The 286,648-nt window shown below is 41.8% G+C and overlaps 5 protein-coding genes and 2 pseudogenes across 16 annotated transcripts; 2 read left to right on the top strand and 5 right to left on the bottom strand.

Moving 5' to 3' along the window:
* Positions 1 to 22,883: 22,883 nt before the first annotated feature.
* On the bottom strand, positions 22,884 to 72,761 carry SQOR (sulfide quinone oxidoreductase). 3 transcript variants are annotated; one of them, XM_045449845.1, is made up of 11 exons: positions 72,352 to 72,734; positions 70,329 to 70,502; positions 51,198 to 51,438; positions 47,827 to 47,997; positions 41,112 to 41,165; positions 38,553 to 38,747; positions 36,321 to 36,530; positions 30,231 to 30,414; positions 24,818 to 24,885; positions 24,358 to 24,536; positions 22,884 to 23,202 (listed from the first exon to the last, which is right to left on the bottom strand). In XM_045449845.1, exons 3-11 carry the CDS (start codon positions 51,429 to 51,431, stop codon positions 23,145 to 23,147), a joined length of 1,353 nt encoding a protein of 450 aa, XP_045305801.1. In that variant the 5' UTR covers positions 51,432 to 51,438; positions 70,329 to 70,502; positions 72,352 to 72,734; the 3' UTR covers positions 22,884 to 23,144. The 3 variants fall into 3 exon arrangements, with proteins under 3 accessions (XP_045305801.1, XP_045305800.1, XP_045305802.1); XM_045449844.1 differs by lacking the exon at positions 70,329 to 70,502 and having other exon boundaries at positions 72,352 to 72,761; XM_045449846.1 differs by lacking the exons at positions 70,329 to 70,502; positions 72,352 to 72,734 and adding an exon at positions 56,606 to 56,624.
* Positions 44,455 to 44,603, top strand: LOC123584654 (annotated as a pseudogene).
* A 17,971-nt stretch (positions 72,762 to 90,732) lies between the features above and the next one.
* Positions 90,733 to 215,884, bottom strand: BLOC1S6 (biogenesis of lysosomal organelles complex 1 subunit 6). Of its 2 annotated transcripts, XM_045449854.1 has the most exons (6): positions 215,550 to 215,884; positions 213,101 to 213,184; positions 102,686 to 102,827; positions 93,695 to 93,782; positions 91,624 to 91,710; positions 90,733 to 91,206 (listed from the first exon to the last, which is right to left on the bottom strand). In XM_045449854.1, exons 1-6 carry the CDS (start codon positions 215,569 to 215,571, stop codon positions 91,087 to 91,089), a joined length of 543 nt encoding a protein of 180 aa, XP_045305810.1. In that variant the 5' UTR covers positions 215,572 to 215,884; the 3' UTR covers positions 90,733 to 91,086. The 2 variants fall into 2 exon arrangements, with proteins under 2 accessions (XP_045305810.1, XP_045305811.1); XM_045449855.1 differs by lacking the exons at positions 213,101 to 213,184; positions 215,550 to 215,884 and adding an exon at positions 107,728 to 107,940.
* LOC123583075 lies at positions 153,203 to 153,893 on the bottom strand (annotated as a pseudogene).
* Positions 169,704 to 199,945, top strand: SLC30A4 (solute carrier family 30 member 4). 7 transcript variants are annotated; one of them, XM_045449849.1, is made up of 8 exons: positions 169,704 to 169,798; positions 170,345 to 170,849; positions 178,007 to 178,153; positions 190,662 to 190,815; positions 192,268 to 192,466; positions 193,369 to 193,474; positions 194,596 to 194,730; positions 195,333 to 199,945. In XM_045449849.1, the coding sequence occupies exons 2-8, from the start codon at positions 170,459 to 170,461 to the stop codon at positions 195,485 to 195,487; spliced, it is 1,287 nt and encodes a 428-aa protein (XP_045305805.1). In that variant the 5' UTR covers positions 169,704 to 169,798; positions 170,345 to 170,458; the 3' UTR covers positions 195,488 to 199,945. The 7 variants fall into 7 exon arrangements, with proteins under 7 accessions (XP_045305805.1, XP_045305809.1, XP_045305808.1 ...); XM_045449851.1 differs by lacking the exon at positions 169,704 to 169,798 and adding an exon at positions 169,989 to 170,213 and having other exon boundaries at positions 192,342 to 192,466; XM_045449847.1 differs by lacking the exon at positions 169,704 to 169,798 and adding an exon at positions 169,991 to 170,213.
* Positions 215,885 to 233,356: 17,472 nt separating the features above from the next.
* CB3H15orf48 (chromosome B3 C15orf48 homolog) lies at positions 233,357 to 237,357 on the bottom strand. Of its 2 annotated transcripts, XM_045449859.1 has the most exons (5): positions 237,238 to 237,357; positions 237,058 to 237,119; positions 236,800 to 236,885; positions 235,893 to 235,953; positions 233,357 to 233,748 (listed from the first exon to the last, which is right to left on the bottom strand). In XM_045449859.1, the coding sequence occupies exons 2-5, from the start codon at positions 237,091 to 237,093 to the stop codon at positions 233,680 to 233,682; spliced, it is 252 nt and encodes an 83-aa protein (XP_045305815.1). In that variant the 5' UTR covers positions 237,094 to 237,119; positions 237,238 to 237,357; the 3' UTR covers positions 233,357 to 233,679. The 2 variants fall into 2 exon arrangements, with proteins under 2 accessions (XP_045305815.1, XP_045305816.1); XM_045449860.1 differs by lacking the exon at positions 237,238 to 237,357 and having other exon boundaries at positions 237,058 to 237,231.
* Positions 237,358 to 243,757: 6,400 nt separating this feature from the next.
* SPATA5L1 (spermatogenesis associated 5 like 1) lies at positions 243,758 to 264,358 on the bottom strand. 2 transcript variants are annotated; one of them, XM_045449856.1, is made up of 8 exons: positions 261,880 to 264,358; positions 260,225 to 260,410; positions 254,919 to 255,077; positions 251,833 to 252,042; positions 251,096 to 251,320; positions 247,136 to 247,270; positions 245,833 to 245,958; positions 243,758 to 244,047 (listed from the first exon to the last, which is right to left on the bottom strand). In XM_045449856.1, the coding sequence occupies exons 1-8, from the start codon at positions 262,972 to 262,974 to the stop codon at positions 243,880 to 243,882; spliced, it is 2,304 nt and encodes a 767-aa protein (XP_045305812.1). In that variant the 5' UTR covers positions 262,975 to 264,358; the 3' UTR covers positions 243,758 to 243,879. The 2 variants fall into 2 exon arrangements, with proteins under 2 accessions (XP_045305812.1, XP_045305813.1); XM_045449857.1 differs by lacking the exons at positions 243,758 to 244,047; positions 245,833 to 245,958 and having other exon boundaries at positions 247,138 to 247,270; positions 251,128 to 251,320.
* Between the last annotated feature and the right edge of the window lie 22,290 nt (positions 264,359 to 286,648).

The following is a 286,648-nucleotide window of genomic DNA, read 5'->3' on the forward strand; positions in this document are numbered from 1 at the left end:
AGTTACTTATTTATTTATTTTGAGAGAGAGTGTGTGTTTGTGTGCATGTGTGAAGGGGGAGGAGCAGAGAAAGAGAGAGAGAGAGAGAAAGAGAGAGAGAGAGAGAGAGAGAGAGAGAGAGAGAGAGAGAATCCCAAGCAGGCTCCACACTTAGCACAGAGCCCAATGCAGGGCTCGAACAATGAGATTGTGACCTGAGCAAAAACCAAGAGTGGGATGCTTAACCAAATGATCCACTCAGGTGTCCCAACCATAATTATCCTTTTAAAGGTCCCATCTCCAAATAGAGTCACATTTTAAGGCACTGGAATGGTAAGATTTCAACATACAAATAGGGGTGGGGGATTGGTCGGTACATGCCTCAGTCCATACTGCCTGGAACCAGTTAAGTGCCATTTCCATTCCTATTTTCTGTCAGAACAAGTCACATGGCCCCACCTAACTATAAGAGAGGCTAGAAAGCTTCACCTTCCCATGTGCTCAGGAAGGATAGAAAGGCCAGGTGTGAGGGAGCACTAGCAATCTCCACTTCACAAGAGTAAAACAAAAAGATTTAGAAAAACCTGTGACTGGGCACAAACACCCGTAGGGTGAGTCTTCTCCAACAGCAGAGTGAGCGATGGGGAAGGAGGAGGGAAAGGTGATGAAAGGGAAGTGATGTGGGGAACTGACAAAGGGCCCTCACTTGGAGATACTTGTGGACAGAAGCACAGGAAACATCCAGAGATGTGCCCCCATGGTCCCCTGCATTCAAGCAGCACCGGGAAAACCAATGGAAGCGGAGTTCATGCTCACAAATGGCCCAGATTTTTTTCCATTCATGTAGGCGCTCTACACCCAGGTTAGAGCAGCCATGCTAACCATCCTGTCCTCTGCCATCTGGGGGTGATCTGTAATCAACAGCATCCCGCACACTGCCCACTGGCCATCCAGAAGGACTGCTGCCCAGGTGCACCAGACTTAATATCTGACTGCTCCAGTGCACCACCCCACTCTACACACACACACAACCTGAGGCCCCAAAAATCCAGACACAGAGGGTAGAGATGGTGATGGGGGCTCAGGGGTGGGAAGCCTTCATCTGCCATTCTCCTCACCTGTGGGACTGAATGACACAGCTCAAGATTTCCCCACTGGCCAGGGCAGAAGTGAATTAACCTCATCTATTTTAATGGCACCAAACTAAGTCCTGTCAATTCAAGGAGTGCCATAGAGCCATCTACTGGTGACAAGTGAAAAGAGAAGTCACTGGAAAACAATAAACAGGAAAAAATAAAAATAATCAAACTCGACTTTAATAACTTCATTATAGAAATGTGGCAGGAAGTGTCACCTCATTCCCTTCAGTGCAAAAAAATATGAGACACTTAAAGTTACACATGCCTTTAGTGAATGTGTTTAGGGAATTAGAACTGTAATATACTAGAAGGTCATCTAGCACATGGTTCTAAGGTGCTTTCCAATTCTCTCAGTTCTACATGTTCAAATTCTATAAAAATAAGACATGGGTTCATTTTCTGAAACCTGAAACCTGCAAGTTTAATTAAGGAATTTGAGATCCTGCAGCTTGGCTGACAAATGATACACTCAGCACCCTGTTATTAGGTGCTCTGCGTATACAATCACAGAGCATGCATAACATCTGAGACTGAGTTTCCTGAATGGTCATGAGGGTTTTTAACAGCAAACAACAAGCTACAGGACTTGGGAGCAAGGTTGGAGCAATAAAGGCCTCATTTGATTAAGGTGCCCCCTTTAAAGGGCAATATTGGATTTAGAAATTGAGCTATGCCACCTAAAACACCAAGCAGCAGCCTTGCTGCTTAAAAGAAAGCTGATGAGTTATGTTCAACCCAACTCCTCCATCCTCACGGGCTTAGAATGTGACTCTAATGTAGAATGTGACTCTAATGCACTCTCTGCTTCCGAGTACAAAACCCAGAAAAGACCGCTAGGCAGAGGCTAGGAAGAAACACCTCAGGGTCATTTTCATAGCTTATGGGCGTAATTCCAAAGCCCAGCGCGGGACATGATCCAGCCTGGGGTGAATGCTACATTTGAGCACAAAACGGCTGACCTTCCGTTTAGGGTCAGAAATCGGCTAATCTGTTTCTCAGACTTGCTCCACAGAAGCTGAGCAGATAGATCAAGTTTAACTAAAAAGATGCCAGACGCCATCTCCAAATGAAAATCTTGGAGACGCGGGGACCACCACGCGTTGAGTACACAGCGCCACCTACAGCACCATCGGTGCAATTCATCTTGACCCTCTTCAAAAGCAGCACGGGACAAGCAGAAACAATCTGGGGAACACTTCAGGTACCTACACAGGGCAGAAAGTATCTAACCTAAACTTTAAACTTGGCAGTTTCTATGTTTATTTAAGGGTGGAAAAATTAGAAAACTCCAATAATATGGAGGTGTTTGGGCTAATTGATTATAGGCTTCTCTGTTTGCTTCCTTGCTTGCTTTAAGCTAACAGCATTGAATTCTGACATTGTGATTTTTTCCCCTAAGGTTTGTTGCAAGGATTTACCAGAAAGTAAGATCAATCAGAAATAACTGTCAAGAGCAGCTCACCCTGAAATCTGATCTGCAACATTCAGTCAATCATCTGCCATCTCTGAAATTCAGAAAATAAAACCCTAGTAGAAGAGGCTCCAGAGTTCAAACCTACAGAAGCTAGAATTAGATGTGATCTTAGCTCAGAACTCTGGAAAGGGCTGCTACAATCACTTTCCCGCTAACTCCTGAAAGTCTACCATCTTTCTCTTCTTTTGAATCCATTTTCACTAATTCTATTATGTTTTAATTCAAACTGGTTAAGAATCTACCACGTGGTCCAGGGAGAGAGAAAAACAAATATAAAGATGAGATTAGCTCTTAACCTTGAAAACTTATGCCGTTTACAGGTACCTGGGTGGCTCGGTCAGTTAAGCATCCAGCTTTGGCTCAAGTCATGATCTCACAGTTCATGGGTTCGAGCCCCATGTCGGCCTCTGTGCTGACAGCTCAGAGCCTGCAGCCCACTTTGGATTCTGTATCTCCCTCTCTCTCTGCCCCTCCCCCACTCACACTCTGTTTCTCTCTCTCTCTCAAAAATAAATAAACCTTAAAAAAAAAACCTTGCCCTATTTATACTGCCTGGTATAATTTTATCACTTTAATATAAAGAAAGTGCTTTAATATACAGATCCATGTTTTCTACCAAGTTTTATTTGCTTAGAAGAAGAAAGGTCAGTGTGTTTGGGCAAGCAAGGAAAACTTCATGCAGAGGGGAAAATCTTACCTCTTCAAATTCAAGCTCAAATGTCAACAGGAGACGGTCTGTGAAATAGAATGGCACAGGCAAAGTCATGGAGGTACTAGATGTGCCCTCCATAAAACAGCACTCACAACTGTGCACACACTCACACACACACACACACACACACACACACACAAGTTGAAAGAGGGACAGATAACACCTTCACTCACACAAAATCTACTCTCATTATCTGTCTCGTTACCCTGCTTTGCTCACTCTCACATTTATTATCACCTGATTTATATGTATTTCTGTGATTACTTTCTGTCTCCATGACAAGCTACACAACAGCAAGAACTTTGTTTCATTCACTGCTGTGTTCTCGGTACCAAGCCTGGCGCATTATAGCTTCTATATAAGTACGAAGGAGGGAAGGAAGGAAGGAAGGAAGGAAGGAAGGAAGGAAGGAAGGAAGGAAGAAAGAAAGGAAGGAAGGGAGAAAGGGAGGAAGAAAGGAAAAGAGGGAGGGAAAAAGGGAGGGAGGAAGGAAGGGAGGGAGGAAGAGAGGGAGGGAGGAAGAGAGGGAGGGAGACAGTACGGAAGGAAGGAAGGAAGGGAGGAAGGAAGGGAGTATGCAAGGAAGAGAGGAAGGAGGGAAGAATAGGAGGAGGGGAGGTACTTAGGACACCCGCTGAGAAGCAAATGAGGAAGATCTTGGGAAATTAGATATTAGGGATGATGAGGACATAGTATGAGGTGTCTTAAATGCCAGGTGAGAAGCTTTGATTTTTTTCTACCTCATCAAAGCTGACAGGTTGTTCAAGAGATAATGACAGTAGCTAAGCTTTTAGAAGATTGATCTGGTGAAAGTAAAGGATGAATTTGAGGGGAGACAAAATGGAGGTGAAAGGAGCAGTTACCATTGAATAAAATGGGAATCTATAAGACCTTAAAGATATAAACAAATAAAGGAGTACAAGTCCAAGATGAATCTGAAATATCCTGCTGTGTCAGGAAGTGAGGAACACTCAGAGGTTAATGAAGATATGTCAAAAGGACTAAGGAGTCAGCTTAAAGGGGGTCCCACTAGCTAAACCTGAACATTTTAAACTCTAAAATAAATGACAGTGATGGCTTATAGCTCACTGAATAAAATGAGAGTCCATGAGACCTTAAAGGTAAAAATGGATAAATAAATGGGGGGGGGGGGGGCAGGCAAAGCCCTTCCTTACAGTAGAATGCCAGCTAATAAATGAAGATGGAATGATGGACATAGAAAATCACCATTTGGGGGGCACCTGGGTGGTTCAGTCAGTTCAGCATCTGACTCTTGATTTTGGCTCAGGTCATGATCTCACAGGTCATGGGTTCAGGCCCCATATCAGGCTCTGCATTGACAGTGCAGAGCCTGCTTAGGATTCTCTCCCTCTCTCTGCCCCTCCTCCACTTGTGCTCGCTCTCTCTCTCTCTCTCTCTCCAAATAAATAAACTTAAAAAAAAAACACCATTTGGCAACCATAATGGAGAGAGTTATTAACAATTGCTAAGGCACATGAGTAGAGGTTTAATGAGGAACAGGATATTGCTGATTTCAGACTATCTCCCCACCAAATATTTGCTAATCACAATGGGGAAAATATGGTGGCTTTATTGGTGTAGAAATCTGACAGAAACCAACTTGACAAGGTGGTCAGGGTTAGTATCACCAGATATTAATGGGAAGAGTTACTATCAGTTGCCTGCTGGTATGATACACCAAGAGCACAGCATCCTCTCTGTGGAATTCCTGCCAAGAATGTACAACGTGAGTCTGGTCATGAGAACACATCAGACAGACCCAGGTTGAAGGTCAGCCTTCAGAATGGAAAGGTCAGTACTCTGTAAATCTTTCTAGTCCATGCAAGACAAGGAAATACTGAGGAACTACTCCAGACTGATGGAGACCAAAAAGACATGACAATGAAATATAGTGAGATGCTCGGCTGAATCCTAAACCAGAAAGGCCGGGGCGGGGCGGGGGGGAGGGGGGAGTTTGCATTGTTGGGAGAGTTGGAAAAACTTGGGTAGAAATGTATTAATAATGATTTTTTTCATTTGGAGGATTGATTGGTGGCTATAAGGAAAGTACTATTTGGGGGGAAAGATCCCATGTAGTACTTAGAGGTATAGAGTTTTCATATCTGCAACTTGCTCTCAAATAGTTCAGAAAAAAAAAGAGTGATAACAATGATTCTGTATCATAACAAGGTTTTATTTTTAATTACTATAAGATGGTATATATAAAGCACCTTACACATGGTAGACTCTCATTACAAGTTAGTTGTCTCCCGCAAGAAAGAGGGAGAAAATGCTAAGGCTGTGTTGACACACTCTGTCCAAAATAAAGACATCACATAAACTCTCCAACTTACAAGGGGGGAGGCCCACCCTAAGAGAGAAGTGCTAATAACAGGTATTTAGCAACACACAGTATAATGATAGTTCTTTTTGGATTACAAAGCACTTTTGAGTTCATTATCTCATTTTATCCTCACAGTACCCCAGGGAGACAGGCGATTATCATTATTGTTGCTGGTTTTTTATACTATTATTACAGTTATTATTATGAAGAAATGGCAGTTCAGAGACCTCAGAGTAGGGCTAAATAAATAATAATTAAAATGATGGTTTACCTTTTCAGGGAGAGAAGCAAGATTATACTCATAACTTGCATGCACTCATATTAGGCTATATAATAGCCTAATATTCTGTGGACCACAGAGGCATCTCTCAGGACCCAAAAGAAAACACTGTAATTGTGTACTCACTCTGGATCGGGTCCAGCCTGATCTTAACATTCCTGAAAATGGGCCCTATGACCCCCAGTATATGGTTTCTACCTCTGCAACACTTAGAAGATGAGTAAGTTCTATGGATCTAATGTGCAGCATACTGATTATAGTTAATATTACTGTATCATATACTTGAAGGTTGCTAAAAGAGTAGATCTTAGATGTTCTTCCCACAAAAAAAGAAATGGTAATTACAGGACATGATGCAAGTGTCAGCTAATGCTAGGGTGGTCATCAATTTGCAATATACAAGTCAATTATATCTCAATAAAGCTGGGGAAAATGTCAATGTCATAAAAGACAAACAAAGGCTATGGAAATGTTCCAGATTAAAGAAAGCTAAAGAGACATGACAACTAAACGTAATACCCCCCACGACACTGGATCCTATACTAAAAGAGGGAAGTGCTTGAGAGGAGATCATTAGATCAGTAATAAAAGTAGAATATGAACACTAGACTAGGCAAAATATTGTATCAGTGAAAATTTGTGAGGTTGATAACTGTACTATAGTTATGTCAGAGACTACCCATATTGCAGTATTTAGTACACCTAGTACTATACTTTAGTACTTAGTATAATGCAGTATTTAGGGTTAAAGGCCATGATACATGTAATTTACCTTAAATTATTCAAAAAATGTATATACACACATATATATAATATGTATACATATATAAATGTATGTATGTATATATAAATGTGTACTTACAAATATTCCATATGTTTAGAGAGAGAGGAAGAAAGATAACACAAATAAGCAAAAATGAACTCTTGGGACCTCATCAAAATAAAAAGCTTCTGCACAGAAAAGGAAACAATCAGTAAAACTAAAAGGCAACCGACGGAATGGGAGAAGATATTTGCAAACGACATATTACATAAAGGGTTAGTACCCAAAATCTATGAGGAACTGATCAAACTCAACACCCAAAAACAAATCATCCAGTGAAGAAACAGGCAAAAGACACGAATGGACACTTCTCCAAAGAAGACATCCAGATGGCCAACTGACACATGAAAAAATGCTCCACATCACTCATCATCAGGGAAACATAAATCAAAGCCACAATGAGATACCACCTCACACCTGTCAGAACAGCTAACATTAACAATTCAGGCAACAGCAGATGTTGGTGAGGATGCAGAGAAAGAGGATCTCTTTTGCATTGTTGGGAATGCAAGCTGGTGCAGCCACTCTGGAAAATGGTATGGAGGTTCCTCAAAAAACTAAAAATAGAACTACCCTACGACCCAGCAATTGCACTACTAGGCATTTATCCACGGGATACAGGTGTGCTGTTTCGAAGGGACACATACACCCCAATGTTTATAGCAGCATTATCAAAAATAGCCAAAATATGGAAAGAGCCCAAATGTCCATCGATGGATGAATGGATAAAGAAGATGTGGTATATACATATACAATGGAGTATATGTATCAGCAATCAAAAAGAATGAAATCTTGCCATTTGCAACTATGTGGATGGAACTGGAGGGTATTATGCTAAGTGAAATTAGTCAGAGAAAGACAAAAATCATATGACTTCACTCATATAAGGGATGAACATAAGTAAGAGAAACAAAAATAATATAAAAACAGGGAGGGGGACAAAACATTAAGAGACTCATAAATATGGAGAAAAAACTGAGGGTTACTAGAGGGGTTGTGGGAGGCGGGATGGGCTAAATGGGTAAGGGGCATCAAGGAATCTACTCCTGAAATCATTGTTGCACTATAAGCTAACTAACTTGGATGTCAATTAAAAAAAATAAATAAAATACCAAAACACACATACACACAAGTGATAAACAGGAGCAAAATGTCCTGATAGGTGAATGTGAGTAAAGGGTATATAGGGGCTCCTTGCACTATTTCATATTTGCAACATTTTGTAAGTTTGAAGTTATTTCCAAAGAAAAATTAGGGGGAGGAGAAAGAAAGAAATGGTAGCCTGGGCCCCCACTGCTGGATTCTGGAAGAGCTAATAATAGACAGGAAAAATTCAGGTCTGTCTTTGGCCCTGATCAGTCTCTTTTCTGTGCACATTTAAATACCTGATGCTTTAATAGCACTCTGGTGCTAATCACACACTGTTCTGCGTGCCTTATGTGTATTAACTCATTTAATAATGGTTCACACACTATTATCCCATTTGATATCATAAGCCCAAATTTATAAATGAGAAAAGGGTATAAATGAGCAAATCAGTAACCCTGTATGAAGGGAGGTCACCCTGGGCAAGTGGGGAAGCCAGGACTCACATCTGCCTCTTTCTGCTCCATGTTCAGTCCCCTTTCCACACTTACGTGGTTTCCAAACCTGGGTGAGCACCCTACTCACCTCAAGAGTTTTTTAAAGTACAGACTCCCAAGTCCTCCCTTAGCTTCATTGGTCAGAACCACCAGAGAGAGGATACAGACACCTATTTCTGGGTTTTGTTTGGTTGTCTGCCACCCTCTTCTGCCGCCATTAAGCTCTTCCATTGCCCCTACTCCTAGCTGTCTGGCGTGCCACTGAAGACACCCTCCCAGACCACTGCCCCTACTCATCTGGCCCCTCTAGCCTATGGCCTTCTCCACGGAAACATAAGCATCCAGAGTCCCTGGGTCCCTGGGAGGCTTTATCTCAACGACATAACTGAGATCTGTGGCCAGCTGATTCCAGCTGAAGGGTAAAAGGCACCACAGGCCATTCCAATCTTCTATTTGGCTCCTATGTGATATGGCATATGATGATTCTCTGCTTATATGCTCATTATCACACTTCCTTCACTGTAAAAACAGGCCCCTGGTATGAAAAGCCGTAACATGGGATCCCATGTCAGTAAGCAGGCACTCTGTGAACCCTTGATGATACTAGCAGAAGCACAGGAAAAGAAAACAGGTATCTGAGGGAATCAGTTCCATAAAGGATGGATCACTGTCCCCTGCAGTGTGATAAAGGCCTGGTGGCATCAACTTGCCAGCAAATCTAGCTGGACTCCTTAAGAAGTAGTACCGCACTGAAGGCTCATTTTTGGTCTCTGCCACCAACACTTTGGATATTCAGCAGTGACAGTAACTGGACGTGTTTCGGTCAGAAGGAACCCATGCAGAGCCTCTATCCCTGCTACTGAAGTTCCATCATCCATGGACCCATCGTGTGGGCACTGCGGTGACCAAGGGCAGAGGCTGACAGACATCTACCAGGTGAGTCATCTCGTCTACCTGGTTGTGGAGTGACCCTTCTGCTGGGTCTTGATGGTCAACATAAAGATCTACATGCTTTGTGACCACTCCTCTGGTTCAATCAAAGGCTTCTCCAGAATCCTGGCCTCAGATCTTCCACACCTATTGCTTCCACACTAACCAAAGTATTCACCACTGCCTAGGAGTCTGTGTAAAGTACCTCAGGCCATCTCTCCTTCCATACAAAATAGACCAACAAGGGTACTGCTCACAGCTCAGCCCATCAGAAGGATTTCTCCCACCACAGGGTCTACTTCTGAGTGGAGCAGTAGTGTGACAGCAATCCATGTTCAACCCCCTACCCACAGACTCAAGCTCTTCTCCCAGTGTCATAGAGAACCCCTCACCCCATCCCACCTCATGAAGCCATGATGCAAGCCGGAGGAGACATCAGTGCGGCAGGGATGGATGCCACAGGGATGCGGACCACTTTTTCAGGTAACACAGATTGCCAGGCTTCGGCCCAAACTGATCTTGGCATAATCCCCAAGCAAAGCCTTTTAAAAAGAGAAAAAGTTGATTCTGAGGTACCACCAGGTACCAGATATGCACTTCCCTGGTGTCAACACTGAACACAGCTATACGGTAAGGCTTCAATGCATAAAGTAGACAGGGTCTTTGCCCTCCAGAAGCCTCAAGTCTGGTGTCAGGGCGAGGGGTGTTGCGGGGGGGGGGGGGTCACTGTATACAAACCTCTTTAATGAAGGTTTAAAAACTGTCACTTTAAATCAATTGATAATTAGAGACTAGATCGCAATACTTATAATCAGAAAGGGCCTGTTGAAATGAGGCAATCAGAAATGGCCTTTCCCAACACCAATATTCCCTTCTGTGAATAATAAGTAGAACTTCACAAAAATAAACTCAAAATGGATTAAAGACCTAAATTATGTGAGACCTGAAACCATAAAACTCCTAGAAGAAAACATAGGCAGTAATTTCCTTAACATCAGCCTTCACAACATTTTTCTACATACGTCTCCTCAGTCAAGAAAAACAAAATCAAAAATAAACTATTGGGGGAACCTAGGTGGTTCAGCCGGTTAGGCATCCAACTTCAGCTCAGGTCATGATCTCATGGTTTGTGGGTTCAAGCCCCACATCGGGTTCTGTGCTGACAGCTCAGAGCCTGGAGCCTGCTTCCGATTCTGTGTCTCCCTCTCTCTCTGCCCCTCCCCCCGTTCATACTCTGTCTCTCAAAAATAAATATATGTTTTAAAAAATTAATTAAAAAAATTAAAAAATAAACTATTGGGACTACACCTAATAAAAAGCTTCCGCACAGCAAAGGAAACCATCAACAAAATGAAAAGGCCTATCGAATGGTAGAAGATATTTGCAAGTCATATATCCAATAAAGGAGTTAATATCCAAAATATACAAAGAACTTATCCAACTCAACACCAAGAAAACAAATAATCCAATTCAAAAATGGATAGAAAACCTGAATAGCCATTTTCCCAAAGATATATAGATGGCCAAAAGACGCCTGAAAAGACGCTCAACATCACTAATCATCAGGGAAATGCAAATCAAAACCACAATGAGATATCACCTCATATCTGTCAGACTGGCTAGTGTCAAAAAGACAATAATAAGTGTTGGCGAGGATGTGGAGAAAAAGGAACCTTTGTGCACTGTTGGTGGGGGTGTAAACTGGTATGGGCATAATGGGAAATAGTATGGAGGTTCCTCAAAATATTAAAAACAGAAATACCATATGATCCAGTAATTCCACTGTTGGATATTTACCCAGAGAAAACAAAAACACTAATTCAAAAAATATATACCTAAGTTTTTTGCAACATTATTTACAGTAGCCAAGATATGGAAGCAACCCAAGTGTCCATCAACAGATGAATGAAGAGGATGTGGTGTATATATATATATATATATGTATATATATATATATATATATGGATATACATACCCACAATGGAATATTAGCCATAAAAAAAGCATGAGATCTTGCCATTTATGACAACATGGATGGACATAGAGGATATTATGCTAAGTGAAATAAACCCTACAGAGAAAGAAAAATACCACATGATTGTACTTATATGTGGAATAAAAAAAAAAAAAAGGAACAAAGCAGAAATAGACCCATAAATTCAGAAAACAAACTGGTAGGGGCGCCTGAGTGGCTCAGTCAGCTAAGCATCTGACTTGGGCTCAGGTCATGATCTCACAGTCCGTGAGTTTGAGCCCTGTGTCGGGCTCTGTGTTGACAGCTCAGAACCTGGAGCCTGCTTCGGATTCTGTGTCTCCCTCTCTCTCTGCCCCTCCCCTGCCCACACTCTGTCTCTATATAAAAAATGAATAAACATTTGAAAAATTAAAAACAAACAAAAAAAGAAAACAAACTGGTAGTCACCAGAAAGGAGCGTGCTGGGGGGTGGGCAAACTGGGTGAAGGTGGGGGTGGGAGGTATGGTGATGAAAGGTATAGCATAAAGAATATAGTCAATGGAATTTTTAATATTTAATAATAATTACAGTAATAGTAGTTTAATAATAATTTAAGGAAACAGTAACTACACTTGTGGAAAGCACAGCATAAGGTACAGAGTTGTCAAATCACTACATTGTACACCTAAAACAAATGTAACATCATGTGTCAACTACACTTCAATAAAAAAATTAATTAAGAAATATTTTTAAGGGCAGATTGTATATGTCTATATATTCCTTTGTGTTATTCATAAAAAACAGAGGGTATGCAAAATAAATATTTACATACTCAATTTTTTTTTAAGAAAAGAGTAAGTACAACTTAAATGTACAGAAGCTTCAGTCAGACCCAAGAGTTGGGAACAAGGGGAAAGGGGGGGAGGGGCGAGAGAGCGGTGGAAAAAAAGGAAGACTGGAGCCTTTAGATTACCTTAGGCAGAGGAAAACAGCCTCTCCAGACTTTAATTCCAAATGTTACCAAGGCAAGGGAATGCCCAGGACTAACATGAAAGGAAGATCTAGAAAAGTGTGGAAGCTTGCATGCATACACACACGATGTGGCTTGCCAGCCATAACTCACAAAAGCCTCGGTAGCTTTACAGTTTCGCCCCATATGGTACTGATGACCAACCTCCCAAATGGTACATGACGCCTAATGCAAAAATTCTGCCTCCTGTCACAACAGATGCAGCATAATGTTGTGTTCCAGAAATGTGCTCACAGTACCTGCAGCCCGTTTCCCAATGCCGCCCTGTCCTTCCAATACATACATGCATACATATACATACATACGCATACATACATGCGTACGGTGTTCACGTGGATTTTCACCGGAGTCAAAATACAACGTCGGTTTCCCCCAGGAAAAGCGAAACCGTAGAACAATATGGAAAAATGAGGAGCGCGCCCTCTTGTGGCTCTGGCCTGACCCTGTCGCTTCCTAACCACGTGAGCTGGGCCAGTTGCTTCTCTTCAAGCCTCTGTCGTCGGTAAAACGCTCTCGGGTACGGTGATTGTGAATATTAAACAAGAAATTGGATGCAGAGCGCCTAGCCGGGTGTCTAGTTGATACTATTTTGATGAGGACTGTGACTATGACCGTGGCTGAGCAAACTCACCTGAGCAGGAAAGTGTCAAGGCCAGGATGCGCGGCGCCCTGGTGGGCCAAGTGGCTGGAGAGACGGGCCCGGGCTCCACGTGACGTCAGTTTGGGCTCCTTTACAAGGCGCTTATGGCGCCGCCAGTTAATGAGGCGCAGGTGGTAAACATACACAGCTTGGCATCGCTTCAAACCAAGCGTTTCTAGGCCCAGTTTGTTACGAGATCAGGAAGGAAAGAAGCCAGCGGAGACCCGCAGGTGTCCCCGGCGCGCAAGTGCTCCAGTCCTCCTGCACGGGGCGCCCACAGCCCAGGCAGAAGGAGAGCCAGCAGCGCGCTCCTCTTTCGCTCTCCACCAGCCATTACTTAATTGGTTGGGTCACAGAACCCACTGAGGAGCCCCATGAAGCTGAAAGGGCCGTTATTGGCAGGTGCTGGCAGGAACCCCCGGTGTCAGCAGGCTTCCTGGAGGAGCTGCGGTTCTCCCTTCCTAGTCAGTAGGATGCTTTGCAAGTAACCAAGAGGACCCTCCCTAGGAACTCAGGATCCCTTAGATTCAAGTTCCTCCCTTAGATTTAAGAGGACAGGAACCCATCTTACTCACCTGGTGACCCCCGCAGCTGGCCAGGCCACATGAATATGTGTTTGCAGAATGAATGAATAGATTAAAGTTGATGATGGAGTAGAATACAGGATGTGTCCACCTTGTTATCCTTGTAATAAAACTAGGTTTTTAACCTTAGCATCTGCTTGGAGAATCAATCCTCTCCCCTCCCAAATCAACTTACACAGAGCTGACACAGTCCTCTTCCCTGAGAGTGGGCACGTGACTGGTTCAAGAAAAGTCAACCCCAGCTTGGACCATCAAATCTCTTAGCAGATTTTTACCATCTTCACAGTCAGAAAAGAGGGACTGTTGCTTTAAGGAGCAGGTAAGCCTGATGCTGCCTGGGGCCTCTTTGTCTGCTTGTGAGGTGGTACTGAGGAGGAAACCAAAACAAAGAAAGGCAAGCCAGAACTGGAGAGGAACACCTTGAGCCTCTGGATATGGCCATGCCTGAACTCCTTCTCAGGTTTATAGATGTATAAGCCAATAAATTGCTTTTTTGCTACTTGGAAAATAAGAGAATTTGGACTAATACATTTCTCCATTTTCTTTTACTCCCAACCAGAAATATCACAGGGCTGAACCAGGAGAAGCCTTCCAAAGTAATCCTAATATCAACAATTTTTCCAAGACACTGTGAGAACAGACAGGTGCAGATCCCTGTTAGGCTTCTCATTTGTTATGAGATCTTGAAAATCTCTCAGGCCTTTTGACAATGACCACAGAGTTCCTAGTCACAGATGATGACCCATTTCTATATTTACAAATTGGACTCAAAACTTTTATCTTAACCATAACCGTTCAAATTACTGTGTGTTTACAATTACTGATGTTTAAGCACCTATTGTATTTGCATATAGAAACCATTAGAAGGCATTCCTCAGTTAGAAGACAGGCACTAATTAGTCAGATCTAAGGTAGGACATAAGGATGTATTTACAAGCTGGACTATTACCGATTTGGAGGAAGCAAGCTAATAAAATGAGCTTTGCTGGAGCAAAATGGCACACAGTGAAGTCCTTGCGTCTCATGGCTTCCATTTGCTCAGATAAGAAAGGGAGTTTTATATCAGTCTTGTTAAATTTCAGAGTATGGTCCCCAGTCAACAGCATAGCATGGACTCCAGGAGGAAGCACCCTGGCTGACAACTGAGACAGGAAATGAGGTGAAGACAGAGGTGTAAGGCTGGTCAGCAGTTGTCCCAACACCCCTTCCTCACATCCTCCCATTGTCCCGTATGGGGACTGATGACCTCTCATCATTTTAATGAGACCCATCCCCAGGTCAACCACTTTCTCTCCTCTCCATCCTTTGCCTCGTGACCTCTTCCTCCAGTCTGCTCCTCTCACTGCTTTGCTTTGCTTCAGGCCTCTCTCTACCATTCACAGTTCCTGCATGAAAACAGGGTCCTTGGGCCGAAGAGATTGCCAACATTTCCCAGTCCTAGAAGGTCTCCCATAAACCTACCAAAGGAAGATTTATAACTGCTTTAGCCCGAAGGCTGGATGTTCATCAGCTGTGGAAAGATATGTTAATCCCAGGTTTGGAATACTAATTTTTTATGTCAAAAATACGTTATGGTTTTATTCCATGAATATCACTGACTGAGGGAGTCTGAGTAAAATCCCATTGGGGAAGATGGCTGCGACTCCACGGTTGGCAGGGGCTTGGGGATCTAACCTCTTGGCAATGCCTCTCTTCCTGTCCAGAACCTTCTCTTCAGCTCTTCTCCTTCTCCATGACGGCATTACCATCCATCACAGTCACCCGAGCCTGGGAGTCATCCCGTCCTCCATATTTCCTTACCCCTTACTAGTCATCTCAAAGCTCTGGGCTTGTGAATCCAGCCCCTCTTATGCTGACCTCTGTATTAAAGAAGCAAGCTGGGAAAAGACAACCAGTTTCATTTAGAGTCTGCCAGTGAGTGAGGGGCACTTGCATCAGACTGAAAAACAAAAGAAAAGAAGCCCTTTCCCCTCTGGCAGTAGGGGGCATGTGTGTCTGCACACGTGAGACTTGCAGAGATTTGTGGGCAACCACCTATTCTGATGTGTCGGACAGCTGAGATCAACGGAGCCAGTATTTCCTGCAATTTCTTCAGCCTCCTGATCGCCTAAAAACCAGCAGTAATTTTCCATGATGTTTGTTTCCCCATCTATTCCTACAGTTCTGTATATACCTACTTCCCAATGTTCCAGGAGGCACCAAACTTTCTGTGAAAAGCCAGATGGTAAACATTTTAGGCTTTGAGGGCCACGTGCAGTCTCTGTCACAAGTGCTCAACTCTGCCATTGTAGTGCAAAAGCAGTCCTCAACAATACATACACAGAGGAGTGTGACTGTGTTCCACTAAAAGTTTATTTATAACAACAAACAGTGGACTGAATTTGGTGCACAGATCCTAGTTTGCCGGCCTCTGCCATCTTCAATTTCTTTCTGCCTGAACTATTTATACAGTGGTTTCTGTTTGCCTAATGCAGTTCCCTAAATATCCATGAATACACTCCTTCCTTAGTGCCTTAACTCAAGCCGTCTTCATCTCTTATTAAATCCAGTTGACCCTGGCTTTGGTCACGTCATCTGGAATCTTCTTCTCCATCCATACCTCACTCATGCTGCTACAATTAATTCCCTGCCATTTTTATGTCAACTCCTCCAATGTCTCCCCACCCCTTTTAGTTTACCTTGTGTCAGTCAGGGTCCCAATAGGAATCAGATGACAAGGTTTAGTTAGGATCATTCAAGATAGGCTCATTTACAAAGGTGGCCTGGATTAGGGGAGCCACAGGCACAGTGGAGTCATTTGGGGTTTGTATCCATAGGGGTGTTTCCACCTTTAGGCCTGTGGGGACTGTGCAGGAGTGATCCTCAGAATGCAAAAAGAGAGTCGTTCAGAAAGACCAGGTTTGGAGTTTTTGTTTCCATGTTGATTTTTCTTAACCTAACTCTTCTCAGACTAGTACTTTTATAAAATGCAATCAAAATTTATTAGAAGAAAATATGATATTTGAAAACACATAAAGTACAAGCTCAATTTTTTGTTATTAGATTCAACAGATATAAAATATCCCTGTCAAATTGCTATGAAAGTTTATAAACTCTTACTCTCAATTTCTGTTATTACCTCATCATGGGGCCAAGACAACCCTGCAGAGAGGGAGCCAGAGGAATTAACTCCCAACCTTACTTTCCTCCCTCTCTCTCATTCCCTACCAACAGCCTTCACTGGCCAAAACCAACCAGAAACCAGGCAGCAGGAGAGACTTTTCACACAACCCATGCCACCCAGTCTCCTAGGGCCGAGGTGACGGGTGGAGCTGGAGGAACAGAAAGCAACACAAGGAATCCCAGCTTGTGATGAACACTGGGTGTTATATGCAAGTGATGAATCACTAAATTCTACACCAGAAACCAATTTTACCATATATGTTAACTAACTACAATTTAAATAGAAACTTAAAAGGAAAAAAAAAAAAAAAAAAGAAATCCCAGCCCTGTCACAGAACTAGAATAAACATTCCCAAAATGTGTATGGAACCACAAAAAAAAAAACCCTGAATAGCCAAAGCAATCCCAAGGAAAAAGAACAAAGCTGGAGGCATTGTGCTTGGTGATTTCAAACTGTATTTCAAAGCTATAGTAATCAAAATAGTGTGGCATTGGCATAAAAACGGACACAATGCAACAAAATAGGGAGCCCAGAAATAAACCCACACACATATCATTAAATATCAACAAAGAAGCCAAAAATGTATAATGGGGAAAGAACAGTCTCTTCAATAAACGGTGTTGGGAAAACCGGACAGCCATATACAAAAGAATGAAACTAGACCACTATCATACACCACACACAAAAATTAATTCAAAATGGATTAAAGACTTGAATGGGGGCCCCGAAATCATAAAACTCCTAGAAGAAAACATAGGCAGCAAGCTCCTTCACACCAGTCTTGGTGATGATTTTTTGGATTTGACATTAAAAGCAAAGGCGCCAAAAGCACAAATAACAAGTGGGACAACATCAACCCAGAAGGTTCTGCACCAGCAAAGGAAACCATCGACAAAATGAAAAGGCATCATACTGAATGGGAGAAGATATCTGCAAGTCATAAACACGATAAGGAGTTCATATGCAAAATACATAAACAACTCATACAACTCAATAGCAACAGAAAGAGAGAAAATCCAGTTTAAAAATGGGCAGAGGCTCTGAATAGACATTCTTCTAAAGAAGACATATGAATGTCCGACAGACACATGACAAGTTGCTCAACCTGACTAGTCATCAGGGAAATGCAAGTTAAAACCACAATGTGATATTACCTCACGCGAGCCAGAATGGCTACTATCAAAAGACAGTAACAAGTGTCATGGAAAACCCCACTTCTCCCAGGCAGGCAGGAATTCCTAGTCTAAGGCAAAGCTATTTCTGAGTGCTTCATTCAACTACCAGAGTTAACGACAATAATAATAGCTTCTGTCCATACGCCAAACTGCCAAAAGCTCTACCTTGATTCTTTTAGCGCTTACATCAATTCTGTGAAGTAGGTGTTACCACCCACTCTACAGGTGACAAAATGGTGATTTAAAAGCTTGAGTTGGAGGGCACTGTGGTAGGGTTCCCGGCCCTAAGGAAAGAAAAAAAACAAGCCTCAAGGCAACCTGGCTGTAGGCATGCGTGACAACATCCCTCATGACCGTGTAACGTGAGACCACTTAATCAGACCGCATGTTTGTGTGTTACCATATATGGGAGACAAAGAAGTAAAAAATAGGTAGAAAACTACACCATGTGGCCTTCGGGGCTCAGTTTTCCAGGTATGAACCCAACTGAGCGGTGCTGGCAGGAATAAAGTTACTTCCTGGAAAGAAAAGCCTCAGTGTCAGAAAGAATCCTGCTACAGCATTTGGGTAGCCCAGTCATTAAGCATCCAACTCTTGATTTTGGCCCGGGTCGGTCGTGATCTCACAGCTCATGAGATCAAGCCCTGCACCGGGCTCTGTGCTGACCGTGTGAAGCCTGCTTGAGATTCTCTCTCTCTTTCTCTCTCTCTCTCTCTCTCTCCCCCCGCCCCCCCACCCCCACCCCCTGCACACTCCTTCTCTTCAAAATAAATAGATAAATGTTAAAAGAAGAAGAAAAGAAGCAGCAGCAGCAGCTTGAGTTGAATGCTGAGACACTGAATGGGAGGGCCAGTGAATGGGAGGGCCAAGACCCAAATCCAGGTCTGTGGTTCCAAGTCCTGCGTTCCACTGGGCTGTCCTTTGAGAAGATCTGAAGCCAGCTTGTGCCAGGGCAGCACCAGAGAGCCTACCTTTCTGCAGCTTCTGCCCCACTGTTGGCCTGTAAGGCGCCCCAGATTGTATCTGAGCGATGCAATCGAAGGAGTTTTACCACATGCAAACATGGAAAGCTATAACTTAATTTAGGGTCGTTTGAAGCATGCTCTTCTCCAAGGAAGTTAATTTTAAAAATCAATATTGAGAGAGGGAAAACTGCCCAGTATTTCACCATCCATCTTTCTCAACTGTCTTTTGTTATCTTTCTATCTATCTGTTGCAAAGTATTAACCTTCACTTTCTCCAGCTTACAGACAAGCTATCTCCTTAGCTAATTGGCAGTTAACCTAACTAGAGGGGTACCTGGGTGGCTTAGTCAGTTGAGTGAATTGACTTCAGCTCAGGTCATGATCTCAGGTCATGAGGCTCCTGAGGTTGAGCCTCACATCCGGCTTTCTGCTGTCAGGACAGAGCCCACTTTGGATCCTCTGTCCCCTTCTTCTCTCTGCCCCTTCCCCACTCATGCCCTGTCTCTCTCTCTCTCTCTTTCTCTCTTTGAAAACAAAAAAAAAAAACATTAAAAAAAAAAAAAAAAAAAACCTAACTAGAGAGACTTGGTTTTCATTAATCCATCCAAAAAGGCTCATCTTACCCAAAGCATTTCTCTTGTTCCTTCCTTCCTTGGACTGAAAGCTCCAAGTTCCAGTTCCTTGGACTGAAAGCTCCAAGTGTGGTCTTAGGGATGAATGGAAGACACTATTTTAAAATCAGACTGGAGTGAGGGCACCTAGGTGGCTCAATAAGTTAAGTGTCCAACTCTTGATTTCAGCTCAATGTCACTGTTGATGAGTTCCAGCCCCGCATCAGGCTCTGTGCTGACAGTGCAGAGCCATCTTGGGATTCTCTCTCTCTCCCTCTCTCTCTCTGCCCCTCCTTCTATCTCTCTCTCAAAAATAAATAAATAAACATTAAAAAAAATGAGACTGGAGTTATCCAGTGCATGAAAACAATCAGAGAAGCTATTCTTAAATATTGGGTTACAAAAGCCACCTTCCTCAAAAAGAGTACTATTTCATGTCTTTGATAATTTTGTGCATAGGATTATTGTAGGATTATGTGAGAAAAGTATCTAGGGCTGACTATAGCCCAATACCCTACTGGGCATGGCACATAGATTTATTACATTAATTAATTAATTAGCAATTTTCTTAGCCAACACAAATGATACAAATGATCTGTGCTCCTTGAGTAATTAATTACTCACCAATCTCCTACTCCTCTCTGTAATCAATCTCTAGGTCTTCAACACATATGAAGTATAAAACACAAACAGTACTTTGGAGTGTGATTCTTTTTGTTTTCAGCAAGTTTATATGTGGTAATATTAGAGCAACAGAGAAAAAGACACTAAGACATTATTAGTTGTTATCACTGGAAGATGGATTTGGGCTAATTTTTATTATTTTTGTTTATCTCTGTTCTCCAAATTTTCTACAAAAGTTAGGCATAAGAAAAAAGCACTAAAAATGTCTTTAATACCAAAAACATTTACTAAATCTGAAACCATGTTCCCCCTGGTGACTTAAGTCTCATTTCCCTCCCTCTACCCCAGTGGTCCCTAAGCTGCCACCCCAGCTCTATTATTACACCCATAGCTCACCCAGGGCAGGAATTTCAATTCCCTAGAAGAAGCTCCAGGAACAAGGGGAGGGGACTAAGGAGAGATTTCTCAAGTCATTGGTCCTAGCCCGAAAGGCATCAGCCTCTGAGTCAGAGGCCCCACCAATGGAGAAACCACACACCCTCGTCTCTATCCTGGTCTTACCCCCCTGCTGCCTGATCCCAATAACTGGAGGCAGTTGAAAGGGCAGATCCCTCCCTTGGCCAACCCCACGTTTGTGGTTGAGATAGTCTTCAAAGGCCAAGTTTTCCTGGACTTCTGGCCAGTAGCGGTTACTGCTCCCTCCAGCCTTGGCAATAAATTCCGCCCAGCTAATGCGAATCCAGAAGAAATCCCCTGGTGCTTAGAGGTTTATTCAGAATGCATGATCATAAACAGACCCAGGAGGCTCCAGTTCACCTTGCAAGAGATTTCAAAGAGACTTGACCTAAAGCCTCAGCTATTCCCAGAATCCCAGCCCATTGCTAAACACGCAGAAACCGTCTTCACCAGCATGTTTGTCTACAACCAGGGAGAAAGTAATGGCTGGCTCTTCCCAGGACCTCTTGGGCATTGCAGAAGAAGGTCATGTGGGATGAATAGCCCCCAGCTCTCCCTGACTTGCATGCCTTGTGAGAATGGGCAACCCTTCAGGAGCCAAGCTGCGGCCACCTCAGGCCAGGACTCAGAGTACAGGGCAGAATAATCCCACCACTGCCTGTTTTCACAAGCACGATGTGAACGTAGCTTTTGTGGCTCTCCTCTCCCATTCTAGGACTGGGGCAGGGCTCGGTGGGGAGAGTGTTCCCAGGAGCATGGTCAATATATTGTCCAGACAGGACATTTTGGAATGAAAGGGGCACTGGCAAGATAACAGATGTTAAATAGGAATATTGCAGACAAACCAGATGTGTGGCTACCACAGAAAACATCTTCCACTCCTATTGCCCGGGCTCTGCTGAGGGAGTGGCACCCTGTTCTCTTTCTTCAGAACTTGTGCCACTGAGGAAAGTCTACTTTCCAAATCAACCAAGGCCTCATCCAGCAACCCCCTGGCATCCCAGAAAGAGAAGAGGGAACTATCACATGAACCACAATAGTGTGGGCAGAGCCCTCTCTATCTGGTTCACCACTGCATCCCCTGGGCCAAAATAGTGCTCGGCAGGTAGTAGGTGCCCAGTAAATACTTGTTGGGTTAATTCACCAATGGCTGAGCAGTTTCTCAAGTCATCAGCAGAACTCCAGGAAACCAGAGAGACTTGGCAATCCCAGATAACACTGTTGCCTAAAGTAGGTAGCTGTTTAGGTTTGAACTCTGAACTGTTGTAAAAATCTAAGGTTTTGCATAGACTGCTATGCATTTCCTTTTGGTGGAGTTTATAAATAAATATAAAATGTACAAGGCTTTAAAATACCAGACTGGGGGTGCCTGGGTGGCTTAGTTGTTTAAGCCTCTGACTTCAGCTCAGGTCATGATCTCACAGTTCATGAGTTCGAGCCTCACATTGGACCCTCTGCTGTTAGCACAGAGCTTGGTTTGGATTTTCTGTCCCCCTTTCTTTCTCTTTCTCTCTATCTCTCTCTCTCTCTCAAAAATAAATAAACATTTAAAAATGAAATGAAATGAAATGAAATAAAATAAAATAATAAAATAAAAATAAATACCAGACTGAACTGAAACTAAGTTTCCACAAGTAAACCAATTGAAAACAAATGATTTTGAAGCCACTGCTGAACTTCAAATAAATGAACTACTTCCTGCAATATTTCCAATGTGAACTCATTCAAAATTTTACTGGCCAAATTTGGGACTGAATCAAGCAAATGCTCATCACACACATCAGAATTCCTCTAGTCCCATCCTCATTGTGCATAAGTTCCCTGAGAAGCAGGTGCCATAAGAGAGTAAGATTTGCAAGAGGTTCAGTGGGGCAAAGGTCTGCAAAGTCTAAAGAAAAAGGAACAGAAACAGGAGAAGCATGGAGGGCTTTCAGACCATGATGCAGGTGGGACACCTGGGAGAGGAAGGGGGGTAGGTAGGAGGGTCAGGGAAAGAGAATCTCTGATGACACAGTTCTAAGAAAGCTTCAGCCAGGTTGATGGGGAATAACTTGGAGCCAGCTGCCAAGTAGAAGAGTCCCACATTCTACAGGAATGTGCCAGCATCACATCAGTCATTAACCAGGAGGAGGTATGGCCTCAGCACAAACATGGCGGCCGAGGAGAAGGCAACAACCACTATGCCCCTGCTGAGGAATTCTAAACATCACATGTTCAGGGCTCTCACACACACACCATTTGAAATAATACTCTCCCTGGAGTGACTTTGTGTGAATCCAAACAGGGTCTGGCGAAAATGCATCAGCCATCAATAGAACACTCACAGTAGGTAACAGGTAAGCTCCCACCAGCAACTTTCGCTCCTAACTGCTGTAACTTTTCGTTCTACCAGTCAAGATAAAATTGTCTCATAGAATCTCAATCAATGGCAAGCTTTTATTTAAAAAATAGAAATCTAATCTTTCATTTGAATATTTCTGAAGAATCAAACTCATCCTGGCCATATCACATGGTAGCTGTCCAGAGGCACTGAAAAAGGAGGCATTTGGTCACCATCACCCAGCAGTAAACTCTTTGCACAGAGTTAGGTTTTAAGTTCTTCATGCTGCTCTTGGTCAATCAATGACTGTGATTCGGGTTCAGAAGCCATCCAAGGAGAGCAAGGGTTGAGCCATCCTTAACTCATACCCAGATGGAACAACTTCCGCAGAATGGCTGGTCCGCCCCAATAACCCCTGTAAGAAATGACATACGGAAGATTTGTTTCAGAAAAGATGGGGGTGACTTCAGCAGCAGAATGTTGAAAGGGAAGCCAAGTTGCTCACACAGCTTGCTTCTCAGCACATAAAGCAAGACTTGTCTAGTGAGGTAGAAAGATCCCATGATCATGAGGGGACAACATACTTTGGATCCTGGCTTTGACACTGACTTGCTATGTGAGCCTGGACATACAGACGCAACTCAGCAAACCCGTATGAAGCCTCTGCTACATGCAAACTGCAATCCTTTCTACTCTCATTTGCTTGTAAATTAAGTATAGTTCAGGATTTCTCAATCACGGCCCTACTGACAATTTGGACCAGATATTTCTTTGTTGTGGGACTGACATGTGCATTTTAAGATGGTTAGCAGCATCTCTGGCCTCTATTCACTAGATACTCACAAGCATCCCCTCCAGTTGTGACAATCAAACATGTCTCCTGATATTGCCAAATGTCCCCTTGAAGACAAAATCACTGATATACATATCCTGACTTAACTATCTCTTAAGGGTTTGGACAAGTGAAATGAGATTGTCATTTTTTGGACCAAGAGAATCTTAGTTTTTATTACTCTATTTACTTATTGAATGCCTACTATGTAGCTTTTTACATGTCATCTCATTGATCTTCATCCTGTGAGGTAGGCAATGTTAAGTTCATTTTGTAGATGAGAGTAGTTAAGCAACTTGCCCTAGAACACACAGCTAGTAAATGGCAGAAGCAGGACTCAGGGCACAGGTCTGACTCCAAAGCTTTTGCTCTGAATCACTATGTTTTATTTTTCCTAGAACACACACACACACACACACACACACACACACACACACACAGAAGGTGTCAGATGAAAAAGTACTTGACATGTAAAATTGATTTACTATTATTATTATTATTATTGTTGTTGTTGTTATTAATCCAGTATCAAGAGAACACAGCTAAGGTTTCAGATCCTTCATAGGCTGCCATCACAAATCCCTAAGAAACAACACAGCAAAGCAGATCCCCTGTGCCATTTCTGCCTTGGGTCATGATGTCTCCTGTAGCTTGAAGGCTTCCTTGAGACAACCACCCTGCACAAGGCGGTGCAATATGCCAAAAGGCGTGTCTCTCTACCCTAGGCGATGACCTTACCTTAGCATCATGTTCCAATACAGGAAAGGCATCAGGTCGGCCTTCATGAGGTACATGGAAAGTCGCTCTTTGCTCTGGTCAAAGGGGAAGGTTTCCAGCGGCTGAGCGTTGTAGTCAAACTCCGCAAGAATCACACGGTTGTAGCCAGTCACCAGTGGACACGAGGTGTAGCCATCATACTAAATTTGCATGTGAGACTGAGTTGGAAAGTGGCTCTTTATCTGGCATTATATAATACTTCAGAATTTATTATTTACTCTAAGTAATTACGGTTTTATGTTTTTGAATATTTTTGTACAGTGAAAAAATGGAAATTATATAACAAAAATATACTGAGGACAAAAATTAAAGTGCCCATATTAGAGAAACCTATTAAGGAAGTGGCAGAATTGTGGGAAAACACTGCTTTCAGGCAGAATAAGAGATAATTCAGACAGTGGTTCTTACAAGGCATACAAACCTTCTTTGTTGGTGTTTGACTCTTCATAACCAGAGAAATTGTTCTGTCCAGTATTCCTGACTGGGCAGCTATAAGAGAAATGGAAAAGTCAGAAAAGTATAAGCATCTAGGTTTTCCAAGAAAACTAATTTGCAAATAAATGTAGACAAATTAAGAAGCCTCCATTCCCTATCCCTCTAGATTTTTTCATTGTTTTATTATGTTTAACTTTTTAAAAGTTTATTTATTTATTTTTGAAAGAGACAGACAGAGAGAGAGATAGAGAGAGAGAGAATCCCAAGCAGGCTCCATACTGTCAGTGCGGACAAAGCCTGATGTGGAGTTTGAACTCATGACCATGAGATCATGACCTGAGCCAGATGCTTAACCGATTGGGCACCCAGGCACCCCGGCACCCCTATCCCTCTAAATTTTAACTAGAACATGACTCATCTTACCACTTGAAGTTCTCGCTACCAGGAAGGGTTCTTCAATTCATCAAAAGCCTACACAGATGCCTCTCTAAGTCTGAAACTCAAGAGCCAGCTCTCTCCAAACAAGAAAACTGTTAGGGTGGCCCTATCCCAACCACAGACCCCCTACTCCTAGGAGTCAATAGTTGTCAACTTGGTCTGTGTGTCCAGAATCCCCTAGACTTTCATACGTTCCTTTGTTCTTGTTCAGACAGCCTAGATTGCCCCAGGTATATTCAATTAGGTAACACAGTGAGCTTTCCTCTGTACTAGAGCACAGGCTAAGTGCTGGACCTTTGGCTAAGGACCTTTGGCTAAGGCTGGACCAAATATAGACAATTAGATAGGTAGATGGATGTTTTTGTTTTCGATGGTAAGAGTGGGAGACTACTGTTTTTACTATGAAAATATTCAAACTCTTATCTTTCTTGTTTCATCTATCCCATCATAGATGCTACTTTTATTTTCTGGAGTATTTTCAGAGCAAACATCACAATTTACCCAGAAATATTTCTGTGTATATCTCTGATATATGAGGAACTTTTTAAAATACAAACACAATAGCAATTTTTAAATACAAACACAATTCAATATACCTGAATTATTAGCAATAATTCCTTAATACCATCTAATCCCAGTCTGTGCTCAATTTTGAATAATTAAGACTGCCCTTTTAAAAATACAAGCAGTTTGTGTCTCTCGAGGTGGAAAACTGGATTTGCTTTTGAGGAAAGATGGATTAGATTTATATTGTATAATACTCATAAAAGCAGTTGTTTTGCAATCCCCAAAATCAGGAGTCAACAAGCTTTTTCTGTAAAGGAAAATTTTACACCTTGTGGGCCAAGAGGCAAATATCAAAGATATTAAGTAACAAGAGAGAAAAAAAAAGTTTATTAACAAAATCCAAAATATAACAATAATTTTCTGTAATACAGGTCTACTAGTAAGAAGAATGAAATTCTTTTTTCTGAACCTCAATGCTCCCTATCATAAATTGATTATAAATGTTAACCAGTAGAAATCATTCCTAGCCAGTTGTACAAAAACAGGAAGCAGGTTGCATTTGGCCCACAGAGTATAGTTTACTGATGCCCAAATCAAAAGAGCAATAATTTTTTTTCTCGAATGAGCAGTTTCAAAAAAATGAGGAGTAAATGATTCCGCTTTAAAAATATTAACTGGCTGTCCTCATTGTCTTAACATCTCTAAAGATCCTATTTCCCTTTTGGAAAACTTTGTTCCCCTTTGAGGGCCGTACAGAGTTTAGAATCTTAACTGAGAAGTTCCAAAGAGGTGCCTGCAGCAGGGCATTAAGATCAACGAAGAGGAGAGAAGATGTCGGGTGGGTACCAGTTGCCAAGAGGTTGGGACCCAGGAAGCAGTCACTCTGTCCAGGTATGTGTGTATGAAAGGGTATGTGAATTGTTGTGCACTTTTTTCGTGTATTATAATCCCCTTTGGCTATGCCCAAACCTTCATTTAACTTTTGTTAATGCCACATCCTGGTCTTGGCTGTGCTGTGGGTAATTAAGGGAGAATCTTGGGAAAGAGAAAGAGGCATGAGCCACAGGAAGCTAGATTCAATGTAGCAAGATGGGGTGTCACCCACAGTAGCATAGTGGTCTGGAATGAGGTAAAACACCTGTCTGGGTAGCGAATAAAGCCAAGGATGGATTAGTAGAACTGGTGAGAGCATTGCCAGGGATACTGAGAGGACCCAGAGAAGAGAATCTAGTGAAAAACGTAGATCTGCTTGGGGAACACTGGGATGTCTGTTATTTACTTCCTGAAATGTGAAATGACATAAAAAAAAAAAAAAAAGCATTCACTACAGCACTGTCTGAAATACAAACGGATTGGAAACAATGTAAATACAAATTAAGAGTAGACTCGTTAAATAAATTCTGGAGCAACCACGCAATAGAATACAGACTGGAAAATAACAGGTAAAAACAATGGAGATGCTCTCTACATGGTCAGGGGGAACAAGGAAGCAGAACAGACAGATGCAAGACAGGGCGGGGAGCAAGATTTTTCACTTATAACTTTCCATTTAATCAAATTTAATATTATCTATTCAGAACGATGAATGACATGTGTTTGTTTGAAGTAGGCCACAGACTGGCTAATCTGGGCCTCATATGCATCCACAGGTATTTTCTTTAAAAAAAAAATTTTTAATGTTTACTTATTTTTGAGAGAGAGAGAGACAGAGCACGAGTGGCGGAGGGGCAGAGGGAGAGGGAGACAGAATCCGAAGCAGGTTCCAGGCTCTGAGCTGTCAGCACAGAGTCCAATGTGGGGCTCAAACTCACGAACCGTGAGATCATGACCTGAGCTGAGGTCAGACGCTTAATGGACTGAGCCACCCAGGTGCTCCCACAAGTATTTTCACCACATAAATTCAGCAGACTTACAAGAAGATAAAAGCAAATGGAAAGCATTGTCTCACAGTCTACCTATAAGTCACAAAGAGAAAAGATACCTTTACGGTGGAGAGAACTAACGGTCGCTCCTTCACCCAGTGATGAAATCTAGCCTCACCAAGGACAAGACATGCTAACAAGAGGCTCCCAAGGTGATGCAGTGGGAGGCACACAGCCTCATGTACAGAGGGTCTTACCAAATGGATAACCTGAATCTAATTTTAAGAAAGCCACCAGGGGCGCCTGGGTGGCTCAGTCAGTTAAGCATCTGACTTCTGCTCAGGTCATTATCACATGGCTCTTGAGTTTGAGCCCCACATGGGGCTCTGTGCTGACAGCTCAGAACCTGGAGCCTGCTTTGAATTCTGTGTCTCCCTCTCTCTCTGCCCCTCCCCTGTTCACAGCGTGTCTCTCTCTCTCTCTCTCTCTCTCTCAAAAATAAAGAAACTTAAGAAAGAAAGAAAGAAAGAAAGAAAGAAAGAAAGAAAGAAAGAAGAAAACCAGCAGAAAGGGGAACCAGAAAGGGGCACCTGAAAGGGGCACCTGGGTGGCTCAGTCAGTTAGGTGTCTGATTCCTGATTTCAGCTCAGGTCATGATCTCACAGTTCATGAGTTCAAGCCCCACACTGGGCTCTGTGCTGACAGCACAGAACCTGCTTCAAATTCTGTCTCTCTCCCTTTCTTTCTCTGCCCCTCCTGCTCTCTCTCTCTCTCTCTCTCTCTCTCCCTCTCAAAATAAATAAAAAATAAACTTTAAAAAAAAAAAAAAGAAAGAAAACCACCAGACAACTCTAAATTATGTATGTTCTACAAGACAACCAACCTGGTCTCCAAAAATGCCAATGTCATGAAAGTAAAAAAATGTCCGAGGGCCTGTTCCAGATTAAAGGAAACCAAAAAGACACAACATCCAGTGCAGTGTATGGCCCTTAACTGACTCATGGATTTAAGGGAGGGTAGGGGTGGGGGTAATAAAGGAGAACTGGAGAAATCTGAACTGGAATGTATATGAGATGATTATATATCATATAATACAGTATTCAATTCCTTGGACATGATAATGGCCTTGTGGATATCGAGGAGAAAGTCCTTTTTCTTAAGAAATACAATAGTATTTGGGGGCGAGGTATTATTGTCAAAAATTGCTTTCAGGGGGCGCCTGTGTGGCTCAGTCGGTTGAGCATCCCACTTTGGCTCAGGTCATGATCACATGGCTCATGAGTTCAAGCCCCACGTCGGGATCTGTGCTGACAGCTCAGAGCCTGGAGCTTGCTTCAGATTCTGTGCCTCCTTCTCTCTCTGCCCCTCCCCTGCTCACATTCTGTCTCCCTCTCTCTCTCTCAAAAATAAATAAACATTAAAAAAAAATTTTTTTAACTTGCTTTCAAATGACTCAGCAAAAAATGTACATAGAGTAATAAAGCAAATACTACAAAAGATAATAATTGGTTAATATCTGAGGGGCCTATGAAATTCATTGTGCTTTCTTTCAAATTTGTCATAGGTTTGAGATTTTTAAATTTTTTTTTTCAACGTTTATTTATTTTGGGGACAGAGAGAGACAGAGCATGAACGGGGGAGGGGCACAGAGAGAGGGAGACACAGAATCGGAAACAGGCTCCAGGCTCTGAGCCATCAGCCCAGAGCCTGACGCGGGGCTCGAACTCACGGGCCGCGAGATCGTGACCTGGCTGAAGTCGGATGCTTAACCGACTGCGCCACCCAGGCGCCCCGAGATTTTTAAAATAAAAAATTGGGAGGAAGTTATTTTTAATAATGAAAAAGATATTCAGCAGGTTTCCTAGAAAGGAAATAGGTTGAAATAGTGACAGTAACACAACATGTTCCGCAGGTATGCAATTAGCACAAAAACACTACCATCCCCACCAGCAGGAATATCTGTGTTTTATAGCATGTGGAGAAGACCATTCCTATCTGCAGAGGACAGCATCTAAAAGGCAATTCTCCTCATCACTGCTAGTGCAGAACATGGAGGTAAAGAATTTCGTTTTCCAGGCTGAGGCCTCAATCATGTACCAATCAGGGCATGCTCCACTGTATTTGTCCTAACAGGACAATTTTCTGGTCTGCAAGCTTTCATTGACTTGCATGTGTTTTCTGTGGAAACAAACGCTTCCCTAGCTTTATGGTGTTTCAAGCAGAAGGAAAAATAGCCAACCTGCCTAGGGTCACAGACCAAAAAAAGGCCAAGGATACGAGTATGGCAATATGAGAAGTAAAAGAATTACAGAGCTGGAAGAGTGGTACCCTCTCTCTAATGCCCCCTCCTCTGTAAACAACCACCCTGACCTACAAAGGGCAGAGGAGGTGATGCTACTCTTTATTCTTCATATGACACCACGTTCATCAACAGCTAGCCTCTGTGTCAGGGAGGTTGAAGTCATTTTGAGGCCACAAAAGTTTCCTTATGAATGGAATGCTATTTGTGCCAGGCTTTGGTTTTTATTATGATGGTCCCTTAGGGTGACATCATTCTGAGAGAGTCGGAACATAGCTCATTCGTTCTCTTACCTACTGCAGCAGCAGTCTTTGATGTGGGAAGGTTAGTGCAGTCCCCAATCCCAAACACATTTGGGTATTTCTTGTGCTGCAGAGTTTCTTTATCCACATCCACCCAACCAGCAGCGTCAGCCACGGGACTTGTCTTGAGGACATCTGGCGGGCTCATTGGTGGGGTCACGTGAAGCATTTCATACTACAAAAAAAGGAAAGCATCCAAACTTGTGTTTATTGCAGTATTTCTACAGCCCCACAGCTGTCCCCTGATCTCCCTTACCCATACACCATACTATGGCTGCATGGCACACTGTATACTCAGTGGCTGTCCTAATCCACACCCCCTCCGAGGTTCTCCATGCTTCCATGCAGCATGGTGATAAAACAACTAACCACTCGCTCAGTTGATGTTGTTTCCCCATACAGAGTCAACATGATCCTTTTGGCCAGAGGCGTGGGGAAATCAGAAGCACTGGAATGAACCTCACTCACATTCTGAAAGAACCCACTGATGTTTCTATTATTACTAAAACAAAGGAAGTGGTGTTTCTCGGTTGCTCTCTGCCTGACCCTCAGCTGACTACTTGTAAAGTCCGTTACTTCCGTTTTATTCCGCAAAGTGGTGCTCAGAGTCGCTGAAACCCACAAAGGTCATGTTCGGGGCTGGTAAGTGAGCACCATTTTCAAACATGGATCAACTCTCAAAACACATAAAGGAAACCATTGGAATACCAACTTAAGATGACATAAAAGGGAGCGCCTGGGTGGCTCAGTCAGTTGAGCATCCAACTGCGGCTCAGGTCATGATTGCATGGTTTGTGAGTTCGAGCTGTACATGAGACTCTGTGCTGACAGCTCGGAGCCTGGAGCCCGCTTTGGATTCTGTGACTTCCTCTCTCTCTGCCCCTCCCCTCCTCATGCTCTGTCTCTCTCTCTAAAAAATAAATAATAGGAAACCAATTTGACAATAAATTTCATATATTGAAAAAAAAATAAATACACTAAAAATAAAAAAATAAATAAATAAAAAGAAAAAAAATAAAAAAATAAAAATAAATAAAAAATAAATAATAAACATTTAAAAAAATTTTAATAAAAAAATATGACATAAAGGGTGGTGAGAATATCGGCTAGCATTTTGGAGGAGAGAGTGATCTGATTCAGTAATAGGTTTACTGAACAGTCTAGGGGGGGTAGGATGGTTTGTCTGTGTATTTTTCCCAGAAAACCTGTAGCAACGTTACCCTTGGTAGCAGTGCACTAACCCACCCTGATCAATTTGGATGGCTCATTTAATGTTTTGTTTATGTAGTACTTATTTGCTTATGTAATATTTTTGTGGTTTATCCTTCCTATTCTTTTTATTATTGTTCGCAAACTCCATCTAGCAATTTCAAACTGATTTAAGAGCTCCAAAACATTTCACTAAGGTGAAAACTTTAGTGTCTTAAGACAATCCCCACCTTGTGGCAGTCCATAGCCCCTGGTTTCTCTGAGGAGGCCCAGCCCTTGTCAGGGCTGGTCAGTCCTTGACAGCAGAGGGAGGTAAGGAGGTGACTTGTATGTATTCCTCCTCCCAAACAATTATAAGCTTAATTAACCTTAAAGTAAAGGAGAGCTGTCAATAGGCTCTGCTCCTCTGCAAGGTCATCTTGGGTTCTTTAAGGGCATGGGTTCCTGAGGCTGGCTGTGCTAATGAACATGGAGACTGAGCACATGTCTGCAGGATAATGTATGGAATCCAACAGCCATCAGCCACCAAATTATAAAGGTTATGTCTGTTTTTCTATAGTTAAGTAGAACCACTTTTTTTTTTTAGCTGAGGGCTAAGTCTTACCAGAGTCATATCTACCTACTGGCATTAATGTGCTTAAATTTCACAAGCACACATGAATTCCACACATCTTTGCTAGAAGAAAAGTTAAATATTTCCACACAATCATCATAAAGGCATGAAGTTTTACTCAAACTTCAAAAGATATACTAGGGTCTGCTTTACAGATTTATTTAAAAATAACATTGGCATTTAGTTGTAACTTGCTCTTTATCCACTATTTCCACAAACTGTGTGTGACAGATAACTTGGTTCTCCTTCATTAACATAAATAATCTATTCAGGGTAGTGGTTTTCAAACTTTAATGTTTATAAGCAGCATTTGGGAGACCTGTGGGAAATGCAGATTCTTGGGCCCCACCACCCCACGATCCCAATCCAGTAGGTCTGGGTGAGGCATAGGAATCTGCACTTTAACAAAATCTCCTACCGATTCTGACACATGAAACCTGTAGGTGACAGTCTTAGAAGCTCTGGCTTGAAGGAACAGGTCCATTTACAAGGAAAAACAGAATGTTATTATATGGTAAGTCACTTTACCTTCCATTTGTTTACCTATAAAGAAATACATTACAGGGATCCCTGGGTAGCTCAGTCATTAAGCATCTAACTCTTAATCTCAGCTCAGGTCATGATCTCACAGTTCATGAGTTCAAGCCGCGAGTCAGGCTCCACTCTGAGCCTGCTGGGGATCCGCTCTCTCCCTTTCTTTCTGCCCCTCCCCTGCTCATGCTCTCTCCCAGGCTCGCTCTCTCTCTCTCTCTCTCTCTCTCTCTCTTTCAAAATAAATAAAACAACAAAAAAAGAGAAATACATCACAGTTGACCATTGAACACTGTGGGGGTTAGGCTATAGGCTTTCTTTTTCTTTTCTTTTCTTTTTTTTTTTAATTCCTTACAGTAGTAGTTCTCAATCCTGATTGTACATGAGAATTATTAGAGGAACTTTTGAAACGCCCAATCATCAGTCCACACCCCCAAACTAATTAATCAAAATCTGGGGGTTAGACCCAGACATCAGAGCGTTTAAAAGCTCCCCAGGTGATTCCAATGTGCAGCCAGGGCTGAGAGCCGCTACTTTAACGCCTTTTGGTAGATTTTTTGAAATTTATATTTTAAGAGTGGAATTGGGTCTGGAAAGAAATTCTGACCTGACATCCTATCATTTAAAGCAGACACAAATATCTCTTTTCTTTATAAACCCTTTAGAAGAACAATAACCATTTACATATCCAAGTTTCTATCTGCAACTTCAACAATCCACAGCACAGCTGAGAACCAAAGTGAAAAAGACCAAATAACAAAATGAAGTTCATGAACTCAAGCCCATATAGTTTGCTCAGAAAAGTATGTTGTGGGCCCTCACTTGTAGCCCACTCGCTGTTACTTTACATAAAATCAAACAAGTTTGGCTATCTCATTTTCCAGCCAATAAAGAATTAACAGCAGCAGCTTAAAGGAGCTGAAGTGGGAGGGACCTTCTAACGTCACTCACGACTGCCTGACAGCCAAGAAAGAAGAAAACTGGAAAGCCACAAAAAGGACACATACAAAATCAAATAGCAGAGTACTTTGAGACCCTTTTATAAAATGATAACTAGCCTAGGAGGCTCTAGGAGCATAACTTTATAAAAGCTATTCAAAATAATGACCCTGAGCTGGGGCAAGTACATACTAGGTGAGCTTAGGACATCCTGTGACACCAGAAAGCAAGAACGTGCTCAAAATATAATGGCAACATGTCACAAGGACATAGCCATCTTGAAAGGACTCCTACTGGCCAAATCTGGGACAGTTTGAGTGCCAAAAGGACAGTAATGAGTTAAGGACAGTAATGAATTACAAACCATTGGAGGCAAAAAAAAAAAAGAATTCATGAATTTATACCTATAACTAATGAACTGAGAGAAAGGAGGGCTTTTGCAGACAGAATGCCAACAGCTTACTGTTAAAGGTGGACAGAATGCTTGATTGGAAAAATCATCATTTTGCAACCACCATAATAAAGACTGGACTAGGCAAAAATCATCAGTGGATGATAAATCCAGTGGGAAACCTAATGAGGAGGGAGTAGGGTATTTGCTTGGTCTTAAAGTGTCTCCCCACCCCCCAAGACTTATTAGTAGCAAAGGAGGAAAAGAATAACAATATACAGTGGAGAAATTGGGCCATCTTTTGACTGGTGATCAAAATAAATATCATTAATGAGGGGCAGGTGACCATCATGTGCTTTCAAATGTGATACACTAGAAAGACACGACATTGCTTAAACAGCATTTCAGTCTAAAAATGTAGAGCCTGAGGGGCACCTGATAGCTCAGTCAATTAAGCATCCGACTCTTGGTTTCAGCTCAGGTCATGATCTTGCAATTCGTGAGTTCGAGCCCCACATCAGGCTCTCTGCTGTCAGCACAGAACCCGCTTCGGATCCTCTGTCCCCCTCTCTCTCTGCCCCCTCCCGCTTGCTCTCTTAAAGCAAAAATAAATAAATAAACTTAAAATGCAGAGCCTGAAACTGATCACAAGAAAATATAAACAAACCCCAAATGAGGAACATGCTACTAAAAAATGAAAGCGGAGAGGGGGGCTGTATGATTCCAAAATATCCACCAGAAAAGGCTATGGAAATGTTCCAGATCAAAGGATGTTCAAGAGACATCACAAATAAATGCAATACCTGCCTGTTGACTGGGTTCTGCCCTGGAGGGAGAAGCATGCTATAAGTGCTATTGGGTCAATCAACAAAACAAATACAAATGGTAGATTAAAATATTGTATCCATGCCAAATTACCGAACTGATAACTGTAGTATGGTTATGCAAGAGAAGAGGGATCTCTCAACAGATTTACAGCAAAGAATTTAGGTAAATGGCCATGAAGTAGGATGTATATAACCTACCTTTAGATGCTTTGGGAATATTATATCATGTCACATCATACTACATTACATTATATGTGGAGGGAGAGAGAGAGATCAAATGATAAAGCCAATTGGGTAAAACGAAAATAAATGAATCTAGGTAAAGGCTACACAGTATACAGTTTTCTTCGTACTGTTTGCATTTTTTGCAGCTTCTCTAAGTTTAAGATTATTTGCAAATAAATGTTTAAATTATGACTTTGAATCATCAGTAACACCTTAAATGATAGTCAATACATACCATTTAAGAAAGGAAAGATGTGTGCAATACATTTTAGGAAAAGCCTGCACTAAAAAGCCTAAAACATGAAGTTTTGATGTTTAGAAGATTAGCTGTGGGTTCACTTCAAAATTCCTTTTTTATGGAACCCTTCATTCCTCTAAAATTGCTGAATGAATAAAATGTCACTATGCGCTGTTTTCTCGTTGCTAACGGCTCTTGCCAGAGTGATATAAACAAACGATTCTCCCATGTATGCTTCTCCAGATGCCTTTACATCTTGTTCTCAATCCTCATAAGCCTCTACAAAAGTACTATACCTGCTACACAGCAGAAGAAGAAGAAACACACAGGATCCAAGCCCATATACAGAGGCTCAATCTTCCCAAGTTAGGGTATGGCTCCAAAACACCTTTCAAGGATTTTGAAGTGCTTCCTTTTGTGCCCCAGTGAAAGATGCTTTTTTTGTTTTTTAAGTTTATTTATTTTTGAGACAGAGAGAGACAGAGCATGAATGGAGGAGGGGGCAGAGAGAGAGGGAGACACAGAATCGGAAGCAGGCTCCAGGCTCTGAGCCATCAGCCCAGAGCCGGACGCGGGGCTTGAACTCACGGACCGCGAGATCGTGACCTGAGCTGAAGTCGGACGCTTAACCGACTGAGCCAACCAGGCGCCCCACCAGTGAAAGATGTTTAAAGACATCCTCTTCCACAAGGGAAAGACACCCCTGTCACCTGTAAACTCCCCACAAACAGGGCTGTTTCTCACACAGCATAAATAGAGAAATCACCAAATCCTCCATTTAAGGAAGCCCTTCCTGAATTCTAGGCAGACCTGAAGTCATCAAATATTTCTGGCTGCTTCAAGTGACTCAGTAGAAGAAAAGTGGAGATACAAAATAGGATATAAATTCACTTGAAACCAGCAGATAAACCCTCCTCAGCTCCCATGCATGCAGCCCCCCTCTTTCTCTTCCCCATCCATTCTAGTCCACCTTCTCTCCTATTACTGCCCTAATATGCTCATTGTAACCGGCCTCCCCCAGCATGCAGAGGGCGACAGGGAGGAGGGAGCCACAGTGTTGTCGGCATCTAGGGCAGTGTTTCGCCGACAGCTGGACCTCACCACTCACTGAAATCACTTGGGTCTCTCCAGGTTTGTCCAGATTCTCAAAAACGGCCTCTTGTCTATCGGCTCGGACTTCGATGAGGTTTTGCTTGTAGTTAACAGTGATGTCCCTCTCCTGGATGATCTCCTGCAGTGCAGCAGCGTACTTCTTAACCCCAAAAATTGCTCCGAGGGAAGTGTTGAAGAGGATATTGGCCTTGGATCGCTTCCCCGTCTGGGAAAAAAGGAAAGGACAGAAACAGCCGACACCAAAGCATTACTTCAGCCACTTCGTTTTTTAACTTACACAAGAATTAAAACCCTTACAAGAGAGCTCACCAGCTTTCTCTATCACTAGGCACTGGTGGGGCGAGGCCTCCTTACTTTCTGCCAGTGACACAGCAACTAAGGGCACATTTGAGTTGGGGGGGTTAAGAGGGCACTGCTTATTTGCAGGCCAGAGATGAAGGTCAAGTCCAGGGAAAGATGGGCTGAACTGTTCATTCATATACTCATTTGTTCATTCACTCAATAAATATTTAATGAGGTCCTAGAGCTTGTCAGGCACTGTTCTAGGTGCTGCAGGAACAGTAGTGAACAAAGTTCCCGTCCCACTGGCTCATACACACTAGAATTCTTCATATGTTTCAGAGGCTAATATTCTCCCAGATGCCTAAGATCTTATGGTGCCTGAAAGAGAAACTTCCTCTCAGCTGTCCAAGACTTAGAAGAAAAGAGTTTTGCAGAGACAATTCCAGGAAGGAAGAAACAACTCGTCTCCTCCCCTTTTCCTTTGTTCAGTTCCTTTTCACATTTGCTCAGCTGAATCATACTATTTGAAAGAAGTGAGGTGGGTGAAAACCTCCAAAGGCTGTGCCATCCAGGAATTCTCTTGAATCAGAAGGCCATTTCTTAGAAATAGAAAAGATGAGAAAGAACGAAATATGGCCTTTTGTAGCAACGTGGATGGAACTGGAGAGTGTTATGCTAAGTGAAATAAGTCGTACAGAGAAAGACAGATACCATATGTTTTCACTCCTATGTGGATCCTTAGAAACTTAACAGAAGACCATGGGGGAGGGGAAGGAAAAAAAAAAAAGGTTAGAAAGGAAGGGAGCCAAAACATAAGAGACTCTTAAAAACTGAGAACAAACTGAAGGTTTACGGGGCGTGGGAGGGAGGGGAGGGTGGGTGAGGGGTACTGAGGAGGGCACCTGTTGGGATGAGCACTGGGTGTTGTATGGAAACCAATGAGACAATAAATTTCATATTTAAAAAAAATAAAAAATAAAAAAATTTTAAAAAAGAAATAGAAATGATGAGTCTGACTGTTGCTTAATTCCCCGGGGGGGTTGGCGCAGGTTTGCATAACTCAGATGAAGGCTTCCCAGTGTGGTTCCAAGCACACGTCCAAAGGTTCTTTGGTCCCACCTGCCCCTTCCCTTCTCTCCCCTTCTCTCACCTGTCCCTTTACAGAACCACAGACTGCTTTGAATCCTGACACTGCCTCAAGTCAGACCACGCTGTGGTAAACCACACGTGACATGTCACACAAGGGCCGGAGGGCGAGAGCAGCTTCCCGGAGCTTCATGCCAGGTATACTCAAGCTGTGGACACTGGCTCTGACACGAATCTTTGAGGAATGCTGGGAGTGTCCCCACCCAAATACCTCTTTCCACTAAGGTTTGAAGTTCTAGGTCAACAATTTTTTTTTTTTTTTTTTTTTTTTGTCTTTAGAATTGGCATTTGCCTACTGTATTCTCAATGATGTTTATTAAGAACCTGAAAATATACATAACCTTGAACTTAAGCTAAGTGGGAGCAATTGAGGATACTGTATGTGTAAGAACAAACAATGTACAACAAATTGTCCAACTATATGGAAATATTTAAACAATGTCTAACACGGCTCCCCAGTAGATTTCTATATACACATTAGAAAGTATGTTACAAAGACTATTTAATAACAATGAGTACATCTAAATTTGCATGGTATGATTGTAACCATGTTAAAAAATGTACAGGAAAAAAAATAGAAGGATGTGTCAAATTGATAACAGCAGCTATATCAGAGTAACTGGACTATAGGGACTTCCTTTTTTTCTAGTTTATAAGCCACCAATTATATAATTTTGTACATATGTAATAAAAATTTAGAAACCAGAAAGGTATTGTGACAAGGACCAAATGGAATTCTGGCATCTCTTTATTAGCACCGTCTGCCCTCCTTGTCTCTGTCCCTGGACAGGAAGCATACCTTCCTGAAATAGGCTTCTGACAAATACATGATCTTCTGGGGGGCCCCAGCACACTTTACAGGGGTATTCGGGAAGGTGAAGATAGCATTGCCCTCCTTGAAGTCCTGCAAAGCTTTCCACGTCTTCTCTACTGTCTTCACCGAATAATTGGACCCGATTTTGGGATGCTCAAAACCTTCAGGTAAGCCTTTAATCTGCAAGAAAGCACACCAAGAAACGAGTTTTTTAACAAAAGCGCAAATTCACAGGAGTGTAAATTTTTTGACCAAAGTGCAAAAACTCTTGTTTAGAGCCTTTGTTCTCTGCCGTTTCTATAACCTCTCAAGTATTTCAGTCCAATTATTAGCCCCCAGTATTCACACACACGTAAGAGCAGGCAGGTAGGTGGGTGAGGGATCTGCTAAGACCAGGGCTGTGGGGCCTGAAGTCAACTGTCAACCCGCAGAATGGGCCCAGCCCCAGGGAACCCCTTCGCCTCCCTGGCCTTGAGACCATGATTTGGACAGACCTCTTCCCACCATCACAGGGAGGACAAGAAGCCAGCCATATTTCCCTTTTGGAGAACGAGCTGCCATCCTGGGAAGAAGAAGAATGACAGACAGAACCAAGAGCCATACTGTCAATAATCGCAAACGTCAACTACCCATTATCGAAGGTTGTACCGTATCAGACTCTTGGCAAAGGCAGTGAGGGCAGGTAATTAAAAACATGGACTTGGGAACCCCACAGATCTGGCTTGAGTCCCAGCTTTTCTACTTACAAGTGTTATGACCCTGGGTAAATTACCTAATATCCCTGAGCCGGTGGGGTTTCAAAGTATGGTACCCGGGAACTTCCTAGAAATGCAAATTATCAGGCCCCACCCAGACCTACTGATTCAGAAACTCAGGGGCAAGCCCAGAAACCTGTTTTAACAGGATCTCTGGGTGGTTCTAATGTACACCAAGAAGTTTATGTTCCTCACCTGTAAAATGGGGATAAAAGTAACTGCTTCGGAGGGTTGTTGGCAGAAGTACGTGAAACCATGCATGGAAAGCGCTTGGGAAAATACCACCCACACAGTAAGTGCTCCATAAGTGTTAGTGTATTCCTGCCAGGAAGATTACCTGGGCGCTTGTCCTAAATGTTAGGAGGTTGATAGAGGACAACGAAGATGGAATAGATTGAGTTGAGACTCAGGCACCAGTTCTTCCAGCAAGAGCAGAGAACTGTCAAACAACAGTCATCAAGATGCACTGGCCCTTCAGAACCCTGCCAGGCTGCTCTCCAGGCCATAGGGCCACCACTCGACACCCATCCCTCAGCTCTCAAGGAAACAGAGGGCTATGGTCTCCTCCTCAATGTAAAAAGCAACCATTTCTCCGATCATATCTCCTGCTGCAGTTTAAGTAGTTATAATATCAGCAGTCTCAACAACCATCATCATTATGATTACCATTATTATTATAGGATCACCTTGTATTTTAATGTTTCTGAAGTTTCATCCCATGCTAACAGTGGATATTCGCCACACGCCTCTGAGGCAGGTAGGAAAACAGTAATGGCTCCTAGGCACAGACGAGGAAACTGAGGAGAGCAAGGTTGAGAGACCCACCTAGAATCTTACAGAACCAGATGCCGAGGCTCCTGACCACTGCCTAGGGTTCTTCTCACACGACCTCCATACTTCCTGGTTCCCAAAGCAAAACGCACTATCCAAGAGACAAACAAACAGCTGATCTTTTATCTCCCTCATCACTTTTCTCTAGTTCGAAGACATTGTTGTCAAGGAAAAGGTGCCACAAAGTGGTAACCAGGTTTATTTTAGAGAGACTGGTCACAAAGGGCCGTTTATGACTCCTTATCCAATTCAAGTTGCTTCCCTGGGAACTCAGGAGCAGAGAGGGGCAGGGAGAGTCACAGAAAGAGAGGAGACCTCACTCCCCCTTTGGCCAAGCTGGCCGGGGAGCAGGACCTCACACTGCAGGGACTCCATGGAGCTTGGGAGGGGAAGAGGCAACTCAGTCCTACACAGCAAGGTAGTTTTCCTGTGAGTGTGAAAAAGCCTGCTGTTTTGCAAGAACTGCCATTAGGGATGGACACACTAAACTCAGATTAAAGCTTAAAGCTAAAATATATCATTATCACTGACAGAATCTTAGAGATGATTTTTCAAAAACCATAAAAAGACCACTGAGAAGAAAAAAAAAAAAACCACAAAACTAAGAGGATCCCTTAGAACTGTTTCTTGTCAAAACGAATACAAAGCAACTAAATACAGCATTTGATCTTAGCATAAGTAGGCCAGTGTAACACAGAAGTAGTTTAAAACGGTACCTTCTCAGGTGCCTGGGTAGCTCAGGCCATTAAGCGTCGGACTCTTGATTTCAGCTCAGGTCATCATCTCACAGTTCTTGAGTTCAAGACCTGTGGTGGGCTCCACACTGTCAGGGCAGAGCTTGCTTGGGATTCTCTCTCCCTTTCTCCCTGTCCCTCTGCCCCTCCCCTGTGTTCTCTCTCTCTCTCTCTCTCTCTCTCTCTCTCTCTCAAAAGTAAATAAATAAATCTTAAAATAGTACCTTCTCATAGTCCAGCTGGATTCCAAGAGCAATAATAAGATATTTGTAGGAGATCTGCAACACAAAACAGTAATATTTTAGACCAGGATCCCAGGAGCGGCAGCCCTCAGCCCCACCCCTATGTGGCCACCATCATGTTTCCATTTTTTAATGTGGATGCCTTGAGGCTGTGGGTGATGGGCAGGGCACAGGGAGGGAGGCACACTCCAGTTTGCCATCATGTCTGCCATTCTCTGTCACTTCACACCTCAGTGTTTCGCAAGTACTGTATTGTATAACCACCGCCCCCCCCCCCAGGGCTTGAGACTCCTGTATTTTTACATAGTGAACAGCGATACAAAGAAGTCACAATTATTTGTATGGTGCCTGTGTTAACACTTTCTCATGCTGAGGGGTGGGAGAATCACTTCCTCATCTTAAAAGACGATCAACTTTCTTTAAAATCTATGGAGTGATGTGTGAATCCCAAGCAAATCTGACCTGTCGTGTGGATTGGACCAACATAGTGAGAAACTGCTCTTTTGAGGGCCATGGAAAAAAATGTGACATAATGTACCTGATCTTACTTAATGATCTATTTATAACCTAAAAGCTCCCTCTTTAAACATGGGTATCGTGATCACTCATGCCAAGGGCAAAGTATCCATATTTATCATGATGGAAATGTGGGTTTAAGATCAGAAGGAAGACAAGTTGAGGCCAGAAGAGTGTAAGCAAAAAGGATATAAAGAAACAGAACTTGCAGGGGCAGCTGGGTGGCTCAGTCGGTTAAGTATCCAACTCTTGATTTTGGCTCAGGTCATGATATTATGGTTCGTGAGATCGAGCCCCACCTCCAGCTCTGTGCTGACAACACAGAACTTGCTTGGAATTCTCTCTCTCCCTTTCTCTCTGTCTCTCTGTCTCTGTCTCTCAAAATAAATAAATAAACGTAAAAGAAAAAGAAAGAAAGAAAGAAAGAAAGAAAGAAAGAAAGAAAAGAAAGAGGACTTGCCCTGAAAACTAGAGGTGGAGAAGGATTGTAATGAAAGTCAGGAGCCCAGAAAGGAGAAATGGATTGTAATTAATTATCACAATCTTGTACTAAATGGAGAAGCAGAGCAGTGAGCGGAGCAGGTCACAAGTGAAGAGAGAGAACTCCAAGACCAGAGAGTGCTGGGCTCAGGCTGGGCAGCAAGCTTCTGCAGAGGTCTTGCCCTGGGATCCAGGAGGCTCAGCTCCAAGGTCACCTCTACAGTGAGGACTTCCAATGATTCCTCCCCACTGGCTCCTTCTGGGAGCTCTCTTAGTGTGGTGTACATGATGCATTATAGCACTGGTGCTATTATATAGGAGTAATGTCTCCTTCCACTACATTGACGACTCCCAGAAGATAAAGGTTAGGTCTTATTCTTTATATTCCTAGAATCTAGCACAGCCACTAAATTAAATTACTGAGGAACTCAGTAATGTTTGATGGATGGATGGATGGATGGATGGATGGTTTCAGTTGTTTATGAAATATATAATTTTTCAAAGTGGATAATATACACATCTTCCTCCATATGATTTGTCTATTCATGACGCTGTGCCCTGAAACTCCTTGTTCTGTAGGAAAGTGTACCAGGCCCATTAACTACCTGACTGAACTATGTTGAGTCTTCAGGGTATGTGAGGTCAGATGGGACATGGGGTCGGAGCGGGAGGTGATGATCTACAGGCAAAACATGAACACTATCAACAAGAAAAACCTTTGGTTTGTGTCTGCCCTGACTGTCTAATAAGAGCATAATATTGATTATTTTTAAGTACTAGTAACTGTCAAGTTTAAGATTATGAAAAAAAAATCATTAAGGGAGAATAAACCTTAAGAGAGCAAAGAACAAAAAGAAAGCCTCAAGCCTTCTGAATGAATTCAAGTTTTGAGGCCAGATGATCTAAATTCTGAGGAATTTCAAAAACTTGTAGACAAGACTTTTGAGCAATGACAGAGAACAGTCTAGACATTGCCAGAAGGCTAAATACAGGCAAATATTCTAATTTTATACAGGGGAATGGGGGCAGTAAACTCTGATACTAATAACTTAGCAGATAGGATGTCCTCCATTGCAAAATTCTAGGCTCATATGCTAAGCAAATGTCTCTTAGTGATTTGGGAAAAGAGCTCCAACATAGGTTCACAGATTGTAAACTGCTTTCAGTCAGTCAGCAGTCAAGAACTATGCTGGCACACAGTAGGTACTTAATAAGAATTTCCTGTTCCTTTTTTTCAGGTATTCTTTAAAAAATAATAACAGTAACAATTTCTTGAGCATGCACTCTGTGCAGGGCACTGCTCTAAATCCTTCACATGTTTTGGGGTGCTTGGGTGGCTCAGTCAGTTAAGCATCCGACTTCAGCTCAGGACATGATCTCCTTGTTCATGAGTTTGAGTCCCATGTGGTGCTCTGTGCTGACAGCTCAGAGTCTGGAGCCTGTTTTGGATTCTGTTTTGGATTCGGATTCTCTCTCTCTGTCCCCGCCTCACTCATGCTTTCTCTCTTTCTCTCTCTCTCTCTCTCTCTCTCTCACACACACACACACACACAATAAACAAACATTAAACATTAAAACAAATTTTTTTAATCCTTCACATGTTTTAATCCGTTTAATCCTCAAAATAACCCAATGAGGTAGAGGTGGTATTACTAGTCCCATTTTATACAGATAAAGAAACTGAGACACAATTTGTTCACAAATATTTGTGGAGCACCTTCTATGTGACAGATCTTGTGCTAGGTCCTGGACAGATAACACCGAACAAGAAAGATACATTTCCTACCCCTCCAAGAACTCAGTCTAGTGGGTGAGATAGGTATTACCAGATAATCACACAAATAATTACTAAGTCACAGAATGCTGTGATAGCACGTCCAGGGGATACCTGACCCAGTCCAGTAGGTTAGGGAAGGCTTTCCTGAAGGGGTACAGCTAAGGTAAAGCTAAGTAGGAGTTAGCTAGGCAAAGAGATAGAGTCAGCATGTGAAAATGTCCTGGGGAAGAAGGAGGCCAAGGCATGTGAAATGAAAGGAAAACCTACTGAAGCAGAAATGAGACCGAGAACAGAAGCAGAATCAGGTTAAGTCTGGAGAAGGACAAGGGCCAGCCCACACAGAGCCTAAGGGACACATTCCAGACAGAGACCCTTGCAACAGGGAAGAGTCGGAGACACAACGAGGCTGGATTTCAGCAATCCCTTCAACTCAGTCTTGAAAAAATAGTGAAGTGTAAACTAAGAATGGAATAATTTTGGTAAATTTTTAGCAAAAAAATATTTGCTGAAGAATGTTGATTCATTGATGCGAGCTAGAAAAAGCTCTCTAGAATACTTACCTGGCAGGGGAGATACCATGATCACGAAGGTGGTTTTCCCAGGGCGAGGCTTATCCATTGCACTCCGGATGTGCTGACCCCTGCGATTTCCCCAAATGTGGGAAACTCGACTGCATAATTTTTTGGTTTATTATTAAAATCTACAGTGTGGTGAAAGTGGATTAAAGAACGCACCCAGGGGCTTCCAGGCACATCACCGTGGCTTTGGAATATATACATCTGTATCTAAATGAACATCTATAAATAGATATCACTTAAAAAAAAAAAAAGAAAAGAAAAAGCTCTCTAGAGACCTCTTTGGTTTTACCAAATTAAAACCCTGAACTTAAATGAATCTATCATAGATAATGGCTAGGGGAAAAATGTTAATCGGATGACAGAGTCACAAATCCAAAAGATCCAGGCAAGTTGGGAAGAGGAACTAAAACCAACAAGACAACATCTCCCCCGTGAGATGTTTTATGCAGATCTCCGATATCTGGCTAACATACTTAATAAAATCTTGGAAGAAAGTTCTGCCAGCTCACGGCAATTTCTTCCTCAGCCCTAAAACAAAACCCTGCAACTTTCCTAAGAGTCTGAGCTTTACATGTCTAAGGCTCAGAAGTGAGAACACCTACCAGTGCCTTTCATTCTGAAGACATGGGACAAGTTTATGATTCTTAAGACATGCACAAACCCAACCACAGAGGACTCTGAGCCATACATGTAATATGGAGGGGTCTAATCAAGGAGGCAAGCACTGCTGTACCAAAGAGGTGATATATGTTGTCAGGGACAGGTGCCCTGGCCCCACAAGCAGTGAACTAGCAGAGGAAATGAGCCCCAAAGCTCAAACTTGTGATCTATGAATAATCTTCTGTTTAATTCTGTCTGTTCTCTTAGAGACAGACAAAAGAGACAGAAAATAAGTTCATCAACAGGGAGAGATAAATAATTTTTAAGTATGTATGTATATATATATATATATAATGTATAGAATATGATATATATCATATATGTAATATATAGAACATATATATTCTAACCCATTACATATTTCCATATCCATATATGGCTTTCTACATATATATACATACATGTACATATATGTATGTAAATATATGCATATGTATGTGTGTGTGTGTGTATATATATATATATATATAGCCTGACTTGACATTGGTTCATATGAGAAAAACACCCAGAAGTTTGAACTGACCTCAAGCCCAGCATGAATCAGCATTGTGGTAACTGCCTGCTAAAAAGGCAAATGCTAACTTAGGCTATATCCAGTTGTGGGAGAGAATGATCTCACTCTATTCTGGGCTATTCTGTAAAGTTGCCTATTCTTCCAGGCAACCTTTTTCATGGGGGCACTAACAAGCCAGATGATGTCCAAAGCAGGGTAGAGAGAACAGTGAGAGGATCAGAGACCACAAAACAGGAGAAAGAATTGAGGAAAGTGGAGACGGGGCACAAATCTACCTGAAGAATAGATTTACACAGATGATAAGAGCCATCTTCAAATAGTTGAAGGATTCTCCCACAGAAAAGAAAAGATATTCTTGGCCAGGCTACAGGATAAAACAAGGAACAAGAAATCATTGAGGCCAATAACACCCTGGGGGTCTAACAAAGAGTATGAAAGTAGTTACAGAAATGGATTCTGACTCAGTAAAGGCAAAAATTTCATATAACATGTCTGTCTGTCTGTCTAAAAAATGGAGAGGGATCACTTGTTATCAGAGAACTCCTTGACCCTGGGACATGTAAATACCAACCCATTTTAAATTCAATCCCTCCCCCACGTGCCCCAATCTCAGTTACTCTGCTGTATTTATTTTCACTAATACTCATCACCTTCTAACACACTATATAATTTACTTACTATGTCTATTAGTTATCAGATGCCCTTCCCCACTTGAATATAAAATCAAGGACAGTAAGGATTTTTGTTTCTTTTTGTTCACTCATGCCTAAATCTGTATCTAGCTTATAGAAGATGCTTAAAAGGGGTACCTGGCTGGCTCAGTCAGTAGAGCATGCAACTCTTGATCTCAGAGTCATGAGTTTGACCCCACACTGGGCATAGAGCTTATGAAAGAAGAAGGGGAGGGGAGAGAAGGAGAGGAAAGGGAAAGAGGCACCTGGGTGGCTCAGTCAGTTAAGCTTTCAACTCTTGATATCAGCTCAGGTCATCATTGAGCCCCGAGTCACACTCTGTGCTGAGCACAGAGCCTGCTAGGGATTCTCTCTCTCTCTCTCTCTCTCTCTCTCTCTCTCTCTCTCTGCCCCTCCCCCTCTTGCTTACACACAATCATGCTCACAGTCTCTCTCTCAAAGTAGAAAATATACTTAATAATTATTTGTGGGAAGAGGAAGGCAGGCAGGCAGGCAGGCAGACAGACAAGCAGGCTGGCTGGCTGGCTAGAGAGCCAAAGATCAATAATGCTATAAGGCAGGTACTCCTGATCTGGGTTTAGAAAAAAGCTACAAAGAATCTCTGAACTCAGTGAAATTAAATGCTAAATTTGGTATGTATGTGAATTTTCTAGACAGGGCTTATTTTCAGGTGTTCAGAAAAATCCATGACCCAAGGAAGGGTTACAAATGCCTGTCACCAATGAGCCCCTGCTTAGAGGAAGGGATTGGACTTGAAACCCTTCAGATCCCCACCCACTTCCAGATTCTACAGCTCTGTGAAAATGCCAGAGTGCACCGCCTGCCACAGCCATGAGCATGGCAACAGACAAGAGGACATGACACTGCAGATGCGTTCTGAGCCCATCATCTCACCATCCGCCCTCATCCCCTCAGTCAAACACAGGGGCTTTGATCTCTGGGTGATGGGAGGAGACTCTAAATGGTACTGAACACTTGAGAGCCTCAAGCTCTAGCCGCAGAAAATCTTCTTAGCCCTGGTACAATCCAGACTCACACAGTCCCTCATCACTCTGGCATAGCAACCCCTGGTGTAACTGGGATGGATATTTTCCCACATCCCCTTCCTCTGGGAGGTCAGCCATCAGGTAAAGAAGCTGGCTGTTTCAAAGGTAAAAGAAGGGAGGTGCCTGCTATTTTAACACGTAGCAGTAGTATTTGTTGAATAAACATTCAGATGCAAGATACTGTACCAGGCAACAGAGCAACAGTGGGTGTTCAACAAACACATGTCTTAGTTATTCAGCATCACTCAGTCCTTTTGTCTACCCCATCCTCCAATCACCACATGCTTTCCCACCTCATGCTGTATCAACACACATACATCCATGAACACACATTCATATATGTTGCTCTCTCTCCACGAAGCTGTCTAGCTTGGTAACTGTTGTGCATTAACACAAGCCCTGATTAACAAAAGCCAAAGGACCCCAGTGGTTACCTCCTTGCCATTGTCCGTGTGGATGCAGTTCTTGTCCGGGTTCAGCTCAATCACTCTGGCTTTGATCCATTCTACTCCAGATGGTATCACACTCGCAGTGGGACGGCCTGACAAGGATAACTGTTTGGCACCTGCACCCACCAGCGTCCAGATTGGCTGGTAGAAATGTCTCTGAGAAGCAAAGTATTTGGCGATTCAAAAGGGTTAAAATTCAAGGCACATGAGCTAGACTCTCAGTTACTCCCTTCCAGCCCTTGGATCATCACAAGTAGAAGTCTTAGAAGTTTAGCCTCCTCCCTCCATTGGTGTCTCCCATTATGCTAAGCTCTGAAGGGCAGTCACCCAACATAGGAATTCTGCCAAGAACATTAAAAAAAAAAAAAAAAGCCATCAACTATGTTTCATGACCATTGTATTATTTATTGCTCAAAGTTGACTTGGTGCTTAACACGTACATGTTATATATACATGCATACATACATATACATGATGGATACATTTACGCACACAGACATAAAGGAAAATCAAGCCTAGAATCCTAAATATGGTTCCTTAGAAGCATCTGGAGACTACAGTAAGTCTGGAAAGTTTATAACCATTTTTGAGGAGTCTCAAAACTTCTTTTTTTTTTTAATTACAAAAAAAATTTTAGTATTTATTTATTTTTAAGAGAGAGACAGAGTATGAGTCGGGGAGGGGCAGAGATAGATGGAAACACAGAATCCAAAGCGGTCTCCAGGCTCCGAGCTGTCAGCACAGAGCCTAATGTGGGGCTCGAACTCGTGAACCACGAGATCATGACCTGAGCTGAAGTCAGACACTTAACCGACTTAGCCACCCAGATGCCCCTCAAAACTTCTTTAACTTCCAACTGTGTTTCCGAAGCCCATGGAAGACTACATACATTCCCTATCAGCCCCAGTACACCCTCCTCTTCTCTCTGAGGCTTTACACCTGAAGCCGGTAGGCACCACATTCTACCTTATAATGCCAAATTCCCACTGTGTCCTGGAATTCTCCTGCTTCAGATGGTCCTCTCTTGATATAAGTTAGTTTCGAAAGTTCTAGACTCATGGGCAAAGGGCAGATTGATCACATGGCTTCTGAGAATCCCAATACACTCATGGAGTGGCCTGGGGGACCAAGAACTCTCAACACTGTCAAAACGCCTTAATCTGGCTGGACAGAGCTGCCAGCCACAGAGCAGTAAAGAGGATATGACAAATGGCTTTGCAATCTCCCTACAGCCAGTAATGGATGTGATCAAAGACGAGGGGGGGCAGACGCCTCCAATGGTGAGAACTTACTGATTTCAACTCCATCTTGAACAGAAAAAGGAATAAAAATAGAAGCCCAGACTCTTTTTCAGACTACACACAAGCATCAGCTCCACCAATCACAACACAGGACACAGGAGGAAAGTACCAAACCCCTGAGCCCCTGGCAGCACCTTTGAAAGACTCCTGTCCCAAACTTCCTCACGGGGAAGGATCAGGAGGCCAGGATTCTGGCCTCCTAAATTGTGCCCATCGCTTCAGAAGAGCCCTCATACAAAGAGTAACCCCAATGGGAGACCTGCCCATGGCTTAGCTATAATACACCACAGGCCCCTGACAGAGCTCTCAGATCACTGTCATTTAAAACACGGATCCAGGGGGCGCCTAGGTGGCGCAGTCGGTTAAGCGTCCGACTTCAGCCCAGGTCACGATCTCGCGGTCTGTGAGTTCGAGCCCCGCGTCAGGCTCTGGGCTGATGGCTCAGAGCCTGGAGCCTGTTTCCGATTCTGTGTCTCCCTCTCTCTCTGCCCCTCCCCCGTTCATGCTGTGTCTCTCTCTGTCCCAAAAATAAATAAACGTTGAAAAAAAAATTAAAAAAAAAAAAAAACCCACGGATCCAGGGGCGCCTGAGAGGCTCAGTCGGTTAAGTGGCCAACTTCAGCTCAGGTCACAATCCCACAGTTTGTGGGAGCCCTACGTCCCTCTCTACACTGACAGCACAGAGGCTGCTTTGGATCCTCTGTCTCCCTCTCTCTGTGTCCCTCCCCAGCTTGCTCTCTCTCTCTCTCTCTCTCTCAAAATAAACATTTAAAAAAAAATTTTTTTAACATGGATCCTGAATCAGTCACTTTAGAAAGGAAAATGGCAGGGCACACCCCCTCTACTCTACTCTCAGATCACAGCATACAGTGATTACAACAGAGATTACAACAAAGCCCTAGGCAGTACATGAGGAACTGGGGAGACTTCTTGAAAAGGTGTGTGCTTTTCTTGACCTACCCTCCCCACCAAACAGGCATTGGATCCATTCTGCTTCCCTCCCAAGGGCACAGGCCCCAATGGGTACATACCTAGTACCTTAGGAAACCTTAGTCAAACCCCTAAAACTCTGGAAGCATTTTGCTGAAGCTTTGCTGAAGCTTTGAGGACCACCTTAAAATGTTGTGCATGAAATAGTGCCATACAAACACTTCCCAACTTCCTTTCTGGTATCTCTACCTTTTTCTGCTTTATTATCTATTTGTAAACCTTCGCATTTAAATTTCCCAAACCCACTAGCACCTTTCCCAGAGGCCTCCCTGCTGCTCAACTCATCACCCGTTCTCCAGACTAGAACGGAGAAAGGAAAGTACAATGGTCACTGATTTTCCTCTGGATGCTAGGTTGGAATTGGGAAGCTTTTGTGGGTTGAACTGTCTCTCTCAAAAAGATATGTTCAAGTCCTCCCTCCAGTGCCTGTGAATGTGATCTTATTTGGAAATCGGGACTTTGCAGATGTAATCAAGTTAAGATGAGGTCAGACTGGATTAGAGTAGGCCCTAAATCCAAAGACTGGTGTCCTTATAATAAGGTCAGACGAAGACACTAAAGACACACAGAGAGAAGGCCACGCGAAGACGGAGGAAGAGACTGGAATGAAGCAGCTACAAGCCAAAGCATGCCAAGGATGGTCCACAACCACCAGAAGCTAGGAGAGAGGCCTGGGACTGACTCCCTCTCCCCTCCACAGCCTTCAGAGGGAGCATCACCCTACTAACACCTTAGCCTCCAGAACTGTGAACAAATAAATCTATTGTTTTAAGCCACAAAGTTTGTGATAATTTGTTATGGCAATGCTCAGAAACTAATACAAAGAAGACCATAACAGCCCAGAGATCTGTCCTCTCTCTCTGTCTCTCTCTCTTTCTCTTCCTCCCTCCCTCCCTCTCTCCACCTTCGCCCAGTCCTTTTAGACAGCCTGCTTTTTGTGCCCAGAAGGAGAAGCACTAATCTGGGAACGTGACGACACAGTGCCTGACAGCCATCCATGACCTACCCCTGAACACACAGGTGCACGTGCACACACACTCACGTACTCAGAACAGGGACACTTACCTCACTGGGCTCGACAACAGCCACGTTCTCTGCACCCACTCTCCTCTTCATGCGGGCAGCCATGGTGATCCCGCCACTGCCCCCACCCAGTACCAGCACTTCATAGTGGTTCTTGGCTGCAAGGCTGGCCCCTGTGTGCAGCCGAAGTGGGCCAGCCTGCTGAGTACCCAGCCTGAGGAAGCAGGCAAAGAGCCGGGCCCGGGGGCCAGACACCGCAGTGGCCAATGGGGTCATCTTCAGGCTGGAAAGGAGCAGACAAGGCTGTGCGTAAGGTAGGGACCCTATGGGACTAAAACATTTTCTTTCAGGCAGGAAGGGGGGGGCTGGCGTCTGACCAGCTCTAGTTGGTTCCCACCGTCTATTCTCAAAACCCTTATATTCCCATCCGGCTGTGGTCAGAAGTCTCCTGGGAACACTCCACTGATAGCTAATAATTGGCTAAGCTTTCTATTACTCTCCCTCCTTCTTTCAGGACCCGTAGGACTTTTGTTTGAACTAGAACTTACCTTTTAAGTTCTATTAATTTGCCTACACTGGGGCGCCTGGGTGGCTCAGTCAGTTAAGTGTCTGATTCATGGTTTTGGCTCAGGTCATGATCTCACATTCATGAGATGGAGCCCCATGCTGGGTTCTGTACTGACAGCATGGAGCCTGGTTGGGATTCTCTCTTTCCCTCTCTTTCTCTGCCCCTCCCCTGCTCATTTGCTCTCTCTCAAGATAAATAAATAAACTTAAAATAATAATAATCATAATAATAATTAGCCAACGCTTATCCTTGTCCATCCATAAACCTAGGGTGCCACCCATTCTCCTCTCAGGCACACTCTACAACTGTTTCTTTGACCTTTGAGCCCATCAAAGATGTAGGAGTCCACGAAGAGACACCTGTACAATTCCCTGCCATAAAGGGCACCCCAGATCTTGATGAAACAGAAACAGTCCAGAAGAAACCCACCATCTACAACTTGGAGTTTAGAGCAAGGTAACTAGGGCTGTTGGCCCCACTCAGAGGCCTCGTGGCTCCGCCTGCCCACGGACACGCAGCGTAATCAAATCACCGGCTGCACATAAGCAAAAGCCCTCCACACCCTTGGTAATTGCAACTCGATGATTAAAAGGCCATAAAAGGAGCCCTGCCTGGTATCATAAAATTATATTGTATGTAAAGAATCTGCACATGCTGCTGACTGGTCTTTTATTATATCCAATTCAGTAAACAATCTCTCCTTCCCAGTTCCCCCCAGAGACACACTTTACCTTTAGGCAAAGGTGTCTCTTTGCTGAGCCGTTAGTGCAGTGGCAGTGAGAAAGTGAAAGCTTCTCAGAAACTGGCCCTGGCTTCACCCCATCCACAGAAGGGGCCCTACACCTTGGATGCCACCTACTTACCAATAGGTGAAGGGCCCAGACTCAAAAATATCACCTCCTCTGGGTATTCCGTGGCCCAAATTTCGGCCATCAAGTTTAGTCCTCTGGGTTCAACGACCCTTTATTAAAATGCAAACACAGCTGAGGGATAACACTTCCAGCTTCTGAGGTCACTAACTTCTTACTAGGAACGATTTAATGATATGATTTTCCCCCAACAAAAGAAGAAGAAGGCTACTAAACAAAGCCAAGAGGGGGAAAGGATGTAAAAGGAAGCAAGAAAGGCTCTGGAGGAGGCAGAATCAACCTAGTAGGAAGGAGGAGCCAAGTGCTGATTTTAATTAGAATTAACTCTTCCAGGGTTTGGGTACCCACCCACCACCCCCCCCCGCCCCCCACAAACACACAACTTCCAAGCGAGGGAGGTGGGTGGATTTGAGTGACCACAGTAAGTGGGGCAGGCTCATAAACTGTAGCGAGAAGTTTAAAATCAGTGTGACCCTTCTAGAAAGTAACATTTCTCAGCCGTTGCCCCTGCATTTCCATTTCTGGGATTCCAGACTAAGGAAATAACTAATAATGCTAAAGAAAAAAAACCTTTACACAAGTATATCTCACATATTTATTCCTAATATGGTGAACCCTCAGTTCAGTGGCTTGTGGACTGGCTCTGATTACATCCTGGTTACAGAAAAAACTACAGACTCCACATTGGCCAGGGAAGGCTCAGGGCCCAGTTTTAACTAACGTGAATTTATGACTGACTCAATTTAATGTGGTAGGGAGGGGCAGGGAATAGCAGTCTGAACGTCAAAACATCAGGGAGAAAGGTTAAGTATGGTTATGTAAGATAATGGGTGATTTTGATTTCTTCCGCTTTTCTGTGTTTTATAAAGTGTCTAACTACATGCATATGTTAATGTTATAATAAAATCTTTATTTTGATAAGGAACATTTATAAGTCCTTTACACAAGCATTTAATTTGTGACCTGGATGCCATTATCATCTCCATTTTACAGATGATAAAATCAAGCCAGGGAGCTGGTAAGTGACTTCCTCAAGATGATAGAGCCCGTAAGTGGTGGCCATGATTTGAACCCAGGCACTTTGGTGCCACAGCCTCTGTTTTAAACCACCACTGTACTCTACTGTCTCTGTGATCTTTATCAACAGCAACAAAACACTGCCTATGCGATGATGTTAAAGGAAAAAAATCCAGACATATATTTTCCATACTTCCCAGAGAAGGCAAACTATTTTTTTACGGTACTGACACCTCAATATTAATGTTTTGATATAACTATAATTGGCTTTTTCCTCTTCTTTCTGTGTGCTTTTCTCAAGTGTTCTTTAATGAACTCTAGATTTTTAAATTTTAAAAATCACTCAATTTGATTTTTTTTTTTTTTTAAATGACTGAGGAGTGGAGGAAACCACCAAGTTGGATGTTGCTGTTTGGTAGGGAAAGAAGATGTTTTATGGTGAACAGACAGTTGTCACATTCTGCCTTTTCCTATTATCCACAAAATGACAGAATCACAGCAAAACCCTTCACTTCCCAGAAAGAGAAACCATTTTTTCATGGTCTTGACACTACATCTTAAAACCTCCTGGAGGGGCGCCTGGGTGGCGCAGTCGGTTAAGCGTCCGACTTCAGCCAGGTCACGATCTCACGGTCCGTGAGTTCGAGCCCCACGTCAGGCTCTGGGCTGATGGCTCAGAGCCTGGAGCCTGTTTCCGATTCTGTGTCTCCCTCTCTCTCTGCCCCTCCCCCGTTCATGCTCTGTCTCTCTCTGTCCCAAAAATAAACGTTGAAAAAAAAAAAATTAAAAAAAAAAAAAAAAAAAAAAAAAACCTCCTGGAAAGGGCTGAACAATAGTGATCGAGGAGGAGGCCTGGCTAAGTTCCTGGTTTCCAGCCACTCCATCCAACATCATTTAACCTCCTCATTCCCTTCCAGCCTAACACGCCATGGTTTTTCTCTTGAAAGAGGAAGAGTCCACGCAAATATTTCCCTCATTCAGCCAAGAAAGCTAGTTCTGTTTTATTTCAGCAGCTACCCATAGGCTGTTTCTGGATTCAATATTTGTAAACGCAAAGTCCTCTCAAACAGTTTTATCAGCTTCATTAATAACAGTCATCAAACAGAATGTCGTGGGGATTGATTCTATAAAAACTCTTGAACAAGATTCTGAGAACTTCTGTGTTAGTGAACACGCAGAAGTGCTGGGGGCGGGGGTCGCTACTTGGCTCCTACCCCCCACCCAACCCCGGTACCTATGCTCTCTTCAACCTGGCTGTTTCCGTGTTGAAACAAACTTTATAATAAACTGGTAAGCATAAGTAAAGTGTTTTCCTGAGTTCCGTGTATCATTTTAGTGAACTGTCAAAACTTAAGGAGTGGGGATCATGGGAGCCCCCAAACTTGTAGTCAGCCAGGCAGAAGTGTGGGTCCCCTGGGACCCCCATTTGCAGCTGACATCTGAGGTGGGGGCAGTCTTATGTGGCTGAGCCCTTAACCTGTGGGGTCTGATTTAATTCTGGGAATTAACGTCAGAATTGAATTTTTGGACACCCACTTGGTGTCAGAGAACTGATTGGTGTTGGAAAAACCATATATTTGGTGCTAGAAGTGGTGTCAGAAAATATTACACAGGAACCAATAAGAAGGTCTGACATTGACCTAAATCAAGTCTATAGCAACAACCAAAACAACCAGACAATCGAAGGAAGCAACAGTCACACAATCTTAACCAGAAAGCAAACAGAAAAGAAAGGCCAGGCCTGACCTGGCCTTTTATGACAGCCATTGGATCAGATCAGAAAAGAAACAGATAATTTCTGTCAACCAAATAACTAAGAAGCATAAATCTTACATGATTTCATACATAGTCTCTTGAAAAGGTACCCTGAAACTGGTGAGGTTAAGAAATAAGAATTAACTCTCTCTCTCTCTAAAATAAATAAAGTGACAAAAAAAAAAATTTTTTAAGGGGCACTTGGGGGGCTCAGTTGGTTGAGCATCTGACTCTTGATTTTGGCTCAGGTCATGATCCCAGGGTCATGGGATCAAGCCCCGAGTGGAGCCTGCTTAAGATTTTCTCTCTCTCTCTCTCTCTCTACCCCCCCCCGCCTCTTTCTCTCCCCTCTGCCCCTTCCCCAACATGTGCACACTCTCTCTCTCTAAAATAAATAAGTTTTTAATTAAAAAAAAGAAACAAGAATTAACTACCAATGATACAGAAGAATACAGCCACTTTATCTCTACATTCTTAAGAGGTGAAACACACACTTTTAAAAAATAAATAAGGCAAATTTAACTTTCATTTAACATGTGCATGCAATAGATTTTATAACTAAATAATTTCATTATTTGAAGTTAGATAAACAGTCTTCAGTGAATCCTAAATCGAGTGCCTCCTTTAAGGGATCAAAATAAATGCTTTGCTGTACCTGTAGCCTAACTAGCAAAGTAAAATCCCTGCTGACTGAAAGGAGAAGTCAGTCTCCTCGGCATCTCCTACTTACATCCCTGACTGCGGGCTCTGGGCCGCGGTCCAGAAAAGTCTTTGGGCCTCCACGCCTTCCCACTGCTGGCCCTTCTTGCACAGGCAGTGCAGATCGCCTGTGTCAAAATCTCCCTAATCTTATGGCACATGACATGACACTCGCTGGGTGTCAGGACACCTGGCTGAGTTCAAACAGAGCAGGCCTCTAAGTAAGGATTATTCAGAGCGTTCTTAATGAAAGATCCATGGGGCCAGCAAGACTTGTACTTAACCTTTCGGCTACTTTTGCGCTTGAGGAAACAGTGGGTCTTTGTATGGTTCACAATTATTTTACCTCAAGCCGACATCAGGCAGGGCCCTCCTTGCTTCGGGTTTCAATAACCACAAAGCCAACCTTCAACTTGTCGGCTTTGTAGAACACTTCCAAAATCAAAGCAAAAAATAGATAACGAACAGCCCCCAGCTCTGGTCACCCACTCTGTTCCTCCCACCCTACCTCTCGGCCTCTAGCTTCCCTGGGCCAAACTTACTCCGAGCTGTTATGTCCTGATGGTCTGAATCCCTGTGGGTCCCAGTCTCCGAGACACAAGTGAGCCTTGTCCACGCAGCACAGGTGGGGCTTTCCCCTAGTGCCCAGGTGGTAGGACTCCTGGAAGGTTCCTCCTCTCCCATCTGCTCCTCCCCCTTGGGCTCTCTAGGCTTATTTACTTAAGTCAGCCCTTAGGCTATCTATCATCAGTTACAGCTCTCAACCAATTACTCCCAGAAGACAGGATTTGATAGGAAGAAGTGGGGAGAAACTGTCATAATAATAATAGTTAGGGGCGCCTGGGTGGCGCAGTCGGTTAAGCGTCCGACTTCAGCCAGGTCACGATCTCGCGGTCCGGGAGTTCGAGCCCCGCGTCAGGCTCTGGGCTGATGGCTCAGAGCCTGGAGCCTGTTTCCGATTCTGTGTCTCCCTCTCTCTCTGCCCCTCCCCCGTTCATGCTCTGTCTCTCTCTGTCCCAAAAATAAATAAACGGAAAAAAAAATAATTAAAAATTAATAATAATAATAATAATAGTTAACATTTACTGAGTATTTACTGGTTGTACTTTACTGACACCGTCTCAGAGACTCCTTAAAACAACTTTATAAAAGAGATGTTAGTATCCCCATTTTACAGATAAGAACATTGAGGTTTAGTATAAGGTTAGAGAACTTACTTAAGGTTATAGCACTAATTTAAGCAGCAGAGTTTAATTCAAACTAACTCTTCAGTTGGGTGTTCTCACAGTTTTAGACCTAAGAGATAGTTGAGGGAACATGCCTCACGGCTGATTTCTATTTATGCTCAAATTTAAAGTAACTTCTGCCCCATGGAGAGGGGTGGGAAGGAATCTACAAACTGAAAAGTAAAAAAAATTACATTTCTTGGAGAGGGGTGAGATACAACAATAATACTGATATAATTTTTAAAGAGCCCTTCTCTTTTATAAATACATACTGAAATTCTTACAGTTGAAATGATTTGGAATTTGCTTAAGGCGGAGTGGGTAGGAGCTTAGAAGACACAAGATTGGCCATGAGTTGATAATAATTTGAAGCCAACTACGGATATATGAGGGCATTCCCCATGGTAGTGTATTTTTGTACATATTGAAAAGCTTCCACAATAAAAAATGGGCACCTGGGTATCTCAGTCAGTTGACTGTCTGACTCTTGGTTTCAGGTTAGGTTGTGATCTCATGGTTCATGAGTTGGAGCCCCACATCAGGCTCTAACCTGACAGCACAGAGCCTGCTTGGGATTCTCCCTCTCCCTCTCTCAGTCTGTCTCTCTCTCTCTCAAAATAAATAAATAAACTTAAAAGAAGAAGAAGAAGAAGAAGAAGAAGAAGAAGAAGAAGAAACAGCAAAAAACAAAAATTAAAAACCAGTGTGTCAGGGGCGCCTGGGTGGCTCAGTCCATTGAGCGTCCGGCTTCGGCTCAGGTCATGATCTCGCAGTTTGTGAGTTCGAGGCCCCCGTCGGGCTCTGTGCTGACAGCTCAGAGCCTGGAGCCTGCTTCGGATTCTGTGTCTCCTCCTCTCTCTTCCCCTCCCATGCTCATGCTCTGTCTCTCTCTGTCTCTTAATAATAAATAAATGTTTATAAAAAATAAAAAAATAAAAACACCGGTGTGTCAGAGTGGGCAGTGACTTTGCTCTTTAGTTACTGAAATGGTAAGTTGTGGGCATATTTCAAGTAATAGCAAGATAACAGAAATACAGGTAATAGCAACATAATTATAATCATACTTCCCTCCCACGTGCACAGAGCTGTACAATTCACAGGGCCCTCACCGGAACCTGCATGGGAGGTATGGATACCACTTTACAAATGGGCAAACTGAGGATCAGAGAGGCAAGGTGATCCTCCAAAACTCACACAATGAGTCCGCATCAGGGCTGGAGCCATGATGAATACTTTATGTGAATAACAACTTTTTCTGAATATCCCCTGGGGTAGCAAGGCAGGCATTAGCCAGAGCTCACAGTTCAGAGGAGAAGAGGGACCTTCTCCGGGCTCCAGATCCCGGGACAGCCTCTGTGCTGGGTTGGGTAGGGCAGGGCAGAAGAATCCTGCAACCCCAAACGGCCACACATACCATCTCCCAGAGGGGCAGGACTCCAGTCCTGGTTTTATGGCCATCGAAGCCTATACAATTTAGGGACTGAAGTTACAAATACAAAACTAGATATGATAGTTAATGTTAACTTTGAATGAGAAAATAAATCACAATAAATGTTGGATTCTTGGTGATTCAGGACTCTTTCTTCTGATCTGTCTTTGAGGCAATTTATCAGAAATACAAGCATAGAAATATGCCCACCCACCCACCTGCCTGGGACTCACAACTTGCCAACCTTTCCTTTTACCAGTCCTGAGTTTTGCCAATCCCCCTCCCACCCCTTCCCAACACAATACGGCTTCGCTGAACAATCTGAAGCTACATCTGGATCCCTAATGTAAAACTGGTCCATCACTGCCCTACAGCACATTCCTAAGTGCCAGGCACTGTGCTGGGCACTTGAGGTGGACACATTATCCTCATTTTACAACTGAAAGAAGTTCTAGAAGATAGATTACATTCTCAAGGGCACACAGCCAATAAGTAAATTAAGTTAAATTAAATTAAATTACAAAATAAAATACAAAATAAAATAGAATCAGGATTCAACCAGAGGAGACGGAAAAGAGTAAGGAAGAGAACGAAAGCAAACATCGTCATTTTCCCTATGACATGGAGAATACTCCTGGGAACTGGCTTACACAATTATGAAAGCAGACAAGTCCAAGATCTTCAGTCAGCAAGCTGGAGACCTAGGACAGCCAATGGTGCACTTTCTGTCCGAAGGTCAGCAGGCTCAAGACCCAGGAAGAGCTCATGTTTCAGTTCCAAGTATAGGCAGGAGAAAACTAACATTCCCGCTCAAGGCAATCAGGTAGGAAAGATTCTCTGTTAGTGGGAGGGTCAGCCTGTTGGTTCTATTCAGATCTTCACCTGATTGGATGAGGCTCCCCACATTGGAAGGGCAATCTGCATAAGGATTCCTCAAGAAAACACCCTCATAGACACACCAGAGTGATGTCTGACCAAATGTGCGGGCACACTGTGGCCCAGGCAAGTTGACACATAAAGTTACCTATCATACCCTCTGACTTAACCTATAAAATGGCAAATCCAAATCTAGAAAAATCTTAGGAAAGAAATTGTTACTACGATTGGATTAGTACCACTTTTGGACCTCAAGAAAACGCCAAACATTGTCTCATAAATACTGTGGTTCCTTAATATGATCTCATCTTAATCTGAAGGGCATTCAAGTAAATGATGCAGTCATATTTGTGGTACATATCAAAGGCACTGGATTAGACACTTCATGAAATCTTTGTGGAGGTGTTTTGAGTCCTACTGTATTAATAATGTTTTTAATTTTTTGTATTTTAGGATTGTTTGACATCTGGGGGACTTGCTAATCCTAGAGAGACTGCCCCTCCAGTGCTAGCTAACTCCTTAAGACAGTAAATAACTTGTCTGGGAGCACCCTTCTATTATGTAAACCAACCCATGGGGAGCCCATACTCCCAACCACCTCCCCCATCTGGCTGTACACTTCAGAAAGCAGTATCCTTCTGCCCTAATTATTCTACCACCAGACATCAGACAACTGGGGTAGCCCCTATACCCCAAAGCCCACTAAAATTTATTCAAATTAGCCAACCCCAAACCTGGTCATCTCGTTCCCCCTGCCTCACAAAAACTACGATATAGGTTTGTGGGGCCTTGGGTGGCTCAGTCGGTTATGCATCGGACTTTGGCTCAAGTCATGATCCTCTGGTTCAAAAGTTTGAGCCCCACATTGGCTGCCTGCTTCAGATGCTCTGTCCCCATCGCTCTCTGCCCCTCCCCTGTGCGCACACACGCACTCTCTTTTTCTCCCTTTCACAAATAAACATTTTTTAAAAATAAAGTGCTTTTTAAAAATAAAAAATAAAAAACTATTTTAAAAATAAAAAATAATAAATAATAAAAAATATAGATTTTGCCCATGCTTTCCCCTCAATTTTCCTGCCTACTGACCCACCAGGTGTTTCCCCGTGTGGCCCAATGGGGGGGTATCTTGCTCCTGTTCCCGGGGAACTCTGAGGAACAATTTCTTCCTTCATAGCGGTCATCTCCTGATGTGTTGGAAGATTTTATATGTGTAACACATTTTTTTTCTCTGCTCCTCCTTACATATCCGTTGAACTGTCAGGTGGCAGGCATTTAACTGTCAGGTGGCACGTGGCAGGGAGGGAGACAGGGAGGGAGAGAAGAATTTTTTTTTAATTTTTTTTTTAATGTTTATTTATTTTTGAGACAGAGAGAGACAGAGCCATGAATGGGGGAGGGTCACAGAGAGGGAGACACAGAGTCCGAAACAGGCTCCAGGCTCTGAGCTGTCAGCACAGAGCCCGACGCGGGGCTCGAACTCACGGACCGCGAGATCATGACCTGAGCCGAAGTCGGCCACTTAACCGACTGAGCCACCTAGGCTCCCCTAAAGAGCAATTTAATTACATATTACTGTGGAATGTTATAATTATGTGGGTGATTGGGTCAAATTTTTACAAGTAAATAACATAGCTACAGTATAATTTTTTAATGCAATAATTACTCCAGAAGAATAGAGCACTGGACCTTCCTTTCCTTTGTCATATATTTATCACCCGCTCTACTAAAACGAGTGATCTTCTCCACCAAGGAAAGTCTTCCCATCCTTTTTGTCCTTTTACTCTTGATAGAGGGTAAGTGTCATTAGCCAGAGTTGCTCAGAAAGGGGTTTAAGGAACAAGTTTTCTACAGGATAGAAATACATGTGCACATTCATACGTATACTAAATTTGTCTCGATCATGCAGTGGCTAAATGTGCAGAGCCAAAAATCAGGAAACATAATCTAAGCTACCTTTTTATTTACAGATTTATTTCCCGCACAACAGGTCTGCAAATTAAATTATATTTAGCTGTGCTAAATGTGTAAGTATATCTTTATGGAAGGAGTAGAGTTACATGAAATCTATATGATGCTAAGACTGTTTCCACAAGTGCTTATTGAGAAACTACTACACACCAGGACCTGTGCTGCTGGACAGACACCTCCCCACCCCAGTCCTGGTCCTGGTCCCAGTCTATTAGCTTCAGGTGCTAAGGGCAGAACAGCACAGCTTTGCCACCTAATTATAATGTAGGCCAAGAATAAGGGTGAGCCAAATTCCAGGGGAAAGTTTTTTCTTTTGATATGATATGGTCTAATTTAAATATTAGAATGTTAAAAATAAGCCATGAAAAAGCTAGAAGAAATTTTTTTTAAGTTTATCTATTTATCTTGAGAGAGAATGAACACGGGAGGGACGGAGAGAGAGAGAGGGGGAGGGAGAATCCCAAGCAGGTTCCATGCTGTCAGAGTAGAGCCCTACACGGGGCTCAAACCCATGAACTGTGAGACCATGACCTGAGCCGAAATCAGGAGGTGGATGCTTAACCAACTGAGCCGCCCAGGCACCCCAAGCTAGAAGAAATTTTAAGTGGACCATTGGCATCATTGCTGAGTACTATTTTTTTAAAAAATCTTTCTTAGTGTACCACAATTACTACCATGCTGGGTAAGATTCAGAAAGAAGTAAGGAGCACAGTAGAGAAAAAAAACAAATCATCTTAGAGACCACCTAGAGCACCAGGAACAGACAATTAGTAGAAATATAAACATTAAAGGCTCTGATGGTGAGGGCTTAGAATGAAGTGAGGAACATATTACTGAACACTGGAGAAAAAGGATCCTTGTTACGGAGGGGCAGAAAGCTTAAGATAATTCTGTCCTACAGTTATGTGAGAAGGAGAATTTGTAAGAGATAAAATTGAACATTTATCTGAGGAAATTCCCAAGCAAAGTGTTGAAGGTGCGGCCAGATTTCTTCTTGCTCCTTTAGGAAAATGTGAAAGAAAAGGGATAAACTAAAGGAAGAATTGTTCAGCAAAAATGAACTAGGACTACTTACTGGCAACCACACACTATATTTGGTGACAAATCAAGGATGGCCCAGTGGGTGGAGCCTAGAGCCGCAGAGGATTATTCCCAGGCCTTGAAACCGAATGTCATTTGTCCAACTGGATTTTATTTTTATTTTTCTAATGTTTATTTTATTTTTGAGACAGAGAGAGAGAGAGAGACAAAGTGGGAGTGGGGGAGGGGCAGGGAGAGGGAGACACAGGATACGAAGCAGGCTCCAGGCTCTGAGCTGTCAGCACAGAACCCGACATAGGGCTCAAACTCGAACTGTGAGATCATGACCTGAGCTGAAGTCGGACACCCAACCAATTGAGTCGCCCAGGGGCCCCTGTCCAACTGGATTTTTAAAATTTCTTGGGACCAGTGACTCCTTTCTTTCCTTCCACTTTTTCCCTTTTTCAAGCAGAACCTTTATCCTATGCCTATATAACTTTTATCCTATGCCTACCACACCACTGTATTTTGGGAGCAGATAACTTGTTTCTTTAGTTTCATAGGCGCACAGATGAACAGGAATTGAGCCCTAGGATGGATCATCCCTAGAGCCTTGCTCACACGTAATTTAGATTATTCAGTAGATGAAATTGAGACTTCGGAGCTAATGAGACTCAAATTGGATTTTGTGCCGTAGTTAATACTCTAATAGGGGACCTATTTAGGGACCTTGGAGGGAATATATTTTGTATATGGGATAAGTCTGAATTTTGGGGAACCAGAGTATGAACTGCGGCAGACAGAATAACACCCCCCCCCCCACCAAAGATTCCCTGGAATCTATGAATATGTTACATTGCAGGCAAAGGGGACTTTGCAGATGCGATTAACCTAAGGACATTGAGATGGGGAAAGTGGTCTGCACTGTTATACAGGTGGGCCCATGTATGAATAGGATGGATCCTCAAGAGTGAAGAACCTTTCCTAGCTGTGGCCAGAGGGCAGGCATGACTCTTGGAAGAAAGGTCAGAGAGATACAAAGTTGCTGGCTCTGAAGATGGAAGAAGGGGTTCATGAACCAAAGATGTGGGCAGCATCTAGAAGCTGGAAAAGAAAAACAAAACAGAGCAAAACAGATTCTCCCTTGGAGCTTCCAAAACGAATGTGGCCCTGCTGGCACTTGGATTTATGGTGAGACCCATGTTGGACTTCTGGACTACAGTACTGTAAGAACAGAAATTTGTATTGTTTAAACCACCAAGTCCATGGGAATCTGCTATAGCAGCAATAGGGAACTAATGCATCCTCTTACTTAATCATCACAACCATCTCAAGAGGAAGGTGTTGTTATTCCCATTTATAGATGCTGAAAATGAGGTTCAGAGAAGTTTGAGTAACATTCTAGTTAAACCCAAGAACTTGAATATAAACCTAGATTTTTGGAAGTCAATCCTAACACTCCTTCCACTAACCCAGAGATGGTGGACATGTAGAAAATAAAGGTACCAAATTTTTTGGCAACTGTTCCTACGGAGGTGGCCAGAGAGTTTAGTGCTACCCTCTTGGTAGACTACAGAGGTTTTCTGCCTGCTACCACCAACTATCCTGACCATCCCAGAGGATGACAGGAATGGTCCAGTGGGGATAGATAAGACCAGAGTCTAGCACCAGAGCCCAAAAACACCAGGAGGTTTCAATCTCTCTGGGAAAAAAGATGCATCAAAATGCCAACAAATGACTGAGTGACCACAAGAAAGTTCCGAGAAGGGCAAGGAAGGCAACATGACTTACAGAATCAACTTGGGCTGAAGGGACTAGAGCAGCTAGGACCCGGGCTGGACGTTGAGCAGGGCATTTCAGGAGGGTATAATAATAAGGGGACAAAGGAGTACCATGTACTCCATTCCCCTGGAAAGTAAGCCCTGTCGGTACAAACACCTCATGTAACATGCTCATTGTTTTAGTCCCAGCACCTAGCACAGCACCTGCCACAATGAAGGATCTCAGTAATTGCCTTAGTCCTTCCAGGCTACTATGAAATACCACAGGCAGGGTTGCCTATAAATAGAAATTTATTTTTACGGTTCTGGAGGCTGAGAAGTCCAAGATCAAGGCACCAGCATGGTGAGTGAGGACCTTTTTCCTATGTCCTCACATGTTAGAAGAGGCTCTAGATCTCTTTGGACCCTCTTTGATAAGGCAATAATCCCATTCGTGAAGGCTAATGACTTAATCACCTCCCAACGACCCCACCAACTAATACCATCACTTTTGGGGGCCGGGATTCCAACAGATAAGTTTTGGAGGGAACACAGACATTCAGACCACAGCAGTAATATTTGCTTTAAAAAATGAATTAAGAGATGAGCAGATTTATTCAATACCCTTATATGCCAGATGCACACACAATGAATGAAGGTGAGACTTAATTCATTCCAAAAAAAATTTACTGAGTGTGGAGGAAAACGCAAAGTTCTAGCCTGTATCCCTTCCCAAGCTAGTAAGAGAATGGTGTGCACACTTCTAACTACCCTTAACTTTAGTGACTATAGTGCAACGTAATCAGTACAAGCCAAACACCTTAGGTATTTTGATGAAAGAGTAATCAATGAAAGCTTAGTGGGACAGACAGAATCTGAGCAGGAGGCAAAAGATTGGCAGCATTTTGACAAGTGGAAACACTATGGGAGGGTGCACCAAGAGGAGGGAATAGCAGAAGTAAATGAATCAATGATACGGTGACTTCCCTGCACACCTCACTCCAACCTTCTCTGCCCTGCTCAGAGCCCTGAGGGCTGACCTGTGAGGCATCAACTCGCCTCTCTTGTCTTCTAACTTCCACTTGGGTGTATTGCTCAGCCAAAAGCCTTGACTTCCTGTGGGGTGGCCCTCAGCTACAGCTCTTTCTCAGGGTTCTGGTAATCACGTCCTCTCTTTGCTTTTTTCAGGCCTCAAATCAATACGATTGCTTCACCTTCTCGTTGGTTTCTGTTAACCTTGCCCACACCTTTACAAATAGTTATTTTATTAAATCCTTCTTAGTAACATGTTTGAGTGTGCCAACTGTTTCCCAGAGACGCTGGCTGATAAGGTGGAAAGGCCCAGAATGTGTTTGGGTGATGGAAGGCCAACCAGATTTGGCTGCTGTTCAGAGGAGTAGAAAAGTAGACAAGAAAAAAATATCACAGCCTGATTCTAAAGCGCCACACTGATGGGGTGCCTGGGTGGCTCAGTCGGTTGGACGTCCAACTTGGGCTCAGATCATGATCTCACAGTCTGTGAGTTCGAGCCCTGTGTCAGGCTCTGTGCTGAGCGCTCGGAGCCTGGGGCCTGCTTTGGATTCTGTGTGTGTGTGTGTGTGTGTGTCTCTCTCTGCCCTTCCCCTGCTCATGCTCTGTCTCTGTCTCAAAAATAAATAAAAACATTAAAAAAATAATAATAATAAGATAAAATAAAGGGCCGCACTGAGGCTCTCTACTGAAAATCCATTTTGAGAAATGGGGAACTGCGGGAAGTTATGAGAAAATGAATCTGGTGTCAGGGAGCAAATTAAATAGGAGGAGCGTCAAACCAGTTCTGGAAGTCATTTTGGAGACTAGTGCAGTGGTCTAGTGTGAATGACAAGGGCCTGGTTAGGGGCGGGCATTAGAAATGCAAATAAAGAATCAGATAAGAACAAGGTAGAGGAAAAGGAATGATTGAATGAGAGGTGGGTAGGGCACCCTGGGCGGGGGAAAAAAAAAGGCAGAGTTGACATTCGAGTGGCAGAAGAAAGAATTCTATGAAACAGGAAACATGGAGGGCAAGGTAAGGGCCTGTTTGGGGTAGTTTCAGGGAGTTAGGTTTGAGGTTTGGCAAGCAGAATCACCTAGAATGAGCATCATATAACTGTGAACAAGGAAGAGGGCAGACTACAGCAGATAGATGTCCACTGGGAAGAGAGAAATAAGATTGGATAAGCATACATGACTGAAGTTTCGGCTGGGAGCTTAACCCCGGACAGTTGCAATCCCATCTAGGGGTCACAGAGCAGCAATGTGCAGGTGAAATGCGGACCAGAGATGTGTTTGGGTTGGCTCACAGAGTTTTCTCAAATTTTGAATCAATGCCAACAGTAAAATGTTTGGTTACCACACCGAAACAAACCTCCAGATTTTTGGCCTTACGACACTGGGCCCACATTCTCGCATGTCAACCCTTAGCTGGAGCTGAGCAGTCATTGCTCATCTATACTCCACACAAGGTTACAGTTCTCCCCAGCCCCACCTGGTCTATGTTACTCATTTGTGTCACCTGCTCCGCCTTGGCGTGCATTTGAATTCATGGTCCCTGCTAATGGCCGTTCTCGATGCAACTGATGTCTTGGAAGATCCCCAGGGGGAAGTACAGAGGATAAATTGAAGCAAGTCCGTTGAGTTCAGCATTTCCGCGTGTTTACTATGTGCCAAGCATTGAGCTAGATGCTGGGGAGACGGCAACGATAAAAGAGTGGTCTGTTTTAACAGGAGAGACCAGGAGCATAAGGATCCCCTAAGCGGTTGTTTCAGAAACTCAGGTGGGGTGGGGGGTGTGGTGCTTGGAAAAGGTGACAACAGAGATGGAGGTGTGAATACACATGCCTACTGAATTTTTGTGACAAATTAGCCACAGGGGATAAAGAAGGAAGGAGGTGGACAGGACCTTGCTCAGGTGGATACAATGAGAGAGGGTGTAAGTGACAGTGTCGGATTAGTCAAAGTGCGGTAAAGGTCCAAAGCAAGGTGGAAGAGAAGGAAACCACACCCCCTAAAAGTCCACTGAGCGCTGTTCTGCAAAGGCGTAATGCAGGTCGCGCCCTTCCTCTTGGCACACCTCTTCTTGAGTAATGGAGATGCTGTCGCCGCCTGTGCGTTCAGGAACTGGATTACTTTATTGTTAACAAATGAACAAAATTAAGCAATCTTCAATTAGGCCTGCAGGACCATGTTGGAACTCTACAGAGTTGCACAATTAAATCTTTTAATAATATTTTAACATTAAATATTAAGCTGTGGAGCAAGTGCTCTGGTAGTGGACCAGGAGCAAATCATCCAGAAAACAAATATCATGTACTGCTCCTGATGATTCAGGGGTTAGAGCCACAGTGGGGTTCTTTAGTTCCCTAACTCTTTAGGAACAAAGCTTAAGAAACGTCTTTGGGGGCGCCTGGGTGGCTCAGTCGGTTGAGCGTCCCGCTCTTGATTTTGGCTCAGGTCACGATCCCACAGTGGAGAGACGGAGCCCTGTGTCAGACTCTGTGCGGAGCATGGAACCTGCTTCAGATTCTCTCTCTCTCTCTCTCTCTCAAGATAAATAAACATTAAAAAATAAATAAATGTCTTTGAAGAGTTACTGAAAAAGAGTTACTAATGAGGACTTGGGCCCCCTTTGCTGCCGAAAAATGTCCTACAAGTTTCCCTAGGCTACATGCATTTTATAATCAAGAAAGCCTAATAAGGGGGGAGGAACTGACCATTTCACCAGCCTCATATTTGCTACACAGAAAATAAAAATGCTATTTACAAAAGGAAAATTCTTACACTTTGGCTTCAGGAAAGGAAGAAATAAGTCAGTCAACTGGATTATTTCAACTGAAAGTAAAAAGTTTTGATTGAATTATATGGGGCGGGGGGGGGGGGGTGCCTTGCTTTTCTGCTTGCATTAGCCAATGGGAGTGTGGCTCATGCTCCGGGGTATAAATAGTCATAATTTAGCTCTCCTTCAAGTCCATCACTCACAGTTGGCCTCTAGTCAAGTATATTGCAGGCTTCCTTTCAACATCTGCACATGCATGTGTGAGCCCATCCCCAGACTGTAGATGGGACACACTGGGGAGGGAGGCCTGATGAGGAATTAATTTGCTCCTAGTCACACAGCAGGGGGTCAGCTTAGGCGGAGTCTATTAAATGATCACCATAAAATTACTCATCAGCCTCAGGAGTGCTGGGATTCTGGCTCAGTCGCACATACACGGAATTTCATTACAAACAGGGACTGGCCAATTAATCTCTCATATTGTTCCTTGGAATCCAGGGTGTGAGGTCTTCACACAATGAGAAAAGACTCTTTAATTACAAGTTATATATCTGTTGTTTGAATGTGAGTGAAGGGATGACAAACTCAATCCTTTACTGGCTAGAACAGAATGAGGGGTAGGCTGGGTAACAGGTGATGTGCCGGGTTCCCTAAGCCCATGTCTGTCCTATGTCTGACCAATGGCACAGTTCCCAGTCCTGGTGAAGCTTTGTCTGAGGGTGTGTCAGGAGTCAGGGAGTTGGGAGACTGGGTCCACATTCCAGGCAGGGCCAGGCAGGGCTCATCCTTAACCATTCTGGGCCACACTTTCTTCGGCAAGGGATAAAGGACTGGACTGGAAGCTTCAAAGGTCCCTTCCTTTTCCAAAATGCTGTGATCTTCTAAATGAGGGGGAAAGGGAAACAGAGGTTCACAAGCAAGTACTCAAATGGGAGCACTTGCGGGGTGCCCGGGTGGCTCAGTTAAGCATCCGACTTGGGCTCAGGTCATGAAATCAGGCGCTTGTGAGTTTGAGTCCTGCATTGTGCTCTCTGCTGTCAGCGCAGAGCCCGCTTCAATCCTCTGTCTCCCTCTCTCTGCCCCTCCCTCTCTCTCTCTCTGTCCCTCCCCACTCCCTCTCAGAAAAAAAAAAAAAAAAAAAAAGATATTTCAAATGGGAATACTTGTTGTACTAACTCCTTAGATTGATCAGTGCTGTAAATTATTGCAGCAGAGAATGACAAAGGTATTAACCAGGCCTGCCCTGGTGTCTTCCTCTTATAAGAACATCAGTCATATTGGATTAAGCCCTACCCTTATCATCTCTAATCTTAATTACCTTTTTAGGGGCCCTATCTCCAAATAGAGTCACATTCCAAGGCACTGGGGATTAACGCTTCGACACACGAATTTTGAGGGGACACAATTCAGTCCATAACACCAGTATTTGCCCTTCCCAAAGTTACAGACATAGTTAGCTTCAGTGTGTTCTAAATTTCTTCTTCCTTTCAAAGTTCTCTCCCCATCTTCCTGCCCCAATTTAGCACTTTTACAAAGTAAACCTCAGGGCTGGCTGGACCTACTTTTCTTCTTCCTGTTACCATCCACAATTGTTGCTACATAGACTTTTAAGGCTGGGAATTAAGCAGCAACTAGTTTGCTTCCGGCCTAGTCTGGGCAGCTTCTAGCAACTTACCCCCTCTGCTGCTATTTACCAAATCTTCAGGGTCACAGAGGAGGTACGTAATGGGTGGTGGGCAGGGAAAGATAAGAAGCAAAGAGGAAAAAGAAATGTGCATCTGTGCCCAGAAATGCCTCATCTTGGGTCTGTCTCCGTTCCCTATTAGACATTTCCTGTGTTGCAACACATAGGATTAACAGGCCTAGACATAGGCAAGATGGAAGAGAAACTGCTCTGCAGAGGAATCCTGGTTTCCTATCAACATTCAATTTCATTTTCTCTGGTAGAACACCAGCCGCACAGACCCACACACACAACCTATCGTCCTGAATGATATCTCAAGCTCGCCAACTCCAGATGTGTTTATATATTTGTTCAACCAGTAAAAGAAGAAGGAGGAGGAGGAGAAGCCCAAATTTTGGACATATCTCAAACCACCAGCTGTCTCCTTGATGAATTTTGGTTTTTTCAGATATAATCATAAGCAACCCTTTCCAACCCACTTATTCATTCAATAAATATTTACTGAGTACCTTCCATGTACCAGGACTGGTGATACCAATGGTGATGGCCATAAACTTGTAGTCCAGTGAGGAAGACACACAAGTTCTAACGAATGTAACCATTCACATCTCTGTGTCAGGTACAGTGCTGGGTACTCTAAACACACGGGAAGACATGATTATCCCCACTGAGCAGTGAAGAATCTAAGGTGCAAAGAAGTTCAAAGCCAAGGTCATGCTGCTAGTCAATGGAAGTGTCAAGACCACAGCTATGCCACCTGACCTTGGGCACTGTCCTTCCCACTATCAGGGGGGTATCTTACCCTAAGGTGTGAACTCGAATGGGAAAAAAAAAAAATCACATCTCTACTTTCACCAATCTCTAACTGAAATTTAACATTTTTTTCAATTGTACGTGTTGGCAAAAACCACAGCAGCATTAGCAATACCTATGATTGTTGCCAAAAGAAACTGCAGATGTTCTCTTTTATTACAGGGGTTGCCTATATCTTGAAATACAGTTTATGCTCATTACTACTTCAAAATTATGGTAGCTGTCAGATCCCCAGAAGGGCGCTGGGGTCACCTGTCACTCCCGCCCCCCCTTCCCCCAAGTCCTCCTTCCCCACCCACTCTCCTGGCCAGTGCCACCTGCACTGCATAACTGGGGGGGGGGGGGGCAAAGGGGGAGGCAGGGCTGTGGACTGAGGCCAGATCTTTAATGCATTAGGGTTTTTTTTTTTTTTTTTTGATGTTCATTTTATGTTTGAGAGAGAGAGACAAAGAGAGCGTGAGCAGGGGAGGAGCAGAGAGAGAGGGAGACATAGATCTGAAGCAGGCTCTAGGCTCTGAGCTGTCAGCACCGAGCCCCACGCAGGGCTCGAACCCACAAACGACTGGAACCCATAAACCGTGAGATCATGATTTGAGCTGAAGTCAGACGCTCAACTGACTGAGCCTCCCAGGTGCCCCAATGCATTAGGTTTTCTTAAACGCACATATATTACTACATTATAAATTCTTTTTAATATTTTGACAAGAGCTTTGGAAATAGCTTTCTTTATAATGCTTGGCCTTTCAGGGGCCACTGGGTGGCTCAGTCAGTTAAGCATCTGACTCTTGATTTCAGCTCAGATAGTGATCTCACAATTTGTGAGTTCAAGCCCCTAGTCGGGCTCTGCACTGATGATGTGGAGCCTGCTTGGGATTCTGCCTCTCCTTCTCTCTGCCCCTCTCCAGCTTGTGCTCTATCTCTCAAAATAAATAAGTATTTTTTTTTAATTTTTTAACTTTTAAAAAGTATTTTTCTGAGAAGGCATCCTTAGTCTCCCCAGAACTGCCAAAGGGGTACATGGCACAAAGGTGGGTCAGAACCCTACATTACAGCAATGAGAAGCCGAGGCAGACGCAGAGGCTCTTCTCCCGATGTCTTTGAGCAAAAAGCTAGGCTGGGATTTTCCTAATTAAGAGAGATGAAGAGCAAATGCTAAGACGCCCGATTCCACCAAAGAACTTTTCTCTCCTTTCCACCAATTCCGGTTCGGCACGAGCCCTGAATGCTCTCCTCTGCTTGCTCCCGGCGAAGCTGATTCCTTGAGTCCCCCCTCTGTCCCACGCGCAGTGTCAGAGGATAAATGGGTCCCCGCTGCGTTCAGACGGGCTGTCAACCTCCGGTCCCCGAGGCTGAGCACTTATTGGTGTCCCGGGACGGTGCTAAGTGGCACATTCAACAAGTGGAAGGCGCGAGAAATTCCCACACACCAAACCCACGGATACTCCAGTTTTCAACCTCCCCTCGCAGGTTGGCCCCTCCGCGCCCCCGAAACCTGACGCTCCGGGAAGGAAGCGCGAGCACCACCCCCGAGCTCCAGACTAGGGCAGCGAGAGCGGCGGGGATCGCGGGTGGGGAAAGGGTGTGAAGCGGGATGGGACGCACGGTGCCAGCTGCGTGGGCGGAGGTGGGCCCACAACCAGCCTCTGGGGTGACCCGTGTCCCCGCCCGGTCCCCCTCCCCTGGCCGAGGGCCCGAGATCGGCCGCGGGAGGCCTCTTACCCAGGGGCGAGCGGAGCTTCCGGCCACAGTGTCGGCGCAGCAAAAGCGGCGGCTCCCTGCCCGGGCTGGGCGCCGCGGCTGGGGCCCCGCCCGCCCGCCCGCCTGCCCGGCCCCGGGGCGGACGCTGGAGGCGGGGAGAGCGGGGCTCCCCGCAAGAAAGGTCCGGAAAGGTCCTGCCGCCGCCCCGCCTGCCGCCGCAGCCTGACGCCGAGGCCAAGTGCAGACTGGACCCCGGCTTTGAACGCGCCCAGAGGACAGAGCCAGGAACGCGGGGTCCCGCGGGCCCAGAGTTCTGCCCGCGGGGCACGCTCGCCCCTACCCCCGGGGCGCTCTGGAAACTGGCCGGCGTCCTAGCGCGCGTCTGCGAAGGGCACTGGGGCCACCTGTCACTCCCGCCCCCCCCCCCCCTTCCCTCAAGTCCTCCTTCCCCACCCACTCTCCCGGCCTGTGCCACCTGCACTGCGTAACTGGGAGGGGCAAAGGTGGAGGCAGGGCTGTGGACTGAAGCCAGGCACTTTGGGTGCGTGCTTCCCGCCCGGTTCCCAGGACGTCCCAGGAAAACAGCTACCCTAGCGCACACCTCACAGATAAGGCCACCGTGGCTCAGAGAAGCCCAGCCGCTTGCTTTGGTAAACGCTGGTAAACGACGGAGCCGCGCTGTCACCTCAAGGCACAGGCTGGGGTCAGCTGGCTTCAGCCACTAGCCTTCACGCTGTCTTCCATACTACCTTCATAACTGGACATTTTCAGTTGGCTGCTCTTTCAAGGGGGTTGCAAAGTGTAGATGAGCGGTCCTCCACCAAATCAGATGGAGCGGCACCTTTTCATGATAAATATGGGGTGTCCCCAAAGCCTTACTGCAATTTGAAGCTAGAAGACGTTGAAAACTACAAGACGCTGATGAATGAAAGAGAGGAAGACAAATGGAAACATAGTCCATGCTCATGGATTGAAAGGATTAATGTTAAAATGTCCATACTACCCAAAGCAATCTATAGGTTCGATACAATGTTTACAAAACTTCCAATGATGGTTTTTTTTTTTTTTTCTCACAGAAATAAAACAAACAATCCTAAAATTTGTACGGAACCACAAGACCCAGAATATTCAATGCAATCTTGAGAAAAAAGAATAAAGTTGGAGGCATCACGCCTCCCCTAACACCCTTCCTTCTTCCAAGAAGATCAGTGACTGACTGTAACATCAGACAGCCAGGAAGGGGCTAAGAGTTTACTCACTCACTCATGCAGTCATTCTTTCATATGATGAATACTCCCCAGTCCCTGCCTGCGAGGTGTCAAGCAAGCCTTCTGCCTGCTCCCTGGTCATATGCTGTTGACAAAACAGACTTGGTTCCTCCCCACGTGGGACTCGCTAAGTCGTCAAAAGTGCACTTGTGGAGATGGGGGTCTAGGAAAAGCATCATTAAAGGTGGGAAGAAGAAGGGCTCACACTGAGAGGAACTCAACCCAATTCGGGAACATTTAGGAGAAGGAAAAGCAAACTGACATGGCTCTGGGAAGACGGTGCAGGCTCCTGAGCAGGAAGGGCCAGCAACGGGAATGGGCGGGAATAGGGAATGGAACAGAGAAAGGGAGCCTCTGGAGAACAAGAAAGGGAAGGTGGGAAGGAAGGGCACGTAGAGAGGCCGGTCCTGCAAACAGGCAGCTGTAAACAGTACTCCCCGCTCAGCTCCCCAGCAAGCCCCACCCTGTCCCTTCCCACTCTTCCCTGGGTGGAAGAGTAGCTAGAGAAAAGGCTCACTCCCTGGCCCCAGCACTCCCTCCCTAGCTGAGACAGCAGCCCGGCCGAGGTGAAGGTGACGTCAGCTTCTGAGGGGCTGCAGTGACACTTATAGGGGAACTGGGGCTGGGTTCCTCCCGGGTCCCCACTGCTGGGACAGAGCGGCACACACAGCAATCATCCAGCCAGGCCGCCGGGCAGCCACAGACCCACAGCGGCAAATGGGGCATAATGATAGCGTCATGCTGAGTTTTTAAAAGCTGCCCCCACATCTCCCAAATGTGCTGTTTTCCTCGGAGCCATCCTCCCTGTCAAATAAGAACTAAAATTGCTATCAGGCTCCAGGAGAGCTAGAGATTCCTCATCGGTTACATAGAAGATGAAGTTGTTTTTCAGACCAGAAGCACTTCACGCACTACAAAGGGCTCTATCTCAATCAACATTCTTGGTAACAAGCAGACCTCATGTAGAAAAGGGATATTAAGGGCTCCCAGGGGAGCTCCTTGGTGGTTCAGTCGGTTAAGCGTCCCAACTTCAGCTCAGGTCATGATCTTGTGGTTTGTGGGTTCGTGGGTTCGAGCCCTGCATCGGGCTCTGTGCTCACAGCTCAGAGGAGCCTGCTTTGGGCTCTGGCTCTGTGTCTCCCTCTCTCTCTGCCCCTCCCTGCACTTTGCCTCTCAAAAATAAATAAACATTAAAAATTTTTTTAAATAAAATAAAAAAGGCTCTCAGGGGGGTTCATAGAACTGCCAGAATGATGAAGTAATAATGGCAGGAGAAGTGGACAGGAATCAAGACAGCTCTGCAGAATCAAAAAAAAAAAAAAAAAAAAAAAAAAACCAGAAAACACAACACCATCTGGCACCACAAGAATGCTCCCAACTGCTTTCACAAATGACACAAATATAAAGGGAATGAGAATTCCAGTCCTCAATGGGAGTGTCCACTGACCAAATCTATGTCAAAGGCCAGCATTGTAGCTATCAAAGCAGAGAGCGAGCACATCCGGCCCCTCTGAATTCCACAAGTATTCTTATGATGGGCGTTCCCCCCACCGCCTCCCCACCACCACCCCACCCCGCCATGGGGAAAGGGGATGAATACTGGGCAGCAAAACAAAAAAAAAAAAAAAAAGCTGTTTACTATCAACTCCACAAATATAAGATCTTATTAATATAGATGTCTTCTACATACATAAGCAAGGTGGTATGATAGTGGAAACCCACATTCCTACAGCAACAAAGGGTTCTGCTGAATCCTGTGTTCGAATGCTGTGGTGTGAGGGTGTGGCTCAGGCAAGATCAGACACTCCATCCACGGGAGTCTCCTAGGATGGAAAAATAATACTGGATCTGGAATGACGTCTTTCTCAGACACTTAGTCTCAGACTCAGTTTGGGGCAATTCTTTTTTGCCCAAACTTCCTTGTTTATAAAATAGAGATAAAACCTGCCCGCCTATCTCCAGGATACACAAGAAGAATAAACATTGTGTCTCTTAGGCCATGAATACTTAAGAGTGTGTGGGACTATGAGGACCCATATACTTTGGGTTTGTACACCACCAGTCTCAAAGAGAATGTATTAATATACCTCAGTTAACTGTATCAGTAAAATGGGTATGTTTTAAAGCACCTACCCCGGGGCGCCTGGGTGGCTCAGTCGGTTAAGCGTCCGACTTCGGCTCAGGTCATGATCTCGCAGTCCGTGAGTTTGAGGCCCGCGTCGGGCTCTGTGCTGACAGCTCAGAGCCTGGAGCCTGTTTCAGATTCTGTGTCTCCCTCTCTCTGACCCTCCCCCGTTCATGCTCTGTCTCTCTCTGTCTCAAAAATAAATAAACGTTAAAAAAAAATAATAAAACTGATACATTTAAAAAAAAATAAAAAATAAAAAAATAAAGCGCCTACCTCATGGTATCCTTACGAAAATTAAAAGAGTTAATACATATAAAGTGATCGGTACCATACGTGGCATGGAATCTGTATTCTGTAAGTGGTAATTACTAAAGTAACTATAGTATTATAGTTTTTCTTATTGTTGCTATCCAGTGTTCAGGCAGGTGTTATACTGGGTACGGGAGAGAAAGAAGTTCAACGTGCCTGCCCGAAGACAAATGGAACGGTACAAACATTGCCCTGGTGCATGAATATTAAACCCAGTTTCTCAAAGATGGGAGGGATTTGAGACGTGGAAAAGCTAACTGTTTGCTCTACAGGCAGATATACTGCACCCAAAATGCCCCTTAGACATAAAATTAAACCTGAGTGTGGGAGTGATACTCCCAAGAGATGAAGCAAAAGGGGGGAAGGCCCCAGGCCATCCTCAGGGGCACATACATGCAGTGAGTGTTCCTTCTGCCTCAAGAGCAAGAGCTGGTGAGTGAAAGGGGTTTCTATGGAGTTGATGGTTGGCTCCTTGTCAAAGATCCTTTTCTCCCCAAGCCTCCCCAAGCAGTGAGTCTCTTCATTCCCCGTCTCCGTTCCTCTCACACTTTTTAAGTCATCATCATTTATTGCTCCCACGGATATAGTTATGTATAATGTGACAAACTGTGTCTCTCCAAGAAAAATATAAACCCATTGAAGACAGGAACTGTGTCATCTTCTTGTTCCCAGGGCTTAGCACTATGTCTTTTATCTAATAAAAGTGTGTTGGGCTCAGTGGTCTCTAGGTAAGAGTAGAAGCACCAAAACAGTTCAAACAGGCTGCCTCAAAGGAGTCTTAAAAATCCAGTAAACTTATAACTCACAATGGATAAGCACCTGGAGGGCTAGTAATTGGATGAAAAGCTCAGGACTGGGGGGAGTATGGGAATCTAAGGTCTTCCTGATCCCTGGAGCAGGTAGCAATTCTCCTAGTCCTAGTTGTTCACTTACCACTTTTTACACATGTTTTGAGTAACACAGGAACAGTCCATCTAGAAGGGAGCTCTAGGGGCTATGAAGTTGCAACAGGCATTTCCCTGGAGGACTGGGGGATTCCCATAGCTTCAGATGGAGCATGAAGAATGGATGAGCTTGGGCCTGGTTTGTGGTAACTCTGTTAAAGTTGGGCGATTGACACAACCCTGAAAAAGTGGCTGGGGACCTGAAGAGAGCAGTGAGTGAGTGAAAGCAAGCAGCCTCTTTCCAGCAGCCAATGACATTGGCCCTGGGACTACCAACATCCAAGATCCAAGGGGACCCCTGTTCAGGGTCTTTCTCCAGAAAATGCCACTTTTAGGCTTCCTTGTTTTCTCTCTCGACTCTTCCCTACTTTTGTCCTTGTTTCTTACATGCATCCTCTCTCCTGTTACTGATACCTCCCTTTTCTATCTGGTATCTCTTTCTTCTGCAGGAGTTTTAACTTCTACTACAAACTCATGCCCAAAATATAGTCAGCCTTCTCTGAAAATGGGATAAAGAAAAGTTTAGCCTCTGTATAACCTGTGTTGCCCATTTGGAATCAGGTCATTTTGGGGGTGCCTGGGTGACTCAGTCGGTGAAGCATTTGACTTTGGCTCAGGTCACAATCTCGCAGTTTGTAGGTTTGAGCCCCACGTGGGGCTCTGTGCTGACAGCTCAGAGCCTGAAGCCTGCTTCAGATTCTGCGTCTCCTTCTCTCTGCCCCTACCCCACTCACGCTCTATCTCTCTCTGTCTCTCAAAAATGAATAAATATTGAAATCAGGTCATTTTGTGCATAAGCAGTATCATCCAGCTGAGACCCAGGAGACAGGGAGCCTAACTTGTATTTATTGCTGGGAAGAAAACCCTCAAAGTCATGCTGAAGGGTCTGTTACATACATATGTGATAGCATAGCAGGATTAAAAGGCTGTGTGAGTCTAGGCCCTGTGAGAAGCAGATACCAGTACAAAATTAAACATGCAAGGATTTTATTAGGAAATTCTTGGGAGAAAAAATGAGGAGGAAGCTGGAGAAGGTTGGGATAACCATCAGAGTACGATGTAAGTCTGACCCTAATAGAAGAAGAGAGGGAAGGAAGGTTGAATGGAAGCTTTCTAGACAGCTGTATAGTCTAAAGAAGTTTCAACAAAGCTATCAAGCCAAAGCTATCAAGCCTGGGGGGATACCTGTATCTCCTAGGCAAAGCCAGCTTAATGAGAATATGACCTGTAGTCACACAGGACCCACACCTGGTTTAATGCTATGCTGCTGTTGTTTTCAAATTATTTTTTTAATGTTTATTTATTTATTTTGAGGGTGGAGGGGCAGAGAGAGAAGGAGAGAGAGAATATCAAGCAGGCTCTGCACTATCGGCACAGAGCCATACACAGGGCTCGATCCCATGAACCGTGAGATCATGACCTGAGCAGAAATCAGGAGTCAAACACTTAACGGACTGAGCCACCCAGGTGCCCCGCCATCTTGAAATTCTTAACAAAATTTGAACAAGAGGCCCTGGGCTTGCTTTAATATCCCTGCTGAACTCAGTCATTGACTAGGAGCAGCCCATGGGAAGCATACTTTAGCAAAAATGTGGTGTTAGAATTCAGAGTGAAGTGGTTGGGGTCCTTGTTTAGTTATGCTCCCTATAGTTGGCGGGCTGTGAGGCCTGGTCTCCTGGCCCCACTGTGTACCTCCTGGGCCACACAGATCTACCTCTCCATAAAGGTGCAGAGAGCAGCTCTACCATGGGCCTCCTGACCCCCCTCCTCCTGTGAAACAATTCAGAAGGCCTTTACTGGATGAACTACAGACCCCCAAGATCATCACAATTGATCTCAAGGCCACAGTGAATACTCACCTTCTCCCTTCTCCACCATCCATTCTAAACCGCCTCCAGCCTCAGCTTCACCTTAGCAGGTCTTGGGCCTTCACTGGTGGTGTGACCAGACCTTATTCCTGAGGGGTTTGAACACTTGATAATCATACCTTCCCTTCTCGGGCTGGGTTGCTGCATGTGTCCTAGTCACAGTTCTAATCGGGCAAGGGAGCATAGGAGGTGCCCACCTGAGTCCCACACACATTCCTCCTGGCCCCTGTTGTGTAAAAGTAGCTCCCCTCCTTCTCAGGATCAGGGTCAGTTATTCCTGCTAGTATAGCAACTCCTCTCTTGCCTGCTTGTCCCTGGACACAAAACTCCAAAGTCAGCAGTCATAACTTCTTATTCAGTGGGACCTTCACTGTGCCTCTGGGAAGGGTGCTCCAACCATGAAGTACTTGGGACCAGGACCCATGCTCTGGGACCAGGAACCCCAATCATGCAGAGCCCAGAGTTTCAAGGAAAGGAAGCATAAATTCCCTGTGGGTCATTAGGTATGATGATAAGTTATGCCATTCCTGCTTCCACCCCTTGGTTTTCAGACCCTTGTATCCTTCTTAGTGAGAACACAGTACCATGTGGAGGTCTCTAATTTAATAAATACGCCATGTCCTGAAGGACATCAGTCCACCTTCTCAGAGTGCTTTCTCACAGATGGAGCTTCCGTTGGCTTTTAGAAGGCCATTCCAACAATCTGTAAGACCAGTTACTTCTGGGTGGTGCAGTACATGACACAGCCAGAGGATCTCATAGCTATGACCCTCTCCTATACCTCCTTCACTTGATGTAGATCTCCTGGTTCGCTGCTCTGCTGAATGGGATTCCATACCTGTGGATGAGACACTTCTTAAGCCCCCAGAGACAAGTGTTGGCTGGGACTCTGTGGGCAGGGAAAATAGACAACATTCAATTTACAGTTTGCTTCAGGGTTATGTTAATTCTCCCATTTGCGGGGTGCCTGGGTGGCTCAGTCAGTTAAGCATCCGGCTTGGGCTCATGTTATATCTCACGGATTGTGAGTTCAAGCCTCGCATCAGACTGTCTACTGTCAGCACAGATCCTGCTTCAGATCCCCTGTCCCCCTCTCTCTCTGCTCCACCCCTGCTCCCTCTCTCTCTCTCTCAAAACAAACATTTTTTAAAAATCTCCCACTTCCTATCATTATACAGTCTGAGAGCTCTGGGCTTCTTAGACATGTAAGAGAAGAGCACACTGACCCATTTCACTGATGACATCCAGCTGACTGGACAGGTCGAGTAAGAGAGGCTAAAATGCTACAGGTCTCAGTAAGATGCATTCACTTCAGAGGATGGGAGAAAATTCTATGAAGAGTCAGGAACAGGCCATTTCAGTGACATTTTTAGAGTTCCAGAGGCCAGGGGTATTCTGGGACATCCCCTTCTGAGATAGAAAACAAACTGCTGCATCATACTATCCCGTCACAAAGAAGGAAGTACAGTGCCTTGTAGACCTCTTTGTGTGCTAGAGGCAACACTTTCCACCCCAGGGATATTTCTCTGGATCATATATTGGGTGGCACAGAAGGCTGCCGCTTTGAGTGGAGCTGAAGCAGGAAAGGGTGTTGCAAAATGTTCAACCCGGTGTTGTCAGCCCTGCTACCTGCCCCCATTGTGTTAGGGGTGTCAATGATGGGAAGAGATCTAGTGTGGCCCCTGGATGGGGCTGTGGCCCCAGTAGACCCATTGTAAACTGGACTTCATGCAGGACCTAATTTTTTACTTGGTCCTCATAGGCCCCCGTTCCAACAGGGGGGCCATGATGCCTCTTTAGGTCTCTATTTATCAGTATCAACTCAGAATCTTTTGTCCAACAGTCCTAGTGAACAGTCACCCAAGTAAATGGCCATGGGTTCCTTTGAGGAAGGACTGGGGGAATTGTCACAGTCTGTACAAGCCAGAGTGCTGCAGGGTCCTTCCTCCAGACATCTCTTTAATCAGTGGGCTCCAGATCTCAAAACTGACTCAAGTCTGGGAACTGAGCAAGAGATCATGACTTCTTTTTTTTTTTTTTTTTTAATGTTTATTTATTTTTGAGAGAGACAGAACACAAGTAGGGAAGGGACAGAAAGAGGAGACACAGAATCCGAAGCAGGCTTCAGACTCTGAGCCATCAGTACAGAGCCCGACACGGGACTTGAACCCATGATCTGTGAGATCATGACCTGAGCCAAAGTCAGACGCTCAACCGTCCCACCCAGGCGCCCCAAGAGATCATGACTTTGTATTGAAGTGACTGCCACCAGCTTGTTGCTCCTCTAATTTTGCTTTAAAAAAAAAGAGAGATAAGGGATCAGCAAACAATGGCCCATGGACCAAATCAAACAACCGCCTGTTTTTGTAAAGGAAGTTTTATTGACGCATAGCTACACTCATTGGTTTACGTATTGTCTGTGGGTGCTTTTGTACTGTAACAGCTGATGTGACCTACAAAACCTAAAATATTTACTATATAGCCCATTACCTACAAAGTTGCTGACCCCTGTTATGGATGCTAAGCTGCACCCTTGTTGACTATCTGCCTATTTTGTCCGCTGATGCAAAATTGACACCAAGGTCCACTAACCATCTCCACAACCCCCTGCCGTAAAGCCCATGGACTACCCTCCAACCTTGCCTTTTGGTGAGTAAGGGAAGTCTGGCCTCGGGGCTTTCAGCAGTTAAGAGCCACCCCCTGTGGCTATCTATCTATAGCTATCTATCTATCTATAGATATAGATGATATAGATATAGATATAGATATAGATATAGATATAGATATAGATAGATATCTATCAATCCCCCATGTGCTAACATGCTCAGTTTATAATCACTTCTCAGAAACTCTACCATTCCTGGCCTGCAAAACCTCTTAGTGATGCTGGTAGCCCTCTCACCAGTGCATTGTGATGACTTGGTGATATGTCCTGTGCTCTCTCATGGCACATATTCTCCGGTACATCTTTTGGCCTTACATGATACAGCCTTTCCAGCATGTCTACTTCCGTCAACCTCTTTATTCGTTCTTCTACTGCCTGCCAGAATGAAGAAGAAAAGGAAGGAAGTTGTGGGGGGTGGGGAGGGGAGGATCCTAAACTGCTGAGCAGAACTTCAGTGATACCCATGGGGAGTCCTTTAGCCAAAGCTGACCGTCAGAGAAGTCCTGTCTTTCCCAGGAGCAGCCCATGGGAAGCCTGCCTCAGTGCAAATGCAGATGGGTCTCGGAGAACCACAGCTGGGGGCCCTTGGTCAGTGATGGTCCCCGTAGGTAGAGGTGTGTGAGGCATGTTCTCATGGCCACGATGGGAACCCTCAACTGAGGTGGATGTGGCACAGTCTGATTTAATTGCCAGTCTCCATCCTTAACATCAGTTCTGACTTGTAAGGTGCCACAAGCTGCTGCTGAGTGTGACAGCTCTCTGGGGAGAGGAGGTGGTCAGTAGGGTAAGAAAACTCTAGGGTGGACTGCAGAGAGGCGAGGTGACTCATCATGCCTCACCTCCTGTACTTACCATTAGACTTTTATCCCATTATAATCCAGACAGGAAAGGGGCATCCGCCCTCAGTCACAAGCAAACAAGCAATCTCTTCTCTGAGTCCCTCCCCACCCTGTTCTGAGAGGGTAAACTTACGGACCGCAGGATTTGTGTGAGGCCCACACTGTGAGCCTCCACAGTGAGTCTCCACATCTCATCTGAGATGAAGTCATTTGCCTGGATGCTGCCACCGCACTGAACAAATACACTGGTGCCGTTATTGAGCGAAAACGACAGTCCAGGAGTCAATGCTACTTGACAGCCACAGAACACAAGGTGTCTTATAATGTTAATTAATGTTGGAAAAGTGTTAGGGCTCACCTCCGGGCTGCACGTTTACCCCCAAGGGAAACTGAAGTACTTAGGGCCCCCCCCCCAGTGAGAAAACGGGGATTCTAACTCTAGCTGTGCTCTTCCCCCAAAGCTATTAAAGTACAGAACAGATGGAGCTGAGAGGTAGGCTGAAGATCCAGAAATGCAGGCTCAGCAAGGCCACATCAAAGATAGCTTTCTTGGGGCGCCTGGGTGGCTCAGTCCGTTAAGCATCCAACTTCAGCTGAGGTCACGATCACGGTGCATGAGTTCGAGCCCCGCGTCGGGCTGTCTGTGGTCAGCACAGAGCCCGCTTCAGAGCCTCTATCTCCCTCTCTCTCTGCCCCTCCCCAGCTCGTGCACACTCTCTCAAAAATAATAAACATTAAAAAAAAAAAAAAAAAAGCTTTCTTGAGGTGGCGATGGTGACATGTCTCAGAACAGCCATAACGGGAATGTCCTGGCCACAATGGAGTTGTTCGTTTCTCCTAGCAGTGTGACTTGTCTTCTGTCAACTCCATCCTCGTCCTCGTCATCATCTCAAGGCAAGGCTTGTGAACCACATCCCACCCAGTTCGTCTCTCCGTTGCTTGTTTCTCTCCGAGAGGTGTGGAGCTTCACGGTCAGTCTAGAATTAAAACAGCCTTGGAGGAAAATCAAAGACTTCTGTGCCTTCTTCCCACTCAGCTCTCTCCTAATGGAGGAACACATGCCTCTTTCACTTCTGTTCTTCCTGTATTGTCAGACTCGATTAAGGGAATTAGCAGATGAAGTGGTACATCCATATAACTCCCCATCACTGGTATAGTTTTATCAAAAGAGTTAAAGTCTCAAGTTAGAGCATTTAATCTCTGTTTCTAGGGTCTCCAGCCCAAGAAAGTTCCCCAGCAATGGGGTAGCTTTGGGTGTTCCTCTAAACCAAATCCCAGCTCCACCACCTGTCCTCATCTATAACACGGCGATAAGAATACAGTGTTACGGTGATCACCTTCTACTACCGCGGTTATACAACATGTGTAGTAATGCACTTGCATGTACCAGATGCTCCACGGAACTGGGGCTCGGAATGTTAGGCTTGAGAATGAGCTGCAAATATAGCGGGATCAGCAATCCGGTCAGAGATGACACTACTCTAAGAAATTGAACAAAACAAGAGAAGAAAAAAAAAAAAAAAAAAAACAATGAACAATGAGAACAGGCGTGTGGTTGATGGTAGGACCGCATCTGGGTGCTGGTCATCGTCATCTTCTTCCTTGAATTCCTGGATAAGTAGGCAGGGAGATACATACACTCCTAAGTAGCATCCTTATTATTAAATTAGATAATGCATATTAAAACACTTTGAAAAATACAAAATGCTAGGACAACCTGAAAAACAATGACAGTGTTAGGGGCTTCTAGTTGCAATAAATAGAGATTTGTTAAGGTTACCTCATAAGTGGGAAAGGTAGGAGAAGGGAGAGTGGTATTGTAAGATCCCTGTGGGAAAGAGTAAACTTAGCTCAGGAATCAAACCCCGTAGGAACCCAAGAAAAGTCCAGCACCTGAGTCACACAGAGCCTTCTGCAGGAAAACTTCTCAGGATCCAAGGCATGTTGAGGGGTCTGATGACCTCAACCCCTTTCAAGAAGTGGAAGTTCATGGTTCCCTACTCCTCCTCATTTGACAGCTGTTCTCTGTCTGCATCTATGTGTCTTTTTATTCCTCCTTCAATTACTAAAGGGCTGATTCTGAGTATTCTAACACATAGTCCCAAGACAATAATCAACTAAACCAATGAGAGTCTATGTAATTCCCATTTATGCAAAGTTTTTAATGCCAGGCTAATTTTTCACCAAGTGGCCTATAGGTTGGCTGCCCTTGGGTCAAGTGCCCACCCCAAATCCTATCAGCTGAGGCCCCGATGTGGAGGCTCAGGGGAATAAAAACACAGAAATTTCCCAAAGCAAAATCTTTTTAGCCTTAGAACAGGATGCTGAGTATGGTTGATGATAGATTACATGACTGAAGAAGAAAAAAGCCCTCAGGCCCACCATCAAACTAAAAGACTCAGGGTCCCTGGCTGGCTCAGCCAGTAGAGCATGTGACTCTTGATGTTGGGGTCGTGAGTTCAAACCCCATATGGGGGGGGTGGATTGTAGTCAAAGTAATTCTTTTTTAAATCTTAAAAAAACAACCAAAAACTAAAAGACTCAAAAAAGTTAGAAAAATGTAATTTTAAACTTTATCAGCTGCTTCACAGAAATTACTTTCAAACACCTCACTGTTCAAACAAAAGTTCAGACCATACAGAAAATCATGACTTACCTAAAAGTATAGTCGAAAACAGGCCAAATTTCATCAGACAATACTAGAATTTATAGAACTAGGGGAGCAAAAAGTACCACAAGATGGCAGCATCATCCCATCTGTGCCTTATCAGATTAGAAATCGAAGCCTGTGCTCATCCGTTGAGCCTGCTCTAAAACCGTCCACCTCCTTCCTTGAAGCTATTCTTAAGAGACTGAAACAGCCCGTACTTGATAGAGAAAGTATAAATCTAAACAGTACATTCGTGATCTCTGAGCTCATTTGATTCCCAAGGTCTTAAAACTGGCTATCACTTGTTTTAGTCTAAGTGAATTAATGGAAGCAGGTACCATGGATTATCCAAGGATTACAGGCTCCCGAGGCATGTTTGAATTGCAGAAATTTGATGTTTCTATTGCAATATTCCTTATCTCACATTCATGCAAGCCAGCTTTTTATTATAGCTGCTTTTAATATCTGTATATCTCTCTCCTACTAGATTCAAGTCAATCTCTTAACTGAGGTTAATTTTATGTGGCAACTTGGCTAGTTCATGGTATCTAGGTGTCTAGACGTAAGAGTACCTGTTTACCGTGGGTGGCCCTTAATTAGTTGAAAGCCTCAAGAGGAAAACACTGAGGTCCTCTGAGGAAGAGAGAATTCCCTCCAGATTGCCCTTGAACTCAAGCTGCAACATCAGCTCTTCTCTGGGTCTCCAGCCTGCCCTGCAGATTTTGGAATTACCAGCCCCCACAATCATAAGAACCAATTCCTTAAATCTCTTTCTTCTCTCTCTCTCTCTCTCTCTCTCTCTCTCCACACACACACACACACACATACACACACCTACCCTATTGGTTCTGTTTCTCTGGAGAACCCTAATATACACCAACTGTAGACCATGGTCCACTACTGCACCATGGAATAAAAAGATGACCATGAAGATCCTCGATCTTGAAGAGACTTGTGAGCACATAACTAATACTGTAAATGCCAAAGGTATTATTAACTACTACAGAACACAAAGAAAAAAGAACGTCTTTGGGAAGTGGTTTGAAAAACCGTAAGTAAGTGACATTTGAGTTGCAAAGAACGAATAGGTGTCTCAACAGGTAATAAACATTAGAGGATGAAGGATCCTAGGCAGCAGAAACCCTGTGAGCAAAAAACATGTAAAAAGGGGCAAAATAAGCACCAAGACCCCCACGTGGATATGTGCCATCAAGATACTACAACATCCAACAGTTCGTGAGCTCTAACTAGTTTGTTTTCCTGTGGATATCGTAAAATCTTCTAACTTATAAACCCAGAAACATTTATCCCAACCTTACAGCTTAGGAAAGTAAGGTACACAGGGGTCAGGCAAGTCCAAGCCCAAATATAAACCACAGCAGTCTGACTTCAGAGTCCACAATCCTAACCACTACTTCTAAGGCCCTACATACTGCAAAGTTTTAGGATCAAAGCAGAGGCCAGGAATGTTCAGGTCTAAACACACATCACAATTTTGTTCCTTAGTATTCCCTTGCAGTGTTCAATATACTTTTTGACTGTCTTTCCCAAAGTCGGAATAAAAGTCAAGCCTAGAATAGGAGTGAGCGACACCCAATACGCACTCAGACATTTTCAGCCCCATCCTTATCCAGATTTGAGCACTGCAGGCCTGAAACACATTGAGAACAGAGTGTCTTTATGATCGAAACCTGAAGGAACAGCACGCTAGAACTTTCTCTCCAATTTACAACGAAGTGACAGTAGGGGGCGACCTTATCCTAAATTGGTGAATATTACTAATTTATTATTCTGTACATGCCTATCGACTTCCCTTATTTTCAGGATACACGGGTCTACAAAAGATACATTGCCTCCCCTTCTACTTCACTCTTGCCTTTCCTTTTTTTTTTTTTTTTTTTCCAGTTCCCGACATCGAGCTACTGAAAAACAATCTACCTTTCTTGATTACCACTCCCACACTGCTCCAAATTTTCCCTACCCTCTCTTTGACTGCCCTTCCTTCACATTGCGTTTTTTGGAATTTTTGCTTTAAGTGCTTTTTAAACTAGCCGTTAAAACTGTCTCCCTTGACTACTCTCTTCACTCGCTCAATGGCTTTGAAATAAACCTGCCCTCACCCAAATGCTAACCTGAAGACTAGGTGGCATCTGGCCACATACATGCAAAACAGAGCTGAAACAGTATGAATGTGCAACAGAGCAAATCTCAAATAACTGATGAATCCGTATAAACACAGTCTTTGAACAAGCACACAATACAGGAACTATCGGGGTGCCTGACAGTCTCAGTTGGTAGTGCATGCAATTCTTGATCTCTGGGTTTTGAGTGAGTTTGAAAAACAAAAAACAAACAAAAAAACTGAACTATCTTCTTCCAAAAGGAAAACCTAGAAACTAAGTAACTTTTTTTAATATTCACAGTGAAGTTTGGAGGCTTAATGATTAAGGATCATTGCTTTGAAGGAAATTTTACATGTACATAAGAGAATCTAATGAAATCTACAGACCCAATCCTGGGAAACACGTACAAAATTCTACAAGGGATTTATGAGAGTTCATGTCCCCTCCAAAGGCCATCCACAGAAGTCCACGGACTCACGGGTTAAACAAATTTAAATTTAAATAATTATATATTTTTGAGAGGGCAGTGGGGGACAGGACAGAGAAAGAGAGAGAGAGGGAGACAGAGAGACAATGAGAGAGAGAATCCCAAACAGGTCCCACGCTGTCAGTACAGAGTGGGGCTCAAACCCACGAACCGTGAGATCATGACCCGAGCCAAAATCAAGAGTTAGATGCTTGACTTACTGAGCCACCCAGGTGGCCCCAGGTTAAAAAAAATTTTTAAACCTGACCTAAAATATCCTATTAGCTGGAAATTTTCATTATTTACAGGCGATTCATGCAGGGATCCTTATGAAGCACTTCCTACCAAATTACTAAAATGTGTAGTTACTATTTCTATTCTCAGATAGTAAATAACTTTATGAAGTTGGGTTGTTTCACCCAGACTCTTTTCACAACACTTTCTATCACCTTTCTGAAAAGGATTCCATGAGTGGACCACTCATTTTGTGATACAATATACAGAGAACATTAACAGAAAGATGACAGGAGGGGAAAGCAAAGGAGTGAAATGTTTAAAATAAGAAACATAAAGGGAGGTATACAGTGCTGTGAACAAAACGGTGCTGGATAAATGACATGGGAGAGTTCGGAGACTTTTTTTTTTTTTATTAAATGTGTAAAAAGTAGTCCTCATTGTACAAGTTCAAAATCAGACAAATGTACAAGGGTGTATAACTGGCATATTTATAAACTGTACCCACTCAAAAACTCACTGCAGACACAATCCATATTACATTCAATGTCTGCTTCTTTACATATTACCTACTGCAAAGTAAATACAAAATTAACTCTTATCATTTTAGTTCAGTACATACGTGATATAGTTCAAAACAAAGGCAATTTTTTTCAACCAAACAACCAACCCAAGTACCAATTCATTATACTGTGCAAAAATACAGCAAGACTACTAGAAGGATTCCATTTAGGTTTAGTCAGTAAGATATGTTTCTATGCTACTGAAATACAGCTCAAGTGTTAGATTGTAATTACCAATGTAACAGTACTTTTGATTTACAACTGACCTAAAAACAGTGGTTGCTAATATATGTCCTTGACATTTAAAAAAAAAAAACTTCAAATCTTAAATACAATTCTAAAAGTATATGTGCCTTGTCACTCATTCAATAAACATGATTTATTTTAACACAGGTCGCAAAAGTTCAATTAATTAACCAGAATTCTATATCTATTTCCTGCCTGCTATCTATTTCAGTCTTAAATCTGACTTTCTATCAAAAGCAGTTCAGAATTTATTTCATAAGATTAATCCCAAGAGTTATTGGGTAGCTTTTAAGCTATTTCATTTCTTATAAATATAAATCACTAGACATTCTAGACCAGTGGTTCCCCGCATCAGAATTATGTGGGGAGCTCTTCAAAATTTGCATGGACCCCACCTCAGAACTAACGAGTAAGAATCTTCCAGAATGTCTGTTTTAAGTTCCCAGGTGACAGTGGCATACAGTCTAGTGTGGGAACCTCTGACCTAGACCACTGGACCAGTGGGTCTCAACTTTTAAGGTACATCAGAATCATGTGGGGAAACTTAAAAAAAAAAAAAAAGACAAAACAAACAAACAGATTTGCTCCAGCAGATTGAGAGCGGTGTCCAGGAACCAGCATTTAATGCAGCTGGCCCACAAAACACTCTGAGAAACAGTGCACAGCCTTTACAGAGGAGTTCATTCAGCAATTTAAGTGACATTGTCCCACAAGCGCTAATGAATCCTGCCCTAGGCAGTTTTAGCTAGTGTTTGAGGACAAAGTTAGCCTTTTAAAATAAAATGTACTTATATTCTTTTTTTTTTTAATTTTTTTTTTTTCGTTTATTTATTTTTGGGACAGAGAGAGACAGAGCATGAACGGGGGAGGGGCAGAGAGAGAGGGAGACACAGAATCGGAAACAGGCTCCAGGCTCTGAGCCATCCACCCAGAGCCTGACGCGGGGCTCGAACTCACGGACCGCGAGATCGTGACCTGGCTGAAGTCGGACGTTTAACCGACTGCGCCACCCAGGCGCCCCAAAATGTACTTATATTCTTAATATAAGGTCAAAGTCAAGTAAATTGTGAGATCATAATTCATTCATCAAAGAAGGGGACAGCTTTCCCAAAACTGTGTAAACCTTCAAACAGACCAGTTTTTAGCAATCAGCTTAAATCTAATGCCCTCTCCATCATTAATTAGCCTGATATGAGATCAGAGGTAGTGATTCCAGCTTACCAAAATGTAACAGAGACTATAAAAGATACACATTCTAAGCATACACCTTTATAGGTTCTGTACAGTCTCTATGTAATATAGATTGGCGACCAGTTGGATATTAAATAATACTAAAACAATTAATAATATACTCTCAATTTTAGAAAATGAAACTTCCTAATATTTCCTCACATAAGTTCCTACTGAAACTACTGAGGGGGAAAATCTAGCAAATACTAAAGGTATCATGCTGTCTCTTGTGAAGAAGCTATTTGCTAATTTTCCACCATTCTTGTCATTATCTATAACATGGGTAGTGGGTAAAGATATCATTCTACTTTAAGAACTTTTTTTAAAGCACAGAAAAAGTAACTACATGTAAGGCCACACAGCAAATCAGTGGATGGACAGAGCTAGCGATGAGAACTTCCATTTGGAAAGCTGGACTCGTATCTTATCAATCTGGCAACTGTATCTCAGTGTGTGATGACTCTTACTAAGTATTCGAAATATTTCAGCATATTTGTGTGTGTGACAGCTCTATCACCCTTGCCAAACTTTAGAAGTACAGAGAATCGACTCTGAACGCAGAGAATATGTAAAAACTAAAGAGCAACAACGCTAGGAAGCAGACAGAGCATACAGTTAGCAGAATCTATCTGGAATCTTGCCCATCGGTCCGACGTCTAAGATGCTATTATTTCCCGTTATGCATTTCTCCATCGTGTTCTTCACAAAGGCTTACACCACCTCTTCTCCACGGGCACATGTGCTTAAACGGTTGGCATTTCTTCTGAACCAAGCAACGATAAAGCAATTACCAAAAACCAGCACTATATTGCCAGAAAGGCAAGTCATAAAAGAAATGGAATCTTTTCAATCCACACTTCTCAAGAAGCTAAAAAATACTAGTTTTTAATCACTTAGAGTCTAGACTATTAAAGCAATCAAACCATTTTCCCGTTGATAAATGATGCAAAGCCAAAGTAAGGAATTTAAAAATGATGCAAAACAGAAGTTGAAAAATTACATTCAAAGACTCAAAGCGAGTGACATTTTGTCTTCTACTTGGGGCAAAAAGCTCCTTGATGGCGGAAATGAAGATCCGGAGACAGCACTCCCGGGATAAGGACTGCAAACGTGAGCCGGGCCGACGGTGTAAGGCACTACCTTCACTCCAGCCCACGCCTGGGCTGCCCTGCATGCAAGTAACGGGGGGCAGAGGGAGGAAGAACACAGACACACTCAGCTTCTCAGGTCCTCTTTGCTGGTTTGGCGGTTAACTGCTTTTCTCTTTCAAATTCCTTCTCCCGTTGCTGCTCCCTTTCCAACTCTTCTTTTTGCCTCTTCTGTTGCAGTTTAAGTGCTCTTTTCTATGTCAAAAAAAATTTTAAACCAAGAGAACAATCAAGGCTTATCTGTTATGGCCTAATTTAAAAGTAGCAGTGCTTTGACTTGAGGTAATCCATAGGCATTACTAAGTTTCATATTTAACTTTTAAGCCTGTTCTGGGTAATTTAAGGTCCCCCTCAACACACACACAAAATTTAATTTCTTACTCCAAACTCTTACTGACTGAGAACTGCTGTGACAATCAAAATATGAGCTCCTCAGCCCAGCTATTAGTAGAAAAGCCCAGAGTGGCGTTCAAAAGAATATGTTTTAAAGGAAAACAATGTACCATGAATTATGTTACTGTATATGGGTACATAAGAAGTCAGAAAATGAATACTTGAAAAAACAATTAAACCTCCACTTCTATAAAGAATGTGAAACAATTTTCAACTCACTTTTAACTTCGATGTCTTTTCATGAAGCATCAGCATCTCTTTTCTTATATTCACCAACTTGGCATGATAGTGTTTAGCTTCAGTGAACTAAATATGGAAAAGGAAATGAAAAGTCAAGTTCAAATAGGCCAAAGTTTTTTTAAAAGGGGGAAAAAAAATAGACTGAAAGAGTAAGATGGATGAATAATAAATTACTGTTCACTCTGCCTAAATTGGCCACATTTTTTAAAGCCTTAATTATCTCCACATTTTCATTCCAAAATTCAAATTTTATTTAAGCCTTTAGTAAGTATTTGATAACACTTGATTCAGTTCAAACTGATAAAAAAAAAAAAAGTTACTAAACATAAAATAGACATTTATATTGTGTACAGGTAACACTGTGCTTTAAAAACATGCAATATAATCCTAAACTTTTAGTAAGACTATCCAATAATGCTATGAGTTTCATTTGAGAAAAAGTACAACACTCTACTGTCTTCACAAAGAAGAACCTGAACCAGAGTACACAGGACAACTGAAGTGAAGTGTCCGCCCATCAGGAAAAACCAAGCTGTGGTCAGAGAATCCTGGGAGGGCTGTGGACAAATCTGGTCATGTTCCTGGGGCTTCTAAAGCGAGACCAAGCAGAACAACCTCTGTAAGGACACTTGTCTTCCCAAGCCATGGTATGTATAGACTTTTCCATCTCATCCAGGGATGGGAGAGAAAGAAAAAAGCACCTCATTCTCAGGAGCCAAGGTTAACAGACAGAGACCAGGTAATAAGAGTGAGAGGAGTGTCAGTAGAGAAATTAGCAGCCTTCATGTATCTACAAATAAAGTCTTAGTCTGATGAGCTCTAGAGCTTCCAGACCCTCTCCCTCTCTCTCTGGGCCTCAGAGTTTTCAGTTCCTGAATGATAATCGAACCACTTGGGCTGAGAGAGGAAAAAACAGGAAGACAGTTTCTGCCCCTTCAGACTGAAGCAACACTATTACATCTGCTTGGTTCATTCATTTATCATTCATTCACTCAGCAAATATTTGTTCTGCTGCAATATGAACTCAGTGGGGAAGACACAAGTAGGTCAGTGTAGCCTTGTCCACCTCCTTCACAAGTCAGAAAACTTTGTATTTACTACCCCAGGCTTCTGCCTAATGCAAGAGAAAACAGACTTGTTTTTGATTATAATAAAGGGAAAAATTAATGAGCCACATTTGTCCAACAGAAAGCTCATTTTTTGACATTCATATAAAAGTCTACAAAATCATGCAAACCAAGCTACTGCTTCACGTTGAGGTGAAGAGAAAGGTAGCCACAAGTTCCTTACTTTTGTCAATTCCCTGTTTCTTAAAATAAAGAGTAGCAGTTCCTCTCACCAAAAAACTATAAAGCTTCTGATGAAACTAAACTACTGTCATATATACTGAAAGATATAAAGCGTCTCTAAAGGATCCCCAAAGAGTCCATTTCAGTATTAATTTGTGATGGCATTATGAATGGGCCATACAATTAAACAAAATGCTGGTTTTAAAAAAGCCATGTAATTGATTAGGAAAGATGCACTTTCCTTAAGGGAAAACAGTACCCCAAAAGTTCCTTACTTTTAGTTCCCTTTTAGAAGTCTTTAACTATGAGCACATCTATTCCAGACTGTCATAAATAAGTTCCTTTTTCTACTATAGGCTCAACATCTGAAAGATAACAAGTCAAGACAATAGAAGTTCTAGTAAAGTAAATCAAGGTTTCCCATTAAAGGACAAATTCTAAAATTTAAAAATTAGAGAAAATGGGTGCCTGGGTGACTCAGTCGGTTAAGTGTCCGGCTCCTGGTTTTGGCTCAGGTCATGATCTCACAGTTGTGGGTTCAAGCCTTGCATTGGGCTCCGTGCTGCTGGTGCAGAGCCTGCTTGGGATTCTCTCCCCCGACCCCCCGCCTCAAAATAAATAAATAAACTTTTAAAAAAATGTTAAAAAAAAATTTAGAGGAAAAGATCCTAAACATACCTAACTACAACGTCGCACAGGAAAAACCTAGTTATTTCTAAGCCAAGATGTCATTAAGCTATGTCAACTCACATCATACTTACCAAAGCATTAATATCCAACATAGAATGGCATTCTTTAAATTTTGAAATCTCTTGTTCCAGTGTGTCTAGTAATACAACTTGGTTCTGTCTGAAACAAAAGCACATAGTCAAAATAAACCATATATACTGTTAAGTGCTGGTTCATTAAAAAGGAATCACATTTAGGACACCCGGGTGGCTCAGTCGGTTAAGCGTCCAACTTTGGCTCAGGTCATGATCTCACAGTTTGTGAGTTCGAGCCCCACGTTGTGCTCTGTGCTGACAGCGCGGAGCCTGGAGCCTGCTTCCAGTTCTATGTCTCCCTCTCTCTTTGCCCCTCCCCCGCCCCTGCTCACACTGTCTCTCTCTCTCTCTCTCTCTCAAAAATAAATAAACATTAAAAAAAACTTTTTTTAAAGAGGAATCACATTTCATCTTGGTTAATGTCAAAAGTAAAAATTCAGGGGCGCCTGGGTGGCGCAGTCGGTTAAGCGTCCGACTTCAGCCAGGTCACGATCTCGCGGTCCGTGAGTTCGAGCCCCGCGTCGGGCTCTGGGCTGATGGCTCAGAGCCTGGAGCCTGTTTCCGATTCTGTGTCTCCCTCTCTCTCTGCCCCTCCCCCGTTCATGCTCTGTCTCTCTCTGTCCCAAAAATAAATAAACGTTGAAAAAAAAAAAAAAAGTAAAAAAAAAAAAAAAAAGTAAAAATTCAGTTGAGGGGCGCCCGGGTGGCTCAGTCGGTTAAGCGTCCGTCTTCAGCTCAGGTCACGATCTTGCGGTCCGTGAGTTCGAGCCCCACGTCGGGCTCTGGGCTGATGGCTCAGAGCCTGGAACCTGCTTGATTCTGTGTCTCCCTCTCTCTCTGCCCCTCCCCCATTCATGCTCTGTCTCTCTCTGTCTCAAAAATAAACTTAAAAAAAAAAAAAAAGCTGCTGAGGATTCAACTGAGTTTAAAAAAAAAAAAATCAGTTGAAAATTTATTCACTCTCCAAGGCTTATTTGGTCTAATAAAATCCTTTTCAAAATAACATTCCACAGACACATTCTGATAACTGTGTCTTTTATTCTTGCCTAAATGAGCAATAATTCTAATAATTAAATCTAACTGTAATGACTGAAATCATCAAATCATTTAAAATTATTATTTGTTACTTCTAACAAAAAAAGTTTTTTATACCATCTTGCCCAAAAAACGTGATATTTTATGTATATTAAACCTGCAACATTATCATAAAGGCAATGGGGAGCAACGACTTTTTTAAAGGTTTATTTCTTTTTGAGACAGAGTCCAGGAGCCAGGGAGGAACAGAGATAGGGAGATAGAGGATCCTAAGCAGACTACAAGCCGGCAGCAGCGAGCTTGAGCTCGAACTCCTGAAACGTGACATCGTGACCTGAACTGAAGTCTGATGCTCAACCGCCTGAGCCACCCAGGTGCTCTGGGGAGCCATGACTTTTTAGATTAGAGTTGGGGAAAATGCAGTATCGAGTTATACTAAATCAGAAGAGGGTAGTAAGAAGATGTAAAAACAGGACCAGGAATCACAAGATGCCCCACCAATAACCAGTTGTATAATCTTGGAAATTTATTTTCTTGGGCCTAAATTTCTTTATTTATAAAGTGGGAAGCTCACACCAGGTAACTTCTAAGGTTCCTCATGAAAATTCTGATTCAAATCCTTTTATTGAGGAATAGAAGCCAACTTTCCTGATGTCCCTCTCCGGATCAACCAATGCCAGGCTCACGGGATGAGAAACACTGAGGGGCCACTGAATTAAACATTAAAACAATTTTTTTAAGGTTTATTTATTTATTTTGAGAGAGATAGAGTGCACATGGGTGCACAAGCTGGAGAGGGACAGAGAGAGAGAGAGAGAGAGAGAGAGAGAGAGAGAGAGAGAATCCCAAGCAGCTCCATGCTGTCAGCGCAGAGCCCGACGCAGGGACTTGATCTCACAAACTGCGAGATCATGACCTGAGCTGACATCATGATGCTTAACTGACTGAGCCACCCAGGCGCCTCTAAACATTTTAAAGAATACTACAGGCAAAGCAAAATATGACGTGATTTGCTTGTGAAGCTATGCTAAACAGAGAACAATGATAAAAAAAATAGCAATGTAGAGGATGAAAAGCAGTTACAACATCTCCATCATCCAGCAGTAAGTTTGGCAAATCCCACAGGTCACAAGTTTGTCCCTTCAGCTCTGACTAGAGACCACAGAAAGTGAAATATAGAACAAATAAGAAGAAGCCAGCAAGTCAATGATCCCACATAAACAGGAAAGCAATGACACTGTTACAACTAGAAAACAGTAAAGAACAATCAATGAAACCAAAAGTTGGTTCTTCAAAAGATCAATAGAATGGATAAACCTCTGGCGAGGCTCACAAAGAAAAAGAGAGAGGACACAAATTACTAACATGACTTATAGAAGAGAAATCATCACTGACTCCATGGACATTAAAGGGACCATAAAAGAATACCTCCAACAACTCTGTCCACAAATTGATATCTCAGATGGAAATGACTAATCCCTTGAAAGACACAAACTTCCAAAACTCACACAAGGAGACACAGATCATCTAAGTAGGTCTACATTTGTTAAAGGAATTCAGTCAGTAAGTAATAACCTTCCAGAAATGAAAATGCCAGGACCAGATGGCTTCACACTTAATTTCTGCCAAATATTTAAGGAAGGAATTACACAAATTCTCCACAATAGTTTCCAGCAAAGTCAAGGCAGAGGGAGCACATCCTAACTCATTCTACGAGGCCAACATTATGTGAAAACCAAAACCAGATAAAGATATTACAAGAAAGGAAAACCGTAGACCAGTATCTTTTTTTAAAGTAGGCTCTACATACAACACAGAACTCAAAGCAGGGCCTGAACTCACCACCCTGAGATAAAGACCTGAGCTGAGATCAAGAGTCAGACACTTAACTGACTGAGCCACCCAAGCATCTCTAGACCAGTATCTTTTATGAACAGAGATGGAAAAATCCTCCACAAAGTATTAACAAAACAAATCCAACAATATATAAAAAGAATTATACACCACAATCAAATGAGATTTATTCCAAGTATTCAAAGCCGGTTCAACATTTGAAAATCAATCAGTGTGATCCAGCATATCAACTGACTAAAGAAGAAAAATCATTTGGTACTATTATATGATGCAGAAAAGACATTTGACAAAGTCCAACACCCATTCATGATTAAAAACTCTCAACAAACTAGAGAGAGGAACTTCCTCAACTTGATAAAGAACATTAAAAAAAAACTACAGCTAACATCACACTTGTGAGAAACTAGACGCTTTCCCTTTATGATCAGGAGTAAGGAGAGGATGTCTGCTCCCTATTCCTATTCAACATCGTACTGGAAGCTCTAGCTAATGGAATGAGACAAGAAAAGGAAATAAAATGTATACAGACTGGAAAGGAAGAAATAAAACTGTCTTTGTTCACAGATGATTGCCCATGTGGAAAATCCCAAAGAATCAACAAAATATGTGAGTATAGCATGGTTTCAGGAGGATATCAGGTTAATGTGTAAAAGTCAGCAGTGAATAATTAGAAAAATTAGAAAAATCAATACCTCACATGAAATACTTTGATATAAATCTAACAAAATATGTACAGGAGCTATAAGCAAAAACTATAAAACTCCAATGAAATAAATTTTAAAAGATCCAAGTAACAGATATTGCAAGTACATGGAATAAGAAACTCAATATTGTTATCCTCCCAATTCTTCCCAACTTGATCTGTGGAATTTATGCAATCTCAATTTAAACCACACCAAGTTATTTTGGAGATATCAACAAACTGATTCTAAAATTCACATTGAAAGGCCAAGACCAAGAATAGCCAAAACACAATGAATAAGAACAAAGCTGGAAGACTTACGCTACTCAATTTCAAGATTTACTGCAAAACTACAGAAATCAAAACAGCATGATATCGGTAAAACAGACACATCAATGCAACACTATAGAAAGCTCTTAAATAGATCCACACAAATACAGTCAACTCCTCTTTGACAAAAGAGCAAAGATAATGCAGTGGATTCAGGCTAGTCTTTTCAACAAATGCGAGCGAACAACTGGACAGTGACGTGCAAAGAAATTAACCTACACAAAGACCTTACAATTTCATAAGAATTAACTCAAAATGGACCATAGGTCTAAATATAAAAAGTAAAACCCTAAAACATCTAGAAGAAAACACAGGAGAAAATCTTAGGTGACCTTGATTCGGTGATGAATTTTTACATGAAATATCAAAATCATGATCCATGAAAAAAAAATTAAGTGGCTCAGTCTGGGTAAGTGTCTGAGTCTTGATTTAGGCTCAGGTCATGATCTCATGGTTTGTGGGATCAAGCCCCATGTAAGGCTCTGAGCTAACAGCACAGAGCCTGCTTGGGATATTCTTTCTCTCTCTTTCTCTCTCTCTCTCTCTCTCTCTCTCTCTCAAAAGAAATAAATAAACATTAAAAAAACAAAACTTTAAGAGGCACCTGGGAGGTCCAGTCGGTTAAGTGTCCAACTTTGGCTCAGGTCATGATCTCACAGTTCTTGAGTTCGAGCCGCATCATCGGCATCACGGCTGTCAGCCTGTCAGTGCAGAGCCCCCTTCAGATCCTGTACCCCTCACTCTGCCCCTCTCCCACTACTGCTCTCTCAAAAATAAACAAACATAAAAAAAAAAAAAAACTTTAAAAAAATTGGTAAGTCAGACTTTTAAAATTAAAAATTCTGCTCTGTAAAAGACACTCTTAAAAGTACGAAGACAAGCCACATGCTTGGAGAAAATATTTGTAAGACATATAAAGGATTTGTATCAAAGTATACAAAGAACACTTAAAACTCAACGGTAAGAAAATAAATAACCCAGGGCACCTGGGTGGGTCAGTCAGTTAAGCATTTGACTTCGGGTCAGGTCATGGCTCAGGTCATGGTCTCATGGTTCATGAGTTCGAGTCCTGAGTCAGGCTCTGCGCTGACAGCCAGGGCCTGCTTCTGATCCTCTGTCTCCCTGTCTCTGCCCCTCCCCAACGCACACGTACATGCACATCCTCTCTCTCTCTCTCTCTCAAAAAATAAATAAACATTTTTAAAAAAGAAAATAAACAACCCAGTTAAAAAATAGGCAAAAGAGGGGCGGCTGGGTGACTCAGTCAGTTAAGTGTCCGACTCTTGATTTCGGCTCAGGTCGTGATCTCAGTTTCTGATATCGGGCCCAGTATCAGGCTCCATGCTGACATTGCAAAGCCTGCTTAGGATTCTTTCTCTTCCTCTCTCTCTCTGCCCCTCCCCACCTCAGAATAAATAAATAAACTTAAAAAAACAAAAAACAGGCAAAAATCTGAATAAACATTTATTGTATAAGCATGAATTTGCCTGATCTTTGTCCCAGGTCCCTGGCATGTCTGTTCTAAGACTTCTGTAATTTCTCAAATGATAGAAGTATCTTCATTAGTCATGAACCCCTCTTCAAGCATACCAGAGTTTATGCTAATGAGGTGACATATGGTGGGCCCCTAGAACTTCAGGATGGGGGCTGCTCATGCCAGAAAGATCAATCATGTGGTCACAGGGTTGGGGCTTTGAGCCATTTGATATCAGTCCATTCTCCAGAGAAGACAGGTTGTAGGAGGGGGGCTGGAGAGTGAGTTCAATTACATAGCCAATGATTCAATCAGTTGTGCTCACAGAGTGAAGCAGCAATAAAAACTTTAAACACTGAGGCTCAGTAGAGATTCCTGGTTGGTAAACACATCGATGTGCCAAGAGGGTAACATGCCCTAATTTCACTAGAAGAAGCCACAGAAGCTCTGGGGTGGATATACTCCCACACCTTCCCCTATGTGTCTCTTCATTTGGCTGGTCCTGATCTGTATTCTTTATAATAAAAAGGTAATTAAGGGCGCCTGCGTGGCTCAGTCAGTTGAGTGTACAACTCTCAATTTCGGCTCAAGTCATGATCCCATGGTCATAGGATTGAGTCCTGCACTGGGCTCTGCACTGAGTGTGGAGCCTGCTTAACATTCTCTCTCTCTCTCCCTCTGCCCCTCTCCCTGCTTGCACTCTCTCTCTCTCTAAAAAAAAAAAAAAAAGTAATAATAATAAAACGGTAATTATAAGTACAGTGTTTTCATGATCCATAGGTCTAGACACTCTAGAAAAAGGTTCCACAGAATATTTAGCTTCAATATCAGGTAGAAATGACTCGCCTTCCTTTCCCTTAAAGTTTTGTATCATCTGTAGTAAATGTGCTGGGAGTGACCAGGCAGTATCAATGCAGTATCTGGGGGATGATCCTCTGAGAAAAAAGCTATTTCCTTGGATGGTCCAAGTGTGGCTTATCTCAAAAGGAACGACACTAAGGCTACTTATGATTGTACCTTGCCAGAGACTTTTAGGGCCTAAATCCCAGACTCCCTCTTTTCTTTTTTTCCAGGGGTTCTTAAAATGACAAATACATGTAAAAGAACATTCATAACCTTTCTTATATATAAAGTTAGTTTTGTTCCCGGTCTTCCCATTACTAGCTACAAAGTAAACTTAACTTGTATCTACCACAACCTTCTCCTTCACCTCTGTGGGCCTGTTTCTGTAACTTAAAGTGGCTTAATGAAAATTAAACTGTTTCACAACAGTCAGGATGCTTCACTCCATCCAGTACTCTTTCCCCTAAATCTTTATCAGCAGTGGGATTTGTAGACAGGGATGAAAGAGGCAGCTGCTTGAAAACACCTTTTTCCTTTCCCTGAAACGTGACTTTCCTTAACACTAAAGAGGTATAATAACTGCTTACTCATCATATTCCATTATTAATTCTACCACTACCTGTGTAATCTTTTTCGGTTTACTTAACATTTCTGAACCTCGGTTTCCTCAACTGTAAACAGGAATAATATTAATACTTCAAAAGCAGGTGTCAGGATTGAGATATGGTATATAAAGTGCCGGGGAAGTAGAACATATAGCAATAAACAGTAGCTGAAGTTACTATCATCGTCGTCGTCATCTAGGTGCCTCAGAAGATAAGAGGGGTTATTTAAAACACTAAATCTTAGGGGCACCTGGGTGGCTCAGCCGGCTAAGCTTCTGACTTCGGCTCAGGTCATGATCTCACAGTTTGTGAGTTCGAGCCCTGTGTCGGGCTCTAGAGCCTGCTCTGGATTCTGTGTCTCCCTCTCTCCTTCTCTGCTCCTCCCCTGCTCGGGCTCTGTCTCTCTATCTCTCTCAAAAATAAATAAACATTAAAAAAAATTTTTTTTAATAAAAATAATTAATTAATTAAATAAAACACTAAATTTTAGGGGCACCTGGGTGGATCAGTCAGTTAAGCGTCCAGCTTCGGCTCAGGTCATGATCTCACGGCTTGTGAGTTCGAGCCCCGCGTCGGGCTCTGTGCTGACAGCTCAGAGCCTGGAGCCTGCTTCAGATTCTGGGTCTCCCTCTCTCTCTGCCCCTCCCCTGCTCACACTCTGTGTCTGTCTCTCAATAATAAATAAACGTTAAAAAAATTTTTTTTAATAAAAAAAATAAACCACTACATTTTAGCCAAAGTCATCAGTTAAACTCCGCAATTAAACTGTGGTTCCCAGCTTCCTTCCCAGCAAAATATATCCAGATATCTTTTGCTTGCAGAGTTTCTTACCACCCTTCAGTTGATCATACTTCATTCAAACTCCCCTACAAAATCTTTATGACTTTTTTGCCACATGAATTGACCGGCTTTAAAATACAAGGCATACCACACACTTGGGATAAAAAATCTCATCGGAACCAGCAGAAAACCAAGGGTGCTGCCAACGCCCTGACTACAGTAGTGTACCACACATAACAGAACACGGTACCACTTACATACTCATTTATCACCTCCAAATCCAAGGATTATAACATTACTTACTGATATTTACAAAATGGACATCGTGGGTGATTGTTTCCCTCCTTTTGCACTAATACAGCCCTTTAAGGTAACTTTTCAAAGGGTAGGTCTTACAGCAGCAGCAGCTCACAGGCCAGTTTATGGCTGACCACCACAGAAAGAAATGATAGGCCAGCTTGGGCAACCATGCGAGGTCCTACCCAAGAGGAAGCAGAAGTTCGGTCCACTGTTTCCGAGTGGGAGCTGATAAAGTTAGTGTGTGGTTTTGCATACTGATCCTCCTGTACGAGTTCCATTCTTCCTTATCCTGTTCTTCTCTTGGTGTATCCTCCAATCCTTTATTTAGCTGGTAGACCACCAGAAAAGAAATGGGTCCTCCCCAAAAAAGACACTTAAACATTTTTGGCAACTCATGTGAACCAGCGACTGAAAACAAATCTGACTCCCACGGCAATTTTGCAACACTTCCAACAGGCAATATTTTCATAAAATGATGGTAAAACACCAAAACTAATCAAAGAGTCTAGATAAGATACAGGGGTGCTTCTTCTTTTTTTTTTTTTTTTCTTTCCTTTTGAGAGAGAGAGGACACAAGTGAGTGTGAGGCAGAGAGAGAGAGGGAGAGAGAGAATCCCACAAGGAGGAGAGAGAGAGGGAGACAGAGAGACAGGAGAGGGGTTCACTTAAAGCAGGGCTCGTGTTCACCCGAAGCAGGGATCGTGCTCACCCAAAGCAGGGCTGAAGCTCACCTGATGTGGGACTCGAACTCACGAACCTGTGAGATCATGACCTGAGCCAAAGTCAGATACTTAACTGACTGAGCCACCCAAGCACCCAGGGGTACTTCTTATGAGAGACCACACACTCTAGAAGTATTCATTTCACTTTTTACGTTTAGGTTACTAAGTATTCCTTCACTCCCATTTGCTACCGCTAAAGACAGAAGTACTCAACTGTATTCAATATTGCAAAATACTATACCTTAATAGAGCATACACATATACATATACATACATATACATATACACTTATATATATACATATAGTAAACTATAACTATGCCAAAGGGGAAATGAGTGCAACCATGGTTTTTGTTAGCTCACGTGAGTTCCTGAAGAGCTTGTTTTGATCTCTGCAGGTCTGGCAGGTAGTGAGAAAGCAATCCTTCTGCCAGCTGCTCCACAGCTTTGTCTTCTACAGCCAAGTCCTCTAGTAACCCTTCATCTGGAGAAGTGTCACTTAAACCTGTCCCCAAAAGAAAATCAAACGTAGGAGTCTTTTAAATGGACACAGGGGTAAAAGAAGTAATAGTGAGGGAGGGGGCTGACAGGTTCAGAGCACACACACACAGGACACTACACGCATCCTTCCTTCCCTTTCATTTATTTATTTTGAGAGAGAGAGAGAGAGGGAGAGGGAGAGAGAGAGAGAAAGAATGTACACACAAGTGGGAGAGGGCCGGAGAGAAAGGGAGAGAGAATCCCAACCAGGCTCTGTGTGGTCATCTTGGAACCCAAAACGGGGCTCAATATCACAAACCATGAGATCATGACCTGAGCCGAAATCGAGAATCAGACACTTAACTGATGGAGCCACCCAGGCACCCCCTTCCTTTTCTTTTAGCTTTACCTTCTGAGTGTCCTCTAATAAACAGGATATGTGCATTCAAAAAAATGTTTTTAAGCTACTAGTATAAGGTAAAGTCTGGATTAAGAGAACATTAACATATGCAAATAATATTCTATATGTTCATGTATTTTTCAGGGCAAGAGATGTATAGTTTTCAGTGGATTATTAAGAGTCTGAGGCCTAAAAGTAGGAAAAAGTCACTGAATGAAAGCAATAAATCCTTCCTTTCAAAAGCATGCAGAAATTCTATATACATTCATATAAATGCAATGCCTAAAAAAATTTCTTTTTCAAATCAATGTTAAGTAAAAATGTGGGTCAATATTTACTTTTCATAAAGCTTGATATACTATTTATATGTAAAAGGGAAGCTGTTTTATCATTGTTAGAAGATTTTCAAAGGATTTCTCTTCTCTGGAGACTCAGCACCTTAATTTACCATAGAAAATAGTATATAATAATTGCATGTAAATCTAGACGTATGCCAGGAACTACGCCTCACGCTTTTCCTTTGAATAATAACAGTGTAAGCAGTCGGGCACTCAAAAACATCTAAAATGGGGACGCCTGACTGGCTCAGTCAATGGAGCATGCAACTCTTTATCTCAGAGTTGTGAGATAAACATGAGCCCCACGTTGAGCGGAGAGATTACTTAAAAATAAAACCTGTACAAAAGATGTCTAAAATGAATAACCGTCAATCACTACTCCTACAAGAAAAGTACAAAACTATTTCTAAACATGGTTCAGTGAGTGGTTTTTAAGATTTTAGAATCACTGGCTTAAAATGAGGGAAAAAAGGGTGCCTGGGTGGCTTAGTCGGTTGAATGTCTGATTTCAGCTCAGGTCATGAACTCACGGTTCATGGGTTCGAGCCCTGCGTGGGGCTCTATGCTGACAGCTCAGAGCCTGGAGCCTGCTTCAGATTCTGTGTCTCCCTCTCTCTCTGCCTCTCCTCCGTTCATGCTCTGTCTCTCTCTCTCTCAAAAATAAACAGTAAAAAAAAATTTTTTAATGACATAAGGAAGTCAGATGGTCACATTACTAAAATTGTACTCTAAGAGCATTTTTAAACATTAAATTCTGAAACATCTCCATTTAATCATAATCTGGTAATACTCAGGAACATCAAATTAGATCATTATGTAAAATACATTTATCATGCCACATTCCTTATAGCTCACTTCCAAGTATAGTTTTTACCACAGATTTACAATTTAGCAAGATGGAGGAAAACAACATGCTGTCATATTCAAAGTAAGTTTTTATAGATAAAAAAAGTAGTATGGTTTTTATTTTGATTCTGAGAAATACATGAACAAATTTTGGAATTCTCTAAATCACAAGGCAATGTTCAAACGGACAAGAGGTAACTAGAAACTGAAGCACTCCACAAATGAAACAAAAATTTAACAGGAAAAAGCAGAGTATTTGCAAATATTGCCATTCATGTACCATCAGATGGGAAGTGAATAAAGAATATCTGAAAATTAATGCCATTGCTTAAGGCTTGATTACAGTAATGGTGCAAACAACAGCAACTCTCTTTAAGGAAATACAGAAAACAAGTATTACAGATAAACAGAAACACCCAAATAAGGATATCTCAACTTTAAGAACAATAGCTACTATGTCTCCCTTACAATATATAAACATTTAACTCACAGTCCTCCTCCTACTCTACCCCAATATTCTGGTTAATAATTGGAAGAGTCTGACTTACTCATGTCTCTACATACATTAAGTTACTAAGTTCAAGGTACTTTACTGTGAGAGATTAAAAGAAAGGGTCCTTACCCTACTCATACAAGAAACATTAGTTGCACACCTGTACTCCCTACTAGTTTCCAAGGTTACAAGAATAAATTAAGCAAGTCCCCCTCCCCCTGTACAAAGAGCTTGATACAGGGGAATCATAATGATAATATATGAGAAGGGGCATTAGAGAAACAGAAACTGTTATGGAAACTCAGAGGGAAACATAAAAAAAAGGAGGCGTCTGGGTGGTTCAGTCAGTTGAGCGTCTGACTTTTCAGTTCAGGGTCATGATCTCATGATCTCACGGTTCGTGAATTTGAGCACCATCTTGGGCTATCTTCTGTCTATGGTCGGCAGGGAGCCTGCTTTGCTCCAGATCCTCTGTCCCCCTCTTTCTCTCTGCCCCTCCCCCATGCTCTCTCTCAAAATAAATAAACATTTTTTTTAAAGTATTACTCATTGTAAAAGCTTAAAACACAGAAGGGGAGGTATAGGCTAATAGTAAAAATACTCTTTCTCAGCATACACTGGCTGGCTCAGCTGGTAGAGAGTATGCGACTTTTGATCTCGGGGTTACGAGTTTGAGCCCCACATTTGGTGCAGATTACTTAAAAATAAATAAAATCTTTAAAAAAAATACTCTTTCTAACTCCCTTAATGCAGTCACTCTGTAGTTTCCAATATAGCCTTCAAAAAAATTATCACTGCATACCTATGCAGAAGCCCTGTTTTAATCATAAATATTACTCATATTGTTCTGCAACTCTTAAATATACACCTTAGATATCTTTCCATATGAGCATATATGCATCTACTACATTTTTTTTAACAGAATAGAATTCTACTATATTTTGTTTAACTAGTTCCCTGCTATGGACTGAATGTGTCCCCCCTACATTATTTTGTAGCCCCAACCTCCAACATAAAGGTAGCTGGAGGTGGGACCTTTGGGAAGTAATTCAGTTTAGATGAGGTCATGAAGGTGGGGCCCCGTGATGGGGTTGTATCCTTAAAAGATAAAGAGAAACCAAACTCTCTCCCTCTACCATGTGAGGTATCAGCAAGGCGAGAAGGCAGCTGTCTGCAAGATCAGAAGAGGACTCTTACCAGGAACCTAACTGGTCAGCACATAGATCCTGGACTTCATAGAACTCCAGAACTTTGAGGAATAAATGTCTGTTGTTTAAGCCACCCGGCCTGTGGTACTTAGTTGCAGCAGCCCATGGAGACTAAGATACCTAAGGACAGGTATTTAGGTTATTTTCACTTTTTGCTATTTCAAACAATGTTGCCAGGAGTTTCCTTGCTTGTCTTTGCGTATCTATGTCAATGTTTGTGTAGGATAAATTCTTAGAAGTTGAATCACGGGACAGAGTTTATGCATTTCTTAAACAGACACTTCAAAACTGCCTTCCTAAGAGATGGCACCAATTTACACTCCCAGAACAATCTTTGAGGGCCACTATTTCCAAATGGGTAAGAATTCTAAAAGAAGGAATAAGATATAGGTTTAAAAAAAAAAAAAAAAGGCAGCATAAGGAAAGGTGGGACTATAGGATTGCTCTGGAAAGACAAGGTAGTTTGGGAGGGTCTGGAGCATAGGGCATACGCAAAAGTGAGCTACAAGACCATCTGGCCAGCCTAGGAGGATCCCTGAGTGTCAAGCTAAGGGGTTTGCCCTTTTGCTTAGGAAGTAGTAAGGAGCCATTTTAAGGTTTCCCAGCAAGAAAATGACATGACTGGAGCTTCATCTTGGGGCAGTGATATGACAACAGTGGGATACGTGCAATGGAAGAGTAAGAGACTGAGGGTGGATAGCCTTACAACTGCTCTTGGAAGAGTAAAACTAGAGAGGAGATGGAAATTGCATAGTGGAATCCCCTAGACTAAAATAGAAATAGGAGGCAAGTGAGAAGAAAATCAAGAGTTACCGTCAAAGTTTCAACTGAGGGTGACTTGGTACTAATGGAATCAGACATCTACTTTTATTCATGCACATGCCGTATGTGAGGCTGGTGCAAAACAACCATGTCAAAGTATCCAGCAAGCGAACGGAAAGCCAAGCGGAGAAGGACCCAAGCTGCACATACACAAGGAAGTCAGCTTATGCAAGTGTAAAGAGGGGGCGATCACTGAGAAAAAGCATGACCAAGAAAGGGCTGAAAGCATTATTTTTAAGTAACCCCTATATTCCTAGAACAGGAGGTAGAAACGACACATCAAAAGCCCTGTAGCCTTTCTTATGTGGGGTTCCTCATCTGAACCAGAGGACACAGAAACTGTTTTCATGCCGTCTTCTCCATTCTCCCGAGAATGGTAAACAGTACCATTCAGGATGCCTAGCAAGTCAATTCATTGCATGCAATGGATGTCTTAGGGTATCAGGGCTTAAATCTCTCTTGGAACTCGGGTTGAGAAAACCGCTGGAGGAATGACAGTAAGTAAAACATTTCATGAGTCAGTAGTCAATAATACTTGAATACATCAATTCTCTGAATTACAAACCTATCAACTTTCTGACAAATTCATCTTCAACCACTAACAATGTGCTGGAGTCAACACACAAAGAATGACCTCACCATCAATCGCCACCCAAACACTGCCTCCCCTCCAAACTTCGTTTCCCACTCATTCAGCTGGGCACCGGGGCCGGCGCGGTTCCCCACTTCCGCACGGGGGCCAGAGCCTCGGGGCCAAGCTGCTCTCTCCCGCGGAGCGGCCGGGGTCCCGGCCGCCCGCCCAGCCCAGTAGCACGTACCCGGCGTCGGCTCCCCGGCCCCCAGGCCGTGGGGTGGCCCTGCCAGGACCCCGTCCGGGGACGTCGGCCCAGGAACACTCATGTCCTTCCCGCTGGGAACAGGGAAGGGGCGGCTGTGCAAACGGTCAGAGGCAGTAAGGGGGCACCCCACGCGTCCAGCGCCCAGCCGGACAGAAGCGGCGGTCGCACCCGGAAATGACGGAAGCGGAAGACGGTGTGACCGCCGGTCCACCGCCTCCTTTCTTGCCTCCGCCTCCACCTTCCGCCTCCACCTTCCACCTCCCGGACTACTACCCCCTAGCGCTCCTGGGACTTCGCGCCGATGTCATGGAAGGGTGGAGGGCGTGGCGTCAGTAGAGTTAGCTGTGCGGGACTTCCTGCGACCGATTGTCCGGGAGAGGGTGGAGAGGGCGCTCCCTGGTGGGTTGCGATTGTGTTGAGTGTGACCATGCAGAGTCGGGCTTTGTTCACCGAAGCGAGGCACAGCTTTTCAGTTTCTTGTCCGTATTAAGGAAACACCTTAAAAACAAGGACTGCGTGCTTTCCCTTCGGTTTGGACTATTAATTAAAAAAAAAAAAATATATATATATATATATATACACACACACACACACACACACACACACACACACACATATATATATATGTCCGTGTTTAGCTTTTTGAGCTTCAGCCTTACTAACTGGGGATTTGCCAGGATTCCAGTCTCCCCTTGTTGATTGTAGGTGAATGATTTTAAGGCCTGGGTTGCAGTATCTACTGGACAAATTCAGCCCCATTACCGGAAACTGCCCATGCAGCGATCCTGTGGGAGGTTGTCATGATTTTGATGAAAAACTTAGAAATGGGCAGATGCAGGGGCGCCTGGGTGGCTCAGTCGGTTAAGTGTCAGACTTCTGTTCAGGTCGATCTCACCGGTCCCGAGTTCAAGCCTGTGTCAGCTGTGCTGACAGCTCAGAGCCTGGAGCCTGCTTCAGATTCAGTGTCTGGGTGTCTCTCTACCCCTCCCCTGCTTGTGCTCGCTCTCTCTCTCTCTCTCTCTCTCAAAAATAAATAAACATTAAAAAAAAATGTTTAAAGAAATGGGCAGATGCGGCTTCAGACCAAATAAAAACAACATCAGTTATTCCCTCCCTTAGACGCTCTCATCTTGAGTGGAATAATGGCTTCCTAATGTTGCACTCCAAAATTGCCTCTTCAGTGTATTACAGGGCAGCCAAAGCTGTCTTCAAAACAATAAGGATTTATGTCAAGCCTCAGAAACATGAACCTGTTCTTCATTGCCCTATATCAGTGCATTCACACCCTTTTGGCCTCCTTTCCTTTAAAGATTAGCTAGCTCCTTACTATCTGTGGTAAGCAGAATAATGCACCCCCCCCCCAAAAAAAAAGATGTCCAGGGTCTTAACCCCCAGAACCTGTGAATATGTTGAACTTCACCCACAGAGTAATTAAGGTTGCTAGTCACTTGATTCTAAAATAGATTATCCTGGATTAAGTGGGCCAAGTTCAATCAATCAAATGCCTTCAAAACTGGAAAAGGGACGCAGAAGAGGAGAGTAGAGAGGGAGATGTGACTATGAAGAATGGTTAGAAAGGCTTTGAGAATAGAGGAAGAGAACCACTGGCCAGGTGTGTGGTGACCTCTAGAAGCTAGAAAAAACAAGTAAGTGGATTCACCGTTAAAGCTTCTAGAATGAAACAGCCCTGCTGACATCTTAATTTTATCCCAATGAGACCTGTGTTAAGACTTCTGACCTATAGAACTATAAGAAAATAAATTTATAATGTTTGCGGTAATTTGTTACCACGGCAATAAAGTAATGCACTACCATTCAAACATCCTTTGTTGCATCCCAGCATACTACTAAAACTATGCCCTTTAATGTCTACAGTATTCTTACTCATGCTTCAGAATATTCTATTCTTTTCAAAGTCCTACTCCTCTTCCAAGGCTTGACCAAAATAATACCTTTAATTTAAAATGATTCACAATCCCACCTACCCTTTCAACTTTCAGAAATTGTAGTAATAAACTTTCTCAACTACAAAGCATCCTCCTGCTGTTTAGCACTTAATCCATTCTTGTATTAGTTATTTCCCTTGACTTCCTTTATTCGATTTTAAACTCCAGACAGAAACTCTTATTCACAGAGAACCATAATGGGTTCTCAATAAATATTTGATGAATGAATGAAGTATTGATTCTCCAGAGCCGAATTCCAAATACCTATAATCTCCAAAGTCTGAATCACGCAGGATGGCCTTTTACAAGCTGCCTGGTAACCCTAGTTATTTGTTAGTATTATCCCAACTAGATATCAAAGCTTTTTAGAATAGATCTGTGTCCTATGTGTTGTCTGTAACCTCTTTACCTCTTATGGCAAATGCACAGTATTAAACATGTTACTTGGATTTTAAAATACTGTTTATTTGAATTTAATAGGATGAAATTAGACTGTCACACCCTGCCTATTTTTATCATCTTGTCCTCTCTTCTATTTTACTTTCAGCAAAAATTCATAAATAAAATAATAAAGGAAATCATTAAAAAAGAGGTAAAAATTCTTGTTCCTGTCTACCAAGAATTTATATTCTACCACTTATATGTAGTAGAATTAGAGAACATGACAGTATAAAATGATAAATTATGTGGAACAGACCTAGAGGATTGTAAAAGGTATAATGATGTAATATTAGTTTCCTGTTGAGCTATAACAAATCACCACAAACTTGATAGCTTAAAACAACACAGATTCATTATCTGACAGTTCTGGAGGTCAGAAGTCAAAAATCAGTCTCAGTGGGCCAAAATCAAGGTGTTGACAGGACTGGTTACTCTGGAGGCTCTGAAGAAGGAATCTGCTTCCTTGCCTTTTGCAGCTTCTAGAGACAGCCCACATTACTTGACTCCTGGCCCCCTATCCCATTGCCTTTTCTCCCTCTATTACCATTGTAGCATCACCTTCTCTCCAACTCTGATCCTCTGGGCTCCCTCTTACAAGAACCCTTGTGCTTACATTAATCCCACCTGCATAACCCAGGATCATTTCTCCATCTCAAGGTCCTTAATTTAACCCACATCTGCCAAGTACTTTTTGCCATGTAAGGTAACATTCACAGATTCTGGGGAATTGAAAGTGGACATGTTTAGGGGCAGGGGCCATTATTCAGCCAACCACAATTGCACAATTGGGAAGTAACTGGAGAAAATTTTTAACAACTTAATAGAGGAAATGAACTTAAGCCAAACCTTGAAGGTCAGGTCAAATGTAATATGCAGAGAAAAAATAGTAAAGCCTTCCAACGGGGGGGGAAAAAAAACAACACACACCACCACAAGTAGTCCTTCAGACTCAAGGACCTCAAAATGGTGCCTTTTGGGGAGACAAAACCAAAACAGATTCAACAGTTAAAAGGTGTTCTATAGTCTTTTTGGCCAAAACAACTCAAGAAGACAAAAGATAACACGAAGTATAGTCACATAGCTCTGAAGAAGTTAGTCCAAAGAAACGATGTCCAGAAAGAGATAAACACTGAATTTACTCATGGCGAAAGGAAAATAAGTCTACTGGTCCTTGAAGCCAAAAAGAGAAGGAGCAAATATAATGTAATAATTATGCCAAAACCATTTATTCACCTCAATTTTGTGGTTTACCTTAAATTTCCCTATATCCTTTATTTGTGCTAACTGAAAATGAGTAGGTATGTAGGGGCTTTAAGTAAGGGGAAAAAAATGTCAATACATGAAGATTTTCTCTTCCTTTTATTGATCAGGATGTCCTACATTTAGAATGTGCTAAGATTTGATAAATCTACTCCCAGTTTGACCTACTTCTCTCACAGGATTTGCTTCATCCTTCCCCTTTATTTTTTTCCATCCTTTTCCAAAAACAGAAGAAAGAATGAGGAGGAGGGGACAAAAAGATTTGAGTGAAAAAGATGTAGGAACCAGGGCCTGCAGAGAAAAGGGATGGAAAAGGGGAAGATAAACAGGAGAAAGACATTACAGCCCACGACCTTAAGCTTCTAGTGCATTAAAGTGTTGTGAATTTGGGGGTGCCTGGGTGGCTCAGTCGGTTGACCATCTGACTTCAGCTCAGGTCATGATCTCATGGTTTGTGAGTTTGAGCTCTGCGTCAGGCTCTGTGCTGATAGCTCAGGACCTGGAGCCTGTTTCAGATTCTGTGTCTCCCTCTCTCTCTGGTCCTCCCCTGCTTGTGCTCTGTCTTTCCCTCAAAAATAAACATAAAAAAATATTTTTTAAAGTGTTGCGAATTTGAACACATTTATATAGGGTATGTGCTCACAAAATAATAAAAAAGAAAAAAACGGGGTGGGGAGCAGCTGGGTGGCTCAGTCAATCAAGCATCTGACTTCAGCTCAGGTCACAATCTCACAGTCATGAGTTTAAGGCCCCCATTGGGCTCTCTGCGGTCAGGACAAAGCCTGTTTTGGATCCTCTGTCCCCCTCTCTGCCCCTTCCCCACTTGTCCTCTAAATAAGTAATCAAACAAACTTTAAAAAAGGAAAGAAGGGGGGCACCTGGATGGCTCAGTTGGTAGAGCATGCGACTCTCGATCTCAGGGTTGTGAGTTGATGTAGAGATTACTTAAAAATAAACAAAATCTTTTAGAAAAATTAAAAAAGGAAGAAAGAACTGAAGCTAGGAAATCAGAGAAGTTGGGGTACTAAGAGAAAACAGTCTACCATTGTACCTATGGTTAACCAGTCTAAAAGGATTGCTCAAGCAATTTTAACCACTCTTCTCTAATACATTTACATGAAAAATATTCTTTTACATTTGCAAACTGCTAAAATAATTCCATTCAATGCAATGCTCCTGCACTTTCCATCATTCTGTGAGAATTAATAAAGGATAACTTCACTACAGTAGAGTCAGGAGGCTAGAAAGGGAAACAGTATCACAGTACCACTCAATTACAGGAAAAATTACCAATTATAGACCCCAACAGAAGAATCTTCAACAGGCAGAATCATCTTACACCCCCCAACAGAGAAAGATGTACATTGCAACTCCTATAAGAACTCAACCACCCTTGCAATTCAGCCAGTGTGAAACTCATCACACACTGAACTTTTGCTTTCCTTCAATGGACTTTCATTAAAACAACCCCATCCAACTTCCTTCTTCTCATAAGATAACATTCTTCTCCCTCATTGGATTTACCTATGGTCTTGCTGAAGCTTATATGCCTTGAATTGCAATTCTTTGTCATTCCTACATAAACCCATATTTGTTGGTAAAATAACTGACAGTTTTATTTTTAAGGTTAACAATTCCTTCCTTGTGCTATGTAGAAAAAAAAAAACGTATTTTGGGGTGGCTAACTGGCTCAGTCAGTTAAGCATCCGACTCTTGATTTCGGCTCAGGTCATAATCTCACAGTCTTTGAACCTGCTTAAGATTCTCTCTCTCCCTCTCCTCAGACCCTCCCCTGCTCACACACACACATGCTGTCTCTCAAAAAAATCAAAACATATTTTCACATGGATTATTTCACCAACACATTCTCTCTCTTTTTAAGATTTTACTTTTCAAGTAATCTCTACACCCAACATGGGGCTCGAACTTACAACCCTGAGGTCAAGAGTCGCATGCTCTACTGACTGAGCCAGCCAGGCACCCCTCACATTTTCTTAATCTTGACACCAAAAGGTTTGTAAAATATATGCAGAGGTCAAAGCAGTGGCTTTTGAAATGTTTTAAATAGACCAGTTTTTATTTTTATTATTTTTTAAGGTTTTATTTTTAAGTAATCTCTGCATCCACCATGGGGCTCGAATTCACAACCCTAAGATCAAGAGTTGCACACTCCACCAACAGAGCCAGCCAGGTACCCCTAGGCTATTTTTAGAGCAATTTTAGGTTTATAGCAAAATTAAGAGTAGAGAGGGGGCGTCTGGGTGGGTCAGTCAATTAAGCATCTGACTTTACTCAGGTCATAATCTCATGGTTCACGAATTCAAGCCCCACATTGGGCTCTGTGCTGACAGCTCAGAGCCTGGAGCCTGCTTCAGATTCTGTGTCTCCCTCTCTCTCTATCCCTCCCATGCTTGCACTCCGTCTGTCTCTCTCTCTCAAAAATAAATAAACATTAAAAAAACATGAATCTCAGGGCACCTGGGTGGCTCAATTGGTTAACTTCTGACTTTGGCCTAGGTCATGATTTTGTTCTTCCTGAGTTGGAGCCCCGCATGGGGCTCTGTGCTGACACTCAGAGCCTGGAGCCTGTTTCAGATTCTGTGTCTCCCTCTCTTTCTCTCTGCCCCTCCCCTGCTTGCTGTCTCTCTCAAAAATAAAAATAGACATTAAAAAAAATGAATCTCATTTAAAAAAAAATTAAGAGTGTAGAGATTTCTTATGTCCCTCTTACCCACCCCCCCAGTAGTTTTCATTAAGGCTTACTCTTCATGTTTCATGTTCTATGGGAGCGCACAAATTACAATGACCTGTATCCTTCACTATTAGTATCCTACCAAGTTAGTTTAACTGCCCTAAAAATCCTCTGTGCACTGCCTGTTCATCCATCCCCCTAGTCCCTGGCAATCACTGATCTTTTCACTCCATGGTTTGCTTTTTTCAGAATGTTCATATATTTGGAATCATACAGTGTGTAGCATTTTCAGATTGGCTTTTTTCACTCAGTAATATGCATTTAAGGTTCTTCCATGCCTTTTTGTGGCTTGGTGACTCATTTCTTTTTGGCAGAGAGGAATATTCCATCGTCTAGTTGTGTTGTGAAAAACCAACCACTGTGCTTTGGAGCCAAAATATAATGCGAAGGCAGAGTTTGGGATAAAGAGGAACAATAGCTTTATTTCTTTGCTGGGCAAAGGAGGCTACAGCAGGCTATGGCCTTCAAAACCTGCAAGCCCTCCTAGAGAAAGGGGCCGAGGTTTTTAGAGGAAAATACAGGATCTAGCTGGTTTTGACAGGAACCATTGTTAACCTACTCCTACCCTCCTTTGTCAGGTCTTTAGGGGTCATGGTACCTGGTTCCTGAAACAAAAAACTAATTTGGGAGGAGCAGAAGTTTGCAGAAAAGAGGAAACAGAGTACTTTAAAATCTAGCTTTGCTGAAGTATTAGGGCAGCCATTTTGATTTTTGTTCAACTTTATGCTTTTAAACAGTTTCAGATGTATCACAGTTTATTGATGTAGGACATCTTGGTTTGTTTCTAAGTTTTGGCAATTATGAATAAAGCTTCTATCCATGTACAGATTTTTGTGCAGACATACGTTTTCAAATCCTTTTGGTAAATACCAAAGAGCAAGATTGCATGATAAGAGTATGTTTACTTTTTTTTTAAGTTTATCTATTTGTTTTGAGAGAGAGAGAGAGCATGAGTAGGGAGGGGTAGAGAGGGAGAGAGAGAGAATCACAGCAGGCTCCACACCATCAACATGGAGTCCGATGTGGGGCTTGAACCCATGAACCACCAGATCATGACCTGAGCTGAAACCAAGAATCGGAAGCCTAACCAACTGAGCCACCCAGGCACCCCACAGTCTTTGGTTTTTTTTAAGTTGACTTATTTGAGACAGAAAGGGCATGCATGCGTGCTTGCACTCATGAGCAGGTGGGGAGCAGAGGGAGGGCAATCCCAAGCAGCATCCCTGCTGTCAGTGCAGAGCCTGGAACGGGGCTCTATATCATAAACCATGAGACCTTGACCTCAGCTGAAATCAAGACTCAGATGCTCAACTAACTGAGCCACCGAGGCTCCGTATGTTTAGTTTTTTAAGAAACTGCCAAACTGTCTTCCAAAGTGACTGTACCATTTTGTATTCCCACTGGCAATGAATGAGAGTTTCTATTACTCTATGTCCTCACAAACATTTGGTGATGCCAGTGTTCTGGATTTTGGCCTTCTAACATGTGTGTAGTGGTATCTCATAGTTGTTTCAATTTGTATTTCCTGATAACATAGGATGTGGATCTTTTCATATGCGTATTTGCCATCTGTTTATCTTCTTTGGTGAAGTGTCTGTTTGGAGCTTCTGCCCATTTTTTAATCAGGTTATTTGTTTTCCTGTTGAGTTTTAAGAGTTCTTTGTGTATCTTGAAGAACAGTCCTGTATCAGATATGTCTTTTGCAAATATTTTCTCCCTCCCAGTCTGTGGCTTGTCTTCTCATTCTCTTGATATTATTTGAAAGATGAAAATTTGGACAGAACCTAGAACAGAAGACAGGTTGTCTCCTTGAAAAGAGGGCAGGTTCTCAAGTCTCCCACAGTGGCTCTTAATCAGGTTTGACATTTATAGGTAGGGGAACCTTTCTAAAGTATGCAGCAGTGGAAATAGCAAAAGATCTAACGTCAAAACATGTGTTTCAACCATAACTAAGATTTTTATTAGCAGTACTAGAATTTTTTTTTTTAATTGCAAGTGAAGAAGTCTAAACTTGTCTAAGCAAAATGGGATTTACTAACTCACTGAACTTGAAAATCCAGGAGTCGATCTAGGTTCAGGGATAGCTGTAAAGTGGAGAATAAAGGCAAAAGGAAATGTAGATAAAATTAAATTTCCATATAACATACAGCCCATTGACAAATACAGTACTTGAGACAGGCAGAGTATGACTTTCCTCCAGGAACTCCCAAGGGTCTTAATGTTAATGGCTTTGCTAGAGAGAAAAACAACCTTAGCTTGACAATAGCTAGAGGATCTGGTAAGTCTTCTTTAACATAAGAAAATCCTTTTGGAAGCTTCCTTTATCTTTACCTCCCTCAACTCCAAATTATATAACCAGTCATTCCTCACAACCCCAGTGCAGCTCTTTCTGCTCTTGGGTCCTTTCCATGGACTATAATAAAAACACTCTTTTTGTACTGAAAAGGTTTGAAGATTTCTTGGCTGTTGGCTCCAAACCCCAACACTTCAAACTACATCAGCTATATCCATTTCCTCAAATGAAATCAGGAATATTTCTCTCTCTCTCTCTCTCTCTCTCCTTCTCTCGCTCTCTCTTGCTCTCTCTCTCTTTCTCCACTGGACTTTCCTTCATATTGGCTCCCATCTAGCAGCTTTCTCTCTGGAAAACAGCTTGAGGTTTTCATACTTCTTATAGCTCTCAAGTGAAGCCAACTCACTCCTAGAATTCACTTATTTCAATTTCTTAAAACAAAAACCTTAAATTACTCAGATCACAATGTCTACCTGTATTCTAGTCTCTACATCCAGGGGATATAGAAGATCCTGATAGACTAATGTGGGTCACATGTATTGGAGAGAGGCGGAGCCTCTTGAATGACAGTCCTGCTAGGAGTTCTAAAAGGCACAGGAGTAGTTCCTTAAAGGAGAATCAGGGTCCTGTTATCAAAAGGAGGAAGGAAATTGGCCCAACCAAAGCAACAGACGTCAACTGTATCAGTCATGAGATTTGAATTAAGGCACTTAAACTCTCTGTACCTCTAGGTTTTTTATTTTGTTTTTTGTTTCATCAGGAAAAGAGATAGGAAGATGATAATACCAGACCCTCTACTTGATATAGTTCTTGTGAGTGAGAATCAAACGCTTGACAAAACACACAAAAAAGATCTGTAAGCTGTAAAGCACTATGGGAAATAATAGCAACCCCTGACTAGGTATTTATATGCTGGAAGAAATATTATTTCTGTTATTAGTGCCTTGGTTACATATATTCACCAACCTTAACTTGGTTTCTTAAGTAGACTTCCATAATGAGATAAAAGAGACTAAATGATTTAGATAAATATCAGAGGGCTTGACAAATTTATGTTTTATTAAAAACTTGCTTCTTTTGTACAAATCAATGTCATATAATAAGGGAGTTTTTTGGGGGGATGGGGGGGGGGGGTAAAATATCTACTGGCTAAGCTGGTAACTGAAGTTCCAGACCTGCAGAGTTAGAAGATCAAGTCCTGTAGAGAATACCACGAACACCAAGGCTTTCTTTAGCATCAATACCTCTTTCAATGTTCTGATTTTATTGGTGGGGGTGGGGGAGGTGTCTTATTTTCTTCTATTTTTTGTTAGCTTTCTGATGTCTGACTCATGATATTATTCATGAGTAAATGAATATTCATAATATTGGCTGGTAATTATTGAAACATTATTAGTGCTTTGGGACTATTAGTAAAACTAGTGGCAAAATTTTTATTCATTCAAAAAATTTTACATCTTAAAATTCTTTTTTCATATGTTTATAATGGTTCAAAAGACAATGATTCTTCTACTCTGGGGTTTCCCAAAATTCATTTGGGTTTTTTTTTGGGGGGGGGGGGTTAAGTTTATTTATTTATTTTGGGAAAGAGAGAGAGAGAGGCAGGGAGGTACAGAGAGAGAGGGAGAGAGAGAATCCCAAGCAGCTCTGTGCCAACAGTGAGAGGCTCAAATTCACGAACCATGAGACCAAGACCTGAGCTGAAATCAAGAGTTGGCTACTTAACCGACTGAGCCACCCAGGTATGCCCAAAATTCATTTTTTAATCTTAGTGTGTAGATATCAAAGTGGACACCAACCCTTATTGCTATACTCTCTTTCTATGTGATGTAAAAAGTGGGATTTTAATGTCTATAGGCAGCATAAATTTTTCCAGTACTCAGCTTTCTTTTAAGGATAGATTTATGTAAATTAGCTAGGATATATTTATCATGCTTCATTCAAAATTGCTAAAAGTAGTACATGCATCGGCTTTCCATAATGGTCCTTATTCCTTACTTAAAATGTTCTCTTCAAAGTGTTTATGAATAATTTCCAAAGATTCTCCAGACAAGATGGTGAGATGACATATACAAATTCAATTTCTTTGTAATGTGTTGAGATCAGTAATAAAGAGGGTTCAATCTCTAGTTCCTTTTTCAAATGAAAAATTCCAGTAAACTGAGTTATTTTTAAATTATTGCTCTAGTCTTTGGCCTTCCTATAAATTTCCCAACATATTTTGAATTATTTTATGAAAGTGACATCTTAAATTTAATTATTCACTTACCTTCATCTATAAGTATTTTTTCTTTTTTTTTAATTTTTTTTAATTTTTTTTTTTCAACGTTTATTTATTTTTGGGACAGAGAGAGACAGAGCATGAACGGGGGAGGGGCAGAGAGAGAGGGAGACACAGAATCCGAAACAGGCTCGAGGCTCTGAGCCATCAGCCCAGAGCCCAACGCAGGGCTCGAACTCACGGACCGCGAGATCGTGACCTGGCTGAAGTCGGACGCTTAACCGACTGCGCCACCCAGGCGCCCCATATAAGTATTTTTTCTAAATTGTTCATTTAGTGTACTAAGATGAAAGAGCACATTTCAAAGCATTAATTTTGAGACAGAATGTGAGCATGAGCACAAGTGGGGGAGGGGCAGAGAGGGAGAGAAAGAGGGAGAGAGGGAGAGAGAGGGAGAGAATCCCAAGCAGGCTGCAGGGCTTGAACTCAGGAACCCTGAGATCATGACCTGAGCCAAAATGAAGAGTCAGACCTGTAACCAACTGAGCCACCCAGGTGCCACTAAAAGCATGAATTTTTATTAATAGCTATTACAAACAAGGCAACAGGCCCCAAACAGAGTTATATATACCAAGCCCCACATCACCAAAACAGACTTAAATTTTTGGCTCTCCCAGAAATGGAATCTTAAACCAGTCAATCAAAAATCACCTGGGGGCACCTGGGTGGCTCAGTTGAGCGTCCCACTTTGGTTCAGATCACAATCTCAGGGTTCGTCAGTTGGAGCCCCATATTGGGCTCTCTACTGTCAGTGCAGAGCCTGCTTCGAATTCTGACCTCTCTCTCTCTGCCCCTCCCCCACCTCAAAAATAAACAAAGACATTAAAAAAAAAAATCAACTAATCTGCACTAGCTAGGTAATGTGCTTGGGAGACCTCTGTTATCTCCTAAAGGAAAGTAACTTTGCAATAACCAATCTTTCTTGCCAGTATAAATTCCTTGTTACTGCTCCTTTATAAAAGGCTTTTTCATTGTACACAGCTCCTTGGTGCTCCTTTCTGTCTGCTAGACTGGATGCTGCCTAATTCAAACTTATCTTTGCTCAAATAAACTTTAATATGCCTCAGTTTAACTTTTAACACAACTAAAGATTTCAAAATGTCATTTTTCTTTTTAAGGTTTTAGAAAAGTCTCTATTGTGTGTTCTCAGGGGGTTAAATGAACTGTGATTTACATAAAGAGATAAATAGAATGTGTCTTCATTTCATCATAAACCTGGTAGAACTAATTCCTTAATGTCACTACTTGAGGATTTTGCCAGTTCCAGTTGCCCTCAGACCTGTTAGATAACAAAATTCAACCAAGTAAATTTGAAGATCTAATTGGCTTTATTAAACAACTCATGAATCAGACAACACCCCATCTAGAAGGTAGAGAGGCAGTCCAAGGAGTTGCACAAAATGGAAGGTTTTTATAGACAGAGGGTGGGGACAAGAAAGTAGCAAAAGAAAAGGATTGTCCCAAAAGAAGCTGTTTGCTAGAAGGAAAAGCAAGGGGTCTTATCATGCACATCACCTCCTCTTTCTTTGGTGGGTGGAGAGGACTCAACTGACAGACTCAGGGCACTGATGGAAAGAAACATTTCCTGACTGACCAGTTAAGGCCACATTTCTTGAGGAGGTTGAAACTGCTCTTAAACTGGGTATTAAGCCCCTGTTTGGAAACTCCAAGTGACACCATTTGGCACCTGTGATTTACTCTTTTTTTTTTTTTTTTTAATCAACAATTTCCCCCTTTCGATCAGACTCTCAGTTTAACTGAGAGATGTGATCAAATTTTCAGGCTTCAGCAGTACTCTCAGCTACTGCTCTGCAGGTCACAGTTTTTGTTGCTCCTTTCTGTGGTATCTATAGCTCTTAACTCTTTTTTTTTTTTTTCTTTTAATTTTTTTTTTTTCAACGTTTATTTATTTTTGGGACAGAGAGAGACAGAGCATGAACGCGGGAGGGGCAGAGAGAGAGGGAGACACAGAATCGGAAACAGGCTCCAGGCTCTGAGCCATCAGCCCAGAGCCTGACGCGGGGCTCGAACTCACGGACCGCAAGATCGTGACCTGGCTGAAGTCGGACACTTAACCGACTGCGCCACCCAGGCGCCCCAGCTCTTAACTTTTTTACTTAGCTTCTGTGGTATAGGTCACAGTTTTTAGTTCACATGCTTCAAGTTGGTTATATTCCTCATTCCTTAGATGTTCCAGTCTTAAGGAGATCATTTACTTGGTGGGTAGCAGCTATAAACATATATTTAAGGCTTATAAGAGAATACGATGTGCCAGGGAAATTATTAGGATTCCTACTGTAGCAGGATTCTCACACAAAGCCATGACACCGAAATTTCTCTTTCTAAGAAGCAACTTTATTCATGCCAGCACGGGCTCAGTTGGGTTTATACCCAAAAAAACTGAGCTCCAAATGCCAGGTTGGGTTAGCCTTTTATGCATTTTCTACTTCTTTGTCTCCCTTATAAGGGTAAAGTAGAGACATACAGTCTGATTGGGTGGTTTCATGTTACAGGGTTGTGAGGGATGTGTGCACGTAGCCAGATTATCTTCCCTTATCTTGAGGTTTTTTTTCTCACCACATTGTGCTGGGGTGGGGGGGGGGGGGAACCTTACCACACTGCAAACAGGATAATTCCCAATATTTGGAGTGCACTTTTAGAGCCATGGTCCCCAGTACCTAAACCAATTAAAATCAAATAAGCCAAAGAAAGACCCCGTGGAAGGAATTCATTTTTTTAAACCAAGCAGTTTTAACTTCCCCAGGATGGTAAATCCAGACATAGCAGGTGGTGTTGGACATCACACAGACAACTCCTTGATCAGCTAAAAGACAGTCAAGAGCTATTCTATTATTAAGGACAATTTTAACCAGATAGTCTCAGAATTGTTTTAACTATATATATATATATCTATAGTTACATATATAGTTAAATATATATTTATAGTTCCATATATATTTATAACTATAAATATATAATATATATATGTATATATATATATATTTAATGTTTCTTTATTTTTAAAGGAGGGGGGTGCAGAGAAAGAGGGAGAGAGAATCCCAAGCCAGCTTCATGCTGTCAGCGTGGAATCCAATGTGGGGCTTGATCTCATGACCCTGGGATCATAACCTGAGCTGAAATCAAGAGTCGAATGCTTAACCAACTGAGTCACCCACGTGCCCCAAGAGCCTGAGGATTTTTATTGGGAGGCTATTGTTTTAAGAGCAGATTATGTGATGATTTTAAGAATTAAGAAGAAGTTTTGGATCAAAGCTTCATTTGCATTTTTCCCTAACCAGGGAGATGGGGACAGAAAGAAGTGTCCTTTTTAACTTAACAATGTGAATTTAGAGGAGTGACCAATGAGATTGTCACCAGCTAAACCCCAAGACCTGACCTTTACTGCCCACCTGCTTATACCCACCAACCTTTGTCCCACATTCTTCCTTAAGTTCTTCTTTCCACCTTATCTCTTAATACAAGCAAGAGACCTGAGGCGCAAAGCATTTCATGATAGAAACTGAAACTACCCTTTAAACAATAACTGATGTGGTTTGAGACAGGGCTCAGGAGCCAACAGCCTCGAAAGAATTCTTGAGATGTTTTCGGTGCAAAAAGATGTTTTTATCATATAGCACAGCGACAGGACACCTGAGCAGAAAGAGCTGCACTGGGGTTGTGAAGATCAATTGGTTATATACCGTGGAGTTGGGGGAGGTAAAAACAAGGGAAGTTTCCAAAAGGATTTTCGTATGTTAAAGGATCCTGGAGGCCTGGCTATTGTCAAGCTGAGGTTGGTTTTTCCCTCTGGGAAGGCATTAAGATCAGGAGTTCCTGGAGCAATGTCACGCTCACCTTGTTTCAAGTATTTGTCAATGCGCTGTGGGTTAGAAGGAAATTTAATTTTGTCTACATTTCTTTTGCCTTTGTTCTCCACATGGATAACAACTGCCCTGACAAGACGTCCAGCTGGCTCAGACCACCCAGACCGGTTCAAGCTCAACTCACCTGTGCAGATGGACCATGGATTAACCCATGGAGTGATGACAGTTACCTTTACCTCATTTTAATGTCAAAATCTCTGCCGATGGAGGAGCATAAGCCTCATCAACATAACAGACAATGTATGTATAGGCATGTTTCCTTAAGGCACATGCTCAACCTTATGCCCACCTCTACATACAAGGATCCCCGTGATCTTATTTGCTACAAATCAAGTTTACTACATGTGACAATTCCACCTGCTATAGTTTCTATCCTGTGACTCACCAAAGGAGTGAATTCATGTCGGTTCAGTTATTTTCCCCGTGAAAAATTAGAAGCATAGTTAGATTTTTTTCCTAGCCTGAGAGAAAAGAGGTTACCATCCCACTCCCCTTCACAATGACCTGGGAGATCCAGCTGAGGGTCCGTTTGGACCAGTGCCAGAAAAGGACGGGAGAAGAAGGAGAAAGGGTTTTCTGTTTAGAGTGTGATGTCTTGATCCAGTGTCTTGGGTGGAAGCAGTCTACACCTGGATGTCAGCTTCTCTTCCTGGCCAGTTTGATTTAGGGGTCTCTAGCATCTCTTCATTTTGCAGCGGCGTGGGTGGTCAGGAGCACTTGGTAAAGTCCTTTTAATCAATGAGGGCTGTTTTCCTCTGATGATATTTTAGAACACCAAATTACCTGGCTCTAGACTGTGACAGACAGGTTTCTTTGAATTAGGATCCAGGAAGGCTTCTTACCCTGCTGGTGACAGTCTTGAGCATAAAAACATTAGAGACTTACGGTAGCTGGTCATACTAGCCTAAAACAACAGTGACCAGTAGAAGGTTGCGTACTGATAGAATTTCTAGAATTTTCTAAGGTTTTGTTAAGATTCCTATGATTTGTCCAGTGAAGTGGGTGCCCTGATTCCTAGATATAGTGGAAAGTACACCCCGAGTGGGAAACATTTTTTTTTTTTTTTACCAGTTTTGTTTTGTTTTGTTGTATTACTATTAGGGCATCAGCCTTGTAGCAAGGAAAGGTTTTACCCCAGCCAGAAAATACATATATTCCAACCAGTATGTATTGATAATTCCTACTAAGTGACAGCTTAATAAAATCCAGTTGCAGGTGTTAAAGTTTTGTTTTTGTTTTTGTTTTTAATTTAATTCATTTTTGACAGAGAGAGAGAGAATGAGAGAGAGAGAGAAAGGGAATGCTAGCATGAGCAGGGGAGGGGCAGAGACACAAAATCCGAAGCAGACCCCAGGCTCTGAGCTGTCAGCACAGAGCCTGACACGGGGCTCAAACTCACAAACCACAAGATCATGCCCTGAGCCAAAGTCGGACATTTAGCTGACTGAGCCACCCAGGTGCCCCAACAGGTGTTGAAGTTTTATAGAAGTCTCTACACTAATGTCTATTTATATCTGAGTCATCTTAAATATATTATGGTGGATGAAGGAATGCAAAAGCCAAAAAATGGGGTTTTTCAAGGAACCAGGAAGAAGCAAGCAGCTGTTTTGGGCTTCTCATAGTCCTGTTTGTTGAATTTATAACCATTATGTATCTATATGAATACTATTTTTTTTTTCAGATGCAGACTGTTGCCATGTCACAAGGACATTAAGATGGCAAACGTGTGGCATTAAGGGGCCATTTAAAAAAAATTTTTTTTTTTTTACATTTATTTATTTTTGAGAAACAGAATGAGACAAAGCGTGAGCGGGGGAGGGGCAGAGAGAGAAGGAGACACAGAGTCTGAAGCAGGCTCCAGGCTCTGAGCAAGCGGTCAGCACAGAGCCTGATGCGGGGCTCCAACCCACAAACTGTGAGATCATGACCTGAGTCAAAGTCGGACACTCAACCAACTGAGCCACACAGGTGCCCCTTAAGGGGCCATTTTTGCAGCAGAATGGATTTCATCTACATGTGCCACAATCTGACAAATATAATTTAAAAAAATTTTTTTAATGTTTGTTTATTTTTGAGAGAGTGAGACATAGAGTACGAGCAGGGGAGGGGCAGAGAGAGAGGGAGACACAGAATCGAAGCAGCCTCCAGGCTCTGAGCTGTCAGCACAGAGCCGGATGCAGGGATCTAACTCACCCAACTGTGAGATCATGACCTGGGCTGAAGTTGGATGCTTAACCAACTGAGCCACTCACGTGCCCTTTTTACAAATATAATTTAAAGAAGGCTTAGTATTATTTATTTGACAATATTTTCTATGTAATTTATATAGTAAATAAGCCTAATTAGTTTTACAACTCTTGGAATATTTCAGGTCAAAAAGAATTTTTTTTAAGAATTTGATTTTGGGAAGTTTGTCAAACATTTCAAAAAAAAAAAAAAAAAAGATTTTAAAGCACTTACCTAAATAGGATCATGGATCATTATGAAACTCGGTACTTAAAAGGTAAGGAAACTTACACAAAACCTTATCGAAAGCAGACTAAAAATCCAAGAAAACTTTGTTATTTTAGCAGAGAGAAGACCAAATTTTAACTTTGCACCAGCTTAATTTTGATATTAAAACTTATTATTTTTAATAAATTTTGATCATAGCTTGACCACACATTAAAATGTTTTAAAGACTTTTTTTTTTATAAACCTCTACTTTTTTTTCCTATACTCTGATTTTGTCCTATTGTTACCAAGACCCAAGTTTGGCTGTTGAACGCTCAAAAGCCAATACTTGAGAGACATCTGTTTGTTGAAAAGGAAAGTTTGCTTTATTCCAGAGGCTGAAAACCTAGGAAGATGGGAACTAATCTCCAAACACCATCTCCAAAGTCCTGGACCAAGCGGGATTTGTTTGTTTGTTTAAAAAGATTTTAATGTTTATTATTTATTTGTGAGAGACACAGAGAGACAGAGCACAACTGGGGGAGGGGCAGAGAGAGAAGGAGACACAAAATCTGAAGCACATTCCAGGCTCTGAGCTGTCCGCGCAGAGCTCAATGCAGGGCACGGGGCTCGAACCCACAAACATGTGAGATCATGATCTGAGCCAAAGTCGGATGCTTAACCTCTTAACCAACTGAGCCAGCCAAGTGCCCCAAAGCTGGGTTTTATATAATGGGAAGATATGGGAAGTGGTGAGGGTCAACATGCAGGGTAAACATTCCCAATATGATGTCAAGTAGACTTGCTGGCATTACGTTATGTTTTCATTTTAAACCAACCTCATTTTAGGATAAAATAATTATAATTATAATTATTATATTATTAATAATAATTACTATTAAATTATTAAACATAATTTATTTTAACGTAACATTAACATATCCAAACAAGTTTAGTTTCTCTTTAATAAGAAACCAAAAGTAGATAAACCTATGTCTAGTAATTAGTGTCTAGTATTTTGTCTTATTTGGAAATAATCTAGATGTTTAATGAATTTAACTTAACTCATTATTTAACTTAGCAAAACTTTTAAGATTATAAGTTACAAAAAAAATCAGGGAAACTACTGTTGGGAGGGCCATTGACCCCTTACCTAAAACTTTTTTTTTAACAATTATATTTAGATTACTTACTTACAAAAACTTTATGAAAGATTAGACAAAGTCAGTCATTATTTTAAGCCATTACTTTTTTGTTGATAGATATTATAAGAGATAACAAAATTATTTGGTTAGTAAACTCATGTAGATAAAAGTTTTATATTTAATCTTGATAACTCTAAGGACATGCTTATTTTAATTAAACCATCAATCCCAAACTAATTTTTATATCAAAAAAAAATTTTTAGATCACATGGACTTGAAAAGCATTACAAGCCCAATCCTTACAAGCATGTGTCTTTAGACCAACTAAATATAGCCCATTTATAAGTTAATTTTAGCAATACCATCCAGAAGTAGAAACTCAGTTACAACACATACACGGACACATGTGAATAGATAAGATAGACATAGACTTTGACCTTATAGCCTCTGTTTGAAAATTCTGCCATGAAACAGGTACAAAATTTACTAGTTTATAAAGGTTGGACCTGAATTTTTTTTTTTTTTTTTTTTAGGCTTGTTTGTTTGGTTATTTTGGTGGATGAAATAAGTTAAGGTTATTGGTCTAGATAGCTAAAGCTTTTTAAAAGTGTATTTATGGCCTTTCGTGGGTGGTGGCAAGAGCAGAGAGTGTGCCATGAAGACCTCAGGCACACCGCGAGGGTGCAAGGTGGTGGGGCACTGCCTATCCACCCCCAAGTGCAGCACTCCACACTCTATCGCATGCAAATCTTTGCACCTAGTCTGCTTGTCACCACGTTCCGCTTCTGGTACTTTTATTGCAGGATTGTTAAGCGTGACGGTCAAGAAAGAATTCTTGAGAAATTTTACGGTGCCACTTAGTAAGTTTACTTAGTAAGTAGCAAGGGGACAGGACCCATGGGCAGAAAAAGCAGCATTCTGCTGCATGAAGCTGGTGGTTACATGCTTAGTGCTCAAGGGGGAGGGGACTTGCAGGAAGTATTAGATCATTAATATCTTCGTATTTCTACTTGTAAAACCACTTTCACAAGAATTCTCTGGTGCTTATAATTCGGTTTGATGTTAACTATTGATGAGATATATAGACAGTCGTGAGACCCTTTAAGAATGTAACAACCAGCACTTACTTGATCCTTGTCAAAACCAAGCATGCTGTAGATCAGCCTTCTGGGCTAAAGGTGAACATTTTCCTGCTTTTATCCGTCATCACTTTGTACCTTAGCTAAAGAAGATGAAGTCTTCAGGGTGTGTGAGAAATCCCCCTTGCGGGTGAAGAACTTTGGCATCTGGCTGCACTATGACTCCCACACTGGCACCCACAACATGTACCGGAAGTACCAGGGCCTGACCACTGCCCCTACCACCCAGCGCTGCCAAGACATGGGTGCGTGGCACCGCTCCTGCCTGGGCCCTCTTGATCCACATCATGAAGATGGAGGAGATTGCTGCCAGCATGTGCCGCTGACTGGCAGTCAAGCAGTCTAAGATCAACGACTCTAAGATCAAATTCCCGCTACCCCACCAGGTCCTACATTGTCAGCACAAGTCACCCTTCACCACCAACAGACCCAACACCTTCTTTTAGATGCAGAGTCTCCTGTCCCCAGGTCTGCCCAAGTAAACTCCTTGGAAAACCTAAAAAAAATAATAATAATTATATATATATAATTACTAAAATATATATATAATTATTAAATATATATATATATATATATATATATATATATATATATATACACTTGTGGAGAAGACGATTAAGGTTTGTATTTGTCTTTGGCAAGTCAAGTTTTAAATGGCCTTTCCTCCTTATTTTTACTTGGTTAGTATTACCTCCCTGGAATTTGCATTTTAAGGGATGGGCTAGATTAAGAATTCCTAAAAAGACTAGGCAGAACACTGTATTTACAGTGTGAAGGTGCAGGGGGAAAATGCAAGCACTTTCTAGAAGGACTTTCCTTCTCTTAAGGGCAGAAGTTTTACAATACTTTATAAGCCTTTTGGGATAAATAAGAGAGGTTTGGGGATTGGTAAAAATGATCGCGTTTGAATAGTTTTTGGAATTACGCCTCTGGTCCTATAAAGACCAGATTTGTAAAGCATAGTCAGCCATTTTTAGTTTCTCAAAGAACTGGATTATTACCTAAATAATATCAAAGGACTGACACATTCATCTACCTATAAGAAAGTCTTCTTTTCCTCTGGGCACATTTAGCTTAGGGGAGAAGGCCTTAAATTTTTTTTTATCAGGCTCTGCATATCAGTGTTTAATTTGGTCAAATTTCTGATTATAGAATCTTTTAAACTATCTTGTTAGGTTTTAGCTGGGACAAACAATAAAGATTTCTGGCAGTGTTAAACAAACTCTTGAACCCAAGGGGCGTTCTCAAAGAGGGGATAAAAGATATTATTTTTACAGGATATAGAGCCACTTCCAAAGATAGTCAAAGAAAGAATGGATAACCTGTAGGTCCCAGAGAGGCAAAAAGTCAAACCACATTCTTAAGATGCAAAACGAGATTAGCAAGGACACAGCTATTCCCAAAAGGAAAAGAATTACTAGTCAATGGCATCTGGGTTTGGAAAGAAAGGGATAATTTCAATTTTTATTACCTTCTCTCAATTGAGCTCAGGAAGTAAAGTATAAAAAAAACAAAAACAAAAACAAAAAACCCTTCTGAGGATTCTCTCTACTTTTTTTTTTTTTTTTTTTTTTTTTTTTTTACCATGACCCTTAGCCTTTGACCAAGGAAGGAAGGATATCTGAGGAGGATCACCTGTAACCTCAGGCAGTTTTATTTGAAAGGGTAACTGTCCCTTCAGAATGAAAAGGCAGTTCAAACAGAAAATTGGTACTCAGGTAAAGAAAAATAGAGGGGAACAGTAGGAGTTACGTTAGCCTTAGGGTCTTTTGTCTCAGGTACCTCTTATGTTTTTAATTTTTTTATTAGCCTTTTGTAACAAATCTTCAATGAGACTATTTTGGAATCTTGAAGCCTTTTGGAAGTTTCTGCACACCAATTAAAATGGGCCTCCCATTCTGTTTAATTTGGGAAACTTTGCTTTCAAATGTACTTCTTTATAAATTTTCGTTTAAATGTTTTTATTTTTGAGAGATAGAGCGTAAGCTGGGGAAGGGCAGGGAGAGAGGGAGACAGAATCTGAAGCAGACTCCAGGCTCCATGCTGTCAGCACAGAGCCCAACAGAGGGCTGGAACTTAGGAACCTCGAGATCATGACCTGAGCTGAAGTCAGATGCTTCACTGACTGGGCCATCCAGGTGCCCCCAAGTGCACTTTTTAAATGAACAAGATTGTCTAATTGAATGTTCCCCATAGTGGCCACTATAACTCTAGGTTATGTTTAATACAGTTTTCTCATCTTTCTAGATATCTGCAACTTCTAGGACTACAGTTCTTAGACATAAAATTAGCAGGTGTGCTCAAAGGTACTACTCTTGACTCTTTAGAGTTTAAGGATTTCATTAGCTAAAGCTTTGGGTTTCTTGGAGCTGAACTAATACTTGAAAGGGATTTGCCATGGGGTTGTGGATTGTGCATGTTTCACAGCGTACTTCATTGTATGGAAGTTTTCTTGAGGTTAGTGGGTGACCTAGTGTCGATCTAACCTGTTCTGTAACAAATTATCCTATCGAAGGAGTCTTCCTCAGGTGACAAGCTCTCTAACGGCTTTAAATGCTCAACACATGCCCATCAGTTTTTGCAGCTTTTGGGCCTCCAAGATCCTGCTAGCGATAGCCTCTCTTGGCGCAAAGTAGGACAAACAAACGTTCACCTTAATATATCAGTAGAACTGCGTCCTGGCCATAAGCTGGTCCTCTGCACACCACCACCAATTTTCGTGGAATCCTGCTGAGGTTTTCCACCTGGGGATTTGTGGTCTGAGAGTCTAGAGGCTTGGCTGGGGGCAGACACTTCTGCCAGCTCAGCTGGGCTCCGGGAAATCATGCCGGCTCAAACGGCTCTGGCCATAACTGTCTGCCAGCTCAAACTGACCCGCTCTGTAAAGAAAAGCCAATTCGATGAAGAGCTCAAACACAAAATAGAGCAGAACTTAGACTAAGAGGAACTTGCCCCTGGAAACTGCAAGAAACACAAAGGGCTTGCGGGTAGCACACCTGTGATTCTCATTGTCTCCCCGTGCTGCTGGAAGTGTGCTTTGGATTCCACCACTGCCACCAAATCTATTAAATAACAAAATTCAACCAAGTAAATTTGAAGATCTAATTGGCTTTATTAAGCAACTCATGGGGTGCCCGGGTGGCTCAGTCGGTTAAGTGTCTGACTTCAGCTCAGGTCATGATTTCACGATGTGTGAGTTCAAGCCCCGCATCGGGCCCTGTGCTGGCAGCTCAGAGCCTGGAGCCTGCTTCCTATTCTGTGTCTCCCTCTCTCTCTCTCTGCCCCACCCCGCTCACACTCTGGCTGTCTCAAAAATAAATAAACATTAAAAAAAACCAATTCATGAATCAGACAGCACCCCACCTAGCAAGTAGAGAGGTGGTCCAAGGAGTTGTACAAAATGGAAGGTTTTTATAGACAGATGATGGGGACAAGAAAGCTACTAGCAAAAGAAAAGGATTGTTCCAGAAGAAGCTGTTTGTTAGGAGGAAAAATAAGAGGCCTTATCATGCAGATTTCCTCCTCTTTTTTTGGTGGATGAAGAGGACCCAGGTGACAGACTCATGGGCAATGATGAAAAGAAACATTTCTTGACTAACCAGTTAAGGCTACATTTCTTGGGGAGGTTGAATCTGCAATTACATTGGGTATTATGCTCTGGTTTGGAAACTCTAAGTGACACCATTTAGGGCCTGCAATTTTCTTTTCTCTCTCTCTCTCTCTTTTTTTAACAGACCCATTCCTCACCTTTCCCTTCTCTGCTCTGTATCACGGTGGTCTGTGGTCCCTGTTGCCTGTGTGTGTCATGTGGCTTCCAGCTGGGTTTGGCCAGTGTGGAGCACTAGTAGGGACCAGAGGCTGGGAGACTGGAAGGGGGGAGTAAAAGAGAAGTTAGGGTCTTTGTCCCTCCTTCCTCTCTGCCTTAGAAAGCTCCCTTAGCTGGCCCTAGCTTCCCACTGGAGAGCCCTACCATGATTTCAGCTTTACGAAGTATGTCAGTCAGGGTCCAGTCATCGGAGAGAGAACCTACACCGTACTGTGAATGGGGGAAGTTTAGTACAAAGAATTATTCACTATAACAGACACTAGAGTAATAGGGGATTGGCCAGTAAGAAATAAAGGGAACTCTAAAGAATTTAAAAATAGCAGATATAAGGAACAGTCACCACCTTGGGGCTGAGATAGAGAATCTAAGTACAATCCTTCCCAACCTCCCCAAAACAAAGATCTAGATGTTTGGATCTGTCTGGAGACAGAATCGTCATGGCTCACTGGATGGTGGAGAAGTTTGCTGAGGCGCCATGGCAGCAGAACTTACTGAGGTACGGAGGGTAGCCAGCTACAGGCAGATGCCTCACTTTGCAACTCACTGCAAAGCCACTCTAGGGAATGCTGGGAGACACTGCCTGCAGGGGGGTACCATGTGCTACTGGCTAGGGGATACTGCAGAAGCTGGGCACTGCAGATACCATGCATGCTGCAGAAGCCAGGCTCTGCAGAGGCAAAACTGTGGGAGCACTGGTAGGAGAAGCACCTGGGAATCTGGAAAAGGAAGCGGGGGGGGGGGGGGGGGGGGGGGGGACTCAAAATTCCTTCTGAAATGACTCTCCAGTGCCTCCTACTGACAAAGCTTACCATTATGCCTACTGACAAAGGAGAAATACTCAGATGGAGCAATATTTATACTGCTGCATAATATATTACCACAAAGTCAGTAACTTACACAATACAAATTTATCATCTCACTCCTTCTGACACATTTTGTCTGGGTCTCTGCTTAGGATCTCACAAGCCTGAAATCAAGGTTTCAGCTGCTGCACCCTCATCTGGAGGCTCAGTGAGGGAATGATCCATTTCCAAGTTCATTGACGTTGCTGGCAGAATCTAGTTCCGAGAAGATGTAAGACTGAAGTCTCTGTTTTCTTGTTGACTGTTGACTGAGGACCACTCTCAACAACTAGAGGCCACTGTTGCCATGCGGCCCCATCATAGGCCCTCTTAAACTTTGAATCTCTTGTTTTAGGAAAGAACACAGTCCCTTTTAGGGGTCACCTTGGTGCCATGCCCACCCAGGAAAATCACCCTTTTGATTAACTCAGTCACCTGATTTGAGACATCAACTACATTTGCAAAAGTCCTTTTCCTTTGTCATCTGGTGTAATCCAATCATACGTATGAAATCCATCATAATCACAGTTCTACCCACACTTAAGAGGAAGGGATTATACGGTATGTATACCAAAGAGGTAGGGGGTCTTTGGGGGTCATCTTAGAATTATGCCTATAGGCAATGAAGGGTAAATCTGGAGTGGAATAACTCTAGCTCCTGGGTTCCAGAAACATCACCTCCTCTCCAGCCAAGAAGAAAGCAACTGTCAACCATTGCTAAACTCTAGGTTGCCCTACCACCCCCTGTTGATTTCTTGTCTGCTTCCTCATCCATATGTTATGACTCCCTGTACTAAATTCTGTGTTTCAAATACTCAGAATAGGGTTTTTTTTTCTCTAGTTAGACTTTTATTAAGATAAAGTTTTGCTGGTGTGTTTTCACTCAGGCAACTTTGGGTAAAACCATAAAAGTGGCAAAGTTTATACATGGAGCTGGGGTCTGGATCACCTGCCTTTGCAGTTAATTTTTCTCTTCTGACCCTGCTTGTGCCCAACTCAGATGCACCAGTCCCAAATTACAATGGTTTATTATTAGATTCATTTGGCTTTATGACTTGGTGGGTCTTATAGAACCCAGCTCATAGCAGTCTGGTCACATCGATACACGATGTTACATAATCAGATGCTCCATTTCTGTCAAGGTTCAGTAGCATAATGGGAGCTGATTTTCAAAAGTGTTTTAAGTTTTGTGCAGATTGTGGACCTTGTTCCAGAACCTAGGGTCTACATAGTGATACTTTTATTGGGGTTTGCCATAAACTGCACAAGGCAGCCTTTCCCACCATTAATACCTCCAACACTGGGGTGCCTGGATGGTTCAGTCAGTTGAGAGTCTGACTCTTGGTTTTGGCTCAGGTCATGATCTTGCTGTTGCATGAGTTTGAGCCCCACATCAGTCTCTGCACTGACAGTGCAGAGCTGGCTTGAGATTCTCTCTCTCTCTCTCTGCCTCTCCCTTGCTCACACTCTCTCCCTCTCAAAATAAATAAATGAACTTAAAAAAAAAAAATAGCGTGCCTGGGTGGTGCAGTTGGTTAAGCATCTGACTTTGGCTCAGGTCATGATCTCACAATTCTAGGGTTTGAGCCCTGCATCGGGTGAATTTGAGTCCCACAGTAGGTGAGCTTGTGCCCTGCTTCAGACGAGCACAAACCCTGCTTTGGGTGAGCCCCATTTCTCTCTCTCTCCCTCTCTCTTTCTCTCTCTCTGCCCTTGCTCACTTGTGCCCTCTTTCTCGCAATATAAATACACACACACATGCATACATACATACCTCCAACATCATAAGGTCTTGTAAGTTCCAGGAAACGGTGCTGTTTATTCCATCAACTCCAGGAAGTCTTCCATGTTACTCAGTAAATGGGCTGGAATGTGGAATATGCTGTCTCCAGAACCCAGAGAAATCTATGAGGTGTTGTGCTTCCTTCTTAGTGGTGGGAGGTACAATTGTCAGGGGTGAGAGTGTGTCTACGTTGTGTGAGTAGAAGTCTCAGTCCTGGGACTCCCCATGAGAGGATTTTCATGGGGATCCATGCCCAGAATAAAGACGGTCAGAAGGAAAGTAGCAAGCAGATGCAATTTATTAAAGCAAAAGTACACTCGCAAGGTGGGAGAGTGGACAGACCCTAGGTTGTTTTGGCATTGGATATTATTGGGTCTTTCTGGGTTGGGAGGAACTGTGAGGTACAGTGGGGTGGTCTCTAATGGCGTCTGTTTCCAATCATTTGGGACACTCATCTCACAGGTTGGGAGGGGGAGTTTTTGACCATACAAGGTTTGTGCCAGAACTGTAATGGCGTCTGGGTAAAAGGGCGGGGCTTGGTGGGGTGGGGAGCCTGTGCCCACAAGGCAAATGCATTATAATGAGCCTAGGGGTTACCCTAGGGCAAAAGTGGAAGAGAAGAGTGCATGTTCTGCACCTATGCCTCTTTATCTGTGAGGCCCAAAGTCTTGGAAGCCACAAGGTCAGGATGTTGAGCTCCAGGGCTTATAATGTGTAACTTTTTTTTTTTTTTTTTTTTTTTATTACCTTCCTTGCCTCCAGCACTTGTCTCTATCATTCCTCTTCAAGGACTTGGGACTCTGCCTCAGGGCATTCCTTACATTGCTCTATATTCTAACTTCTACCTAACATAATTACAATAAGTTGACCTTTACTTTAGAGGAAAATGTCCTGACCTACCCAGACCACTGGATCTCTAAAAACTGGTGTTTTGGCCATTGACTCTTCAAAGGGCTTATCTCCCACTGACTGGAGCACAGGTGTCTTTCCAAGTTCACCAATATACTTGCGCCTTCTGGCTCATCTAGTCTAATGAAGTCATCCATAAATATAATAGACCAATGTGACATTCTGCATTTCCAGGTGGTCCAGGTCCTTTTGTACTATATTACATCTGAAGATAAAGTTAACATGGCCCTAGGACAACAACATAAATGTGTATTGTTGTATGCATCCCACAGGAATACAAACTGCTTCTTTATTTTCTTTTCTTACCAGGATGGAAAAGAATGCATTTATCATATCAGAAGTCTGTACTTGAGACCATATTAATCTCCTCTGGCAAGGACTTTAGCAGACTTCACCCACTGAGCTCTGGATCTGAAAGCTGACTCTGATATGGAAACTGGGCAAGGAATCATGACTTTTTGGGGGGTGGCTGCTCTCAGCCTCCTGATCATCCATTCTTGATTTCTTATTTTACAGATTGAGCAATACTCAAAACTCCTATTCGTTGTCCATTCATCTTGCTCCTAGACACACATCTCTTTGGGGGAAGAGGTTTGTTTGTTTATTTGTTTATTAAGTTTTATTTACTTAAGTATTCTCTACACCCAACGTGGGGCTCAAACTCATGACCCCAAGATCAAGAGTCAAACACTCTTCTGACTCAGCCAGACTGGCACCCCTAGACACACATCTTCCTAACTCCTTCATAACCCCACCCTTTTTTCTTATGATAATTGTTCCCACTTTGCTCCTGATGGTTTTAGTCCTACCACTCAGCCTCCGTGACTTTAGGATCCTATTATCCCCATGGTTCTCAGGTGGTTCAGTCTTATAATGATGGAGCTTAGAGTTGAAACCCTGGCCTGCAGAAGAAACCATGAAGTTTCTCAATGATTCTGGTGCGCCTTTTACCAGCACATTCCTTATCACTTTAGTAAATGAGATATCATCTGGATTCTTCTGCAGAACATGGTAAACAAATGGGTTTTTCAGACTTATATAATATATCCACTTTAGAATACACATTTCTCTGAGCCTTTTAATCCTCTACTGCTTCCAAAGCAGTTCTGAATTTTCTATTTCAGAATAGAAATTTTCTATTTTCTATTTTTCAAAGCTTCCTCAAAAAACCATTCCTGCAGCAAATTAACACTATTCCCCAGAGTATTAAATCCTGCTATAGAGATTGCTCTCATAACCATAAATTCTTCTTTATCCAATGTTTATACCTTACCTCCATTAATCTAACATCCTTAGATCCAGTCCCACTTACATTCTCCCAGCTCCTACCAATATATGTTGGCTAGACCCTGCAGCTTCTTTAGCTATAGTCCATGCCTTCCCTGAGTAGTTATGGAATGTGCTAGGTTATATTGTTACTTGACCCTAGTCATTAGTCTGATGGCCAGGAGGTGAGATGGGGGCTGATTATGGGGAGCAAGTACATGCTGTCTAACAGAGTGAAGGCCTCAACATCATCTTCAAGTAGAGGAGGATAAGTGGCCTTCAGCTGGAAGGAATGGGTTACTTCTTCAGGCCCAGAGGGGCCAAGGGAATCCAAGGATTCCAGATTTTCAAGTTCATCAACCCAGATAAGATATCCCCATCTCAAGTTTCAGGGTCCCACTCCTTCCCATTCAAGACCCTAACCTTGGTGTAACAGACTTGACATGGCTAAGAATTCACTCTTCTATGGGGCTGTGCTACTATTTATAAAGTCTTGGACCCAATCTTCAACTTTTGCTTCCATCTGGCTGCAGGATTTGAGAGTCTGCTTATATGCTGCCAGGAAAGTCCTCTGGCTTTTCATATTTCATCTTGAATTGAAAATTAATTGCCCTCAATATTTTGTTGCTTTTTTTTCTCCAATGCTTCAGTAGCATACAGCAAGAGCCATTAAATTCCATAGTCCTTATAATTACTACTTCTCCCAAACATTTCAAGGAACTGAGTTATTATACCTTGCATCCCTTCTACTAGAGCCCTATCCCAGTTCTCCACCAGTGAAAGTTTTAAATAACTTTTTAAAAAACGTTTATTTATTATTTTTGAGAGACAGAGAGAGAGCACAAGCAGGGGAGGGCAGAGAGAAAGGGAGACACAGGCTCCAGGCTCCAAGCTGTCAGCACAGAGCCTGATGCAGGGCTTGAACCCACAAACCGTGAGATCATGACGCCTAACTGGCAGGTAGGAAGGTAGGCGCCCCTACCACCAGTGAAAGTTTTAGTAACTACACAGCTGCAGCATGCCAGGCACTCTCAGAACTTCACCTACTGCCAATGATAGATCCTCATTGCTGAAGTGGGCTTCATTGCTAGGACAGCTTGGCCACCAACATTCCTAGATGGGACTGCCTAGGAAATAGATTCTGCATTAGAGATTGTATACAGGAGGCTTATGGGAAGGTACCTTAAGGAACAATACCTGTCAGGAAGTGAGAGAAGAGGGATTGGCTAGAAGGAGATGAATTGAACTGTTTATGAATTGCATCAGAGGCTTCAATTGATCCTGCGAGTTGTCTCAAATAGAGGCATTGGCTGGACCTTTTATACCTGCAATTAATCATTGGATGCAGGTATCCCCTAGGAAAAGGTGTATAACTGGGCAAATTAGTGCCCTTCAGCAAGGACCTTAGCCGTGTATACCACCAGCTGTCAACATACACAGCAGCTGGGAGAATTGGCACCTCTGTCCTGAAGGAGGGATCGAGAAGCACACCACAACATCTACTATAGTTAGTTTCTGCTCACAAGATTCACAAGCCAAGAGAAAGGAGAGATGTATTGAAGCAGTCCAAAAGAGATTAAACAACTATTATATTTTTAAAAGGATTTGCTTCTTAGATAGGAAATGCTGGGAAATGGGTTAATAATGAAAGAATAATTTTCATTTTGACATTACAAGTAAACTGAGGTCATTTCTGAATTCCTTGACATTCCTGATGAGAACTTTCCCTGAGTTTCTATTTGATCACTTCCCAGTTTCCTTCACAAACACCTTTTCTAACATCTTCCCCACTCCTCTAAAAATGTAGCCTATGTGTCCTCCTCAGTCCTCTGCTTTGCACTTCCTTTCTTGTCTATTTCACTTTGTTCCTTAAGTGCAAAGGACACCCAGATCTACGAATCCAGCTCCCACCTCACTTCTAAGCTCCAGACTGTATTCCTGCTACCTGCTGGCCATCCCTTCTATCTCACTTCAAATTCAACACATCAAAAACAAAATTCCTTTTTTTAAAGGTTTTTATTTATTCATTTATTTAATTAATCTCTACACCCAACATGGGGCTCAAGCTCACAACCCTGAGATCAAGAGTCACATGCTCTTTTGACCGAGCCAGCCAGGTACCCTAAAACAAAATTCCTTAATAGAACATTCAAGGGCCATCACAATCTGGTCCCCATCTACTTGGGCTATTGCTCCTCTACATTCACTGACATTCTGCCTTTTCTGCTGGTTAGTTTTGGGATATACATACAGTTCTTTCTGACTGGATACTCTGTTTAGCCTTCTCCATTTATCAGAATTCAGTTTGCTGTCCAAATTCCAAGTTGATTTAAGAAATCTTTCCTAACACTACCATTAGAATTAATCTCTTCCATGAGGCCTCATTTATACCTCCAATAAAAGGGTGCCTGGGTGCATCAGTTTGTTGAGCATCCAATTCCTGATTTTGGCTCAGATCATGATCCTAGGGTTGTGGGATCTAGCCCCATATTGGGCTCCATGCTAAGCATGGAGCTGGCTCAAGATTCTCTCTCAGAAAGAAAGAAAGAAAGAAAGAAAGAAAGAAAGAAAGAAGAAAGAAAGAAGAAAGAAAAGATTCTCTCCCTCTGCCCCTCTCCCCCATTTGCACATACATGCTCTGTCTCTCTCTAAAATTAAAAAAAATTAAAAATATATATATCTCAAATAAAGAAGTTACCATTGTCTACCCTGTATTATGGTTATTGAATTTGTATCTGTCTTTCTACGAAGGTTGTGAACTCTCTTCAGGACTTGCACTATCAAGTAGTTTCACTCATCTTTACACACTTATTGCCAGTCTTTTGCCTAATGTAGGGTTTGTTTTAGCTAGGGTACATATTCAGTTGCTGTGGCAAAGACCAAGGTAATAGTGGCTCAAACAAGATAGAAAAAAGTCTATCTCTCTCACACAGGGATGTAGGTTCCTTGTAGCTCGTAGCTCTGTCACCATTTGAGTGTCAGCCTCATGTGTATGTCTTAGAGAGCCCCACTATATCCACATGTCAGGCAGTGGGATGGAGAAGGAGGGCTGGAGAGAAAGAACACACCTCCCATGGTGTGACCTGGAATTGCACATACACTTCCACTCAAGTCCCACTGGACAGAGCTCAGCCAAACTTAGCTATGGGAGAGGTTGGGAGATGTAGTCTTTTACAGAGCAGTCATGTACTCAGGTAGAACATTGGGAGGAAGGAGAAAATGGATGTTGGAAAGAAATTAGCAGTCTTGCCACAGAATCAATGAAAGCCTGCTTTAAAAGATAACATTAAAAAATATTTACTTCACTTGCAGAGATGTGCTAGCAGATTGGGAAAGAGGAAAGGTAAAAAAGAAAAAAAATAGGCATGATTGCTGAGTGGGAAAGAGAAGAAAAAGAATGAGAGAGAAGGTAGAGAATCAGAAACTCCTTTTGAGTTGACACTATCACTAGATGCCCCCAGCTGACTGGAGTCCAGTTCTCTCTCAAAAAGATGGTCTTTCCTCCCTCAGCAAAGACTTCTTCAAAGCCACTTTGGCCATACAGTGGATTCACGTGTCTGATTTGAGCCAGAAATAAGAAACAACTCAGACTGTCACAGCCAATAATAATTCCAAGTAACTAGATACCTCATCTATTAAGAGTTTCCTTTCTTTCAAATTACTATTTGCTAAAGCCTTCTAGAGTAGCTGTGTTTTCCCCTCTATTTAAGGGAGAAAGAGGACAGAGAATGGGAAGATGGACTCACAGCAAAGACTTTTAGGAAAAACTATTGTCTTTGCAGCTTATACTATATTCTCTGTATTAACCAAATTTTTTTTTTAATTTTTTTTTTCAACGTTTATTTATTTTCGGGACAGAGAGAGACAGAGCATGAACGGGGGAGGGTCAGAGAGAGAGGAAAGCACAGAATCGGAAGCAGGCTCCAGGCTCCGAGCCATCAGCCCAGAGCCTGACGCAGGGCTCGAACTCACGGACCGCGAGATCGTGACCTGGCTGAAGTCGGACGCTTAACCGACTGCGCCACCCAGGCGCCCCTGTATTAACCAAATTTAAAGACTAGATTTATTAGCGGGACTAGAAGATGTCCAATGTCCCTTCCATACATTCACTTCCCCTTCCTTGTTTCTCTTCCTCCACCCCCTCTCTTAGCCCTAATTGTTATAAAAGTTATTTCTTAAAATCAGGCATACTCCCAAACTGGAAACAACCCAAGTATCCAGCAGAAAAGAACAAACAAACCAGAGTCTATTCACACAGTAGAATCCTAGGCAACAGCAAAAGGATCAAAGCATTGGTACACACAACATGGAATAATCTCAAAATCGTTATGCTGAACAAAAGCAGACAGACACAAAGGAGTAAGTACACTTTGTATGATCCCATTTGCAATACGCTGTAGAACTGTCAAGACTAAGCCACAGTGATAGAAAGCAGAAAAGTAGTCACATGGACCTGAGGGGAAGGGGGTTGACTAATGAGAGGCACAAGGAAACGTTTTGGCCTTTATTTTTTTTATTGTGGTTAAATGCATATAACATAAAGTTTACCACTTTTAAGTGTGCACTGTGTGGCATTAAGTACATTCACATTGTTGGGCAGCCTTCACTAGCCTCATTTTCCCCAACTGAAACTCCATACCCGTTAAATACTATCTCCCCATCCCCCTCCCAGCCCCGTATAACCACCATTCTACTTAAAAAAATTTTTTTTAATGTTTCTTTTTAAGAGAGAGAGACAGAGAGAGAGAGAGAGAGAGAGAGAGAGAGAGAGATTGACAGTGCAAGATTGACAGTGCAAGAGAGAGAGAGATTGAGCGGGTCGGAAAGGGAGATACAGAATTCAAAGCAGGCTACAGGCTCTGAGCTGTCATCACAGAGCCCTATATGGGACTGGATCTCACAAATTGCGAGATGATGACCTGAGCCGAAGTCAGACACTTAACCGACTGAGCCACCCAGGCACCCCTCTACTTTTTATCTCTATGAATTTGTTCCAGGTACCTCATTCAAATAGAATCATATGATATTCGTCCATCTGTGATTAGCTTATTTCACTTAGCAGAACGTCTTTAAAGTCCATCTGTGGTATAGCATGTGTCAGAATCTCCTTCACTTTTAAGGCTAAATAATATTCCATAGCATGTATATTCCACATTTTGTTTGTCCACTCATCTATTGATGGGCACTTGGGTTGCTTCCACCTTTTGGCTACGTGGATAATGCTACTATGGACACGGGTGTACAAATATCTGTTGGAGCCCCTGCTTTCACTTCTTTTGGGTGCATGCTCAGAAGTGGAATAGCTGGATCATGTGGTAATTTTAATTTTTTGAGGAATTGCCATAACATTTTCTACAGCAGCTGCACCATCTTACATTCCCACCACCAATGCACAAGGGGTCCAATTTCTCCACATCCTCGCCAACACTTGTTTTGTGTTTTTTAATAATAGCCATCCTAATGGATTAAAGTGCTATTTAATTGTGTTTTTTTATTTGAATTTCCCTCATGATGACGTTGAGCATCTTTTCATTTGTTTATTGTTTATAGATCTTCTTCAGAGAAATGTTTACTCAAGTCCTTTCTCCAATTTTTAATCAGTATGTTTTTGTTGTTGTTTTTCTTGGGTTGTAGGAGTTCTTTATATATTCTGGATACCAATCCCTTTTCAGATATAATTTGTAAATATTTTCTCCTATTCCATGGGTTGCTTTTTCATTGTTGAGAGTGTGCTTTGATGCACAAAAGTTTTAAATTTGGAGGAAGTACAACTTACCTATTTTTTCTTTAATTGCCTGTGTATTTGGTGTCATATCCAAGAAATCGTTGCCAAATCCAGTATCATGAAGTTTCTCCCCCTATGTTTTTATCCGAGTTTTATAGTTTTAGCTCTTATATTTAGGTCTTTGATCCATATTGACTTGATTTCTGTATATGATGTAAAATAAAGGTCCAATCTTATTTTTTTTCATTTGGATATCCAGTTTTTCCAATACCACTTGTTAAAAAGACTGCCCTTTCCCCATTGAATGATCTTGACGCCCTTGAAAATCATTTGACCATTTATGTGAGGGCTCATTTATGGGCTCTCTGTTTTAGTCCATTAGTCCATATGTCTGTGTTTATGCCAGAATAGTAGTTTAGATTACTATAGCTTTGTAGTAAGTTTTGAAAGTGGGAATTGTGTGGCCTCCAACTTTGCTCTTCTTTTCCAAGATTGTTTTTGCCTAATCAGTGTCCTTGAGGTTCCATATGAATTTTAGGATGGATTTTTCTGTATCTGCAAAAAATGTTGAAATTTTGATAGGGCTCACATTGAAACTATACATTACTTTGGGTCGTACTAACATATAAAATAAGGAAAATTTTGATGATAAAAAAGTTCTATGTCTTGATTGTGATGATATATGAGTGCATTATTTTTCAAAATTCACATGGGGCGCCTGGGTGGCGCAGTCGGTTAAGCGTCCGACTTCAGCCAGGTCACGATCTCGTGGTCCGTGAGTTCGAGCCCCGCGTCAGGCTTTGGGCTGATGGCTCAGAGCCTGGAGCCTGTTTCTGATTCTGTGTCTCCCTCTCTCTCTGCCCCTCCCCCGTTCATGCTCTGTCTCTCTCTGTCCCAAAAATAAATAAACGTTGAAAAAAAAAATTTTTTTTTTAAATAAAATTAAAAAAAAAAAAAAATTCACAGAGCTGGGGCACCTGGGTGGCTCAGTCAGTTGAACATCCAACTTTGGCTCAGATCACGATCTCATGGGTCATGAGTTCAAGCCCCACACTGGGCTCTCTGCTGTCAGCGCAGATCCTGTTTCCCTCTCTCTGCCCCTCCTCTGCTGTGCTCTCTCTCAAAAATATTCATTAAAAAGAAATTCACAGAACTGTATGCTTAAAATGAGTATACCATATTACACATCAATTATACCTGAATAAATTGATCAAAAACTTTTATTTATTTATTTTAAATGTTTATTTTGAAAGAGAGAGTGAGCAGGGGAGAGGTGGCGGGGGTGTGGAGGGAGAGAATCCCAAGCAGGCTCTACCCTGTCAGTGCAGTACTGGCTGGGTGGGGGGGGGGGGGGGGGGGGGAGGGGGGGGCGGCGGGTTCCATCCCAGGAACTGTGAGATCATGACCTGACCTGTACCCAAGTGACAAATGCCTAACGAACTGAGGCACCCAGGCGCCCCTTGATTAAAAACTTTTCAGATACTGTAGACTAAGTGCTGGAGAAACCTGTGCCAATGGACACAGAAAAGAAAAAAAGGCTCAAGATATTCTATTCTCTCTCTAGCCAAAGGATCTGGAAAGGAGTGGACCAAACACAGAAAGCTGAATTAGAAATGGTTGGCATACCAGGAGACTGAAGGGAAGACGTAGGACAATGAGAAGCAGTTACCGTACCTGTGGGCAATCTTGGACTTTTGAATAGGCAGGGGCTTTCATTCTATTCTTGCCCAACCTCACCTCACACATACTTAGCTATTTGCATTTTATTATTGTTTTATTCCTTTGGTTCTTGAAGATTTCTTCATAAAATGAAAATAGCCTTGGGAAGCATTCAGCTTCCATCAGTTAACATTTTAGTTACCAATTAAACCAGTGGGTAAAAGCAATGGGGTGTAGTGGTTAGTTTTATATGTCAATTTGGTTAGACTATAGCTCCCTAGTTACTCAATCAAACACTAATTTAAGTGTTACAGTGAAGGTATTTTGTGAATATGAATTAAATCCATAACCAGTTGATTTTATTTTAAAAAATTTAAGTTTATTTATTTTGAGAGAGAGAGCATACACACAAGCAGGGGAGGAGCAAATGGAAGGAGAGACAGAATCCCAAGCAGGCTCCACCCCATCAGCTCAGAACCTGATGTGGGTCTTGAACTCATGAACTATGAGATCATGACCTGAGCCGAGATCATGACCTGAGCCAAGATTATGACCTCAGCCAAGATCCAGAGTCGGGTGTTTAACTGACTGCACCACCCAGGCACTCTATAATCAGTAGATTTTAAATAAGAGAGATTATTGTAGATAATCTGGGTGGGCCTGACTCAATAAGTTAAAGGGTTTTAAAAGAAAAACTGAGGTTCCTCTGAAGAAGAAATTCCTCTGTACAGAACACTTCAGCTGGTGCCCAGGAGTCTCAGTCTGCTCTTCTTAATGGCCTACCCTACCAGTGTGCCTTGCCAGACCACCACAGTCCTATAAACTAATCCCATGCATTAATGTCTTATTAGTTAGGGGTAGGGGGATAGGCAGGGAGAGGCTTGCAGAAGGAATAAAGGTAGAGGAACAGCAAAGGGAGGGCTGACAGGGTAGTTGATTTGACAATTCTATCCCAGGCAGGGTGTATTTGGGGAAAGTAAAAGGCAAAAAAAAAAAAAAAAAAAAAAAAAAAACCCAAAAACAAACAAACAAAAAAACCCAGGAGCCAGAGGACACTGAGAGTTCAAAGTAAAGGAAGCAAGAAAGGTGGGGACACTGCACCAAAAACTCACTCTTCTTCAGCAGCTTTAATTATTGCCAGCAGTGGGGGTAGAGACAGAGTATTGACTTCCTGAATACTTTTTTATCAACCTTGAATCTGCAGGCTGTATGAAAGTTATTCCTTGGAACACCACAAGTTCACATTTGCTACTTTGTGCATTCCTATTCCTTTGTGTAACCAGAGAGGTAAATGTATACCTTTGCAATTAATGCTTCCAATTCATCTGCAAAGTCAAATGCACCTGAAAAAAAAGGAAGGAAGGAAGGAAGGAAGGAAGGAAGGAAGGAAGGAAGGAAGAAAAAAAGAGAGAAAGAAAAAAAGAAAGAAAGAAAAAGAGAAAAGAAAAAAAGAAAAAAGAAAGATCAGAGGGAATTGAGTTTCTTCTATATCTAGAGTGTTTCCCCAAATACCATGGATAATTCTGGCAAATTTCCCAGAAACTAGTAGGTATTCTAAACTAAGTGCATATTTGAATAATTCAATAGGAAGAATATAATTCAGATAGGATGTTTGGATAAATACATACTTTAATAAGCAAGTTAGTAAAAAGATGGCAGTGTATATGAGTTTTGAAAGAATAAAATAACCCTTGACTATAGTACAATCTTCAGGGGACTTTAAGAAGGCAACTACATGCAAATGACAAAAATCAAGAATAAGCGAAAAGTCAGAGATCCAAAACTGGACAGACTTAAAATTATACCAAATATTAAAGGAATTAGCAATTGGATGAGAATTGTAAAAATTCACCTGGTAGGCTAGAATTTTTCACATAGTAATTACATGAAAAAGAAGTAAGTTAAAATAAATTAGAAAATCTTTGCTATAAAAAAATTTTGGCTTACTATTGAAACACGATAACATGGATGAATTTCAAAAACATTGTGTTTAATGAAAGGAGCCTGTACTAAACAATGTATACCGTGTTTACATAAAGTTCTAGAACAGGAAAGACTGATTTATGACATAAACGAATCAAAACAATGGCTAGTTATGGGGGATAAGGAAAGAGATTGACTGGAATGAACAAGATGAAACTTTCCAGCGCAATTATTAGTCATCAGGAAAATACATACAAAGTGCAAGTTAGAACTACAATGAATTACTCCAACGAAAACTATGCACCAACATAGGCATCTAAATCAATGGAACAGAGCTGAGAGTCCAGAAATAAGCCCACACATTAGCGGTCAATTGTTTTTCCACAAAATAGCCAAGACAATTCAATGAAGAGAATAGCCTTTTCAACAAATGATGCTGGGACATCTGGATATCCACAGGTAAAAGATGCAGTTTGGGCCCTTCCTTCACACCATACACACCATACACCATAACTCAGAGTGGATTATAGATTTTTTTAAAATGTTTATTTTGGGGGTGGGGAGGACATGAGTGGGGGAAGGGATGGAGAGAGATGGAGAGAGAGAGAGAGAACTCGTATGGAGCCCCAGTGCAGGGCTCAAACCAACAAACCATGAGATCATGATCTGAGCTGAAATAAAAACTCAGATGTTTAACCGAGCCACCCAGGCATCTCGGATTATAAATTTATATGTAAAAGATAAAGCTACAGAACTCCTAACAGAAAAAATAGATGTAAATACTTGTAACTTTGGATTAGGCAATGGTTTCTTAGCTCTGACACCAAAAACACAAACAAAAAAAGAAAAATAGGTAAATCAGAATTCAACAAAATTAAATGAAAAGAAACCCTGACAATACCCCATGTTGGTGAGGATTAGCAGTAACCTCTTATACTTTCCTAATGGAGGTAGAAAATGGTATAAACTCTTTGGAAAGCTGGAGGTTTCTTACCAAGTTATACATGTAGCACTCCCATAACCTAGAAATTCTGTTAGGCATTTACCTAAAAGAAATGATGGATATCTATGAATATTATAAAATTCTTTTTGTGGAGAATGTTATTGACTCAGTAGCCCCAATTCAAGGAAAGCCCTCAGGAAGATGACAGCAAGGGATGTTCTGGTGCTGCTTATTTGGGGGAAGAATTAAAGCTAAGCGTCCCTCTTTGGAAATGTTTGTCCTTAACTACTCAGCTTAACTAACTCAAGATTGGTTAGTAAGCTTAAAAAAAAAAAAAAGAAAGAAAGAAAGATATTTATTGAGCACTTAGTATATGACAGGCACTGTGTTATGTGGTTAATCTCATTTAGGTGCCACCAAAATCCTAGCAGTGAATACAACAGTAATATTTCCTTCGTTTTACAAAGGGAGTAACTAAAGAGAGTTTGCCCATGGTCACCCAGGTAAATTCATGATTATACATACCATGGCTAAAAGAAATGAATCTGTCTCTTTCATCTTTGGGTTACCAAAGTCCAGCACAAATTGATTATGTAAATGAATGACTGAATGAATGAATGAACGAACTAGTGAATGGTAGAAGCACTTGACTGTCTGACTTCAGAGAATACACACTAGTATCTCTATTCTACAGTAACTCTAACAGCCCTATTTTTAAGACACAATTTTTAATTTAAGGCTTTTTTTGTTTTGTTTTGCGTATAGATACTATAGAGATATAGCTTTGACAAGCCGGTGAAATTTTTCTTTCAAAATTCTAAATGCTAGCAGGACCCCTGAAATTAACTTACTGAAAGTAAACAAAATGTAGTAATTACTTGAAGGAGTCAGTAGTAATTACTGTCACACTCTGTCAGCTGGGTTAATGTACATGCTGATAACAGAGGCATTTAAAATACCCTTATTAGTTAAGGTAAATAATGCCAGCTGCTCTAACAGATGCACCCTAGAATCTCCAAGCATTAACCAAAGTGTATTTCTCCTTCCCCATACAGTCCTGTGGAGGTCAGCAGGTTGTGGGAGCTCTGCTCCTTCCACTGAATGGCTGTGCCTTCCTCTATTACTAGTATTTTTTATGGGGCAGGCTGGAAGGGCACATATCAGTTTGTTTACATTTTATTGGCCAGATCTCAGGGAGAAGGCCTCACCTAACTGCAAGCTGTTTGCCCCAGCCAAGAAAAGAGGACAAAGATAATGACATGGATACTAACAAGAAATGAGCAGTCTGTGTGGAAACACCCCAACCGCAGGGGTAGGGACCTCTCAAAATCCAACAAAAAAGGCATGTTAAGCCTACTATGACATCTGGAATATGCTGTTGCTGTTTAAAACAGACCAGTAGCTATTGACTTTAATGAAAATATCAGATAAAATTAAACTATAAAGGAGAAGAAAATAATAAGCATAAAGATATCACAACTAGGTAAAAATATATGTATATTTACTGTTAGTCAAAAGGATCAGAATGTTTTTATATCTAAAGTTCTGTCCAAAGGAAAAAAGAGAAGTAAAGGAAGATGAATTACTCCATAATGGTGCTTAATCTGCCCAAAAGCTGGGCTAAAATGGGGATAACAGGGGTCAGTTGTTCCTGTTCTGGCTAGCGAGTGCTACAAACTACTGCAAAATAAATGTATGGGTCATGAATTTAAGCACGACTCACCTGGAGAAATCTGTTCCACGAAGCATCATGGAGGACAACTTGATATTCATCTGGCAGATGGAGTGGTCTGGGGCATCCAAGATGGCTTCACACACATGTCTAGTATTTTGGCTAGAAATCCAGGCTAAGTGGAAACTGTTAACTAGAGTGGCTATGTTGACATCAGACAAAATAGAATTTAAATTAAAAATTGTCACAGGAGACAAAGAAGGACATTATACAGTGAGAAAAGGGTCAATATACCACAAAGATAAAACAATTTCAAGTATATATGCACTCAACATCAAAGCATCCAAATATATCAAGCAAACTGACAAAACTCAAGGGAGAAATAGACAGGAATACAATCACAGTAGGAGACTTTAATCCCCATTTTCAATAATGAACAGAACATCCAGATAGAAGATCACTATAAGTGAAAAACACTATAGACCAAATGGACCTAACAGATACCTACTGAACATTCCAGCCAACAGCAGAAAAAAAACATAATCTTCTCAAGGGCACATGGGTCTCTCTCCAGGTGAGATCACATGTCAGGTCACAAAACAAGTCTTAACAAATTAAGAAGACTGAAACCATACCAAGTATCTTTTCTAATCACAATAGAATAAAACTGGAAATCAACAGCAAAAGGAAAATTGGGAAATTCACAAATATGTGGAAGTTAAACAACTCTCAAGCAACCACTGGTTCAAAGAATAAGTCAAAAAGGAAATTAGAAAATACCTCAAGACAAAGAAAAATAAAAACCCAACCTACCAAAACTTAAGGGATGCAGCAAAAGCAGTGCTGAGAGGGAAGTTGATAGCAATAAATGCCTAGATTAAAAAGAAGAAAAATCTCAAGTAAGTAATTTGTACCACAAAGAGCTGGAAAAAGAAAAAGATTAAGCCCAAATTTAGCAAAAAGTCTGGAAACAGCAAAAATTAGAGCAGAAATAAATTTTAAAAAAGAAATGGGAAAAAATCAACAAAATTAACAGTAAATATTTTGAAATGAAAAACGAAATTGACAAGCCCTTTGACTAAGTAATGTAACAAAGAAAGACTCAAATAAAATCAGAAATGAGAGGCAAAATAACAACTGAAAGCACAGAAATAGAAAAGATTATGAGACTATTATGAAAAATTATATGCCAATGAATTGGATAGCTTAGAAGTAATGAATAAATTCCTAGAAACATCTAATCTTCCAAAACAAAATCAGAAAGAAATAGAAAATTTGAACAGACTAATTACTAGCAATGAGATTGAATCAGTAATCAAAACTCCCAGCAGGGATGCCTGGGTAGCTCAGTCGGTTAAGCATCTGACTCTCCATTTTGGCTTTTTTTAAAAAAATGTTCATTTATTTATTTACTTAGAGAGAGAAAGAGAGCAGGAGCAGTGGCGGGGGGGGGGGGGGGAGGGGGAGGTGCAGAGAGAGAAAGAGAGGGAGAGAGAATCCCAAGCAGGCTCCATGCTGTCAGTGCAGAGCCTGATATGGGGCTTGAACTCACCAACCGCCAGATCATGACCTGAGCCAGAATCAAGAGTCAGACACTTAATTGACTGAGCCACCCAGGCACCCCAAAAAAAATTCTCAAAAGAAAAACTCCCAACAAAGAAGACAAAAAAAACCTCCCAACAAACAAAACTCCAGGACCAGATGGCTTCACAGGTGAATTCTATCAAACATTTAAAGAAGAGTCAATACCTACTCTCTCAAACTATTGCAAAAAACAAAAGACAAAGAAAAGCTTCCAAATTCATTCTATGTGACCAGCATTACCCTGATACCAAAAGACATTACAAAAAAAGAAAGCTACAGGCCAATATCTCTCGTGAACATAGATGCAAAAATCCTCAACAAAATATTAGCAAACTGAATCCAACAGTACTTCTTTCTTTAAGTTTATTTCTTAATTTTGAGACAGAGAGTGTGAGCACACAAAGGGGGGGAGGGGAGAGGAAGGAGGTGGGGCAGAGAGAGAGAGAGTGAGAATCCCAAGCAGGCTCTGTGCTATCAGCGCAGAGCCCTATCTTAACCAACTGAGCCACCCAGTTGCCCCTGAATCCAACAGTACTTAAAATAAAATCATTCACCATCATCAAGTGGGATTTATTCCAGGGATGTAAGGGTGGTTCAATACTTGCAAATCAATCATTGTGATACATTGCATTAACAAGAGGAAGGATAAAAACCATATAATTATCTCAATAGATGCAGAAAAACCATTTGTTAAAAAAAGCAAAGTACAACGTCCACCCATGATAAAAACTCTCAACAAAGTAGGGCTAGAGGGAGCATACATCAACATACTAAAGACCATATATGAAAACCTCAAAGCTAACATCATACTCAATGGTGGAAAATCGAGAGTTTTTCCTCCAAGGCAAGGATGTCCACTCTCACCACTTTGATTCAACCTAGTACTGGAAGTTCTAGCCATAGCAATCAGCTATAATTAAGCCAGGCATTCCTCTTCATGCTGCTCACTTTCACCCAGGACAGTATGTGAATGCCACAGTAAAAACTATTGGTGAAGGCTTCAAGGTGCCATGAAAAGATGGGGATTTGAAGACCAGCCTTCTACTTATCATTAAATGAAAATCCACAGGAGACTTGGAGCTCTTTCAAACAAGAATGCTTCCATTCTGGCCTGGAACTAAAACAGGCTGGACAAATGGGAAGCATAGATGAACAGCATATGGACCCTAAGTGTGGACACAACACACAATATAATCTATGTAAATGACTCTCTACCAGGACATAACAGCAGCTCAGTGACTATCAGAGATTCTAAACTGTCTTCATCTAAGTATTTCTGTAAAAATCTACCATTTCCGGGGTGCCTGGGTGGCTCAGTCGGTTATGTGCCCGACTTCAGCTCAGGTCATAATCTCACAGTTTGAGTTTGAGCCCCGCGTCGGGCTCTGTGCTGACAGCTCAGAGCCTGGAGCCTGCTTTGGATTCTGTGTCTCCCTCTCTCTCTGCCCCTCCTCCACTCGTACTCTGTGTGGGTGTCTCTCTCTCAAAAATAAATAAACATTAAAAAGATTAAAAAATAAAAAGCTACCATTCCCTATATATTTTCCTGATGGAGATAAAGAGGATCAACCAGAAGATTTGTATGATGAAAACATGCACCGACTCATATTCTCCTTTCTTAGCCACAATATCACACTTGTTATTTCCATCAAGAGCATTGATATATCAGCTGTCCTCCAACTGAGTTTTGTTAGAAAAATTACCACTCAGATTAAATACATTGGATATGACAAATTTTGCAGTTTGCTGGCAGTTTGCTGACAGTTTGCATTTTAGCAAAACCTCTGTAATTTGTGGATTTCGTTAGTTTTTACTATACATTTCCGAAGTTATCTTAAGTGTTTATAAATTTAACTTCTTTTATTAAAAGCAAAGATGATGAAGCACCTGGGTGGCTCAGTCAGTTGAGCATCTGACTCTTTTGATTTTGGTTTGAGTCATGATCCCAGGGTCGTGAGATCAAGCCCTATGTCAGGCTCAATCCCTATGGAGGGATTCTCTCTCTCCTCTTTCTGCCACTCCTCCATCCACACTCTCTCTTTCTCTCTCAAAATAAATAAATAAATGAACATTTAAAAAAATGAGTAAGTTCTAGAGAACTACCATACAACACTGTACCTATAGTCAACAATAATATATCAACGCTTAAAAAGTTGTTAGGAGGGTAGGGGCAACTAGGTGGCTCAGCTGGTTAAACATCTGACTTTGGCTCAGGCCATGATCTCACTGTTCATGAGTCCAAGCCCTGTGTCAGGCTCTGTACTGAGAACTCAGAGCCTGGAGCCTGCTTCAGATTCTGTGTCTCCCTCTCTCTCTGCCCGTCCCCTGCTCACACTCTGTGTGTTTGTGTGTGTGTGTGTGCGCGCGCGCATCTCTCTCTCTCTCTCTCTCTCAAAAATAAACATTAAAAAAAAATCACAAAATATTTGTTAGGAGGGTAAACCTTATGTTAACTGTTCTTTCCACGATAAAGTAAAATACAAAAAAAATTGAATCACCAAAAGGATTCTTTGTGTGTGTGTGTGTGTGTGTGTGCGAAACTATTGTATTTACGGGGCGCCTGGGTGGCGCAGTCGGTTAAGCGTCCGACTTCAGCCAGGTCACGATCTCGCGGTCCAGGAGTTCGAGCCCCGCGTCAGGCTCTCGGCTGATGGTTCAGAGCCTGGAGCCTGTTTCCGATTCTGTGTCTCCCTCTCTCTCTGCCCCTCCCCCATTCATGCTCTGTCTCTCTCTGTCCCAAAAATAAATAAACGTTGGGAAAAAAAAAATTAAAAAAAAAAAAAAACTATTGTATTTACAAAAATGGCACAAAAGTGAATTCAACAGTCGATGCACATGAGTATTTTATTCATCTCTTTAACAAAAGATATTCTAACACTATAGAACTGAATAAGAACAGCAGCTGTTAAGCACCAGAGTCATATAAGTTACACCAGATCAGGCAAATATTGCCCAAGTAAAATTCTATTGTTAGAGCTGAAACAGGTTTAAGGACATTCAAGTTCAAGCACAGAGATACAAATCTTTCAGAGCCCCATCTATTTTTGTTTGAAGAATGTGACCTTTCTTCCAACTTGTGGTCTTAAACTTCTGTTTTACAAAATCCAAAAGGAGGGGCGCCTGGGTGGCTCAGTCAGTTAAGTGTCTGACTTCGGCTCAGGTAATGATCTCACAGTTTGTGAGTTCAAGCCCTGCCAGGGGCTCTGTGCTGCCAGCTCAGAGCCTGGAACCTGCTTCAGACTCTGTGTCTCCCTCTTTCTCTGCCCCTCCCCTACTCATGCTCTGTCTCTCAATAATAAATAAACATTAAAAAAAGTTTTAAAAAAATCCAAAAGGAAAATGCAAAAGAAATTAATACAATAGAGGTTATTTTATTTTATTTTTTTTAATGTTTATTTTTTGAGAGAGACAGAGAGAAAAAAAATGGGTGGGGAGGGGCAGAGAGAGAGAGGGAGATACAGAATCCCGAGCAGGCTCCAGGCTCTGAGCTGTCAGCACAGACCCCGACATGGGGCTTGAACTCAGGAGCTGTGAGATCATGACCTGAGCTGAAGTTGGAGGCTTAACCTACTGAGCCACCTAGACACCCCGTGGTTATTTTAAATAAGAGTAACATACAGAGCTGAATTAAGATGAATTAAAGAAAGCCAAAACATTACAATCATAAAACTTGCTTGTTACTTGTTGGAACCAGTCCTACACTAGGAGTTAGGTAATATACACAATTATTTTCAAGCAGATTACTTTATGTTGCTCAAACACGTTCTCTTTATCAGCGCACTGTTAAACTAATCAAAAACTCTCCACGCGTATATTTCCTTACAATAGCAGCACACACTACTGCTACCTGCAAAGCTCTTTCTCAAATGACTTAGTGAATGAAAGGACATGAAAAGCAGAGGAATAACAAGGAGAAATAATGAGAATTAGAAGATTCATGCAGTTCAGCTCTTTTAATCAGCCAGCCAGCTTGCTGGCAGCAAGGGATGGTTTCTGTGGAGGAAGTTTCTGTGGAGTAGGAATGCGGTCACCAGTGACTTATCTTAGTCAGAGCTGCAGTAGGAAGCTGCTTGCTCTTCAGTTGTGTTTTAGCCAGGTTGTAATCCCTGGCATCAAAGTATTTTTGCCCTTTCTGCAATCGTTTCCTTAAGAAATCTAAACCTCCAGACTTTTGTCCCAGATGACGATACCTTGGTTTTAATTTTGCTTCCTCGGCTTTCTCTGGACTCGTCACTTTATCTTCCATTGCCTTCTACTCCTCCGTGGAGGCTGCCTTGGGGACCTCCATGGACATACTGCTTCCTCTCCCCCTGCTTCTCTTCATCAGAAGGATTCTATCAAGTATCAGGGTTAAAGACTCCAAGTCCAGGACTCCACAGTGTGGGATACATACCTTGTTACAGTCATGAGATACTGGATTTGGAGATTTAAACCCCACACACCCTTGGTCAAAACCAAGCAAAGGAAGGAAATGTAACAATACAAAAAAAAAAAAAAAAACAAAAAAACAATGAATCAGACTTGGTCAGCTCTGTGGTGACATTAAGGCCTGAGAGTGGAATAATGCAATTCACAAACTTCTCTTTTGTAACAATATTTAGGAACAGTGAATTTCTTCACTATAAATCAAGTGTAAGATCCTGATACTTATATGTAACACAGTGCAATCACATTTGGCTGTTCTGTGGCAAAGAGGAAAAGAGGGAACACTCAGAATCGCTGTAGCTTTGAACCTGCAAAATGTTCTGCACACTTTCATATTCAGTACATGCCCCTCAAAAAAAATCAAGCAGTATATAGAAGTGAATGCAGTTAATCATCAGAATCCTCCTCTCCTCCTCACCCCTCATCCCTACACTTTGGTATCACTTTGATATGCATCCTTCCTGTTTGTATGCACATATACCTACACGCAGTATATACATGATTAGGTATTATCCTAACCACATCATTCTTGATTTGCCTTTCCAACTTAAAATTTCTGTTGGCTACATAGTATTACATATGACAACTTCAGCCATCACTCATTGAGGGGATACGTTTCATTGTATTTCACTTCTTTTTTCTATTTTTAAACTATTATTTTTAATCTATACAAGTAAAACTTGCCCATATTTTTAAAAATTCAGACCGTATCGATGTGTGTAAAATGAGAAACAAAAACACCTCCTACCTCCCATCCCCATCAACCACATCACTGCCACACCCATTACTCAGAGGTTTTTTTATCAATACTTTCTGGGGTTTTTTTGGGGGTTTTTTTAATTTTTTTAACATTTATTTATTTTTGAGAGAAAGAGACACAGTGTGAGCAGGAGAGGGGCAGAGAGAAAGGGAGACACACAATCCAAAACAGGCTCCAGGCTCTGAGCTGTCAGCACAGAGCCCGAAGTGGGGCTCAAACTCTCGAGCAGTGAGATCATGACCTGAGCTGAAGTCAGATGCTTAACCCACTGAGCCACCCAGGGGCCCCAATAGTTTCTGCTTTAAATTCTACTACTGTTTACCACTGAAACTATATGTAATATATTTACACCCTTTTTTCTTGATTTATCAACTATAGATATTAGTTATTAACTCCTCATAATGAAAAATCAGGACCGTTTTATTTAAATTTGTAAATTCAGGGGTGCTTGGGTGGCTCAGTCAGTTAAGCATCCGACTTTTGATTTTGGCTCAGGCCATGATCTCATGGTTGGTCCTGGGATCAAGCCCTGAGTCAGGCTCCACGCTGATTGTCGAGCCTGTTTGGGATTCTCTCTCTCTGCCCCTCCCCTGCTCTTTCTCTCTCAAAATAAATAAATAAACCTTTTTTAAAAATTAGTAAATTCAACACATGGATGAAAATGAAATACGGCATTTAGCTGTTGAATAATTCCAACCTGCTGCTAATAACGAATCGTCTTTTGCGGTAACACAACCTGGTTGCTACAAACACTAGTTTAAACGTTTTTATTTATTTATTTATTTATTTTTGAGACAGAGAGAGACAGAGCATGAACGGGGGAGGGGCAGAGAGAGAGGGAGACACAGAATCGGAAACAGGCTCCAGGCTCTGGGCCATCAGCCCAGAGCCCGACGCGGGGCTCGAACTCACGGACCGCGAGATCGTGACCTGGCTGAAGTCGGACGCTTAACCGACTGTGCCACCCAGGCGCCCCTACAAACACTAGTTTAATTTGAGAAATACAGTAGTTTAGTAATCACTTGGATTTAGACACCGATAAACTCCTTCAGGGGACGGGAACGCCTCAGTTCACACCATGGTCCTGCTGCAGATTAACTCTGTGACTGTAAACACATTGCTTAACCTCAGAGTGCCCTAGTTCCCTATCTCTTCAAGTAGGAATGATAACTATATCTCACAGATCTGAATAAGAATCAAATTGGGGCGCCTGGGTGGCGCAGTCGGTGAAGCGTCCGACTTCAGCCAGGTCACGATCTCGTGGTCTGTGAGTTCGAGCCCCGCGTCGGGCTCTGGGCTGATGGCTCAGAGCCTGGAGCCTGTTTCTGATTCTGTGTCTCCCTCTCTCTCTGCCCCTCCCCCGTTCATGCTCTGTCTCTCTCTGTCCCAAAAATAAATAAATGTCGAAAAAAAAAAATTAAAAAAAAAAAAAAAAAGAATCAAATTAAATAAATTGTGCCTTTGAAAATGAGGCATCCTTAGTGCCTTTCCCTTTAGCCATCTGTGCCATTCCTGGAGCTGGTGCCCAGCAAACAAGGCAGAGCCCGGCAGATAGGTCAGGCTGCGAGGTCAGGAATCCTCCCTGTGCCCATGCCTTGCTGCTCCTCAGGTTTCAAGCCCCTAAGAGATCTGATGGGAGGGGGGTGCCAGCAGGAGTGGAAACTGAACCAGCATTTGAGTTAGCAGGGTCTCTCATGTACCCCAAGAACGGGCAGTCCTAAAGCAAAACTAGAAGCTGCAAGCGGGAGAGATAGATGCCTGTTGCCAGGGGTGGTAGCAATAGAGGCACCAATCCCCTCAGCCTGGAGCAGGATTTAAATATCTGACAGGGGACAGGGAGTGCAATGGGAGCAGCCCGTGGATGTAGGAATCAGATTACTAAGTTTCTGAGATAGTCCCAGGAATTAGGTCCCGGGACATGAGAGCAGAAGGGGAGAGAGGAGCGCCTGGTTGCAGACAGGAATATGTCATTGTCCTGGGTGACCCAACAGTCTTACATCGACTTAGCTCTCCACCTTGGATTCCTCGTTAACTTAACTTGCACGAGGTAACCTGACGATTTTGTACTTCTTTCTGTAAATTATTGTCATTTCCTTTATTGTTTTAATTTTCATGTTAAGAAAAATTTCAAACACACAGAAGTAGGGAAATAATATAATTAGGATATAACATATATAAGGTACAAATAGTATAAAATACCCGTTAACCAAATTCAATCATTATTATCAAGATTTTCCCACACCTGCTTCACTTAAAAATTTTTTAAAATGTTTATTTATTTTTGAGAGAGAGACAGAGAGTGAGTATGAGCAGGGGAGGGGCAGAGAGAGAGGGAGACACAGAATCTGAAGCAGGCTGCAGGCTCTGAGCTGTCAGTACAGAGCCTGATGCAGGGCTCGAACCCACAAACTGTGAGACCATGACCTGAATGGAAGTCAGACACTTAACTGACTGAGCCATCCAGGTGCCCCAAAACTAAAGTATTTTAAAGCAGATAGATAGACCCAAGTCACTTCATCCCTACTCATTTCAGTATGGATCTTTAAAACATATGTACATGGGGCGCCTGGGTGGCTCAGTCCGTTAAGCGTCCGACTTCAGCCCAGGTCACGATCTCGCGGTCCGTGAGTTTGAGCCCCACGTTGGGCTCTGGGCTGCTGGCTCAGAGCCTGGAGCCTGCTTCCGATTCTGTGTCTCCCTCTCTCTCTGCCCCTCCCCCGTTCATGCTCTGTCTCTGTCTCAAAAATAAATAAAACGTTAAAAAAAAATTAAAAAAATAAATAAATAAAACATATGTACACTTTCCTACATACATACCCTCAATATTCTGCTTTGTATTTATTACTCTCTGTGAGCTAGTTAATAGGAGATGAATATATTCTCAGGGTGTCAACAAAATCAAGTTTCTGACTCTGATGCACAGCGAACGCACTGAGGTGGATGTGCCTGTGAGGACTCTTCTGGTCACCAGGATCCCTTTGTGTGAGCATGGTCTGAATTACAACAATCCAGGCACTCTCACTTCTCATGTGCATACACACACACACACTGTGCATACACAGACACACACACACACACACACACACACAACTAAAGCAGAAATGAAGTAAGCACCTTCTACACAGTGAAACAGGCTGTCACTGCAGCAATTCTGGTAGGCCATCAAGATAAATGGGGATGCTACCCAGACAGAGAACACCAATGCAAAGGTATCATCTATGCTGGCTTGGGAAAGAGAAAACAAGAACGTCAGAGAGCTAGGAAAGTACTGGCTGTTGGAAAGGGAACCGAAAATCATAAGCCACACTAACAGAGGCAGTATGTCATGCCAGAGAGAAATTCTGCTGGTTTCACCTTATCACTTCTATCCTGGTGTGTGAGAATCTCATTAATCTTCCCTTGCCTTCCTTGCCATACCCACTGGCCTCCTCCTGACCCATGGGTCCCCAAGGCAGTGATTTCATAGGCAGTTCTTCTCTTTCCCATCCTTTCTCTCCATCTTCCTACCTCCAAGCCCTCCTCTCCAAATGCCTCTTCTTTAACTACCCAGTGCCTTAATTTTATTATTTATTTCTTTATTTCTTTAATTTTATTTGAGAGAGGGAGAGAGAAAAAAAGTGCGCACATGTGTGTAAGTGGGGGAGGGGCAGAGAGAGGGAAGAGAATTCCAAGCAGCCCCACACTGTCAGTGGAGAGCCTGACACAGGGCTCAACTTCACAGACTGTGAGATCATGACTTGAACCGAAATCAAGACTCAGAAGCTTGAACGACTGAGCCACTCAGGTGCACCCCTCACCCCAATGTCTTCATTTTAAACTAATTTTAAGCACTAAAGACACATTTCTTTGGCCTAAGACACATTCAACACATAGCACAGTGTCTGGTATACAATCTCTGCTATGATCTGAATGTGTGTGTCCCCCAAAAGTCACCAGTTGGAATCCTAATGCCGAAGTGATGATGTTAGAAGATGGAGACTTTGGGAGGTGATTAGGACACAGGGATGGAGCCCTCATGAATGGGATTCATGTTCTTACAAAGGAGGTCCCACAGACCTCCCTACCCTTCCTACTCTGTGAGGACACAGTGAAAAAGCAATGGCTATGAATCGGGAAGAGCGTCCTCACCAGAAGATGACCCTGCTAGTGCCTTCATCTTGGACTTTTTTTTGTTTGTTTATTTATTTATTTTGAGAGAGAGAGAGAGAGCAAGCAGGGGAGGGGCAGAGAGAGAGAATCCCAAGCAGGCTCTGCACTGTCAGCATAGAGCCTGACATGGGGCTTGAACCCACGAACCGTGAGGTCATGACCTGAGCTGAAACCAAGAGTCAGATGGTCAACTGACTGAGCCACCCAGGTGCCCCTTGATCTAGGACTTCTAAGCCTCCAGAACTGTGAGAAGTAGATTTCTGCTGTTTCTATGACACCCAGCCTGTGGTATTTTGTTATAGCAGCCCAAACGGAGTGAGATAGCCTGTTGAGAAATATTGGTTAGGGGCACCTGGGTGGCTCAGTAGGTTAAGTGTCTAGTTCAAGCCCCACATCTGACTCTGTGCCAATGGTGCGGAGCCTGCTTGAGATTCTGTCTCCCTCTCTCTCTGCCCCTCCTGCTTGCTCTCTCTCTCTCAAAAACAAACAAACAAACAAACAAACTTAAAAAAATAGACATATTGGTTGGATGGATGGATGATGAGTGGTTTTAAGCGAAAGGGTAATACTTTAAAACCCACATGAGTTCTGATGGAACTTTGCTATGACACTGAGGAGCCATTAGCCAAAATGGGCAACTAGTCATCATAGCTGGCTGTTCACTCGGGAGGTTACAAGAGTGAAAATGTGATACACGTGCCCTTCCCAGCCCCACCAGCTACCAAGCATAAGAAGGGAAGAAAATGTCAGGATGGAAAGATGATGGGCACTGGGCTGGGGGAAACCTGAATGCAAACCTTGAGTCCACCATCTTCTAATAACGTGGCTTTCAATAAATTATTTAAAAGACTTCATTTATCCTTGGGTGCCTGCATAGTTCAGTAGGTTAAGTATCCGGCTGTTGAATCTGGCTCAGGTCATGATCTCAGGGTCATGGGACAGAGCCCTGCATGGGGCTCTGTGCTGGGCATACAGTCTGCTTGAGAGTCTCTCTCTCTCTCTCTCTCTCTCTCTCTCTCTGTCTCTCTCTCTCTTGTGTCCCTGCCCCTCCCCCTACTCTGCTCTCATACACACACACACTCTCTCTCTCTCAAAAAAAATTTCATTTATCCCATGTATAAAATGGGGATAATAGTATCCACTATGCAAGGCTGTTATAAGGATTAAATTAAATGATGTATTTAATTAAAGTTCCTAGCACAGTGCTTAACACATTTTGGGCTCAAAATCTTGTAATTTTTATGACATGATAATTATTATCACTAAGAAATCTCTGGAGAGAACCTAGGAAGTTATGGTTTATTTGTGAAATAGGCATGGTAAACACTTAAAGTTAACTTTAGACAAAGATGGTCAAATGGTATCTGTAAAAAGAAAAATTAATTTACTTAATTTTTGAGGAAGTAAATAGTGAGTAGGTAAAAGGGAACTGCTTTATATTTTCTACCTTAACACCTTAAAAAACCTTTGACAGATTTCCAAAGGAGAAGCTGAAATAAAAGTCACATAAGATTGGAATGTTTTGTGAGGCCATAAGGAACTAAGCAAACATAAGCAAACATAAGGAAGCAAAAACAATGGGTGGAGCCTGTTGATTCCAGCCAGGGGAGGGAACTAGAGGGCCCAAGTGACAGGTCTTAGAAAGGCAGCAGATATATGAAGGGTGTACTCATCATATTTCTAATTCTGGGTTTCTCGAAGGAAACAGTGCAGTTCTCTTCAGGCAGGTGGAGTCCTATGCACTTGGGATATCTGAGCAAGTGGTAGTTAGACATCAGACAACCATAGAGTTGACAGCAATGAGAGGAAGTGGGGAAGGAGCCTGACATTAATCTAACAGTGACTGGAGCAAGCCATGTGCCAGTTACATCTTCTCATTTAAGTCACCACAACCCACTGATAGTAACTCTTATCTCCATTTGACAGAGAAGGAAACTGAAGCTCAAAGAGATCTTAAAATTCAAGGTCTCTCTGCTAATAAGGGGAGGGAGCTATTATAGACAACAATGCCCAGCCAATAAGCTGAGGTCTGCTGTGGATCTGGTTCCTCTGTTCAACAAATGCTTTATTGAGCACCTACTGCGTGCCAGGCACAGGGTCAGGTGCAGGAGATATGAGCAAAGATAGACAGCCCCCAGTCTCATGAAGCATAAAGCCTAACAAGGGAGTGAGAAGCAGCCACTAGTCAAATAATGCCACTAATGAAGATAAATTTACAAAGTGAGACATGAGCATATGTAACAAATGGACTTGTCTAGACTTGGGGTGGGATGGATGCCATGGGGGAGAGTGGCTCTAGACTTTATCTAGAATTGAGTAGGTAAAGGAGTGGTGAAAAAAACCATGCCATATAAGGCAACTGCAATTACAATGTATATCACTTATATGTATAAGTGATCAGGAGGAGGGAATGAGCAGTGAAATCTCGAACAACACTTCTAACTAGTGATGAGTCTAGATCATGGCCAGCAAACTACAGCCCACAAGCCAAATCCAGCCTACCCCTGTTTTTGTGCATCCCTTGAGCTAAGAATGGTTTCTCCATTTTTTTTTTTAATTTTTTTTTTCAACGTTTATTTATTTTTGGGACAGAGAGAGACACAGCATGAACGGGGGAGGGGCAGAGAGAGAGGGAGACACAGAATCGGAAACAGGCTCCAGGCTCTGAGCCATCAGCCCAGAGCCCGACGCGGGGCTCGAACTCACGGACCGCGAGATCGTGACCTGGCTGAAGTCGGACGCTTAACCGACTGCGCCACCCAGGCGCCCCTCTCCATTTTTAAATGGTTGAAAAAAATTGAAAGAAGACTAATATTTTGTGGCAGGTGAAAAGTATACGAAATTCACATTTCAGTGTCCAGTGTTTTATGGGAACATAGCCATACTCATTTGCTTATTATCACCTACGGCTGCTTTCACAAGGGCAGAAGTGAGCAAATTCGACCAGTACCAAGGTATTGCTGCAAACCGGAAATTATTTATTATCTGGCCCTTTATAGAAAAAGTTTGCCAATCCTTGGGCTAGTCAGAAGAGCCTATAAATCTGACTCTGTGGTCAGACAACTGACAAGAGAGCTTTAGTGGGAACAAGTGCAAAGTAATGCAACTTTGGGATAAAAATATCCCGACTATTTATAAAATGAAGACAGGGCTCTGAGCTGCGAGGTCACAACTCAGAACTAAGCACAACTGGGAGAACTAAAGGCAGTAACAGTAATACTAAGTGATAAAAATCAGCACGCCATGGATGGAGGTGGTTATCTGAAGACTTTACCAGATGGGGGCCTGGGGAATGATTTCAGAAAGACTAAACTAAAATTGAACCAAGAAGAAAGGTTCACTTTCGCTCGAAAGTTATATATAGATATCAACAGTCTGCATGGAATCGGGGGGGGGGGATTAGTAATAAAGAATTAGAATGTATGCTGTATATACAGGACTAATCGGGGGTGGGTTATCATCTAGACTTTGTCTTATCCAATTCTATAGCTCCAGTGCCTACTTTAGTGACTTGGCATATGATAAACACTGAAATAACATTTGTGGAAGGGAAGAAAGAAAAGAAAAGAAAAGAAAAGAAAAGAAAAGAAAAGAAAAGAAAAGAAAAGAAAAGAAAAGAAAAGAAGGAAAGAGGAAAGGGAAGGAAGGGGCACCTGAGTGGCTCAGTTGGTTAAGTGTCCAACTTTGGCTCAGGTCATGATCTTGCCATCTGCCAGTTTGAGCCCCACATGTGGCTCTCTGCTGTCAGTGCTGCCTACTTCAGGTCCTCTGTGCCCCTCTCTCTCTGCCTCTCCCCTACTCGTGCACATGTGTGTGTATGTGCACTCTCTCTCAAAAATAAACTTTTTTAAGTTTAAAAACAAAAGGGAGGGAAGAGAGAAGGGAAGGAGAGGAGGAAAGAGGGAAAGAAGGAGGGAACTTGGGCAGAATCCATTGGGTTTGAAAGCTGAATGGCAGTTAGCCAGACACTGAGAAGGAGGAAGAACACCCCAGGAGGGAAAAAGGAACACAAAAGGCCAGGAGAGGCCATGAGGCCTGTAAATGATGTCACTGAAACCCCCCAGCCACCTTTGTTCTAGCTGTAAGGTAACTTGGTTTCTCATATTCACTGGTCCTGTGAAGAGGGCATCCAGGGCAGTAAGAGAGTTGTACCCCAGGATAATTAAGCAATCAACCACACAGTAATTTACTCAGTCTCTTGGGGCAGTCTGGCATACACTGACTTCCCCAGCCTCACCCTCAGGCAGAGTTTCCACACCTGCAAAGTTACAGAACTGACTTGGGATCTCCGCGACTCTAACAGGGTCATGGTACCTTGGGGGTGGGTCCTATCTGAGGTGGTTGGCCTCCCTCTCAGACACCTTTGACCTCTTCCATTTCACTGTAACAGGAGTCACATCCTGAGAATTCCCTGAGAACACCCAGCCCAGTGTGCTGCAGGGCCCAACAGGAACAAGGTGTCTTGCCCAGGTAAGATACTCTCCCTGCCCAGCAATATCACGGTTACAGAATCTATTCTTGCTACAAGGTAAACTCATCCCAGTAAACTGTAGTCTCAGGTCTTGGAAATACCCTCCATCCCGAGTAAATCAGGACAGCTGGTTGCCTGCCAGACTGGTTCCTCATTTGCAATGGGCTTCTTACCCTACTGTTCCCCAGACTTCACCTGGACCTGCTCCAGAGTTTCTGCTACCTTAAGCCCACTGTAGAGGCAGCTTTTAGGCAACATGCCTGAGCAATGGGAACCTCAGTAAGGTAAAAGGGCCCACAGTGACCACCAGGCTAAATGCAAATAGGCCCATTAGGTGACCCCCCTGAAAATAGCCTTAAGACCTAGTTGACAACTGAGCTACTTACCATGGGGCACAGGTACCAAAAAAAAGGTACCAAAATTCCACACATTCTCATACCTCCCCACCTTCCCCCCTTAACTACACCCCCCCCCCCCCACCCACAGCCCCCTATCAAACAGTCTCTCCTTTGCTGTCCTGCCTGTAGCTCCCTTGCGGTGTATTTAATAAACTTCTATCTCCTTTGTTCTGCCCAGAGTGAATTCTTTCACCACCCACATCACAGGCCTCCACCCAATTGGGTTGCCCCACACCCACACTCAAAATATTCAGAGTAGCTCCTTCTTGGGGTGTGGGGGGGAGCTCACAGTGCGGGCTAGATGGGTCACTGGGAACAGGATTAAGATCAGAGACTGGGAAACTGAGAAGGGGTTCCCAAGGAACCTCAGCTGCTGGAGAGTTGGTTGTTAAGACACCTGTCTTTCGTCTGTGTCTATTTGTTTCTGTGCATACAATGAGGATTAGACAGTATCTAGTATCAGGAAAAAACTCTCATTCTCATCATTTCTAGTATTTTGAGGTGAGGAAGGCCTACTAATGGGAAGACTGCCTTAAAGCCTATTTGTAAGTGAGTAGAATGTGAGTTAGTAAAATATAAATAACAAAGAGGAGAGTAAAACTTGGTTGATCAGTATAAAACAGCTGTAATAATTACAGTAATTTATACATAATTACCATATGGCATAGTGATTATGAGGCATTACCCGGTCATGTAAAACATACACCAAGATCTTTGTGATTAGGGTACTAACTTCTGCTCATTCAAGCATGCTCCTATCTATAGTCATTTTAAAACCATTAGAGGTCATTTAGGTTGGCTTGGTCTTGGGTTTTTTGCTTCAGGGAATACAAGTTAAACAACAGGTGAATTTGTTACATTTGATTCTGGGAAGATCCATATAAGGATACTTCTAAAAAAAATAATTAATGCCATCTTTATTTATAAAGGAATTCTGGGAAAAACTCAAAGCACTTTGCAGATTTTAATCTAATTAATCCTCACAATAACCCTGGGAGGGAGTTTTTATACAATGACCTTCATTGTTTAAAGCCACCAGTTCTAAGAGGTCACAAGAGTCACTTTGTCCGCAGTTGCTTCTCTGTCTTGGTTTAATTCATAAAGGTTATAATGTTCTCTGAAATAAGTCTACTGTAAGTATAAACTGAGTATTAGTGTTTTAATCATCTCCAATCAGTATGAGACAGATTAATCTCACCACTAAGAATTTCTTAGAAATTAAACATCAGTTTCAAGAAATACAAATGTTTTTTAGAGGGGAATTTAAAGTTATGAATGAACTATGATTAAAATATTTTTTCTTTCTTTCTTTTTTCTTTCTTTCTTTCTTTCTCTCTTTCTTTTTTTTAATGTTTATTTATTTTGAGAGAGAGCACGAACTAGGGAGAGGCAGAGAGAGAGAGAGAGAAAGAAAATCCCAAGCAGGTTTGACGCTGTGAGTGTCGAACCCAATGGAGGGCTCGATCCCATGAACCGCAAGAGCATGACCTGAGCCAAAATCCAGAGCAGATGCTTAACTGACTGAGGCACCCAGGTGCCCCAGATGGTATGGTTTTTAATAGCTCTCTCTAGTAAAGTAAGTAAGGGAATGTTTTCACATGCAAAATTTCATTGGATTCTTACAGTGTTCCTGTGACAGAGGTAGGACAAATACTATTTTCCACTTTTACAGCCAAGAAAATGAGTTCAGCAACAGTATGGTGCTGGGGATCACTGTGAAAGGATGGCAAAATTAGAGGTGGAAGGAACTTCTCTTGTCTGTGCTGGATTCCTAAAGCATGTCCAAAATCAGCGTTCCACCCTCACCTTCAAGCTGTTACCTCCAGACTCCAGGGCGGGTGTGCTTATGTCTTAAACCCATCCCAGCTCCTATTCTCTCTAATTTTAGCCAGATATGGTTAGAGAAATTCACAGGTACATTTCCTTTAAAAAGTAAGGAAAGACAAAACAAAGGTATGAAAACAATGAACTTGATTGAGTGTTTTAGCTCACAGGTTGGTTTTCCTGACAGATACATGGGTGTGGCCCAGAGACCCTCTCCTTTATCTACTCACTGTCCAAGAAGGCAACTTGCCTGTCCTTGGGCAATTCTCTTACCTACTTTGCATCCTTCTCTTCCCCTGGAGGAGGGGTTAAACTGACTCTCCAGCCACTCTGTTAGCATAGCACTCCATAGAAAGAAGAAATTATTATACTTCCCATAGTTGTGTATCACATCACTAGCCCTCGTCCATTTGTATCTGATAGCCTTCAACCCCTCCTGAAAAAGATAAGGAGTCACATTCCAAATGCATCCTTTGGAAATCTCCTACAATCATCTATTCCAATGGAGAAAGGAATTCTCAGGTTGGGAATATGCAACATGTGAGCCTGTCAAGTAAGTGGCACCTTTCCCCATACCTCGATTTTTAAAAACTTTTCCACTTTTCCCTTTCCTTTCCAAGAAGGATTTCACAGGGTGATGTTGAAGTCTCAAGATGCTGGCAAGTCTTTGATATATGGAACAGGGATTTCTCCCAGCACACCTAAAGGAGTCTAGGTGCTTTTCTGCACATCATTCCATTTGTGTGTGAAACTGAGAGGACAGTGCAGGCTAGTGTTTGAGAGCTTGAGCTCTGAAACCAAACTGATCTGGAATTGAACTCCTGCTCTGTTTTTTAGCTGCATGACTCCAGTCAATTTACTTCACTTCCCTGAGACTCCACGTCTTCATCTACTTAAAAAAATATGAGCTGTCATCGATTGAGCACTTACTATGTGCTAGGAACTACACATGCTATGTTTTACATGCTTTACATGCATCATCTCATTGAATCCTCACCACAGCCTCGTGAAGTGGGTACTCTTATCATCCCCATTTTATATGTAAGAAAATTGAAGCACAGATTGGTTAGTTTTCCAGAGACGATATAACTAAATGGTGAAACCAGGATACAAATACGGTCAGACTTCAAGACCCATGCTTTGAATTCTTAACTTCCCCTCTAATGGAAATCAGGTCCCCTGCAGAGGTGCTTGGTGCATAAACAAGCCCCAAGTAAATGTTAGCTGTGGTATTATTTTCAGCATTGTCATTTGTCCCAAGAGATATCTGGGCCACAAAACAGGTTTTGACAAAGGATATTTGGGGGCTATTCTCGTTGACTGCTGGAGTGTGTGTCTTGCAAATGTCAGACTTCTGGTATTACCTAAACAGTTTGTGTGTTAGGGGTTACCTGGGTAAGAAATAGGATAAATGGTTGGCAACTTTTTCTATTTGCCCATGCAAAAAAGTTCTTCAACTGGAAAGAAGTATTAAGTCTCTTATAAAAGAATGGCATGGTGAGCAATAGCTAGCTGAATTGCAGGCAGTACCCAGATTATAAATGGATTATTTTTCAAAAGTTCATTTGTCTGTTGTTATAAATTCTGAATACATAGAAATAAGGTTGCAAATTCCAAGACTATTCACAGAAGTCTATTTATTTAGCCCATTTTAAAGTTCAGTGATAGAAATCATGCCACTAGCCCAAGGACAGGCCTAGGAACAAGGGCGCGCGTGATAAAAGAATAAGAAAAGTGTCTTTCCTGGTACAGAGCAAAGTTGAGATTGAGTATATTCATTATCTATTGCTGTGTAACGAATTATCCCCAAACTTACCATACTAAAACAATGAACATTATTATCTCAGTCTCTGTGGGTCATCTGGGAGTGGCTTAGATGGGAGCTTCTGCTCAGGATCTCTCATGGGGTTTCAGTCAACATCTCCTGGGCTACAAACATCTGAAGGTTTAACTAGGGTGGAGGACCTGCTTCCAATACGGCTCATTCACATCGGTGCTGGCAGGAGGTCTCCATTCTCATCACATGGGCCTTTCCTTGGGGCTGCTTGAGTTCCTCGTGACATGGTAACTCTGGCTTCTCCCAGTGCAAGTGATCCAAGAGAGAACAAGCAGGCAACTACAGTGCCTCTTATGACCTAGTCTTTTAAGTCATCTACTGTCACTTATGTCACATTCTATTCCTTGTAAGCCATTATGCTATTCAATAAGAGCAGCTCACATTCACTGGGAGGGAGATTAAGCTCTACCTCTGGATGGGACAAGTATCTGAATTTGTGAACATACATTAAAATCACTATATAGTTTTTGTTATCCACCCATCACTCTGTGCAGATACCCAGTGATACAAAATAGTAAAAATAAATGGGGACGCAGAACTGCACCCCTTCCCAACAAAGCTTACTGTAAGTACCCAAAACAATCCATGCTCCTGCCTCAACTTTCCTTGAAAACATCTATCCCCTTTCCTTGGATGGAATCCTATTTGAAGAACTCATACTAAAGAGAGAGCAATCACACTCCTGACATAGTTGCTTTGTTCATTTATCTTTCTCACTAGCAGAATTTCAAGCAGTATAACAAATGAAAAACCACTAACCTACTCCCAAATTGGGTGGATTAAGATATTTGGGGTTAGGAAAGCACTACTCACTAAGCACTCTCCCTTCAGCTGATAATGAACTGAGGGCCCTGATTACTGAATAATTTCCTAGGCAAGACTTCCCTCCCGGGTCTTGGGAACCATGGGATCTCTGATCCAGGTTTCCTAACCTGACTCCCATGGCTGCAGCTCTGTGGGGATATGGTGGGCATTCAAAAGTGAAAGGATTGCTGGGGAGTTCAAAGGCAGTTGGTGCTCTTGTACCCAAGGCATGCAAGATTCGAAAGTGCGTTCTAAATCTTCAGAGGAAAATGATGTTCCATGTGACTTTTATTGCAGATTTTGTAACTTGAAATTTGACAATCCATGTAGACTACTATCCAAATATGACATCCATTAACACAGGATAAATAGAGGAGTTTGCACTACAAGTCAACTCTGAGAGGAAGCTAGGGGGTTGATCTATGAGTTCTCCTGACAGTGTTGCTGTTTTAAATCTTACTTGAGTCTTAAACCCATTTAGAACATGATGAAAGCTAAGGGACTTGACTCAAGAAAACCCATATAAGCCACAATATTTTGCACATGAATTTAAGGCTTCCAGAAGCCCCTAAAACCCATTCAAGGGCTCTGGATTAAGAATCTCTTAGACTTTCAAGGGAGAAGAGGAGTGGGGAGGTCTATTGCCATTCCATTCTGCTATTATTTTTTAAAGTTTATTTATTTGAGAAAGAGAGAGCGAGACAGAGGGACAGAGCATGAGCAGGAGGGGCAGAAAGAGGCAGACACAGAATCCAAAGCAGCTCCAGGCTCAGAGCTGTCAGCACAGAGCCCAACACGGGTCTGAAACTCCAAGCTCATGACGTGAGCTGAAGTCAGGCTTAACCCACTGAGCCGCCCAGGCACCCCTCCATGTTACTATTAAAAGTTAAATCTTTTAAAAAAAATTTTTTTTTAGATATTTATTTTTGAGAGAGAGAGAGAGAAAGAGCGCATGAGTGTGAGCAGGGGATGGGCAGAGACAGAGGGAGTCACAGAACCTGAAGCAGGCTCCAGGCTCAGCTGTCAGCACAGAGCCCTAAGCAGGGCTGGAACCCAGGAACCACGAGATCATCCGGGAGATCATGAGCTGAGCTGAAGTCAGACGCTTAACTGACTGAGCCACACCCAGACGCCCCAAAACTTAAATCTAAATCAGAAACTGCTTCTCAGAACTTCTTTTAAATTTGTGGTTGTTAACAGAACCAAAGGCCAAAACGAACACCCCTACTAGATTTTCTGCTTGGGTTTAGTCTATGTTATATGGAGGGAGAAGGGACACTAAGCGAACACACAGGATAACACATACTTGCTGAAAAGCAATAGTAAATATAAAGCAGGCCATAGAACTGCTGACCATAAGCTTTGCTTGCCCTCTCACCCGTGCAGCAAATTTTGTCAACTTGCCAGAGAAGCAGCAACTCGAAGAAAGCAAGCTGCTTAGTTTCTCACTTAGCAAGAAAGCACAAATTCGTTTTCTGCCCAGGATCCGCAACCGAGATCCTGCCCCGAGATTCCTGAGGCCCTCTAGGGTGGAGCGACCTCCCGCAGCAACGCCCAGCCCCAGGCGGGCGGGACCGTTCGAATCTACCCACTCGGACCGCAGGCCCCGGCTCCATCCGCTAGCGCCTCTCCGCCTGGGGAGGCGACAGTGCGGCACCAGAGACTGGGGCTTCCCTGTGAGTGCCCCTCGGGCAGAGCCGGGCGCGCGGGGCTCCGCAGCCGAGACTGGGGCTACCGGCGGGAGGCGGAGAACTGGATGCGGCACGAGCCCCTGCCCCGCCCCTTTGCGGGCGCCGCAGCCCTGCGCCGCGGGCCTGCGTGGGCTCGTGCGGACCCCTCCTTCGCGCTCCTCGCCTGCGGCCGCTGCGGCGCACGCGCGCGGCCTCGCGCAGGGCGGGGAGAGGCGGCGGCCCCCGGCGGCCGGCCCCGAACCTGTCAGACTCGGGAAGCCGGCCTGGAGTTGCGGGCGCGGCAGGCGCGAGGACGGCCCCGCTCCCCGCCCGGCCCCGGGCCGAGCTGCGCGAGTCGGCCCCGCCGAGCCGGCCGGCCGGGGGCGGGGAGATGAGCGGCGGCCCCGCGGCAGCGCCCCAGGTAGATGCGCCGCCCCCTCGCGGAGCCCCGGAGCCTCCGGGCCGGCCTGGCGCCCCCCGCCGCCCCGGGCTTCGGAACTTGTGGGCAGTATTGGGGCGCCTTTAATTTATAGCGTGTTTCGTTTTCCACAGGATGGGGAGGGACGCGCGGCAGTGCCATCGGGAACTGGCTCTCCGGTGAAGTAGGAGCCGCCGGCCGGCCGCCCGCACCGAGCCATTCCGCGCCGCGGCCGCTCAGCCTCTGCCATGGCCGGATCTGGCGCGTGGAAGCGTCTCAAATCTCTGCTACGGAAGGATGATGCGCCGCTGTTTTTAAATGACACCAGCGCCTTTGACTTCTCGGACGAGGTGGGGGACGAGGGGCTTTCTCGGTTTAACAAACTTCGAGTTGTGGTGGCCGATGATGGTTCTGAAATCCCAGAAAGGCCTGTTAACGGGGCGCACCCGGCCCTCCAGGCCGACGATGATTCCTTACTGGACCAGGACTTACCTTTGACCAACAGTCAGCTGAGTCTGAAGGTGGACCCCTGTGACAACTGCAGCAGACAGCGAGAGTTACTGAAGCAGAGAAAGGTGAAAACCAGGTTGACCATTGCTGCCGTTCTTTACTTGCTTTTCATGATTGGAGAACTTGTAGGTGAGTTGTGTGGCCAACTCACTTTCCATTTACCTTGTCCGGAGGGTTGTTGTCAAGCTTTAGCTACACAGGATTTGAGGTTTAAACGTTCTTTTCAGGAAGTTTGTTATTTATCAGTATACCGATCTGGTGATATGGAAAGGCCACACGGTTCCAAAGTGCAGATCAACCTAAGTACAACATAAACTTTCAGAGATAACTGACATTTTCTTCCAGTTCTCCAAACACCGTGACATCTACTGTCAAGCTAAGGACATGAGCTTCATCGTATATCATTTAACTTCCTCTTTAAAAATTTTTTTAAAAATAATAATGGCCAGGTTAATTTTTGCAACCTTTAGAAATAGTAAACGACCTAGAATAACTTAGAATCATAAAATTATGAAGGTATGAAGTGACCTTACTGAACACCTGCTTTACTTTCTTTTTCACACTTAAGGAATCTGAGGGCCCAAAAGAGGTTTAAATAAGTTGTGAGGACACTTAGCTGGTTAGTGAAAGAGCCACATCTACAGTCCCGGTCTCTATTTTTTTTTTTTTTTTTTTTTTGTGTGTGTGTCTGCATTTGACTTCAGGGTCTCTTCATACTCTTTCCTTTTGTATTTATAGCCAAGAGATTTTCAGAATTAGATACTACTAACCTTTAAAGTTTTTCATTATAGTGAGGATCTGAAAGGAAACAGACGGCTCCCCCAGGGTTTATGAACTTGGTTTTTTCACTTTTTAATTACTCAAGTAATAACATTCTCACTATAAAATACATTCTTAGAGATTAATTTCACAGTCACATTAGTGTAATTGCTAACTTCTCTTAGTGACAGTTTACAAAGTGACATAAAAGCAAGGATGTTATTCTGCCATGTTTCTTAACGAGGACCCGTGATGAGAATAGAGGTGGCAGTCCAGATTAAGATGCTGGCTGGAGATTATATGTGGGAAAATTATATACATTTCCTACCTCATTTTATACCTCCTCCCCAGTCCTCACTTCAGCCATGCTGGCCTTCTTTGTCCCTATGGCTTACAAAGCTCTTTACTGTCCCTAAGGCCTTCAAACTAGCTGATCCCTCTACCTCAGTGGCTCTCAAACTTTTTTGATCTCACTGTATAGTAAGAAATACACTTAACAATGTGCCCGGGTGGGCATGCGTGCATACATATGTAGGCATGTATGTACACACACACACACACACACACACACACATATTATATAGCATATATATGTATAAAGACAAAAGTCTTATTTCTTGTGATGCATTCTAATATTTTTTCAGTTATCCCCCCAGCCCACTTAATTGATTTCATGTTCCACAAAATAGATCAGGGCTTGCAGTTTGAAAAACACTGCTTAACCTTGAGTGGCTTTTCCCAAATCTTCTCTTGACTGGTGTCTTGACATTCATATCTTACTCCAAATGATACCTCTGAGAGACCTTTTCTGACTGACTAAAGTAAACATCTCCTCTCTCCTGTTCTGTCCCCAACTTTAAAAGCCCAAAGCATGAGATTATCTTGTTTGTATATTCACTTAATATCTCTTTTCTGCTGAAATGTAAGCTGTGTTCTCAGCACCTAAAACAATGACTGGCACAGAGTTGACACTCAATAAATTTGTGTTGAATTAATTTTTATTGTGTTAGAGAATTATAAATGCTTAAGCTGTAAAGAAATTTTAAAAGGAGTTAAGCTGTAGCTGATAAGGCATGGCCTCAGCAGACTAAGATTCAATGACTTGCCCAAATTCACACAGCTAGAAAGTTGAGTCAGTCAGACTTAGTGATTCTTGAAGTTAATATTTAATATTTGAAGTTAAAGTCACATTAATCACAATTTTCCCCCTAAGTAAAAATTAAGATAAAATTGTTCTGACATACCATTTTTAAAATCTGTTATTTGGTAAATGTGGTTTTGTGAAAGCCACAATAAGTATTTTCTTTCAAATATTTATTTTCAAATAGTAAAATCTTTTGTTAATACAGAAATGCTAATACTTAGGATAAGCATTAACAAATATTCAGAATATTAGATAGAGTTAAATTGTATATAGTAGAGCATTTATTAAAGTGTATCAAAAACACTTAGAAATAACGTATCTTATATAGGAAGTGTGGAATAATTTAAAAAATGAAGTAATTTAAAGATCTGAAAGAGAAGACTTGATTTTGAATCTTGGCATTGCACTAATTTGCTCTGAGACTTTAGACAGGTCTATTCTTCTTTCATTCAGCAAGTATTTTTTGAGTACTTAACTCTATGCCAGGCACCATATTATGTATTGTGGTATGCAATGCAGACAAAACTATTATAATCCCTACTGTTTGAAGCACTTAATCTAATATAGGGCACAGATATTAAATACATAAATAAATTTAAAATTCATATGGACTTAAGTGTTATGAAGAGGAAAAATTAGGTAGTATAAGACATTGTAACCAAGGGGACATAGTTTATGTATGAGCCAGGTATAGTTAAACCAAAAAAAAAAGAATGGTAGGAGTTATCCAAGCAAAAGGAGTAGAGGAGTTTTCCAAGTGAAGAGAACAGCATGTACAAAGGTCCTAAAAGCCTCCAATTTTTTAAAAGGACCTAAAAAGAAGGCAAGTTTGGCTCGAATATAGTAAGAAAAAAGGAAAAGAGACAGGAGTGCCAGGTCAGGTTGGTTCTGATAGACCACGTTAAGAGTGCAGTTTGTTTTTTTTTTTAAGTTTGTTCAATTTTGAGAGAAAGAGAGAGAAAGAGAGTGAACAGGGAAGGAGCAGAGAGAGGGAGACAGAATCAGTAGCAGGCTCCAGGCTCTGAGCTGTCAGCACAGAGCCCGATGCGGGGCTCGAACTCACGAGTCGTGAGATCATGACCGGAGCTGAAGTCAGAAGCTTTACCGACTGAGCCACTCAGGTGCCCCAAGAGTGCAGTCTTTAGTTATAAGTACAACGAAAAGCCAGTGGAACCTTTTAAATGGAGAATGACATGATGGGATTTATCTTTTTAAAATACTATTGTGGCTCTTATGTGGAGATGGATTGGAGAGTGCAAGAATGGAAGCAAGTAAACTGTTGCAGGGGTCCAGACAAGAAATGATTATGGCTTGGATTAGTGTGGATGGAGAAAAATGAACTGGTTGAGAATCATTCTAGAGGTAACATTAACAAAACTTACTAATGGTTTAGATATGGGGATTAATGGGAGAGCAGCATCAGGAATGATTCTGAAGTTTCTCATTTAAGCATCTGAGTGTAGGGAAATGTATGTCATTTATGAAGCACGGAGGAAATACAGAGCAGGATATAGGCATCGGCTCAAGGGTTGTTTCAGACATGTTAATTATCAATTGTATGTAAAATAGCCAAGTAAAGATGCCTAGTGAGCTGTTACATATGAGTCAGTAGTCCAGAAGAGAGGTCAAGTTAAGAGATACAGTGTGTAATGCCATCAGAATGTGAAAAACCACCTAGAAAACCCAGGTTTTGGGGAACTCCAACTTTGGAAGTCAGGCAGAAGACAAACAGGTATTCCAGAATCTCAGAAAATAGAGTATTTCCAAGTGGAAGTAAGTTGAAGCTGCTGAAAGGTCTAATAAGATGAGAACTAAAATATCCTTTGGATTTAGTAATGGTTATTGATTAACAACTGCATTTTTATTGGGAGTGAAAAAGCTTGAATGAATGAATGCAAACAGACTTCCAGATAAAGATAGCAAATGAACTCATGTATCTAAACGTACTTTCTCCTGAAGCCTCTCTTAAACTATAATAAAGGGAATTTTAAATACACACACACACAAAACCGTATATCCACCCATATGTGTATGTGTATGTGTATGTATATCCACAAAGATTGGGAAAACTAGAGACAAGATAAATTTGGGAAACTAGAGATGGATGAAAGAAGTAACTGACTTAATAGACCCTAGGAAGCCAGCTCCTAAGCAAGCAGTTGGGGACAGCCAAGAAGCAACCTAATTCATCAGAATTCATCAGAAATACCTAGAGAATTTATTTGTAAGTTTGTTTATTTATTTATGTATATAGAGAGAGCACGAGTTGAGGAGAGGCAGAGAGAGAAAGAGAGACATAATTCCAAGCAGGCTCTACACGGACAGCGTGGAACCTGATGCAGGGCCCATAAGATCATGACCTGAATTGAAATCAAGAATTGGACGCCTAACCAACTGAGCCACCCAGGTGCCCCACACCTAGAGAATTTATTAAATAAAACACAAATTGCTGGGGGAGAGTTTCTAATTTCGTAGGTCTGGGATAGGGCCTGAGAATTTGCTTTTCTAACAATTTCCCAGGGGATGCTGATACTGCTGATCTAGGGACCATACTGAGAACTAACTACTGCACTTCAGAAGCCTCAGTAGGCCCAGAATTGTTTGCACCAGATACCCCTAGGAGTGTGGGTAAAGAGGAAGACTAAGGAAGCTAGTTAAACCCTGTTTAAGAGCCAGTCGGATATAATAATATAATTCCTATCCAGAGAAATAGATTATTTATCAACAAGAATAGGCTAGGGCAGCTGGGTGGCTCTGTTGGTTGAGCGTCTGACTTCTGATCAGGTTACAGTCTCACAATCATGTGTTTGAGCCCCACATCAGGCTCTTCTGCTGTCAGCACAGAGCCCACTTGCGATCCTAACTACCCCCCTCTCCCTACCCCTACCCCACTTTCGCTGTCTCTCAAAACAAACTTAAAAAAAAAAAGATTAGAAAAAAGAATGAGCTGTTGTAAAAAAGAAAATCAGGGTAAAGAGCTTTTCAACAATAAAAACAAAATTTTTAAACTTCATAAAAGTTAGAAGAGAAGATGAATTAAGGTAATCTCTTAGAGAGTAGAACAAAAAGATAAGAGAAAAAACATAAGAAAATTAGTGTGTCAATCCAAACTCCAAGTAATAGGAGTTTGAGGAATAGAGAAAGCAGAAGAAAAGAAATTACCAACAATATAGTTTAAGAAATTTCTCCAGAACTGAAGGGTGTACATTTCCAGATTAAAACAGTCAACAAAAACCCAGCAAGTTGGGTGAAAATAAACCCACACCAAGGCGTATCATTGTGAAATTTCAGAATACAGGGAACACTTTGTTATCTGTTGCCTCAGGCAGCTGCAGTGTTGAACAATTCCCTGTGATTGTTTTTGACAAACCTTCCTTAGGGTTTGCATAGGGCAGATCCCCAAGTCAAGTCCAGTGAAAACAGCCTTGCTAGTATGGCCTTCCAGGGAACTACCAGACAGATCCAATAATGCTAGTTCTTTGGGATTGGGCTTTTTAGGAGCTCTAACCCCATTTGATACCTTGCAGTGGCTGCCAGACTGATATTTTCACTGTGCTTGTTGGTTTTCAGGGCTACCACAGAGCTGGAGAGAGGGAGATGGGTCCAAGGCGAATTAGAATGCCACAGAGCTCACTGTTCTTATAAAGATTCAGTCATTTTCCTTGAATTAATACTTCCTGTGTCAGCCTTTGGTTAATTTCCAGGGTTCTGAAAAAGCTGATTTGGACCATTTTTGCACATATTCTCCCAGCTTTTGTGGAGATTATTTTCAGAGGTCCTTAGTTTGCTAGTTTTGCTGATCATTATCAACATGTGGCTCTTTAAATATGTTAACTAAAATTAAATAAATTCAACTCCTCAGTTGCACTAGCCATATTTCAAATGCTCAAAAGTTACATGTGACTAGTGTCTACTCTACTGGACAGCATACATAGAATATTTTCATCATCTCAGAAAGTTAATGGACAATACAACTTTGAGGTATTATTTTTATTTTATAAAGAAACTGAGGCTCAAAAGTATTAACTAACTGGCTGAGAGTTTCAGAGAGTCTAAAATCTCATATTATTAACTACCAAGTTATACTTTCTCTTAGTGATTTTAGCTTTTTAATGTCAAGGGAATACATAAAAACTGGTATTTGTATAGAGCACACTGAAGTAAATGGATGTGATTTCAAGATCGCCAGCTTGTGTCCTCCTGCTCTTGGCTGTGCACACTCATCCCAGAAAGAGAGGGAACAGTGGCTCAGCACACTTATGTGTCATAATACCCTGACCATGAAGTTCATTGTAACAGTGATTCTCAGAGGTACCAAGACTAGAAGCGTCGATGTCACCTTGGGAACATGTTAAAAATAGAGATTCTCAAGCCTCATCCAGCTCTATTGAATTAGAAATTCTGGGAGTGGGGCAAGCAATCTGCAGTTTAACAAATCTTCCAGGTGATTCTGATACACAAAAGTTTGAATGCTTGGCATAAAAAAGCTTATTTAATGAATGGTGCTAGGAAAATTGATTCACCATAATAGAACAACATACATATATGTATACACACACATACACATCTAGGAAATGAATTTTACATGCTACATATACATATAATGACTGGAAAATCAGTGTTAAAAATTGTACTCTAAATACCATCTTTAATCCTTCTGAAACATTGCTGTCTATAACCAAGGGAATCAGTTAAGGTACTAATTAGTTAATGTACTCATGTACATTAAAAAAATGTCTTCCATTTAATTTTGTGTTCAAACCCTCACAACAAGTGAGTATCTACCTTTACCTTTTTTGTAATATTTACATATTGTGGTTATTAATTTCAGTGTCTAATAGGATTAGTAGTTTGAGTAAAAGCTGCAGTGCTAAACCACAAAAATTTCTGTGTGTTAGCCTCCAATTTAGTGGTACTTAATTTTTTAAGGTCATTGACTCCTCAGAGAATCTGTTCTTAGAAATGAAAATTTTCTTTTTTTTAATTGTTTTTAATGTTTATTTATTTTTGAGAGAGCGAGCAAGCAGGAAAGGGGCAAAGAGAGAAGGAGAAACGGAATCCAAAGCAGGCCCCAGTCTCTGAGCTGTCAGCAGAGTCGGATGGGGGGCTGGAACTCATAACTGTGAGATCATGACCTGAGCTGAACTCGGACTTAACCAACTGAGCCATCCAGGCGCCCCATGAAAGGGATGTTTTCATCACAAAAATATATACATATTTAGTGTTCTGTATAAAATTTCAGAATACCTTGATTTAATTGTGATTGGATAAATATTTAATTGGAAGTTGATGTTTTGTAGGATGTTACATATTTTTGGTTTGATTGCTTATGTTTATTATTTTAACTAACGTATTCCTTCTTCTCTCTCACCCTTACTCCAAGGTGGATACATTGCAAATAGCCTAGCAATCATGACAGATGCACTTCATATGTTAACTGACCTAAGTGCTATCATACTGACCCTGCTAGCTTTGTGGCTGTCCTCAAAATCTCCAACCAAAAGATTCACCTTTGGATTTCATCGCTTAGGTAGGTAATTGGAGTTTCTTTTGGTTTATCAAGTTTTATAGTAAAACCACAATGAACTATAACTAACCTTTGATTAACTGAAATCTTTCTGGTGATAACCTATTTGAAAAAAGCAAATGACAACAGATGAACAAGATTTATTCAGATACATATATTCCAGGGTACATTCAGCCTAGTCAGCTAAACTGCTTACACATGTAAAATTATATGGTAATCATTAATCTTTAAGTGTTGTTCCCTATCTCCTGAAGATGTTATCAGAAAAAAAGTTTACCTTCATTTTATTCAACCAGGCAAAACTACATGGGTTTGTTAATGTGTATTAACTTTTTTCTTTCACTTCAGGTGTTCCAACCAAAGCTACTGTAGCCCAGATCTTAAGCAGTACTGTCATAGGTATAACATATACTGTGTGGCTGACCTTCACTGCTGCCACTGTATCAATATAATTCTGTAAGTGCTGACAAAGATTCTTTGCTTGACCAAAGTTTAGTCAGTCTCCTGAACCTTCTCCCAAGCCCATCTGTGCACTTCCTTATAAAATCTTATTTTAGCAAAAACCCTTCTAAGCCAATTTAACAGCACCCCCACTCTTAATGTCTGATAGATTATCCCCTAGGCGATGTCTCATTGCACTGGCTTGTGTCTAGCGAGAATTCTGTTATGTCCGTTTAGCCAGAGTCCCCATACTCCTGATGTTTCCCCTTAGTAATTTTCCATCCACTGACTCCCACCTTGCTCCATGGCTGTAAATTCCCCCTTGCTTATTCAGTATTCAGCGTTGAGCCCAATCTCTTCCCCCACTGCAGAGTTCTGTTACAGTGGTCATGTAACCTATCTTGGTAGCTTCCTCTCCCTGAATAAAGTCTTCTTTACCATGTGTTGACAAGTGTCATTAAAATTTTTTTCTTTCACTGTACACATATTTTTATTTTACTATTTTGAGCAAATAAGAATTGAGAATTAAAATCATACATTGTTATCCATACAACTCTTTCCTGTGTTACTGTGTTTTTAGATTTTTTACTTATTTTTAAAATATGTATAAGGCAGTTACTTGAACTAATATGTGAAATGCCATATATCCAGATGTCATTTGCTTAGAACCCAAAAACTGACATTTAGATGCCTTCAGCAAAACCTATCTTAAAGAACCAGAATTAACAACTTGTAGTTTAATTTTGTAGAGACACTGACACTCTAATATATCAGTATATCTGCTGTCACTGACACTGCTAATATATCAATCAGTTCTTCCCCTTCTTGGTTACTTTTTAGCGTAATCTTAACTAAGCTCTAGGTCTTCTAAAATTTAGTCCCTGGGCCTTCTGTGTAAAACTTGACATTGTGCCTTAAAGGCTATATATTTCAAGGAGCTATCCTGATTATCAGATTGGGAAATTATTTGGCATCCCTACCCCTTAGCTGCTTGCTGTACAGGAGAGCTGATGCCCTGAGTGAGGTGTTTCTGTTGTTTGTTAAGCCACTGCATAGCGTACATTGGGATGTGTTCCTAAAACACACCCCACTGTTTACCAACATACTATACGCTCATTTGTTACCTGATTGCCTTGGGCCTTTTAAACAACTTCAAGATTATTTTCAAACTTTAATTTCTTGTGATTTAAACGCCTTCAATTTAAGATCTGACACTCAAACACAGCATCATGGAATGGGGGTTTTTACCTTCCACTACTATTTGGAAGAGTGCATTTCATTTTGTCCTGTGGCTCTTAACCTTTTAGGTTATAGAGCATTTGGAATGCTAATGAAAATAGTGGAGTTCTCCCCCAGAAACATGCAATAACAGAATATAGAAAGTCCCACATATAATAAGAACCCATAATCATGAAAATTCTGTTAGATATCAAAGTAGTACGTAGTGTTTCTCTATGTAGTCACTTTGTTTCATCATAGATAACAAGCACTATGAAAACATGAGAGAAAACAGAACTCGCTGTTCTATTTATCTCTGCAAGTTTCTGTGGAGAGTTGAATCTTCCTTTTTCCTTAAAAGTACAAAGTTCACACTTGTGGCCTAGATATCAGCATTTGACTCCTGTCTCTCCTGAGAGTTCCTTGAAATAAAAACAACAAAGAGAAGCAAGGGATTGGGTCACCAATAAGCAAGAAATTTCTGGAAGTTGGAAGATAGATGGGAGTGGGTTGGAGGAAGAAACAGGGAAGCTGTAGCCTAGAGTACACTGAGCCAGGAGCTGGATCAGCCCAGCAGATCTCCAAAGAAGAGCCAGGGACAGAGATGAGTAGGAGGGAGAACTGGGGCTGAAAATAAGCACAATTAATTGAATGGCTATAAATGGGAAACTGTTGCACAACCTTGTGCCTATACTAAAAGCCACTGACTTGGGCACTTTAAATTGTTGAAATGGTGAATTTTGTCTGAAGTTTTTAAAAGTCATCTAAAAAAAAAGAGTTGTTAAAATCTAGGTAGATGAGTATTTCCCAAAGGTACAGAGGGACTCAAGTCTTCACTAGAAGGGCCTTTTGGGATCTTCATTTTCTTCTTTGCATTCCAAAATTTTATGAGGCTATATCTAGATATAGAACTTACTTCACTTATTCTGCTCTTTGGGGGAGGATTAAAAAGACAAGGATATGTAGAATTGAATAAGGCTGTAAAACAAAGCAGTGGCTGTCCTGTGTTCCACAAAATATATTGCTTCATGAGTAATCTCTTCACGTTCTGTAGGAGAACGTATGTTTATATTGGACACTTGTAAGTAGTGTGCCTCCTGTGTCTTAGGGATTCAGGTCCTAAAAAAACGCTGCAGAAGGAATCCCCTTCTGGTGTGTTAACTGTCGTTGAATTTTGTTTTGATGCAGGGTAGGGGGAGGGGGTAAGACAGGAGTTGGTTTTTTTCTTTGTTGATCTGTCTTGTAAATATGTAAAGTTTATGTGTTGCAAGAATAAACAATTAATTTCTAATACAAAGGATTTCCTCAGAGAAGCCTTGTTTTCATTCTGTCCCCTCCATCCCTTCCTCTAATCCCACTCCTTATTAGTAATGATTTTTTTTTAATTTTTTTTTTAACGTTTATTTATTTTTGAGACAGGGAGAGACAGACCATGAACGGGGGAGGGGCAGAGAGAGAGGGAGACACAGAGTCCGAAGCAGGCTCCAGGCTCTGAGCCATCAGCCCAGAGCCCAACATGGGGCTCGAACTAACGGACCGTGAGATGGTGACCTGAGCTGAAGTCGGACGCTTAACCGACTGAGCCACCCAGGCGCCCCATTAATGATTTTAAATTTGTTTCTGACCTATCCTTCCAGCATTTCCTTTTGAAAGTACAAGAGAATATATACATATACCTCACCACCTTACTTTATGTGTTTTTCATACATGTTCATATCCTGTTACCTGTCACCCTTTCTTATGCAAAAGGCAGCATACTGTGTACCCTGTTCTAGACCTAGAGGTGGGTGCCTGTGAATGATAGTCAGATATTAGTAGTACCATTCCTTAAATATATTTCCTTTTTGTTTGCTCATCACACTTTATGTATGCCTAATAGCATTTATCACATTTTTATAGCTGTTTTTTATGAAACCATATCTCCTAGACCATGAATGAAGTAGGAATGGAAACGTAATATTAAACTCTGTAAGTGCAGTATAAGAGATTATTAATTGTTGCATAGTCAGGCTGAGTACAAAGGACATGAAAACTGTGAAACAGATTATTTAGTATAGCTCATGAACCTCAAATCATTGTGTTTGGGGTACATTAAGCCAGTTTCCAAACTAGGAATAGGGATATTTTTGAAATTTGGGGACTAATATATTTGGGACTTGAAAACATTTATCTGTAATTCTGAAACTGTGGTCATGTTCACAAACTACACTATAAAAATTTATATGATCCATAACATAACTGAGTACTGACTTCTAGATCCCTCTGACGTAGTAGGAAATTAGTCAAAAGAGTGTTTCTTCTTGGTGTCAGTCAGGGGCAGCCCTATTTGTTTTTTTACCACTTTTAGAGTTTTGTGAATAAATTGTCTTTGGTTCAGATCAGAGATCTGCAGTTTTACTAGCTATTAAGACCTTTTGGAGACTGATTTAATCTAAGTACAAATTTTTGTGTTTGTTTGTTTTTTTTTCTGTAAAATAGGAATGATAATACTTCCACTGCAGAATTGTAAAAAATACATTAAGGTGGTAAGGTATAAGTACCTACCTAACCTGCTACCTGGCACAGAGTAAATTCCCAATAAAAGTTAGTTCCAATCTTCTTTTCCTTCCCTCTTCTCCCTGCCCACACTTACCCACACTTTTCATATCTTTGAAAATGGTCCACGCCCCCAAATTGCCTGCCTTCCCTCCATGCTAATTGGAATTCTCTTTGTGTAACTGTCTAAGCTAGGTAGGAGAAAAGAAAGGTGATTCATCCTGATGATTAAGCAACAGTTTAAAATTTTTTTTAATCTTTTATTTATTTTTGAGAGAGAGACAGTGTGAGTGGGGGAGGAAGAGAGAGAGAGAGGAACACAGAATCCAAATCAGGCTCAAGGCTCGAACTGTCGGCACAGAGCCTGACATGGGGCTCGAACCCATGAACCATGAGATCATGACCTGAGCGAACTTGGATGCTTAACCAACTGAACCACCCAGGCGCCCCTAAACAACAGTTTTTAAAGATGCACTATTTAACTCAGGTCTTTTGTGGCACTTTTGGCAATATAAAATTTATTTTAGCAAAAATCATTTAGTGAAGGTGAGAGAAACGTGGTTTTAGTTTGAGGAGAAAAGCAAGTGGCCGTCCCAGGAGTCAGTTCCATTCTGGTGATACATTCCTTTCCTTCATGTGAACTCAGAGATTGTGTAAAATCATTCAGGTTTTTCTGTTTTTCTTTTTTTTTTCTTTTATTACATTACAGTGGCAATTCTTTTGTGGGAAAGGGAGAGTTGGCTAGGAACCATTATATGAGCTATTTTTAAATGCTTGGATTTATTTGACTGTGGGTATGTCCTCTTTTTCTGGAACTTAAAAACCTTAGAACTTAATGAAACATACTATAGGAGAAATCCCACAAATCCTTAGGAGGAATAGCACTATCTGCCAGACAAGGGGAAATGCTGTTCTAAAGAAAACTGTGAAAACCCTTGCTTGCTTTCTACTTTTATCCTTCTCTATGGATTATGAGCATAATTGACTCTTATTTATGGCTTTTCTGTCACTTCTTGGGCTGAAGAAGCTGCATGGCTTAGATAAAGATAGAGATAATATGAAAGGACTATAGTAAGCAGAGTTGTCTGTATTTGAAATTAAAAAAGCAAGATTTACATTTTGGCAATGCGAATCATCAGCCTAGGTTAATGGCAAAGTGACAGTGTAGGAGTGTAGCAGTGTGTGGTTCCACTCAGCAAAGACCTTGGCAGATCTGGCTAGATGATGGTTGTCCTAAGGTAGGTATATAGTTGTGATGTTAATTCTGTGTAGTTTGTTATTTTATTCCCTGATGCTAAAGGAGCAGAAAGTTTTCAGCTAAAAAATCTCTTCCCCCAAACATGCAGCAAAAAAAAACATCATCTCTTCTCCTTAGTGATTCATTTTAACAGCTTCCTCCCACCCCTGACAAGAATTATGCCTATTATTCACATCTTAGAATTAATTCATATCACCTGAACATCTGGAAAAGAATAGGTGTGTCCTAGAAATGGGAGTTTTTACTAAGGCTGAAGGAAGCCATGAGTGAGGTGGTCAATGTTGGACAGCCAAACGTCAATTTGACAGTGCTGGGTACCTTGGGTGTGGGGTAGAGGGAGTGGTGAGAAGGCAGGAAATAGAAGAGAATTGAGAATAGCAGTTGAAAGGATCCAAAGATGAACTTTGCAGTTTAGCTTGGTGTTCTGGTGGCAACAGTGGGCCACTGAAAAATGTCTTAGCCTGAATGCAGTAGGGCTGTCTGTGATTAAGTTGAAATTCAAATACACGTTTGGAAATTTTAGCCAAATCCAGCACAGCCTACTGATTCTCCTTCTGTTTCCTTCCTATCTTTTGTTGGAAGAAGGTAGTAGCATAAAAGGAAATACAAGAGACAATGTGTCTCCATTCTCCTTCCCTGTTCATTTTTGTAAACCTCTGAAACCTGTCTTTAGATGTTTGCTATAATTTTTTGAGGCAATAGAAAGACAAACATTATATAATTTGAAGGAAATCTATTCATTATTGGCATCATAGCATTAGAAAAGTTAGCAGTTATGATAGGCCAGTACATCTGGCCACACTCATGGAAAACAAAGTATGCTTGGGTTGAGTTTGGTTTACATAGTTGAAGCAGATTGTTAATCATTCACTGAATCGATGCTCAACAGGTTAATTGAATGAATAGTAGTATACCTTGGGGAGACCAGCAGTAAATATATACACAAATACAACATAATTATAAATTATGTTAAATGCTATGAAGTAGGGGCACCTGGGTGGCTCAATTGATTAAATGTCCGACTTCAGCTCTGGTCATGATCTCACAGCTTGTGGGTTCGAGCCCCACGTCGGGCTCTGTGCTGATAGCTCAGAGCCTGGAGCCTGTTTCAGATTGTGTGGGTCTCTCTCTCTCCCTGCTCCTCCCCTGCTCGTGCTGTGTCTGTCTCTCTCAAAAATGAATAAACATTAAAAAAAAATTTAAATGCTATGGAGCAAACGAATATGGCACTATGATGGAGAATAACTGGAGGACAGAGAAGGAAGGACTCAGTGTTTTTCATATGAACCTTGAAAACCTCTAGTTTTGTTAATTTATAGATGTGTTAAAATATGCATTTTTCACACTTTATAGTACTGTCAAAACTTGATAATCATCTGTGTTTTCTCCCATTTGATTTTTTTTTTTCTTACCATTTATTAGCCATTCAAACCAAAACTGTTTATTCTCTGTGTGTGAAATTCAGGGTATATTTTAAAAGACCTAAGTGATGTAATAATAACATGTATTCACTCACCTTCCTCTTCCAGTGCTACATTTCAGTCAGGTGGAGTGAGTTAATTATTTGTGTGTAAAGTAGCAAAATATGTTAGAACTACTATAATAATAGGTTTTCTAGAATTTCCATAAAAATCTTTCAAGAGTTTTTAATTTATGATACATTTCCATTTAGTCAAGTTTACCTAAAGTTACCGGGGTAGTAACTTTCACAGAAAGCTGGGTTTTTGTTTTTGTTTATTTTTATTAAAACTATTTTTTTTAATGTTTATTTATTTCTGAGAGAGAGAGACAGCATGAGCAGGGGAGGGGCAGAGAGAGGGAGGGAGACACAGAATCTGAAGCAGGCTCCAGGCTCTCAGCTGTCAGCACAGAGCTCAACGTGGGGCTTGAACTCACGAACCATGAGATCATGACCTGAGCTAAAGTCGGAGGCTTAACCTGAGCCACCCAGGCGCCCCAGAAATCTGGGGTTTCAATTGTGAAAGTTCCTGGGTCTCCCTTCAAAGATGAAAAATCCGCATGTTATGTACTCTTTTTTTGTTGAAAACCTTTATTGTATGTTATGTGACCAGAGACTAACCCAGAGCAAGAATGAGAGGAGTAGAGCAAGTCATAATGTGGTTGTTGATGGAAAGCTTCCCTCTCTCTTAGTTGTTGGGGGGCAAAAATCTTGCCTATGTTTATCTGCATTCCATCATGTTAAAGATACTATGGGGAAAAAAATCTTAAACGCTCATTCCTCCCATTCTTGATATTTCACCAAAATCTCATTTATTCATAGTGAAAGAGCTTTTATCAAAAGAAATTATCATAGTAGTACTATTAGGATTTTTAGCTATATACTATCACCTATGCCTTATACTTCTCAGTTATAAATCTCAGCCCTAAAAATCTATTTCAGGTTTTCTTTTTCTCCTTTTGCAGTTATCGGTATCCTGTCTAGAAGACATTTTGACGGGTGATTAGAATAAAAAATAACAGATGAGGGGCGCCTGGGTGGCTCAGTCGGTTAAGCGTCCCAACTTCTGCTCAGGTCATGATCTCACAGCTTGTGGGTTCGAGCCCACGCTGGGCTCTGTGCTGACAGGTCGGAGCCTGGAGTCTGCTTCGGATTCTGTGTCTCCCTCTCTCTCTGACCCTCCCCATTCATGCTCTGTCTCTCTCTGTCTCAAAACTAAATAAACGTTAAAAAAAAATTAAAAATAACAGATGGATGTCTTTGCTTTTCACCAAGGGAACTAGACATGAAGCCATTCCTTACTGATTACTGGAAAAGAGATATTGATACCAGGATCCTAATATGTTATTTTGGAAAGTTCTAGGAATCAGCTGGATTCCATTACTCTTAACTGTGGGCAAGCATTGGGATCCCTTTTACGCTACTCACATGGGTGAAAACTGGTATGGAGAACTGCGTATTCCGTGGCAGGAACCCTAGTGGGCCTTCTAAGTATGGGAATCCTCCCTACCAAAAATCTGGTCATGCTTTAGTTTGACTTTCACTTCATTTATTTATTTATTTTTCAATGTTTATTTTTGAGAGTGGGGGGAGAGGCAGAGAGAGAGAGGGAGGGAGGGAGACACAGAATCTGAAGCAGTCTCCAGGCTCTGAGCTGTCAACCCATACACCAAAGCAGGGCTCGAACTCACAAACTGTGAGATCATGACCTGGGCCGAAGTGGATGTTTAACTGACTGAGCCACCCAGGCGCCCCTCACTTTATTTATTTATTTATTTTTTTTTTAATTTTTTTTTTTCAACGTTTATTTATTTTTGGGACAGAGAGAGACAGAGCATGAACGGGGGAGGGGCAGAGAGAGAGGGAGACACAGAATCGGAAACAGGCTCCAGGCTCTGAGCCATCAGCCCAGAGCCCGACGCGGGGCTCGAACTCACGGACCGCGAGATCGTGACCTGGCTGAAGTCAGACGCTTAACCGACTGCGCCACCCAGGCGCCCCTCACTTTATTTTTTTTTAAGTTTATTTATTTTGAAAGAAAGTGCAAGTGTGAGCAGGGGAGGGGCAGAGAGGAGGGAGAGAGAACCCCAAGCAGGTTCTGTGCTGTCAGTGCACAGCCAGAGGGACATGGGGCTCAGTCTCACCAACCATGAGATCATGACCTGAGCTGAAATCAAGAGTTGGATGCTCAACTGAATGAGCTACTCAGGTGCCTCCATTTTACTTTATTTTCAGTGTGTTTTTGCCTTATCTGAAAGTTCACAGTAAGGTAATTTTAAGTGTTTAGGAAAATTATCACTGGGAGGTGGGGTTGCCAGATTTAGCATGTGTTATGTGCATACACACATTCTTTCAAGACACCCAGTACGTCTGAAAAATTGCATGGGACATACTTATACTAAAAAATTATTTGTTGTTTATCTGAACTGCAAATTTAACTAGACATTCAGTGTTTTTTATCTGGCATACCTACTAGTGTAACTGTATCATTTACCATCCAAACCAGGACACTTTTGAGAGTAAAGTGGAGCACTTTTAATAATTTTGCCAGGACAACAGACATATTGGGACTATCCCAAGAAAACTATAAAGTATTGTCAGCCTAATTATAAGAGGTTCTGAAAGGATTTTTGATTACTGGTTTTAGATTTTCATAAGCAATCACATCTTTATGTCATTAACTTGTATTACTATGAATCTTTATAAATGTAAAGTGTATTGCTTTATAATTTTATATTAAGAAATATGACTAAGGCATCTTGACACATGATTGAAGTTCTCTTTTTTGGGAAGGTGTTGGGGGAAGAGTTTGAGAAGAATTGGTTTTATTTATTGAGTGAGTGAATGAGTGAGTGGGAGCAGGGGAGGAAGAGAGAGAGAGAGAGAGAGAGAGAGAGAAAGAGAATCCCAAACAGGCCCTGAGCTGTCAGCACAGAACCAGATATGGGGCTCAGACTCACAAAACTGCGAGATCATGACCTGAACCAAAATCAAGAATTGGATGCTTAACTGACTTAGCCATCTAGGTGCCCTGGTATTTTTTTAAGTAAACTCTAAACCCAACATGGGGCTCAAACTCATGACCCCAAGATCAAGAGTTGCATGCTCCACCGTCCGAGCCAGCCAGGCATGCCAGAATTGGTATTAAATATGAATTCTAAAGATAAAATTCTCTTACTTTGTGAGTTAAATGAAGCCACCACTAAGTACATGAAATTACGGTTTAAGGATATTTTAATTACTTCTTTGTATTATATATATGTGTATTTTACTATCAGCAGTTATAACTTAAGACAAGAAATTCTGTATGTTTTCTGTCTTGTATTTGACTTAATTCTCTTCTAACCTGTGTACTTCTTGTTTTGGGGGATATAGTAAATAACCTATTATTCACATTTAGCTCACCCTTCTTAATTTCATAGCCTTTTATCATCTGCCCTTGCTCAACCTAACTAACTTCATTTTGCAAATCCACCCATAGATATTTGCTACATGACAACTACTCTGCTGAGTGCTACAGTAAATGTGACATGGGAGGAAACTGGTCCTGTCCTCAAGCTGCTGAGAGTGTGCACTTGATGTGGTAGTCTCTCCACAGCTTTGTATATTTCACATTGTTTTTCTCTGTCTTCTTAACCCCGTCTCTTTTGAAGTGTGATGATTAGTATGTCAGAAATAGGCGTAGCATGGTTTTGAATAGGAAATGTATGTTGTCTTATTCCAACATTTGTTCGGCTGATGCACAGGATTTTATTGGAATTTTGTCTACATTAATGAGAGGTGTTCAGGAAACAGCTTAAAACAACTACTAGATAATTTTTCTGTGCTGTAACTTATGCATCAGAATAAAAATGTATCAAAGTTCAACAGATTTGAACTGCCTGAGGAACCTTTGAGCAATGAGTTGACTCAGATAACAGTTTCCCAGATTGTTTTACCTTTAACAAGATTGCCTGGTTTCTCTAAAGGAAAAATTTTCTTTACAAGTATTTTCTTGCTTTTATTGTTTTGATTATCAACAGTTGTTTTATATTATAATGTTGGTTAATTATTTAAAAATGTAAGTACTTCCCATTGCCCTATTTGTGTTATCTTGAAAAGCTATAAAATTATTTCTACTGTATACTCACATGGTAAAAAGTTTATATGATACAAAAGCACATATAGTGCAGTCATCCCTGTCTCCCAGCCACCCATTCTTTTCATAACCAGTTTTTTGTCAATATTTTATATACCCTTTAAGAGAATACATGTACAGATATTATTATATATTCTTTTTTCTTTTCACATAGTAACATACCATATGCACTCTTGTGTACTTTGCTTTTTTTATGTAACACTGTATCTTAGAGATTATTCCTTATCAGAACATAAAGAGATATAGCCCTTTTTTTAACAGCTGCATATTATTCCGTGTTACAAGGCCCCTACTAATCACTTTATTGTTTTCAGTTGCTTGCTGTTATATACAGTGCCTGATGAACAGCTTCACAACATCTCATTTTGCACATGTGCAACTCAATTAGCATGAATGTGTATATCATTGCAAGAAGAATTTCTGGGTCAAATTGTATTCACGAATAGTTGAATGTCTTATTGTTTTTATGTCTAATTGTTTTTCTTTAAAGGTAATACATATCTGTGGTAAAACTTAAAACCTTACTGAAAAGAATAAAATGAAAAATAAGTTCTCCAAGCTTCTAGCCCCACTTCCTAGATGTAACACTTTGTTGTCTTTCTTGTGATTATCAACTTGCCTAATACTCATTTTTCTTTTTTTCCTTGTCTTTTTAAACATAAATGGCTTTATGATATTCCAGTATATGGATATATCATACTTCATCCAGTAAGTTCCTGATTGGTGGACATTTAAGATGTCTCCAGATATTTTTTGATACTAGTGAGGTTACAGTGAAGAACCATGTAGATACATGTATTTGCATACATATCATGTGTTCGTTCTATTGAATAGATTCCTTGAATCAAGGAATACATGCATTTTAAATATTGATTCATTTTATAAACTGCTCTCCAAAAAGATAGTTCCACTCGATACGTCCACCAGTATATCCTTGCTAACTCTGGTTAGTAAGATCAAAACTTTTTAATCTTTATGTGTTTAGTAAATGGCAAAACACAATCATATTCTTATTTGAACTTCTTGTATTATGATAAGTTGGTCATTTCTGTTAATTTTCTATGTGTTAATATTTGTGTCCTTTACACATTTTTGTTATGGGTTGTTCACTTTGGTAGTGATTTGTAAGTGTAATCTTCTATTAGGAAGTAGTCTGTGATCATGTATGTTAGAAATAATTTTTTCTCAGTTTTTCATTTTTTACCATGTGTATGTTCTGTTAAATATACACAGTTTGGACCCTAAAGAGATGAGGGAAAGGTGGAGAGTGCTGGGAATGAATTAGTGGAAGATCCAGAGAAAACTACTAAACACATTTTAAATAAGGAAAATAACATGACAGAAATGATACAGTGTTTTTGTCTCTTTAGAGGAAAGATATAAATAAAGCTTGTGAAGTGTTCAGTTTGTATGAAGTATAACAACACACAGATATATCACTTTTTTATATTTTTCCCTCCAGAGGTTTTATCAGCTATGATTAGTGTGCTCTTGGTGTATATACTTATGGGATTCCTCCTATATGAAGCTGTCCAAAGAACTATCCATATGAAATATGAAATAAATGGAGATATAATGCTCATCACTGCAGCTGTTGGAGTTGCTGTTAATGTAATGTAAGCTCTATTTTTTTTAAGCTTTATTTTTTAGACTAGTTTTAGGTTCACAGAAAAAATTGAGCAGAAGGCATAGAGATTTCCCATATATCCCCTGCCTTCAAACATGTGTGGCTTCCGCATTATCAGCATCCTTCAGCAGAGTCATGCATGTGTTACAGTTGATGAACCAACATGAGCACATCACCACACGGTGTCCCTAGTTTACATTTGGGTTCATTCATTCTTGGTGTTGTATATTCTTTGGGTTTGGACATTATGGTGTCACACACTCTATATTGTTTTCACATCGATATTTTTAAGTACTGTGAACTGAGAGATTTTTATACATGCATTCAGTAATGTGCAGTGGTATTTTTATGTATTTTAAAATTATATATGTTAAATATGTAATTTTTCTTATGCTAATAAAACACTTGGAATTATAAATTCCTCACTAGTTTGCTCAGTTATGCTGAGGTTTGACCAACAATGAGGAATTTAATTGGTACAAAGTTTTTTTTTTAACTTTTATTTTATAATACTTTTGTATTAATAAGATATTTTTAACTACAAACTTTTTTCCCTAAGAATTATGAAATTTTTAGGTTTATACTTAATCATTTGGATCAGCAGTCAGCAAACTTTCTTGTAAAGGGCCAGACAGTAAATATTTTAGGCTTTGAGAGCCATGCAGTCTCTTTTGCAGCTGCTCAACTCTGCTGTTACAGAACAAAAGCAGCAACATGTAATAGATAAACAAATGAGCATGGCTGTGTCCCAGTAAAACTTTGTGTACAAAACCAGGCATTGGGCCACATACGCTTTACAGACCATGGTTTGCCAGTCCCTGCCCTGGCTTCCATTCCTACTTAAAATAAAATCAAAATCCTTACCATCACCTTTTTGATAAGATCCTGTGTACCTCTCTAACTCATATCCTAGCATTCTTGCTCACTTTAGCAACAATGGTTATCTTGCTTTTTTGAAACACGTAGAGCACATTTTCATACAAAGGCCTTTGCCCTGGTATTCCTTCTGCCTAGAACCACCCTTTCACCACCACCTGCTTCTTGACTTGATTCGAGTCTCTGCTGAGAAGGAATCTCAGAGAGACATTGTCTGACCAACCACCCCCCCAACCCTAGCACTCTCCATCCCTCGAAGTGCCTTACTTTTCTTCAGAATAGTTGCATTGCCTGGCAGTATTTTCTGTATTGATTTGTTGAATTCTCTGCCTTCTCTACTAGAACAGAAGCTAGTAGAGCTTCTACTGCTAGCTTGGGGATAGGGATAGGTCTGTCTGATTCACTGTTTTGACCCTAGCACCTAGAATAGTACCTGCTGCAATAGGTGCTCAGATATATATTAAATGAATGAGTTCCATGTTGTCTCATTAGTGTCTGATTAGCAATAAATATTTTTATCAATACTGCTAGGAAGAATAATAATGTTTTCTTTTATTTTTGACAGAATGGGGTTTCTATTGAACCAGTCTGGTCACCACGCCCATTCCCACTCTCTGCCTTCGAATTCTCCTACCGTAGGTTCTGGGTGCAGACACAACCATGGGCAGGACAGCCTAGCAGTGAGAGCTGCATTTGTACATGCCTTGGGGGATTTGGTACAGAGTGTTGGTGTACTAATAGCTGCATACATCATACGATTCAAGGTAATAGGATTGCTATTTTTTGTATTTTAAAATATATTTAATTTCAATATTAAAACTAAAGGTAATTGTCTTTTATCAGTATATTGGACACCAAAGCTAGTCTTACTCATTTTGCATTTAGGGAGGCTTAACTGAGCCACCAGTATAGCTCTTTTGCTAACACTAAACACAGTAGTATCATTTTACAGAGTAACAATCTATAGCTGGCTTCAGTACCACCTTCACTCAAGTTTAAGCCTTGTCCCTGAACTGCTAGGTACTGGCATGTGTGCTGGACTAGAAATCCAGAGATTTGTGTTCTAGTCTTGGCTCTGCCATTAATACTTTGAGCAAGTACTGAGCAAGTAAGTCCCTTAACTCTAAACTCTTATTTATTAGGTTTATTTATTTTGAGAGAGTGCACACAGGCACACACATGCACGAGTAGGGGAAGGGCAATGAGAGAGAGAGAGAGCAAGTGAGTGAGAAACTCAGTCTCCTCACTCAGCACAGAGCCTGATGCAGGGCACTATCCCATGACCATGAGATCATGACCTGAGCTAAAATCAAGAGTCAGACACTTAACCAACTGAGCCATCCAGGAGCCCCTCTAGATCAGATAAGTGGCTGCTAAAACTCGTTTGAGCTCTGATATTCTCTGGTTCTGGTTGGAAGATTTAGGGAAGGCACAGAGGAAAGCAGTAGAACAAATGATTAAACCTCCGGAAATAGGTCTTAGGAGGAAAGGTATTTAAACAATCCAGGAAAGAGTCACAGTATCTAAATTTAAAGGTATTCTTCAGTCCTGGCAAAGGCAGCTAAAGAATGGGGGACATGGGGACAGAGTATGGCTTGTTTTGCTTTACAGTCTGTTTTATGTCAGTCTGTACTTAATCATACAATTTTGCTCTGTCACCTTTCAGCCAGAATACAAGATTGCCGATCCCATCTGTACATATGTATTTTCATTACTTGTGGCTTTCACAACATTTCGTATCATATGGGACACAATAGTTATAATACTAGAAGGTAAGATCTCACTAATATCCCCCGTTGTGGGTTTATTACTTCCCTAAATCAGATTGGGGGTGGGCGGGGCACTCTAGGGTAGGTAGGATTCCTGTCTTTTCTTTTTACAGATGCTTATAGGTTAGAGTAACACCACTTTATGTGTATATAAAATATAAGAATTGATGTGCTCTCCCACCTGTTACCTATTCGATCCTTATAATCACTGAGAAAGGTAGGTAAGGTAGACATTATTATCCCTATTTACCAACAAGGAAATTGAGGTTCAGAGGGGTAACGTAACTTGCTTAATTAAGGTAATGCTGCTAATAAATAAACTATGGAGCTAGGACAAAGATGCAACTCTTTCGAGTCTTAATACAATTATGTCTACTGGTTTATTTATTAATTCCTTAATTCCCATTTAACTTGCTATTTTGTTATATTTCCTACATCCCTACTTATATTAAGTATATGCCTATATTTTCAACAGTACGTTCATTATCATTGGATGTTCCCTTTTTTTCATTTTTTTCTGTCTATCCTGGCTTTTTTTTTTTTTTTAATGTTTGTTTATTTTTGAGAGAGACAGCATGAGAGTGCAAGCTGCAGCAGGGCAGAGAGAGAGGGAGACACAGAATCCCAAGCAGGCTCTGTGCTGTCAGCAGGGCTCGAACCCATGAACTGTGAGATCATGACCTGAGCCAAAATCAAGAGTCAGACACTTAACTGACTAAACCACCAGGTGCCTCTATCCTAGCTTATTTGTTAAATGAAGTATTCAGGTTTGATATATATATATTTTTAAGTTGATTTATTTTGAGAGAGAGAGAGAGTGCATGTGCACGTGTGCCAAGCGCAGGTGGGGGAGGGGCAGAGAGAGAGAGACAGCACCCAGCCCATCGTGGGGCTCTATCTCATGTGGGATCATAACCTGAGCCAAAATCAAGACTTGGATGCTTAACCAACTGAGCCACCCAGGTGCATCCTTGTCTTAAAGTATTAAGATATTTTAAAGTATTCATTTAAACTGAATTTGGTAAAGCCGTTTGAGTTCTTTGGAAAAAAAAATTCTATCAGTTATGTATAACTTTTTCCCCCAAATAAACTTTACTTATAAATGATATATTCTAAACTAATAGGTGTACCAAGCCATTTGAATGTAGACTATATCAAAGAAGCCTTGATGAAAATAGAAGATGTATATTCAGTGGAAGATTTAAATATCTGGTCTCTCACTTCAGGAAAACCTACTGCCATAGTACACATACAGCTAAGTATGTTGCTGACGGTAAATCCTGGGGTTGGTGGACTTTGTCTTTGGAATTGAATTTAACATTTTTGCTTTTAAATAAGTAGGAAAATTGTTTCTGCTGGAAAGATTTGCTTTAAGGGAGGGTTCAGACTTTTCAAAAGGTGAGTTGCAGATCAATAATGGCAGCCGAGAAATAATTTTCAATCTCTTTAAGATGAGACATTACAAATTGATTTTGGCTTTCAGATTAAAGCATGAAGTGTATCTACCATGCTGTATTTCTACATAAGAAAAGCTGGATCTGTTTTTATTTCTTTAGGTCATTTCACAGATTGATGCTTTTTATTTATCAAAATAATACATGCATGTGGTTTATTTTTTTTAAAATTACAGAAGACTTGCAGTTGATGTCCAGTATTCTTTCTCTGAGAGTGGACTAGAGGGATTGGAATAATGACAAGCCATCCTGGCTTTTTAAGCTGGTGTGCTTCTCCAAGAGAGGAGCTTCAAGAGGGGAGAAATCAAACTAATAAAAATAGGTTCACTGTATATGAAATTTGTTATTTCCCTGTGTCATTGTAACTTTGTACAATGAATAGTAATGACATTTTCTTGACATTGCAGTTCCTGGAAGTTCATCTAAATGGGAAGAAGTACAGTCCAAAGCAAAGCATGTGTTATTGAACACATTTGGCATGTATAAATGTACTATTCAGCTTCAGAGTTACAGGCAAGAAGTGGACAGAACTTGTGCACACTGTCAGAGTTCCAGTTCCTAATTTTATATGTTTTGGGGACCACTGCCTTACTTATCCTGCAGTCACAGACCTGAGAGCAATAAATGTGCACACCTGAAAGAGAAAATGGAATCCCTGACAGCTGTGTCCATATCAAGCACCTGTCTCTCAAAACAATCACTCTAGCCTGAGAGTGCTACTTTCTGTTTAATGGTAAAAGGAGACTTCACCATGGTTTTCAGATGAAGATGTTTCCAAAACACTATTTATAGAATGAGACGTGACTCTACAGATACCTCAAAGAAGACAATCCAAGACCACATTTCACTAACTGTGACAGAGTACATGTCCTGAAGGAAGCATCAAGAATTCAGTATTTGCATTTAAAAATCCTTTTTAAGGACCATTTTTTATCAAGCTAGTGCTGGAAAACTGATTTTTTTTTTTTTATTAGGTAATCTTGACAGCCAGCTTCTGGAATTTGACACCCAGTTATGTTTTTACAGAAATTATTTCTCAGCAGATTTCAGAGAATACTAGAAATTATCCAGATAGTGGAATAAGCATGTATTCCTAAGTGTTTCAGAAATGTTTTATTTCACAAATAATGTTATTGTTATAGTTATCCTTTATAAACAACTTTTTCCAGATGTTACAGGGTTTTGAATCTCAAAGTTATCATTTTGGTTATTTGTAATCTTAATCAGAACCAAATCTTTACATGTTGTGGTGGTCACTGTCATTAGGAATATTTAGGAAATATTTTCAATACTATTCTAAATGGCAGAAGTTAATCTTAAATTACTATATGGTGATTTAAAACATAGGAGTGAGGATGGAGTGTGGAATGTCAGATTTAAGTCTTCCTGCAGTCATGGAATTCTCTTTTATTATTCATGGAATTCTCTTAAGAATAGCAGGAGACTGCAAAATGTAAACAATGATCCTCTGTCCTTGTAAGAACTGAAAGTGTGCTTGGTACCTTGCTTCCTGCCTCCATACCAGTTAGTCTGTGCCCCTTCAGGGTAAAACTCTGGAGAGCTGTGGTTCAGTTTGTAATGCCTATCTTTCACATGTAGATTAACCACATTCCTCCAGAGAGAATTTGTTTGATGATATGGGTTAGGGATTCTCCACGGACTCCAGAAACCCTAAGATACAATTTTGAGGTTTTCCAATAATACCATAGCAGAAATGCCCAGAGAGATAGGGAGAAGACATTTAAAAAGAAAGAAAACATCAAGGGTTTTTGACCTTATATTTGTGTTGTTTGAAACACAGGAATTGGGATGGACATTCAATCTGTGTTGTAGGGAGGCTAAACCTGAAACTTTCCAAACCGAATGCAACCTAATTGGTACCAGTTGTGTTAAAGGGGTAGCTGTGAATAATCAGGTTTCACTTTGCAACTGTTGGTTTTGTGATTATCTTTATGCACTTTAGAAGTCTATTTTCACAGGGACAGTTTCTTAACCAAGAATGGATATGGTTCTTGAGGTTCTCAGAGAATCAGAGTACAATTACTAGGCAAGTTGTGAATTAGAAGCCTAGATAAACATGCAGATGACTTATAATATCAAAGAAGGAGAGGAAACAGATTTCGTGTTTCTACCAAGTACCTCACTGTAAGTAAACCTAAGATAAAACCTGAAGTTCCCTAAAAGATGATTAAGAGTTGATGGTATCCCCCAAAAAAGGGTTGATGAGGGTTAATGGTATCTAGTAAAACCCAGTGTTTATTGAATTGAAAATTAACCTTATGCGGTTCTTGCTGTGAATCCATTTAAAATGATATATGAGTTTTTCAAAAATTTGAGTAGTACATACATAGTTTAAGTCAAAATTCTCTTAAATGTGGAAGGCAAATAAGAATAAATGAGAAGCATTTCAGTGGACATCTGGGCATTACGGACTTTGGGTACCTAGCAAGAGAAAGGAAAAGAACATGCATTGTATGCTAATGGCTTTCCCCGTATTTGCAGGTGTTTCCCATGTGTCCACTGAGCTTGTTTCTTGTAAACTTTCCTTTATCCTAAATAGGCGTATCTTACTTTTCATTTCGACCTGTTCCTTGAAAAAGTTATGTGATAAAACAGTCTGAAATTCATTTGAGGATTGAAAAGGATTTTTTGTAAAACGCAGAAACAGTGAAAACTTTTGTAAATTTTAGTGAGTGTGCTTTGTTTAAGTGAGGTACACATGAAGTTCCCTGTGCTTTGTCTTTTGTAGCAAGGACTACACATTTTATACTTGTGCTTTCCTGGGGCTGAGATTGAAAATTGATAGATTTCACTTTTTGTAACTTGACAAAACCCACACAGGACGATGTGAACCTAGCAGATAGGGCCAGGGACTGCAGGAGGGAAGCCACAGAGCCTTGGGTCTGTCCCTACCCTGCTGCGCTGCAACCCTGAGTCACACCCCTCAGACAGCCCTCACAGGAAGAGTTCTCCACTGTCCTGACACAGGCGCTGGCTAATTTTGGATAAACACTTTGCGTTGTTAATTTTGCACTGAGAAAACAGATCACAACCTAAAAACTGGGCAGTTCTTCAGTGTGATGTTTTTTTTGTTTTTTTTTTAAGTAAGCTCCACAAAGCGTGGAGCCCAGTGCCAGGCTTGAACTCCCATCCCTGAGATCAAGACCTGAGCTGACATCAAGAATTGGACAGTTAATCAGCCGATGCACCCAGGTGCCCCCAGTTTGATGTATTTTAATTAACATTTGCAAATAATCAGAGTTACTTGTATATATAAACCTGTCTGTCAAAACTCTGGCCAGAGGCAGCATTTTGATTTATTTTAGGAAAAGACCTATTTTTCATTAACGACCATGCTGCCTTACAAACCTAATGTGAGGAATATAGTTGAATAGGGCATCTTTCAGAGAGCTTTGAAATGTAGAACCATTTCAAATAGAATTCCCACATACACTTCCCATTAGCTGTGCCTTGTGTAATGTGAGCCCAGATTTTTGCAGCTTGCAGCTCCTGTCAGTATTGTTTGCCAAATCACAGGCTCTCTTATTTTACTGTTTTCGTTTCAAGTTTGGGTACTTTATTTCCATTTTCTAAAACTAAGTTTCCTGCTCTTAAAAGTCTCAGTGTTCTGGTTCTGTGTCTTGAACCCAGGTGTCCTCACTGACAGTGTTTGTTTTCAGTAGAATTTTCCCAGAATAGACACAGGCAAGATCAGATACATGAGCTTCCCTTTTGTTTAAATGTGAGGAAAACCATCTTTCAGAAACAAAGCACCACTTATAAACTTTCTTCGTGAGGAAGAACCCTTTTTTTAAACAGCTGATTGTTCTTGATCCAGATTTCTCTTGGACACTGAACTTTACAGTATAAGTATGATAGAGATAGACTACACTATACAACCATAAGTGAAGATTCTAAGACTGGATTGTGTTTCTTAAACAACTACTCTCACCACTTTAGAAGAGATAGTCATTCACTTTTGAAACAAGCACAATGAGGTAAATTTATTTTCTTTTTATGAATTTATGTGAATTGGTTCACCATAATGAATAAGGTGTGTTTTTACAGAATCTGAGCCCCGTTGGAATAAGATTTTAGGCAATTTTCCTGTTGACTCTACCTTACATATAGTAAATTTAAAGTTACAGAATGTGTTAATAGATGTAAGATTAGTTCCTTTGGCTTGGTTTCTTTTTAAACCAAGCTTAGCTCATGAGCCAGTTGAGTATTAGTCCCAAAGAATAGTGACACCTTGCTATATGCTGTGTTGAGGGGAGGTGAGTCTGATTTCCAAATGATTTAAGTTTTTTTTGTCTCTAACCAAAACATGATTTGCAAACTCTAACTACAGATCTGCCACGGGAATCTTGCTGGAAAGGACATCAGATTTGTTTTACAGCTCACCAATCAGGGATATTTTTTGTTATGTTCATAGGAGCCCGCAAATTAGAAGAAATTGTCGTGGGAATTCCTCAGTATTGAATTGTGTGTGTGCATTCAGGCCATCCGATCCTTGAATTCCTGCTTACAAAGGGTTTTACTCTGTTACGTTATTCTTCCGATCATATTGTAAAGACCAATATTTTCTGATTTTTGGTAAGACTGGAAAACATTTACGGAGACTTTCCCAATTACATCTATGACAGCGTCAATTTAAATATTGCAGTTAAGTATATTCTGAAAAATTGAAATGGCCAGTATGTCAGCTTTGCACCTGGAAGATACCTTATATTTGGAAAGCTTATGCTTCTCTAAAAATATATGTTATTAAGCCATATCACAGTTTAAGAAATTGTATATACTTTTCCATTTGCCCTTTCAGAAACCAGGTATTTTGCATACGATTGATTTTAGGAAGATTTTGAAGCTGGTGTTTCTCCATATAATTTAAGATCAAGGTATAGTATATGTATATGTACTGTATTTGCAATTTTCAAATTGTAATTTCCTATACATTTATTAAATAAAGTATTGTTTTGCCGTGTGGTTTATTAAAAAATGAAAATATATAATCCTGAAATTTCTGGGCTGCTTTATTGAGCAATAGCAGACCTTAAAACATAGTAATAATCTTAAAAAGCTTTGGAAAATAGATGATAACCTAGTTTTATAAACTCAGACTGTAATGCCCTGTTTAAGGTGTTTAAGAACTAAACCTGGGAAAAACCTTCCAGATAAAGAAAAAAAGAGCTATTAAAAGAATCTATAACTTTTTCTACAAGTCACTTTTAATATTCCTGCAGGCCCAGCAACAATGGCAGAAAGGAAAGAGATGCTCCCGTGAAAGTAAGATTGGTGAGGGCCTTTGTGAAGTCTGAGAGGAATGACCTGGTGACCCTCCGATGGTACAGACGGGGGGGTCAGCACACTGTGCCTCATGGGCCGAGTCTGGCCTGCAGCCCGTTTTGCGTGGCCCATGGAGCTGAAAATGGTTTTTGTATTTTTTAATGGTTAAAAAAAAAAAAATCAGAAGAATGATATGTGAAAATTATGTTGAACTTTAAATTTCAGTGTAAATAAAGTATTCCTCAAACACAGCCACACTCATTTCATCACGTATAGTTACCTGTGGCTGCTTTTGTGCCGCGGTGGCAGAGTTGAGTAGTTGGGACAGATATAAAATATTTACTATCTGACCATTTGTAGGCGAAGTTTGCCCGCCCTTGGTATACACTGTCATATGGTTTCAAGGCTCTTAACAGCGCAGATGGATGCAGCAGGCTTTTCTGGAGACTGCTCGGAAGTTTCTGTGACTGGCCAGTCTGAAGGCCACCTGCGCTGTCAAAGCTTCTTACCCTCCCTTACCTTTTTTCTTTTGTCTGTCTTCCTCGGAAGTTTGAGGCAGAGATAGAGGAGAAGAGGAGCAGGATTTCAAACACCGTCTATGTGCCATATACTCTCTAAGTTTACTAGCAAAGCAGTTTTCTACCCCCTAACACCAGGATCATTTAAGAATACTTTTCAATATACAGGTTTACTGGATTTTTTAATTTTCACTTAAGTTATGACAAAAAATAAATAAAATGTCCAACCTACTGAACCAATTCTCTGAGATGTCCCAATTTCAGTATTATGGTATCTTAAAGATGAGAATGCTTCTCAAACCAAGTATGTAGATCTCAGTGCCTAAAACACTGAATTATATAATATTTCTTAGAACTTTAACAAATATGCGTTAAAGTACCCTATGTGTGTTGAGTACCCTATGCAGCTTGTGCCAAATGGGCACTCACGAATGAAAAATACCATTTTATCTGCTAAGATGAAATTCGGTTATTGGGCTTTAAAAATAACATGTTCTTTAAAGTTTCCCAGTCACCTAGAGAAAGACTCCTCTATTTTTGAAAATAGTAATAAAACATAGTTTTAGGTAAGTTATAGTAGTGAGATGTTAACATATGATTTGATTACTTGCCTAGCTGTATATATCTATTTTGATGTGTCATTTTTTTCTTCCTTGTCAGATGCCAAAATGAATTCGAATTTACTTTACAATAAATTATAAATTAGACTTACAAACTCTTATGCCAAACTTTCCATTTTATTTTATATATTAGTTGGATAATATTTTTGGTTATAATTCCAGCTATGATATAGTATATTTTCTTTAAGCTAGAATATAGCCTAAGCATAAATAGGAAGTATGAGGCCTTCTGACTAAATATCATCTTTACATAAATCATGTGTTTAAGATTAGGAGCTTTAAAAATCCAGCCTCAGTGAAATTTTCAGGCAGAATTCTGGTTTAAGGCTCTATGTGACTTTTACAGAACATGAACTATAAAGTTTGGCCAATAAACATGAAGATGATACTTTGCAAGTTGCCAAATTCCTTCTGTGAACTTTTCAAAAATTTGTTCTGGTTTGACTTGAAATTCCTGTTTGTTTTACTTGCCAGCTTCTGCATATTGGTTTGTGGGGTTTTGGTGTGTTTTGGTGGGTTTTTTTGTTTTGTTTTTTTTTTAACACTTTTGTTCACTTTAACAAAATGCTGGCGCCATGGGGAAAATGTGTGTGAGTTGGTTTTTCTACAAAATATACTGAGCTATTTCTTGGGAAGAAAGTAGGATTTTTTTTTTTAATGGAAATTTTCAGAGACCCCATGAACGCAAAGCCAACCTGAAAGCAAGACAGACCACCTCTGTTCCCTTGACTTTCCTAGGATTGGAGATCTGCTCCCACCCTCCCTCATTATTCTTTCTTCTACTTCCTCCCCAGAGGAATCCTAACAACATAAATGGTTACAGGGACACTTGCCTCAGGACAGTGATTGTAGTAGATATCTGGCCTAGTCAAGGAATGAAGAAGTGGGGTGAAGAGGAGAGTTTCCTGGACTTCATTCGTTAAATCAGTTCCCTGTGAAGGCAACTGGCAAATCCTAGTTCCATCAGGCTCTTAATCACTTTACGGTCTGACTGGAGTTTCAGCAGTATCTGAACACAAGCCTATACCATTGTTGCTTTGCTTTTTTGTGTAAGAATATTTTCCAAAGTCCTGAATATTTGTTAAAATTCTAAGAAATATTATATAATTCAGTGTTTTAGCCATTGAGATCTACATACTTGGTTTGAGAAGCATTCTCATCTTTAAGATACCATAATACTGAAATTGGGACATCTCAAAGAATTGGTTCAGTAGGTTGGACTTTAATAAGGTATATTGAGACTACCTCCAGATATGAATTCATTTTACAATCATTTAACCAAGAAATGATCTGTGAGGGCCACCTCCCTACCACTGAATATGTTGTGGACTAGAACAAAAAATTCCTGTGTATTTTTAAAAATTAAACAGGAAATGAAACAATATTATGTTTTTGGAGAGCGTCTTGGGTCATACCCTCACTCCTACAAATAGAAGATCACACTCCCATTACGGATGGCTTGAGAAACTGGCCTGTAGGATAAAGTCCATCCTCTTGGTAACGACGTACAAAATCCTTCTGGTTTGGTGACTGCTCACTTCTCCACCCACAATTCCACCCTTTCTACAACCACTATCCTGTCTCCCATGCTTCAGCCATACCAAACCACAGTCCAATTTTGGTTAACGGGGGAAATAATTGCTAACATTTATTGAACCTTTACTGCCTTTCAGACACTGCTATATACTTAATTGTGTAATTCTCATGATGGTATTTTGATAAATATTATAATCTTCACTTTACAAATGAAGAAACTGAGACCAGGAGAAGTTAACTGCCGTGCTGAAAGTCACATAGGTAGTCATGTAGAAAGAGAAGGTCACAGACATCTCTTAAATATAGTTATAACTAGTAAACAATATAAAAGGGATCTAGTGTAGACTACTGTAGTCAAAATCACAACCATTAGACCATAGATGTATACAAATAATGGAAGTATAATAGTTTAGGAAGACACAACTTTCCATAATTTATATACATGCTTAGCAAAAAAGTAGCCAAAAGTTTACTCTATTACTTAATTGAGTTCTTGTTTTTTGAGGCACCAGGATAGTGCTAAATCAGGTTTAAGCATGTTCTCACTAGCCTTTCCTTTCTTCATTCCTCAGTCCTCATAGCCATGACTGGGAAGGGTTGGGACCCAAGCCACAAGGGCCAGGCTCCTTCTGCCATTTCTTCAATAGCCAGCCACTGCTTTGCTCTCAGGACAATGCACTTCTGTGTCCACAACTGGTCTTGTTTGTGAAGGGGAGGGGCTAGTCCACGTTACAGTCAACGTACCATGGGACCCCCTGGGCACAACAATCCCCCAAATCTTAAGTCAATGTTTACATTGCTTGGGGGTGGGGGGAAGGGAAAGATGGCTAAAACAAGCAGAAAGGGTTGTGCCCACCATTGAATCCTTACCAAGACAGGATCGAGACAAAGAAACAGCTCAGAAATATTACATACAGACTGTGAACCCATGGGAAACAAAAAACACAAGCCTCCAGTAATTCATAGATATTTCCAGGAAGTCAATGAACTTCCCACAAGCCATGGAATTATTAGTTAAAGCTGATCTCATCTTGGTTGGGAGTGGGTAAGATGTAGTAGATATCTGGGTTAGTTACTAGGTAGCTCCAAACCAAATAGATGCTTTCATTGTGAGCTCACACAGAGGTATGGACTCAGAGCAGACGGCCTAGGTTTCCACCCTGGCCCTCCCCTCCCTTTCTAACATTGAGATTTGGGGAAACTCTTTGAACTTCTCTGTGCTCGGTTTCTCTGTCCACAAAATAAAAATATTAACTGTTCCTGCCTCATGTGACTTTTATGAGGATTAAATGAGCTACATAAAGAAAGTGCTGGGAACACATCATTATTACTACAAGTTAATTTCTTCACAAAGGCACTGCCTACTATTTTTTTACTTGGCTAATTGAGCAGTGCCAGTCTTATAGCTCCCAGAATGAGGCAAATTTTCTTATCCTCTGCTCCTTTGCCCCTTCTTTATCTGGAAAATCATTTCCCCAGCTTCTTTACCTCATAAAAACCAACTCATCCTTAAAGATTCTCCTCAGGTATCATCTCCTCCAAAAAGCCTTCCTTTCCCTCCCTTTGTGAATTAGGAGCCCTTCTTCTGTGCCTACCTCCCTCCCTCATTTGGTCACTGTGGGAGCCACCACTGTCTGATTACCCACAAGCCCTTGGGGGAGGGACCTAGGTGTTTTCTTTGAATTTCTAGCGTTAGAGACACAGAAGGGCTGTGTGAATATTCCCACAGTTAGAAACCATACATACACTAAATATCTTTTTTTTAATGTTTGTTTTTGAGAGAGCGAGAGAGTGAGATAGAGAGAGAGAGTAAGCATGAGTGGGGGAAGGACAGAAGTAGACACAGAATCCGAAGAAGGCTCCAGGCTCCGAGCTGTCAGTGCAGAGCCTGATGTGTGACTCAAACTCACAAACCGTGAGATCATGACCTGAGCCAGTCAGCCGCGTACCCAACTGAACCACCCGGGTGCCCCACTAAATATCTATTTTTGCATGGAAATTTTTTCTAAGAATCCTCACTGTCAATGCTGTAATCTCTTTTCCATAATGTAACTGAAACCCTATCATAAAATTGCTTCTCTGAAAAAATGTTCCAGATTGGCTATCTCCCAATAACAAAGAATTGGTTTTTTTTATACTTGGGTATGTGTAATTATAGTATAGCTATTCAAGAATTTCTGGTTATTTTCTGTATCTCTTTAAAAAGATTACAACAGAAATTAGACCCATTTCTGAAACATCCCAGACAATTACACAATTAATTGCAACTAAATTGGTATTAACAGCCAGTAGCTATTATCACTTACAGAACCTGATAATCTCTCCCAGAGGCCCTCCTTAGTAGCACCAAGCTAGTGCTTGTCAATTCCTATCTTGCTGATAACAGCTTGTTTGTTTTACAAAAGACACTTTATTTTTAGAAGATGAATAGTAACTATTTTCAGCTTGAAGTTGGGGGACAGCTTACACTACTTTGAAAGTACTGATGGAGTTTAAATCACTCATTTTTTAAATATATATATATATTTTTATTTATTTATTTATTTATTTTTATTATATGAAATTTGTTGTCAAATTGGTTTTCATACAACACCCAGTGCTCATCCCAAAAGGTGCCCTCCTCAATACCCATCACCCACCCTCCCCTCCCTCCCACCCCCCATCAACCCTCAGTTTGTTCTCAGTTTTTAGCAGTCTCTTATGCTTTGGCTCTCTCCCTCTCTAACCTCTTTTTTTTTTTTTTTTTTTTTTTCTTTTTTCCTCCCCCTCCCCCATGGGTTCCTGTTAAGTTTCTCAGGATCCACATAAGAATGAAACCATATGGTATCTGTCTTTCTCTGTATGGCTTATTTCACTTAGCATCACACTCTCCAGTTCCATCCACGTTGCTACACAAGGCCATATTTCATTTTTTCTCATTGCCACGTAGTATTCCATTGTGTATATAAACCACAATTTCTTTATCCATTCATCAACTGATGGACATTTAGGCTCTTTCCATAATTTGGCTGTTGTTGAGAGTGCTGCTGTGAACATTGGGGTACAAGTGCCCCTATGCATCAGTACTCCTGTATCCCTTGGATAAATTCCTAGCAGTGCTATTGCTGGGTCATAGGGTAGGTCTATTTTTAATTTTCTGAGGAACCTCCACACTGCTTTCCAGAGCGGCTGCACCAATTTGCATTCCCACCAACAGTGCAATAAATATATATATTTTTTAATGTTTATTCACTTTTTGAGAGACAGAGACAGAGCACAAGCAGAGCAGGGGCAGAGAGAGAGAGAGAGGGAGACACAGAATCCGAAGCAGGCTCCAGGCTCTGAGCTGTCAGCACAGAGCCCGACGTGGGGCTCGAACCCACGAACTGCGAGATCATGACCTGAGCTGAAGTCAGTTGCTTAACCGACTGAGCCACCCAGGTGCCCCAGGGCCCACTTCAGATCCTCTGTCCCCCTCTCTTCTTGCCCCTCCCCTGCTTGCACTCTCTCAAAATAAATAAACCTCAAAGAAATATTTTATATCTAGTGTTTTATTTATTTATTTATTTATTTATTTATTTATTTAGAAAGAGACAGAGTGTAAGCAGGGGAGGGCAGAGAGAGGGAGACGCAGAATCACAAGCAGGCTCCAGGCTCTGAGCTGTCAGCACAGAGCCGAACGCAGGGCTCGAACTCAAACCATGAGATCATGACCTGAGCTGAAGTCAGACGCTTAAGTGACTGAGCCACCCAGGCACCCCTAAATCACTCATTTTTTAAAACTAATTAATTTTTTTTTTCTTTTTAATTTACATCCAAGTTAGTTAGTATGTAACTAACTCAGTTATGTGGTGCAACAATGATTTCAGGAGTAGATTCCAGTGACTTATCCCCTACATGTAACACCCAATGCTCATCCCACCAAGTGTCTTCCTTAATGCCCCTTACCTATTTAGCCCCTCCCCCAGCCACAACCCCTCCAGCAACCTAATCACCCTTTATTCTCGCGGCTAAAACATAATACCAAACAGACAGATGTACCCTGGAGTAGGAGGCAGAAGAACCGATTCTGGTCTCAGCTTTGCTAGATGTGTCTCACTGGACAAGTGACTCTGTTTTGCCGGGACTCAGCCTGGCTGTCTGCATAGTTAATAATAATAAAACATTGATTGAATGCTTAGCCCTGTACATGCCGAGCAGTGTTCTAAAGGCTTCTCAGGAGGGGCGCCTGGGTGGCCCAGTGGGTTGAGCGTCTGACTCTCGATCTCAGCTCAGGTCTTGATCTCTTGGTTTGTGAGATCAAGCGCCACTTCCGGGCTCTACAATGACAGTGCGGAGCCTGCTTGGGATTCTCTCTCTCTCGGCCCATACCCTGCTCATGCACATGCATGCACATTCTCTCTCTCGTTCTCTCTGAAAATAAATAAACATTGAAAAAATAATAATTGCCCAACTGGATGGACAGGTTACCTTAACTCTGACCTCATCTCTCCCAGAACTGCCTGAGGCTTACTGACATTTTTTGTCAATAAAGACCCCGAGGGGCTATGCTCTTACAGCCTCTTCTCTTATGTGTTTTGTTGTTGAGACACTAAAGAGAGGCAGTATGATGTGATGAGGAGAAAGTTTGGATCCAACCTGTGAGGGCTCAAATTCGGCTCTATGAACTTAATAGCTGGGTGATCTTAGCCTGCACCTAGCCCTCTCAGCTGCAAAAGGTAACACCCTGGATGTCACAGGTTTGCTTTAGGGGTGAACTACCACGATGTCCATAAAATGTCTAGTGTGGTGCTTGCCGTTCAATACATTGTCATCTCCTCCTCCCGCTCCCCACTCCGTGATTGAGAAATGGCAAGTGTCGCCACTGGACCTATCTACTTAGTATAATTCAGGAAGCCTCTTATACCAGGGAGTAACGGAAGGATGGAAAGAAACTAACATCTGAGATTTTATGTCAAGTCATTTCAAACCTATCAGCTTCTTCTCACTGGGGCAGAAGTGACCCCCAAGTGTATGTTCAGGTTCTGTCGGTATGAACTAAGGTAAATTATTTGACCTCTTTGGGCTCAGTTCTTTCATCAGTAAAATGGGGGTCATAAATGTCAGCTGACCCCAGGACTGTTGGGAGGATTACACGAGGTGATGCATGCCAAGTGCCTGGTGCATGCCAGGTGCTCCTGAGTGGTGGCTGCAGCTGCCATTATTCCCATTTTGGTTTCCTGAGCTTCCCTGGCCTTACGAAAGCTTTCCTGACACCCTGAAAAGAACACCAACGTCATAACTTAAATACACAATTGAGGGGCAGGACCTGCTTCCCAAGTGACTCATTCATAACCACCCCAGCACAGGTCATGCCATCAGTGCAAAGATGACATCTTACTATGCTTGCACTTCCTTCCACCAACGTCCTGGGCTGGGGGCTGCTTCTGGCAAAGTATCCACAGGCAGAATCTGTGAGTCATGAGCAGAAGGACCTAAAAATTCTTAGGAAGATTCTTGGTTCAGTACACCCACAGCCACTAACTCAGGGCCTAAACTAGTTTATCTCCAGAGGGAAACATAAGTAGAGATGTGTGTATACTGTCACAGTGACCGAGTGAGGGCTTAGACTATGGGGAGTTCCAATGAGCATGGCGCCCCCACCACGTGCCTGGGACAGGCACAACTAGTCCTAACACAGCATGTGTCTCCTTCTCTCTCCCCTTCACAGCAAATGTCCCCCCCCCCCCAAAAAAAAAAACTGCCTGAAACACCAAATTCACCAACTGCACCTCTATTCTCTAAACATACGACCATCTCTGTACCTGGTTCTTATTTTCACAGGTTATATCACTAGGAGAGGGAGAGGCTTCATCCCTCACCCTAAGCCCATACAACTCCTGGGGCCATCCCAACACCTACACAGACTTGAACTACTCTACTTTATAATCGCACTGGATTCATCCTCTCATTCCCCAGTGGACTTAGTACACCCATAGGTAACCAGACTGAGTCCACTAGAATGTAAGTATCTTAAGGGCGGGGTCCGTATCCATTTTGCCCCATCCCATCCTTAGTGTCTAGCAAAATGAGCGGCACAAAGTGAGTCTCAATAGATCTTCACTGAATGAATGAGGAATGAATATATTCCGAGATTAGCGCAGGAGTGAAAGTCTCTCCCTCGTACAAAATCACTGGAGTAATAAATACATTCTAGAACTGTGCTGCCCAATATGGGAGCCACTAGCTACATTTGGCCATTTAAATTTAATTACTATATTTTTTAACGTTTATTTTGAGAGAGAGAGAGTACACTTGTGCGCGAGCGTGAGTGGTGGAGGGGCAGAGAGAGAGGAAGAGAGAGAATCCCAAGCAGGGTCTGCACTGTCAGCTCAGATCCAGATTTGGAGCTCAATTTCACAACCCTGGGATAATGACCTGAGCTGAAATCAAGAGTTGGACACTTAACCGACTGAGCCATCCAGGTTCCCCTAAATTTTAATTAATATTAATTAAAATTAAATAAAATTAACTCACAAAAATAAACTCAAAATGGATGAAAGACCTAAACGTGAGAAGGAAACCATCAAAACCCTAGAAGAGAAAGCAGGCAACAACCTCTTTGACCTTGGCCACGGCGATTTCTTGTTTGACACATCTCCAAAGGCAAGGGAATTAAAAGCAAAAATGAACTTTTGGGACCTCATCCAGATAAAAAGCTTCTGCACTGCAAAGGAAACAATCAACAAAACTAAAAGGCAACCGATGGAATTGGAAAAGATATTTGCAAATGACATCTTAGACAAAGGGCTAGTATCCAAAATCTATAAAGAACTCACCAAACTCCACACCCAAAAAACAAATAATCCAGTGAAGAAATGGGCAGAAGACATGAATAGACCCTTTTCCAAAGAAGACATCCAGATGGCCAACCTATACCTGAAAAGATACTCAACATCACTCATCTTCAGGGAAACACAAATCACAGCCACACTGAGATACCACCTCACACCAGTCAGAGTGGCTAAAACAAATAACTCAGGAAACTACAGATGCTGGCGAGGATGCAGAGAAACAGGAACCCTCTTGCACTTTTGGTGGGAATGCAAACTGGTACAGCCGCTCTGGAAAACAGTGTGGAGGTTCCTCAAAAAATTAAAAATAGAACTACCCTATGACCCAGCAATAGGACTAGTAGGAATTTATCCAAAGGATCCAGGAGTGCTGATTCATAGCACTTGAATGTTTATAGCAGCACTCTCAACAATAGCCAAATTATGGAAAGAGCCTAAATGTCCATCAATGGATGAATGGATAAAGAAGACGTGGTTTATACATACAAAAGAATACTATTTGGTAATGGAGAAAGAATGAAATCATGCCATTTGCAGCAATGTGGATGGAACTGGAAGGTATTATGCTGAGTGAAGTAAGTCAGTCAGAGAAAGACAGGTATCATATGTTTTCATTCATATGTGGATCTTGAGAAACTGAACAGAAGACCATGGGGGAAGGGAAGGGGAAAAAATAGTTACAAACAGAGGAGGGAGGGAGCCAAACCATAAGAGACCCTTAAATACAGAGAACAAACTGAGGGTGGATGGGAGGGTGGGGGAGAGGGGAAAATGGGTGATGGGCATTGCGGAGGGCACCTGTTGGGATGAGCACTGGGTGTTATATGTAAGCGATGACCCATGGGAATCTACCGAAAAAACCAAGAGCACACTTCATACACTGTATGTTAGCCAATTTGACAATAAATTATATTTTAAAAAAATTAAATAAAACTGTAAAGTTACAACTACCATATATTCCAGCCACAGCGTTCCTAGATATATACCTAAGAAAAATGGAGGCATAGATCCACACAGAGATTTGTATAATGATCTTCATAGCAACTTTATGTGTATTGGCTAAAAACTGGAGAAAAGAAGCAAATGTTCATCCACAGATGAAGGGATAAAAACAAATGTGGTATATCCATATAACGAAATACTACTGAGTGACAAAAAGGAATGAACTATTGATACATACAACATGGAGGAATCTCTAAATAACTCTGCTGAGCAAATAACATAGACAAAAAATAAATATTGTGTAATTCCACTTGTATAAAATTCAAACTAATCTATAGTGACTGAAATACTGACTGAAAGCAGATCAGTGGTTTTCTGGGTGGGAAGAGGGAAGGGCGAGAGGGAAGGATTACAAAGGCACATGAGGAAACCCTGGGCTGAGAGAGAGGCTCCCTGTCTCGGATGTGGTGATTGTTGCACAGGTGTATACACATAGCAGATATTATTTGGTTGTACTTTTTAAACATGTGCAGAGGACATTGTTTGTCAATTATATCTCAATTAAAATCGAGTGTTAAAAAAACTTCAATAAAACTAAAATTCAGTTCCTAAGTCGCTTTGGCCACATTTCAAGCACTCAATAGCTTTATGTGGCTTATGGCTACCTCACTGGACAGCAAAGAGACAGAACTTTCCATGCAGAAAGTCTGTTGCACGGCGCTGCTCTGGAAGAAGAAAATCGGATGCGCGGGGGCCTCAGAAGCCATCCGCACAACCCGCCACCAGACCATAAAGCTGCTGCAAAATTCCTGGACTGTTCCTGTGGCCTCACAAGTACACGGGGCTCGCCCCGCAACGTGCTTAGCCCCAGGGCGGTTCTCACCAAGCTCTTCATTCCATCCACTGTGCTCTACCAGCCTCCTGGCCTTCACCTTCCCTCCCCTGGGATGCCTTCTCTTTCACCCCTTTGCCCTCAGCGAATGCCTCACATCTCTCTCCTGAGAAACAAAGTAAGCCCCCTTTTGGATCCTGGCCCCAAGTCTGGTTGCTGCCCTCCTTCCCTCCCTCGCAAGCAAAATCAGGCAAGTGTGGGGAGTCTGTCCCCGCTTCTTCTCCTCCTTTTTGCCCAAACTTATTAGACTTTGGATTTTACTGCCCCCTCTTGACCAAATCTCTCCCCCAAGGTCACCAGTGCTCTTTCAAGTGACATCACCACTGAGCATATTTCAGCCTTTTAAGTTACTAGGTTTCAAGCTTTCTCTTTATTTTCAATACATAAACCGGCATATGCTTCAAACATTAAAGCCAGATAGAAAGACACACGGCAAATATCTGTCTCCCCCCAATCAGTAACCACCTGTTTTAGCTCCTTGGGTGTCTTCTTCCAGAACCTACTCCCCGATTTGTCTCCCCACCCTGCAGAGCACACACAGTGGTCTCTGTTCACTGATTTTTCAGGCCGGCAAGCCTAGCACTCCCTCAGGCTTTTGTTTAGCTGACTCTTCACTGAGTGGGCAAGGGTTTTTCTTAAGGCTTTATTTTTTCCTAGAGCAGTTTTACATTCACAGCAAAAGATTTTCCATCTTCCCTAATGCAAATTAAGCTGAGGTGAAGTTTTTTCTTCCTAGTGGGTTAAATCTGAATGACTTGGGAGACTGGGGTTTTTTGTTTTGTTTTGTTTTGTTTTAGTTTTCAGGCTTCCACCATACCTTGGCCTTTCTCCACGTCTCTTCCTCCTCCAAGAGTCTAAGAATAAGAAGTTGACCATTTTTCATAAATTCACTGTCCATTGGATATCCTTTTTTACTAAGTGCCTCTTTACAAGACTCTTGCTCCTTTTTCTATTGCATTCTTTTTTTTTTTTTTTCCGAGAGAGAGAGAGACCATGAACGCCTTAGAAGGTAGAGGGGCAGAGGGAGACAGAATCTTAAGCAGGTTCCATGCTCAGCGCTGAGCCAGACACAGGGCTTGATCCCACAACCTTGGGATCATGACCCGAGCAGAAATCAGAGTCAGAGGCTCAACTCACTGAGCACCCAGGCGCCCCTCTATTTATTGCATTCTTTATGTTAACTTTTAAGAGTTCTTTATGGGTTCTGACACAAACGCTTTGTTGGTTACACGTGTTGTTGCACACACCTTTTCCATATTTAACTTTCAAATCAACTCATTTTCACCTGTACACACCAGAGGCTCAAGGCAAATTCAATTTTGTCATACTCAGAAGTGACCAGCAGGTGGCGCCCGAGTCTCACACCTGAGCCTTCCGCCGACTGCCTGAATTTCAGCTAAATCTCCCCATATTGCATTTTACAAGTAAGCAATATTAAAGAGAGAGAAATGAAAGAGAAAATTTAAACCACTATGCAGCTACACAGAATACAGATAGAACTTTGTTTCTTGGAGGAAACAACACACTAATCTTTTTTGCTCAGAAAAAAGGAATAGAAAAGGTCTTTACCACAAGGCAGAAAGGCAGGGGTGGGGCTGTCCTCAGGCAGGCGGGCACCAAGCAGAATCCATGGAAATACCCTCTGAGAGTAACCTGCAGGCAGATAAAAAAGAGAATAAGTACCAGCACAGGGTCTGAAATGACAGCAGAACAGGGATTTGTCAGGGGGTTGTAGGTGTTTTTCCACCTCCTCTTCATTATTCCTTTTTGTTTTGTCTTTTTTAAGTTATAGTTTATGATTGCTTAAAACTGACTTGGTGGGTCTCAGAAACCTCGAGGGAAACCAGTCCACCCGCTGTGATGGAAATGGTGTCTAAGAGTGAACATGTTTGAACCCTGAGGCCCCGTTGGTGATGAGCAGCCTGCCCACTCTGCCCCTCTTTGTCCCTCCATTCAGAATGGATGCTCCCCTCGAGCTGGACCCTCACTCATTATTGGACAGACCTTCATCCTCCTTCTCCTCCCCAGCCCTGCTCCCCACTGAACGAATGAGAATGAATGAATGAGCGAATGACAAGGTCCCAGCCTTCCTGATCTTAGAAATCAGAGCACATAAACCCCACACCCAAAGGAAGACCCAAGGGAGAATGCAGAAGCCCTACAAGTAGAGGCAGCTCATCTGAGAGGGAGCTAGGAGGAAGCCTGGTGTGATAGGTTGCCTTGTGACGGGCTACGGTTATGGACAAGGGGAAGGCACCTTCAGTTGAGGGACAGACGTGAACCAGGGCCTGAGGCATATTTGGGATGTGGTGGGAAGGTGACCTCTTTCCTCCAGCCTTCACAATGGTCATTGACAGGAACACAGGAGCATCAAGCCAGAGACCCAACTCATTTCCTGGGGTAGCCAAGACAAAGTTTTCACCGCTGTGTGTCACCACCTTTGACATCGCCAAGACCTAGTGCAAACTCTGGCACATTCAGAATGTGTCAAGTAGACTCATCAGTGCTTTTCATTCTCAATGAGCCTGGGTTGAGTTGTAGCCCTGAAGCTCTCCTCTATCCCTTGTTTGTTCACACCCAGCACTATCCCAATTGCATTGCAGCCCAGAGTAAAGAAATAGAGGCTCTGTTCTCTTTTGTTTTCGTCATTGCTCAGAAAGCAGGCTTGCCCAATCATCCCCAGCATGGAAGTTCCAACTCTCGCAAGATTTCACACATTCAAAGGAGAAGGGCATGGCTCCACTCAAGTTTCCTGGCTCCGGGCTGCCGGGGTAGGTGTCCAGAGGCTGGGACCTGGGCAGACACAGGGCCCAGGGATCCAGGCCAGGAAAGCACAAGTCTGCAGGCAGAAGGGGTGCCCAGGGCCGGGCTCTGCTCCTCTGGGTCTTACTGTAAACAGGGACGCTGAGGCTCACTGCCCACCTCCTGCCATCCAGACTGACATTGCCCACAGCCTGGACAGGGAAAGGATGCCAGAGGAGATCCACATCCATGGAAATGTCATCCCCTAGGATTTGGGGTTTGGAGTCTCCCCCTTTTCTCATGGCCCCGGTGGCACTTAGTGGTTGCTGGAGCCAATCTGTACTACTTGCAAAGCTTATTGTTAAACTTTCAAGAATTTGGCAAAGTGGTTGTTAGACATTATTTTATTATTTTTTTTTTTAAGTTTGTTTATTTTGAAAGAGGGCGGTGGGGGGTTGCCTGGGTGGCTCAGTCAGTTGCGCGTCCGACTTCGGCTCAGGTCAAGGTCTTACTGTCCGTGAGTTCGAGCCCCACGTCGGGCTCTGTGCTGACAGCTCAAAGCCTGGAACCTGCTTCAGATTCTGTGTCTCCCTCTCTCTCTGTTCCTCCCTCACTCATACTCCGTCTCTCAAAAATAAAATAAAAGATTTTTTAAAAATTTAAGGAGAGAGAGAGAGAATGAGCAGGGGATGGGCAAAGAGAGGGGAACAGAGGATCTGAAGCAGGCTCTGTGCTGACAGCAGAGAGCCGGACATGGGGCTCGAACTCACAAACCGTGCGATCACCACCTGAGCCGAAGTCAGATGCTGAAACAACTGAGCCACCCAGGCGCCCCTAAACAGCCATTATTTTAAAAGTTACATTATAGGGGCGCCTGGGTGGCTCAGTCGGTTAAACGTCCGACTTCAGCTCAGGTCACGATCTCGCGGTCCGTGAGTTCGAGCCCCGCGTCCGGCTCTGGGCTGATGGCTCAGAGCCTGGTGCCTGTTTCCGATTCTGTGTCTCCCTCTCTCTCTGCCCCTCCCCCGTTCATGCTCTGTCTCTCTCTGTCTCAAAAATAAATAAAAAAAAAAAAACGTTAAAAAAATAAAAAATAAAAAAAAGTTACATTATAAATACTTACAAGAAAGTAAGTTATACTCTTAAAAAGCAATAAACACTCAAACCTCATCACTTCCTAATTAATTTGCCACTTTTTGTGATCACACACTCTTGAAGCTGTCTACACCTATTGTGTCTGTCCAGCAGGAATGTTACATGAGAGTGTGTTACTTACACGTCTCGTCCCAAGTCTGCATTCAGTGACGTCATGTTGGTAGCTTGAAATTGGTCACAGCGGGAATATTGACACCACAGGAATCAATAGATTCTATCAACCAAGGGCTTTTTGCCCCAAGCGCCTGTCACACATTTGCTGGCTCACCGCTGCACTTGGCCTCCGGCCTGTGGAAGCTGGATATGCAACGGCCGGGCAGGCGGCCAGCCCTGGGACTTCCTTCCCTCGCTGCAGCCAGCTCGGGACCTTCCTCTCAGCCAGACCAGAGGGAGGAGAGGGAAGGGGAGGAAGGAGAAGGAAAGCAGCAAACACCTTTGGCTCCTCGACCAGGGACCAGGACGCAGCAGAGAAGGGCCCGGCTTCCTCCTGGGTGAGCAGGACTAACTCAGGAACTCAGGAGTGTGAGGAGGGTAAGGAGGGGGACAGGCAGGAAGGAAACATGGGACTGAGTGGAAGTGAAAGAACTCCACCTGCCGGGGCTGCACCCTGTGAAGCTGGGGTCTCTGGAAGGCCCTGCTGCACTGGCACCTCTCCCCGGCTGTAACGATGGGGTAATAATCACAAGGAGGGTGGTGGAGCCCTGAGGAAGTCACAGGACTCCCAGTGCTGGCCCTTCTCCGTCCCTAACTCACACCTCTGCCCCCTGCTTAAAATTCCCTTTCTCTGGGGCATCGCAGCCCCCTCCCTCCACTTCCTGCCGCCCACTCACCCTACATCCTCCCCCTCACACCTAAGGTTTCCAGAACCTGCCATTGCTGGAGACACCCCAACTTCTGCCTTGAACCGGATGTCCCACAGGCACCCAAAGTCATCACGGACTCCTCCAAACCTGCCGCTCCCCACAGACTCCCATCCCAGGGAGAGGCACGTTGGGCGCTGGCTGCCAAACCTAGGAGGCCTCCTTTGCTCAGCAGTCCTCATGGCTCAGGGGGGCTCTCCCTGCATCTCCCCCGCCACGTCCCTCTTCCTTCCCCAACCCACCTCCCAGGCCTCAGACCACTGCTCCCCAAACTTACAGGACTTCTTCTTTGTGCCCCATGTTTTAAAAGATGCTAGGACATCGCATTTATTAAATAGTAATATCAGCCACCCTTAAAGTTGTGCGTACAATTTCCAATCACAACTTCATCCATTAAACACATACTGAGCAGTTACTGCGTACTGGGTGCTGTGCCAGCCAGGCACGAGGGATGCCACCGTGAATAGGGCCAGGCCCTGGCCCTCCAGGGTTCATGGCCTACTGAGGGGAGAGTCACAGAAAGAGATCATAAATTGTAACCATGCCTTGGGGTAAGGCCAGCGATGGGGTGTACACACAGTCCTACAGCACCTCAGTCTCCTTCGTGCCTCATGTGCATGTCCCTTTAAACTCTCAGTCTAACTCTTTAACTCTCCGGAAATTGTATGCAGTCCCCTCACCAACACAGCCATGGCTGGAGATTAGGTCACCAGACTCCGCCACTTGGACTCTCTGTCCCCAGCCATTCTCCAGACCAGAGCCAAAAAGGGATTCCCAGAGTACAAAGCTGACTGATTCCCCTATTAAAAACCTTCAGTGGCTCCCTACTGCCACTAGGATAACATCCAAACTCACGAGCACAGCTTCACAACCCTTTCTGATTGAACTCATGTTAACATGAGAATTCTTTCCCTTTAACTTGTTCACTTAATACCCATTTAACTGAACACTTGCTATGTGCTGGGCATTCTGCTGTGCACGGGAATCCCGCAGACAATATTAACGCACACCATTCTCTCTCCTGGAGCTTGTGGTCTAGCAGGAGATACAGATATTAAAGAGACTTATACAGATCAATGAATTGTAACAAGCACAGGAAAAGGAACATTTCCTTGTCAACGGTCTGCTCCAACCACGGTCAGCATCTCTGGTGCCTGCCTCCCGGCCCCGCCTAGGCTGTTCCCTCTCCTGAAATGCCTCTCTCCTTCAGTTGGCCAAATCTCTCCAGCTGTCCAGGTCTCAGCCCAGGGTCCTCCCCTGGTGGTGAGTCTTCCCTGAACCTCCTAGGTGGTTTCATGAGATCCTGCCCTCAACTTCGCGAGAATGCAGCATACAGACCGGCATGGGATTCAGCACTATAAACGCTCAGTAAACGCTTGCTGCGTGAATGACTGCCGGGTCCTCTTTAAAAAAGTGGATTAAAAAAAAAAAAATCCATCCACTTACAAAAGTCTGTGTGTTTTAAAAATATTCATCATGAAATTTACCTCGATATCTACCATACATTCAGAAAATGCCCGGGAGGCCCCAGCCCGTGTGGCATGGCAGCCGAGGGGAGGCAGCCCGCTGCCCAGCCCCACGCTGTCCATGCAGGGCCTTCATCTTTCCTCGGGCTCCTGGCCCAGGGGTCCCGCTGACCTTCCACTATCACCCAGCACCCCGGCCCCTGGAGCCCTGTATCTGCTCCTGGGCTCCCCTCCTATGGGCTACACTTTGCTGAGGGACAGAGGGGCATCTGGGAAAGGAGGGGAACCTCCAGGGGGGCTGGAGCCGCTGGACCCCAGCTGCCTTCTAGCACTTTACTACCTGCGGCAGCCTTACCAGCCTTACCGAGGCGAGGTGGCAGGACTCCTGGCCTGGGCCTGGCGGGGAGCTCCACTTCCTGCCTCCAGTCAGGGCCTGGGGGCTCAGACCAGGTCTCCCAGCAGCAGAGGCCCAGCAGGGAGGTGACCCTGACCCCCACCCACTCTGAAAAGCCTCTCGTCCTCTCTAGAGGAGGCTTCGTTCTGGCTGAAAGCCCCCACCTGCCGCAGCTCTTCCTCCAGATCCCCGGCGGCTCCCTTGAGTTTTCTCTTTCCCTGGAGTCAGAGCTGGAAGATCACCTGGCCCACCCACTACCTCTTACAGCTGATGAAACTGGAGGGAATTAAGTGTCTGAGGTACCAGATCTGGTAAGGGCAGAGTTGTGCTTTTAAACAAACAGGGCAGCGCCCTGACTCCCGGGCAGCAGGGGCCCCCCTCCGTGACGCCCCGCTGTCGGCCTGGTTCTGGTAGGCCGCCCCAGCTTTGCCAGTTGGTCTGAACCCGAAAGTTAAGCCTACACCAAATGACACTCGAAGGAATCATTGCCACCCCCAGCCTACACCCTCTTCCACACCTACTCTCCTTCCTCCGACCTTCTGACACACAAGTGAGGGCAAAGCCGGACCCAACCTGGCAGGCCTCTCCCAGGCAGGGACCCAGAGGAGGGACGGCACAGTCACTCAGCCTCAGGAGTCACCTGCATAAGGAGTGGCTGCACAGGTGTGCTCAGTTCACCTTCCTGGCCCACAAGCACAACCCGGGCTCTCACAGCCTGACAGGATAAGGCCCCATCCTCTTAGCCCGGCCCTCAAGCCTCTGCTATTCCAGCTACAACCTGCCCATCCAGCCTCATCTCCCACCACTCCCACCCCAAGCTCTTTCCTGTCACATCAAACCATCCTCAGACCCCACTACACTCTCCAGGCCTTGCTGGCTTTGTAGGTGCTGTTCCTTCTGCCTTTAATGCCCTTCCTTGCTTCTCCATAGAGCAAGCTCCTTCTCAGGAGAAGCTCCTCAGGAGCTCCGAGGTCATCTCCCACCCTCCGTGTAGAAGCCTCCCTCCTCCTCAGTGTGTCTGCAGGGCTTCTGTGCCAACTTTATAGGACAATAAAGAAAATACAAGGTCACAAATCTGTGTCCCCACTGGACTCTCAACTCCTCAATGACAGCAATGTGTCTTTGTCTTCAAATTCTTGGAGCGTGGCACAGAGTAGACACTCGAAAGACAAAACAAAACAAAACAAAGGAATAAATGACTAAACTAAATCAATACGTGGACCCTGCATTTATTCCAGAGCTAAATTAGGAAGCAAGTCTCAATGTGACACAAGAATCCCCTTCCAATTCATTTATTGGGGATGGTTATGTGCAAAGCACTATACAAAGTACTAGAAACTCAGAAGCTGGAGTAGACACAGGAATGGACAATTTGGGGGTACAGACGGGGAGAGAAGAGTACTAGCTGTAGGGAAATGTCTGGACTGACAGACCAGTGCGGTGTAAGCAGTTTATTGCATGTAATCCGACGTCAGCCCTGGGACGTAGGGACTTTTGTTATTAGTCTCACTTCACAGACGAGGAGACTGAGGCTTTCACAAGTGGAGAGACTTGCTTGTAAGTCATGAGGGCAGGATTTGAACCCAGGCTGTGGTTCCCCCAGACATCACATGCTCAAACAGAAAGGTCTGTTACAAGTGTTTTATTTTCTCAGTCGTGGCCCTCAGCATTGTCTGCATTCTGCAAACACCGGTGGGGGAGGGGGTGAGGAAGGGGCTTTAAAAAGACTGGTGCCCACCCTGGTCCCACCCAGAGATGCTGATGTAACTGAGGTGGGGTGCAGCCTGGGCATGGGGGTTCTAATGTGCAGTCAGGGCTGAGTCCCCCCACCTCTGCTGAAATGAGGGAGGCCAGTGTCAAATGTGTAAGGGGAGACCCACCTGCCGCAGAGACGCTCCCGCTCGTGTCAGGGTCCTGTTTGTGGAGACACGAGCTGTCCTGTCCTCCTGGGAGGGGCCCCCGGCAGCGTAGGCAGGACCGGCACTTCCTCCCTTACATTCTCTCCGTGTCTCACCAGTCCTGACCTTCCTGTGGCATTGGAGTTGCCAAAGACAACGTGCTGGGGAAATTCCATGGTTTCCATGCAAGGGGGCGTGGGCTCTCCGGGGCGCCGCCCAGCTTTCCGTGTGAAGGAGCCAAGATCTGTGGGTCACAGTGAAGACCGCTGATGTGAGGAGCCTGGGTGGGTGGCTTGTGGGCCGCAGGCAGGCAGGGAGGGCAAAACGCCACCCACTACCACACGTCCCAGTAGGCGGGCTCTGTGGGAGCAGAGTGGGCCCACCATGTGACTTTAGCACGCAGCAGCCGCTGGACCCCCTGCTCCCGCAGGCCCTGAGGGGCAGTGAGGTTCCCCAGAGCTAGTGGAGCCGGGCTGTGTGGCTGCAGGCAGCAAGGCTGGGTTTCCCCTTCTCAGGCCCGGGCAGTGACTCAGGGCACAAGTATCGAAAGCAAATGGTGACCTCGGCATACTTGCCCGGTGGGGAGCATGACCCTACCCCAGAACATCTGAGGAGCAGTGAGTCCAGGGCCCAGTGGGATGGAGACTGGCAGCACGGTGCGTGTGTCTGGAGTACCCCGGACACCGTCCTCATTCGCTGGCGAGGACCCTTGAGACCCTGCTCCTCACAGAGGTGCTGTGAGCACAGTTTCATTGGCTCTTCGCCACAGAGCTTGAGGTGCAGCTTTTCAGCGCAGTGGGCATGGGGCTTCCCAGGTCATACGGGCCCTCGGGCAGCAGGGCTGGGCTCCCACCCGGGGGCTCAGGGCGAATGGACTTAGGCCGTCTCCCAGATGTCCCCCGATGTCAAACTTCTGCCTCTCTAGTTCTAAGTCACGAGTCACGACCGGCTGACTATGAGAAGCCATCGCTTAGGGTGGCCATGTCTGTTCTTGGAATCTTGGGGGTTAGGGTGTGCCTCATGGCTGCACCCCACCGTGACCATACGGGAACTGGCTTTCCGTGCAGGAGAACCACCGGTGAGGCCCCAGAGCAGCCATGGCAGAAGGTGGGTCTCACCCCCAGCCTGCACTCATTAAGGGTAGAGGTCCCGTTTTACGTTTACCTAAGCCCCTTCCTCCCCATATTCCCTGGTCCGATACCTGGCATGTGACACACGGTCCTTAAAAGTTTTCTGGATGATGAAGCCCAGTGACGAATCATTTTGCAAAGACTCATGCCATGACGGATCCCTGGCATACGGAATCTTCGGTGTTTGAGGTATGCATTTATTCAACACACAGATGAGTGCCTTCTATGTGCCAGGCACATGCCAGCGGCTAGTGATCCAGCGGCTAGTGATGCAAAAAAAAAAAAAAAAAAAAAAAAAAAAAAAAATAGCTCCTCGTGGAGCTCCACTTTTGTGGGGGAAGAAATGAATTACTTTCACCAAGGCACATCAAATGACACTACATAACGTTTCTAAGGCAAGAGCCCCAGGACAGCGGGAGTCCAGGGGAGAGGGTCTGTGTGGGGGTCAGAGAAGGCTTCTTTGAGGAAGGGGTCTGCACATCGACCCACCAAACCACCATTATGGACTGTGCTCCAGAGTTTGCTTAGCAAGATGCCAGGCACACGTTGGCTGCTTGGGTGATTTCCCCCCAGGACCCTGAAGGACAAGAGGAAAACCCGAGGCTTCTGACTGCCCCGTCCTTCCTCATGCCACCTCAAGCTTCTAGGGGTAAGTTTTCTGGTCAAGAGGAAAGAGGACTTTTGTTTTTTTATGCAAAGCAGATTAAACTGAAACTGATCTCACCATGGGTGTCTGAGGTTGTTTTCGGTCAGCAAAGAAGGAAGTGAGCCAACTTTCCAGGAACCTTGAGGCCACACCCGGATTGCCCAACAGTGCAGGGCAGCACAGGTCAGACACCTCCCAGGCCCCTTCCCCAGCCACAGGACCCTGGGGGGACATCCTCCTTAGTGCCAGCTCCTCTAGAGCCAAAGGTCCACAGGGGATGACCCCAGACAGAACCTTCTCCAGGGTCAGCACAGGGTGAGATTAAGGGCAGGCCTGGAGGAGTGACCCTCGGACCAGCCAGATGAGACTCAGAAACCAAATAGTGTGTCAACAACCAGGAGATGGATGAGGACTCTGTTCCCTCTGATGCTTTGCCCCTGAACTGCCCTCATGCCTTTTCAGGGCTCGTAGCTCATGCTAATAATCCTACTGGCCCTGGACAGGTGCTCTGTCCACTAGGCTTCTGGCTTTCTCCTCAGCTCGCTCTCTCTCTCTCTCTCTCTCCTGACTGGTTTTCCTCCATCTCTATTCCCTCAGTAACTTGGGGTACAAGTGGCCCTGTTACAGTTTCTCAGCCCTGACCCTTCTCCCCAGGTTGTGTGCCTCTAACTGTAACTCCTGTCTGTCTCTTCCTTTAAGCTCCAGAGAGGGTCTGAGTGGCCTAGTAAGCCTTTGCAAGCCAGGCCTCCTGGGGTCTTTGAGAAGGGGACTGAAAACACAATAGGCCCCCTAAGATCTAAGCTCACCCCCTCTCATTCTCTCTCTTTCCTGCTCATCAAATGGCTTCTCCCTTTGGATGTACAGATGGCTACTGTTCTTCCCGACTCCATGGCTTAGACCATGAGCTCTGCTGCAGCCTGAGCTTTGTCCCTCCCAAGGAACACTCTTTCTCTCTTACCTTATGCTGCATACATACACACCCTGGCTTTCGGGCTATGGTCTCAGCTGTGGATTTTGAAGCTTCTATGCTGAAACTTCCTTGTTCTAGACCAGAGCGTTTCAAACTTTAGCCACATATAATAACCTGAAGGGTTTATGTGTTAAAACACAGAATCCTGAGATTCAGAGTCGGTCGGCCTGGGGCGCCCCCCCAGATGCTGCCCACGCTGCCCATCTAACCCAACTGCCCTAGGAGTGGGACAGGGCTCACACCTGAGCCCTCACCCTGAGGCAAGGGATGCTCCTGCCTTAAAACCGGAAGGAAGATCAGTGAGGAAGTGATGCAGGAATGTAATATCTCAGTGAAAACATTTGTAAGTATTAACCCAGCCCACAGGCCTACCCCTGAGATGAATCCCCCTTTGCAAAGCAAGGTTCTGAGAAGTTAGGAAACTTGCCCAGGGCACCCAGCTCCTAACTGACAGATCCTGGAGTCAGGTGCTGGCCTGTCTGCTTGCTCCTGGCCCGCCATGTCAGCTGTGAAGCTGGATTAATGTTTGATTTGATTGTCACAATGGCAGAACCACTGTCATCGGTCCTGATACGGGTGGTCAGCAGTGTCATCTCTGCAGAGAAATGTTCACAAATGCAGATGCATTTACGCACATGCCCGATAAATCCACTGCTCCTCAGGGTAAGTCACCCGACCAGAGTGACTAAGCAGGCAATCAGGGCAGCCTGCCTGGGAAAGGCGTTCCCGCCCTTGAATCTTCCATGCCTGGCCTGACCCTGCTCTCCTCACAGCGAGAGTTCAACTGGTGGCTAGGGACTGGACTAAGATGTTACTGAGTGGGCAGAATTCCCCACTAATTACCAAATGTTGTAAGGGGCAAAGAGCTTCAGCACTGTGCCCAAAGTGTGGTCCCCCAACCAGCAGCATCAGTCTTACCTGGGAACTTGTTAGCAACCCAGATCCTTGGCTCCCACCCCAGACACACCAAAGCAGAAATTTTGGGTTTGGGGCCCAGCAATCCACATTTCAATGTACCTTCCGGGAGATTCTGATGCACGGCTGAAGTCTGAGGACCGCTGTCCTACTGACAGAATTAGATTGCTAGTGGAGGACTTGATCTGGTGCCACGGAGGGCTCCCTGCTCTCTGGGCGAGCTCTGACGTACCCCAGTGGCACAGGAGTTGGTGAAGCATATGCTAGTCCAGCTGTGAAGTCAACTATACCTTCTCCTGCTTCACTTGGTTGCAGCCTTGCCCTACAGAGGATTTACTGCCAGGATAGCCTTGTTGCTATGGGGACTCTTGCACTCTGCCTGGGCCCTTCCTCTGCAGGTGGTAATATTTGTATCACTTAGACGCTAGGTAAACCCAGTGTCCACACTTTGCTCCAAGGTCTCTCCACACCACAGCCCAAGGAAGCCTATTTGTTGTCCCTGCAGGGACAGACTGAACTAGGAGCCCTGGTCCAGGTGATCTTGTTAGTGTGTTTCTTACAATCTTCAGCAATGTCCAATTTCCTGTTTTCAGAAAAAAAGCAAATCAAATGTAATATATAGGCTAGAGGATTACTTCATATGGAGGGAAAAAATTATGCCAGCCTCTCTTATTTCTGAAGGTAAGAAAGCAAGTAAATGTGGAACAGATTTTTTTTTTTTTTTTAGAGAGGTGGGCAATAATTCACATACAATAAAATTCACCCTTTTTACGTGTACAGTTTGGTGGTTTTTAATTTAAAAGGTGTCACAGGAGAACCTTCTGGGGTGATAGAAATGTTCAATAGCTTGTTTTGCATGATACCTTCATGGGTGTATATAATTATCAAAACTCTTATAGGGGTGCCAGGATGGCTCAGTCGGTTAAGCCAACCTCAACACAGGTCCTGATCTCATGATTTGTGAGTTTGAACCCCGCTTCGGGCTCTGTGCTGACAGCTCAGAGCCTGGAGCCTGCTTCAGATCCTGTGTCCTCTCTCTCTGCCTGTCCTCTTCTGCTCTCGCTCTGTCGCTCTGTCTCTCTGTCTCTCTCTCAAAAACAAACATAAAAAAAAAACAAAACCCTCTTCTAACTGAAGCATTAAGACCGATTCATTTTGTTATATCTAAACTTAATGCACTTGTCTCCAAATAACAAGCAAACTACAGGTCACAGTGGTCTTGTGGTACAGATTCATTTCTCATTTATGTTGAAAAGGAAAATTCAGATAAGCAAAGGCATTATGAAATAAGTCAGGCTAACTTTCCTGAGGCAATATATCCTTAACAACCACCAAGGAGAATAGTATCAACTTCATGATTACACACAACTATGTAAAGGAAAAATCACATACATTACTTGATGTAAATACAACAAAGTGGAGTGTAATTTTTTAAACAGTATGCCCACTCTCCAAACAAGCAGCATTTTATTATATATGTGTTATAAGTCATACCAGCTGAATGAGAAATTTGGTTTTAGCATGTCTTCCAGAGTTATAAAATTTGGGGTTTTCCTTCATTTTATTCTAATTTTCATTTTAAAGCTAAGTAACATGCACACAGGCAAATGATGGAATAAAACACCATGAAAACCAAAACAAAAGCTTTAGTTTCTAGAGAAAAATTACATAATTACCTGAGGCAACTTTCTAAGCATGGGGAAAAGATGCTATAAGGGCCAATGACCAGAAAAACTAATTTGATTTCTTTTTTTTATGTTTATTCTTTTTTTTTTAATTTTTTTTTCAACGTTTATTTATTTTTGGGACAGAGAGAGACAGAGCATGAACGGGGGAGGGGCAGAGAGAGAGGGAGACACAGAATCGGAAACAGGCTCCAGGCTCTGAGCCATCAGCCCAGAGCCTGACGCGGGGCTCGAACTCACGGACCGCGAGATCGTGACCTGGCTGAAGTCGGACGCTTAACCGACTGCGCCACCCAGGCGCCCCTTTTATGTTTATTCTTGAGAGAGAGAGAGAGAGAGCATGAGCAGGGAAGGGGCAGAGAGAGAGGGAGACACAGAATCTGAAGCAGGCTGCAGGCTCTGAGCTGTCAGCACAGAGCCTGATGTGAGGCTCAAACTCAAGAACCGCGAGATCATGACCTGAGCTGAAGTTGGATGCTTAACCAACTGAGCTACCCAGGCAATACCCCCTGCTCCATGTTTTTAAATTTCTATAGCTGTCTTAGTACATGCACTCAACTTCACCTGCCTTCCTTGTTCAAACCACATATCATCACTTTTGAATGTGAGAATATATGTAATGTACTTGTGTGAATATAGTGATTACTAAAATACAGACATTTGTCTCTATGGAGGCATATATGTATATATGTATACATACATATTTTAATTTTAGAGAGAAAGAGAACATGAGTGGGGGGGAGGGGCTGAGGGAGAGAGAGAGAGAGAGAGAGAGAGAGAGAGAGAATCTTAAGCAGGCTTCATGCTGCCAGCATGGGGCTTGACCTCACCACCCTGGGATCATGACCTGAACAGAAATCAAGAGTCAGTCAGATGCTCAACCAACTGAGCCACCCAGGTGCCCCAGGATATGTATATGTATATACATATATATGTATGTATATACATATGTATACATATATAATATATATAATAAATATATACAAATATTTATATATATAAATATTTATAATATTATAATATATTTGTGTATATAATAAATGTTTATATTTATATATTTATAATATTTATATATGAATATTTATATTTTATATTTATATATTTATAATATTTATAATATATATTCATATATTTATAATGTATATAATATTTATATATTTACATATAAATATTTCTAATATTTATATGTATTTATCTATATATAAAAATATTTTTGTTACTATGTGTTTTCTGGATGTGAGCACATCTATGTGGGCATATATGTAGGGATTCTTATCTCCAGCTAGGTATCTATGTAGATGAGAGCTGAGGTGAGATGTATTTATCTATGGGTGTGCTTGTGCTCTCCCAAAGGTTTATAATTGGGGCGTTGTGCACCCAAAGTGGACCAGTTACTACAGGTAGGTATGTGTGAATTTCAAACAGGCAATGTTCCCAGTCACGGAAGAATATACTTTTAAATACATTAAGACCCTTCTACTTTACAGAGATAATTTTTTTTAAAGAAGGGAACACTTTTTGAACAACTAGCCCTGTACATGCAAAACACCTCTTTCAGTATTTTATTGTCTCACCTGATTTTCACAACTAACCTAAGCAGGTACAAATTAACCCAGTTTTATAGATGAGAAATCTGAGGCTTGTCCAAAGCAACACAAGTAGTAAGTGGCAGAACAATCTGATTTCAGAGCTTGTAATTTCACTCTCTACCGGAAAGTCTCAACTAAAATGTGACACAGTCTTCCAAAGGGGGAAAATATGATGAATGAGTATTTAATTAGACCCCAGGCCAGTTGTCAGTGATATCGAATATGATTTTAACGTTTTTATTCAGAAAGCTTATTTATCTAAGCTTCACATCTAATTTTTCATGTAAGAGAAAATAATAGATGTTTGCTTAAGGCTCAAGGCCATAAAGTTGAATGGACTCTGGTTTAATTGCTGGAAAAATCTGACAGGGAAGAGCACTCCTCCCTGTCTGGGCCCCTGGACGCATGTCTCAGTCCTCCTTCCCTGGCCATGACCTCTCAGTCCCCGTCAGGGATCAGATCCTCCTCCTCTACCCACGCCCTTCATGATAACATTCCTCTCTCTTCAGTCTTCATTTCCCTTTGATGCCCTCTGCCCTCTGTAGGCACATCCTGGGTCTTACCGCCCCTGAACTGCCTCCAGCTCACACCTCCTTGCAGTTCTCCAGAAGCAATCTACCTACATAGCTCACTGGGTTTTCAAAGGCAACAATTCCAAAGTCTAACTCATTTCCCTCATTATCTACCTTTCCCTTGAATATTCCATTTTGTTTCCCTCCTATATTCTCTATCTTGGCACCACCCCCCACCCACTTCCTCAGGTGAGAAACCGGGGAGTCATTTTGGACATCCTCCACCTACTTTCAATGAGCCTTGAAGTCTTCTCATCAATGTCCCTCAAACGCACCCTCTCTTTTTCTATTCTCTCTGCCATTGCTTTAACCAAGGCAAGGGTTATGGCCCTCACTACCTGCACCCTAGACCGTTGGCAGCAGCTGGTCTCTGGCCTCCAACCACAAAGTCCCTTCCAGCGTGCACGCCCTACTTCTACTTGTCGTAGCCAACGCCCCATTAAGTAAAGTGTATTCTTTCCTTCCACAGCTTAAAACCCTTTTCTGGTTCCTTTGTGCCTGCAGGATAATAGCATAAAGGGCCCTACATGTTCCATGCATCCCACTCTACACTCCGATATTAAATTCCACACATTAACTGACTTCAAGTTCCCGGAAGACAGGCTATTTTAGCCCTCTGTGCCTTGGTAAACATGCCCCTCTACTTCAACTGAACTGCTGACTTCCAATGACTGGTTTTTCAAGAAGCCAGACTGATCAGTCTTTCAGCGATCCGCGTTTTTTGGGAAGCTTTTTTTTGTACCTTATGCTCAGTTCTATCCTTGCTGTGTGGTCACTGTATTGCTTTGATTTGTTCATAAGTGCGAGCCTTTCCTATGCCAGATTCTTGAGGCCAGCACCATGCCTACCACATAGTGGATGCTCAATCATGTGCAATTTCTTAAATTTCTTTAAATTACATGAAAACATTATTATATCTCACATTTTGAAAATTCGAAGTCCACATCCAGGAGTATTTTATCCAGATCAATCTCTATAGAGATAACAGTTCTACAATGCTCCTATGGAGTCATTTTGATGACCACATATTTGTCAAATACTCAGTACAAACGACCTAACAATCATATGCAACAAGCGAATCTTGAATTGGATTGCAGACATAAAAATACAGCTATCTGGCACAAAAACAGGCACTCAGATCAATGGAACAGAATAGAGAACCCAGAAATGGACCCACAAATATATGGCCAACTATCTTTGACAAAGCAGGAAAGAATATCCCATGGAATAAAGACAGTCTCTTCAGCAAGTGGTGCTGGGAAAACTGGACAGTGACATGCAGAAAAATGAACCTGGACCACTTTCTTACACCATACATAAAAATTAGCTCAAAATGGATGAAAGACCTCAATGTAAGACAGGAAGCCATCAAAATCCTCGAGGAGAAAGCAGGCAAAAACCTCTTTGACCTTGGCCGCGGCAACTTCTTCCTCAATACGTCTCCAGAAGGGAAACAAAAGCAAAAATGAACTCTTGGGACCTCATCAAAATAAAAGGCTTCTCCACATGAAGGAAACAATCAGCAAAACTAAAAGGCAACTGAAGGAATGGGAGAAGATATTTGCAAATGACATGTCAGATAAAAGGTTAGTATCCAAAATCTATAAAGATCTTATCAAACTCAACACCCAAAAAACAAATCATCCAGTGAAGAAATGGGCAGAAGACATGAATAGACACTTCTCCAAAGAAGACATCCAGATAGCAAACAGACACATGAAAAAATGCTCAACATCACTCATCATCAGGGAAATACAAATCAAAACCACAGTGAGATACCACCTCACAGCCGTCAGAATGGCTAACATTAACAACTCAGGCAACAACACATGTTGGCAAGGATGTGGACAAAGAGGAACACTTTTGCACTGCTGGTGGGAATGCAAACTGGTGCAGTCACTCTGGAAAACAGTTTGGAAGTTCCTCAAAAGGTTAAAAATAGAACTAGCCTACGACCCAGCAATTGCACTACTAGGTATTTACCCAAAGGATACAGATATGCTGTTTCAAAAGGACACGTACATCCCAATGTTTACAGCAGCACTATCAACAATAGCCAAAGTATGGAAAGAGCACAAATGTCCATTGATGGATGAATGGATAAAGAAGATGTGGTACATATATACAATGGAATATTATGAGATCTTGCCACTTGCAACTACGTGGATAGAACTAGAGGGTATTATGCTAAGTGGAATTAGTCAGAGAAAGACAAATATCATATGAATTTACTCATATGAGGACTTTAAGATCTAAAACAGGTAAACATAAGGGAAAGGAAGCAAAAATAATATAAAAACAGGGAGGGGGACAAAACATAAGAGACTCTTAAATATAGAGAACAGAGGGTTACTGGAGAAGTTGTGGGATAGGGGGTAGGGGGTGATGGTGTGGGTTTAATGGGTAAGGGGCTTAAGGAATCTATTCCTGAAATCATTGTTGCACCATGTGCTAACTAACTTGGATGTAAATTATAAAAAATAAATAAATTATAGAAAAAAAAGAAATAAAATGTTTTCATTTCTCAAAAAAAAATACAGCTATAAAGGACATTACAATTAGAGAAAATGGAAATGGATTGTATGTAGGGTGATACAATTGAATTAGTGTGAATCTTCTTAGGAATGATAATGGTATTACAGTTAGCTATAATGTCTTTCCCTTAGGTATAAGAAGCTTTATGAGGTGTATACTCATTTTCAAAGAGTTCATTTTATTTGTTTATATATTTAAATTTCTCTTTATTTATTTTGAGAGAGAGAGATCACAGCGGGTAAGAGGCAGAGAGAGAGAAAGAGAGAAGAGTGAATCTCAAGCAGGCCCCACACTGTCCCAGCGTGGGGCTCAATCTCATGAACTATGAGATCATGACCTGAGCCAAAATCAAGAGTTGGACGCTTAACTGCCTGAACCACCCAGGCACTCCTTCAAAGAGTTCATTTTAAAAGAGCATAATAATATACGGAAAGATACAGCGAATGTGGCAAAATGTTTGATTAAAAGTTGTGAGTATTCCTTGTACTGATTTTCCACCTTTTCCACATATTTGAAAATTTTCAAAATAAAACATTTGGGGCAAATGCTAAGAACACAAGCAAAAATAAAATCAGTGTTGAAATTTAATTATCAATATTGCTCTTGGGGTTTCTTCCTTCCAAACCTGCCGCCCTCCATTGTCATGTTCATCCCTTAAAGTTACTGCATTTCAATCAGGTTTGTGTTTTAAAGTTGAAAGGTTACCCCTCACAAAACACTCTGCAGTTTGTTCTCCTAGTTGGCCAAACTTCACAAAGTTGTTCATTTTTATTTGCCTAAAGGGTACCATAGTGCACTTTAAAAACTTAAGCAAATAAAATTTTGCTTCCTAATTGGTACAGGTAATACCGTGAGATCAACCACTGGAGATTTTCATCTGGGAAAATGAGGTGATAAGGAATCACAAAGGTTGGCAGAAGTAGTCTTGTTTTAATCCTTTCAGAATCGCCAAGTGTCTAGCAAGAGCTAGTTATTTTTTATTGCCGGGAAGGTGATAGGAATTTAGCCCTTCTCTCAAATTTCTATTATATTCAGATGGGAACTAAAACAATTTTTTTTAATTATTATTATTTTTTTTTTGAGAGAGAGAAAGAGCTGCAAGGGATGAAGAGGAGCAGAGGGACAGAGAATCTCAAGCCAGGTCCATGGTCAGCGTAGCGTGGAGCTTGATACGGGCCTCAATCCCATGACAGGATCATGACCTAAGCAAGAGCAAGATCAAGAGTTGGACGCTCAACTGACCAAGCCACCCAGGTGCTCCTCAGATGGAATTTTTTTTATCAAAAAAATATTTTTTTAACGTGTATTTATTTTTGAGAGACAGAAGGAGACAGAGCAGGAGCAGGGGAGGGGCAGAGAGAGGGAGACACAGAATCTGAAGCAGGCTCCAGGCTCTGAGCCATCAGCACAGGGCCCAACGCCGGGCTCAGACCCACGAACCGTGAGATCATGACCTGAGCCAAAGTTCGATGCTTAACTGACTGAGCTACCCAGGAGCCCCTCAGATGGAAAATTTTAAAAGCATGTAAGATCTTTATTTAAAAGAGGTGATGACTTATTTCACTTAGCATCACACTCTCCAGTTCTATCCAGAGAAAGACAGATACCATATGGTTTCACTCTTATGTGGACCCTGAGAAACGTAACAGGAACCCATGGGGGAGGGGGAGGAAAAAAGGAAAAAAAAAAAAAAAAAAAAAAAAAAAAAGAGGTTAGAGTGGGAGAGAGCCAAAGCATAAGAGACTGTTAAAAACTGAGAACAAACTGAGGGTAGATGGGGGGTGGGAGGGAGGAGAGGGTGGGTGATGGGTATTGAGGAGGGCACCTTTTGGGATGAGCACTGGGTGTTTTATGGAAACCAATTTGGACAATAAATTTCATATATTATAAAAAATAAAAAAAAAATAAAAAAAAAAAAAAAAAAAAAAAAAATAAAAGAGGTGATGAACACCCAAGAGAACTGAAAATGTATGGCTACACAAAAACTTGGACGTGGCTGTTCACAGCAGTATTACTGATGTAACAACCAAAAAGTGCAAACAATCCACATCAACTGATGGATAAACAAAATATGGTACGTCCATACAACGGAAAATTAGTCATAAAAAGGAAGAAAATAGTCACACATGGCACAACAGGGATGAATCTTGAAAACATTATGCTAAGTTAAAAGAGCTAGAGACAAAGGCTACATAATGTATGATTTCATTTATGTGAAATGTCCAGCATGGGCAAATCCATAAAGACTAAGTTTATCAATGTTTGCCTGGGGCTGGGAGCAGAGGGGTCAGGAATAGGGGAATGACTGCTAATGGGTAGAGGGTTCTCTTTGGGGTGATGAAAATATCCTGGAGTCAGATGGTGGAGGTGGTTGTAAAATTTTGTGTGAATACACTAAAAACCAATGAAGTGTGCACTTTACATGGATGAATACTATGGTGTGTTCATAGCTCCTTTTTTTAATAAATTACACCTCCTTTTTTAAAAAATAACTTAATGAAAAGCAATTCCTACTTGGTCCCATTTTTTTTTTAATTTCATTTATTTTGAGAGAGAGAGAACAAGCAGGCAAGGGGCAGAGCGAGAATCCCAAGAAGGCTCCATGCTATCAGTGCAAGAGCCCCACTTGGGGTTTGAACTGACTACCTGTGAGATCATGACCTGAGCTGAAACCGAGAGTGAGATACTTAACCAACTGAGCCACCCAGGCGCCCCATACTTGGTCCTATTTTTAAGAAAAGTCAACGGGGAGCCCAGGAGCATGTGGGTTTGGTTGCACCTTTAGTCTCCAAGTCACCATTGGCCAGAGTCAAGAGTGGCCCTGGACTCTATCGTGCATGGGCAAAGCTCTCCATTCTCCCCTCCCCCACCCTCACGGGAGAAGCATGTTATCCTTGGCATCTGCAAGGCCGGTTTCGGTGTGCCCCACCTTCCTACGTTGTAATCCCAGCTCTTCCTTCCAAGCCAAATTGTCATGCAAGTCTCATCCCCCATATCTTCTTCATTTTCCTCATTGTGCTTACCATCTTTTATTCATCTCCTTCCAAAGTTTGGTTTTATTCACTGCTTTATCTCACCTGCACAAGAACAGGGCATAGCTAACAGCAAGGGCTCAATAAATTTCTGGTGAATGAATAAACTTGGAAGAAAAGTTTACACACAAATTTGCACTGTATGTTGTTTTAGAAAATGAAGCTCCATGCTTCAAAATAGGTCTTTCTTCCATAAAAAGACTTTCTCCTCTATTTAAATATGTATCTTTAAGAAATCTTGCACAAATAGTATTTTATTATAGACAATCTAGTTCACAAATCTTTATACACTTTAGGAAAATATTCAGGCATCATAAACATAAAAATTTCAATATGCAACATTAAATTTACAACAAGAAAATAAACACAAACTTATTTTTGAACTACGTGGTTATTGCTGCACTACCTTTATAATTCCTATCCAGAGTCCAAAAATGTAGTCAAGCCCTAAAAATGTAGCAGAAGCATTTCCGCACACTGGTATCCATAATCTAGTTTGTGCAGAAATGTTTCCACTAGATTCATAGAGTACTCTTTGGAAGAAAGAAGCAAGAGCTGGTCATTTGGTGGCCCTTCGGACCTTCTGCAACTCTTCAATGGGCTTCCATTGTTGGTTGATTGTTATAAGCTTGAAAAAAAAGAAGGAAAATACAAATGTTTTTCAGGATCTGTCCTTCATCCTCATGTCCCTTTTTAGGGTTTGTCCACACTCCCTTTTGGAAAGAGCATCACCATAATATTTGTAGTCAAAGAACCATTTCTTCCCATCTCTAAGAACATGCACAAAACAGTAATATGAGCTCTAAAAAGCCTTTGGGTTCCTGAGTGTTACAGGATCATCAAGAAAGGTCATATACATTTGCCCACTTTCACATAACAGGTTCTAGATTTCTAAGCTTCCTATGGCTTTAGGTGAATTATAAGTTCAAAAAGTGTGTCTGCTCCTGGTGAGTGGATGTAAAATGCTCTAGCACAGGGCTTGGCACACAGTAGGCTCTTAACCAAACTTCCTCATTGTAATTACTCAACAAAGGTACACATGATCTAAGTTATGCAGTAAGGGAAAAGGGATAGAGCTGTGGATAGTCCTTGACTTCCCAAAAACTCAAATTCAGAGGTTCTCATTTATCATCACAGTTACAGGACATAGGACATACCCCATACATATCATACCCCAGGACACAGGAGATGTAGATAGGTTTTTTTTGTTGTTTCAAAAATTTTTTGGAGGGCGCCTGGGTTGCTCAGTTCATTGAGCCACCAACTTCGGCTCAGGTCATGATCTCACAGTTCGTGAGTTGGAGCCCTGCATCAGGGGCTCTCTGCTGTCAGTGCAGAGCCCGCTTTGGATCCTCGGTCTCCCTCTCTCTCTGCCCTTCCCCCACTCTCAAAAATAAATAAACATTAAAAAATTTTTAATTTCAGTTATAGTTAACCTACAGTGTTATATTAGTTTCAGTTGTACAATATAGTGATTCGACGTTTCTGTACATTACTCAGTGCGCATCATGATAAGTGTGCTCGTAATCCCTATCACCTCCTTCACCCATCCTCCCACCCGCCACCCTCTGGCAACCATCAGTTTGTTCTCTATAGTTAAGAATCTGTTTCTTGGTGTCTCTCTCTCATTTTTCCTTTGCTCATTTGTTTTGTTTCTTAATTCCACATATGAATGAAATCATATGGTACTTGTCTTTCCCTGACTTATTTTGCTTAGAAATGCAGGTAGTTTTAAAGATTCTAAATGTCCCTCACTAGGTCAAACTCTACTATTTGAAAGTTTTGTTTAAAAAAAGCTTTCCTGGGGCGCCTGGGTGGCGCAGTCGGTTAAGCGTCCGACTTCAGCCAGGTCACGATCTCGCGGTCCGTGAGTTCGAGCCCCGCGTCGGGCTCTGGGCTGATGGCTCAGACCCTGGAGCCTGTTTCCGATTCTGTGTCTCCCTCTCTCTCTGCCCCTCCCCCGTTCATGCTCTCTCTCTGTCCCAAAAATAAATAAACGTTGAAAAAAAAATTAAAAAAAGCTTTCCTGACAGATCTGAGTAGTGTTGATTCCAGCAGACTCAGAAATATAAAAAAGTCTTTGCTATAGTCTTAAAAGAATGAGCAACCATTAGGTGATTTTGCATAAAGAGAACGCCACTCCTGTTTTCAGGAGCTCCTGTTATTTATCACAATAGACCTTGTATTAACCTTGGATAAGCAATGGATACAATGAGATAATATATTACAATAATGATGAAAGTTAATATTTAAGTACGTACTATGGGCTAGGCACTATGCTAAAGGGCGTTATGTATTTTACATTCTTTAATCCTCTTAACTCTGAGGTAGAATCCTATTATTGAGCCCAGTTTAGAGATTCTGAGAGCCTCAGAAAGGCCAGGTTGTCCAAAATCACCTGTGAATAATGGAACAAGGATTTGAACGAGATCTTCAGAATTCCATAGCACTCCCTTTACCACTACACTCAAAGGCACCCTGAAAGTGAAAGGTATCTTTTAAAGTTATTTATTTATTTAGAGAGGGAGAAAATGAGTGTCGGAGGGGCAGAGAGAGAGCATCCAAAGCAGGCTCCACGCTGTCAGCATAGAGCCCAACGAGGGGCTTGAGCTCACCAACCACGAGATCATGACCTGAGCCAAAATCAAGAGTCAGCTGCTTTACTAACTGAACCACCCAGGTGCCCCAAAAGGGAAAGGTATTAAATCCATTTTGCTGACAAGGGTGCTAAAGCTTGGGGTAAATGTAAACCACTTTTTAATTTAGCAATACCTTGCTAGGTACATTAGGATCCACAGTTTCCCAAGGTTCTGGATTTTTTTTCCGATCAATGCTAAAAAGTAAAAGAAAGCTGATTAAACATCAAAGTAAGTAAATTTAAACCAACTCTGACAGTGGGTCTATAAACATGCTGGGACATCACAGGACAGACCTAGACTGACAAACAGGCATATATCTGTTAGTTCACTGAAATTAATGGAAGGTAATACTTAAGGGAACTTCACGATTTGGCTCAAACATTAAGGATCGATTCCTCTGCAGGGTGAAAGGTCTGTATTCCTTTTATTGGGCTGAACTGGAGAATGTTCCCATAAGCTGAACAGCAATGGGGGTGGAAATGCCAGGATAAATGCAAGCAAAAACGTTCTTGCCCTGGTTTCTGGGACAGGCAGAGGGGCCGGGCTTGAACTCTGTAGATGGTGAACTCCGAGGTGCAAGGCCCCTGGGCCAGAGCCTGGCATTACCACACTCTCCAGCCCTGCACTGGACCAAGATCAGTTTCAAGTTTCTTTCTTCCTCATATTCCAGGATATATGGTATTTTACCTCCCTATATCCAGAGCTGAGGTTAGGTTCACTATAGACAAATGAATCTGTAAAGGCCATTTAAGAACTTTAAATTTCAAAACTTAAGTTAAAAAAAAAAATAATCAAACCTTGCTGAAGAAGAGGAGGGTCAGTGGATGAAAGGATACTTAGATACAAGGAACAAACTTATTCTATTAATATCATAATTCAAGGGTCTTCTGATATCAGGCTGCTTTCTAGTCCCAACTCCAAGTTGACAATTTGACATTCTTATCCTGGGGGTAAAACTAGGAAACTGACACCATGCATTTCATATGCGGAAGGTCAATCTAGCACTGCTAAAAACGTTTGTATAAATGATGGCTACTTACATCACATCAGTCTTTTGAAGGGAATATACTGCAAAAGCCGAAGCTCCACCCGCTGCTGTGGTCATGATCAGCACCAAAGGAATAAGCTAACAGAGAACAGGTTTGAGGGTGAACATTCCCATGTTTCAAAGTAAAACATGTGACATATAACAGAATAACTATATATCATCTTATATACTTTCTTCAAATTTTGCACCATCTTTTCATCTTTAAAAATTAATATTTTAAGTCAAGAATTTCAATTGCTTTAAAACTTACTTCCTTCTTTTTCCTCAGGAGTTGTAAAAGGTTCATGATGACTTCAGTGTTGAATGCCAAATCTAGAATTAAAAAAAAAAATCCAAGATGCTGTTGAAAACTTCAGCCACTAAGGAAGGACGCAATCTGGCGGGCTCCAACCGGCCAACGTCCTCCCCAAGGCAGCCTGAGGCAGCTCACCTGGGAGGCGGGGCAGAGCGGCGCGCGGAGGAGGAAAACGCCCGGAACCGAACTAGCCCTCTGCGTCCTCACTTTATATACGGACCAAAAATGATGGGCCGGGCCAGGACGCTCAGGTCACGCGGGCCTGGCGGGGGGCGTGCGGAGCCTGACTCGCTTTCCCCTCCCGGCGCCCGGCTTCCGGGCGCCCCCTGCAGGACAGCCAGCTGGAGGACGCGCAGCAGCCGAACGCGGGAGCTGGCGCCCCCTGCCGTCCGGCGTGGTCCTTACTTGCCGCCCAGAAAGCTGAGGCTCGGCGTTGATGCTCCAGGTTGCTCCCAGCCGGGCCCAGCGCCGCCAAGAGAGCGGCACCGAGAGCAAGCGGAGCTCTGATGGCCAAGGCCTGGATGAAAACCAAGCCCCCTAAAAGGAGGTCTGGAAAAGAAGCCGGAGAGCCGGGGTCTAGAGGGATGGAGGGGTGTGTGGCTCCCAGGAACAGGCAGGTAAATTAAAATCCATCCAATCACATTAAAAGCTCTAAAATAATATGTATCTCCACATATGGAGATAATTATAATTAAATGTAAAATTCACTTCAGAACTCCCATGGTGTCCTGATTTGTTCCTTAAAATATTTTAATTTCCATCCCCCTCCCCCCCATTTTTCTTTTTTTTTTAATGGAAAAAATCAGGTGAGGGAGAAGATACAGAGAGAATCAGGTTTGGAAAGGTTTCCTTCTCAGAGACGACTCAGTCCTTGGCGTCGTCTGGAAGTCTCTTTTTAACTAGCAGTCTCGCCTTGCACAGAGCATGCAGGCAGCTGCAAAACCACAGAAATAATGCTAACAACTCCATTAAAGCAAGCCCATGTGCTAGACTCTGTGCCGGAATCGTCTCGGCATTTTTACAAGGTGAGTATGCTATATAGAGGCTCAGAGATGCTCAAGTCACATAGTAAGTGGTGGAAATGTAATCAGAACCCATGCCTATCTGACACCCAACACCCCTGTTCTTTCTGCATGGTGGCACTCTTAGATACTGCAATTAAGCCAAGAACACAAGCACCGTTATTTTAAAATAGTTATTAAAAACAATTATTTTTAAATTGTTTGAGGCTCAAGCTACCAGTTAACGTTAAAAGGGAAACACCTTCATGTTCCCTGGGAATGATCGGACCCAAGATCTGTTTCAACTCCCTTTTAGTTTAAGGCTCAGGCTTTGCAGTGAAATGGCCCAGAATTCAGAGCCCACCCCTGCTACACTTCATTAGCTGAAGGACTTTGAGAAAATGAAACTTAACCTTTATGAGTCTCAGTTTATATATCCGTAAAATGGGAACAAACCTAGCAGGGGAGGCAGTTGGAAAAAATGTTAGAATGTATGTAAAGCACATCAATAAATAGTAATTACTATTTGCAAAGATTTGTTTTGTTTTATATAAGGAAGATCATAAATGTAGCATCACACCCACTTATTCTGATAAGGATTCTCCCTATGTAACCCCAGAGCTGTAACTGGAGACATTTTCTGGTTGGTTAGGTTCAGTAATCAATACATCAAAGAAAACTCAACGTTAATTCTCTGTGGTTTGTATCGAATAGAATCAAAGGAACCTTTTAATGCTCCTGTGGGATTTCTAAAACTACTTTTGTCAGAAGTTTCTTTAAAAAGTGTCATGTGTTTCCAGGAAGGAAGGGAGGAAAAAGGAAGGGAGAGAGAAGGGGAAGGAGGAAGGAAGAAAGAGGTAGAAAGAAATTTTACAAGAATGTATTATGGCCCCCAAATTAAAATTAGAGTGTAGCTCACTGATGTCTGTAAACTGCTTTGCCAATGCCGTTTCTTTTCAAAATGCAGTACTGTTTTGTAGTAATCTAGGCATTAACCTGGGGACAAGGGCACAGTAAATTTAAAAGATTAGTAAGATATGAGTCCCTTACTTCAAGGTTCTTACAATTTAGTGCCTGTAAATAACCCCAGGCATGATGTGGCACCAAAGGCAGGTGAATAATTCCACCAAGGCGGTCTTTGAGAAAACTTACGAAAGGTGAAGATGTTTATTTGGCAGCAGTTAAGGAAACCAAATGCAGACCAGATATGAAAGAATATTAAAGAAGTATTGTTCATTTTGTTAGGTGCGATAATGATATTATGTTTATGTTAAAAAATACCCCCCCTTTATAGAGATTATATGTGAAAATATTTAAGGGGGAAACATCTTTTTAAATCTTTTTAATGTTTAATTTTTGAGAGAGAGACAGAGAGACAGAACATTAGCAGGGAAGGGGCAGAGAGAGAGGGAGACATAGAATCTGAAGCAGGATCCAGGCTCTAAGCTGTCAGCACAGAGCCCGATGTGGGCCCGAACTCATGAGCTGTGAGATCATGACCCGAGCCTAAGTCAGCCACCCAACTCAGGTGGAAAAAAAAAATTTTTTTTTTTTAAAGTAAGCTCTAGGCCCAACTTGGAGCTTGAACTCACAATCTCAAGAATTGCATGCTCTACCAACTGAGCCAGCCAGGTGCCCCGTAAGGGAGAAATATAATGACTGAGATTTACTTTATTTAGTTTTTAAACGTTTACTTATTGAGAGAGTGCAAGCTGGGGAGGGGCAGAGAGAGGGGGCTAGAGGATCCAAATTGGGTCTGCTCTGACAGCAGAAAGCCCAATGTGGGGCTTGAACTCATGAACCATGAGATCATGACCTGAGCTAAAGTCGGAGGCTCAACAGACTGAGCCACCCAGGAACCCTGACTGAGATTTACTTTAAAATATTTCTGCTAAAAAAAAACAAATGAAGCAGGGGCACCCAGATGGCTCATGGCTCAGTCCATCGAGCCTCTGACTCTTGTTTTCAGCTCAGGCGATGATCTCACACTTCATGGGTTTGACCCCCACATCAGGCTGACAGCATGGAGGCTGCTTGGGATTCTTTCTCTCTCTCTGTCTCTCTCTGTCTCTCTCTCTGTCTCTCTCTGCCCCTCCCCCACTTGCACTCTCTTTCTCAAAAATAAATAAACATTTAAAAAAAACACAAATGGTCAACTTTAGTAAAATATTAATTAGTCTAGGTGGCAAGTATGTGGGAGTTTTTTATACTATTCTATGTTTGAAAATGTTCAGAATAAAATGTTTTAAAAATTACAAATTGTATACACAGATATAACGTACCCATATAACCTTTAAGATCTGCTTATTTCTATTTGCGGCAATGAGAATTAGACCCAGACAACCACACTTACCTTCCTTTAAATTAATGCCATTTTACTGACCTTGTGGGAGCTTCAAAGTCAATATGTAGTTTGTTTTTTTCCAGGATTATTTGCAGGCACAGCTCCCACCCTTCAAACTCTGGCAGTCCCAAAGAACCCACTTAGGACACTCACCAGCATCACTGTCCACATCTGCTCCAAAGCCTATAATCCCTTCAGGAAGCCTCCCCACCCCACCTTAATTGCCAGTAACTTCTAGAATCTTCTCTAGCTGATGCCCTTTACAGGGGTGTTGAACCATGGCTGCTTGGCTCCCAGTCTAAGCATTTCAACTTAGATTTTAATCAGCCCAGCTTAGTCTTTATAAGAAAAATATTTTTTGTTGAAATTCTTTCTGCCCATCCTTCAGTGTCTACCTAGTTACCAGGTTTAGTAAAAACTGCATTTGCTTAATTTTGGAATGTCTGGGAGTACACTATATTGTTTATGGCTGTTAATTGTGGCTCAGAAAAGAGTTTGAGCTCAGTGTATAGGGAAAGCTGTTCACACTTCCCAGGTGCTCGGAAGCTGAAGTATTCTTTTCTCACTGATTAAGAACACAGCTTTTACAAGTTGCCCAGAGCCATCTTCAAATCACATTAAAACTGATCCAAAGAGGGGCGCCTGGGTGGCGCAGTCGGTTAAGCGTCCGACTTCAGCCAGGTCACGATCTCGCGGTCCGTGAGTTCGAGCCCCGCGTCGGGCTCTGGGCTGATGGCTCAGAGCCTGGAGCCTGTTTCCGATTCTGTGTCTCCCTCTCTCTCTGCCCCTCCCCCGTTCATACTCTGTCTCTCTCTGTCCCAAAAAAAATAAATAAACGTTGAAAAAAAAAATTAAAAAAAAAAACAACTGATCCAAAGAAATCCTTGATCTGACTTCATTATTTATCAAGTTTTTCAATGAGAGGGGACACATGGTTTTTGTTCTCAGGGGGCTTCCAAAGTTTTGTTGAGAAGTTACCATTACAATTTAAAAAGACATTTTCAAATCAAAACTCAGTCTCTAAACAATGTGCAGGTACTACATTTCCAGTCTGGACACTAGAAACTTTTTCTAGGGAAAACAAGGAGTCCATAGCTAGAGTCTGAGTTAAGGGCCAAGATGTCTCAGCACTAGGATGGCGAAGCCTTAATGGCTGCCTTATCCCATAAAATCAGTAGCTGAGAGAGAACATGAATGAATTGTCAGAATTCTAATAAGGTTTCTGGGTGTATTCCCTACTATTCAGTTTGTTAGAATAATTTTAATTGCATTCTATTTTATGCCTATAAATAAGACCGGTCTTTTAATTATTGCCAAGTAGTGAGGTTTTGCTTAATCAACAGACCTGGTTCCAGTCAGAAATAGGAAACTTTCAGGGCACTTGGGTGGCTCAGTTGGTTGGACGGCTGCTGTGGCTTGGGTCATGAACTCATGGTTTGTGAGTTCAAGCCCTCGCATCAGGCTCTGTGCTGACAGCTCTGAGCTTGCTTCGGATCCTATCTCCCTCCCTCTCTCTCTCAAAAATAACTTAACATTACAAAAAACAAAACAAAACAAAACAGGGGCACCTGGGTGGCTCAGTCGGTTAAGTGTCGACTCTCAATTTCAGTTCAGCACATCATTTCCTGGTTCGTAGTTCAAACCCCAAGCACGGAGCCTGCCTGGGATTCTTTCTCTCTTCTCTCTGCCCCTCCCCTGCTCATGCTCTTTCCCTCTCTCAAAATAAATACACATTAAAAATTAAAAAAAAAAAAAAAATAGGAAACTTCCCGACTGTGTAACATTTATAACTCGCATGTGTCACGCACTATGCTCTCCAGTACCCTACACTTGTTTTGAAGCACATCTTCATTGTGCTTAATTCACTGCATGATTTGTCTGAGGTCTGTGCTCACAGCTGGCCTACAGCGGCATGTCCATCTCATCCATTTACACTCCAGCATCTCGTATGGCACCTCCTTGGTGAAGAAAGGCTCGGTAAGATGCTTACCAGACAGACACTGTTAGGTGAGAAAAACAAGAGCTATACCATGCATTTTTGGTTTAAAAAAAAAGATCTACACATGCATAAGGGGCTAAAAGGTTAAAATATCCAAGTATTTTCTTTGTGTTTATCTGTATTTCTAACACTCTATTACTTTTGTAGTAAAAGGAAATAAAAACATACATATCACTAGCTCCTTAAAAATTGTCTAGAATTGCAAAAGGAAAATTACAGCTATACGTGGAGAAATTGGACAATACTCTGAACAAGTGATCAAAATCAACACCACCAATATGAGTAGACTCACGTGCCTCCAGCTGTGATCTCTGAGAACACAGCACTTATGTAGTGCACCACTGGTGATGCATAGCCTGAATCTAGATGCAAAAGCAGGCAAACACAAATCAGAAGCCAGTGGTTCTATTAAGTAGTCTGCACTCTTCAAAAAATGTCAAGGTCTAGAAAGACTGAGGAACTGTTACAAATCTAAAGAGGTTAAAGATACATGATAACTAAATGCAATGTATGATCTGAGACTGGAACCTGTAACTAGAAAAACATTACTGTGGAGACCATAGATGAAATTTATTAGATTAAAATATTGTATCCATGTTAAATTTCCTGAGCTTGATAAATACACCATGGTTACATAATAAATAATCACATTTGTAAGAAATATCCAATGAAGGGGCGCCTGGCTAGCTCAGTTGGTGGAGCATGAGACTCAGTCTCAGGGCTTTGAGTTCGAGCCCCATGTTGGGTGTAGAGATTACTTAAAAATAAAATCCTAAAAAATGTACACTGAAGTATCAAGGGGTAAAGGGCCATGATACATAAAATCTATTCTTAAATAGTTCTGAAAAATACTGTGTTTATGTATATATAAAAAAGGAGAAAGTAAATATGGCAAAATGTTAAAAATTGGTGAATCTGGTTTAAGAGAACATAAAGAGTTCTTTGTACAATTCTTGCAACTTTCCTATAAGCAACCAAACCAGGGTGCTTGGGTGGCTCAGTTGGTTGAGATCTGACTCCTGATTTTGGCTTAGGTCACGATCTAAGTGTTTGTGAGTTTGACCCCTAGGTTGGGCTCTGCACTGGCAGATGGAGGCTGCTTGGGATCCTCTGTCTTCCTTTCTCTTTACCCCTCCCCTGCTCACTCACTCTCTCTCTCTCTCAAAAATAAATAAAACTTAAAAAAAAAAAACAACCCCAAACAAACAAAAGCAACCACCATCCCCATTACAAAAACCAACATACATATACTCTCTTCCCAAATTATGGTATTTTCATATACTTTTTAGAAATAAGATGAACTTTAGCTTATCAGGTGCTTATCCCTTTTATTTACAGGAAATGATACACACAAACTCTAAAAATACAAAGTTGCAAATCATAGAGCAAGTTCACAGTTCAATTAATCCTTGAGCAGGGATGTAACGTAATTTTTAAAAATCCTCTAAGTTAGATAATCCTTGTTCCTGAAATAAGTTTTCATATAAAGTCAAGTCCGCGTGACTTAAGGACGGTTTTATAGTCTTTAGTGATTTCAGAAAGTGCTCTTGTTTCACTGTGGTTGCGTCTAGTCCATTTTCTTGCAGAGCCAGCAAGGCAGCCTATAAGAGACAAACAACAGGAAGTAATTAATGTGCTTCATTTTTTACAATTTATGGCAATACTTCAAAACCTAAGTGTAAAAACCTCAGTCCCACTTCTCAGAATTCCAATACTCATGACCAAATATTAAAAAGTTAAATATGGTGTTTAAAAGTTGTCTCAAGGGGCGCCTGGGTGGCGCAGTCGGTTAAGCGTCCGACTTCAGCCAGGTCACGATCTCGCGGTCCGTGAGTTCGAGCCCCGCGTCGGGCTCTGGGCTGATGGCTCAGAGCCTGGAGCCTGTTTCCCTCTCTCTGTGTCTCCCTCTCTCTCTGCCCCTCCCCTGTTCATGCTCTGTCTCTCTCTGTCCCAAAAATAAATAAACGTTGAAAAAAAAACTTTAAAAAAAAATAAATAAATAAAAGTTGTCTCAATAGATCATCATTTCTTCTACATTAAACTCTAGCCTTAAATGGGAAAAAAGAAAATGCAAGTTGTAATAATAATATATACACTATGAGCCCATAAAAATATTTACAGATGAGAGACTATCTCCCCGACCTCAGAGTAGTTTGTTTTTTTTTTTTTTAAAGTTTATTTATTTTGAGAGACAGTATGTGCACATGAGTGGGGTAGGGGCAGAAAGAGAGAGGGAGACAGAGAATCCCAAGCAGGCTCCACACTGTCAGTGCAGAGCTGATGCGGGGCTCAAACTCACGAACCACGAGATCATGACCTGAGCCAAAATCAAGAGTCAGATGTTTAACTGATTGAGCCACCCAGGTACCCCAGAGTAGGAGTTTTTAAATAGGACACAGCACTGATCATAAAGGAAAAGGTCAAACACATACTCTATAACATAGCAATTCTCTCTATAAGTATATACAGACACATACACAAGATTGTTCATAGCGGCACAATTTATAAAAAAAAGTCGTAACCCAAACGTTCAAAAGAATGAACACAGTATATTCATAAACCATAAAGTGATGGGCATGCACAAACTACTGTTATGCACAAAATCACAGATGAATTTCACAAACATAATCCTGAGTTAAAGAAGCAGACATAAAAGTATACAGTATGGTCCTATTTTTATAAAGTTCAAAAATATGCAAACTAATCGCCAGTGCTTGAAGTCAGAAGAGTACTTCCCTTTTGGGAGAGAGATTGGGAAAGCCCCAAGCGAAGCTTCTGGGGTATTGATACTGTTCTCTTTCTTGGTAGTTACACAGTGTGTTCATTTTATGTTAATTCAGTGAACCATATCCTTATGGTCTGTGCATTTTCCTGAACAGTACATTTAATAAAAGGTTATGGAAAAGGAAACACCTACGATGGCTTCTTTTACTCTCAAAATAAAGTCTAAATTCCTTAAAGTGGCTTACAAGGACCTGTGTGATCTGGCCATTGTCCATCTCCTCAATAAAGGCATGTTATCTCTTACTCCAGTCGTCCGCACATTTTCTCCCCTCCCTTAGCCTGGTCAATGGTCTCACCATCCTTCCAATCTCAGTTTACACACGAGAGCCTTCTCTGATGCCCCCAAGTCTGGTTCAGTCCCACAACACCCTGAACTTCCTGATTCACCACATATTTTCAGTTGCCAACTGAGTACTATAATTTGCCTCTCTGCAACTCGCCATGCACCTGTAAGCTCTGGAAGGGAAGGGCAGTGGCGACATGTTTCACCTTCCACAGTGCCCACCACATAGCAGTCTTTCAGTAAATGCTACCAAGTGAATGAAGATCTGAATAAATGAAGATATGTTCTCAACCATATGTTCCTTCACTAATTAACTTACTTCTTTGCAAAGGTTTCCAAGATCAGCACCAGAGAAAAAACAGGTTTCTGCTGCTAGGTTTTCTAAGGAAACATCGGGTCCCATTGGCATGTTTTTGGTATAGACTTTCAAAATAGAAAGCCTGCCCTGGAACAAAATTAAAAGTAATATGTTTATAATCTTATAACATTTATGTGTGACACAAAGCTAGATTAAAATATTTCAAGGGAGTGTTTCCTATCATACTACAGAGAAAGTGTTATGTATATTTTAATGATTAAACAATAAGAAAGAATCACTTCTGAAGAGATAAGAAAAAGTACTTCATCAATGGCTCATATGACAATGGTAAAAATAATGACATAAATTTCTAACACTTTTATAATCATTTTTAAAATAGCTGATTGTAGATATATTTCTTTAAGGGACATGATGAATCCCCTCTTTTGGGTACAAATAGTGTTATCAGACATGGATTAAGAAGGAAACACATGACTTATCCAGACATAATTTATTTATTTATTTTTTTTTAATTTTTTTTTTTTTTTTCAACGTTTTTTTTTTTATTTTTATTTTTGGGACAGAGAGAGACAGAGCATGAACAGGGGAGGGGCAGAGAGAGAGGGAGACACAGAATCGGAAACAGGCTCCAGGCTCTGAGCCATCAGCCCAGAGCCCGACGCGGGGCTCGCTCTCACGGACCGCGAGATCGTGACCTGGTTGAAGTCGGACGCTTAACCGACTGCGCCACCCAGGCGCCCCTATCCAGACATAATTTAAAAGTAAACAGACATTTAAATATTTATTTATTTATTTTTTAGGAAGGGAGGAAAAAATTCATTCTTTGTCATTAGTCTCTCCCTATCGGTGGCTGTGGATATTAAGGGCAAAAGATTTACTGATTCTTTGACTATGGATACATTGTGTAATCACTCTAACGTCAGATTTTCCCACTGTAAAATAAGGATACAGATACATATATTCTCCAGACATTTTAGGATTCCTCCATTCTAGTTGTAAAATGATGTTGAGTATACCTAATAAGCTCGATATTTTTTCAGTCTGCCACAATAATGAAATAAGGCAACTACTTTTAACTTTTAAGCTTATGTTTCTCTGAAAATATGCCCAGAGTATCCAGCAAAAGCAGATCAAAATTATGACTTTATGAAGGGCCACCAGGCGAGGAAGAATGCAGAGCCCAGTGTAAGACACACACCAGGTACATATATATCCAGTTTGGGATTCAATGCTGCCAGGCTCCTTACAGCTCCAACACTGATGTATTAAGAATCCTAACATAGAGTAAAACATGTACAGTTACCTTTTCATCTGGAGGTGGAATATAAATAATCTTATCTAATCTTCCAGGTCGTAATAAGGCATCATCTAATACATCAGGTCTATTTGTTGCAGCAACAATCATGACATTTCTATTAAAAACTTCTTGCAACTCTAACTGAGGGAAAATACACAACACAAAAGTAATGTCAATTAGCTGTTCGTTATTACATTTTTAAGAAATATAGATAAGAAGGGTCCATTTATTTTTAAATAAGCATATCCTTTTCTTGGGACGGGAACGCTTATACCCCCTTCTTGATCTCAAGGTATGCAAATACAAATTATTAACCAAAGAACTACTTTCTGTGTGTGGTGAAAGAACTGGCCAATCCTGGGGGACATCTCTCCATGTGAGAACCAATGGAAAGCCTACACCACAGCAGAGAACACCTACTGATGTACCTGAGCCCCAGTGAATGATTGGTAGATGACTTGAAAAGACAAAGCATATGACTAACAGGTAGAGATGTATGGCTATGAAACACCCTGGCTCTAATGTCCTGGAAGATGGAGATCTACTTTACTTTTTATTTATTTTTCTTTCCAGAGGCAGAAATATGACAACATAAGCTGAAGATGGGTCAATCCTAGATGAAGGTAAGAAATACCGAAAAGCAGTCAGGGCAAGGCCTTACACAGGCTAAGCATTCAAAATTGTTTGTTGAGAGTTCAAAAAGTCCAGGACCTGATGGCTTCAAAGGGGAATTCTACCAAACTTTTAAAGAAGAGTTAATACCTGTTCTTCTCAAACTATTCCATAAAATAGAAGAAGGAAAACTTCCAAATTCATTCTTTGAGGCCAGCATTACCCTGATACCAAAACCAGATAAAGATACCACAATAAAAGAGAACTATAGGCCAGTATCTCTGATGTACATGAATGCAAAAATCCTCAACAAAATATTAGCAAACTGAATCCAACAATATATTAAAAAAAATCATTCACCACAATCAAGTGGGATTTATTCCTGGGATGCAAGGGTGGTTCAATATTCTCAGATCAATCAATGTGATACATCAATAGAGAAAGGACAAGAACCATATGATCCTCTCAATAGATGCACAAAAAGCAATTGACAAAGTACAACATCCATTCATGATAAAAACCCTCAACAAAATAGGTTTAGAGGGAACATACCCCAACATAATAAAGTCCATATATGAAAAACCCACAGCTAACATCATACTCAGTGATAAAAAACTGAGAGCTTTCCCCTAAGGTCTCAAGAACAGGACAGAGATGTCCACTCTCAACTACTTTTATTCAACACTGGACTAAAAGTCCTAACCACAGCAATCAGACAACAAAAAGAAACAAAGGCACCAAAAATGGCAAGGAGGAAGTAAAACTTTCACTATTTGCAGATGACATGATACTATATTAAGAAAATCCAAAAGACTCCATCGAAAGACTGCTAGAACTGATAAATGAATGCAGTAAGGTTGCAGGATACTCAATGTACAGAAATCCATTGCATTTCTATACACTAATAATGAAACAGCAGAAAGAGAAATTTAAAAAACAATCCCATTTACAACTGCACCAAAAATAATAAAATACCGAGGAATTAAACTTAACGAAGGAGGTGAAAGCCCTGTGTACTCTGAAAATTATAAAACACTGATGAAAGAAATTGAAGAATGAAAAGACATCCCATGCTCATGGATTAGAAGAACAAACATTGTTAAAATGTCTATACTACCCAGCAATCTACAGATTTAATGCAATCTCTATCAAAATACCAACAGCATTTGCCATAGAACTAGAACAAGAATGCTAAAATTTGTATGGAACTACAAAAGACCCCAAAGTAACCTCGAAAAAGAAAAACAAAGATGGAAGCATCATAATCCCAGGTTTCAAGTTACACTACAAAGCTGTAGTAATCTAAACAGTATGGTACTGATGGTATTGGCACAAAAATAGACACATAGATGAATAAAACAGAATAGAAAGCCCAGAAACAAATTCACAATTATATGGTGCCTTTGCCTCAACAAAGGAGGCAAGAATATGCAATGGGAAAAAGACAGTCTGCTCAACAAATAATGCTGGGAAAACTGGACAGCTACATGCAAAAGAATGAAACTGGACTACTTTCTTACACCATACAGAAAAATAAACTCAAAATGAATTAAGGACCTAATTGTGAGACCTGAAACCATAAAAATCCTTAAAGAGAGCACAGGCAGTAATTTCTCTGCATCAGCTGTAACAACATTTTTCTTGTCTCCTGAGGCAAGGGAAACAAGCTTTCAGAGACAAAGCACAAGTGGGGAAGAAGCAGAGAGAGGAGACACAGAATCTGAAGCAGGCTCTAGGCTCTGAGCTGTCAGCACAGAGCCCGACACTAGGCTGGAACCCACAAACCATGAGATCACGACCTGAGCCAAAGTTGGACACTTGGGGTGCCTGGGTGGCTCAGTCGATTGAGCGTCCGACTTCAGCTCAGGTCATGATCTCATGGTCCGTGAGTTCGAGCCCTGTGCCGAGCTCTGTGCTGACAGCTCAGAGCCTGGAGCCTGCTTCAGATTCTGTGTCTCCCTCTCTCTGCCCCTCCCCCACTCATGCACTCGCTTTCTCTCTCTCTCTCTCTCTCTCTCTCTCTCTGTCAAAAATTAATAAACCTTAACAAAAATTAAAAAAAAAAAAAGTTGGGACACTTAACCTACTGAGCCACCCAGGCACCCCTACTGTAGTATTATACAATAGCCAAATTACAGAAGCTGCCCAAGTATCCACTGATAGATGAATGGATAAAGAAGATATGGTATATATACAATGGAATATTATTCAGCCATAAAAAAGAATGAAGTCCTGCCATTTGCAACAACATGAATGACTCTAGAGAGTATAATGCTAAGTGAAATAAGCCAGAGAAGGACAAATACCATATGATCTCACTCATATGTGGAATTTAAGAAACAAAACAAATGGACACAGGTAAAAAAAAAAGAGAGAGAAACAAACCAAAAAACAGACTCTTAACTATAGAAAACAGAGGGGAGGGGAGGAGGCAGGGTGGGTGGTGAAATAGGTGATGGGGATTAAAGAGTAATCATGATGAGCACTGAGTAATACATGGAATTGTTGAATCACCCAATTGTATACCTGAAACTAGTATAACACTATATGTTAACTACACTGGAATTAAAACATTTTTTTCTTTTCAATTGAACTGAATAATCAGAGTAGTTCACCATTAATGTGATCTCTCAAAGTAGTGAATTCCTTGTATCTGCAAAATTTTAGCAGAGGTGAGTGAACACCTGTCAGATGCTGTAGAAGGAATTCCTGTGTTACAAGAAAATTTGATCAGAAAATCTCATGGGTCCCTTCAGATTCTAGTGTCATATATTTCTCAAGAGCTATAAGACTCTCCCGTGGAATGATTTTTCAACTGGGAAACAAGTAAAAACAAGGAAAGAATAAAAGAAAACGGATCTGTTGGGTAATTTAAGGGTATCAAACTCTATCTAGGAAGAGACTCAGAAAGGGAAGAAGGGGCTTCTGAAGGTCATTTTAATTTCATTATAAGCAGGGAAACCCATTCCTCAAGAAAATCGGAAGTTGTGAATTACTAAGATCATTGGTAGTAACAATGTTTTGTTTTGTTTCATATAAAAACTTTTAGAAAGGGATGAACACTGGTTCTTCAGGATATAAAAATAAGAATACACCCCTTTTCTATGTAATATGTAACGTTAGGTTTCTAAATCTCAGGAAAAATAAAATTCACATTCATATATATTTAAGATAACTTACAAAATTTACCTCATCTTTTCTAGCCAAATCACAATTTTTAGCAGCTCTGTAAACATCCAGCCAAACTGAAATTACATAATTCCTTCAATGAGATGAATCCACATAGGGAAAGCTAGTGTATATGCATTGTATTTAATATTGGCCTGGGTTTTGTATATTCTGGCTAATAAATACCTCTTCGTTTTTTCTCAGCTCCTTGTATTTACCCTGTTGATCTGATTTACTTCCTCTTCTCTCTGTAGTCTTCAGTCCTACACCATCTAATTCATTCAGGAGAACAGAAAGAACACGCTCTTGAACATTACATTCTGTTTTGCTGATGGATCGAGAGCCCAAGATTGAATCAATTTCATCCAAAAACACAATTGCTGGAGTATTTGCTCTTGCTTGTCGAAATACCTTTTGTTGGGAAAATAAAATTATTGAAAAGCTATACGTTACTCAGTATTCAAGTGAATATATGCTTTATGTATTACTACTTATAATTTTTAAAATGTAAAAAGAGAAAGATGCTACATGTTTAAGAATTGGGGAATGAATAAATAGAACAAGAAAGAATGGAGTATTATGTACAGGTTAAAAATCATATTTTTAAAACATTTAATACTATGGAGTTTTAAAAATGATGATTTTAAAAAATCGTGATAAAGATATAATCTGCCCTCAAGTTTAAAACAAAAGCAAAAAAATAAAGGAAATTCACCAAAACGTTAACAGTAGGTAGAGATTACAAAGGATTTCTTATCTAACACTTTCCTATATTTCCTAAATTTTCTATAAACAAATATACATAACTTTTCTAGTTGAAAAAAAGGCCAGTAATATTTTTAATAACTAAGGTTTATCCTTAAGGCATATCAAGAAAATTCAGAAGGACACTTAACTATATGGGAGAAAATGAACAAACAAACCTGAGACAAGACTTTTTCTGAATCTCCAACAAAAGGAGAAAAGAGATCAGCTCCACTCACTGAAACAAAAGAGCAATGACAGCTTGTGGCCAGGACCCTCACCAGGGTGGTTTTAGCACATCCAGGGGGACCATACAGGAGAACTCCCTTTGGCTGTGTCAGGCCCATCCTGACAAATTCCCGAGGGAATTTTAGAGGCCACTCAATACTCTGTAAGTGCACAAAAAGAGACAATTGTTTTAGTATAATGATAAAACACCATATGATCCAGTAAATTCAAGTGTTCACTCAACAATTCTCATGTACCTGTTATGAGCTGGAAATGCAGTCCACTCTCCACACAGCAACCAGTGATCTTATAACCTAAGTCAGGTCACATCATTTCCTGCTTCAAATCCTACAGTGACTTCCCATCAGAATTAGAATAAAAGCCACATCTGAACTCCTTCCTACCACTCCTTCCTATTACAAGGCCTTATGCAGCCTCTTTCCCAAACACCCCAGTTTGTTCCCATCTCAGGGCCTTTGTTTGCTATTCTTTCTCTGCCTGAACACTCCTTCAAAATCTGTGTGGCTATCCCTCATCATTCAGTCTCAGCTCAAATGTCATTTCCTTGGAGAGGTCTTCCCTAACTACTTTAATTAAAGCAGACCCCACCCCCATCCCCGCCTGCCAATCTATGCTACTGCCCATCTTTTATTTTGGGAGCACTTACTCATTCACTATCTGAAATTATTATTTTTCCATGTTGGGTTTGTCATTCTGCTCGGCTAGAATGTAAATAAAGTTTACCACTTAAATTCCCATACCTAGAATGACACCTTCACAAAGTAAGCCTTCTACAAATGTTAACTAAATAGTAAACAAGTCCCCATTACCTCTGAGTATGTGGTTTTATTGTCATCATACTTTTATAGATGCAGAAGCTCAGACTTACAACAGTGAAGTAATTCGCCCAAGTCTTATTTCTAGTGAGGCAGCAAAACTAAGGCTGTCCCCCTCCCCGCCCCCCCCACCAGGCAATGTAAATCAGGAAGTGCAAACTCTTAACTACTGATGTATTGTCTTTCTATTAAAAAAGGATAAGATCCCCGTAGCAAGGGAACTCAGATTTTAGTTGGGGAGGCAGGCCTGTAAACTAACAATGAGGCCAGAAAAGGGCATTCCACCGGGAACGAACAATACACACAGAGACACTTGAAACTCTTATTCATCCCAACAGTAAGTAGTAACAGAAAGGAGAATAGGGGAAGCAAGGAGTAATGGAATGAAAGTGGAAGTAGGAGTCAGATTGTGTTAAGCCTTGAAAGTTTTAGTCAGCACTGAGGAAGCAGGATGGAGAATGGACTGGAAAGAAATAAACAGAAGCAGGGCGACCAGTTAGAAGTCTCTTGCAATAATTCTGACTACAAAAATAGTAAGGCTGGATGTGTCACAGGCACTGGAAGGGATAGATTTGAAACATAAAATTAACTCTTTTATGCAGGGACCATGTTTCTCTCTCTTTTTTTTTTTTAATGTTTTTATTTATTTCTGAGAGAGGAGGGAGACAGAATGTGAGCTGGGGAGGGGTAGAGAGAGAGAGAGAGAGAGAGAGAGAGAGAGAGGCACAGAACCTGAGGAGGCTCCAGGCTCCAAGCTGTCAGCCCAGAGCCCAATGCGGGGCTTGAACTTGCGAACCCTGAGATCATGATCTGAGCCTGAAGTCAGATGCTTAACTGACTGAGCCACTCAGGGGCCCCTGCAGGGACTATGTTCTAAATCCAAAGGGGAACTTACGTGCACGTATGGCACGACCCCTGCATTTGGAAGACAGGTTTCTGACTTAGGAGATGGGTTGCTGGCTTTATTCACAGAGGTAGAGAATCCAGGTGTGGAGGGTGGGTTGATTAGCTGAGCTATGGATGTCCTGAGTTTGAGATTCCTGGAAGTTACCTGGTAGGCAGACAGCTAAGTAGCTCTGATGATCAAAAGAACTATCTGTGTTGGATATAAAGATTTTTGAGTGAACAGTTTTCAGGAGACAGCTAAAGCCCTGGATATTGAGATCATGGACTCACAGAATGCAAAAAGAGGATTCCTAGGAGCTTGGAGTACTAACACTTACGGCAACATTAAGGAACAGAATGTTCAGAAAGGCAAGAAAGCTTAACATCTCAAAGCTAAAGAAATAGTGTTCGCAACAGGAAGTGTGGCTGATCTCTCACGCACTTTGTAAAGATTAAATGAGACAATGCATGTAAAAAATTAAGGAATGTTATAAATGCACTGATCCACGGACACAAGGATTCTAGGGTTCACTGTAGATATAGCTTCTAGTTATGGTGAATAAATTGTAGTGATACTTATACATCAGTCTTTTGTATGGGGTTAGAGAAATCTAGTTCCTTATGGCAGGATCACCTGAAGGTAAATGAACAAAATTAATTTCTGAAACTGCAATGCCAGTGAGAGGATCTGGAGAGTTGTGCTCCTTAGCATCCACTGTGAGAACTGTAGCCACCCAGGCCATTCTGTGTATTATAACTTTGTGCTTTTATCAGTCCCAGGGCAAACTCGGGCCTGTAAACTAAAAATCTGTGTTTGTACCACCCACAAACTAAGAACCACTCTTACATTTTTAAATGCTTGAAAAGAAAATCAGAAGAATATTTTGTGACGTGTGACAATTATGATTTCAGTGTCCATAAATAAAGTTCCATCGGAACGCAAGTAGTGATTACATATTGTCTTTGGCTGCTCTCATGCCATGAATACCGAGTTGAGTGGTTGCAATAAAGACTGTATGGCCCACCAAACCTAAAATGTTTACTCTCTGGCCCTCTACAGAAAAAGTCTGCTGACTCCATTCTAGATTATACAGTCTTTAAAGAAAACAACAAACAAGAGAAGGGTGAGGTAGGAAAATATGATGAATGGTATCTGACACCTATAGAAGCCCAGTTAAAAACAAGGACTGAGAAGTAACCCTTGGATTCAGATGTTGGGATGGCATTAGTTTCAGCAAGTGCGGTTTGTCTTCATCACAAAAGTGTTACACTTAAACTCTACCATTCTACTGGCACAAGCAAACTCTCTATATCACCTGTTTTAACTTCAGTTTTACATCTTCGAGGCCACCAATCTGCTCCCAGCCAACAGGCTTGATGTCCATCAGTCCAATGACACTTCGAAAGGATGAGGGTTGAATCTTTTTAAAAGCTTCAAGGAAGTCTGCTTCATCAATAGTCGGGTTGTCCTGGTTCTGAAGAAATATGCCCAAAAAGCAAAATCAGACCAAAAATTACAGGGCCTTTTTGTGATACAAGAGCACAATTACTTCTTTTTTTTTTTTAATCTTCTTTTGAATTATAAATCTATTTTGCTATCATTATAAAGAATCCTACACACACAATACAAAAAAAATGAAAAGTCTCCTCTCCTCTCCCAGCTCTCCCCACTAACATCTCTAGAGGAAGTCAACCACTTTCTGTGTATGCCACTAGTATGTTTTATGACGGTAAGGACACATACATCTTTCAAACAGATATATAAATGGGACCCCACTGTACAAATTAACCTGCACTTTTGTGCCACTTATGTTAGAAATCTTTTCTATCAATTAATAATATAGTTCAACCTCACTCTTTCTGACACTATTGTATGAGTGTACCATAATTCAACTGCATCTTTCTGTTGAATGTTAGGTTGTTTCCAGTATTTTGTTATTAAAAACAAAGCTACAGGTGAAAGTGCTTGTGCACATGTTCAAGTATTTTATATAATTTCCTCCAAGTAGAATTACTGGATTTAAGGGTATGCACATTTATGATTTTGACAGGTATTATCACACTGCTCTCAAAGCTGTACCAATAATATAAAGCTGTTCTTCCCATACCTCTCCAGCACTGTAGATCACCAAACTTTTAAATTTCTGCCAGTGTGATAGAGGAAATTGTAACCACTATTGCGTTCATTAAATTTCTTCAATCAAGAGTGAGGTAGAGGGAATGATGGAATTAGAAAGTTAGCTATTTTGCAACCATTTATAGTAAAGGCTGTTGGGGCAAGAATCATCTATGGGTACAAAAAAGGGGAGGGAAGTATGCCAAGGAGCACGATCTCAAAGGGTCTCTTCACAGATTTATTAGTTACAAAGGGAAACACACCACTATACAGTGGAGAAACTGGACAAAACTTGGACTGGCTAATCACATCAATCACCGATGAGAGGCATCACCAACGAGGAGCACGCAGACATCCTGTGCCTTCATGTGTATTACCCTAAGGACACACTATCACTTATGGAGTATTCCAAATGGGCATGCATAACCTGAACCTGACTATAAACAAATATTAGACAAACCCAAATTGAAAAGCATTTTATAAAATCACTGACCTAAAATGTCAATGTAAAATGTGTCATTTAAAAAAGCTAAGGGAGGGGCGCCTGGGTGGCGCAGTCGGTTAAGCGTCCGACTTCAACCAGGTCACGATCTCGCGGTCCGTGAGTTCGAGCCCCGCGTCAGGCTCTGGGCTGATGGCTCAGAGCCTGGAGCCTGTTTCGGATTCTGTGTCTCCCTCTCTCTCTGCCCCTCCCCCGTTCATGCTCTGTCTCTCTCTGTCCCCAAAATAAATAAACGTTGAAAAAAAAAAAAAAATTAAAAAAGCTAAGGGAGTACTGGAGATTAAAAGAAACTAAAAACTAAATGCAATATGTTAACCTGAACGAGATCCTGTACTGGAGGGGAAAAAATGCTAAGATGATTGAAACAACTACCAAAATAAGAATATGGGCTGTAGATTTGATAACGTTTTGTGTCCGTGTTAAATTTCATGAATATAATGATTATACATAATCATATTGTGGTCACGTATAGAGACATACTTGTTCTTAGGAAATAGATAACTAATGGGATATGATGCATGCAACCCATCCTCAATTGATTCAGAAAAAATAAGTAATATGTATACACATATACAATTAGAGACAGAGAAGGAGAGAGAGAATGATAAAGCTAATTTGGCAAAATGTTAAAAATTGGTGAATTTGGATGGAGGGTTTAGCAGGAGTTCTCTATTTTGCAACTTTCCTTCAAGTTTTTAATTATTTCAAAATAAAAAGTTAAAAAATAACTGAATGAGACTAATTTTTAAAGAAAGTAAAGTTGAGGATTTTTCACATTTATTGGCTGCTTGTAATCCTTTTACTGTCTCCTACCTGTTCATATTTTATTACCCATTTTCTCTTAGATTGTTGGTCTTATTGATCTGTGAGAATTCTTTCCATATCAAGGTAATTCGGTCTTTTTGTCATAGGCCAAAGTATTTTTTCCCAGTCTGTCTTTTGTCTTGTCTTTGTTTATATATTGTTTTGCCATCCCCAAATCGTCAAATTAGTAAACTATTTCCTTTTTGGCATTAGGTTTTATGTTATGCTTAGAAAGGCCACCTTCACTTTAAGATTACATTGTGGAGAATCTTTCTTGCAATTTCCTTGATCATTCTAGTGAAACAGATTTTTTGTTACAGTTAAAAACTGCTTATATTTATAATATCTATTTGTAATATCTGTACTATATTTAAGATTTACCCTCATATCAAATTCTGAACACTTAGTTGTCAAAAAAATTCCCATTTTCTTTCTTTAAAAAAAATTTTTTTTAACATTTATTTATTTTTGAGACAGAGAGAGATAGAGCATGAATGGGGGAGGGTCAGAGAGAGAAGGAGACCCAGAATCTGAAACTGTCTCTGAGCTGTCAGCACAGAGCCCGACGCAGGGCTCGAACCCACGGACCGCGAGATCATGACCTGAGCTGAAGTCGGAGGCTTAACTGACTGAGCCACCCAGGCGCCCCAAAAATTCCCATTTTCAACAAGAAACTATTCTATCCCATTTATATAAGATTATATAAGTACATACATATATAGAAAAAGAGAGAGAGAGAAAGAGAGCTATTCTGAACAATGTTCCTAAAAATTAGAATCTCTGGGAGGTGAGATTTCATGCAATTTTTACTTTCTTTATAATATTTTTATTTTAATTTCTCACAAAGAAAACTATTAAATAATTTTTTGATAGTTTTTTTTTCCTAATTGGCTAGGAGTATTAGATATTGGGTACCTGAATTATTTTTTTAATGTTAATTTATTTTTGAAAGAGAGAAAGACACACAGAACGCAAACAGAGGAGGGGCAGAGAGAGAGGGAGACACAGAATCTGAAACAGGTTCCAGGCTCTGAGCTGTCAGCACAGAGCCCGACACAGGGCTCAAACCCACGAACTGTGAGATCATGACCTAAGCCACCCAGGCACCCCCTAACTAATTTTTAAGTAACACTAAGATCACTTATATGTATATTATCTCACTTGATTCTAATAACTCTTTTAGGCAGATAAAATTCTTTCCCCTGTGTGTGTATGTATTAAACTCTATTTCAAACCCTTTAATGGGATTACTTCACAAAAAGCTGAACAAACTTCAATGCATCCCTTGTCTGCCCTGGTATAGACAGAGGCAGCAGTAGCCCCTCAGCTGCCAGAGGGGTAAAGAAGAAAAAGGTGAAGCCAGTACCTTCCCAGATGCCTCTGTCCCTTCTTCCTTTTTGCCTTTCTTCCTTCCACTTCCCCTGGTTGTTTATGAACTCAGCCATCACCTGTGGTAGCTATGCCTGGGCAGGCCCCTCCTGAAGTAGCAGCTGGCTGGTCCACCTAAGCCAGGGTGTTTAAGGTCAAACCTGGAACTTCAAAGCAGAGGGAATCCTAAATGTAAATCTCCCTTCCCAAACGCTGGTGCTCTCATCCTCCCTTCAAAAGGCATATATTCTCACACTTCAATGCATGAGAAGTGTCATTAAGTCTTCAAGCAGTTTTGGTTCTAAACCCAGAAGAAGAGAACTTACAAGTTCACATAACTTCTTCCCACCTTCAGAGTACATGTAAAAATAAATGGAAATGAGGAAGGATGTAAATTATATAGGTAAAAAGGTTTTCCAAACCTTGGATGATAAATCATCCTTTTATAATTTAAACAAACTAAAAACTGGTTTTTAAAAATTACAAGATTAAAGGCAATTTTAATGTTATAATAGTTACAATAGAGATTGAAAACTTTGTCCTAGAATCCTCAGGGTGCTGAAATTAATTTTTTTCTGAAGGGGTTTAAGGATTAATGACTACTTATTACATACAAAGTGAAGAGATTTTCCAATCCATAGTGTTGAAAACTATTATACTTAAAGCTAACATCTTAAATATTTTAAAGAAAGGTAGTTATGAATTAAGGATTTCAATGTCAAAGACAAGTTTAGAGAAAAATTCCAGGTGCCCAATCTTCTCCTGGGTTAGAAAAGTTTACTTTCAAAAAAAAAAAAAAAAAAAAAGAAAAGAAAAATTTATTTTCCCTACAAAATATTTATTAATAAGGAAAAAACAGATGGAATGGGAACACAGTATTTCTGTGACCCTTCTGCCAAAAATGCAAAAACTGAATCCAATCATGAGGAAACATCAGTGAAACCCAAACCAAGGAATACTCTACAGAAAAAATAACCTGTAGTCTTAAAAAGTTAGCCATAGAAGACTAAAAATGGTTCTAGGTTAAAGAATATTAAGAAATCAGGATAACTACATGCAATGTGTAATCTTGGATTACTATTTTTTTTTCCTTTTTAAATTTCTGCTAGAAAGGAAATTAATAGGATAGAGTGAAATTTGGATAAGGTCTACAGAGATTATACAAAAGTATCATGTCAGTGTTAATTTCCTCATGTTGATAATTATACTGTGGTTCAAGTCTTTGTTTTTAGAAAATATATACTTAAGATTTTAAGGTTAAAGGGACATCATGGCTACAGTACATTCTCAAATGTTTCACACACACACTAGACATATATATATCATATATATGACATATATATGAAGAGAAATATATATGTACGTACATACATATAAAAACACAGAAGAGAGAAAGATAAAGCAAAACTGGAAAAATGCTACATTTGGAGAATCCAAGTAAAGCACATACAGAAATTGTACTGTTTTTGCAACTTTTCTCTAAGTCTGAAATTGCTTCAAAATAAACAAAACCAAAAATTAAAAAGAAATACATTTGATTCTTCTGGGGGCCACGCTCTCTTTTCCCTAGCTGCTCTGGGCTTCTGCACCAGGCGGTTCCCTTTGGCAATGAGGGAAAATGTCCTGGTAGGCCTGGAAGACTCAGCCCTCTATCCCCACCTTCAGGCTTCTGCTATTCCCATGGAGCAGAGATGTAGAAATACAGGTGAGAAATAACTGTGGAAGGTATCAAAAGTTCCAAAAAAATGTACTTACCACTTGTTTAATCCCAAATTAATTTGCTATATTAATCAAAAGGCCAACATACACAGTCATAAATCAGTGCTTCCTACCTTCTTACTATGAAGGAGAGCGTGCAGGGCAGCTTCTCTACAAAGTGCAGTCAAGTCCGCACCAACGTAACCAACTGTCATTTCTGCAAGGAGGCTCAAATCGACTTGACTGGAGATGGGCATCTTTGAGGTAATCACCTGGAGTATCGCCTTTCTTTGTTTAAGTGTGGGAGTCCCAATGACAACCTATATGCAAAGCAAAAAAAGAGAAATTAAAGCTTACACAGCTTAAAACATCGTATAATATTTATATCCTCTCAAAGGTGTATACTTACTGAGCAAATTTGGCACTACAACTATGTACTCTTAAGGATGCCATAGATTCTGAATATATTAAAATCCTAATTTTCCAGAGGAGTAACACTGGCTGGATAGTTGCACAATGAAAATTACATACAGATCTTCCTCACCTTAAGATGGGGTACCATTCCAATAAATGCATCATAAGTTGGAATTACAGTAAGCGGATAATGCATTTAATATACCTAACGTACTGAACATCACAGCTTAACCTAGCCTACTTAAATATGCTCAGAGCACTTACATTATCAGCCGGTGGTTCGGCAAAATCATCTAGCACAAAACCTATTTTACAATAAAGTTTTGAGTATCTCATACAATTTATTGAATACTGTATGAAAGTGAAAAACAGAATGTTTGGATGAGTATAAAACGGTTGTCAACGTGTCAGCTGTTTACCCTCATGATCTCGTGGCTGCCCAGCATCACAAGAGAGCATTTTACAGTATATTGCTAGCCTCGCAAAAGATCAAAATTCAAAATACGTTTCCTACTGAATGACTATGGCATTCACACCACCATAAAATCAGAGGCCCTCTGTATGTCATTTAACAACATTTTGTTATTTTTTACAACTTCCCAAGTTCTACCAGCCAAGGGTGCAACAGTAAACCAGATAGTCTAGGTCCCCGCCCTTATGGATTTTATTTAGGAGACAAGTACTAGATGATGCAAAAAAGAAACAAATGTGCTCAAGTTCTGCACAGATTAAGCTAAAAGTGTGCAATTATCATCTGTCTCTTTAGATTCCTAACAAAGTTCAAATATCACTTAACCACTATTCAAACTATTTAATCAGGAATCAATTTGGGACTAAAGCTTGTAAAATAGTTCAGCTTTTGAGTACTCAATCTTTCTGGCAACTCAGGGAGCAATTGTGGGTAATTTCTCACTTGTGGGTCAGGATGCTGGTGTCCTGACAATGAATGAATAAGTCCAGAAGAATTAATGCCTGCTTTGATTTAGATCTTCCCCGACTTCTCCCTTTTTATTTCAACACACTCATTTCTTGAAGCTATCCTAATTTTAATTCTCATTCCAAATCCATAAGAGTTGAATACACTTACAGCTGAACTTCCCTAAAAAATTAACATTACTGGTGGTACTCATCTTCAGGACCTGCACAACAAAACTCATCCCTAAAGGCCACCCTGCTTCTCAATTTGACTCGGGAAAAACGGGTCCCGGCTCACAGATCACACAAGGACAGAGAACAGGTTCTCTGCACCACACAAAGCCCCACTCCAGCCTCACCGACTGCCAAACCTAAGTGGCAACCGCCTAGGGGCAGCCAATCAAGGCCAGAAGAGGCCGAGGTTCCAGGAACAGAGGTCTGACTGGCCCCGCCTGTTTACCTCTCGGTCAAATCTCCCCGGTCTGCGCAGCGCTGGGTCTAGAGCGTCCGGCCGGTTGGTGGATGCCACGACCACCACTTCGCGGTCCCCACTGATGCCGTCTAGCAGCGTCAACACCTGGGCCACCACGCGGCTCTCGGGGGCTCGGTGTGGGCCGCCCCGCCGGGGACACAGGGCGTCCAACTCGTCCAGGAAGAGGAGGGTGGGTCTGCGGCTGGCCAGCTCCCGCGCGCGCCGGAAGACCTGCCTGACGTTCTCCTCGGTCTCCCCGGGCCGGGCGCCCTGTAGCGCTGGGGCGCTCACTGCCAGCAGCTCCGCGCCCGCTTCCCGGACCACGGCCCGCACTAGCTGAGTCTTGCCCACTCCGGGGGGACCCGCCAGGAGCACGCCGCGAGGCACTGCCAGCCCCAGGGCCGCCAAGGTGCGAGGGTAGCGGAGAGGCAGGCTGAGGAGCTCCCGCAGCGAGTCGGCCGCCTCCGAAAGGCCCCCCAAGGGCACCTCGGGCCGTGGCTCCGCTTCCGACGGAGGCACCCCGCTGAGACCGATGCGGGTGCGAGGAGTGACTAGCCCGGCCGGATCCGGGCTGGGCGCCCCGCTGACGATGTGCAGCGCGGCTACGGGACCCGGGGCGCCCGGCGGAGCGGTCACCACGTGGCCCCGGGAGACAGGTCGGTTCCTGAGAAGCTCCTGCGCCGCCTCCAGCACCGCGGCTGGATTCGAGGCACCGGGCGCGCCCGCCCCCTCCCGCAACACCGGCCACACACTGAGGTGCCGCAGCGACGGGCAGGACACCAGGCGGAGACTGCTTAAGCGGAGATTCCCCCGGAACCCTGAAGCCTCCACGGCCGCCCCGGGGCTCGCGCACTGCGGATCCAGTTGCACAAAGCCGTCTGCTCCGTCCCGCCGCAGCCAGGCGGTGCAGACGCAGGAGCCGCCGTCAGGCAGAGAGATCTTCACCGCCGAGCCCAAGTGCGCGCCCAAGGCGCGGAGGGCGGCCGGGCCCAAGCGACAGCGCTGAGTGCCCCTGTCCTTAGCGTCTAAGGGTAGCACCTTTAAGAGCGGCTCTTCAGGAAGGGGACCTGAGTCCGGAGCCATTGCCCACAGAGAAACTCAAGCCAAGGAAAGTGAGATAGGAATTCCACCCGGCCTGGGAAAGTGGGAACACCCCGCTCTTCGGCCGGAAACAGGTGACGCGCATGCGTCAGTAATGGCCCTCAGTTGCCAGTCCCTGAGCGGAAGCGGAAAGGGCCAATAGGAATTTAGACTGTGCTGTGGCTGTCGGTGTTGTGGTGTTGGATTTGACAAAACTCAGTGGCCCATTCCAGAACTTTAAGGAAAGGGCTTTAGTTATGGGTGTCTGGGAGGCCGCGTAAGCTAGATTCAGTAGGCCATTAAGCATATATATATATATATATATATATACCGATGACTTAGAGAGGCCCCGCATAGCATGCTCTCCCTGGCTCTCAGAGTCGAGCATCACCACCTGTACTTTTGGGCTATCATCTTAGAGGCTGTATTTTGTGAAAAAACCTTAACTGTACTCGTGGGCAAAATATTTTGGAGTGCTCCGGTGCTAATATCTAAGGTGACTTAGAGTAGCTGAGAAAAACAGCCTTGGCACCTCTGATGAATGTGGATTCTAACGTGTCTGAAGATCCAGGCATGCCCCTCCTACGGAAAAGCACCAGGATTGCAAAAGAGAAGCACAGGGTAGCATTTTAAATCCTCAGGAGAGAGAAAAGAAGGAAAACCAGGCCATCTAACCTATTTGTGGCACACCAATACATTTTGTTCAGATTCCTTACTCCTGTAGGGAGCAAGGGCAGGCCGGGTACACTGTACCAAAATGGCACACTGATTATTTTGAATTAAAGCTACTTGGGACAAGGACACTCAGGCTCTCTGTACCCCCTGAAAGCAGGAAATAAACCTCCCATGTGAAAGGTAGTAAGAAGTAAACAGACATCCTTATAACACAGATAGGAACTTAAAAACTGAGAAAGCTGTAGAAATAAACCTTGTTGCTTTTTTACTAATCTACTACCTCAGCCCAAATTCTACTTAGAATTCATTACTAATTAAAGCTTCCAGGGCACCTGGATGGCTCAGTCAGTTAAGCATCAGACTCTTGGTTTTGACTCAGGGCATGATCTCACAATTTGAGTTCAATCCCCACATTGGGCTCCGTGCTGACTGCACAGAGCCTGCTTGGGATCTGTCTCCTCTCTGTCCCTCCCTCTTTCCCTCCTCTGCTCATGCTCTATCTCTTTCTTTCAAAATAAATAAATAAAACTTTAAAAACAAACAAACAAAAAAAAAAAACCTCCCAAGCATTTTTTTAGATCCTGTCAACTCCTCACAAATTTATTGTCTCTTTGTCTAAGAAGCATAAAAACTGCCTGCATTGGTCATTTCTTTATGTCTCAATTTCATTATTGAGTCTCTGCATACGTAACAATAAAACTTTGGGTTTTCTCCCCTTTTTAATTGGTCTTGTGTAAATTTAATTCTTAGTCTAGCAGAAAGATCTTGAAAGGCAGAGAATGCTCCTTCCTTACACTTCTCTGAATGTTCTTTGACAACAATTATAAACTCTCCTGTTCATGTGTTTATTGTCTTCTTGGTGCACAGCAGTACTAAGGCCTGTATTAGAGATGATGGTGGTCTACAACATTAAGACTGCTGCCTGCTCTTCTCTTCCCACTGTTCTTCTCTATTCCACATAGGGGATTACTCTCTTTTTTTAACTTAAAATTTTTTTAGAATTTATTTTAATTCCAGTATATTTAACATACAGTGTTATATTAGTTTCAGGTGTACAATATAGTAATGCAACAATCCTATATATTAGTGCTTATCATTATCAAGATAAGTGTACTCTTGAATCTCCTTCACCTGTTTTATCCATCCTCTCACACATCTCCCCTCTGATAACCATCTGTTTGTTCTCTATAGTTAAGAGTTTGTTTGGGGGGGTTGTCTTTTTTTCCCTTTGTTCATTTATTTCTTAAATTCCAATATGAGTGAAATCATATGGTATTTGTCTTTCTCTGACTTATCTTGCTTAGCATTATAGTCTCTAGCTCCATCCATGTTGTTGCAAATGGCAGGGTTTCATTCTTTTTATGGCTGAATATTCCATTGTACATATGTCCTGCATCTTCTTTATCCATTTATCAATGGACATTTGGGTTGCTTCCATAATTTAGCTATTATAAATAAGGCTTCAGTATACATAGGGGGTACATATCCTTTCAAATTAGTGTTTTCATATTCTTTGGGTAAATACCCAGTAGAGTCATTACTGAATCAGAGGGTAGTTCTATTTTTAATTTTTTGAGTAACCGCCACAGTGGCTGCACCAGTTTACATTCCCGCCAACAGTGCATGAAGGTTCCTTTTTCTCCACATCTTCACCAACACTTGTTGTTTACTGTGTTTTTTTTTTTAATTTTTAATATTTATTTATTTTTTTTTAAATTTTTTTTTCAACGTTTATTTATTTTTGGGACAGAGAGAGACAGAGTATGAACGGGGGAGGGGCAGAGAGAGAGGGAGACACAGAATCGGAAACAGGCTCCAGGCTCTGAGCCATCAGCCCAGAGCCTGACGCGGGGCTCGAACTCCCGGACCGCGAGATCGTGACCTGGCTGAAGTCGGACGCTTAACCGACTGCGCCACCCAGGCGCCCCATTATTTATTTATTTTTGAGAGAGAGACAGAGTGTGAGCAGGGGAGGCAGAGAGAGAGAGAGAGAGAGAAAGGGAGACACAGAATCTGAAACAGTCCCCAGGCTCTGAGCTGTCAGCACAGAGCCCAATGTGGGGCTTCAATCAATAACCATGAGATCATGACCTGAGCCAAAGTTGGATGCTTCACCAACTGAGCCACCCAGGCGCTCCTCTTGTGTTTTTTATTTTAGCCATTCTGACAGTTGTGAAGTGATATCTCATTGTGGTTTTGATTTACATTTCCCTGATGATGAGTGATGTTGAGCATCTTTTCATGTGTCGGTTCATCATCTATAGGTCTTCTTTGATAAAATGTTTATTCATGTCTTTTGCCCATTTTTAATTGGATTATTTGGTTTGTTTTTTTGTTTGTTTGTTTTCTTTTTTGTTTTTTGTTTGTTTGTTTGTTTGTTTTTTTTTGGTGTTGAGTTGTATAAACTCTTTATATATTTTGGATACTAACGCTTTATTGGATGTGTCGTTTGCAAATATCTTTTCCCATTCAGTAGAGAGTTGCCTTTTAGTTTTGTTGATTGTTTCCTTTGCTGTGCAGAAGCTTTTTATTTTGATGTAGTCCCAATCAAACGTAGTTTATTTTTGCTTTTGTTTCCCTTGCTTTAGAGACATATCTAGAAAGATGTTGTTATGGCCAATGTCAGAGAAATTACTGGCTGTGCTCTCTTTAAGAATTTTTATGGTTTCAGGTCTCACATTTAGGTCCTTAATCCATTTGGAGTTTATTTTTGTGTATGGTGTGAGAAAGTGGTCCACTTTCATTCTTTTACATGTAACTGTCCAGTTTTCCCCACACAATTTGTTGAAGACAAAATTTCCCATTGCATATTCTTGCCTCCTTTGTTGAATATTAATCGACCATATAATTATGAATTTGTTTCTGTGTTTTCTATTCTGTTCTACTGATCTATGTGTCCGTTTTTGTGCCAGTACCATATTGTTTTGATTACCACAGCTTTGTAGTATAACTTAAAATCTGGAATTGTGATACCTCCAGTTTTGTTTTTCTTTGGCTTTGGCTATTCAGGGTCTTTTGTGGTTCCATACAAATTTTAGGATTGTTCTAGTTCTGTGAAAAAGTGCTGTTGGTATTTTGATAGGGACTGCATTAAATGTGTAGATTGTTTTGGGTAGTATGGACATTAGCAGTATTTGTTCTAGAGGATTACTCTTCCTCTGTATCAGCTAGAATACATTTCCTATCCTTTTAAATTCTGCTCAAGAAAAAGGGTTCCAGATCTTTCAAGGTCAAGAAAATATGCTTTGTTTTTATCTTACTCACATCTCTCTACCTCTATTTTTTCCACTTCATTGCACCCCAAACTTATTTTATTACAAAACTGAGATTGCAGACAGAGTGCGTAAGTCACTGGGGGCTGGTGGGCTTCTTTCTGCTAATACAAATAATCTATTATGGACTTTCTAGCAATGTCTTCTCAATAGAAAGTACTGTGAGATCTGGGATCTTAAGACCCATGCCAGTTCCCTTTATTCTACTCAAACCTCAGGGCAGACACTATGACTGACTTCTAGATTCCACATTCACGTATTTGGTCTCCTGCTGTATGTTTCCAGCTCCAGTGCTGGAACAACTTAAAAGGAATCAGGAAATAGCATACCTAGGAGAGGTTCTGAACTGGATAAGTCACCCATTACATACCATTTTCTTCTTTTTCTTAATCTTATTGCCTGTTTGGAGAACAAAGACTCCAAACTCAGACTTGTCAAGAAAAGTTTTGTATTTTCTGAAATAAAAAGCCAGTATTTTCACTGACACCTGTAGGGGTGAATAAAATGCCCATCAAGTTATTCTATCACAGATGTTCTTTTATTCTGGTCCCAAGAAGCTTTGAAGATCCAAAAAAAAAAAAAAAAAAGGCGGGGGGAGAAGACTTAATGAGAAAATGATAACTGTCTTAAATATGTGAAGGGCTGTCATATAAAAGAGTTGGTAGATTTATATATATCTGCAGTGCAGAATTGTCTAGAAAGTGAAAGGTTAATGGAACGAACATAAGAGTCTTCCTCCTCATATTTTGAGTATGGTTATATGGTTATATGAAGACTTTTTATATGCTACAGCTAAGAGGCATAACCAAAGCCAACATAGGGAGGTAAGTAAAGTTAAATCAATGTTAGAATTTTCTGCATTTGGTGTAAAGGAAAATACATGTTGCTTTGGGTCCTCTGACTTGTAGGACCCATATGCCCAGAAAATATTTACTTTACCCTTCTCCAAAAGTTCCCATTCTCACCTTAGGTTGCAAACAAAAGCATCCAGGAATCCTGTTTCTGGACCTTCGACCCTTATCCACACACTCTCAGCAGAATTATAACCAGCTTTTCCAGTCAGCCGGTGAAATTCACGGTGTCCCTTCCCTTTAGGTCAAACCATTTCCAACACTACTATTTCAACTATCTTAATGTTTACATATATCCTATCAATGATAAAAGACAAGTCTTTTAATAATTAGTGACATAGTTTTCTCCTTGTGGAAAACTATTCTAATAGTAGTTGTGTGGTTCTTTTGCTTTATTTTTTTTTCTCATTTGTTTTTAATATGACCCCAAATTTGGTGATTCTATGAAGTGAAGAGTACCAATTAAAGCACCAAAAGGTTGAACCACTAGAGGGAGTCCAAAACCAAACAAGCACAAAGGTTATAGGATTGTGGATACTGAGGAATTCCCATCTGTGACTGTTAGATTTCCCAAGACTCACACCCAGGTGTATGAAAGGGTCTTTGGTCTATACAGTTACTTATTTTCACATAATTTCTACATGCTTCAGGCCATGTGGAACTCACTTTCCAAGTTATAGTTTAATTGTTGTATTAAATATCAAAGTTACACTCTCCCCAATCCAAATTTATTAGTGGATCAAAATCCAAACAAAATGAATTTATCTTGCGATAGCCTAGAAATAATTATAGCTCTGAGTTGTTTCAAATATCTTTGCTAAACAAAATCTTTTGTGAGATTTCCTTGAAGAGATGCATTTAACAAATAATTCCTCTTCATTTTAGTTGCTACATTCAAGGTTACAATCTGTTTAATATTAAATTAACTGTAAACATTCTTCATTAGCAATAAGTCTAAAATTCAAAAGAAGTAGTTGGAATCTGTTCATTATTTACTTCTTTCTTTTTAATGTTTATTTATTTTTGACAGAGAGAGACAGAGCACGAGCAGGGGCGGGGCAGAAAGAGAGAGAGACACAGAATCCAAAACAGGCTCCAGGCTCTGAGCTGTCAGCACAGAGGCTGACGTGGGGCTTAGACTCACTAACCATGAAATCATGACCTGTGCCAAAGTTGGACCCCTAACCGACTGAGCCACCCAGGCGCCCCAGAACTGTTTGTTTTTTAGAATGACTGTACATTATTGTATGCCTTCAGCATCAATAATATTACATATTAAATAATGTATTTCAGGATGTGAAATACCATAATTGTAAAAAATTTAAAGGAAATGGTTAAGTTAGTCATATGCTAATCTTTCTTATGTTTCCATTTTCATATTATGAACATATTACATTCAACTCGAATATACTTGAGCAGTAGTAATGATTATGAGCTGTAACAGATAAGTATAGAGAATCATTTAACCACACTTGAAAAGGCATATTTGCAAATGCTCTCATCTCAACATGTTCATGCAGGTATATCAAATGACTTATTTCCACAGATACTTAATATGCCAAACAGAGTTTCTTATTTTTTTTTTCAACGTTTATTTATTTTTGGGACAGAGAGAGAGCATGAACGGGGGAGGGACAGAGAGAGAGGGAGACACAGAATCGGAAACAGGCTCCAGGCTCTGAGCCATCAGCCCAGAGCCCGACGCGGGGCTCGAACTCACGGACCGCGAGATCGTGACCTGGCTGAAGTCGGACGCTTAACCGACTGCGCCACCCAGGCGCCCCAACTTATTTTAAAGTATATAATGAAAATCCTCTAAAATAGGACATCATTAAAATTGTTCTTTAAAATTGGACACCTTTAGTCTTTCTCATATATCAAGGCTAGAATTATTCTTTGCAAGATCCAGAGTCAGGAAGTGATTAGAGCCATTAGAAATCTTGGCTGGACTACAAATGACCTGCAGACTATGGTTCACAGAACACCATTTGCAAAGTCTCTTCTTGCAAATTTTTCAGAAACTACTTGTTTCATCATTTTTTAGAAGTTAAGTCTTTATGATAATTATCCTCTTTGATGTTGGTTCGAACTATTCAACTAATCAAAGTAACAATATTCATATATTTATTAAACAAATATTTATTGAACACCTACTTTGTGCCACTTACTGTCCCAGAGTCTTAGTGTATGATGGTTAAAAAAAAAAAAAAGGTAATTCTTGCCTTCATGAAATTTATACTTTAGTGGGGAAGTCACACATTAAAGGGCTCAATAAGTGAATAAACCAGATAATTAAAAGTGATGAAAATTGCTGTTAAGAAATAAAACAGAAAAGGGTCACTTCACACAGGAGGCAGGGAAGGCCTCTCTGAGGAAGTGACATTTAAGCTGAAACCTGTAGGAAGAGAAGGAGCCAGGCAGGAGAATTGGGGATGGGAGGCAGGGTGTGCTAGTTAGAGGAAGGGCTATGCCACTGCCCCGAGGGTGGAGCATGATTGCTACACCGGAGAAATTAAAAGGAGGCTAGCTTTTTGTATTGTGTGTGTGTATGTGTGTGTGTGTGTGTGCACACATGTTTTGCTTTTTTTTTTTTTTAACCATATCTTTGGTACTTACATTCCAATTTTTTCTAAATAGATGAACACTTATTACTCATACTTCTCTTCTAGCTAGATACTTTATGACTACTCTGAGTATACAATAAGTTACATAAAGATAGAAACAAACTTTAAAAATATTGGTGGTACACTTTTAAAAATATCTGGTAGTGTGCTGGAATATATTTGTGCTCAGCAAATATTTGTTGAATTGAATTTGATTGAAATTAGAGAACAGAGTCTGGTGACTTGTTGTGTCACATTAGATTTTGTTCTATCCAAACACATCAGACACTATTCAGGGCAGACTCAGGTAGGCCTCAAGGGTAATCTTCAAGAAGGATGTCCTTGCTCCTGTCTGAGGCTACCCCTCCTCCATTTCTATCATTCATCTCTCCCTCTTTTGACATTTAAAAATTTTCAGTTAAACTAATTTTTATAAGAGTCTGTTAAATTTCAGGATTGTTCCCAGAATCCTTGTTAATGTTCAAATATTTGTATCTTAAGGTTGACTGTAACGTGCCAATTGGAAACTCATGTGCTGCTGACTTATCCAAACATTCATCTTCCTTTTTCTCTTCTACTATCAATAGAAATTCATATCACTTTTTTCCAATTATTACAACAGCTTCCTAGCTAAACTCCACCCTTCCAGTCCCTCCTCACATTGCCATTATATTAATCTAGTCAGGAAACTACTATACTTTGACTGGCTTAGGGGTTATATATATCTTCATGAATCCTAGATCTTTCAAACACTCAAACTTGTCGAAGAGTGGACTCAAGTTTATGTAAGATCTAATCTTAGAGACTGAGCCAGAAGGAAGTCCTGTATACAGGAATAGGGGAGACACTATCTGAAAATGTTTTCTTCATACTGACTTCAAGGAAAGTTGTAAACTTTGATAAACTTCAGTAAACTTTATTTTAAAATTCTATTTTGGATCACTTTAAAGTTGATAACTTTCCTTGAGGCATTCTCTCCTCTGAGATCAGTGTTTCTGCCGTGGGTTTCCTCAATAGCCTGAGCATACCTCTTAGAGTGATTATCATACTGTATCATAGCTTTGCTCTCTTTGTCTAAACTCTGTAAGGGCAAAAAATAGGTCTAGTTCTTCTCTGGATGCTCTGTGCCTACCACAGAGTCTAATGCATTTACCTGTAAAATAAAAATCTGCTGAGTGAATGAATAAGTAGTAGCAAGGCTGGATTGGTAATACAGGACTCAGTTGTGGAAAGCCTTGAATACCATTTCATTTGTTCATTTTGCGTGCCAGGCAATGTCTTGAGAAATGGGCAGGAATGAAATACCCAAAGCACTACAAGCGGGCAGAGGACAGAGTTAATGGTATTCCCTCCTGCAAATACATTCTTTACTCCAGTCCATTCATTTATAAATCCTCAATACAAAGCTAACTTCCTCTTCCACATCGAGGTTCAAATTGCTCTTGCCTTAGTCTCAGGTCCTACAGCATTATCCATACATTTATGCATCTAGTTGCATTCTGTTTGTATTTGTTAGGCAATTATTTAATGCAACTTGGTATTCTCTCTCCAGTGAGATCTTCAAGTGATTTGGGATTTTTACCACCCTTTTCGAATATTTTATAATTTTTGCTCCCCACCCCCAACATTGAGCAAAATGCTTGTTGCTTAATAATTAAATATGTATGTTCTTTCCATCACCTAGATGTTTGGTTTTAATTTAGCAGAATGAGCTTGAAGAATCTCAGAAAATCTCGTTTGAGTATTGCACCTGAGATATATTGGATCTGAGAACTGTAGTCTATCATAATGAATCCTAGAACTTTCACGCTCTCAGACTTGTCTAGGAATTAACCTAAGATCTCATCTTGGGGACTGAGCTGGAAACAAAGCCAGTCTACAGAAAGAGGGAAGACACTATCTGAAAATGGTTTATTCATAGTGACTCACAGATACCTACTTCATTAAAGTTTCCTCTAGTGCTTTGCCACACCCCATCCAAATAGGAGTAAAATCTTTTATTTCTAGTTTCCAAGCCACCAAGACCAGGCAGAGGAGAAGGATTCATCTTTGCTGCACCATGATATCTCATTGATTGGCAAGATCTTGCTGGAAGTGTACAAGCCCTGAGAGAGGAGAAAGAGAGACAGAGAGAGAGAGAGAGAGAGAGAGAGAGAGAATATCTCATAACCCTAAGGCCTCAAAATGGTAGGTCTGTCTCCAAAAGAAATTGATCCACTAGGTTCCAAAGTAGCAAAACTAAAGATAAAAGGAAGAAGATACACATTCTGAGTCCCCTCAAGCAGATAGGGAACTTTCTTTAGAATAATCACATTGTTCACATTATCCTTGGTACTGAATACTTCATTTGTCCTTAAAATGAAGGTCGCTGTTTCCCTCCTACGTTCAGAAATGTGTAGGAGTTGCCATGAATGCCCAGGCATTTTTCAAAGTTTTCTTTGGGCAACTTCTTTCCCTTGTTGTTCTGTTACTCCCAGACCTTTTCTGCCTTCAAGTAAACCCAATATGTTTCATTACCACAAAACAGCGCCTGACCTGCCTTGCTGCCATTGGGATGACTTCTAGGCAAACATACTACCTCCAGACAGAATTCATCGATTCTTCTGGCTTTCTTCAGCACGTAGTGTGCACCCCTTTTAGCACATGGCTGCATTTATCATTAAATGAGCTGGTTGTTTTCCTATCTGCATTCCCTCTAGTCTCTTCTGATTTTAAGAGTTGACACTGTGTGTTAGCCATTTTAAATCTTTCATTGTTTCTTCTCCCAATGGGGGCTACTGACTTGCTGCTGTATGACCTTGGGCAATCCATTTAACCTTTCTGAGCCTGATTCTTGTCATCTATAAAATGGATTATTGTGAAAACTAAATGACATGGTATTATACTAACTGTAATTATTGTTGTCTACCTTTTAAGAACATTATGAGATAATTTATGGAAATTTATTTTGGAAAATAGAAAGCTCTATTGGTGTATGTAAGGCTCTACTAAACTCTATACTTTTTTTAATGTTTATTTATTTTTGACAGAGATAGAGAGAGAAAGAGAGAGAGAGAGAGAGCGTGAGCATGAGCAGGGAGGAGCAGAGAGAGAGGGAGACACAGAATCCGAAGCAGACTCCAGGCTCTGAGCTGTCAGCACAGAGCCCGACGCGGGGCTCGAACTCACAGACCGTGAGATCATGACCTGAGCTGAAGTCAGATGCTCAAACGACTGAGCCACCCAGGCTCCCCAAACTCTATACTTTAAAAAAAAAAAATGTTTTGTTTACTTATTTTTGAGAGAGAGAGAGAGAAAGCACGTGAGTAGGGGAGGGTCAGAGGGAGAGGGAGACACAGAATCCAATGCAAGCTCCAGGCTCCTAGCTGTCAGGAGCTTGAACTGGGGCTTGAACTCACAAATGGTGAGATCATGACCTGAACTGAAGTCGGACACTAAGGCACAGTTCTAAGTGCTCATTTAATCCTCCCAATAACCTTGGCAGGTTGGAATTATTATTTTACTTTACAGATGAAGGAATTAAAGCACATAAAGGTTAAGTAACTTTCCCAAGGTGACACAGCTAGTAAGTGGCAGAGCTTGGATTCAAGACTAGGTGATCTCGCTGACTCCAAAGTTCCCACTCTGAGCTACCACACTATGCAATGCTATAATCAAATGTGGGCTTTTACAAACTAGGTTCACTTGTTGCTTAATAGTTATGTGACCTTAAGCAAAGCTTAAAATTCTAAACCTACTTCTCATCATTTGTAAAATAGATAAAGGTAATCCCTACCTCAGATTCATTTACTCAGCAGTATTTATTGAGTTCCTACAGTTTGCTACATGCTGGGCAAACTGTAATATCATGATGACTACAGTCACATAAAACAGTTGGCATATTGACAGGCACATAGTAAGTGGTCAATGTTAATTATTATTTCAGTGACTTGTAAGAAGCCAGTAACTTCTCTGATACATATTTCCTATTACTTGGCTAGAGATTATGTTGTCATTTGAAACATTTCTGTGGCACTGTTCTATAGGATATTACTTGCTATCACAGCAAAAATGAAGCAAAACAAAACATGGTGCAAGAATTTCTCAGCGCTAAATACAGAAAGTGCTTTAAATAGGTACTTTCTGATGCATAGCTAAGGCCAGGCCAGGCATGCAAAATATGCTTACTACCAAGGAATATGAAATACATTTGGTGAATGTGAAGCTATGGAGATGATCAAATATAACGCTTCCAGGAAATGTATGATGAGGTCATCTTGGGAAGTGAAATAGCCCCACATGACATCTCTGCCCAGCACCACCCTCAGACTCTAAACAGAAAGGGAGGGACTGCTGTGCTCTCCTGTGCTGTGCTTTGGTGCTCACAGGGTCCATGCTAGGCTTGTCTTACCCACATTCTGAGGGACTCAGCAGTCTTTGTTAGGTTGCATAAGAGACTTTACCTCCCTAGATTGCTGATAATCAAATGATATATGATATATCACTTTGAAGTGCTACACACACACATGCACGCAAATAGTAAAGAATTTTATACAAGAGTGCTGTAGTCACGTACAGAGAATACTTAATGTAGGAGCAGATGTGCAAAGTACTATCTCCCCATTTCTGAAATTGCTCTCAACATCTTTTTGTTTCCTAATGTGAATTCTTGTCCTTACATTCTTGTCCTTGTTCCCCTTCTCCCCATTTCAGTTCCTAATAATAATAGTGATGATGATGATAGCTAATTTGTACTGAGTGGCATTTTAAGTGCTCTACATGTAGCTGGGGTCACATCATGATACACCCACTGTAAGTTGAAAATATCCTAAGTAGAAAATGAACTTTATGTACCTAGCCTACTGAACATCATAGCTTAGACTTCAACAGGCTCAGGACACTTACATTAGCCTACAGTTGGTCAGAATCATATAACAAAAAGCGTATTTTATAATAAAGTGTTGAATTCCTCATGTAACTTATTGAATATTGTACTGAAAGTGAAAACCAGAATGGTTGTAAGTGCGTGTGTTGTTGACCGTTGTGATTGTGTGGTGGATGGAGCTGCGGCTCCCTACTGCTGCCCAGAATCATGAGACAGTATCGTACCACATATCACCATCCTGAGAAAAGATCAAAATTCAAAATTCCAAGTGTGGTTTCTACTGAACGTATCTAGCTTTCACACCGTCCACCATCATAATGCCGAGAAATCGTAAGTCGAACTATCCTCAGCCGGGAAACACCTGTATTCATTAAATCATCATAACAATTCTATGAGTTAGGTATTAGTATTATGCCTATTATATTCAAGAAAGTTGAGATACAGAGGGTTAGATAACCTCACAAGGTCCTGCAGCCAGGAAGTGGCAGAGTCAGGCTTCAAGCCTAGCAGTACAGCTCTAGAGCACATGCTCTTACTGTATTTCACTCTGCCTAGTGCGTACCATTGTCTTAGATACATATTTACCAAGCCAAAATTCTTCAAGCAGCAGTCAGCATTTTTCCTCTTTATCTTTTATAATCTAGTCAGTGAAACCTGAGTCTTTTTTTTTAAATCAATTCTAACATAACATTTGTTATGATAAATTCAGAATTTAATCAACAGGCAATAACTCATGCTATAAACTTTTATTTTTATTCATTATCTGAGGAAAAGGATAATTTAGCAATAACTCTGTATAATATTAACTGAATGCTAGCTAGCTCACAACCATAAATATATCTATTCAAGAAATGAGGTCAAAATCTCAGCTATTTTTCCTCTGATGATTACATGATATCTGATAACATTCAGTCTGCTACTTGTTCAAAGGTTAGGCACAAACTTGGCAGAATCAGCTTTACTAATGGCATTGGGATTAAAGAGGGATAAGCATTGTTCTGTTTTGTTTTTAAATTTTTATTTTTAAGTAATCTCCACACCCAACATGGGGCTTGAACTCACAACCCTGAGATCAAGGTTGAATGCCCTACCGATGGAGCCGGCCAGCTGTGCCCCAACATTGTTTTGAAATGTATGCAAAGTATCTTTCTGAGACATCAGAATGAAGTGGTGAAAAACCAGGACTTGAGAGAAACCTTGAGATTAAGTAGTTAGGCCTGCAGAGGTTAAGCGACTTGTCCAAGTAGTTAGTTATTCAAGTGGTTAATGTTTGAGCAGGGGCTAGAAGTCGGGTCTCTATGTCAGCATGCATTTCCTTAGCACTGCACTTCTGACTGGAACTACTTCAGACAGGCTGCTGTCACACATACAATGATGTGAAAGCCTTCTCATATTCAAAAAACCCTACATTCGTTGCCCTAATGAAGACACTACACTTCACTCAAGAATCACAATTTCATTACATATTTAAATAAGTAAATTCTGTGTGTCATGTTAGCTTAATATGAAAGCAACTGAGTGGCTGGTATGGCTTAGAACTTGAAGGACAGACAAACCTACTTCCTGTTGGTGAGAAAATAGTAGTAGAAATGATCATAGTTTTAAAAATGTGAATGCCTTACTAAAATCCTCAAGTGCAATTTTAGGGTAAGAAGCCTCAAGTTCTAGGGGCGCCTAGGTGGCTCAGTTGATTGAGCATCTGACTCTTGATTTCGGTTCCGGTCACGATCTCATGGTCATGCAATTGAGCCCTGTGTCGGGCTTCCTGCTGTCAGAGCATAGTCTGCTTATGATTCTCTCCCTCCCTCTCTCTCTGCCCCTCCCCTGCGCATGCTCTCTCAAAATAAATAAACTTAAAAAAAAAAAAAGCCTCAAGTTCTAAAAGTAGAACTTTTCTCCACAAAACTCATCTCTACATAAAACTAACTTATTGTCTTTTTGATGTAGTCTGGGTACTTCTTTTCAACGTCAAAGGAAACACAGAGTTGAGGAAATGTTTACTTCAAAAGCAGTTTTCATAAGGAAGACAATTCTCTTTCCTTCCTCTGGCTTATATTAGAAGATTTCCAGATAACTGTTTATTCTTTTAATCATCAAAAGTCTTTTTAATATACAAATTTGTCCATTCTTAAATGGCTGCCTTTCTAAGATGTATTATAGGCTTTCACCTTCTTGAACAGAATATCCTGAACAGTTTAACCTTTTTACAAAAGTTGATCATTATACTGAAATTCAGGATAGCGGTGATGGCTGAATTTGACGACCTCTCAAGTTTCTTCCAACCCAAGTTAGTAACTATAAGACAGTATTAATGAAGCTATGTCCCCGAATAACCAAAGACTTCTTGTTTTCAACCTAAGGTTTTTACCTCAGGGTGAGGGTACAGTAATCACAGCCTTACTTCTAAATCAGAGATACACAAAAGCATCCAGGACAGCACATACAAATCACTCAGGGAGGTTGTTAAAAGGAAGATTGATTCAGGCCTGAGATTCTACATTTCTAACAACCTCTCAGGTTTTCCCAGTGCTGCTGGTCCATACATACACAGAGTACTCTTTGGGAATCAAAGACCCAGGGAATCCCACATAGAAACTTCTTAGTCTGGCTGTTGACAGGGCTTTATGAGTTCAGGGAGTTCCCCTGACAGGGCAGAGCTTTTCTCTCATGCTGCAAAGAGCTCTGAATAAATATGGATTATTCACAAAGTACAGTCAAAGCTTTATAGTGGAAGGAGGAGCTAAAATTAACATTTTTATCAGGCAATTAATTCCACAAACATTTATTAAGCGGCAATCATTGTGCTAGGTATAAGGGTTATAAAGCTTGCCCTCCAGAGGTCTCAGTCTGGTGAAAGAGACAGATCTGTAAACAAGCTGTTACAGCCACGTGATTAAGTGTTGTAAAGGAGGCAGTAAGACATGCGCTGGTGCACAGGGAGGAACTGCTTCACTCTGCCTGTGCAGGCTACAGAAGGCGTGGGACCTAACAACTAGGAAGACCATGCAATACTACCATTTGTTCTAACCAGAGTCAGTGAAGAATTGGTCCTATATTAAACATTTATTTTAACTGGCTGGGTATGAAAACGTGGCATCACTGGATTTCCCAGCCATAAATTGGCTGCTTATCAGACATCGGGTTGCTACAGAGCTGGCCCAGAAAGTCACAAGTGTCTCACGTTGCAGATGCACTCTCTTGGGAATGCTGGTCGATATGCATGAAATCTGTCCCCTGAGGTGCTTTAACTATCACATGAACAACATAACTTTCTAGAAAAGGCTGTGTGTTGGCTGTCATGTTCTGTCATTTCTAAATCAAGCCATCATAATCCATGCCTCTGAGATCATTCTCTTTCCACCGTACAGCTGCACAGGCTTTGCAAGCCTGTCTCAGTATGGGTTTCCCTTGCTCACGTTCTTTTGTTCCAAAAGTACAACGCTCCTATGAAACATTTCGTAAGCTGAAATGGTGGAGAGCGAAGAAACAATCACCTTTTTCTAAAAGGGAAAAATCCTTTTTGGATTTCCTTCTGTTAACCAAAACAGGTACTAACGTAGTAGGTCTTTTGTGAAAGCAGAGTGGTGTGACCCGAACTTTCAGATAGCAGAGGAAGCCTGTATAGAGTTGGGCTTTTAAGTTCTGAACAGCATGGTCGAAACACAAATGTAGGGTTCCTAAGGAAAAGTTTAAAACTGGCTCCTACTTTGACCCCAAGCTTGCAAATTCTGAATTTTCTACCTTGGCAGACCTTTCTTTAGGGAGAACAACATGACTGTGGGGGAAGTTTTGTCACTTAAATGGTCTCGAGGGGTGGGGATGGGGGCTTTCTGCTGGAATGCTGCTCAAGCCAAGGAGGACTGCTGCAGAGGGTTACAGAAAACTAGCAAATGTTAGTTCTCTTTTTCCCAGGGCCCAAGTGGAAAAGTGCCTTTTGCTGGAGTCATAATTCTGGAAAACACTTTATCAGCAACAAGTGAGACAGATAGGAGTGAAATAGCAAGTAAAGACCTGAGGGAGACGGGCAAAGTGCACGACAGACAGACAAAAGTGCCTTCCCACGCTAATCTCCCAGTCCTGCCAGATCTCTGCGGGGGTACACATGAGAGGAGCCAGGTGGCTGTGGGAGGTTTTCTCCCAGAACAGTGTCTACAGTTTTCTTGGGGCAGAGCTTCAAGGGAAAACATCTGTGACAATAAGAGACTTCTTTCTGGGCATACACAGAACTCTTTGCTTCTTAAAAAAAAATTGGCATTTATGTTTTCTTTTTCTGATTATAAAAAGTAATAATGGCTTATAGACAAAACTGCACAGGTTGCAGAAAAGTAGAAGGAAGAATATAAATAATACCCATTATCTCTCTATCCAAAGAGAGTCGCCACTTAGTGAGTTTCTTTCCAGGATTTTATATGCATGGATATTCAACATGGTTAAGAGATTACTGTGTGTATAATTTCATATTCTATCCTTTTTCTCTTACTATTATGACATAAGAATTGTCCTAGGGGCTCCTGGGTGGCTCAGTCAGTTAAGCGTCCAACTTCAGTTCAGGTCATGGACTCATGGTCTGTGAGTTCGAGCCCCAAGTCAGGCTCTGTGCTGACAGCTCAGAGCCTGGAGCCTGCTTCAGATTCTGTGTCTCCCTTTCTCTCTCTTCCCCTCCCCTGCTCACACTCTGTGTCTCTCTGTCTCACAATAATAAATAAACTTTAAAAAAAATTTTTTTTAAAGAATTGTCCTAGATTGTTAAAACCCTTTGTACACATTCTTGTTAGTAGCTGCATCTTTCATCCTACGATGAAATTTATGCATTCTAAATCCTAAATGTATTCATCATTTAAGAATATTCATTAAGAGGCTCCTGGGTGGCTCAGTCAGTAAGGTGTCCAGATTCTTGATCTCCGCTCAGGTCTTGATCGCAGAGTCATGATTTCAGGCCCCACGTTGGGCTCCACACCGGGTGTGGAGCCTATTTTAAAAAAAGAAAGGACATTAAGAAAAATGCATTTATTCACTTAGGGGGTAAATGCCAAATGTGTTGCAATTTCCTTAACCATTCTCTAGTTGTTGGTCATTCAATCTGTTTATTTCATAGTGTTTTGTTTTGTTTTTGTTTGGAGTTTTTTTGGTGTTTTGCGTTTTTTTTGTTTTTTTTTTTTTTTGGTGGGTTTTATTTTGTTTTTTGAGAATGTAGGCCAGAAATGAAAATAGGGAGTCACACTGAAGAGGAGGGTTGAAAAAATACTGGGAGAGGAATTTGGGCTGAAATAAAGAGATAAGAGAGAGGGTCCAGCGACAGCTGCCTTCCATCCCTCCGCCCACACTAAGGCATCCAAAGCATATTTCCTGCAAAACCAGGAATTTTTCATCGGCAAAGTCATCTTTGTGGCACCCTCACCAAATAACATAATGCTGGTGACTCATTAACTTCTGCATTATTTCTAGAATTGGCCAATATGTGTTTCTCCCTCTTGCGGTGCTGACTGGCTGTGGCTACCCCTGGCCAGCACTACCAGTGCCCCTGGCTATTGGGTTAGGAAAGGGAAGTGTCAACTTAGGGGGAGAATGCCAACTGAGAGGGAGAGCTGAGGCACAGTTTTTCCAGCAGAGTGAGTAGAGCTATTTTAGCCCCTGCTAAAAGGCTTAATTAAGGTTGGACTCAAGTGGGGATGAATAAGTAGCTTATTTCCAGAGCCATCCCAATGGGATAGAGCCTTCTGGAGCATCTTCCCCTTCCTGAGATTTTCCCTTCTTTGACTGCAGAGCAGGAGGCAACAGCTACACTCTGCTGAAATACCTTCTGTTGCCTCCAGAGAGTTCTCAGTAAAGCATCTCAGCTATTTCTGCACTTGTTTAGAGGACTCTTACTATGTTCTGGTCTTTATCGTCAGCATTCAGCTAGAGCTGAACTACAGATGTTCAACTTGTCAAAGACTCATTACCACACAATCTTTATAGGTACAGTGTTATCCTAAGAAGGGCAATTATCTGATAAATGGCTCCCGGAAGAAATACTCAGATATCTTGAAGTACAAATGGGCACATGTGATACAACATAAATCTTACAGGAGAGTATGTAATATTGGAAGTAGTTGGGCTACATATATACCTTGTGTTATGGAATAGATATTCTCTGAGAATTGTGAGAAAAGTGAGAGGTACAGGCTTTTTTTTTTTTTTTTTTAATTTTTTTTTTTCAACGTTTATTTATTTTTGGGACAGAGAGAGACAGAGCATGAACGGGGGAGGGGCAGAGAGAGAGGGAGACACAGAATCGGAAACAGGCTCCAGGCTCCGAGCCATCAGCCCAGAGCCCGACGCGGGGCTCGAACTCACGGACCGCGAGATCGTGACCTGGCTGAAGTCGGACGCTTAACCGACTGCGCCACCCAGGCGCCCCAGGCTTTTTTTTTTTAATGTTTATTTATTTCTGAGAGAGACAGAGACAGAGGACAAACAGGAGAGGGACAGAGAGAGACACACACACAAAATCTGAGGCACACTGTAGGCTCTGAGCAGTCACTATAGAACCCAATGTGGGGCTCGAACTCAAGAACCACAAGATCATGACCTAAGCTGAAGTCGAACACTTAACTGACCGAGCCACCCAGGCAAAGAGCATAGGCTTTAGAGTCTTAGAGGCCTGGGTTTGCATTTGGCTCTGTCAGGAACTGGGCAGCTATTTAACTGACTTTGGACAATTCATTTAATTTCTCTAAGGCTCAGAGATTCTTTATCTACAGGAGATTATTGTAAGAATACCTCCTTGTCGATGAGTGATTGAGATAACAGAGATAAAGCTCTTATCCGGCACACAGTAAGCACTCAGTCAATAGTAGCCATGATTGTTAAGTAGAGTGAAGGTGATTTTAAAATTAGTCAACAAATATTAATTGAGTAAAATTAGGGGCAGGACAGTATGACAGATGCCCCACACACTTATGCTTTATTTTTTATGTAAACTTAGTTTTTCTTTCTTTTTTAAAATTAATTAATTTATGTATAGCTTAATTTACACCCAAGTTAGTTAGCATAGAGTGCAACAGTGATTCCAGGAGTAGATTCCTTAATGCCTCTTACCTTTTTAGCCCATCCCCTCTCCTACAATCCCTCCAGCAACCCTCTGTTTGTTCTCCATATTTAAGAGTCTCTTATGTTTTGTGATCCTCCTTGTTTTTATATTATTTTCGCTTCCTTTCGCTTATGTTCATCTGTTTTGTATCTTAAAGTCCTCATATGAGTGAATTCATATGATTTTTGTCTTTCTCTTACTAATTTCACTTAGCATAATACCCTCCAGTTCCATCCACGTAGTTGCAAATGGCAAGATTTCGTGCTTTTTGATTGCTGAGTAATACTCCATTGTATATGTACACCACATCTTCTTTATCCATTCATCAGTTGATGGACATTCAGGCTCTTTCCATACTTTGGCTATTGTTGATAGCTCTGCTATAAATATTGGGGTGCATGTGCCCCTTCAAAACAGCATACCTGTATCCCTTGGATAAATACCTAGTAATGCAATTCCTGGGTCATAGGGTAGTTCTGTTTTTAGTTTTTTGAGGAACCTACTGTTTTCCAGAGTGGCTGCACCAGTTTGCATTCCCACCAACAGTGCAAAAGAGATCCTCTTTCTCTGCATCCTCACTAACATCTGTTGTTGCCTGAGTTGTTAACGTTAGCCATTCTGACAGGTATGAGGTGGTATCTCATTGTGGTTTTGATTTGTATTTCCCTGATGATGAGTGATGTTGAGCATTTTTTCATGTGTCTGTTCACCATCTGGATATCTTCTTTGGAGAAGTGTCGATTCATGTCTTTTGCCCGTTTCTTCCCTGGATTATTCATTTTTTGGGTGTTGAGTTTGATAAGTTCTTTATAGACTTCGGATACTAACCTTTTATCTGATATGTCATTTGCAAATATCTTCTCTCATTCTGTCGGTTGCCTTTTAGTTTTGCTGATTATTTCCTTTGCTGTGCAGAAGCTTTTATTTTGATGAGGTCCCAATAGTTCATTTTTGCTTTGGTTTCCCTTGCCTCCGGAGACATGTTGAGTAAGAAGGTACTGTGGCTGAGGTCAGAGAGGTTTTTGCCTGTTTTCTCCTTTAGGATTTAGATGGCTTCCTGTCTTACATTGAGGTCTTTCATCCATTTTGAGTTTATTTTTGTGTATGGTGTCAGAAAGTGGTCCAGGTTCATTTTTCTGCATGTCGCTGTCCAGTTTTCCCAGCACCAATTGCTGAAGAGACTGTCTTTATTCCATTGGATATTCTTTCCTGCTTTGTCAAAGATTAGTTGGTCATACATTTGTGGGTCCATTTCTGGGTTTTCTATTTTGTTCCATTGATCTGAGTGTCTGTTTTTGTGCCAGTACCATACTGTCTTGATGATTACAGCTTTTTAATATGTCTTAAAGTCTGGGAATGTGATGCCTTCAGCTTCGGTTTTCTTTTTCAAGATTGCTTTGGCTATTCGGGGTTTTTTCTGGTTCCATACAAATTTTAGGATTGTTGGTTCTAACTCTGTGAAGAATGCTGGTGTTATTTTGATAAGGATTGCTAAACTGAGTGTGTCTACATGGGTTCATTTATATTAAAATAACTTGACCTTTTTCAAAATGGATCTGTTGCATTATCTACTAACTTCTAAGCAAGTCTCAAATGCTCCTCCAAAAGACAGTAATATTGGTGACAATGTCTCTCACAAGCCCAGTGTTTAATTCTTCAGGAGTAAACTGAAGTTACTGTTTATTTATTTATCTACTCTAAAAATGAAATTTTCTCTCAATCATTTAGCTCTAAGGTTACCTTTCATGATTTTTTAAAAGATAAAAGGTGTTTTTACCCCAGTCTTAGGCAATGTATTTATTTATTTATTTTTATTTTTTAATGTTTATTTATTTTTGAGAGAGAGAGAGAGAGAGAGGCAGAGAGACAGAGCATGAGCAGGGGAGAGGCAGAGAGAGGGAGACACAGAATCCAGAGTAGGCTCCAGGCTCTGAGCTGTCAGCACAGAGCCCAACGTGGGGCTCAAACTCACAAACTGTGAGATCATGATCTGAGCCAAAGTCAGCCGCCCAAATGACTGAGCCACCCAGGCACCCCTTTAGGCAATGTATTTAAAGAAGTGTTCCTTCTTTGTATTTGTAAAGAACTATTAATTTTGCCTCATTTGAAAGAAGAATGTTAGTTCCTGTAAATGGGCATCACTTCCTCCCTAAATAAAGGTATTTCACTTTTTTCTGTTCTAAGACAGGTGTTCCAAAGATGTACAAATGGACAATAAGCACATAAAAAGATCATCAACATCACTAGTCATTAGGGAAATGCAAATTAAGCCCACAGTGATAAACTACATCACACCCACTAGGATGGATCTAATCAAAAAAGTTGCATATGTAAGTGTTGGTGAGGAGAAACTGGAACCCTCCACATATTGCTGCTGGGAATGCAAAACTGGTGTAGCCACCTCAGAAAACAATTTGCTAGTTCCTCAGAGTGTTACATATGGAGTTAGCATATGATGCAGCAATACCCACAAGAAATCAAAACCTACATCCACACAAAACATTTGTACATGAATAACAGCATTATTTGTAGTAGCAAAAAACAATACACATGTCCATCAACTGATGAGCAGATAAACAAAATGAGGTATATCTATATAATGGAATAGTATCTGGCCTTAAAAAGGAATGAAGTACTGATACATGCTACAATATGGATGAACCTTAAAAACATTCTAAGCGAAAGAAGCCAGACACTAGAGACCATATTTGTATGGTTCCATTTATATCAAATGCTCAGAATAGGCAAATCGATAGATAAAAAGTAGCTTAGTGTCTGCCAGGGGGTGGGAGGGGGAAGAAGGAGGAGTGTGTCTGCTACTGGGGACAGGATTTCTTCCTGGAATCATGAAACTGTACTTGAATTCGTGGTGATAGATGAACAAGTAAGTATGTGAGTACTTACATTCACATACTGTAAGTATGTAAAAAGCCATTGACCTTGTACTCTTTAAAAGAGTGAACTTTATGCTCTGTGAATTATACCTCAACAAACTTGTTACTTATTTTTTTATTTAAAAAAAAATACTGGGGTGAGACCGCAAGAGATGCAGCTGTTTTTCCTGCCATATACTCATGGTATCAAGACACGAACAGATGGCGATGACCTTTGCCTTTTAGTTTAAGTTTAGTTAGGACCTAAAAGAGAATAGCGTTTACTGCTTTTAGATTCCAGAAAGGTATCTGAAGATTGATGTGAAAGAAATAATAAGATTCCTTGGAGCAGACTCTCGACGTTCCTTCTTCAATATTCTTAAAGCCAGATGGGTTTGAGTGCTGACTTAAGCTGAGATTATTTTAAATACTTGGAAAGAGCTGGATTTCACTTAGTTGGAGTTACTGTTTTGCAGTTGTCATCTGATGAAAGAATCCACCTCTAAGACATGCTGGCCAGTAATGACCCAGATGTTGCCAATAAAAATCCTAAAAGGCTTTGTAAGAGAACTGGGCAGAAACTGCCTTCATAAGATTTTGCCACTCATTGGGTATGGAGGACTAGATTGGGAGGAGGAAGCAAAGATGTTTAGAGAGTTCCAAGCCTAAATGATTAGAAAAAGGTACAACCCTTTCTAGGAGGAAGGAGGAAGGGCTGGTGTGAGTTCCACTGCAGACAGACTGAGTTTGAGCTGCTGACAAAAATCCCAGTGTAGAAATGGCATTTTTAAAGCTGAGATTATCTAGTGACCATTGCCTTTAATTTCAGATGAGAAATCCCAGGCTGAATGAAGAGAAAATTGGTATCAGAGCTCCCAGGCTACCATTCTGACCTGCAGGTACTTGAAAATGTAGGTCAGGTACCCAGGATAGAAAGTGGTGCTAAAACTACTGGAAATCATCTGAATAGTGGGAATAGCTGAGGTTACGTGAGAGGATTTCCAGAGACATAAAGGATGCTGAAATCAAAAACTGTAAGATAGTTAGCAAAGAGGGAGGTCCGGTTATTCTAGTCCAGGCTTTCTGAGCAGCACCTCCTTCAGTGAAAGACTGATTGAGGACCCGTGTTGTGACAGGCACTGTGCTGGGGATATAGTAGTGGATAAAACAGGCTTCCCACCCCGTTGGAGTGAACAGTCCAGCAAAAGACAGACAGCTAAGAAGGCAATTCCAGAGCAGCAGGAGAGGTGCTGTGAGCTAGGAGAACACGGCGTTGTGGTAGCAAGCCAGTCCCGCAGAATTTCAGGGGCAGAAACTGGATTCCATCAGTTGACCCAGAGTTGAGCAGGCAGACAGAAAAGGGAGAACATTGAGAAGAGGAATATACTTTGAGAGCAAGGACTGAATCACACCAGACTGTGAAGGATAAGCTAGAATACTGATGTAAAACTTTACAATGAAAGTTCC

Source organism: Leopardus geoffroyi, chromosome B3, assembly GCF_018350155.1.
Source record: "Leopardus geoffroyi isolate Oge1 chromosome B3, O.geoffroyi_Oge1_pat1.0, whole genome shotgun sequence".
Taxonomy (NCBI): Eukaryota; Metazoa; Chordata; class Mammalia; order Carnivora; family Felidae; genus Leopardus; species Leopardus geoffroyi.

Excerpts from the sequence above, each read along its gene's own strand:
- SQOR (XM_045449844.1), bottom strand. The coding sequence starts at position 51,431 with ATGACCCCATTGGCCACTGCGGTGTCTGGCCCCCGGGCCCGGCTCTTT. Across the intron at positions 41,166-47,826 it reads ACACGGACAATGGCAAGGAG|ATCTCCTACAAATATCTTAT; the intron begins GTAACCACTGGG and ends TTTGTGTTGCAG. Across the intron at positions 24,886-30,230 it reads AAAGACTGCTGCTGCAGTAG|CTGCCCAGTCAGGAATACTG; the intron begins GTAAGAGAACGA and ends TTTCTCTTATAG.
- SLC30A4 (XM_045449849.1), top strand. The coding sequence starts at position 170,459 with ATGGCCGGATCTGGCGCGTGGAAGCGTCTCAAATCTCTGCTACGGAAG. Across the intron at positions 170,850-178,006 it reads CATGATTGGAGAACTTGTAG|GTGGATACATTGCAAATAGC; the intron begins GTGAGTTGTGTG and ends CCTTACTCCAAG. Across the intron at positions 178,154-190,661 it reads CTTTGGATTTCATCGCTTAG|AGGTTTTATCAGCTATGATT; the intron begins GTAGGTAATTGG and ends TTTTCCCTCCAG.
- BLOC1S6 (XM_045449854.1), bottom strand. The coding sequence starts at position 215,571 with ATGCAGACTTGGGACGAGACGT. Across the intron at positions 102,828-213,100 it reads CCCTGCCTTTCTGCCTTGTG|GTTTAAGTGACACTTCTCCA; the intron begins GTAAAGACCTTT and ends TTTTGGGGACAG. Across the intron at positions 91,207-91,623 it reads AAAAGACATCGAAGTTAAAA|AAAAGAGCACTTAAACTGCA; the intron begins GTGAGTTGAAAA and ends TTTTTGACATAG.
- CB3H15orf48 (XM_045449859.1), bottom strand. The coding sequence starts at position 237,093 with ATGAACCTTTTACAACTCCTGAGGAAAAAGAAGGAA. Across the intron at positions 235,954-236,799 it reads CTTCAAAAGACTGATGTGAT|CATTGATCGGAAAAAAAATC; the intron begins GTAAGTAGCCAT and ends TTTACTTTTTAG. Across the intron at positions 233,749-235,892 it reads ATCCTAATGTACCTAGCAAG|CTTATAACAATCAACCAACA; the intron begins GTATTGCTAAAT and ends TTTTTTTTCAAG.
- SPATA5L1 (XM_045449856.1), bottom strand. The coding sequence starts at position 262,974 with ATGGCTCCGGACTCAGGTCCCCTTCCTGAAGAGCCGCTCTTAAAGGTG. Across the intron at positions 260,411-261,879 it reads CGGGGAGATTTGACCGAGAG|GTTGTCATTGGGACTCCCAC; the intron begins GTAAACAGGCGG and ends CTTTGCATATAG. Across the intron at positions 255,078-260,224 it reads CTCTCCTTCATAGTAAGAAG|AACCAGGACAACCCGACTAT; the intron begins GTAGGAAGCACT and ends ATATTTCTTCAG.